The sequence below is a fragment of the Mchenga conophoros genome, linkage group LG6 (genome assembly GCF_057382185.1).
Source record: "Mchenga conophoros isolate Kocher_MC1m ecotype Shallow Benthic linkage group LG6, M_conophoros_male_GT1.1, whole genome shotgun sequence".
Lineage (NCBI taxonomy): Eukaryota > Metazoa > Chordata > Actinopteri > Cichliformes > Cichlidae > Mchenga > Mchenga conophoros.
In genome coordinates, this window is record NC_140531.1 from 25462334 (window position 1) to 25715088 (window position 252755).

General features: G+C 40.3%; 5 protein-coding genes across 16 annotated transcripts; 2 read left to right on the forward strand and 3 right to left on the reverse strand.

Annotated features, from left to right (window-relative positions):
• The first annotated feature begins 10657 nt into the window (after positions 1 to 10657).
• ptprdb (protein tyrosine phosphatase receptor type Db) lies at positions 10658 to 167888 on the forward strand. Of its 7 annotated transcripts, XM_085277014.1 has the most exons (46): positions 10694 to 10831; positions 10933 to 11045; positions 35314 to 35339; positions 61581 to 61656; positions 62802 to 62846; positions 100151 to 100297; positions 111524 to 111669; positions 114210 to 114351; positions 120492 to 120680; positions 121959 to 121967; positions 124518 to 124535; positions 126250 to 126360; positions 127349 to 127360; positions 127815 to 128084; positions 129969 to 130078; positions 130927 to 131124; positions 132894 to 133019; positions 133175 to 133322; positions 133405 to 133553; positions 134418 to 134562; positions 135376 to 135678; positions 136795 to 136988; positions 138816 to 138842; positions 139442 to 139559; positions 139839 to 140426; positions 140819 to 140913; positions 141540 to 141796; positions 143479 to 143572; positions 144295 to 144519; positions 144618 to 144778; positions 146772 to 146783; positions 147092 to 147204; positions 147293 to 147334; positions 147838 to 147935; positions 149919 to 150042; positions 152211 to 152386; positions 154105 to 154128; positions 155777 to 155896; positions 156328 to 156482; positions 158024 to 158309; positions 160655 to 160833; positions 160918 to 161044; positions 162756 to 162881; positions 162973 to 163127; positions 164241 to 164376; positions 164471 to 167888. In XM_085277014.1, exons 6-46 carry the CDS (start codon positions 100216 to 100218, stop codon positions 164537 to 164539), a joined length of 5859 nt encoding a protein of 1952 aa, XP_085133140.1. In that variant the 5' UTR covers positions 10694 to 10831; positions 10933 to 11045; positions 35314 to 35339; positions 61581 to 61656; positions 62802 to 62846; positions 100151 to 100215; the 3' UTR covers positions 164540 to 167888. The 7 variants fall into 7 exon arrangements, with proteins under 7 accessions (XP_085133141.1, XP_085133142.1, XP_085133146.1 ...); XM_085277015.1 differs by lacking the exons at positions 127349 to 127360; positions 147293 to 147334 and having other exon boundaries at positions 10658 to 10777; XM_085277016.1 differs by lacking the exons at positions 121959 to 121967; positions 127349 to 127360; positions 147293 to 147334 and having other exon boundaries at positions 10658 to 10777.
• A 9676-nt stretch (positions 167889 to 177564) lies between these two features.
• kdm4c (lysine (K)-specific demethylase 4C) lies at positions 177565 to 208332 on the reverse strand. 5 transcript variants are annotated; one of them, XM_085277027.1, is made up of 22 exons: positions 208109 to 208332; positions 206323 to 206489; positions 205903 to 206078; positions 205047 to 205161; positions 203141 to 203334; positions 200072 to 200121; positions 198306 to 198409; positions 197895 to 198032; positions 197449 to 197642; positions 196632 to 196855; positions 194428 to 196451; positions 194218 to 194329; positions 192904 to 193085; positions 192249 to 192492; positions 190782 to 190858; positions 190352 to 190407; positions 190121 to 190229; positions 184200 to 184394; positions 181599 to 181769; positions 180673 to 180792; positions 178840 to 178917; positions 177565 to 178679 (listed from the first exon to the last, which is right to left on the reverse strand). In XM_085277027.1, exons 2-22 carry the CDS (start codon positions 206464 to 206466, stop codon positions 178512 to 178514), a joined length of 4875 nt encoding a protein of 1624 aa, XP_085133153.1. In that variant the 5' UTR covers positions 206467 to 206489; positions 208109 to 208332; the 3' UTR covers positions 177565 to 178511. The 5 variants fall into 5 exon arrangements, with proteins under 5 accessions (XP_085133153.1, XP_085133152.1, XP_085133150.1 ...); XM_085277026.1 differs by having other exon boundaries at positions 178825 to 178917; positions 196632 to 196852; positions 208109 to 208329; XM_085277024.1 differs by having other exon boundaries at positions 178825 to 178917; positions 208109 to 208329.
• Positions 208333 to 209140: 808 nt separating this feature from the next.
• ecpas (Ecm29 proteasome adaptor and scaffold) lies at positions 209141 to 227570 on the forward strand. 2 transcript variants are annotated; one of them, XM_085277022.1, is made up of 50 exons: positions 209141 to 209182; positions 209604 to 209703; positions 210427 to 210557; positions 210815 to 210931; positions 211243 to 211361; positions 211484 to 211633; positions 211751 to 211928; positions 213778 to 213917; positions 214144 to 214222; positions 214335 to 214454; positions 214619 to 214704; positions 214801 to 214876; positions 214968 to 215017; positions 215117 to 215183; positions 215328 to 215450; positions 215566 to 215669; positions 215858 to 215981; positions 216075 to 216155; positions 216291 to 216507; positions 216786 to 216877; positions 217055 to 217189; positions 217292 to 217463; positions 217685 to 217857; positions 218034 to 218135; positions 218403 to 218541; positions 218848 to 218993; positions 219229 to 219283; positions 219387 to 219501; positions 221138 to 221206; positions 221372 to 221489; positions 221571 to 221738; positions 221879 to 221958; positions 222113 to 222218; positions 222349 to 222396; positions 222480 to 222598; positions 222830 to 222980; positions 223066 to 223131; positions 223244 to 223333; positions 223479 to 223545; positions 223637 to 223728; positions 223818 to 223884; positions 224007 to 224204; positions 224434 to 224645; positions 224724 to 224767; positions 224852 to 225044; positions 225151 to 225307; positions 225610 to 225715; positions 225803 to 225891; positions 225977 to 226048; positions 226723 to 227570. In XM_085277022.1, the coding sequence occupies exons 2-50, from the start codon at positions 209682 to 209684 to the stop codon at positions 226860 to 226862; spliced, it is 5565 nt and encodes a 1854-aa protein (XP_085133148.1). In that variant the 5' UTR covers positions 209141 to 209182; positions 209604 to 209681; the 3' UTR covers positions 226863 to 227570. The 2 variants fall into 2 exon arrangements, with proteins under 2 accessions (XP_085133148.1, XP_085133149.1); XM_085277023.1 differs by having other exon boundaries at positions 209142 to 209182; positions 218403 to 218526.
• Positions 227571 to 228122: 552 nt separating this feature from the next.
• On the reverse strand, positions 228123 to 237691 carry smc2 (structural maintenance of chromosomes 2). The gene is made up of 25 exons (XM_085277029.1): positions 237361 to 237691; positions 236641 to 236790; positions 236431 to 236553; positions 236301 to 236339; positions 236104 to 236214; positions 235966 to 236010; positions 235613 to 235846; positions 235276 to 235425; positions 234941 to 235174; positions 234629 to 234788; positions 234385 to 234502; positions 232966 to 233104; positions 232752 to 232871; positions 232404 to 232608; positions 232109 to 232244; positions 231755 to 231879; positions 231467 to 231660; positions 231171 to 231314; positions 230605 to 230679; positions 230281 to 230400; positions 229945 to 230145; positions 229743 to 229859; positions 228932 to 229092; positions 228699 to 228846; positions 228123 to 228557 (listed from the first exon to the last, which is right to left on the reverse strand). The coding sequence occupies exons 1-25, from the start codon at positions 237526 to 237528 to the stop codon at positions 228381 to 228383; spliced, it is 3594 nt and encodes a 1197-aa protein (XP_085133155.1). The 5' UTR covers positions 237529 to 237691; the 3' UTR covers positions 228123 to 228380.
• Positions 237692 to 239735: 2044 nt separating this feature from the next.
• On the reverse strand, positions 239736 to 242082 carry exoc1l (exocyst complex component 1 like). The gene is made up of 3 exons (XM_085278667.1): positions 241748 to 242082; positions 241376 to 241551; positions 239736 to 240281 (listed from the first exon to the last, which is right to left on the reverse strand). Exons 1-3 carry the CDS (start codon positions 241866 to 241868, stop codon positions 240012 to 240014), a joined length of 567 nt encoding a protein of 188 aa, XP_085134793.1. The 5' UTR covers positions 241869 to 242082; the 3' UTR covers positions 239736 to 240011.
• Positions 242083 to 252755: the final 10673 nt, after the last annotated feature.

The window sequence follows — 252755 nt, forward strand, 5'->3', positions numbered from 1 at the left end:
GGTTTACTGCCATGCCGTACTGCGATCCTTAATGGAACTGAGTCAGCAGTAGTGTTATTAATTCCACCCGCGCTTTTCCTGCTGTGACAAGTCAAAATGTCTGCTGTGATAAATTTCCATATGAGGGCCATGGAACTGAAGCAGCTGATGAAATGTATTATTTACTCCCGTGAATCTTGTCCTGTGACATGTCTGTCAGTTTGATTTGTGTTGTGACCTCAAGTTAAGACACAGAACAGGCAGTGGACAAATGCTTTAGCACTGAGGTGGACTACTTTCTGAGTAAGCACTTTGTCACGTTGTTTACATAAGCTAGCTACCAACTTATTTTGAAGCTAGATAGCTAAAACTCAGTATTACTGGCCTTTGTTTTGTCTTTGGGACCAAAAAAGATATTATCTATAACAGCCAAGCACAACATTAAAACCACCTGCCTAATACTGGGAAGTTCCCCAGTGTTCATTCAGGGGAAGAAGAGCTAGCTGCAGAAGATTGCAACTCTACAGGACAAGGCCTAGAATACCCCTGCATCTTGGAGTGACATTTTTGATTATCTTTTTACAAATTAAAAAACAAAAGAAACAAAAAATCTATGAAAAATTAGTCATAGTTTGTTTAGGCAATATAATTTTATCATTGCTAAAGATGCATCTTTTTGATCTAAGCTAACTGGCCATCTTCTCAATACATGAAATCTCTGGGTGTCTGTCCCTGTTCTTTTAATTCCCACTCTCCTGCTTTTTTCTCCCACTCTACCTGTCGCTCTCAGTTCTAGTTTCGGGATATTCCATCCTTGGGCAGGGCTCCCTTACGATCTGATCTAGTCTAAAGACGTGCTTCCCGTATACTCATCACTCCTCTGGATGAAAAGCCAGCTGAAACCTTCACTCTTTGCCACATCATTGTCACCATTGTCATGTTTTTCTCCAGTGTGTGGGCTTTGGCTGGATTCAAGTTTTTTGCAACTTGAAGAAATCCTTCAAAACCCTCTGCTTCAAGTTGGACTTACCTGCAGACCAAAACCTTGCAATCCCTCATCAATACTCACTTTGGAAAGCTCACCCGTACGACCATTCTCTGCCACTTCAGTCTTCCCGAACAGTCACCTGACTCCCCTATGAGCAATTCAATAAAAGGACTCGAGTAAGAACTCGAGCCAATTCCAAAATACACAATTCAATCCCCAGACTTACTGAAACATCACTAACCCGTGATCTCCTCTGTCACAGAGCTCTGCTGCTACGCTGCTCAGCCCCTTCCTGTGCTGCAAACGCTCACCTGCATTATACTCGCCTATATACAGACACTATTCCTTGCTTGTGTCGGTAGAAGAGTTAAACTTGTGTTGGTCTTCATGGTTTTACTATTGAGTTCAACCATTCTTGTGATTATGACACCAACTCCTACACAATCAGGAGTTGAGAAACCAAGTTTGGCACCCAGGTACATCTTAGGGCCCTGAAGCTTCTTACATATATGAGATATTATGACATTGTCAGGTTGAATAGCAGCCACTTAGCAACAAGTCAAAATTGCCCGTTTCTTAGCATTTATAGAGCTTTAGACCTTATAAAAGCACTCTTATCATTCTTTTAATTTCACAACAATAACACCTAATTTATATCCACAAAAGCTGAATTATATATGATATAATGTCATCATATTGTCTAGAAACCACTTAATGGGCTAAAATCTTATGCACCTACTTCACCTTATAAAAGCATAATATAATTTTAATTTCATGGCCACACTGCAAGAAATAGGCCAAATAATATGTAAACCTGTTTCCACCACAAAAAAAAAAAAGTATCCATAATTTGAAATTTCGAGTTATCTTTCTCTAAATTTTGAGTTAATAAGTCAAAATTTTGAGAAAAGCACCTTGAAATTTTGACTTTTTGTAGTAACTCAAAATTTCAAGTGCCAATGAATGACGTGAACGATGTCGTTTTCTTGTTACCCAGAAGGATATGGTGCAGAGGAATGCACATTGTAACGCCATGTGATTCAGCTTATAATACAAGGATTTCGTCATTTGTGAAGCCACCCTGAAAATACTCAGCAATTTGTGCATTCATGAGCGGCTGTAATACTGGTAGCTTAGCTGTAGCAGTTGTAGCTGAGGAAGGAAGGAAATGACGTCATTCATTACTGATTGGAAATTTTGAGTTGCTTTTCTCAAGATTTTGAGTTAATAAGTTGAAATTTTTTTTAGTGGCGGAAGCGGGCTTCCATAAAATAATACTGTAGCATGTGCATGGAGTTTTAGGACCATTAAAAGATATAGACTAAAGGCTTGTATTGCTTATGATAACAAGTACAGAAGACAAATTGCTGCCACTCTAAGCTACATATCACTTAAGAACATTTAAATAGCCTTTCTGACATGGATGAATACTATTGTTACCAGAAATCCTCAGAACTACATATACATTTATTACTCTTACATTAGTTTACACCTAAAATATAAAACATAAAATAAATATTTCTAACTAGTATGTGCAATGAAAGCTTTGTTAAGAAACCTTGCATGTGTGGAAATTAGACGTGTATCTGTATTTACCACACTCATTTAAATGGCAGCTCAGTTGCCTTTATACTCTTATAACCTTCCCCAAACCCTATTTTTTATTTCTGTTTGAATCTCAGTTAGTTTAAACTCAGTTAGCTTCTAATAAATTGTAATAATTTTAACTTGCTTATTGTTAGATTATTTAGTTATATTTCATGTGCTCCACACACACACACACAGTTGGTGAATCAAAATTAATTTTCAAATCAAATGCTAAAATTGGTCAGATTTGACCCGATAAGTATGTATGGTTGGAAATCAAGAAAGCAATCAGTATTTTTGGATTTATTAATCAAGTTCTTTGCAGTAAATTTCAGTACACAAGAAACAAAATACTTTAAATCTTAGTAATCTTTGGTTTAGTTGAAAAGAAAGTACAGTCTGCAATCTTCAGGATTACTTATGGTGTTAAGGTGCTCCCTCCTCTTCCTCAGCTGAAAGACGGTATTGTAAATATTTACTTTAATCTTCTATATCCAACAGATTGACTTGGCCTTACAGTTTAAGGTCACATTAGGCTTTTATTTTCCGCTGACTCAGTAACTAAGGTCTTAAGGTCAACAGTGAAATGACATAATCAATATCTAAATGGAGTAGCAGTTGGGAGGTGATGAACTGTAGTGGCAGCACAGGATACGGGCTCATATTAATGGCATTATCGATTTTCAGATTCATCTAGAGATGTTCTTAAAACTCACCCCCACTTCACCTTCTTACACATAAACAACCTCTGGCATTATAGGTTTGGACTAATTGTCTGAGAGATTAAATGTTTGCCAAAGCAAAATTTCCTCCCACCAAATATTTCAGAAGAAGAAAAATATGCCTGAATTTTATACCTATAAAACTTTTGCAAACACACAACGAAAACTTTTTACTTAACCCATCCAACCACAAAAGGCTTGGTCCCATTCATATCCCATACACTCTGAATTGGATCAATAGTGACAGGATCTGCTGCTTATTCCTCAAAGGCTGTCAACAGGAGAGACCCTAATCTATACAAAAAATGGCTGGCCACCAGTGTAAGCTGGAAGGGTAACGTATAAATATATATCTTATATATATATAGCTTATCTCGATATGTATGTGATAACATGCTTGATGTTACTGTGAATACAACATAAGCCAGAGGTCTATCAGATGGGAGGGGTGCCTGTTTCTTTGTGTGTGTGTGTGTGTGTGTGTGTGTGTGTGTGTGTGTGTGTGTGTGTGTGTGTGTGTGTGCGCATATTTGCTCGCGTGCGTGAGAATGTGCACATGCGTTGTCTCTTTTCCCCTTTTATGGCGTTTGAAACCTTTTTTTCTTACTTAAACCATGTTGCCTTGGTACCCCCTGAGCTTTCAAACCCCTGGGTGGTCGATATGGCCTAGTTTTTGAATTTCCTGCTGCACACGGAGAGGTACACAAACAACTGGCACACATACAATGCACCGTCAGCCCCACTCGCACAGCACAGATACACGCACACAGCAATACAGACGTTGTAAGTGAATCGACAGAACATGTATGACAGGGCTTTGTTCTTTCCTTTTTGGATTCCACGGAGGACAAGAAAAGCATCTGAAGAGGGAACGGGAAGATGGAGGAAGGGAGCAGGTGAATGTAGAGGAAGGGGAGGAGATGAGGAGGGAAGAAAAAGGAGAAGGAAGAAAAGGGGAATAAAGTATAATAATGTGTCACAGTATATGGAGCCGAGCCAAGACACACACTGTGAATAATCTGTGGTGGGTTTTTGCTGAGCCGGTTGTTGTAGCATTAAAAATATAATGCCAAATATGTCCCAGTGTCTGGCTTGCCTTAATGATGGAAGCCCAGGGGATGGATAATTAAGGCAGAGGGATGGGGAGTTTGTCTCTATACAGCTTTAATAGTCTTCCAATGAGTCCTATTCAAAGGTATTGTGGAGAAAATTGAAATTTTGACCCTATTTATGCTACTTTATAGAAAAAAAACAATCTATAACAGAATATTCTTCACTGAGCAGATTAAATTGTTTTAAGACTGTTTTGTATGTACAAAACGCACATACTGGTTTATGTAACCCAAAAGGTGAAATTGCTCTTGTCCTATTTTTATACAAAACATATAGCACACGCACACTCATTACATACTCAACTAAACCTGAAACATGGGCAACGAATTACCGCTTATTATTTGGGTATTTCATGAAAGAGAAAGAAGATGGACTGATGGATTGGAGTGCAACAGTAGGCGCATAACAATAAGATTCTTCACCTTGAAATACAGGTTTAGACCTAAATCTACTGAAGAGTTGAGTCCCAGAGTGTCTTAAATAAACCGCTCTGAAGCCAACACAGCTTTATCAAGGAAAAGAAGGAGTCTTAGACTCTAAATCCAAAAAGTAAAAGCTTTTAATGTGCACTTCTGCCCTTCTGTACGACTTCCATTGTGTGTCCTTTCAAGGAGAAATTAAGATGACTTCATTGATTAGCCAAGTATGTAATCAATCACTTGACTTCACTGTAAGTGAATATATCTTAACACTATTGTCTCTCTTGGTAAAGTTTAATTTAATTAAAAACAGAAAGCTGTACATATGCTGTGGAACCTACAGAGCTCTAATTACAGAATATAATCATTTTCACACTCCTGCTTATTGTACAATGCAAAAAACATGTTTAAAAAAGCAGAATAATGCAGTCATACACTGACAGTTTTCATTCAAAAGAGAGCACTCGGATGTTTTAATCACCTTATACACACACATCCCTTTCAAAACCCCTCCTAACCCAAGAGCTGAGCCCAGGAGAGTCCCTTATCTCAGCTACTTCTCCCCTTTGAATCATCTCACAATACTGCTTTTAAAAAAACACCTATCAGAATGAAACCAAATTACAGGGTAATGTAAAGAAATACTATAAGTAGAATAGTCGGAAGAAGAAACTAAGAGGCAAAGCAGATCACAATGTTATCTGCCCCAAAAAACATTATAAATTGGCAGAACATCTCTCCACTACCCGGGATGAAAAAAACGCAAACAACAGAGACAGCTCCTGAACAAGTGCCGGCTCAGTGAGCACAATTTGGCAATAGCAAAGCCAAAAACATCATGACAACCAATAGAAATATGTCACAGTCAGACAGGTAAAGTGGAGACACGGATACAATTTCTGCTCAAAGAACACTTTTATTAACAAGTTCAACTTTAGATTTCAAACAGCTGAAGTCTCAAAAGTTTAAATACTTCTAATGGAGCCTCATATCTTCTCGCACATATATATGTAGGTATGCATCCACACGCTAGACCCTCAGGGATGTTGAATGAACAGTAAAGTACGACTGAATTGAAATTACATGGATTGAGCTTGAATAAAAGGAACCAAATTGTTATTAATTGGATTTCATACTCTACTGTTGGTGTTGATGGATGGATGGATGGATGGATGGATGGATGGATGGATGGATGGATGGATGGATGGATGGATGGATGGATGGATGGATGGATGGATGGATGGATGGATGGGCCATACTGTTAAGGCAAAGATAAATAAAAACAACAGTACAATGTATCCACATACTGAACCTATACGTAAGAATACAGAGAGTTATACAAGTACAAAGCTGACTCGCACATACACAAACACATGTGCGCGCGCACACACAAACACGCACATTTCATCCCACATGCTCTGTAAATAGAGAACAGGATGTTGCAGACATTTGGGTGTATGAACAAACAAGTGATGCTCCTTGTAAGAGAGTAAGAACGCAAGGAAGGAAGGACAGATGAGAGCGAGTGGTAGAGAGGCACACAGAATCAAGACAGAGAGAGAAACAGGAAAAGCGAGCTGGGGTAGGTGGACAGATGAAGTGGTGAGTCAGGAATGAGATATGAAAAGAACAAGAATCAGCACTTGGAATAATTCCCCTCCTCCTCATTTCTCCTCTCCCATTCTTTCTTTAGACAGGAAAAGTAGGACGAGAGGGTCATGGATCTCATCCTGGACCCAACTCTTCCTCTTCCTCTTCTTCTTTCCATTTCCTCTCCATCCTCTCTCTCTCCTTTTTCTTTTTTTTATTCATTTCATCCTTATTTACATTGCCACTCTACTACTGTGACTAGCAGCTGTCACAGTGCATTCTTATAAAAAGAAACAGAAAAAAAAAGAATGTTCACGAGATATAGCAGGAGACAAATCATCTGCGGGCACAAATATATGAAATATATGAAAGTGTAATTCAAAAGTCAAATAAAAAAAATAGTGCTAGTACAATCAAATACATAACAGCAGTTGGTACTGTTGTCTCACACCAAAAAAGAATCTGTTTGAAAATGAAATAATACACCTACACATATTTTTGTAGCTTTTACATCCTGCTATCATTGTTATACCCCTGTAATAATTCTGCAGTTTTTGACCACAGTACAAAGATCTGTTTGTTCTCTGGGGATCTCGCCTTTGGCTGTGGAACAACAGTCAAGCCCAGAGGGAGATATAAAGTGTCACCTGTGGGGTGGGGATGACAGTCAGATAAATGAAACACATTTTTACATGGGGCATTTTTGGAAGTAATCACTTTAAGCTTGCATGAAGGTGTGAATAATGAGTGTGAATAATTTAAGCATATATAGCATTTGATATACATTGTGGCTGTGACACCATATGTTTGTTTTCTTGCATTTGTCATGTACACACGGGATTTCCTTCATGTAAAATGTGTAGTTGTGGCCCTCAAGCTGTCTTAAAATCATCTGGCCCTCAGCTGGTCTTAGAACTGGGTAAATACAACCTCTGATGAACATCAACACATGATATATTACACTGTGTTATTATTTATTTAGTGAAAATTAAGGCAAAATGGTGTTTAAAATGAAGAGCCCCTGTTATAGATTTTGGTGGATTTAAGAGGGTAAGCAGCAGTCAGATGCTGTACTGATCATCTGAACTGATCACCAGCAAAGTTTAAGTAGTTTGCTGGTCTGGAGCATTCGACTGTGTGTTAACACAATGCCAAGGATGAAAAACATCAGCAATGATCCAACAAATTGTTGCTGTCCATCGATCTGAGAAGGGTTATAAGGCCATTTCCAAACAATTTCAAGTCCATCATTCTACAGTGAGAGTGACTGTTCACAAAACATTCAGTATAGCTGACAATCTTCCCAGGAGTGGACATCCCAGCAAATTCACCCCAAGGTCTTACGCAGCAATGCTCAGAGAAATTGCAAAAATCCAAACGCTACATCTCAGACTCTACAGGTCTCAGTTAGCAAGTGAAATGTCAAAGTTCATGACAGTACAATTAGAAAGATTATGCACGTATGGTTTGTTTGGAGAGGCTGCCAGGAGAAAGACTCTTCTGTCTAAACAAAATGCAGCAGCATGGCTTACGTTTGCAAAGATGCATGTGAACAAACCACTAAACTTCTGGAACAATGTCCTTTGGATAGACGAGACCAAAGTGGAGATGCTTGGTAGGGCTGAACGATTATGGAAAATAATCTAATTGCGATTTTTTGCCCCAATATTGCGATTGCGATGCGATATGCGATTATTTTTTAAGGTATTTGTCTTCTGTATTATTAAACAAAGACAAGCAATACATCATATAGTATGGCCAATACTATATTACATTAATTTTAAACTGTTCTTTCCTGGAAGACAGACCTCTGTTATGATGACATGAGGTGATGCATGAATTGATGACTGACATTTTTATTTAACTTCTTCAATCACAACAGTATATTTGAACATACACAATAGTTTATTTTTAGCTTACAAACATCTGAGCATAAAGTGCTGACAAGGAACCCTGGTGTAAACATTAAAATGAAAGTCAGTACAATGTGCAGATTGCAGAAATATACATAAAAAAATCAGTGGCTTTACCACACTCAGTTTTTCGACATCTGTGAACTACTAGACAGTCATTCAATTAAAAAATAATATTAAATAAATAAAACTAATAAATAAAAAATACACACATCTTACTGATCTCTGCAGTCAGTAACATTACACATAAAGTGCAAACATAATAGCAATTGTATAAACACACACACAAACACGCCTTTAAAGTTTAAAGGCGTGAAATTGGACGGTCTAGTTCTGATTAGCGTCACCGCTGTCTCGGTGGAGTTTAATAAACTCGGCCGTCTGCTTCTTGCTATCTAAAATATAACCAGACACTGGTGTAAATTCTCGACTGTCTCATACTTCTGTTTAATAAGTTTTCTGTTTGACGTTTAGTCAGCTGTGTGAAAACCAAGGAGGAACCCACCCGGGGGATTAATAAAGTTTTATTTTATCTAATCTAATAACTTTAATCTCAGCCAAACCGATTTACTCACGAACAAACAAAACACTGAAAAAAGCCCAACAATAACATTTTTAGGTTGTCTAAGTGACTTATATATTACGTTTAACCCGAGCAGCAAAACTCCGCGGTGATCTGAAAATGATGTGCCGGGAGTTGTGCCGTTCTCGGCCGCATCAGTAACCCTCGAGCTCCCGGCTAGCTGTCGAGCTGGTGGGTAGCAGACGCCTCTGAAAACGTCGAAGCACTTTTGCAAATATGGGATATCTTGATAAACCGAGCAGATATTTGATGTTTACACAACTACTTTCTCGCCTGAAAATATGTTAAAAGTTTATTTTGTGACCCAGAAAGATTAGTATGAGTAATTTTAAAACTTAGTAGCGGCCGCCATTGCTGGAAACTGGAGTTTGGCTGGGCCGCGCTATGAATTCTGGGATATGGTAGTAATTTGGACAGCCTTCGGCGCGTCGCTGTGACGTAATCGGTCTACAAATGCGGCCTCGGGAGGATGCAGCCCATGAATTGTATAATATAATCGCAGTATAATCTCAGCCTTTGCGGTTAGAAAATTGCACTTGATCATGTCGCGATATTATCGCAAATGCGATATATCGTTCAGCCCTAATGCTTGGCCATAGTGCACAGCTCCACAGATGTGAGGCCATCTGCCTGACAGATAAAACTTGGCGGAAAGTGGGTCACAAAACAGGACAATGGTTCCAAGCACAGCAGCAAATCAGTGACAGCTGCAAAAGCATCAAGCTGTTTCAATGGCCCAGTCAAAGTCCAGAACTCGACCTCATTGACAAGCGGTGGCAGGGCCCTATGAGAGCTGTGCATAGATGAATGTCCACAAGCCTCAATAAACTCAAGCAATGTTGTCAAGACGTGTCGGCCAAAATTTCTCCACAGCAATGTGATAGATTGATAAAGTCATACAGAAACCCATTATTTCAAGTTATTGCTGCTAAAGGTGGTTCTACAAACCATAGCATGCACTCTGTTTCCCCCCACACTGCTTCTGAATTTTGGCTTAGTTTTTGTTGAATAAACGTAATGTGTGATAACCTGATAAGACTCAGATCATTTTTTCCCTTTTGTGTCCTGATAGATAAAGTCTTAGAACAGAAAGAGGGTGTACTGTCTGTTTCACATGATTACATAATGTATATGTAAATATTTGAAACAGTGCATTTGTGATTTGTGTTTTACTTTTTTAAAACTTTTTTTGACACCAGAACTTTCATCAACTGAGGTACAAAAGGTTTGCTGAAAGATCCCAGATTCCTCTAAAGAAACATTTGTACCTTGTAGAACATGAATTGTGTATAAAATATAGTTATTACTACTCTTTATCTCTCTCTGTCGTTCTCCCTTTTTGTGTTATCCAAGTCAGACTTTCTGTGTAAGGGAAATAACTGGCAAGCTGTATAATTATTGCTAATCTGTGTGTGTGTCTCTGTGTGTGTGTTTGGCAAGACCATCAGCCCCTTGTGGTTAGAGCGTGCATATTGACTATTACTATTATTATTATTATTACTATTATTATTCTTGTAGCATTTTTAGTGCAACCCTAAACATGCCCGAGTCGAATTGGAAATAATGTTTTAAGACCTCCCATCGGCTCCTGTGATATCATTTCTGGAGCAAAGATGTTCTGTGCTCATATTTCGACCTACTAGAGAAACTTTCAAGTGGTGAATTTTTATAATTCACTTCCGTGGGCTCGTCTCTCTCTCCCTCTCTCTCTCCCTCTCTCTCTCGTTCTCTCTCTCTCTCCCTCTCTCGCTCTCTCCCCTCCGGAGCTTATCTCTGTGCGCATCGTCAGCATCAGTTTGAAGTCAAATCTGACAGCCGCTGCCTTTCCCGGTCCTTTAACGGTCTCTTTTACTCTCTGGTGGTCATCCCGCCTCATTTAAGAGGTACAGCCCCGGATTACAAAGATATACGTGTGTAATTATTGATCTACTTTTCGGGTGGGTAGGTGGGGGGAGATTGACCTCGATTGCCGCCCGAGATGTGGGAATCTGGCTGACGTGCTTTTTTGTCAATGTGGTCTTACCTTTTCTCTTTGCAGTTCAGTCGGGACTGTGGGACCGCATCTGATCGCTGTCTTCAACTTGGGGCGAAGAAAGACACGGGAAACTCCTCGGGATTCTCCATACACCGTGCGCTGATCTGGATATTGTGGTGAGTACACTTTGACCGGAATTGTTGCTTGATGTTTTTTTCCTTCCTCGTTTTTTGCGGAAAACATCCCAAAGTGCCCCATTCTGGTTCGCTGTAATGGTCCATATCGGCAGTGTGTTGAAACACCGAGTACTTTTGTCTTTTTCTTTTTGGTTTATTCTTTTAATAATCACCATCAGACACTTCAAGAAGTGTTTTATGAATTGTCTTTTTGTGCCAAAAGCGGAAAACGAGCGTGTGCAGCGCAGCTCCTCCGCTGCTCCCTCTACATTTTAACTTCTCGCTTATTATGCATGGGACTTAAACGTGGCTATTTGTGACAATTAGAAGTGGTGTCAGTATTCCACTCACGGACGGCGGTGAGAGTAAAATACAGCCGGCCGGGTGAGGGAGTTGGGGGGTGGGGGGGGGGGGGGGGGGGCAGATTAGGTGAGATGAGTGAGGAGTGTGAGAAGAAAGGACGCAGGGATCCCTCAGGAAAAGCGCTGCTTCCCTCCTTTTTATGAGGGGGATTTTATTAGTCTTTTTATTCCCTACAATGATGACATTATCTGATAGTGTTCTAAAGCCTCTACTTAATATGCTTTTATTGTCAGTGCCATTACTACTCATTATATACATAGTGACATCCTACAGTACAACTGCCTGTGCTGTAGGCACAAATCTATGAGGCCATTTTCTGCTTTTATTGTCCTGTTTATCAATTAAGCTTGTCTATAATGGAAATATCACACTTCCTCCAACATAAAACATTACTCTCCCACACACCATCCGTTAGCATCTCACCTCCCACATAGCCACACTTGCTGTCCACAGCCGATTATCTGGTTATGTGCCACCATTTGCACTAATAGAGAGTCCCTACTTAATGTAATGACAACTCTATCTGTCAGGCCATGCACAACAGAGGGCTGCTTAAAGGCTCATAAGCGGTGTCATCAAGGCCAGATTGAGAGGCCATAAAGACACAGAAGACAAGACAAAGTGCCTTCAGAGGTTGTCTGAGTAGTTTTCTGATGTGGTTTATTGTCCGAGTACAGTATGGGGCTGTCATTGTGAAGCATGCGACCCAGAATGTGTGTGCCCTGATGTGTGTGCGTCTTAGTGGCTGTTTGTGTGAGCCGGATCTGCTCAGTCATGTGTGTGCAAGGAAAGAATAAGTGAGCATAAAGAAAAGAGGGACAGAGAGAAGGAGAGAGAGGGGGAGAGATTATGCTAACTCAAAGTATTGAAGGAAAAAGGAAAACCCATGTAAGCAGTTTTTCTTTTTAGCCTATATATTTATATATTTAGCTGTCAGGGTCTTCACTGAAACACACTTGGTTCTTTTGGCTTTGACATGCTTGTCACCAGCTTGAGGTGTATATGAAAGAAGGCCACTGCTTATTTTAGCTATACAACCTGCGAGCATAAACAAGAAGAGGCTAAGAGGACTGACCAAACAAGAGCATAGATTTAAACACATATGAAGGCAGCTTGTAACTTAGGTGACGTGAGTGGAAAGTGCCGGGGTTCACTTGCACTTACTGGCCGAAAAGCCGAGGTGAAAACGCACGAAGGCCACCGTCTTGCCGCCGGTCGGCGGGCTCAGGATATTCAATAATCAGAATTTATTTCGTGTTGTCTAGCTACATTTACCGTAACAGTAATAATGTATCAAAGAAAATTCATTTCAGTGGGAAACTGTCCTCTGTCGTACCTCCTCAATTTGCCTCCTGCACTCTGTTTAGATGAGTTTCAGTTCTGGGATTCACACAGATGTTTCAGTGGAGAATTTGAACCTCATTGTAGACGTGGACAGGCAATCATGCAACGAGCCAAACATTTAGCCTTTATAACCCCCATCAGTTTTTTTTTTCGTCAGGTGAAAATGAGATGTAGTCTCAGATGATGTGCTGATATGCTGCCGCTGATGGCAGTCAAGATGATGATGATGATGGCAGTCCTATTGTGGTTCTTCTTAATGATAGCTATAATGCTGACCAGTTGATTATCGCTCACGCTGAAGGAGGTAGGTATATTACATCATGGTTATGATGCTGTGATGGTAATGCACTACATCTTAAAACAGAAGAAGATTAAAAGCACTTCATTTCCCACAGTGCTTTTCATTTTGAGATATGTGCAAGTTCTAGTGTCTTTGAGCGGAGGCAAACACCAGGTTAAAGGAAGAAGTTAAGTATCTTGACAGCAGGACAAATGTCCCTGCTTGTATTTGGTGGCGTTATTAAGATGGTGGGCTGAGAGCATCACCACAGTTTTTTAGAACATGACAACCCATGCAAAATGGTAGAGGCATACGAAGCAAATCCTGATTTTTTCCATGTGACAGATTGGGTATGTTTTTCTTTTTTTCCTTTACTCCGGATGTTGTTTGTTCTCTCGGATGCACACTTACTAAATCACACATAACAGCGCACACACACATGTACTTTTGCGCATTATCTAATTTTCAGCGTGGACAAATATGACAATGAGGAATGAAGAATTTAACACCAAAAACTCATTGATGCAGGCCCACAGTCACATTTGGTTACATACTTAGGTAAAACCTCATTGTGTCTTTTGCTTATCCTCCACCCATTCTGTCAAACAGAACATGGCCTTGGGCTTAAAAATATCTGAGTACAAACACAGTCATACTCACACGGACACACACAGTTTTTGCAGGGACAGCCCTGGCGTGCTGGCACCAAACCAAAGAGGTGGTGATAACGAGGCTGAAGTTAGTTAGGATTTTAGCTGCGCCTGAACCTCCTAACACCCTTTCTAAATCTGATTCATCCCAAAATGAGATGTTTTTCCAAGAGAAGGAGATGAAAATACTCTCTCTTCCTCTGTTTTTCCTCTCCCTCTCTTCTTCCCTTGCCAGTTGAGCTCATCCACCCCCCACCCCCCAATCCACCCAGCCTTCTATTACTCTCATACTCTCACACACTATCTGTTTCGCACCCCGTTCCTCCCTCCCGTTCTCTCACATCTCTCTCCTCCCCTGGCACCTCGATGTGTTTCTCTTTAATTGAGATGCATTTCAATGTGGTGCAAATTAGCTTTCTACAGCTCCAGCCTAAACTTGCAACGTATGTAAGCGTGTGCCCGTGCATGTTTGCATGCATGTACATGTGCGCGTGCGTGTGTGTGAAAAAAATTCCCACGGTTAAAAGTGAAGGCGTTATACGTTCCTATTCATTTCTCCATTGTGTCTACTGATGCCTCATCTCTCCCACAAATTTACATTTTTAGTACAGCGCTAATAACGTTCGCTGGTTTGGAATGCTTTAGTTCGTCTCTTTTGGCTGGAAGAATTCACTTGGCCACCCTCTATGGATTTGAATTCTGATCTGTGCCTCTGAGAGATGACAGTGCATGGCAGCTCATTAGGGAGAGGGATGGAAGTCAGGAGGGTCAGGAAGGTTATAGAGACATGTTTCAGTTATCCACTGCTTGTCTTCCTCTTTCCTGATCTGATCGAGCGCTGTTTTGCTAAAGGGGAAAGCTGCTTGGTGATATTCTGTACACATTGCACCATGAGGGCAGTGGTACAGTGTGCCTCACTTAACACGGTAATGGACTGATAGACTGTTAAAAATGTTTTTGAGTAGAAAAAGAAGGCTATTTGTGCATTTTAAGGAAATTATAGAAAATTAGAGGAGTGTTTTGCAGCCTGGGGATTCACAATCCAAAAGGTCAGAAGATAAATATCAGGGGTAGGGGGGCTTAGTGTTAGGTAATTAACAAGATTACAAGATTAGTAACACACATTTTGATATTGCAAATTCAGCTGACCTTTTCTGACTTTTCAGAAATGTTCTAATCTAACCTGTTTCAAGTTCAAGTTCAAAATTTTATTCGCCACATGCGACCATATGAACTTTTCACATCTTTAAAACTCTTCAGACTCTCCTTTAACATATACTCACTGGGTGAAATGATTGCCCTGCCTGACACTATGCCCCAGGTACGTCTAGTATCAAAACATTAACTTTGTTTAAGTTAAATGATATTTTTAATCCCAAATGAAAGTAATGAAAGAAAAATAACATTTTCAAAATAAAAGCCTCATGTCGGACTTGCATGCTTAATACCCTTCCTTGCGATATTCAGCTCTGCTATACAACTCCTGCTACTATAACACTCTTTGTGTGTGCACATCTCTATTTATATGCACATGTGTAGGTGAGAGGTATATGACTGTGAACATGGTGGGGTGCACTTTGTGTGTGCCGATGTATGTGCACATGCATGTGTGTATGTGCTGGAGCAGGAGAAGTCATTAGGGAGAGTGATGCTGACAGTGGGGTGACCTTGGGGCTCCCAGTCTTCCTCCTGTCGATGAAGGGGATGACTTAGTGCCTCCCTCCCCACCCATGATGGCTCATTTATTATCATTAGGCACACAGTCAAAAGATGCTGCTCAGACCCTCAAGACAGAGAGTTACATCTGTGCATGTGTGTGTGCATGTGCTCGTCTGTGCGTGTATGTTTATGTCACTGAGAGTGAGAGACAACAGGATGGAGACAGAACAGGAAGCCTTATCTCTTATAACTGCTGCATGTCTGAGCATGTGTTTGTCAGCCTGTGCTTGTCACAGGTACGCTTGCCTTCGCGTTAGCTTGTGAACATGTGCTTATCCGTATCTTGACGGCAGACGCATTGCCTGTCAGTCCACATCTGGCCGTGTGCTTCACTTCTCTGCCTGCGCACCACGCAGTATAAATAAGGGTCTGTGCCATAACCCTAACCTTACGTCACCTTAGCCAGCCAGCGAGCAACATCAGTGGTATATGGCTACATCAGGGCGGCCTCGCTGCTATCGTTTCTCAGCGTGATGGATGGAGACTTCTGCAGGCCAGTCAATACCCAATCTGAGCCCCACTGTCCTGATTTAAGATACAGCAGCACCCAGGTGACACACTCAGAAGCATGCCACTTTAATCACTCTGAACATCAACTCTACACTGCCAAGATTGGTGTGTGGGTGGGTTAGTGTGCGTGCATAAGTGCGTGTGTGTGTGTGTTTTTGTATTAGTATCTCACTCTGTCCAGCAGTGCTGTAATCACACAACGATCGGCAAGTGCTTGCACTTCTGACAGAGTTAACATTTCTTTAGAATGTAAAGGGAGTGACATAAATAACGTATACGAGGTGGGATTTATGCTGTGTGTAGCTTGAAAGGTAGGATAAAACATATATTATATAACGGGGGGTAAAAATTGCACCAAGCCTTATATGAGGTGAACATCCCCAGCTGTAATCCCCATCACCCATAAAATATACTTCTAACAGCTTTGAAAATGACTAAATGTATCTGTTGTCTTTATTTGATTCACTGGAGTCATAACAACATTGGAGTGTGATGTCGTACTACTATATAAGAAAAAGTAGGCAGGGGGGAGATAACTAGACACAGAAAAGACCTGAGAGCACAGTCTGGGTTCATGGTTAACGTTGATTTTAATGTTGATTTCTCGAGAAATTCGACATTCAACCCAGAACTCGACTTCCCCCTGATCGAGTACCTTAACAAGCCTGTGAAAGCATTTTTTATTCTTCAGCTGCTTGGAGCGAAGGTGTTATACGACATGAAAAGGTGAACATCTAACTGATGTATTCATCTTTACGTATTCACTATGTGCTTACACACCACTCTGCGTTCAATCATTAGTTATTATTAATCTCTGGCTCTCTCCCTCAGAGTGTTTTTCATCATGTCTTCCTCCCATCACCCCCAACCGGTCGCGACAGATGGCCACCCCCTCCCTGAGCCTGGTTCTGTCAGAGGTTTCTTCCTGTTAAAAGGGAGTTTTTCCTTCCTACTGTTGCCAAGTGTTTGCTCAAATGAGGTCGCTTGATCGTTGGGTTTTCTATGTTTCTCTGTTTTATTGTACATTATTATCTTTACCTTACAATATGGCGCCATATAAATAAAACCAAACTGAATTGTCTCTGAACATTTTGCGCAGGCAGTGAGTTTCGTTTACATTTAATATGTCCTTGCTATTTTATTAACGAAACGTAATTCATGTAATTCAGTTAATTTGTTTTTTTTAGTCTTTTTCTAGTCTCACATTCATTCTGCTTTACGGTAAAACGTACTATTAGTGAAAAAGGTGGGCAACTTAAATTCAGCATCCTCGATGTGTAACAGTGTTTCAGTTTACGAGCGCATCGTGCAGGAGAAAAGGCTTCAGTGTGTTCAGTAATCAAGGGAAGATTGTGTTTGCATGAGTAAGCGGCTGGATATCACTGCTTTATCAGAGTAATCTGTTTGCACTGGTTCAAATTGTTCCCTCTTGACATGTCATCATTCACAAACTATACATGCACAAAGCATACTTAGTTGTGTATACAAAAACACGCTTGCACACACACACACACGCAAACACAGCCCCTCCCATTCAGCCCCTCCGATTTGGCTGTTAGTCTAATTTATGAGGTGCCGTTAATTTGGCCTAAACGCTCGTTGCGAGACCTCCCTCCACTCTCATCCCTTCATCTCTGTATCCCTCCTTCTCTTCCTCCCTCTCATCAGTCACCCGGCAGAGTAAATCAGAGGGGTGGTATTGCACAGCAGGCAATACATAGACTGGACACCTTGACTAATATACCGCTGTCCTTCTCCCTTCCTCTCTTCCCGAGTCTATCGAACTTCTCCATCCCTCCCTTTCTCCATGTCTCCTGGCCGCTGTCTAAATCAAATTTGGCTCTTCTCCTTTTCTCTTTTCCCCCCTCTGCTCTCCTTTTAGATTTGCTTCCCCCCTTATTTCTGTCTACACTTCTTTTACCTCCCCTGTGCACTTTCTCTTCGCTCGTGTCCTTTTCCCTCCCCCATACTTCTTTCGTCCACCACTCTTCCTCCACTCTCTTTCTTCGCTCTCTTACCTTGCTTCTCCTCTTCCCCCATTCTCCTGCTCGTGTTAGGTGTAAATTTAGAACAGAAGGCATGAGGGAATGCTATGTGTGTTTGTGTGTGCCTACGTGTGTATGTGTGTGAGCGTGAGAGAAACTACATGAAAGCTTTTCAGACTCGCCATAAAGCGTTCAGATGGGGCTGATTAAAATCCTAAAGCCTTGGTTTTCATCCACATTTAGGATTCACATGAAATCGAATATACACACTCACGTGCACTCACTTATACACACGTGCACATGCGATTGCACATTAACACGCGCAAAACGCATGCACACACAAGTTTCCCTTCTCATTATCTTCCTTTTATTACCCTCTCTTGCTGCCTACTTGTCTTTTTTTCTCCTCTCTCGCTCTGTCAAACACAAACACACTAGTGGAAGGTGTTCCCTTCCGATGCAGTGGAAGCGAACAGAAACAACATCAGGCATCCGAGTCTCCCTCATCACTTTACGTCACATTGTTCTTTCTAATTTCATACATTGCACACACTTGGGAGTAAACCTGCGCTTCAACCGCTCGGCACACCTATACATCACTGTCCATCTTCCCACCTTTCACCCCCTCCCTCCATCTCAATTGCTCTTGGTTTCGTGTCTATCTATTTTCCTTCTTTTCTCTTCTCATTTCTCACCTTCGCTCTCTCATGCACGCCTATCTATTAGCCCAATCTTTGTCCCTTCTCCTCTCTCTTCTTCAAAGTTCCGGAGCACAGAGGGTTTTTAGCTGTTTTTCAGTAAATGTAACAACATCTTGCCTTCTGTTCTGTTCAACACTCCCCCAACCCTCCACCCCCCTGCCCCCTTTTCACAATCTCTACCAGCCCCTCTCTCCTCTTTCTGTCACTTCTACCTCTCTCAGCAGTCTGCTAGTGCACACTTATAGTCGCAAGATAAAACATGCTACCTCTGCCTTATCCCTCTGTGTATTACATAAATCCACCATGGGTATCATTAAGCAAGGCCACCTCCAAACAGTACCTCATTCCATATAAAGCTCAGACTCTTTGGACTAAATTGACTTGAAGTGGCTTAATTAGAACAGAATAGAATAGAATAGAATTTTTTTTTTAAGAATAACACAAAAATATATATATATTTAGATCATGTTTACTTAACAAGTAGGAATAGGTTTATTGCAGTAGCAACAACTAACACTTAAGGTTCATGTATGACCGCTGGGATCCAGTGATGCTCCAGCTAATGCGCTAAAAATGTAAAAGAAACTAACAGCTGCAGGGAATTTCAACTTCTTGCCTTTATTTTAAGCAAAGTTAAAACAGACCGACCCTCACATCAGTACTCTGAAACTTAATTAAAATCATAGTTGGAATGTTCCAGGTACCTGTACAACCTTGCCAACATTTTGCTTTAGCAGTCATTAATACAGCTTAGGTTGGCTCGCTGCGATCCTGAGAATGTTTCAGTCTTTTTTTTTTTCTAACTAAAATTTAACTGCACTGAATTTAACATTCAGGCTGCTCTAAAGTGAAAGTGAACCAAACTCCCTGGTCCAAAATCTAACATAAGACTTAAAAGGAGAGTGGAGGCTCACATCGTTGAGTCAGTAATACAAGTTGCTACAGAAGAGCTTACTTAAGCAGTTGCTGGCACAAAAATTTGGCTGTTAATTAAAAATGATATACTGAATGTAGCGAGAGCAATTCTGAAAAGTAAAAAAAAAAATCTGTGAAAACAAAATATTAGGCGCGTTTAATAAGTTAGTTAAAAGTTAGTGTACATTTGCATGCATTTCCCATCTCCATCTTCAATAAAGCACTTATTTGCTGCTTTTATACATTAGAACTGTTTCAGTAAATGAGAGATTATTAGGTAAGATGATCATTCGACTAAACATTTATAACCATATATCTATGACAAGCAAGTATCATCTAGAATAGAATAGAGATGTTCTGCGTGTGCAGAAGAGGAAAGATAATCAAGTGTTTCTTTCATTTGCTTGTTTGAATTATATTGTGTGCTTGCCCATAGAACTCACTTGTGAAATTTTATTCACCAGTAAATATATTCAGATCTTATTCATACGATTCAGTGTCATAAATCAGGGGTTATCTGCTTCTGGTAGTGCTGCCTGCCTGCTAACACAGTCAGGTAAGAGCAGAATGATGAATTATTATTATTGTATAAAAATATTTTCTCTAACTTGACCCCAACTTGATTGTGAGAGATCACTGGAGCCACTCAAGTGTGAAGCATTAAAGAAAAGGTAGTTATTTTAATATTGTTAAGCGTGGATTTGCATGTGTGAAACACAAGCGTCGAACTCCCCAGTCACTATGGGTCAACACTTTCAACTTAAATAATTATCAAATTCATAGACAGACACAGAACCTGCAAATCAAGTATGAATCAGATGTGTTTTCTTGTGTGAATCCATTATGTGGCTGTAACTCTGCGAGATCTCTGGGAGGCAGGCCAAGTGTCTCTGGCTGAGTCGCCTCCATTCGCTGTATGTCTGTTCAGTCAGCCACACAGAAGACAGATAGAACTACCAGTCTGCTCACCCCTCCAGTCACACCAATGTAATCAGACCTCAACAGCCATAAACCACCGGCTATGGACACTCTGCCCAGCCCGCTGTCACACACACTCACACGCATAGAGACACAATCTCAAGTACACAGAAACGAATGCAAGTGTAGACTCATGCACAAGGACAGATCTGTGTGCGTAAACAGAAATGAAAGCACACAGACGAGAGATGCATGTACGCAAATCTGTACATGCTGACACATACATGCGCAGACTCGCAGCTTTAAGTGAATCATCGAGAGCTGAGTGGTGGGCCTCCATAAGTTTGAGCTTTTTGCCCAAGGAGCTTAGTCCAAGACATTCCTCTCTGCTTGGGCAGGAAGGATGTCTTCTGACCCAAAGGGAATTTTAATCATTTTGCTAAGTGCCACACTCTGTGTGTGTGTGTGTGTGTGTGTGTGTGTGTGTGTGTGTGTGTGTGTGTGTGTGTGTGTGTGTGTGTGTAAGGATGGACTACTGTCTGCTCTGTGTGAGTTACAGTAAGTGAAAGCTTGTGTCTTTATCTCCCTCCCGCACTGTCTCTTCCCTTCCATCATTCTTTTAGCACTTCCATCAGTGTCTGTTTCCCCCTCACCACCGCCTGCGTCTCAGGCCATTTTGTGTCTGTTTGTCTTTTTGTTATCTTGTATCTTTTGTTCTCCTTCTCAACAAACTACCGTTCAATGTCTCCCTCGCCCATCTCACTATCTTTCTTCACTCTCTCTCTACCTCTCCAGCTTTGTGGTGTGAACAATGGTGGATGACTGTGCTTTAGGAGATTTACTGCTGGATCCTCTCTCTGTCAGGTGTCGAGACGAAAGGAAAGCGATGACGAGGGGGGGGCTGAGGGGGCCGGGTGGGTTGGTGGGGGGGAGCAGATGGAAGATAGAGCAGTACACAGGGAGATGAAGAAGGCCGAGAAGGGAGGGAAATGGAATCAGAGGATGACGGCAAAGAAAAGGATGAGACAGAGAAGATTATGCAGGGGAGCATAGAATGAGATAGAATAAGAAAAATGTGAACAGAGTATAGAATAGAAGGAGAGGCTACACTATGTTTTTTAAAAGAGTCTCTGAATATAGTTTGACAGATCAGCCCTGTGCTCAGATGTAACTGAACGCAGTTTTCCCTTACTTTCCCTCCTTTTCTCACTTTCTCACATTAACACATCGCAGACACCGGAATTCATTCTGTCAGTTTCAGGTGAAACATGTATTTGCATGCTGACCAGAAACCAATTTGTGTTCTTTGATAAGCATAAAGATTTCCCCATGTCTCATTTTTATTTAAAACCAACTCTCTCAACAGTCAAGCCCCGAGGGCCTTGTGAGGGGCAAAAGTTGAGGCTAAATGGTCACTGTGAATGTTTTTCACCCACTAATAGACTAGTTACACACTATACTGACCCCAAAGAGGAAACACGGATACATCATTAAAGATCTGGCTGAGTGCCATAGTGAAAAACAGAACATATATTCACAGATACATTTTATTTTAAACATACAGTAATTATTTTTCAGATATATAAATATATTACAAGTGTGCCATGAAAAAAATTCTCATATAGTGCAACTTATCCTGCAAATCCAAAAATAACTACATCATAACAGCACAACGGGCTGCGAGGAATGGGCGAGCGGCTACAGGTACTAGTGAGAAAATGAGATGCAAACAAGGAAGTCACCACTGACGCCTGATTATACAACAAGGCAGGCAATTTATCCTGTTTTGAGGACAGATTTGACATCTCTGCAAAGGTAAAACATCAGAAGATATTTGCTCCTTCTGGATGTTTGTAGAGATAAGCAGTAGGATTATTATACAGCTATTAGCTCAGTGCAACAGATTTGCAGATCATACATCACTCTATAGAACTGAGTCTTCAGTACATTGGAAACACGTGATTATTTGTGCACCAGTGCTAATAGTTGTGTTTTCAGGTGACTTAATCTGCGATCACACCTGGACGCATTTATTGTAAAGTGTGTTCACTGACTTGGAGTGATGTTTGCACTATTTAGACCTGTTACACTCTGCTTACACTGAGAACTATTTTCCAAAGAGTAATAGTAGTAATTCACCTATTATGGAATTACTTGATTTACTAAAAAAAATGCATACCAAGTGTTCAGATCTCGTCTGTATATAAAGAACCAGACAGGATTGAGTTATACAATATTATATAATTATCCATATTTCTAGCTTGGATAATATAGTTATCTAATGGTCCTTGGAGCTCAAGGACTTTTTCTCTTCTGTGATGTCATCTCAAGACTGGAGCTGCATTAGCCCAGCACTGCTTTCTTAAAAGTGGTTGAAAGCACAATTCCTTAAGATTATGACCTGCTTGCTTTTTTATTCCTTTTCCAAAATAATAAAGTGTCCAGTGCTGTTTGCCTGCTTGTCAGCAGGATAAGAATAAACTACACAGCCAAATTTCAAAAATCTTGGTGAAAAGGTGGAACTCGGGCACTGAAGTACTCATTAACTTTTGGTACACCTCCAAATCCTTTATGTGAACATTAGGAAGCAGGACAGTGTCCTTGGATCACTCTCTGTGTGCTGTTGTTGTTACTTTAATTCCTGTGCAGAGGCACTGGTACGACTGATACCATTTGTCTGTTAGCAAGATGATTCAAAAACTATCACTCTGATGAAAATGGTTTAGAGACGTGGAGGATAGGCAAAAAAGGAAACCTGTTACATTTTCGCGTAGATCCAGATCACTTTCTTTAAAACTGTGGAATAATAGTTAGAGAGACACTTACTTTCTGCTTAGTTTCAATCACATATGTTATATTTGACTCCACTTATAAACACGTTACCTAAAAAAACTTCAACCCAAGCTTGGCATCCACATACGAGGAGGTTTAATCCAGCACCAATTTGAATAACTGAACAAATAGCATTACTTGTTAAGCAGTAATTTTAGGTTTCTTTTTAACATCTTAAAACTCATTTTAACATTTAAAACCATTAACAGCATGCACGTATTTCACAGTCAGAAGTCTAAAATACCTTTTTTTTGCATTTATTTCAGAGACAGCAAAACAATAACAGTCATGAAGCCACATTTAAACAGACAGATGTTTGACACACATTCATCACAAATGTGTGCATGCATGAATGACCACCATCGTGTGCTTTGAAGAAAACTAGAAAACCAAAGAAAGGACATGCACTGCGATAGAGAGAAAACAGAAACAGAAACAGAAATCCTCTGAGGCACCCATCTGTCATAGAAAAAGAGGAGAGGCAAGCTGAGAGACAGGCAGTGACTGCGAATGGTGGTGGTGGTAGGGCAGGAAGGGGGGTTCACAAACTGAAAAACAGCATGTGAGTGTACAGACGTGGACTGTGAGACAGACAAAAAAAGAGAGACAAGGAGAAATGAAGAGATGGAGAGGAGACAGAGACAGGAAGAGGGAGTGAAAGACAGTCAGCCTGAGAGAGTGACAGAGTGCAGTCCTGAGAGGGAGAGTGTGTGGGTGAATGTGAGAGCAGCGCTAGCTAACTCGTCTGTCAATCTAAATCTGTGATTGACACCTCGGGGTCCAACATTCCCCACGTAGCCTGCTGGCTCTTCCTGTCAGGATGTAGGGCATGGGGTCACGCGCACACATGCGACATATAAAGGAAGGATCACATACTTACTGTGAGCTTTGTGATTGGCACACACACAAACACACACACACACACATCCGTAACTGAAATGTGATGTAAATGTGCATATGTATGACTGTGACACGCATGCACTTCCAGCATACACACACACACACATACCCTTGCAGGCGGAGGGCTGGCAGAGGTGAGGTCTCCTGCGAGGTTCGGTCTCGCTGACTGGGTCTTAACTCTTGACACATGACCTCTGACCTTTACACCGTCAGCAACGCAGCTTTTCTCCAGATCTCTCTCTTTTCACCAGATTGTCTGTGTGCGTTTAGCCAGGCTCTATTTGTGTTTTTAGATTTAAGATCATTATACAGCCATTATGTTATTTATTATTCAGCTTCCTGCCCTTGTGTTTTCCTTCTGCCTTACTTTCTCTCACATTATCCTTCTCTCTCTCTCTTTCATGCCAGCAAACGACGAATCTATTAACATGCATGAAACTGTACTTTAACTACTTGCACCGTAGTACGAAGAAGATAACAAGGTGTCAAACTGGGTGAAATTGCTGTACATTTCTGTACATTTCTTTTTTGTCCTGTGTTTTTGTCCTTTCTTACAGCGTGAAAGTCAAATGGAAACTTTATTTTGTGCATGCATACAATTAATTGCATACATAAAAGATATTATCAAAACAAAAGACACATTTATGCATATTTAATGAGATGCACACGGCTATAGATTAAAAAAAACCCACAATCAAATTGAAAAAAGGTTCAAGGTCAAATTTGAATAAGAACTGAGAACTTAAAACCTAATGGTGGATAAGTTTTACCACGGACTCCGACCTTGCTGAAATTCAGTGACATAACTCTGCTGAAATGACATGACACGTTTTTAAAAAAAATCTGTCTGGCTGCATTGTCGATGGTGTGAAAACGACTGATTTCTCCAAGCGTCATTTGGTTCATGGGTAAAAATGAGACGAACCAAGTGTTATATGTTGAATTTTGTGTCTGTATAGCTTTTGTGTCCCTTTAGAAAATGTCACATGTAATTTACATGCACATACACACAAACAGTAATAAGAGGACGTGTCCATCTGGCAGTCTGTGTATGTGTGCGTTTAAGTTTGTGTGTATGAGTGTGCACCAGTAGGGGTTTGTGACTAATGGGGTCATTATTGATGCTGAGTCAAGATTACTGCTGATAGCAATGGTTGGATACCGACCTAACGAGTATATAAATACACACATAAATGCACACACACACACAGTTCCCTCCCTCTGCCTCTTGCTCACATACGAACACACACAAACTCACACCCACATTTTCATTTTTTCAGGTTCTCGGAGGTGCACTTATGCACATAAACCTTCCACCTCAGCTAATAAACTTACTCACCCAGACATCCCCCTCGCAACCTCTCGAGACCCCCTTTGTTCTTGAACACACATGCATACAAATATTCGCATGCTTACACATTTAGACATGCGCATCACGCTCTGCATAACCAGACAGGCAGCAAGTGTTTTGTGCTCTAATCAGTCACTTCATTATTTTTCCTAGTTTTCCAAGTGCAATATCCATACTCAGCCCCATTCTGTGCATACTCTAACATACAGTGTAGCCGAAAGAAAACTGTGTTTGTTACCAAACAGCTGCGTGTAATGTCCACTCTGTTAAGTGTGCCCAGGCAGATATGCTGTGACAGTTAACCGTGTGCAGGTAATGGGTGTAAGATTTGAGATGAAAAATTTAATCTCAGAGAATTGGAGCGGTGCAGGAAAAAAAACGAAAGAAAGAAAAAATCATTACTATGAAGAATGTGAACAAAATCAAATGAGAGCACTTGTTGTGTAGAGTTCAGCGGTGTGGTTAGAGGATATCTTTAAGTTTTATGGTTTGGTAACTGTTTGCAATATCATGCATGAAATATGAGATTGTGGATGCCCCCTTTGTATGTATATTCTTAAAGAAAAGGAAGTGAGATGTTGTGAAAAGACTCTGCTAAATGCTTGAGTATTGGTGTCAATCCAAGAGTGATAATCTTGACTCAAACCTCACCCTCAAATATACTGCTCAAAACATTAAGGGAACACTTACATCATACATTGGATTGTGAATGAAATATTCAACCTGAAAATCTTTACCGGCGTGCATTGTGTAACCTTTTGAGAACAAAATGATGTAAGAGTAGTCAGCGGAGTCGAGAGCAGAGTTCAAAATCCCACCAAAAATAAAGTTTCAATTGTACCCTTAATTTTTTTAGGAGCATATAAACATAAATGTTTGAGCACTTATAGGGTTCATTCACCTATTCCTCTATGCCTGAGCACGTTTAACCCAACTCACACTCCAGAAGAAACTAAGAAGTCAGTACTTGCCCAAGGATAATTCAATATGCAGACTAGAGGAGTCGGGGATTGAGCCACCGGCCTTCCAATTGGTAGACAACTCCCTCCATCTCCCAAGCCATGGCCACATGTGTGCCTCTCTCTGTGTGCTACGGCAATTTTCGTTGTTCCTGAAAGCCTCTGTTTCTAAATCAAGACTTTTATGAAGTTCTGCTGCCCTGAGCAGACCATTAACATTTCATATCACCCTGGCTCACTCCCTGTGTTTCTCCCATGGGCATGTGGCAGAAATTCCCTCTTTGTATAATCCCTACAGACTTTAAAAGCAGACCATGGTGACCACACTTTTATTATCGGACCTCAGCTGTGTTTTTTCCAGTTTTCAGTTTCCAGATGACAATCAGTGTTAAGCATTGACCCCAAGCACAATCTTTTTTACACCGACTGCACTCCAGTAAATGCTCATTTTGCCAAACTGATTTGCATAATGCCTATGGAAAAAGAGGTGTGTTTTTTTTTTAATCAGCGTAGAACCGTAGGAAGAATTTTTTTCTCTTAAGTTTCATCACTTTGCCAGACTTTATAGTCTTTTTTTCTCTCACTATGTCCTCACTTTCTTAACATTCACCACTCACTTGTCAGTTCTGAAGCACAGCTTGCCTTAAGTATCGGGGTTCAGCATGTAAGCTCATCTCATTATCCCCGTTTGTGTATGTGTGTATGTGTTTGTGTGTGTGTGCGCGTGCACTTCATGTATGAGTGTATAACTGACTGTGAGAGTGTGAGTGAGTGATGGGTGTGTAAGCCTCCCTCTCTTGCGCTCTGTTTGAAATAAAGCGACAGATAATCGCAGGGCTCTGGTGAAGCGAGCTCATCTGAGCGCCAATCGATACGGGTGCCATAGCTTCAAAGCAACCCTTCAAAGAGGAGAGAAATAGCCATATGCTCTTCGTGTTGCTGTGTGTGTGTGTGTGTGTGTGTGTGTGTGTGTGTGTGTGTGTGTGTGTGTGTGTGTGTGTGTGTGTGTCAGAGAGCCAGAGCAAATGTGTGGGGAGAGAGAGAGTGAGATCGGGAGTGAGAGAACAAAAGGAGGAGATGAAATCAGGGAGTCTCCGTGTGTGCAGATGAAGCTGTTTTCATTTGGTAGCAAACATTATCATATCACAGTTGACATGCAAAGTGGTTGTGATGCAACTGATGTCACTATTTAAATTGGACAAAATCATTGTTTCGTTAGCTGGTAATCTCCTGATATTATGGCTCTGTCATCTTTTATTCAGCAAACCGGCAGCAGCTGTGGCCTTTGTTGAGGAAATGGGCTAGGAGGAGAGAGACACACTCTCTGTCTCTGTCTCACACACACACACACACACACACCGAGGCGAAGTTTAAAGACTGGATGTGAAGAAGTGAATAGACTATACACTGTACCGAGAGACAGTGGGAACTGAACGCTTGCAGGAAGGAAGAGTGTGAGGACGAGAGAATGACAGTGAGAAAGGGAGACGGAGGTGTGCAGAGATGTGTTCGTAAGTGAGACTAAAAGAGGGAAAGGGGGGAGAGAGAGATCCCCGAACCACGCTGTGTTTAGCAGTGCCATCTCACCTTCCAGAAAGTGAAAATGAGAATGTATTTTTGACTCGTCGGTGGAAAAAAAAAGTCTAGAAGTTTGTGTTTGGGAGTGAGTGTTACAAAATATGTGTTTTCTGTGCACTCAGACATGTGTAATTCTATTAAGTGTGTGCGTTTGCGTGTGTGTGCAAGTTGAGAAAACAAGAGAATGTATGTGTATACAGCATGTGTGTGTGTCAGCATGTCTAATTAGCTGAGATATGCAGGTGTAAAACAGTAATTAATGGCACAACTGACTGACTTCATTATCTCCACATGAGCTTCTCATCCTGGCTCAACACACACACACATGCGCGCGCGTGCACGCACAAATACAGAAACATTACAACATGCTTCTGAATGTACAGTAGTGTGAGAGAATGTGTGTTTTACTACAAAATAGCAGCGCAGTGTTGACTAGATGAAGTGGACACAATCATTGCACACGTCGCCGTTCGGACACTCAGACACTCATTTAGTTTGCAAATGGACTCATTACTAATGAATCACAAGCAGCTTTAGAGCAGGCTGAGCACACAGTAATGGTTTGGCCATCCTCCAGAATTTAGACACTACAGCGCACACATACACTCAGACACACACAAACACACACGCACGCTTGCATTGACAGAGATTGAGAGTGAGTGTCCAAAAGCGCCAATTACCTTCACATCCAATGTAAGAGAACAAGCTGGAAAGCTAATTATAAGTCCCCCACATGTAGATGGAAACCGTTCAAGCTCTCTCTAACACACACACAGACACACACACTTAGGCCCGTGATATGTGACCAGCAATAGCATTTTCTTGTTTTCGTCTGTGGTTGTTAGCTTGTTATGGGAAATATGTTTGTGACATTGGATCATTAGCATAAGTCATGATACAACCTCTGAGCCCAACTAGCTTTATTGAATCATCAATAAGACTGTATAATTTAGTGATTCCAGTTTTAGTCAGATTGATTTACACTTCAGTACCCTGCCAGGCTTGAATGGGATCAAATGAAATTAGATGCCTCAAAATGCACCATGTTGTCACTCAGTAAGTGGAATAAATATGTTTTTTATTTATCATTCAAGTACTATCAATCTTTTCTCATGGTCGTCTGCCAAGACATAAATATTGCTGATGGTCTCTCTCTCTCTTTGTGTCTCTACCCTCTCTGGTGAGTGAGTGATATGGCAGTGATTGGACAGAGTAATTGGTCCTAATGAACATGTCAACAGACTGTTTCTTTCTCTTTCCATTAAACACAACTGGATTAGATTTACTGTGCTTACTCTAACAGCTTAAAGACTCCATCAGTAGGCCACTTTCTGCACGCACACACACACACACACACGCACACACACACACAGACACACAGACACACAGAATGGCTTAGCTCAGTAGATCAATGGCCCCTTGGTCAATGTCTCCTTAGGGAGGGTTATCTATCTGCTCCTCACTAATGAAACACTCTGATCGTGAGTGTGTATGTGTGGGTTTGAATGTCTGCATGCACTCATTGGTAAGATTGATTTTAAATTATATGGATATGGAGTCATGTAGCTTAGTCTTAGGTTAATTACAGAGTGCACCATCATGTATATGTGTGTATGTTGTCAATGTTCTTATGAATATTTAATTTAATTTAAGGAAAACAACATTAGTACGCGTACCAACGTAAAATTGCCTTTGATTTGCTAACTCTGTTTCACTGGTAAGCACTCAATATAAAACCGGGTTTTGAAAACTATAATATGCAAATATAAGAACTATTTCTTACGGTTTACATTCCAGCCACACTTCTTTTTTTGTTACTCTTCACTCAGTGGCCATGTTTTAAATATGTCATGCTGCTACCTGGTTAGACTCCCTTTTGCCTTCAGAACGTCCTTAATTCTCTGTGACAGAGATTCAGCAACGTGCTGGAAACAGTTGGTCCATGCTGACATGATAGCATCACACAGTTGCTGTTGATTTGTTGGCTGCACATCCATGATACAAGTCTCCTGCTGAATTGAGATCTGGTGTCTTTGGAGGCCATTTGAGTATGGTGAACTGTGTCCTATTCAAGAAGTGTACCCCGTTTTGATCGTTACTACCAGTAGAATAATGCACATAGTCATACATGGTCAGCAACAATGGCTGTTCATTTGGTACTAAAAGGCACAACGTGTGCAAAGAAAATATCCCTGACACGGTTACACCACTGCCATAACCCTGAATCTTTGGTACAGGGCTGGATGAATGCCTGCTTTCATGTTGTTGATGCCATTTTTTGACCCTAACATCTGAATTTTGCTACAGAAATCAGTCCAGGTAACATTTTTCCAGGTTTCTACTGCCCAATTTTGGTGAATTCATGTGAATTGTAGGCTCAACTTCTTACTCTTAGCTGACAGACCCCCAGTGTGGTCTTCTGATGCTTAGGTTATCTGCTTCAACGTTTGATGCAGAGATGATCTTCTGCATACTTTTGTTGTGGTTATTTGAATTAAGGTCTTCCTATGAGCTCAAAGCAGTCTGGCCATTCTCCTCTGACCTCTGGCATCTACAAGGCATTTTCACCCAAAGAACTCCTGCCCACTGGATATTTTCTGTTTTTCCTGCAAACCCCAGAGATGTTAGTGTGGGAAAATCCCAGTAGAAAAGCAGTTTCTGAAATATTCAGATCAGCTGGTCTCACAGCAACAGCCATGCCACGTTCAAAGCACCTACTGTAATAAAGTGACTGTATATATATATATATATATATATATATATATATATATATATATATATATATATATATATATTAGGGGTGCAACGATACACAAAATTCACGGTTCGGTTCGGTTCGATACTTTGGTGTCACAGTTCGATATTTTTTCGATACAAAAAATGTTCATGCCTTTTTTAATTCATTCATTAAAATTATAAATATATATTTTAACTCAAAAGTACAGTTTTTAAATTTAATGTTGCTGAAACAAAAGTAATTAAAAAAACAAATATATCTCAGGGCTCTCAAAATTTCAAAATCCCTGGTAGCCCTTCGGGCAGGGACTCTTCAGTTTTTGGTAGCCCAAAATAAATGTAAGTAGCCCGAATAAAAAAGAGAGCAATTTTTTAATTGATGTTTTGTTTCCTGTTTTGTTTCCTTTACAATATTATACATTAAAGTATAATATTGTAAAGGAAACAAAACATTAATCAAAAAATTGTTGAAAAACAAATTACAACATTGTATAAAAATTACAATCATCAACTCAAATACTTGGTTCTAATTGAACAGAAATTTCTATGAACTTGTAAGAACTGTGTAGGACATGAATCAGTCTGTGTCAGAGCCTGAATTTGAAATTTCCGCTGAAGTCACGGGTAAGAGGCAAGTGGAACCAAGATCTAGGCCATTTGCTTCTTGAAGTTTGCAAAGACTGCTAAATTTTGCCAGTGGTAGTTCACTCTTTGCAACATAGTACGCTGTTCTAAACAGATTTTTCAGGTTTATTTTTAGTACCGGTATGTTATTTGCAATTGGTGTTTGTTCTGGGAAAGATATTGCAGACTGAGCAATAATGCATTTCTTGCATTTCTCATGGGTTCTAATGGGGGCCTTTCTTAAAATGACTGGTCCCAGTAACAAAGGCGCTTGTCGACTCAGAAATCGAGAGAAAACCAACAACACACCCGGCAGAACATTATGTTATTTACACGGGTGCACATAAGTGGTCCGCATGTGCACATTCGCTGTCAAAATAAAAGACGCGCACCAGATAAGAAGTTGCAACGCGCGTTTGCGTCCATATAAAAAGCACTGTTTTTGTCCGCTAGAGTGGGCACATTCCGCACCACATCTCTGTGTGTTCATCATTTGTTTGAAGCCAGCTCACCTCCTGCAACCACTTTTCCGAGAATACGCGCTTCTTTTGTGGTTCGGACTCCTTCTGACATTTCTTTGGAGGTAGAGGAACACCAAAGTAATTGCTTAAAGAAGCTTCTTCGACATCTTTAAGAGTTTTAAACAAATGTCTGTCCTCCTCCAGAAAATCTTATGTATGCAAACACGCGTTGCAACTTCATATCTTGTGCGCGTTTTTTTTTTTTTGACAGCGAATGCGCACCTGCGGACCACTTATGTGCAGCCCTGGTTATATAGCTCGTCATATTGCAGCCACAGAAATTCTTTTGTCCATGAAACCATAAAGCTGCACTTTCTTTTTGCCTTATAGTCTGATTTGTCATAACTTTTCCGTTTTGTGGTAAGCTTTTCTTTGGCTGTCACTTCTTCACCCTGACCACTCTTATTTGGCTCAGCAGAACTAAAATATATATCCTACTGCTTTTACACACACACACATAAGCTCAGCGATTCTCTGCGCGATCAACCTCTCATATGTTTAAGCTGCGGGAGATTTCACTTGTCATGTTTGCATAGTAAGCTAAGATTGATAAGACGATGTCAGAGGAATTGGTGTGCAAATTATCATCACTCACCAATCAGTACTGTCGCTCTCTATACACAGTTCGCGCGATTGCAAAGTGAAAGCAAAAAACAAGCGCAAATTCAAACGCGATTTCAATATGTCACATATTGACAGTGGCTCACCGATGCCAATGACATAATTGCCCAGCTACATTTCCGAAAGAATGCAAAAGCATTGACATATATTTTTCCTTCCTACAATAGCCCGACGGGCAGGGCAGAGATAGATTTTGGTAGCCCGACTGGAAAAATCGCTAGCTCCGGGACGTCGGGCTAGCGATTTTGCGAGCCCTGTATCTGATTGAGGAATCACTCATCTTTGGAAAAGAGTTTATTACAGAGAAATGGCTCTTTCCAAAATAAAAGCTATACTATACGCTTCTTCTGGGCTATATTCTCAGTAGCATATTGTAGCGGGTCAGGGCTGTTCGGGGTTCTGTTTGTACAGCTATGTTTTGTTTATGTTGCCATAGTGACGGGTGACGCCCTCTCGCTGCGACGGTGTGTCCTTCCGGGGTCAGAGGGCGCCCTGTGTGTTGTTGTTGTTGTTGTTGCTGTGCGGTTGCCGCGCTGAGCAGTTAGCTAGCGGCAGTGTTCTTCTGCAGATGTCAATAAACGGCTGTGCTCCCTGGCTAGCTCACGGGAAGCAAGACCAAACGACACCTCCGTTTCCTCGTTGTCTGAGCTCGCCACATTGGTATCAGAAGTGGGATGATGGTGGCACCTCATGTTCTGACCCGAGTGACTTTTCCCCGCCGGTCGTGACCGGCCGGTGCGCCAAAAGAAGGCACCTGGACATTTGCAGGACTTTGTGTGGGGTAATGGGGTCGTCGGGGACGACTGACCCCTTAGGTGGGGGCTATGTAGCGGGTCAGGGCTGTTCGGGGTTCTGTTTGTACAGTTATGTTTTGTTTATGTTGCCATAGTGACGGGTGACACCTTCTCGCTGCGACGGTGTGTCCTTCCGGGGTCAGAGGGCGCTCTGTGTGTTGTTGTTACTGTGCGGTTGCCGTGCTGAGCAGTTAGCTAGCGGCAGTGTTCGTCTGCAGATGTCAATAAACGGGGGGGGGGGGGGGGGGCTAGACGGCCAACACGTTAACGAGCTAACTGCGCTAACACACTAGTTCCCACCCATGTAATTGAGCATTGCGTGGCACATCCAACATACTGTTTTACTTTAGTCCATGACGCGCTTACCTTCAGGGTCATACGTCACATGAAAACCAAAATAATTCCAAACGCCAGATCTGAATGAGGGTGGGGGAGGTTCAATTTGCCATGTTGCAAGGAGAGCTTAACTTCTGTCTCGCTAGCTTTCCCTGCGCTCTTCCTTCTGACAATATTGTCTGTGTTGAACGCTCAGTGGATCTGCGCTCAACAGTGCAGCCTAGGCGGAGTAGTCGAACGCAGATTCACTGAGCGCTCAACACAGACAGCATCGTCAATAGGAAAGTTGATAAAATAAATTACAAATTTTGTATTGTTCGATACATATGCGTACCGAACCGAAAGCACTGTATCGAACGGTTCAATATCGATACGAGTATCGTTGCACCCCTAATATATATATATATATATATATATATATATATATATACTCTTTTGTACAGTTGGGCTAACGATTCATTACACAACTTCTCTTCATATTAAGTGAGTAAAATGAAACCTGGGTTCTATTTTAGTAATCTATTTTAATGTTGCGAACTCAGCTAGAAGGCACAGACATGATTTTTAAAGTTTGGTCAACCTTTATAATGTCTATGTCAGCATTTCTTACTTTAGCATCTGCTTGTTACAGTTTTTTAATTAGGAAGCAGTTTTCTTGGTCAGTCTTTGTTTATTTTGTTTTTTTTTTCTTCTTTTTTTTTAGGCATGTCAGTGTGTTTTAGCAGTGTGAATGTGTGTGCTATCTCTCTCCAAAGCTTCATGAATTGCAGCCAGGAGAATGTGACAGTGTGAAGTAGAGAAAGTCAGTAGTTGGCAACGGATAAGAGAGAAGAACAATACCTAGCAAAGTAGTATTTTCTGCTTTAAACTCAGGTTTGAAGAATACATACTGTACAGAGATTTTTTTTTATTTATAATGCCTTACAATTTTTTTCTTTGTTTAAATTCTGTTTACATTTGAGCAGCCCCATCAAAACTAAACTTAAGAGCAGCTTCTTTTATTTTCTATTTTTTGAAGAAAACAACTGTCAAGTGACATTCGGAGCAGGAGAAATGGTTTCACTTTGTTTCCTCTTGTAAATCTTCTCCATATTCTTAGTCAAACCTGTCAAAGCACACCTGCTCGACATTTAAAACTTTAAATAAAATCACAGTCATTTTATCGTTTTTTTAATTTCATGTAATCTATCAGTGTAAAACACTGATTAAGTGATGTCATTAAAAATACTCAAAACTGAACTCAAGAGGTAATTGTGCTTTTGATAACTACGTCCAAATCAATTTTACTGGACTTCTTGAAAATTGTTGAAATGACTCTTTACATCCTCACAAAGAATTATTTTTCAAAATGCATGCAGGCCAGTCAACTATAAATGCTCAGTACTGTATGTGTTGCCGAAGGCAAGGGAATGAAATTGCAGAGAAATGCACAACAGCACTGCTTGTGAAATTAAATCACTCCTTCAAAAAATGTCTCTAGTTTTATCTCAGATATTTTCATGTAAAGTGGAAAGTTGTTGCACCCTATGGTAATCTAATTTCAGTCTCTCTTTTTTTCCCCCTCTCGTCTCCCCTCTTGTCCCTCCCTCTCTCCTTCTGCCTCTCCCCTGTTTTGCTCCTTTTCTTTGCAGTTTGAAGTGCTGAAGTGCTTCTTAAGGTAAGAGTGTCTCATTTCATGTTTTCCTTTTCTTGTTCAGTACTTTTCTTCGTCTGATTTTCTACCCATAAAACACAGCATGCCATCAGCACTTGGCACAGTGTGTGTTTCACGGAACAGTCTGCGTCCTCAAAATTTATTTGGCTCAGTATTCTGCTCACTGAAACACAATGAAATTGTGTTAAGATAACAAAGAGACACTCTGGGTAGCACTCCCACTGCACTCAGCTGGTATAGCCATGGTCTGAAATGTACAGAGCAGAATCAGCAGCCAGTATTACACTTTCCATTGGGATTTTATAGCACGTGTGATATATTTTCATCCTTGTATTAGGCAATAAATATTTTTAAATCAACATATAAGGAGAAGCTGTTTGGCAATTCCGTACACAAACTATAATAAAACACAGTAAGTCCTCTTCTGTGGCATCTTACGACTGAATCTGAACCCGTCTGCAAATCAACAAGAGCAAAAAAAATAAAAATACCTTACAGTTTTTAAAAAGCAATGCCAATATTGTTGTTTATTTGTAGACTACAGGTTTCAGCTTTAGTAAATCTCAAACGTATTACTTTCAGGCTGCAATGTTCTGTAATAATATCAGCAGACTCACAATACTTTCAAAAGAAAATTAAATGTGCTTCAATGCCATACAGCTGGGTTTGACCTTGTGTTTGGGCATAAAAGATGTCTCTGTAATATCTGCAATGTCACTGTTATGTGGAGTTCTGGTAAGAGGACACCAAGCACAGGCACTCAGGCAGCATGAATAGGAAAAGTAACTTTAATAAACTAACTAGCAAAAGCAACAAAAGCTGTAAAGTCCAGACAACGCTGATAAAAAAGGCAAATGGCAAAGTAATCAGAAGAGTAGAGATGCAACGCTCAACTGGGATGCAACTGGAATCAGACAGTTTCCAGTGTTCTTGGCCTGGAAGGTCACATTACATTACCTTTTCATGTATGCACAACACGGGAACAGCAGCGCCACAGCTACATGCTAACATGTTGTTAGAGTAGAAGCCCCTCACTTTGAGTGGAGACCAGTGTTGGTCAAGTTACTTGAAAAAAGTAATCAGTAACTAATTACTGATTACTTCCCCCCAAAAGTAATCCCGTTACTTTACTGATTACTTATTTTCAAAAGTAATTAATTACTTAGTTACTTAGTTACTTTTTAAAAACACGATTTACAACCTGAATAGGTGATAAAGCGATAGATCTTTCTACTTTTACTGCATAATCCATCATACAAAATGTAATCAAATGGAAAAGTCTCTTTTTTTAAACTTGTTTTATCAGTTTTAATCTTTTAACTTTATGCATCAAGCAAAAATTTAATTATATGCAACATTCTCTGACTTGAATAAATTAGTTTAACATTTAAAGCTATTTTCTGCACATTCCAGCACATAAAATAAAATATTTTTGTGTTTACACTCACTCTTTCAAATAGATGCAAGTAAAACACAGCTGAAAATAAATAAAGTCAAACACTCAGCGGTGCTGTTGCTCTATTTTCACCTGTAAAGCAGGACTGCGGTAGGCGGAGGTTTACCCTGGTGCAGGTGTGCCGCGGTCAGTTGAAGAATCCGCAACTTTCTCTGTGAGTTTCCCATTACGTCATGGCGCACTCGGTGCTTGCTTGGAAGTTTAGGGTTTTTTTTCGCTGTAAAAAGAAGTTTTCTTCCCACGCACAATGGACGCTAATGTTTTTGTCACTTTTTATGGAATCAAACTCAAAGTAAGGTCAGTACTTCCACGCTTTAAACGCTGCACGCTCATACTCTCTCCCACAATCGATATGTGATCCATTGTTGATCTGCAGACAGCTGTTGTCACTAACGGCGCACTCGCTTACGTCACTGTCGTGAGACATTCTCGCAAAAAATCACGGTTTTAGTAACGCAGTAACGCAGCGTTCCTACGGGAAAGTAACGGTAATCTAATTACCGTTTTTGCAATAGTAATCCCTTACTTTACTCGTTACTTGAAAAAAGTAATCAGATTACAGTAACGCGTTACTGCCCATCTCTGGTGGAGACAGTATGGAATGTTTGCCAAATAAACCATTGGGGGACTACCATGAAAATGTTTGTAATAACAAACTTAATAAGACACTGAAATGACTATCATCCAGCTGAATATGTATATTTTAAAGATGCTAACAAAGGCAAAGTTGCTAAAGCTAAAGCTACCCAGAGCTCAGCCAGCAGCCTCAGTCTGAACAGTGAAAGGATGAAAGCAGAGATGATGGAACAGGTGAAAAAGACAAAATGGTTAATATTCTGTTATCTTTTGAACCTATAAGATAAGGTAAGATAAGATAAGATAACCTTTATTAGTCCCACACGTGGGAAATTTGTTTTGTCACAGCAGGAAGTGGACAGTGCAAAAGTTATGAGGCAAAAATTAGAATACAATAAGAATAAATACAGTACACAACTGTACAGAATAGAATAAAATAAAATACTATATACAGTAGAATAAAATAAAAATAAATATACAATAAGATAAAAATAGAATACAAATACAAATACTATATACAACTGAGTAAAAATACAACGATGACAGAAAGGATTATTGCACTTATTATTGCACTATAACCATACTCATAACTCTAACTCATAACCATACCGAAAAATGATGCAAGTAAATGATGCTCCTGTTTGGTAGGATAAAATACAGGTAAAGATGATTGTACAACAACTCCAATATTTCTACCCCTGTTCTAAGAGCAGAAAACTTATTTTTCAGCTGTTTAAGTGAGAGAAGATCTAATGACTCACTAAAGTTCAGGGTAAAAGTTTAGTTATTTCTCCTTTTTTCACTCTGTTGAACAACATGGTAAAAATAGGTAATAATAGGTTAACTAAAATAAAGTCACGATGCATCAGTGCAGAGTTCTGTACAGAGTGCACATGTACATTCATATTCAGCTAAAGTAAGCAGCGTGTGTTGGGTAAACTACAGTTCACAGGTATTCTTTCTCTGTGATAAAGCAGAAATCATTTTTGGAAAGTTATTCATAGTTACAGAAAATGGACAAAGCAGCGTTTTACCAAAAAAAAAAACATTATTTGAAAGATGTTGAAAGAATTTTTAGATTTAACAGTGAAAGGAGCAAAAGGTTGTTAAAGGTTTAATCTTTGATTTTGAATGCTTAACACTGGAACGTGTCAGTAACAGTGGAATAAAATACTAATAATCATGGCAGGCTATGTCACATCTATACTTCAGAAGGACAAGCTGAGAGGGATGCCGGTCCAACAAAGAATTTAAGAAGGTTTTTTTACCAAAGGTGCAATGTTAACCTTTGGTACAAACCTCAATTATTTGTGTGTGTGTGTGTGTGTGTGTGTGTGTGTGTGTGTGTGTGTGTGTGTGTGTGTGTGTGTGTGTGTGTGTGCTTGCGTTTTATTGTTACCCGAGGTAGTGTGAAAAAGCATGTGTGTGTGTGTGTGCATGTGCGCTTGGGAGGGCATATGCCTACATCTTAGTCTCTGTGTCTTCCTTGTGTTTGTGTCTGGTTCAGTGTTTTGAGTGGGCTCTGCTGGGACTTTGTGTGGAGCCTCATTAGTGGCTAAGGTTTGGCTGGCGTGCTGCTACTGAAGATACTCGGGGCACAAAGTCATATGTTACTCTACTGCTGGCCCATCTGCCACATTGGCCCTCACTTGATACTCTTGAGGTTTGTTTAATTTTTTTGTGCACGTAAATCTTTGTAAGCAAAAATTCACCAGGCACTGTACTTAAGTACAGTTATGAGGTATTGGTGCTTTACATGTATTTAAAAAAAATACAGTCCAAAAGGAAAAAGTGCTCCTTACGCAATATTAAATGTAAAAAATGTAATAAAATATGATTATTATGGAACAAATGTTTTGAACATTTGATACTGGGTTTCCTAAAACAAAACTGGAACAACAATGTACCCCTCTGCTATGTCAGCCCTTCTAGTTTAAAAAGTAAGATAATAAAAATCTGTGTTAATAATTCATTGTCCTGCTAGGAAGCATATTATAACACTGCTGTATTTCTTAAATCAGTGTTTGTTTTCGGTATTTTCAGTAACCTAGCACCTTTAAAATTAAACTATTAACTATTATATGCCATACATGCACTGAAGTGTAAATAATTATGATAGGATTACTTTGATGATAGACTAATAGACATCATGCAAATGATTTTTTCTTTTAAGTGTAGACATAATTATATAGATATTTGTTTGCATTTTTCATAAAGGTGTTTTTTTTACAGTATTTCTATTTAACATTGCTTTTATGTTCAAAATCAACGGCTTTGGGTCAGCTGAATACCCTGTCCTCCCTAATCAATAGGAAAGGTATTGCACTATATTCATAAGGATGACCCACAGCAAAATCGGGCCATCAACCATTTACCAAGACAAGAGAAAAGGAGGAGCTTAGCTAGACCATCAACATCAAGCTAAAGGAGAGAGTAGACTAAAGTTAGTGACATTCAATAATGGCATGTTGAGTGAAAAGAGAAGTGCTCAGTGTATCATGGGAAGTCCCCCCCCCAGCCTGAGCCCACAGCAGCATAACTAAGGTTTATGCTAAGGTCATCTGATCCAAAAAGGAACATTTTTACCTATTCTTAAAAACAAAGGGTATTTGTGTCCTGAACCCAAAATGGGAGCTGGTTTCACAGGTGAGGAGCCTCTCATTCTACATGAGGAAACTCTAGGAACCATGAGTAAGCTTGCAGTTTGAAAATGACATGGTCTGCAGGGAACCTATGAAAATAAGTTAATATGAGTCAAATATAATCTCTCTTTCTGGATAGTACACTCGCTGCAGTATTTTGGATTAACTCAAGTTTTTTTCATCTTAGAAAAACCTCATAATAAGGAATTACAATAGTCCAGCCTAGAAGTAACAAATCCATGGAATAGTTTTCAGTATTATGCTGAAACAGGATTTTGACTTTTCTGTGAAATAGAGAAGGTTTGGTCTTTGGTCACTAGCAAATTACAGTAGTTACATAATTTGTGGAAGATGGTGACTTGTCTCCAAGCACTCACCAGCTAGAATCATTGTTAATGATGTAAATTGTGTTGTTTAAAATATATTTAAAGGGTTAAATGATCTGTAATACTAATGGAAAACCATTATTTAGTTTTTCTCAGTTGATCAGAACTGATACTGAATGGAAACAATTTGTCTATTGAGACAAAAGGTTACACTGCACGATAAGGGAAGTTGAATCATAATGAATTTATCCATGACTTCATGCATTAAAAAAATAATTAAAGGTGAAGTAGACAACATGTTTTGCCTCATTGGCTATAAAAAATATCTATGTTAACCTTTCAGTATATTAGAATTTAAGTGGTCCTCGAGAGAATGAGACTCCTGGCAGTTAATGAGGTTTTCATGAAATAATGAATGGATTTTCATACATTAAGGCATTTTTGAATTTGTGATCGTTCATGTACCTACACACAACACCTGTTAAATATTCTATTTACAGCTTTTGTTTTTTTTTAAGGAAAAAAAATCTCTGAGGGCTACAATCAATTTGATCCAAATGAGTCTTTGCCTTTGTGTTAAATGATACAACCAATAAAAAAATTAATTTACAGTGACGTTGGGTAGGCGATCCAGATACTGTATTTGAGCCAAATCAATGATTTTGGAAGGTCACAGTCCTGGGTCAAAACCAGTGCTTAGACCTTAACCTCTAAGTTTTATGTGTCATGCCTAACCAACGCTTTTGAAGTGTGTTTTTGTCTCTTTCCTCCTTCCTCATTTATTTTCTCCATATTTCTCGATTTGTATCTCTGCTGTCATATCAAGTTTTCGCCTGTTTTTTTTTTCTCTGTCATCAGTAATTCATCGCTTCATAATCTCATTTGTGTTTTTATTCTTCAGACAGAAACTTGTACCCAGCAATATTCAACTGTAAAATCATCATATTAATGTAGAATTTATGGAGGCATAATGTTTTTTCTAGCACACTGAAATCATTTACAATTAGCATTAAATATAAAATAGACTACATCTAAGAACCTGACAGTTATGCGTATATACAGTTCTGGGTATACTGGGCAATCCAGATGCATCTCTGGATTGCCCAGTATACCCAGAATCAATAAAATCTAACCATTAATTTCCACCTGCATTTAGTTGCATAGAGTTGTAGCTAAACATTGGCAGAGACAGTGTACAATCAATATTTTGTTTCAAAATTATCTGTCTTTCAGGAGCACAATCATGTTGGTATATTGATTAAATTAATTCACGCACAGGTTGTTAATATTATGCATGTGTTTGAGAACATACACAATATGGACAAATGTACAGCGCCACCTAAACATTACACCTGCAGGAGCTGTGCTGCCATGGAAACCCGTGCCATCAAGCTCCTGGTTCACAGTTTTATGAGTTTTATGCTGATGTTAATGCTAGAGGGGGTTAAAAATTCGGCAGAGCATTAGGAGCTCTGTAGAGCATTGGAGACTCTCCAGAGTCTCCACAATGTACTTTAATTCTGAAACTCTGCAACCTTACGTGGTTTGCCACTTTCCGACTTTGATTTGTGTCAGTTGTATGCATATTTATGTAGTTTTCTGAGCACCAATCTATAAAACCCATGTTATATTTCACTGTCACTTATACTGTGACTTAAAGCTCTGGAAGTTTAAGTCAGATTCAGGGAAGCAAAGAGATCCACTTCCCAGCTAGACTAGCAAACCAGAAATATCAGAGAGGGCAAAATGCAAGCTAGCATTTTAACTTAAACCCACTGCTGTCTGCTGCCATTAAATCTGCTAAGGGAGGAAGAGTAGTGACCCTGTTATTTCCAAAAATCCCTCGTATTTAGTTTTCTTGTGTTGTGACCAGGAGGACTGTTCAACTCCCCTAACAGAAGTCGAAGGAGCTTGGAAAGAAAGCAACTGGTTTCTTGAAGATGTTTGACCTCTCATCCGAGAGGTCTTCACGAAACTCAAAGACGTCTAGTCGCTTTCTTTCCAAGCTGCTTAGAATACCATGACCTGAATGACTGAGAACCTACACAGACATATTCCCCTAACTAAAGTTGTACGCATTGATAAAAATAATTATTTTCTACAGAAAAAAGTAATTTTGAAACTAATCAAAACATTTCTATATTAACTTTGACCACAGCAATTTAAATCTAAGCACATGATTGCGTTATGTTGTGAAACTGCTGCCAGTAAATCTAGTAGTTTTCATCCCTCCAAGCAGCAGGTAAAAGCCAAATCATAAATTTGGATGTCAACAGATAATACAGAAATTTGAATAATTCTATTTGATTTTAAAGTAAAAGGTTTCTCCAGTGGGTCTGGCCATGAATTTGAAGTGACAGGTAAGTAAGCGCACATAAAGATAAGCACAGATAGACATGAGCAGACAGAATGGCCTCTGCATGAACCAGTCCAATTTACAATTTCACTCTGAATGTACAACAGCTCTAAACAAGTGAAGTTGTGTAATATGTTGTTTTCGTGATAAGATTCATTTACAGCCCTAGCTTTAATAGCAGCGCTCAGCAGGAGAAAGGTTAATTATCACATCCTGCTACAGACAGGACACCTCCTCCTGTCAAGCACACACACATAACACTCTGAACCACACAAACAAGCGAGCCATCAAACAAAACTCTCTCTCAGTGTGTAACTGCCATATAAAGATGTAATCCAGCATCTGTTTGTCCTCATTTCCTTCATCATTTAGTCGAGGCCCTTTTTTTTTTTATTTTTCTTTATTTTTCATCCTTTCTTCTAATCCCACCACACGGACTCTATGCGTGGTGATATGCCTGGACTGATGGCACAAATTTCATTCATGTTGTTCATAAGGAAGAAACGGAGAAAAGTCCTCTTAGATCACGCTCCTTCGCTTTGATACAATGTGTGACTTGGGTAGGTTTCTCAGATCAAAAATGAAATTACAGATGGGTAGACAGAGGTGTTCAGTGGGTGTGAAGCAGTGAACCATAAAAAATGATTGCTGCTGTGTTGTCTGGAAGAAGCCAAACAATTTAGAATGAAAAGAAAAATCTGAAAGTGACAGCTGAAAAGAAACCACCGAGAAGTAGTAAATCTTTTTTCTTCTAAAAATGGACAACAATCAGTTCGGTTTAAATTTGCGAAACAATTTACAACATATCTGCATTCCTCATGACATCTACTCATTCTTCAAACCATTTTCTGTTTTTACTCAAACATTTTCGCCCCTTATATTCTCTCTCCATGCTTTTCCTGTCTTTTATCGTCCTATTTGTGCACACATGCACCACGTCCTCGCCCCTCTCTCCATCCTCATTTCATTCCTGGTCTAGACATCTTCAGCAGCAGGTGTTAGGGCTGGGAGGAAAAAAATGGGGTGAGAAAAGAGGGGGGCAGGGAAGAAAGGAGGCTAGGAGAAAGCAGGAGAGGAGTCAAGGGAATAGGGAAGAGTGATCGAGAGCAGAAAGGTAAGTAGATCAGCCACAGAGGTATATGATGGAAAGGAAAGGAATGGGTTAAGATAGGATTGGAGCAGGGAGGCAAGAGTGGAGGTGTAAAGGGAAAGAAGAGCTTTGACTAAATCAGGTAGGTGCCATGCTGAAGAAAGAGGTGCGGAAGAGGCTATTTTAATTCAGGGTAGAAATCAGGTGCTTGAGGTGGGATGCCAAAGAAAAGAGGTAGGAGGGGAGATGTGGAGCAAAAGAGTAAATGAGGTAAAGAGAAAATAAGAGCGGAGGAAGGGAGAATAGTAGAAAGAAAGCAGAATGTGAAGGCAAAAAAGTCCCAGGAAAACATTAGGGCAATGTTGAAAAGAGGAGGGAGCATGGATGGATGGATGGATGATGTGTAGGAGAGAGGATAGGAACACTGTTGTGCTTTTACGGGAGGACACCGGCTGCTAGGAAGTGAGGTGGGTAATAAGGCCATAGCTCATTCCTGTGGAGGTGTCTGAGAGTGTGAATGTCTCCAACAGTCTATGTGTGCTGAAGTTATGTGTCTGTGTGCTTATGTTGCGAAGAAGGAGCAGGCTCGATCCTATTAGTGACTACTTCTCACCAGATGACTTATATTCACCTCGTTTTTCACCAACTGGTTGACAGCAGATGCTTGAGAAGAGGGAAAAAAAACACATGTAAGCACATACACACAAGCAGAATTGTGCAGCTACAGGAGCAGTGACACGTGAAATCTGCTCCTCCTTGCTGATGCGAAGGCCATCAGTGCAGAGAAAAAACAGCTTATGCCGGTGGGCGGGGTGGGGGGATAAAAAGAATTATCTTAGATAACAGAAACAACTGCAATAACAATAATAATAATACATTTTATTTGTAGGCGTCTTTCAAGACCTGCAAGGTAACACTGCAAGCTAACAAATTTAGCCTGCACTACACTGGACTGCACTACCTAGTACTGCCGTAAAATAGACAATTTAAACAATACAACATGATTGACAGTTCTGTGCATGAAAATACCAGAGAACTCCAGGAACATGACATGATCAAATCCAATGTTTAATTTAAAAAGTTTAAAAAATGTCAATAAGGGAGACGCAAATGGCAATTAAGAAATATTTTATTATTTGTATTTATATAGTGCTTTTCTAGTCGATTTGATCCCTCAAAGTGATTTAGACTGTAAGTTGCATTTAATCATACATTCATACTGTGCTTCTCTGGAAGCCAGAGAAATCTAGGTGACCCATCTGGGCACGGGTCCACATAGAAACGTCCCAGCCACCCAGGAGATTCAAATCTGTAACCTTCTTCCTGTGAGGTGACAATACTAACTATTGCATAATCATTCCACTCAAGGGTGGGTGACGTTAGCAGGGTAAATGAACGTATGAGTGGAGAAGTGTTAAATGCAGTGTCGTGTAATGCAATAAATTGAAAACTGAAGCAGCAAATGCAGTCTAATTGGGTGCCTCATAAAGGAGAGGTGCACAGCAGCCGAGCTCCCAGGACTTTTTTAGAGCAGTGACACATTGGGCCCAGGTATTGCCAGTGTTGCTGTTTGGGAAAAAGCCACACCTCCTCTGCAGTGTCTACAACGCCAGCTGCCAGACATGTCACTTGCTGAGCAGTTCTTAAACTTGCGTTCTCTCGTGTCCTTTCTTTCTCTTATCTTGCTCCAAATCTGAGAGTGGAATTAACACACCTTAACATTGTTTTTCTTCCTGTAACATACAGTTTAAGCTACCAGACAGAATTACTATCAAGCTGCATAGAAACAGTTTGGTGCTACTTGGTGAGCTGTGTGAAAGGTTGCATTTGAAAAAAAAAACCTTCTACTTAAAAAATAAATACATTTTTTTTAAATGGTTTTGTTCTCACAATTGTTTAGGCTCACTTTAGTGGTAACTAGCTCCTAAAGCACAACTTTATTGACATGAACCATCATCATCCATCATTATAGTTACATCATGGACGAGTGACAGGGATGAGAAAGTTCGTTTTTTAAAAAAAAACAACAACAAAAAAAAAAAAAACAACAACTGTGCAGAGTGGCATTACTTATGATTATTTATGATTTGTAGATTTTGGATTACTCTGCCTAGTGTAATACAAAACTTAATTAGGTTGCTCATTGACTGAAGGGGTTTTGTATGATGTTCTGTGCTTTTTGTTTTGCTTTTTGAGTTCTTGTTTTTGTTTTTTGGGGTTTTTTTTTTTTTGTCCTAATTCTTTCTGTAATTACCAATGTTATTATGTTATTATTATTGTTATTTTCATTATGTTATTACTTTTTGTGTTTGGTTTTCGGATGTCTGAGGTTATCCTTGAATGGCATGGATACAACAGTGTGCACCTAGGAGTGCTCCTGTGGTCACAATGGCCTGCCATGTTGTGGTTAGTTGTAGATGTTTGTGAGCTTTTTGTTTGTTTCTTTTTTTTGTTTGTTTGTTTTTCAATTTAAAAATGAAAATAAATCTTATGAAGAAAAAAAACACTAACCATTTCAGAAACATGAAAATGATTTAGGTAGTTATCAGTAATTTGGTACTAAACCTTACTGTATGTATAACATGTTTCCGTGATGACTAAACCTCAGTCACTCCTACTTACAGCATTAATGCACTGTGCAATACACTGTGGGCTGTAATCGAAAGTGTGACAAAAATATAGTATGCTCCTGGATAAGACAAATGAGTACAAGTGCTGAAGAAGTTATCATAAGAAAATAGGTACTAGCAAACTGTGGCTTAATTATTGAATTTTAAAATACAGTACCTTCAGTACTCATAACTGAAAAAGTAGTCGTATTACTGAACTTCATTGCTAAAAATACTTATAGGAGAAAAGGTAAACTATGTGAATCGAGCTGTGTTTTCCCTTTGGTTTGTTTATGTTTTAAATATGTGATTTTCTTTCCCTGTTCATTTCCCCCTGTTTGTATGTGTATGTTTTTTTTAAAAAAAGGGGCAGTTTTAAAGTGTTTATGAATCATTTCTTAACTGAGAAGGTGGAGAAATTATAAAACTAGTTAAAAACACCGTCCTCTTCATGCTGTCCAAGCCCCTTGGTAGAGCACAGTCTAGCTCAAGCATGGAAATAGAGCATCTCTTATTGAACTAACAACCGTGTTCACTTACACTGGGTGTCTGAGTACTGTATAATCAGTTGCCCACGGGAATTTTGTAATTGCAAGATATTTAACAAAATCCCCATCTATCTTGCAATGGTTTGCAATTTGGACTAGTCCTCACACTTTTACTTCATAAACCCTCCAAAATCTGTTTCTTATTTCTAAAAGTTTTGCAGAAACCCATAAGGAAAAATCAATTCATTCATCCATACATAAAAAACACACATTTTCAATCCCATCTTGTCCTTTAAAGTGAAAGTTCATTTGTGTTATTGTAATTTACCATTTTCACTGTGACATTTTCTCCCAAGAAGGAGGACTGACCCCATCAGACTCCTCACCTGCCATAGTCCGAGCAAGCCCAAGAACTAATGGTTTAGAGGGAGGCTATACGAATCTCACCCAATAATTTTAATTAAATTTATGCATATTCTTCCCTCTGAAGAATTTGGGGCATCTGTATTAGTGAGAGAAGGAAGAAAAAGAGAGAGGAAGAGAAAATGGGTCATCTAAACAGAGGGACTGAGATGCTTCATTAGGATACCCGCTGCAGTCATTCTGTGGTCATTCTAATTCTGCCTCAGCATTCCCATTCAGCGCTCGTGGGAATCCAATATCTGCCTAACATTTGTGACCTCGTCAAAACAAAGAAATAACCAGGAGTCAGGTCACGCCGGTCTCACCCACCACCACAGTTGTGACATCCTGCCACCGCTTTCTATTTATTCTGCCTAAATTAGCACTTCATCTCGCTCGCCTTGGAAAGAAAAATGTCAGGTTGTTTCTAATCCAAAACTTTGCAGGTTCTCGGTGAAATGAAAAAAAATGCAGCCTTTGTCTTTGTCAGTGAAAGAATTAGGATGTTAGCGCTGAGACAATTTGATGTTAACTGTGCAGGGGAATTAGATGTACCATGTAATTTTGCCTTTCAAATATGATAGCTGAGCAGATGGAATAGGGCAAAGCTCTGTCAAAGTTTCTGCACTTCAGAAGTTCCTCCTCCCTCTCACATACCATTTGCACGTTCTCATTAGCTATAATTCTCCGTATCACCCTCTCTCTTCTTCACCCGATAGACGCTTGTAGACGCTTCCTTTCACTTGTTTCACTCCCTCAGTCAGCGCTCTCTTGGCCCCGAGCGCAGTAGACTCTAATATGTCTTTAAAAGTAGGACACCACTGAGTAATTTGTTGCACCTAGCAAATGATAATTCACAATTGTCACCATATATCCATGACTACAGGGCCACCCCAAGCACACAATAGCATCTGCTTCTCAGGAGAACAGCCATTGTGCTTTTTTTTTCCGTCATTGTATTACTGAATTGAATTTGAAAATATAGGATTATTTCACAAAGGCATGACACCATTTCACAGCAGGGATGTTTGTACCCTTTGTGTAAGCTGCGTCATTTCACTGACATTACATGGAATTTGCTGTGTTCTCGATTGCTTACAGCCACCTTCTGTTGTAGCTGCTCTTCCTGGCAGTAAGCGTGAAAATATATCTGCCTTAATTTTAAGCTTTTATGCTTAAAATGTTCAAGTATTGACACTTTTAATGAATGGATAGAAAAAACGTTTGCTTCGGTGAACCAAAAATTACTATTTATCTGTGGTGATTTTAACATTGATTTGCTAAATCCAACAAGGTTAAAAGCCATTGATGACTTTACTGACACAATGTACAGCTTATCACTATATCCAACAATAACAAAGCCAAGCAGAATAACTTCACATAGCGCCACTATTATTGACAACATTTTTACTAATGTCATGGATTTCCAAATTAATAGTGGTCTGCTTGTCTGTGATATAACTGACCACTTACCAGTTTTTACTTTGTGTGACTGTGATTTAAAAAAAATAGATACCAAGATCATGATAGCAAAGCGAACAATAAATGAAGAAGCAATTCATGCCTTCAATTTCGATTTAGCACAACAAGATTGGAGTTCGGTGTATGAAGAGTCAGATGTGGACAAGGCTTATGATAATTTTCTAGATATTTTTACTATGTGGTACAATAAACATTGTCCTGTAAACGAACACATGACAAAGAAAAAAAAGATAAAAAGTCCTTGGCTCACAAAAGGAATTATTAATGCTTGCAAAAAGAAAAACAATCTGTATAAACAGTTTATCAAAGTAAAAACAAAAGAAATGGAACAAAGATATAAAGCATATAGAAATAAATTGACTGATATTATAAGAACGAGCAAACAACTTTATTATAGAAGAAGATTATATGAAAATAAAAACAATATAAAAGGAACTTGGGATGTGTTAAACAACTTAATTAAACAAGGATCTTCTGGAACATCATATCCTGAATATTTTACTGATGCAAATGGTGAAAATCACAACATGAGTAATATTGTCGATGGGTTCAATAAATTCTTCATAAATGTTGGCCCTGAACTAGCAGCGGACATCCCGTGTCATAAAAATGAAAATATCAGTAATATAAAATCAAATCCCTTTTCACTGTTCCTCTCAGCTACAAATGAGCAAGAAGTAATAAATATCACATTAAAATGTAAAAGTAAGTCTTCAATGGATTATCATGACATAAATATGTCTGTAGTTAAACAGGTTATTCTGAATATTGCTAGTCCCTTAACATATATCTGTAATTTATCATTTCAGTCCGGTTGTTTTCCAAAAAAATGAAAATTGCGAAAGTAATACCACTATATAAAAGTAATGACAAACACAGTTTTACCAATTATAGGCCTATTTCTCTACTGCCTCAATTCTCAAAAATTCTAGAAAAACTTTTTAATTCAAGATTAGAAAAATTCCTTGAAAAACATCAAATAATAAATGTTGGTCAGTATGGTTTCAGAACGCAAAGAACCACTTCAATGGCGATAATTGAGGCAGTAGAAGAAATTACTGATACACTGGATAAAAATAAATATGCAGTTGGTATTTTTGTTGACCTCAAAAAGGCCTTCGACACAATCAATCACTCAATTTTACTGGATAAATTGGAAAGATATGGTATTCGAGGGAAAGCTGGTAACTGGTTAAAAAGTTACCTAACAGGTCGGGAACAATATGTTAGCATAGGGCATTACCATTCAGAGAAACTTGGTATTACATGTGGTGTTCCCCAAGGGTCAGTGTTGGGACCAAAACTTTTCAATGTATACATAAATGATATTTTTGATGTTTCTCAAGTACTTAAACTCATACTGTTCGCAGATGACACCAACATATTTTTCAGTAGCGATGATTATACTGATCTTGTAATGACTGTAAACAGGGAGCTAAAATTAATAAAAAAAATGGATGGACATAAATAAATTATCATTAAATATAAATAAAACTAAAGCAATGTTTTTTGGTAATTTAAAATATAATATAGAATTACCAATTATCATTGAAGGTGTACCAATTGATAATGTGAGTGAAAACAAATTTTTGGGAGTCGTAATTGATAATAAAATTTCATGGAAACCCCACGTCAGACACATAAAAAACCAAAATTTCCAGAAGCCTCGCAGTTTTGAACAAAGTGAAACAATTCCTTGATAAAGATGCACTTCGTACTCTGTACTGTACCCTGGTTCTTCCATATCTTACATATTGTGTGGAAGTGTGGGGAAATACATATAAAAATACAACTAATCCATTAGTCACAGTACAGAAACGAGCACTGCGTATAATTCACAAGGCTGGTTATCTAGATCATACTCACAAATTCTTTCTTCAGGCAAAGTTACTTAAATTCCAGGATCTGGTTAATTACAATACATCCATAATTTTGTATAAAGCTTTTACTAAACTTTTACCGGCAAATTTACAAACTAGATTTGAAATTCGAGAAAAGGTTTATAATGTGAGAGGCTTTGGAGAATTCAAATTACCCAGAACTCGAACAACCCGTAAAGGTTTTTGTGTGTCTGTATGTGGTGTGAAAATCTGGAACAGTCTGAGTTTACAATTGAAACAATGCAAAAATATTCATAGATTTAAATTTCTCTACAAACAGTTGGTCTGGTCACAGTATACTCAATGATGGGTTTTAGTGTGCTCTGTAATGTCTGTCCTCTTACCATTGCTGGTATGGATTCCAAAATAAAAAATAAAAAATAAAGTGTGCGTATGTATGTACATATATGTACTTGTGTGTGTAGATATATATGTATGTATATGTATGTGTGTCTGTTACTTGTAGTTATTACTGCCTGTTACCTGTGGTAATGCAATTTATAATTTATATATTCTGTATTCAGTTATGAAGGCTCTAATTGTTGGTTGCGAGCTGCCGCTTAGATGCTTGTATCTGCCCGGGGCTGTTGATGGGTCTGTATGCAATGATGGGCGTAGCTACGGGAAGTTTATTGTTTTTTTTGGTTGATGAGTGGGGTGGGATTTAATAAGTTTTCTTCGTCCCACTCCTTTTTCAGGCAAGTTTTGTTTTTTGTTTTGTGTATTTTATGTTCAATATAGGTATTTGTTGTGCCTGAAAATGAATAAATAAATGAATGAAATGAATGAATGAAATGTTGAAGGCTTAGTGAAAGCAGTTTCACAAGGTTTGGCCTCTCAAGAGACTGAATGCCAACATTAGTATTAGTATCAGCAATATGTAAGCAATAATGTTACTTATATTATTTAACTGTCAGTTTTATGGTTCCGGTGGTTCTTTGTTAGTGTACAGTTTAAAGGGGGTGAAAAAGACATTTACAAGTCAAATACAGATGCAGGTCAATAGCATTTGTGGTCGCCTTGACCCATAGTAGCAGTTGTAAAAGTAAAAGCTTTTCAGTCTGCCGTCTTAGTCTTATGGAAATCTATAAATGGAGTGTTCCTACTGTTACAGCTTCTGAAACACAGGATTGCACTTAAGCTCACATTCATACATTTAGATTTAAATACGTTTTTTCCAAGATGCAGCACAACAGGCTGTCAACATAAGGCTGGCATGTTCTCGCCCAACAAAAGTTGACACTGTCAATCCATTATTACCCAAAGAAAGCCATGTATTGCACATTTCCTACAGGTAATACAGTCTGTTATATAATATTTATTACTCCCCATATAAAGTATATATATATATATGGTACTATGCTACTCGTTACATTATTTCTGCTTATTCCGTCATATGACCCACATTAAACTCATGGACTGACCCACAACCACCTACACACACACAATGGACAACTGTACCCTCAAACACACAATAATAACATGGACTGAACCACCACTCACAACCACTTACACTTTATATAACCTCTGTAGAAACTATCCACATATCTCACTTATCTTGCACTACTGTATAGTTCTGTGTAAATAATCATTCTGTACATACAATAATTTTTAATCCAACAACTGTTTATAACCTGCATAGTTCACATTTCTGTATAACTGTATATCTCAGATTTCTGTATAGTTTTTTTTATTTCATATTCTGTATAGTTTTTCATATTTATATCCTGTACATAGCTTGTACTCACTACAGCCTGTGCATACTTATAGTTATAGAATATTCATAACATACTTCATACCGTGTACATTATAACATACCATAATAGACCCATTTCTGTAATATACTTACATATCTATATTATTGCTAATGTATATTGTAATATATCTATATCGTGGCTAAAGCACTTCTGGATGGATGCAAACTGCATTTCGTTGCCCTGTACCTGTGACATGTGCAATGACAAAAAAGTTGAATTCTAATTCTATTCTATTCTATATGAAATGAAATGCATTTACTGTAGTACAGTAACTGGAAAGTGTGTGATTATAGTAACACGCCATCACACCCAGCACTATTTATGATGTGCTTTGTTCCGTACCAGCTCTTTTCCCTAAATGGACATATCTTCATCTTTAATGGCTAAACACTCCACTGTGTTCAAGCTATTCTTGATCCCTTGTCTATACTGCTTTCTAGGAAGACCACATAATGTGGTGTGTTAAACAATCAAAGGCCTGTACTGTGAAGTAAGATTTTATCTCTTTGTGTGTGAGATAAAATTGTGTGTGATTGTGTGTACAGTGTCCATGTATGTCTATCCCTACGTTGGGTGAGTGCTGAGTATTTGTATATGTGTGCATGAGGGTGGGAATGCATGTTTGTGTCTGTGTCTATATGGTAAATAGCCTGCATTTGTATAGTGCTTTTCTAGTCCTTAAGGACCCCAAAGCGCTTTACACTACATTCAGACATTCACCCATTCACACACTGGCGATAGCAAGCTACATTGTAGCCACAGCTGCCCTGGGGCGCACTGACAGAGGCGAGGCTGCCGGACACTGGCGCCACCGGGCCCTCTGACCACCACCAGTAGGCAAACATGGGGTTAGTATCTTGCCCAAGGATATTTGGCATGCAGCCAGGAGGCAGCCTGGGATCGAACCACCGACCTTCAGATTAGTGACAGGTCGGGTCTTACACTCCACCTCTCTGGGAACTCCCAGGCCCTCCAAAGGCCTATCTCCCCTCACCACACTCCCTGCTGGTAACTGATGCCCTCAGGGGTCGGTGCGTTGGTGGTTCTTGGTGTCCAGTGCTGGGCGCTCAGGTATGTACCAGCTCACTCCCGGTGACTACTTGGCGGGGCCTGGTGCCTGGTGCCTGTTGCTCGGTTAGGCCTCTTCCGGGGCAAAGGGGGCCCTCGGGCCTCTGGCCTCTGGGCCTGTGGCTTAGTTCACTCTGGCACAGCTGGCTGCCGGCAGAGCCAGCGGGCACGCCACTGCAGCCCCCTCTGGCTTCTGCTCAGTGGCTACTGGGTGACCCCTCATCTGGGGCTCTCCTCAGCTCTTCCCAGAAGGGTGGCACGGATGCCCCTCCGGTGGTCCTCCTTGGGCTCTCGCACTCTGGGGCCTCTGGATGTCTGGAGCCTGGATCTCCTCCATGCCTGCTTCATGCCCTGGAGGACAGAGCCATGGCTCTCTACATCCTCTAGCAGACCATTACATGGGGAAACCTTTTGAATACAAGTGCGCTGATCCACACAGGTGTGCACACGGGTGTTCACTGTTCATAGACACAAACCTTTATTGGCTGCTATATCCAAGCACATTGTGCGCTGTCGGTCCTGCTTGCTACACAACAACATTCAATATTTAGTATTTACTGCTGTTTACACTTAGCTAGATTAACGTGATGGTGCTGTGTTTAGTATGTTGCTCTGTTTTTTTTTTTTTGGCTTGTTTTCTCTTCTTTTTCTCTCAACAGGTGATCCAGGAGATTTCTTTTTCTCTTCTTTCTCGTTTTAAGTGCCCTTTCTCACTGTCCCTCTTCCCTTCTGTTTTTATTTTCCTTCATCTTTCTTTCTCCCTTTCCTATCCCTGAGTCATGTCTGTCCCGTCTGTAACAACTGAAAATAAAATAAAATAAATAATAACAACAAATGTCGATCAAATGGACCAATACGCCAAGGCCGTGATGATCCATTTGGCAAAGTAAATCCATTGGGTATCCTTGCTGGTCTTTAGACAACAATTCTGACGTCTAAAGAACCACATGGGACAGGCAAAAAAAAAAAAAAAGATTTTATCTCTCTTTCGCGTCTTTTTTAAGATCACCAGGTTTCAACTTGCTTGCATCACCCTGGTTACTGCTCTGAAGCACATTAGAGATCAACATGTGTGAAATTAACACCTATTTGCCAGTCAGTTCAATCAAAATATGATCAAAATTCATGAAAGATTGAACTTTTGCTGGTGGATAGTAGGACTGTCTAAAGTTTTTGTGTTTCCATGATGAGCTTCAGTAATAAATACAGATTCGTAGACGCGGCTTTATTTTTTCCCTGGTGGCTGCAAACAATTACTTTTAAACTATTTTACTTTTTGTATGCATTAATAAATGATGTACTTTCTGACCTTACATCAAATTGGAGACAGTCTGTGCTTGAATTGAAAAAATAAAAACTAAAACTGTATTTTAAACATTAATTTACTGTCAGATTCTCTTGCGTCTTTCAGATAAAGTTGTTGTTTTTTACTTGCAGTACAAAGTTTGCACTTTTGCCAGACTTCTTTCGAGGTTTCAAATAGGCTACATTTTATTGATCTGAGGTCTTTTCCAGTCTCACTAATCAAAAACTTTTCAACCACACACACAACGCTTCAGTTTTTGTTTTTTTTTATCATACTGTTTAGTGTTTGTGCTCTCAGACTTTACAGACTTTGTCTGCAGCAGCAGTGCTACTTTCAGTCTGTATTATGTGTTTGACCTCTTACTAGTTTTCCATAGCGTAGGCTGCCAGTGCACTTATTCATATATGTGATTGGGCTGATGCTTCCAGCGTCACCTCTTTTGTGTGAATGCGCAAAGGAAACCCCGGGTTAATTTAGGGAACTGATAATCAGCTTCATGTGCCTGCTTCTTCTGATTGCCAGTGTTGGTGTAACTGAATTCAGATAAGGGAAAGGTACCCAGCATATGTTCAGTTCACTTCACAGTAGTACAGGCCCCAGGTCAGGTATGTTTTTTGTTTTGTTCTTTGTTTTTTTCAGTCTGTTCATACCCACGTTGTAATACAACTGGACCAAAATCTGTGCAGTATAATCTTCTTTATTAATTTCCTGTATTGATGTTTTTTGTTGTAGGAGGTGGAAGTAAGATTTAACTTTTTGTATATAACTTTTTGAAGCATATGAACTAATTATTTTAGTTTGTGTGGCAGACATCACACAGCTATTAATTACATTATTAATGAAAGCTACTGGTTTGAACCTAAAGCTTTTCGTTAAGTGGTCTTTGGGCATGTGAGTCTCTGGTTGGGTTCACGTAAGATCAGATCGCTTTTGAAGTTGTCTGGATGACAAACTTAGGCTTATGTGTGAAGGCTTGAACTGGACACTAATTTATACTAATCCTGATGATCTGAAAGAAGGTTGATGAACGTTGTGAGACGGAACCACAAACAAAGCCTAGTTTGTCTGCTTTTTTGTTGTTATTGGGTTTTTTTTTTTCAGTTGTCAGGTGCATTTGATTGAAAGATGTGCTCCTGTTTCAGTCAATAAAAGTGTCCACACAGGCTGTGCAGCCTGACACGTGAAATGTAGATTGAGCTCTTGCTGGTCTTTTGATGGAACGCTTTAGTCACAAAATTTTACACAGGCTGTTTATAAAAGTCCCATGATTAATCTAAAACTGAAAATCTAAAAAGCAGAAAAATATAATAAAATATGCTGTAGAACTGAGAAAGGTTGGTTGCTGCTTAAGTACACAGGCACTACCACTTCTGTTAATTAAAAATAAATATTAGCACAGAAAATCCAGTTAAAATGGACAAAAAAAACCTTTCACCATATAATGAAAAGCTTTATATGTGGAACCCCTTTACTGTGATCTAACATAAAGGCAGCTGTATATCATTTTTTTATTGTTTCTCTGTGTGCTTCACAATAACTTGTCATTTGTCTAAGGTTATTCTGCATCGTCTCTATTAAAGTGACAGTTTGAAATTGACCTCAAATTCCAAGCCATTTTTTGAGTGAAATACTAAACTACAATATCTGCATCCTGTTGAAGAAAATGAAGTAACAGAGCACTTTATAGAAGAAAAGGAAATCATTTGTATGCATTGAGCCGAGTGGAAAATTAAACAAGTATTGCGAAGGGGTGCTTATAACCCACAATGTAATGCTTGAACCAGATCATTTGCTGAAATAGAAATATACATATTTTACAGAAATGGGTCTGTTATAGGTATGAGGGTACAAAAATGGGTCTATTATGGGTATGTTACAATGTACATGGTATGAAGGTATGTTATGAATATGCTATAAGTATGTACAGGCTGTAGTGGGTATACAAGCCATGTACAGGCTATGAACAGGATATACATATGAAACTATACAGAAATATGAAATATAGCGCTATACAGAAATATGCAAGTTATAAACAGTTGTAGAATTATAATTATCTTATTGTGCAGAATGATTGTTTATACAGAATCATACAGTAGTGCAGTTAAGAGAAGAGAAATATGTGGCTACTTTCTACAGAGGCTATATAAAGTGCTAGTGGTTGTGGATGTCTGTATGTTCAGTCCATGAGTTTAACGTGGGTCAGATGTCAGGAGGCAGAGTTCAGGAGTCTGACAGCTGTGGGGAAGAAGCTGTTCCGGTACCTGGTGGTCTTAGTCCGGAGGCTCCTGTAGCGCCTCCCAGAAGGCAGGAGGGTGAAGAGTCCATGTGATGGGTGACTGGGGTCTTTGATGATTTTCCCAGCCCTTTTCAGACACTGCTTCCTGTAGATGTCATTTATGGCAGGAAGTGGTGCTCCGGCGATGCGCTGGGCAGTTTTCACGACCCTCTGCAACGCCTTCCGGTCCGAGGCAGAGCAGTTCTCGTACTAGACTGTTATACAGTTGGTCAGGATGCTCTCGATGGTGCAGCGATAGAAGTTCACCAGGATGTCTGAGGACAGGAGTCCTCAGGAAGAAGAGGTGCTGGTGAGCCTTCTTGACCAGCTTGGAGAAGTCGGTCGTCCAGATGAGATCCTTGGAGATGAGGACACCCAGGAACTTGAAGCTGCTCACAGCAGGTTGTTTCTGTCGCACCACTCAGCCAGACGATCCACCTCCTCCTTGTAGGCGGCCTCATCGTTGTCATGGATGAGGCCAATCACCGTGGTGTCATCTGCAAACTTAATGATGGTGTTGGAACCATCGGTAGGTCTGCAGTCGTGGGTGAAGAGGGAGTAGAGGAAAGGGCTCATCACACAGCCTTGTGGTACACCAGTGTTCATTGTGATTGTAGATGAGCAGTGGTTATCCAGCCGGACATGTTGGGGCCGGTTGGTCAGGAAGTCCAGTAACCATTTACACATGAGGGAACTGATGCCTAGGTCTGTCAATTTCCTGATGAGTTGTGAGGGGAGGATTGTATTGAACGCTGAACTGAAGTCTTTAAACAGCATTCTGGCATAGGTGTTGTTATTCGTTGGCAAAGTGCAAATTTTGGTGGCAAAGTGCAAATTTTGTTGGCAAAGTGCTGAAGAATCATGCTTTAACCAGGAAACACAGTAGAGGTTCTCTGCTGCTTTAGGACTGCATTGCTGCAAATGGAGCGAGGGGCTTGGTCAGAATTAGTGACCTTCTCATTAATAAGAAATATAGACAAAATCTCATTTGTCGTCCAATACCACCAAAGAGGCATCTGTTTGTCCCCAACCTTAAAAATGAGTCATAAAGAATTATTTTAGTGGCATGAAAAAGAGCCAAGTCGTGTAACAGATTGTTTGCCCAACACAGAACCCTTCAGTCAACATCAGTGAGTCAGTCTGGGGATTCACAAAGAGGAAGAAGTGACTTAGAGTCCCTAAACAGATGCAAAAACTGTAGCAGGTTCACAGGGATGCTAAAAAACTGTACCCTGATGGACCTGGGGAAAAATCATGTTTTTTTGTTTTTTTTTAAAAACCATGGTCACAAAAGAATTAATTGCAGTTGATAGAGATTATGTTTTTCCCTTTCTGCATTTTTATTGAATAATGATCAGCTCTTACTAAAAATATCCTCACTTTAAAGCAAATGCTTAAAGATTTTACTCATTGTTCTGGATGTACGGTGGGGATAAATGTCTGAGAATGCCAATAGAGGAATCAAATTTTAACTCACTGTTTTGAATCAAATCCCAAGAGACCCAGCTGCATTTGCTATAATAAACCGAGACGTGAAGGAACACCAGAGCTCTGTAATCCGATCAAACTTGAAACGCCAGACAGCTGTACTTACTTTTGATTTTTCAGAAGTGGTAATTTTATGTAGTTTAGGATTAAAGTGAGTGTGTGTCTGAACTGCCTACCTGTCAACTTGCTTCTTCTTATACAGCTTTTTCAATGGGTGGAGGAACAATTGGGTTTTGAATGTAGCTGTATTATTATACTGTATATCTTTTCAGCTTAAAAGGTTCAAGAGCAGCAGGTCAGTTTTGAAGTTTCATTTGAATTATGCAGGCATCTTGAATCCTCTCAAGATGTTTGATCATCCTTGTGGGGTCAGATTTAATCCTCACCCAGTTTATTCCCTTTGTGTAAACTCTTAAACGCTAGAGATGCACACACACACACACACACACACAAGTATGCAAGTTGTAAACAAGTTGGAGAAGCAAGACTGTGCCATTCCACTCTGAGAGTCCCTGTTGCCAGCTTGACCTGCAACAACCTCCTTAACGTTCTGGGCCAATTTTGATCAGTGCCGCACATACACTTCGAAAGAGTAAACATGTTTACAAACTGAAATATATTTCTCTAAAAGGGAATGACACTTCTGGTGAACATATGATCTTGAAACATTTCACACTTTACTGACACTGTAAAAAGATGGTGCAGCTTGAGGACGGTTGCGTCTGCAGATAAAGTTTGTAGGTAATCATGTCAGTGTTGTCCGTGGCTTAACTGTGACACTGCATTTAAAATAGGCTTAAGAGACATCTGATGCCCACTCTGCTGCCCCGCTTCCCCACTTGCCTTGATTTTGAGTCTGAGTGACAGAAGCCTATGAAGAGTGTTTCATACATGCTGAGTGAAGCCAAACCAAAGTAAGAGGAGTTCCACTGAGCTGCCCTGGTTAGGGTTAGACATCAAAAAATTATCTGGGCCATTGCTGTGCAGATCAGTGCAGAAATAGTTTGGTTCATGGTGTGAAAGGGCCATGTGAAAGCACTTCAGTGACCTAAATAATATGCTCCCATGCCCAGAACCATTTCCACCACCAGCAGAAACCTTTAAGGTGACGTCCAGACGTAGCACCTAGAGATGAATTCCCTTCAAATTACTATCAACATTTTCACTCTCTCTGAATAATCACTTTTAGCCATTAACATAAAAGGGCTTCAAAGGCTGCTCTGAAGGGTTCCCATGGGAGTCCTCTCAGAGTTTCAAAGCAGCAAAAAAGGTTTGCAGACAGGCTTTCACCAGTGGGTGCCACTTTATTGCATAAAAGTCACAGAAGAATCTAAAGTAACGCCAAGATCTGTAAACTGAATTGCTTGCACCAACACGAGCTTTCTCACTGATCTAGTTTCCAGACTCTCCCTTTCCTGCACAAAGCTGCTGAGGCTTTAATTACTTCTGCTGGGCCAGCACAGGTGAAGCACATTCTCACTAACAAGGTGGTTTCCAACCAGGGAGTACTGAAACCCAACAGGAAAACAACATGATTGAGGGGGAAACCAGTTCCCGCAATAGAGGGTAACCAATGCTTATAATAATCCTCTGCACAACTCATTTCACCAGCACTGTAAGATCATTACAGAGGAAACATGTTGCGAGTGGATGGGAATCGAGGGAGGAATGTGTCATCGACTGAAAATAAAATGTTAGCTTGCCTCCACACGTGATGCACGGTCATTTGCAATTGTGCGAACACAAGCCTGAACTCAGATCACACGCTTAGGTTGTCAAAGTCAGACAAAGAAACACATTCTTTGAATTTTGCATCATTGAAGATCTCACCTTTATAACCTAAAAACAACAGGTGATTACAGGCCAAGGAACGCACAGCATGACCTGGTTATGATTTGCAAACAAATCAATCTTGATATTTACATCACCAGATTCTGCAGTTAATGTATGCTGCCATCACCGTCTTTGCCCTTGTTTGGTAAGTCGGTCAGCAGCACAAACACAGGAGTGGTATAATAGCACAGACCAGTGGTGACTCTTTGTTATGGCATCTTTTGGCAGGGACTGATTTATTCTAATCATCTTGATATTATTAATAGGCTTTTCTATTACATTCTTTCAATTTGATTTTAATATATTTATTGCACATTATATTATTTATTTGGTGAATTTATAGGCTAGCCACCACAGTGCTTAGAGTGGCCATCCCATCAGATACACCAGAAGTAGTAGAAAATAATAAAAAGAAGAAGAAGAAGAAGAAGAAGAAGAAGAAGAATTATAGATTTAAGTTGAAAATGTTCAAAATGTTCTTTTTTTTAAGTGGCTGATTCACAGCATGTGTGTAGAGGACTTTTGGTCAAAATATATAACTTCAATAAAAGACAAATATCATCATCAACGCAAGCAGTTCTGGAAACAACCCTGTAATCCTTTCAGATCCACACTGATTTCCCTCCACCAGTGATTGCTTCTTTGCTACATCTTGATGTCACTGGAGTCACAAAACATAGAAGAGTGACATCTGTATATCTGTGTGCAGGTCTGTGTGTGCACATGCATGTATGGTCTGTTACATTAAACATGCCTCCTTGCTAGTATTCTCACATGAACCTTTGATCTGCGAGTGTGTACTTTTCATGCCGAGGTGCTGCATGCTTTTCCCACTTGGGCATTTCAGCCCCTGTTCCACTCACAAGCCTGTACATCTTGCTGGCATGGAAGCCTTAAAAGCCTTAAAAGCTCCCAGTGTAGAAGTTGAGCCGCGGCTGTCCATTTGACCCAGACTGCTTTTGGAACGACTGAGCTGCACTAGCTGAACTCGGGTTTCAGATTGGAAGCTTTGATCTGAATGCAATGATATAAACAAATGAGTGCAAGAAGAACATGGAGAACTTAGCTGAAAGTCAGAGTTGTCTTTAAGATCAGTGACTTCTATAAAGCTAAAGCTCTGCTCTTAATTCCTTTCCTTCTCCTTCTTTCTCTTCTCTTTCCTTCCCCAACCTCTTTGCTTTCTCACTGTATCCTCTCTTCTCTCTTGCAGGAGAATTCTGGGGAGATTTCTTACTCTTTCATTCCTCAAGGATGAAGCAGCGCAGTGTGTCTGTGCACTGAAACAGGTAGGCAATGATTACCACAGTGAACGTCAGACAGACACATGCACGCACATGAACATTTACCGTCAGAAGCCCCCTTTTCCCCAGGTGTTTTGTGTATGATCTATTTTGCTAAAAGGCTGCACCATGACCACTAAGGAAGAAACAGCAAGGGAGCACACAAAGATAAAGAAAGGAATGGAACCTTTCTTCTGAGAGAGTGAAGAAAACTCAGATGGAGATTCATCATAAGGCCCAGAGAAAAATCAAGTGAAGACGTTGATAGGATGAAAGTTTAACCAAACATCAGCTCCCCACAGGAGTAGCAAATCTGCTGCTGTCGCAGTGGACGGACCGGGAGAAAGACATGCAAAGAGACAGACTGACAGACAGGACAAGACAGAGCGGCGATCCCCAGCTGTTTTTAAAATCCTGCCTCTGATACATTATTGAATATGCGGCTCTCTAACGCATCGCTGAGCTTTCCTCTCATGTTAGTGCTCAAGTTTGTATAGCGTCACCATTCTAAATATAAAGCATTCGCTCACCCCCTTTTATTTTTTGCTAAAAGATGCAGAGGCTGCACGTAGGCTGTGTGTTGCTCTGAGAGCCACTTTCCTTTTCTGAGGCTATAGCTGGAGTTTGAGTTGAGTTTGTGTGTGACTCATTTTGGTACCAAGCCTCAGCAAACTTTACAAAAACCAAAATAGATATCATCAAACTGCTTGAAAGCTGGCTAGATGGTGCATAGAGTATGCTGAAGCACGATGAGTGCTTCACTGGGACTCGTATGTACTGTTTGCTGAAGGAAGGGGATTGATTTTGCTGCTTAACAGCAGGTGGAATACAGCAGATCTAAGACACCTCATTTTTCTTAGTTCCTTTTTTTCTAATTTTTAATATGGTGAATTTCCGTGGATGTTGCAAGGCCAGAGTCCTGAGACTTATATGTTTATATTGTGGAGTACCAGGTGTAATCTACAGGTGGCAGCAGAGCAGCATACCCAGCAGAAATGTTTCTGGAGCAGACTTTATTTGCTCATTTTAAGCGGCTAAGGCTTTTGTACAGTAGGGCCTTCATAAACCTCTGTGGCATCATTGCAAGTTTTCAAACAGATCATTCTTCCGGTCCTAGAAAACCAATATTCTTCAATAATCTTCTCTTGCAGCTCCCACTTTCAAACTTCATGTGACAGGATGAACCATGAGCAAAGGTAATAAAGTTTGCTTTCTTTAACTGTTTCTGTGCTTGTGTGCTTCATTAGTGTATGCAGTGGCATGCACATTTTAAGGGCGTGTGTCTCCGTTGTCTGACAGATGTTGCAATGGCATGATTAGTCCTCTGTGTGTGAGGTTGCTATAGTGACTGTGGGTTGAGTGTTGGGGAGGCCAGAGTGGAATAGAAGGGGTGCTGAGGATGAGAAGAGGGGGTGGAATAGGAAATGAAGTGCTTGTTGCCTCTGGCCTGCGTGTGTTTCTTTTTCTTGTTTTGTATGTGAGAGTGGGCGTGTTTGTGTGATGTTTATGTCTGTTTGTTTGTGTATCTGTATAAAGAGCACAGCATTGAAGAGACACTCGTCTGTGTAATTGGGAATTTGATCAAGATAACTCACTCGAATACACAGTCGATCATGTGCGCACACACATTTTCTTTCTGCGTAGGAGCGACAGAGACAGGGATCCTGTGATGGCTGGAGCGTGGGCTTGGGGTAACCTGTTCTGCCTCACAGACCAACACTATGAGTGGGTCATACTTATCACTTAAACTGCCACGTCAATGAAGCTGTTTAGCTAACTGGTACAAGCAAAAGAAATGCCCTCTGCTTCTGTGAGCACAGAGATTGTACAACACTAGTCTGAAGCACTTAAATGTAAGGCTCCAGAGTAGGACAGTATCAACAGTATTACCCTGAGGGTATCATCTTCCATGAGGCTTTGTCAGACCAAAGTGGGGATCCCTGAGATTGACTTTTAGATGTTTTGTAACCTTTTCGTTTCCTTTTGTGAAGTAAGAGACAGTTTGGGAGTTCTGAAACATATCTTGTTGGTTGAACTGCATAAAACTCAGACATGATTTACAGGTTTGTTTTAAGGGGAGCTCAAAAGTCACCTATAGACATAGAGATGATTGTGAACTCTTTCATTAATTTTGTGTTTCTATTGTTATCTGTAGGGATAACAATAGCGAGATCAACTTTTTATTACTTGATACACTTTCAAGTACTTGAGCTCTCGCTGTGTTTGATGTTGATTCTGAGTACTGACCCACAACCTGTGCATTCCTAACCCTTGTTTGAGGTTCACGGTTTTGTTGCGCTCCTGTTTACTGATCTGGTGGAGAAGCAATAATTTACAGAGTATATTTAAAGGTTGAGTAATGTTATCTTATCTTCAATTACAACATATGAAGAAAGAATTCATGATTAGTTTCTTCTTTTTTCTGCATTGGTAATTTTTCGTCTTATTTTGAAATTGCCATTTGTTAGGGAATTGTCATGGCTACTGAACGGACCCACGCGCAGACAGTTCTTTCAAGGAAACAAAAAGGGGATTTATTTACAATAGGGATCACCTTAGTGCAAAATATATGTACAGTGAGTTGGGAGGGGGTCCAGGGCTCCAGGGAGAGAAGGGGGGGGGGGGGGGGGATCCACACACACGCTTCCTCTTCCACTCAGTCACCGCCACCGCTCCTCCGCACACGCGCACTCCTCTTCAGCCGCACTCGCTCCAACACTCCACACACTGCCCCACTTGGACAGGTCCGGTGATTCGGTCCAGAATCTACAGACAGAAGGTCAAGGTTAGTTCCACAACATAAAACACGTGTAAGCGATTCTTCTTTGAATATGCCGCGAGCACGAACTCAGGTGGTTCGACGTTCCAGCGGTGAGCTGCTCTGTGCCACTGCCTTAAATAGCAGCTGGGGAAATCAGCCAGATCAGCCGCAGGTGGACACCATCCACAGGGGTGTGTGGGCCAAGAGTGAGAGCCCGTAATGAGCTCCACCCAGGCAGAGAGGAGGAGGAGAGACAAAAAACTAAAACTAACAACAACAAAACCTGTAGCCAGCGTGGGCCAACCAGAGAGACACGGGGACCGTGACAGGAATTCTTAGAAAAAGCTGTAGAAAGTCTATTCAGATCCTTATTATGCTAATTACATTTTTCCCAACCTATTACAGTCTAGCTTTCAAAAGCAGCATCACGCTGAGACTGCGCTTTTGAAATTCTATAACAGTCTTTTGATGGCTTCTAAGATAAGATAAGATAAGATAACCTTTATTAGTCCCACACGTGGGAAATTTGTTTTGTCACAGCAGGAAGTGGACAGTGCAAAAGTTATGACGCAAAAATGCAGGGATTTGTTCTGTACTCATTCTACTTGACCTCAGTTCAGCCTTTGATACTGTTGATCATAAAATTTTACTTAATAGGCTTAAGTTTCTGGCTGGTCTCTCTGGCTCTGTGTTACATTGGTTTTCTTCCTATTTATATATTCCTCTGACAAGACTTTCTCTGTTAGGGTGAACAAGTTCTTCTCTGATTATGCCTCCCTAACCTGTGGGGGTTCCACAAGGTTCAGTAATGGGTCCATTATTATTTTCTTTCTACATTCTTCTCCTAGCTGGCACCATTAAGTATTTTTCTGATGTTTCTTAACATTTCTATGCAGATGACGTTTAGCTGGATATGTCTTTAAAACCTCACCAGCTGAATTGTCTGTTCGCTCTAGTCTCCTCTTTAACCCCCATTAGTGTCTGGCTCTCAAGCTATTATTTTGTTCTAAACAGCGCAAGACTGAGGCTATGATTGTAGCTTCTCCTCTATTATATATGAAAATCAGTCAGGCTCATGCTTCTATTTGTTCATCTGCTAGGTCCGGCATTTGAAATATTGGCATAATATTTGATTCCTCTCTATTTATTGTTCCTGTTTCTTTCATATCAGGAACATTTTAAAATGTAACATATGGTCTCTTTGGCCAAACCACACATAATTGTTCATGCGTTTGTGTTATCATGCTTAGATTATTGTAATTCCCCGTTTACTGACTCAGATAAATTATGTTTTGGGGGCCTCAAACAGGCACAAAACGCTGCAGTCAGACTATTAATGTTTATAATATATATAATATAATATTTATTATTTATTTATTATTTTATTTTATTTCTTTACCAGTAGATTTTAAGATCTGTTTTAAAATTCTTGTACTTAGATACAGAGCACTAAATGGCCAGGATCCATAGTATTTATATAAACTTTTTACTAAACAAACCTGTCCTCGCAGTATTCGATCACAGGCTCAGAATTTGTTAGTTGTTTCTTGTATAAGATTAAAAACTAGGGCAATAGACAGCCTGTGGCACCAAGTCTCCCGTTTTGTATTGCTATTACAGCTCTTGATTTTCTTGTTTATTTTACTCTGTCTTGTTGTACAGCGCTTTGTGATTGCTTGTCTGTGAAAGCGCTTTATAAATAAACTGTTGTGGTGGTACATATGAAGGTTCCCCCGTTTGATTCCAGAAGGACACACAAACTCAGCCTCAGCTAGTGTCCTATTAGTGCCAGTCCCAAGACAGTTGAGAGGGTTGTGTTAGGAAGGGCATCTGGCATAAAATCTGTGCCAAATCAAACATGTGGATCCATCCGCTGTGGCGACCACTTGGGAAATAAGGGAGCAACCAAAAGAAATTAGTGGTATTTCTGTCAGCTACAGTGCACTTATCAATACAAATACAGTTCTGGTTTGGAATAAACCACTAAATCTTTGCCCTTTTTAAAATGCACTGTAGGTTTATGGGGTGCACAATCTCTGATCCCAGATTTCTTGATTTTGAAAATAAATAAAGAGTAAGTGAATAATTTAACATCTGATATTCAAAACCAAACATACTCCCATATAGGAGATTTGTCTAAAATATGAGTAGGGAAGCATGTTAAAATATCTTAAAATCTGTATTCCTGTATGTAAGGTGTCATGACATGAGGGATTTCTCTGGTAATAAAAACTGACTCAGCTGCTCACTACTCGAGCAGTAGATGAATACAAAATGTTTTTATCTGTACATCACTACTTCCATACTTTGTAGCATTCATCATGACTTTAATCAAAGGATGAACGGATTAGAAATTTGTAGTCAAAGATCAAGGTCACTATGACCTTACAGAGCTGAGTTTGGGGATAACTCAAGACAATTCCACACCATTGTCTAATATAATAAACTGCTGATGTTTATCTTCAAGGTCAAAGGTCATTGTCACATCATAAAGCATTTTCTCACCTGTACTCCAGTCTGACATTACCCAGGGGAATTCACATACCCTCCACTGTCAGAGCAGATTTTTGATGGTTACCACTGTCTCCTCACAGAAAGAAGGTTCTGTCTTGTTTCTTTTATGAGTTTGCACATTCTCCTCTTACCTCAATAGACTTCCTTTGGTTGGTGATAACCCCTTATGAAGGAAGGGTGATCATGTTGTTCCCCAACCCTCACCCTAGGACACCTGGGATAAGCTATCATTATATTTAACTACTTAATGCAATTTAATTCATATATAGATGGAATTTGGCTTACACATATTAGTTCCTTCTATAAATATCTGATTGTCTGTAAAGTTTGTCATTATTTCTGTTATTCAACTGTTTGTTTTTGATTTATAGGCACATTCGGTTTATTTGCCCTTATTACTTTATTTCTTTCTTGATTTTTTTTTCTCCCTGCACATTCAACAGAAAGGGAAATGGAAAAATGCAAATGTTAAATGTTCATGCAAATGTAGAAAATGGGAGACAGGATTACTAAAGAAATATGTGACAGAGTGTATTAAAATGTTAATATTTTAATCACCTAGGTGTGGAAAAACAACTTGCCAGAATTAGCTGATCTCTTCCCAGGAGGGCCCACCTTAAGTGAGCCAATCTCACTTCACATAACAAACCCTTAAGGTCCCTTGCCTATGCACAGCAAACCGCCCTTGTGCTTGTCTCCAGAATCTCCAGAGTGCACAGCCTGATGTGAATAATAGTCATTGTGAGAGATATAATGTGCTGTACCATACAGGGCTGGCTTCACACAGGGATTACACCTAGATGATTCTTCAATAGAGAATTTAGTCTCGGGCAGCCGAGCTTAATCCGCGGCTGTGGAAGCAGACCACAGTGCTGTGGAGCCATGGCCAGATATGACAAAGAACAGAGAGCAGCCAGATTAGTTCATACTAGGAAAAGGGCTGAGCTTGAAGCTGCCTGACAGAGCGTCTCTTGACAGCTCCTCCCAAATCTCTCTGCTCTCTCTAATGCAGGCTGAGGGAAACATTGTTCCCCTTTCTGTCTTTTGGCTTTCTCTCTTTCTTTTGCTCTGTCCTTGTGTCTCTATGTGAGGTAATACCAACACATAGAGAGAAACAGTGTGTGTGTGTGTGTGTGTGTGTGTGTGTGTGTGTGTGTGTGTGTGTGTGTGTGTGTGTGTGTGTGTGTCTTATCGCTTCATTAGCCTGTGGATTTCTGGGTCAGTCATAGCCTTGTTCCCACTGTCTCAGATGCGGTAATTACCCTCACGTGAGCCTCGTCTGATAATTAGGATGGTCCAAGCGGGACTCGGCCATACATGCGCATACACACCCTTCATGCTCATACGTGTGAGTTATTAGTGGAGAGCTTAACATGCAGTACAGTACTAATGGGATTATCATTGCTAAGGGTTCCACTCATCAAGCTCTCACTCCTCTCTCTACTCATCATCAAGCAGGATTCTCAAAAAATGAGAAGACTCAGTGCTTTCTATGCAATGTAATTCTTTCTCTTTTTCGTGTTTCTTTCTTCATTACCTTTAAGGACATTTTAATGAAAGTTCATTCAATGGATTCTATGGATGGATGGCAGCACAGGGGCCTTCACAGATGTGCACGCTACTCATGCCAAGAGCACTAATGCACATCCACAGCATCACAAATACTGGCTTTTCAATTGCGCACTGGAAAAAAATTTATGGTCCCTCTCCTCTTTAGCCTGAAGGACGCAGCCTTCATAATTTCCAAAAAGAATCTCAAGTCGTGATTTGTCAGGGAACAAAATCATTTTCTAATTCACTCTGGTCTCCATCTTAAATGAACTTGAGCCCAGACCATGCCCTTTTCATTTTTATGCATGGATTTTCTTTGAATAGCAGTTTTAACTTGTATTTGTTATTGCAGGGACAGTTTTTGTTCATAAGGATTTTCTAAAGCTATTGACCCCATTCTCTGATTTCCACAACAGAATTTCATCTGGTTTTAGTTGAAATATTAAAAATCACAGCCACCTAAATATTGTTTTTCAGCCGTGTCCAAGATTTATCCAGCTCATAATCATTCAATAATATTGTGACATCATTCCCAGTGTCTTTGGCAGCCTTGGCCTACTTTGAAGGGCAGCTGGCTGACATGAATCACAAACAGTGTGTGCATGTTCAAATTCCCTCTGGCTTCCATCCACCTAAATCTCACCTTTTTATTTTTTGTTTGTACCATCAACAGGTTCGCAGGAAGTATGACACACAATCGATGCTTGTATCACTGATGTTACTGACTTCTTCTGAGATTAATTCCTATTGACTTAACCAAATCTATTGCATTGACTTTCTACTAGGCACTTTATTACAGTCATTTTTTGCAAATGCCACGTGGCTCATTGGTAGTCACTATAAATCACTCATAACAGGAAGCTTTAACATAACCAGATAGGTTTGATTGTCCCGGACAAACCCCCATTTATCTAAAACTTGTACTAACAAACTGACAAGCAGGGAGTCCATGCAAGAGCTTTTCTTGGCCCACCAGAAGAGAGCGAGTGTTTGAGAGAGAAATAGAAGCGCTTTTACAGCCTGCATTAGCTGATTGTCTGTGTTACTGTTTTATGTACAGCATATACTGAAGTCTCCAAGTCGTAATAATTTTATTTTAAATTTTTGAACTGCTTTTCCATGCACCCATCTTTAATTCTTATTTTGAAAGGCTGAGCTTCTCTGAGATGATCTTTTAAGCTGATGCACCATTACTGAATTGTGATCAAGTAGGTTTTTTTGTTTATTTATTTTTTTATTGTTAGAGTTACACAACTTTTTCAGTCTTTTTTTTACCCCATCTCTGCTTTTTGAAAAGTGTTCCTGGGATCAGATTAAAATGACCTTACATTTTTTTAAGGAAATATGGTTCTCAATGATTGAATTCTGTTTTTTCCATTATTTTTCTCATTATTCCCTGTCTGTTTCTGCTGTTGGGTTTAAACAAAATATCTAAAACACCAAAATAAGATCTAAATTAGTTTCTATCTATGACTATATAGTAGTATTTTCCAAGCATTTTGGTCAGTGACTCCATGCAAACAAAGAGTCTTTTGTACAAACCCTTATCTCAGATTGCATATGCAGTTCTGACCACTTAAACCAGACTGTTTTGTTTGTTTTTTCTGTGTATCTGAATCTGTTTAGAGGCACTGAGAATTGAAACAATCCAGTATTTTACCAGAAAACATAGGAAGAGGAAAGTGTTTTGTGCAAGAAATAGTTTTATGCTTTATTGCCATAAACCCACCTGGACAGTCTGAACACCAGACTAGGAATTACTGGTTTATAGTCATGTGTGTCATAATGAAATTAATTAAACTTAGAGTAAGCTTGCATAATATAGTCTGTGCAAAAGTGTACAGGCACTTGAACAGGTTGTCCTACTCAAAGTGATGCATGAAAAAAATCCTTACATTTGAATAAGAATATGAAACCAAAACAGAAAAGATATGACTGTGAGGAAAAGTAATACTGATTTGTTGGTCTGTTCATGTATCTTTTAGTTAAAATGACATATTAACCTCTCCTCATCTGAGCCACTCTCGGCCCTCTCTCCCATCGCCACTGCACCCATTTCATCAGCTCATTTAAAAGTAATATAACCCATAACCATTCAATTTCCACTGTGTTTATTCTGTTGACAGAAATGGTAATGGAGATATTGACTGCAGAGCGATTGTGTCTAGGCCATTGTGCTGAGTGGTTCGATGGAGTGGAGTGGATGACTGGAGGGCTATCTATCTGTGATGTTACATATAGTGTTGAAGTCATGGGAAAGAGAGACCCTCTGAAAGCCACGAGCTTAAATACCATGCATAACACGCACAAACATAAAAGGACAGCACAGACACACACACACAGGCAGACACACAGGCAGTGGATTCGGATGGGGATTATCAAAGCATAGCTGTAAAACAGGCAGAGACAGATCAGTGTCATACTTCATAAGCACTCGCACACACACATTGAGTGTGTATTAAGAGTGTACAGTAAGATGGATTTATTTTGAGGTGGATGGTATGATGACTTTGGTTCACGCATCATGACTGAGCACCATTCAAGCTTAAATAGGAGGACAGTTCGGTTTAACAGTAGAGAAGCTTTAGCAATCAATTATGGAGCTATAGAGCTCGAATGGAAGGAACATAAAGCTGCAGATATTTCCTGTCTGGGTCTTGAAGCATTTTACAATGTGTTTTTACTTTCTACTAAATGACCAAAGTGAAAAATTACAGTGAAGCACACATTTGAGAGCTTTATATGTTTCTATTACATCCATAAAAAGAAAAAGATAAAACCTCAGATGATGAGCTGTGATGCAGCTAAAGTCTGACAAAAAGTCAATGAATGGCAAGCAGATAATATTTGACCCTCTGGGTAGAAAGGATCATGGTTACCTTTAAACTGGAATGTCAAAACGAGATATGTCTTCTTCAAGTCCCTAATCACTACCTTTATAGCTGTACAGGCTATTACGATTGTCATCTAATTAGTCACTTTGTTAATTCTTAGTAGAAAAAAATCTTTTCCCTATATCTAAAGACATAAATGCTTTCTGTGTCACTGTGGTCTGATTAACATCTATAACAGCTAGACATACAATCATTGTAATTTTCATGGTTGATTTTGATTTTTCTGAGAGCCTGACCTGCTTTTCTTCCAAAGAACTATAACTGCCATAATGTACAAACAAAAATGAAATTTTCTCCTCTTACTAAAATAACAGAAAGCAAAGTTCTCTGCTTCTCGAAAGAGGTACAGATAAAAGAGCTGCTGTACTTATCTGATGATTTCACCTTACTAAACAAAAGCGGGTGCAGCCGATTTATGCAACAAAACAAGCCTCAGTCACTTACATAATTTTAGAGTACGTTTTATACTTCACCAGATAACAGGACATCAACCTTTTTCTCTTGTCTCCATAATTTTGCTTATATCTGCTTTTGTCCTTTCACTGCTGATACCCAGGCTCATGATGAAGCTGTTGACTTTAGCTTTAGCGTCTTCAAACGAGGCATGTTGAGCTGGCTGATGGTGATGTTCACCTACAGTTTACTAAAGCTAAATGTGTGGCTTGCTCACTAACAGGGAAAACTTTGCTAATAGCCAATGGCTGCATTCAAACCACATGACAGCATATTGGGACTGTTTGCCTGCGCCACTGTGCGTGTATTGCATATGCATAAAACAGACTGGCGCATTATTGGATATAGGTGAGAGCGACCACGGTCTGAGCTTAGTTCACTGAAAATGTGTTCAATTCTGGTCTTCAGCAGGCTGATTGCTGCATCTTTAATGGTGGCTGGTGGACTTTGTAACCAATCTTGACCTAAGTTGTCATGCTGAGCGTGGAAGACACAAACTCACATTATCAGAAAATGAGAGCTCTCAACCACTCACCTTGTTAGTTTGTAACAGTCTCTGATTCTGTGCACTGCTGTGAATCAGAGTGCATATGAGCTTTATACTTTGTGCTGTTTCTGATGAATTTCAAAGTAAATGGTAAATGGGCTGCATTTATCTTTTCTAGTCTTATCGACTACTGAAAGTGCTTTTCACTTTAAGCCACATTCAACAAATACCACACACTTTCATACAGCGCTTTATTGAATACATACAAAGCTTTGTCACACACAGTGACATATCAAGGGCAGTTTTGGGGTTCAGGATCTTGCCCAAGGGCACTCTGATATGGTGATTGAAGCATAGAGCTTCCAGTTAGGCAGGTCTGTACTCATCCTAATATTGCGATGGTACCTTCTGTCCGCACTAGTCAGAGCTCAGTCACACACTTCATATATGATGAAGCACCAGTCATATGCTGACTGAGAGCCTCAATCTGCGGCCATCTAAACTTTAGCCCTGCCGCATCAGGCATGTCGGTCACCAGACATCTGTCATCAGCATGCAGCTCAGCGGAGGTCTGTGGCTCCTCCGTGATCCCATCTTCTCTACTACTGTCAAATATAATAATCAATCTCTTCTTTGCTTCCTTTTATATTCACTCTGCATATTTCTGCCTGGTCTACTCAAACTCTCCCCTCTTACCCTCCTCCTCTTTCTCCTCCTCCACATTTCTCCTCTCTTCTTTCAGCATGCTGAAATATATAACTAGCAATTTGCCAATCTCTCCCCCTATGACACACATGCACGCTCGCGCAGACGCTCATGCACACACAGACACATGCAGAGTTATCCAGACCGCAAGAGCTTCTGTGGTGTATAATGACAGATAATTGGCTATTGTGGGTTTGCCCTCGGCAGCAGGAACCAATCACAGTGACAGCCACTTCTCTGTGACCCGTGCATGCGCGAGTGAGCGTGTGCGTTCATGCAAGTGTGAGTCTCTGTGTGTGCGAAGTGCTGATAGTATTTTATTTTGCTGTCTGCTTTTGTTGCTCCGTGCATAGAAGTAATTGCTTGTCGAGTGTGTACAGCAAGTAACTGACAGCTCTCTTTATAGTTCACAGTAATGCATTTATGTAAACATAAATAAGCTGTTCGGCGGCAGCAGTTTGTGTGACAGTGTGAGTGTGTGTGTGCGGGAGCGCGATTGTGCGAGTGTGAATATGCAGGTACAGCCTCCTTATATAGCACAAATTTCTTTTGCTCCTCGTTTTACATTTTCAGGGTTTATACACCCAACTTGAGAATCTACAGCCTAACACAGTGCAGCCTTGCCAACAACCATCAGTACTGTGATCATTTGCCACTCATTTTGAGTCAGCATCCATGGGTAATGGTCTGTCTGCTTGACATTTGTATAGAACCTGTTGAATCCAGCTGTTCCTAACAGTAGAATAATGATTTTCTTTTTTCTTTTTCGTTTTTTTTTGGGGGGGGGGGGGGTGAAAAACAATTCTGATGTGTTGAATTGTCACCACATCAACAGCAACACTTTTAGCTCCTACAGTGGTGCTGATGAAGGATATCTTGCTCTTTTTTCGTGATTCGCTCATCTATTCCTCAAACCTGCTTTCTGTCTCTCTTTCTCTACCACTTCCTCTTCTCTTGCTGTCTCTTCACTCTTTTATCTCTCTCCCTGTTTGCACCGATTCTCATTTCCGCTCATTCAATAGTGGGAAGTGCTGATCCAACCCATGCACACAGACTAAATGAGATCCTGTGTGCGTGTGCGCGTGCAACGTGTGCATGTAGCTCTGTGAGCATGATTGTTTCTGTATTGCTAATACACTGTACCATAAAAATGTGAGCATTTGTGTGCGCGTGTGGGGGAGGAGTTGTGTACTTCATCACGCCAGCCAGTTCAATATTCCCAAATGCAATTTCCTCAATGTGAAAAGCTCAGGCTGGGTGTTCATCATTCTATACTCCCTTCTTAGTGTTCAATAAAAGCTTCTTTAGAACTGCCAGGCTGCTCGCTCTGTGGCTCTTCCTATTTTGTCACGCCTTCATTTTCAGTCTTTCTCACCATGCACAGTCAAGCACATGTGCACGCACGCACACTTTGAAGTGTCATACCTTTGTGGCCTTTGTTAAACAGATCTGTCTCAGGTGCACGGTTACAATGTGTATCATAGCATGTTGCCTGAATGCTTCTTTGTAATTCTGCTCAACATTCTGAGCCTGTAACATGTCATTGAGACCACCTAAGCTCATCTGCAATGTGTTTGCAAAAATCAATTCTAGTTATGGAGGTTTTAACATTTATATATAAATGAAAACACATTTCAGAAATTGATCAATTCCCGTTGCGAAAGCTCTGAAATGCCTTTTCCAGCAGCTATTTCAGAGGGGATTGACATCGTCAGAGCTAAATCAACATGTTTACAGTAGTGAAAAAGAAAAAATACTCAATCCCTTTAAGACTGATAACAAAGAATTCATAAAAGAAAATGGTAGGTGTAGAGTGAATTGGACAATACAAATGTGTTGTTATCCTTGTTTATCCTTTTAGCGTGATTCCGATATATGACTGCAGAAAAGAATACAGCTTTCATACACTACAATAAACAAGTCAACAGCTTTTCCCCTGACATCCCCCTGACTGTTTATGCCTGCCTTATTAGTTGCATTAGTGTCTCCCGCTATGAAATTATAGTCGTAATTGTCCAGGTGCAACTAGAGAAGGTGCCATCTCCAATACCAGCCAACGTCGCTAACGGTTAGCAACTGCAGCCTCTAATGTCTGTGCAGAAAACAAATGACGGGAGCACTAGCAAATGTCAAGTTGGTGCCTAAAGGAAGGAAGAGATAATGATGTGTTATGCAGTCATAGATGTGCAAATTATACAAAACAAATTTTTCACGTGCACTAAGAGAAAGATGCCCGTGCGTGTCACTGACTTGTCAGTGTTTAGCTTCTGATCCATCTGGCAATCCCACCGTACTAAAAACGACCTAAAACACGCAGCTGGAGTCATAAAAACACAATCTTAAGCTACAAGGACTGGGATTCCTGCAACAGATAATAAATATCCTGAGCACAGAGCTCTGATCTCAACATCACAGAGTGAATCTGGGAGTACAGAAAGAGACAGGAGCGACCAAGAATCCACTACACAAGTGGAAGGCTTTCCTTGAGCAAGTTCAAGCCTGAACCTTGTAACATTTTCCTGTGTTTAGTGAACCTCCATGAAATTAAAGAAATAATCAATTAAATATAAATTTGCATATATCATCAGGCATTTTCTTGCAGATCACTCCTTTAAAATGTATCAAGCAATTTTGAAAAATTGAAAAAAATCAACCTGATGATGTAAAAGTGTCAAAATCTCAATTTTTGAAAACTATTCTTCTCAGTATCTAGAGTCGTCCAGTTTGCATAGCATGTACACGCTGTGCAGCGTGTGTGTGTGTGTATGTGGGAGTCGAGTGTGTTGGGAGGGGGACATTAATCATTAAGATCATTAAGGTTAAAGAATGTGTGAGTGTGTGTCTGTGCGAGTAGTGCAAGTGGGTGGTACTGTGACTCTCTGTGATGCTGAGATTGGAGGCAATTATTCGAAATGTCATGGCTTTAATGGGCTTCTGCTCTGTTCCCCTCTCATAAGTCATGACTTGAACTCTCAAAGTGATGAAACAAGAGCCCGTATGCTGCGACGCTGTGTGTTTATTAAATGCTTTTTTGTTTAGCATACTCTATCGTTCCTTTGTAGCCTCCTTTTACCTTCATTTATGTGGTTTTCTTTCTCTCGCAGGCTGTGTTCTGGCAAAACTTTTCAACCCGTCAAGCGTGCGTGTCAGCAACAGAATTAATGATGACTGCTTTCTAAATATAATTAATGAAATAATCCCATTTATGTTATCTTTTAGAAGATGAAAGCACCACATGCCGCAGGTGGCGTGATGCAATCGGCTTCTTTAGATTGATACTTTTTCTCATTTTGCCTCTTTAGCTTGGACTTGAAACGAAGTAGTCAAGGAATTATTAAAGTGTGGACCACATTGTTGTTTTGACCAGTCCTAAAGCTCCTGTTATCTTTCTGATAGGTTTTTTTTGTTGTTGTTATTTTTACAGCCTAATTACGCCCACTTGCACTTGCTATTCTTTGTACAGCTTATTGAGATTTCTCATTAAGCTGCTACCAAATGCAAATTACACAATAATAATGAACTCGAGACCTTTATCGGCTTAATTTGTCATGAAGTAATGAGGCAGCAGGCCGCACCTGACCATGAGACTTTTTGTCAGTGAACTTATTATTAATAAGCTTGTGAAAATGGAGGGATGATGTTAAAAGGAAAACATGGCTTTAATTCTTGAATGGCAAAAGAAATATTTCTGTTAAACATCTTGAATTAAAGCTGAAAGTCTCACACTTCTTTTGAATTACTTTGTTTTAAATCCCATGGCGTCGCACAGAGTGAAATGTACAAAAATTGTGCTACCATCCCGATATTTATGGACCTCGCTACTATCTCTACACCACAGGAGTAAATCCATAAGTGAGCAGGACACTTTGTATTACAATCACTTATTTAAAAAAGAAAATTTGCCGCCCTTACAGCCTGGAGTACAACCAGCTTTCCCAGAACTGTCGGGACTTTTCGTAAAACATATTGGAACAATTTGCACATCATTTAAGCCCCATATTTATTTGGAAATGGTACAGAGACAAGATATGAAATGTCGGAAACTAAACTATTATTGTTCTTATCCTCACTTTGAATTTTGTTCTTATTTGCATTTCACAGTCCCCAATTTTTGGAAAATGGGATTTTAATTTGTTCTATCTGCTTGTTAACAGTTTCGCAGAGAATATTATTGTTCCAGCTTTTGCCACAGTGGAGCACTGATATGTTCATAGGGGTTAATAAGTGCATTTAAACAGTACTCAAGTTCATGCATGGCTTTAAAGCTGATAGATAAATTGGCTCAAAGTGTGCACAGTGCCTGCGGGGAGCATGTGAACCACAGTGCATGTGTGTGTGTGTGTGTACACAATCTTGTGTTTTCACATACAGAAAGCATCCATGCATAAACACACACTGAACGTTGAGCGCACAAATCCATACATATTTATTAGAGGATCAGCTGACTATTTTATCAAGAGCTGTTTGTACTGTGGACTTGATAGAGAGCGCGGGGTGAAATGAAGCAAAACAATAGCAACAATAGTTGCAAAGAATAGTATAGGAAACAAACTGACACATTAGCACATGTGTATTGTGCAAACGTGGTGCTGTGTCTTGAAGCTTATCAAAACAGAGCTCTGAATTCTATTTTAGCCAGTGACGCTATCTTGATGACAAACCCCTTATCTCCTATGTGCTGAGTGGTTATCTTTTGAGTGTCCTTGCATGTGCATGTGCATCATCATGCACGTATGGGCATTCACATCGTTCTCCCGTGTGCGTCTGCGAGAGAAACAGAGCTTTGCATCTGTGTGGGTGTGTGTCCGTGTATGTCCCAGCCCTGCCTGAGGTTGTGTTTTCTTTCACCCAGTGAGTGGAGGAGTTTCTGCAACAAAAGCACGTTTACAGCTCTCCATCTCATTTACATTGTGCTGATGGGAATCTGCTGAACGACTGATTGTGTTTGGTGTTCTAGGTCAGCACACACAGATAAGTCTGTGTGCATCTAAGTGTTTCCCTATGTGTGTGAGTGGCGCACGCGTGTCTTAAGGCCCGTCTCGCCGGCTGACTTTGCTGACTTTCTTAATCTTTGTCAGCCCTGACACTGTTAGCTTTTTACACGCCATCTATATTTATTTTCACACAAAACTTGCTCTGCAGCTCATCATAAAAATGAAATGTAGAAACACTGTAAGCCACACTGTGTTTAACCTCACACGCTGTTATAGGCCTATACGTAATTATTGATTTGATCTCCTTATTAGAGTGAATTGTTGAAGCTGCTCAGAACACGTTGTTGCCTGCGAGGATGACTTCTTTTATGACCATTCTGGCATATGAATAAACAGCAATGCATTAAATTAACACCAAACTAAATCACTAACATCCATACTGGCATAATCTTGTTAGAAGCATGTAATCGCTGTAAGCAGTTCCATCTGGTAAGATTTTGGATTTGATCTTGCACTCATCATACAGTTAACTAAGCTGTAGTCAGAGCAGTTCATCTGTTTGGCAAAATTAAGGTGAAAATGATTTTGTTTCTGCTATCACCCTGTTGGACTCCCTTTTCTGTGTCTGTATAATAGCACAATTTGACGACTGTTGGCCTAATACCATGAAATGTTCAGGCAATAGCCCGAGTTTATCTGGGAACTGCTCCTAGCTGCAGATAAGATCAACACCACTTGTCCACAGATAAATTGCTCCTGTGATTGCACCCCTCCCTCATTGCACCCCATTTTATCCCAGAGAGCCTTTTGACAAAAGAAGAAAAAAAAATTAAATCTAAACATGAAGTTTTAATTTTCCCAAAATAATTGAGAAGACTGACATTGTCAGTGTTTGACCCCCCCCCCCCCCCCCCCCCCCCCCAGGCAGAGGAGATGATGGATGCCATATCTCTTCATTCTGTTGTGATATAACACGTAACGCACAAACTGCATTAAAAGTCAGCTCACTACTTATTTCACTCCTGTCAATTTGATAAGACACCGAAACTGAATATGTGACTACTGCCGAGCTCCTTATCCACCAGCCCTTTCTCGCCACTCGTTTGCCTGGACGATCTCATCTCTTGCCGGGGGAGGGAGTGACGATAACGGGAGTTGAAGCCTTTTGGCGATTCCAAATCGCTGTATGGAACTATGCAACGGACTCCCCAGAAATAGCGTCGCAAACATTATGAGCGGCGCCTGCGGCTTTAAATATGCCCCAACTTCACTCCAGCCACCACACCGGGGGACTTAAGCAGCTACCTTACCGAGTCACACACACCGGGTAGGAAATTATTGGAGCGAGAGAGAGAGAGAGAGAGAGAGAGAGCAGACGCACGGCGCTGGATTATTTGGGCAAAGCGGCTGCAGCCACGGTGGATGTTACACAGGGAGACGAGTGACGGAGAGCTTCAATCTATTCAGACTGTGAGTTTTTCCCAACGACGGCGCCTGGCAGGACGCTGATATGGTGAGCGCGCCTCTCGTCATTTTGCCCGTAGTTGCTTTTTCTTGTTGTTCTTTTTGTTGTGCACAGCCGAGCCTTAACTTCTTGTCATTAAGCGTTCCCTTTGCAAAGCGTCCATTCGCATCTTTCCGCTCGTGGTGTGTGCGCGTGTGGGTGCATGCGTGCGCGTCGGTCCTCCGGCGTTAAACACGTATGACCGGCGATATAATCAGACTATTTTGGCGGATCCGTCCTGTCCAGCCTGAGCAGGTACTTGTTTTATGGGTGTTTCAGGTGCAAGCCCTGGCTTTGAATTCACACCATTTGGGAAATCATTGTGATATTTCTGTTATATTTAGGACTTGGAGCTTGTCGTGGAGAGTTAGTGCTCATCTTAATTTGTCCTGATCAATTTTATTAATTGTGATCGGTTTATTAGAGCCTGTCCTTTTCTGTGGGAGGCTATTCTCTCGTTGTGTTATTCCTACTGGGGCTTTACAGGACAAGATGACTGTTGCCCATTGATCTTTGTGCTCTTTATTTTATGTCACAGCCATATAAATATACACTTAATAGATTGTTAATCAGAATTGCATTTCTGTCTGTTTTGCTGCGAGATGACCACAGTTCTTTTCGCTTTAGAGCGGCCCATGAAATGAGGTTTTTAATGCTGATTAGAGATTAAGGAGGCTGTAAACCGCTTGGTTGATGCTGCCTGGGGTTTGGTGCTCCCCCTCTAAACATGCTCAGAGGTATTTTCCCATGACTGGACCGATGCCACCGGCACAGAGGAGACTGGATGGACTGCTAATGGTGTAGACTCAAAGCAACAGGACTTGTTAATGGCTGTCAGTCACCTCAACCTGTATTGAGTTGGCTCCTTGCGAATTTATGCAAAATTGCGTGAACATTTTAGACTCTAGCAGGCTACAGTGGATTATAGAGGGCGAATTTCTGCCTGTGGATTTCACTGCCAGCCTGCATCCAGTCCATTGGACACATATAAGAGGTAATTCGAAACACAGCTGATCTTCGTGAAGCATGTCCAGGTTATCAAGTCTGCAATATGCTCTCACCTGTGAGAGATGTAATGACCGCATACAGTTTTGCTGCTATATTCCTGTATTTATGCCATAACTCAAAGACTCTAATGTGCTGTAATGTGCTGATGGCTGTGTGTTTTTGTGTATGCGTGTTTGACAGCAGTCAGCAGTCTTGCTCAAACACTGTCTATGGCAGCATTACAGACCTCACTAGCTTACAAATCAATCATGCAAGTACTTTTACAGCAATTAGGTTTGAGGATGTGAGAGAGAGATGTACATAGAGAAGGTAAGTAGGAGAGGTGCCTGCATGTGCTTGACGGATATCACATATGCAGTTGTTTCTCTAACCCCACTATGCTTGAATCTACATTTAGCATGCTATGAAAAAAAAACTACACTTACTTTTTTTTAAACTATTCATCCAAGTTATATTTAATTTAATGACCAGGTGTTCATCGCATTAATATTCTATGCAAAGAACTTGTGAAAGGTTTTTTTAACACTAAGTGTGAGCACTTCCTAATGTGTATCTTAAAACTGAAAGCTGAAACCAAATAATTCCCTTCCCGAAACACTGATGAACACTGTGATGCCTATGATTAGCTGCCTGTTTGATTTGAACTGTTAAAAAGAAAAGGAATACACACATACATGCATCACAAGACCTGCTTTCGCTGCTCTCTGCAGATACTTTTCGGGCACATTAAGCAGTGACTGCTACCGCTTTTACGACCACAGGCTGCTACTGACGGGTCAGAGGTGCCCTGTGACATGCCAGTCTGCAGATGAACAAGTTTACTCCAGCTGATCTTCTGCTGTTTTCCTGAGCTGTGTGTGATTGTGCGCACATGTGGGCACGCGTGCACGTGTACATGCGTGGCTCTGCAGCTGTTCCACCTTGTGGAGAGATTAAGTTTCACAAGATGTGATGGATGCCAGTGTCTGCAGAGCCAGGTGTGTGTGTGCATGTGTTTGCGTGTGTATCTTGCATGCTTGTCAGCACTTTTCTGTGTACACATATGCACTAAGCTGTGACATGATTGCCTATACATGCAGTAAATGTTTGGCCAGATTGGGTGACGTTAAGGTCAGGGAACTCATGAGTTGGGCTGGTAATTATAGTGGCTGTGCTATTGGTCCCCACACCCCAGCCTACACAGTTTAAACCAGGAAAACATGAGCGGGTCAACAGTGCCAGATTGCTGCTCGAGTCAAGCTGTTCTGCTGATAACAAAAGACAGAGTCAAGAAAAAAAAAGTTATACAAAGGAAGAAGACGACAGGCTGGCCTTATTATAAGGAAAAAATGGTTCTTGTTAAAAATATCTGCCTAGATATTTCTTATATTTATTGCCTGGTGTGGTGGAAGAGTGAAAAAGTAAGCGTGCCTACAATTATATTCCCCTTCACTCATGATCTGTAAATGTTTTAGAAGAGGCTATTTTGAGAGACACGCTTGTGGTGAAAGGAAGCCGTAAGTCTAAAGGGATGGGCAGGAGGCACTCGCTTCAGCTACAGTTAGTCAGCATCCAGCTGTGCCGCTGCTTGCAACAGTGATAAGATGACGAGCCGAGAGGAGTGGAATAGGTGGACGAGCAGCTGAGACAAGTGGAAGAGGCATAGCGATGCTATTGATTTACTTTGCAGTTGGAGGGGACAGCTTCCAATCTATATCGGCTTTCCCTATCATCTGTCCATCGGTTCACCCCTCTGTCTCAGCCTTCCCTTCTTTTTCTATGTCTGATATCTAGATTGCCCCCTGCTTTCACTTTCCCACACTCCTCCCAGCATCTGAGGCTAATCGATACTCTACGTGTCATGTCTCTGTTTAATTGGTTTGTTCTCTGCTTGATCTGCTTGTTCATGTTACACCTAATTTTTGTCTTTTCATCGCCCCTTTTCTTTTCCATGCTCACTCATCCTTCACTTTGCCTCGTTATTTTTGTGTTTATCCGTCCATCACGCAATCACACCCACATACAGGCTGTGAATTGTTAATTAATAGCGAAGATGTCTTCACCTGTGGAGATGAGCATATGGCAAGGTATTAAAAATTTAACTTAAGACTTTCCTAGCTTCATCTGTTCTCCACTCAGGTGGGCGTGTTCTTCATGTCTCTTCTTTTCGTGCTTCTGTATTACTGAAAAACAAAACTGTTTGGTTGTATCCTGTTTTTACTTGGATTTTTTTTTTTAAATCAAAGCAAGCAAAGATTTTTTTTCTGCTCATGGACATTTTTAGCAGTGCTCTGCTTATTATTCCATAATAGAGAAGCACTGGCATCAGATTTCCATATTTATTACATGGATTGTGTATTCCCTATGTGTGTGTGTCTGTGAGCGAGAGAGAGAGGGAGGCTGAGTATCTGTGTTGGATTTTCCAGGAGGAAAGGGGTATGAGATATGGAGTGCATGGAATAAAGAAAAATAAAGGAGAGATTCAGAGTGTGTGACAGAGACCGAAAGAGATTGTGTTTGGGGTTGTCCCTTTACAGATCCCCTTCATGTACCAATCCCAGGGAGGCAGGGAGACACCCTGAAGGAGCCAGGCACAACCACAACAATTCTGTTTTCCAACCACACTTGCACACACAAAATCACATGAGCGCACAATCCGAGCCAAACGGCCACAGTCACGACTTATGTGTTTCTTACGCACTCTTTTCAGGTTCACATTTATTTTTTCTGTCTTCTTTTCCCTGCCCTCTACTTCACTTATTGTCTCCTCCGTGTGTGTGTGTATTGTGCTCTTTCTTCCTCATCTTCTATCCCTGTGGTGCGCATGATGGTTTAACATAGCAAACTGGTGCCAGACCACAAAGCTTTATTCTCTCTTTACAGTTCTTTCTCTTTTTTGGCTCTCTCTTTATCTGTCTCTCCCCTCCTTTCCTTCCCTCCCCTGCTTACTACTGTACAGTTTAATCTGCAGTGGGGGCTTAGTGGCACGGCTGCAGGACTTCCACATCACTTCGTTTTTTTGCTGCCAGAGAATCTACTTCTGTTTTTTCCCTATTGCCCTCTTTGCCTTAGGTCCTCTAAAGCTATGAATTTATTTAATCATTTATTCATTTTTAGATTTCCTCAGAAATTGTCTCCACAGCAGTGCTTGAGTGACACGCATTTGCATTAGAACATTATTCTATCTTTAGCCACTATTCAGTTGACACAGCGGTAAAACTCAGGTGATGTCTGTGAAATCACTGCTATGAGTTTTTGCACCACATATAGCTGCAAAGACAGGGCTTCCAACTACTGCTTGATCCACTTTTGAATATATAACTTTGACGACTGATTGTCATCTAAACATTTGTTCTTTCTTCCTTTATTTTTCTTTGGCAGTCATCCATTACCGCTGTGGTATTTTCCCAGAGATTACTTGTCAGTCAGACAGTGTTGGCACCTCTCTGTCTTGGAATTTATCCACTGATTGTAAATAAAAGATGGGCACGGCCCTGAGTCTGAAAAGTGAAGTCAGCGATGGATTGCCTTAAACATACATTCTTTCTAATGGCCAGCAGGAGGCGCCGCATCTGGCTGGAGCAAACTAAAAACGAAAGTAGGGTAAACTTGGGTGTGACTATCATTGGTACTGACATGTTACCAGCACATGAGGCTACAGTGTCATGTCATGTTTAAAAAAATGCTCAAGTCAAGATTTCAGGATGGCACAAACCAATTTGTGAGGTGACAGTGGCTATGTCTATTTTACATTTTCTGTAAGTTACACACTTTTTTCTCATTTTTTTCCCCTTGCAAGCAGATGTTTCCCATCATATGTTTTTAATGTCAACCCGATACACTTTACTGCTGTTTTATATAAATCAGAAATAGAGCTGCAAAGTCCACACTGGACACGAACGTCTCACAGATGACTATTCCATTCTACAGTGAGTAATTATCCAGGTCATTACAAATATGAAGGCGTAGTCTTTGCTCTGTCCTCTGGAGTCTGTTGTTCTAACCACAATGACAGGGTTTCAGTACTTTACCTACTTTCACAACCTCTCCATTCTCAAACAAAAGTCCAAACCGCAACTAGGAACCTAAAATTGGTTTCCACCAATCACCCACAGCTCATTAATTCTATTAGTCTCTCTTAGCTCCTAATTCTTCTGCCTGTCCAGGATTAGCCTTCATCGCTGCTTGTCTGTTGATTTATAATTAATAACTTTGATTGTCTTCGTTGTTTGTTTTTGCCAATTGAATCAGAAGAGGTCTTTTGAGTTGAACTTTTCCTTTTGTTCTCATGATCATTCTTCATCCTGTTGTCTTTCATTTTCTCTCGGCTTCTCTCTGGGGGGCTGAAAGTCCAACACAAATCCTATTTCTTGTTGTTCATGTTCAGGAATTACGTTCAGCCATGCTATTTCCCTCAGACTCCCTAAGGCACCTGGGATTAAATGATGCGTGATATGTGATGTGTGGGTTTTCTGTGTGTAACAGCCACAGTAAGACTCACCTTTGGTGCTCTAAAAGACTCGGGGTTTGTAGACTGTGGATTCGTTGAGTGTGTGGGAGCATGTGTAAGTCTGGGCGTGTGTGTGTGTGTGTGTGTGTGTGTGTGTGTGTGTGTGTGTGTGTGTGTGTGTGCATGGGGATGAATAATCTCTTTACATGCACCAAACATTTGAAATTACGTGGCATTTTTTGTCCTTAGAAGACCTTAGACACCAGGGAGCAAATGTTGCAGGCATGGCCTAAGATTTTGCCATATCAGATGGACTTAGTTCACAATAAGTGTTTCATTTATTTCAGAATGCATTTTTTATTATGCATATTATAGATAGTGACAATACCCATTTTTGATATTTGGATTAAAGAAACCAAGAAGCAGCCATATGTGTTTTCAATACGGGGCTCTATGCTGATCGACTCGCTTTATGAGCCTGCCTCTAGTGGAGACCTGAGGAACTGCAGTTTTTTGCACTTCCAAGTCAGTTCTCAGCCTCAGAGGTTACGGCTTGGATTATCTGAATGACACAGCATATGTACAAGTCTTCAAAATGTAGTGTCTATTGGATAACATAAAGTTAGCCGTGTGATACCTTAAATATATATAATAGCTATAACACTAATATCAATATCAACATTAGGAGATGCTATCTCTAAATATATTCTAGATCAGGGGTTCTTAACCCTGTTGGAGGTACCGAACCCCACCAGTTTCATATGTGGAGTCACTGAACCCCTCTTTAGTGAAAAATAAAATATGATTTTTTTTTCAAATTCAAGACATTCATATGTTTTTTTCTGGTGCACAAAATGAGCCGTGCATGTCACGGCGGAGGCTCTGCCGAACCCCTGAGACTGACTCACCGAACCCCTAGGGTTCGATCGAACCCAGGTCAAGAACCACTGTTCTAGCTCAACACTGAACCATCAGAAAAGGTTTGCATACTGTGCTCATCATTCTTCTTATAAACATGTGCTATGAAATCATTGCCTTTCCTCTCTAATGTATCCCAAACCACCTACTCAGCAATCCCCAACTACTCCATTCCTGGATGCCCTTTAGACACAGGAAGTGCCTTAGCAGGTTTCTCAATATCTCGATATTAAATTAGACTGGTCATTTAATACATCCCTTGGTGTACAGATTGGCATCATTTTCCCTGTGCATACTCTGAATCTCTCGGCCAAAGCAAAGAGACACCTAACCTACTGCGGCCTTTCATAAAAAGCTCCTGTAATAGGTTTATTGAAAATAACAAGGTTGTCTTCTAGAGTTACAGACGGGGCTCTGCCGCTGTCTCGGCTCGAACATCAATAAACTGTGGAGCGTTTTTTTTTTTCAATGGAGTGATTTTTTTTTTTTTTTTTTTAGGCGCGTTTCGACTGCTTACCAAGGTATCCAGCCTAATCCTGAGAAATGTGAGCGTCCTGAGATTGTTCATAAAAGGGCACGAAACAACCCATAGAACAAAGCACAAAGTTGAATGGGGAAGCAGTTTTATTCAGAGTTTTTCTTAATCGTTTGTGTATAAGAAGCTATGAAACATACCTCTCTATATGAATACCATCTATTTGTGTTGATACTCAAACTCTCAAAGCATTGGATAAGATAATTTATATATATCTACAAGCAGCTGCTGATCATCACATAGGTTAATTGCACAACTGGTCTTCAGTTGTTTCAGCAGTGTGGTTTTTTTAAAGCAACACAGGGACACTTCAGAAATCAGTCACGTCACAGATTGATCCCCTTCCTCCTGCACAGCTCTGTCACCGCCTGAGCCTGAGACTGTCTGTGCTCCCCAGCGGGTGTGTGCATGTCCAAGTGTGTGCGAGTCTCTGTGTCGGCATCTGTGTTGCCTCCCTTTTCACAGAAAGGCAGACATAATAGGCCAGTGTAAAAACTATGGCACAAACACACACGCAAATATATATGTGTATGGAGTTAAAGGCACTAAAACGCGGGATTATAATATAATCTGACATTTCTTGGCTGATATGCTGATTCACCGATTAGAAACCAGTCTGCCATGCCAGGGGTGAGTGTGTGTGTTTGTGTGTAAAAACAGAGACATAATAACAGATAAAGTGTGTGCATGGGTATGCGGTGTTTGTAGGCATGCTTTTTTGGCTAGATGATATGAAAGAGAGCGATCATCCAAAAGACAATTGTAAAACTACATCCCTCTTTGATTAGAACTAGAAACCTCTGTATTGTCATCAACTCACTCGGGCAAAACGCACTCTGTCATTCTCACACATGCTCACATACAAGCGAGCGAGTTATGATAAGCTTGCTTACCCCAAATGGGCTTCCCCGCCCATGCGCACACAACTCCATCTGCACAAGCAGCATACATTAAGCTTGCTCAAATTGGCTGCCTAGCACAGACACACACTGCATCACAGAGATATTTTCTTTTCTTTTTTGTTTTGTTTTCCTGTTGTGACGTGTGCTCATTTTAAGCAGCCTAGCTATGCCGTTCTACTCTCCTCACAGACAATTTAGCTGCCTCTCTGCTGCCCTGGGTGGCAGCCAGTAAAATGGTGGCGCTCATTGTGGAAGGCTGCTGGCTGCTATTGATTTGGCCCAGCAGGTCTCTGTGGATGCACACTGTTGCCCTGCCGGCTAGGCCCAGGGAAGGGAACTCTAGTGTTTGTACGTGTGTGTGTGTGTGTGTGTGTGTGTGTGTGTGTGTGTGTGTGTGTGTGTGTGTGTGTGTGTGTGTCAGATATAAAGGGAAAAGGGATTTTCAAGTGTACATTGGTGCAGTTTGTGACGACAACTCTCCTAAATCCCATTCTGCAGCAAGGCTGCAGTAACTATATGGTCTGAACTGTTTAAATCCCTTTGGAAAACTATAGGAAAGTCCAAAGTGATCAATTAGCAGGAATATTTTTGATGTGATTTCTTGTGTTTACTCAGAGAACAGATTTACCCGAAAAGTGCTGCTTTCTGCAATATTTCACTGTCATCTCACCTCCCTTTTCCTCACTTTCTTCCACCACTTCAGCTCCTTATACAAGCTTTGAAAAACAAACAAAGGGAAGCTGGCTTCAGACTATAAATAATGCAGAAACAGAGATTGGGGTCAAATGCTTTGGATTCCACAACACATATCGCTGAATGGATGCTTATGCACATACGTGCGCACATTTCGCAGATCACATAAAGCATTGTGTTTTTCTTTGTTAAGGGCAAAATTTATTCCCCGGTGATCAGTCAGTGTAGTAATTAAGTGCACTTGCACAGTGTCACATATGTAGCAGAGCACTAGATGACCCTCTCGCACACAGTTACTACTGTATAGGTGCAGAAGCTGTTGACTGCCGTGATGTCCCTCGATGGCAACGCGTGACAAATGAGTCTGTTCAGAACACATTTAGGTCTCGTTGCATCCTATCCCCCCTCCACCCGTACCTCTCCTTTTCATAACTTCGACAAGGGCAACTCAGCCATCCTCTCCATCCACAGCTCCTATCCATCAGCACACTGCCATAATCTGCTGCTGCCCCGTGATGAATTACTTTTCACGTGCTGATGTATGAGCCTATCAGCCTTTGAGGAAATGACAGATTAGATCATTATGCCTCTTTATGATTATATGAGCGTTGTTGTTATTGTTTTCTATACGTTGGTGTTTATCCAGTGCCAGTTTGCGTTGTGTTATATGAGATTCATTTTTTCACTGTAGACTTTTCAAGGAGGGTGAAAAGAAGGAGATGAGATGAGCTGGGTGTTTATGAAGGTGGACTGTAGTGGAAGAAGCCAGTGCACAAGAAACAGGATTTCTTCTAAAGAAAAGCCTTTCAAGGAAAACACCTTAAAGTCTTGCAGTCTATGCTCTGTGTGTGGACTCGAAATTTCACAACCAATCTAAGCAGTAGAGAAATTTGGTATCGGTGACTATTTCAAAGTGATTTCCCTCCAGCGCATTAGGCAGAAATCAGTGCAGAATGCTCGTTGTTCTAGAGGGAAGCTCTTCCTCTTTGAATCTTAAGGACAACATTGATTTTATATGGAAACAAAACATTCTGTAATAAACCTTGATTATGCTGTCGGTCCAATGCCAAGTAGTCTATATTTGGAAAACTTCTGTACCCTCAATTTGTGATTTGTAGTTCACATTTGAATAAGAAGAGTTAGTTGAGATTGAATGCATTGGATGTGTGTAGTTTATAACCACATTGTGAAAGGAGCAATATGTGCTCAAGTATGTACTTCTACCTGCTTTGTGCTCATATGGAACCAAAGTGTACAAAATCTTTTAATAAGCAGTGCTGAAGGTTCTACAACATCTTCTGACGACAACTTTATATAACCGTCACATCAGACAGCTTGCTTCCTTAACTTATGGTACAACATTCAGCAGCATAAAATATTATACATATATGGGGTTTTCTTTCAGCTCTAGCCCTGAAAAACTAGTGCTAGCAATAAAAAAAAGCACTCAGTGTCAGATTATTGTGCTCTCAGATTCAGCACTTGAACAGCATTCCCCATGAGCCCTGTTTTAGGTAAACCAACCCTGCAATTAATTCATCGAGTGATGCGTGTCTCCAGCAATCACAAGCAAAGGTTTTGTTTTACAGTTTATATAGTAGAGAGTATGTACTGTACATGTTTACTCTGTGAGTGTTCGTTTCATTCAGCCAAATGCTTTCTCCCTGACCCCTGACTTCTGAATCCTCTCCAGTTGTATGTCACTCTGAGCATCAATGGCTCATAGAAACTAGGACATGCCTTGACAGACAGCAGGCTTTTCACATTCATCTTTCCCTAGCATGTGGAGGTGTTAGGGTCCATTTAACAAGCCTGAAGCTGCAAGATTGCAACATGCAAGATTTTCCATTGCTGCCTTCATCGTTATCACCAAACAACCAAGAATATTGCTGTGTTAATGCCTGTGAGAAAGCACTGCAGGTCACATATCTGTGCACCTGCAGTATTCTCTTCATGGTGCCTAGTCTCCTCTGCTGTAAGACAACCTCTGCACTGCTGTCACTAGCCATTATAAAGTGTACACCACCTTACAGGTCTTTTCTCCTCACAGGCCAACACTCACACACACATAAACACACAGAAGGAAGCACATGCATATATTCTCCACATTTTATACGTGCACAGCATCACACGCATCATAGATTCTTGCTCTTGTTTGTGCTCACATCTTGCAGTTTTTATCCACTCTCACATACAAGCAGTAGTATCTTATTCTTTTTTCAGCTGCTCCATTTAGGGGTCACTACAGCAGCTCATCTTCCTCCCTGTATTCTTATCCCCAGCATCCTCCTCTGTCACACCAACCCTCTGCATGTCCTTTTCTAATTTTGCCTCCAAAACAATTGTTAAAAGTATCTAAGTACATTTTTTTCTAATGTTGTATAGATGTGTGCACAGTTTTGAGGACCTTTACTTGAGTATTTTTGCTTATGCTACATCATACAGATTTTTTTTTTAGTGATGCTGCTTGTTTTATGGGTGCATCATGGGTGCAGATTTCCTGCTTTGTGGAACAACACAGTCAGTCTGTATGTAAAAGGTGATGTTAATTAATACACTCAAGCACTTTATTACTGCTCACTATGACTCCCATGATAAGCTAGTTTATCGCTAAAGGTGAAAACAACAGTAAACAGTTCACCTGTCTCTGAAGAAAGATAACAAAATCGAGCTAACAGCACCCTTAAGGCCCCTCCTTCTTCTTCCCCTCCATCCAGTCGTATTGCTAAGCTAACTGGCCGCTGGGTGTTACTTCATATTTAATGGTCAGATATGAGGGCGGTTTCAATCTTCTCAAAATGTCCACCAGAAAGCCAATAAGCAAACCTCCTAGTTCTTTTAGGAAAGTCTCCGAGTTCCACCACTGCTCCCTCTCTCCTGTCGCTCTCTCTAAAACAAAATATTCTTTTCTTTCTCTGAAAAGTCTCAATGAGTTTGGATAAACATGCATCACTGATAGATCTGGGACGCAAGTCATATTTTGAAGTCATGGCGCAATAAGATCCTTATCTGTTTAACACTCCACTGTATTCATCTTACTCTAGGAACTCAAACAAGCAAGCCTGCTGTTATATAAAACCCTGGATCCAGTTGAGACAAATGGAGCACTGATACTAACAAGCAGAACTTTTTAAGGGCTGGTTGGGAAATCATGTTAATCTCTCTGCCTCTTGGATTTCTTGCTCTTCAAACCACACACACACATACACACTGCAGGTCCAAACTTCCTTCCTTGGTGACATCATTGTGTTGCGGTGCCCCCAGCGGCAGCAGCCCAACGAAGGGCGGAGGTGCTGTGATGTCTGATTTGATTCACCCTGACAACCAAGGACCATTTGGGAACCCTGTAACCACGGCAACTCTCATCACAACATTCAGGGTGGTTGGTCGACAGGGCCAGTCAGGGTTCCTTGCATCCATTTTTAATGGCCAATGTGCTTAGTTGCTCTTCCCAGGCTTGTCTCCCAGCGGTCCCATCTCCAAGAAGGAGAGGCAGCCGCACTTGGTGGAAAAAGTCCCCATTACATATTTATTGTCCCCACTCTTAATTATTGAGCCAAAGGATATATAGCCAGGCTCTCTCTCTCTCTCTGTCTCGCTCTCCTGTCTTTCTTTTTAACTCGTAGCGATCAGATCTTCTTTCTCCTGTCTTTTTTTGCTCTCCCATCTCTCCATTTGTCAGACCTCTGTCCTTTCAAACTATGTAACTTCATATCCATATAAAGTAACCACCAATGGAAAATATGAGGTTTTGTGTAAACTGTAGTCTCAGCAGCTTGTGTTTTGGAAAGTTACCCAGCATGTTTGAATTTTCCTGCAGAAAACCAATGGAACTGGCACATGTGACAAGTGTGTGATGTTGCATGTGTCACAGCTCGAAGCAAAGCTATTTCTTATTTCTCAGTTTATACATACACCTCATTAAGCAATTTTGCATGTGTACAACTTGGTCTTTCTGCTCTTCTTTACCTTCTTTAAATTGGCAGCAGCATATGCAAGACATAATCAAGATTCTGGCACGTTTCCTTCCTAATTATAATAGTTATGGTTGATTATATAGTTGGAAAGAATCCTTCAAGATGCTGCCACGTGCTAAAAAAACACATTTAAAAATCCACGCATGGTGTTCACATCGTTGCTTTTCCCTGCATGTTATTTTGAGTCGTACCCATGTACTCCCACTACTCTGCTAGCCAAAATCAATCTGAGGAAAAAAGCTTTGGTAACCCCATCCTTCTCGTTCAGACGTTGTAACATGACATTGGAGAAGATTGATCTAGAAATGTATTTTTGGACTCCCTTTAACCTTGAGGGTAGTTACTCTTTACGACTTTTTAAAATCCCCTTTGTCTCTGTTTCGTTGTTGCTAGGAATATTTGTGTGTCTGTGTTTTTCCAGTAATCAGTAGGTTTCAGCCTTCTTCAAAGTTTTCCCTGAGCTTGTACAGATGAATAGTTGAAAAGGAGAGATTAGATTGATTTAATTTGCCCACTTTGCATGAAATCAGCCGGAGGGAAGCGTGGAAAAAGCATGACTTTTTACTTTCAAATGGAGCTCGCTTTTATCTAGTCAGCAGTCACTCCTCTCATTGACGAAGAAAGTGGTTTTCTCTCACAATAGGAAGGCCATCTCTTGACTTGCACCGTGGAATTCAGTGAATGTGTGAAGTAGGGTTTATGAGCTGCTGCGTGGTTCCACTGCCGCCGCCTCGTCCTCCTCAGTGTCAAAAGAAAACAGGAGGTTCGCTCAGTTGTTGAGCACCACTGGACATGTGAGTGGCTGTTTCTGTGAATGGTTGCATGTTTTGAGACCACAGGTACTGTAAGTGCATTCAGTGGACTCTCAGGGAAAGTGAGCAGAATGCAAAGGACTGCGCTGAGTGAGCTCTCAGGTTGATGAACCTATTGAGCACCCAGGTTAGATAGTATATAAAAGAAGAGGATTTGGGAGATAGGTTATAGCTGTAGATAACAGGTCCAGTTACATAAGGGTTAGCCCGCTTCTGGAGGAAATCCATATTTTATTTGATGTGAGAGCCGTTCAAAGGGCTGTAAATTATTACTGCCATATTCCTGCTTTTAGAGGTCACCCTGGCAGCTAGATAGATATTTGTATGTGTGTTTGTGGATGTGTGCCTGTGTTAGCGCTCATGTTCCCCCTGATGTGTATCCAGTTCTGCTAGACATGTGTAGCATGTCACAGGGCTGCAGCAGCTGTCACACCATAACCATACTGCGGGCCCATCGATCCATAGATCTATCCTCTCTCCGTCCATCCATATACTAAAACACATTACAGAGATGACTGCCTCTGATGTGACACTTTACCTCCAGCGATAAAGGCTTTCCGCTGTACAGTGAATGCCGCCGGAGGAGGCACACTTGGAAGCACGAGAATACGAAAAATATGACATAACTAGATTTTGAAGTACTGTACACGAGTGCTGTTTCTACTGTTTCTGAGGCTCATTGCAGATTTATCACTGTCCAGTACACTGCGGCACAATTTTGTTGTTGTTTACCAGACTTGATTGAGAAAATGAGAAGTGGTGTAATTCAGAGATGGTGTGTGCAGTTTACACTATAACCGAGGTGACGGTGGTGCAGTGCCCTGGTAAGTTGCTACATTGCTGGGACGTTGCCAGTTCTTTCGGTTGATTAATGAGTTAATTGGCTTATAGTTTCTGCTCTAATGTGAATTTTAAATCACAAGATTTTTTCTTTTTTACAGCTCCTGCTGCGCTTTTTTAAAAAAAAAAGACATTTAATGAAAACAGGATACGTGTAAAACATGGCTGAAAATGTTTCCACTGTGTTGCCGCTACTTAAAATAAGGCATCTGAGCTCCAGTTACACGGGCACAGACATAAAATTACCACAGCGAAGTAACCGCATTGCTGTACTTTCTCTGTCTCTTTCCAGCTCTTGGTTTGTGTGCCACTGAAATCCCTCTCTTTAACCTTCATGGCCCTCAGCTGGTGCTCATCTCTCATCTTCTTCCCAGTTCCTCCCTCCATCCCTCCCTGCTGCTATCTTTACAGCCCTCTTACTAATGCACCGCTCAATTAGCCTTCGATGAGGCTTCCACTAAAGGCTGGATAAATAGGTAATTACATGTTGTCATCCCCCCACCTCTTGCTAATCCACTCAACTTCACTCCACTCCTCTCTGTCTACTTCTCTTTCCCTCTTGCTCTCTCGATATCATGGGTGGCTGCCAGAGATGGTCCAATAGAAACTCAAGAGTGGGTCTGTTAGTCACAGCTGGCTTAACCAGTGAACTGGCCATATTCAGCAGTCTGCTTAGTGCACAGTTTCCCACCCTTTTTTTCCTCCCTGTTATTTGGTGAAATGTATAATCATAATGGGAAAACTGGAACCACCCACTGGCTAAATGATGACACTATCTTGCCTGCTAATAGACTGTATGCAGTCCGGGGTATTTTGGTCTGTCAGAAAGAGGTGCCATAAATGGTCAGCGGTGGAGAGCAATAGTTGCAGTTTTTGTGAGACTGACAATCAGAAAAGCACTCGCTTTGGCTCAGCACTCTAACGGCTATTAAAGCAATCAAATCGCCTGCCTGAAGGCAACAGTCCACAGGCAGTCGGTGAAGCTAGTGGGATGTATTATTGTGCCGAGGCCCAAAAAAAAATAGAAACAAACTATTCATCAGCTTCAGAGCGACTGAAATAAATAATTGCAACCATGTTGTCTTTGAGTTGTCATCTGTTACATCAGTGATAACAGTGTTTACCATAATACATAAATGGCTATTAAACAGTATTGAGCCAGTCAGGCTTGTGAAGTTTGCCATTCTCGAGGTTTCCACATTATTCAGCAATGTCACAGCAGTATGGATTTTCATCTTTCAGGTGTTAAGAACAGACTGCTTTCACGCAAGGAGCTGCTGAAAAGGGAGAACCAACTCAAAAGCTTTTATTCTAACATCAAGGAAACAGAACTGAGGAGGAAGGAAAAATGGGTAATGTCTGCAAATTAAAATAAAAATGTGTTCTGAAATGAAATAGAAGCCCGTCTCGCAATCTGAAATAGGTACTCTTTGCCTCTTTGAGTATGAAATTTGCTCTTATTTTTATTCAAGAAAATCCAAAATCCCCTGTTATCACCTGATAAGACACTTGATTGACATTGCAGTGCTCCTTAAGAGAGGTAAGATGTTGGTGAAACCATCTTACAAAGGCAAAAAAGAAAATGATAGTTTGCTTGAGAGTTTGGGATTGGATGAAAGTTCGGGGTAGCGAAGGGAGAGAGAAAAAACGAAAAGGGGAGGCAGAGAGAGAAGCAGCCAGGCTGAAGAAAGATATAAAGGGAGGCAGAAAGAAAGGATAAGAGGCATGTCGTGAGGGGAGGAGGACAGAGTGTTTGGTGAACCGGGGGAAGTGATAAATTGAGTACAGCCAGATAGCCTAAATCCTCATCTCAATCAATCACATTTTCTCTTCCTCCCCTCTCAGTTTGTCTTATTGATTTCTTGTTGCTGCCAGTGTCCTGAAAGCCAGCTCAAATGACTTTTCAGAGTTTTGGGGGGCTCCATTTCCCAGTGAAAACTGGTATTTGGTCATTTGTTCTCATAGCTATATATAGCTATATGTGCAGCAGCTCACTGTTCCACATTGCACTCACATTAAAGTGCTTGACGTGTGTTATGGTGTGAACTGAGGAAATTGGGGCGTCTCTTTTTAACTTTAAGAGCAAGTAAATCATATGTCCTCTTAAACAAATGGAGATGTAAAGCTTGCTTATTTTGAAAATGTGGAGATTAATATCACAAATACATGTGATTTCAATTCATCATCTAAAATCTATTGCTCTTCACTTCTCCGTCATTGTACTCGGTGAGGTCAATAAGTCACGCAGCAGTCAAGTTTCAAGTGTATTGCTCCAATTTGGATTTACAGGTTTAAAATGTTGGTGCAAGAGGTGCAGCAAGTTCACAAATGTATGTGGTTTTTGATCTGTCATGCATGGCTAATGTGGAAAACATTGAAAAAAGTTGAGGCACAGATGGCCTTAATTTTTTGAAAATGTCATCAGTAATGAAAAACAATAATTGAATATAAGCATTTGAATCTTTGGGATATGCAGCTGATGTATACAGTTTACGTGCGTCTCAGCGCCCACACGATACCACCCTCTGAGTCACTTTTGAAAAGGCCAGCGAGGTGGCTTGGCAGAGCACTTTCTCTGTGTCTCTTGTCTTGTGTTTTTCTCACACTGACAAATAATAACACATGGGCATATGATGTATCTACCTGCATACAGCGGCTGCTCTTGAACGCTCAAAGGTGGGTGAGTTATCCTCTGCAGAGGCAATTAAAATGTGCCAGCGCAACGTTAAGTTTTGTGCCTTTAAAGATCATAATTTCTCTTAAATAAATGCTGAGGGCTTACTTCTGGAGTCTGTTTGAGTTTGTTTGTGTACACTTGGGAAGATGATGGATAACTGGTAATCAGCATGTGTATGAGTTTATGTGCACGCACATGCTCAGTAGTCATATACATCAAACAAACACTCTCCCTTCAAGCCATATCCAGCTGTGTTTTCTTTGTTGTGTTAGGAGACAGTTTGACAATTTGCTCCTTTTTCTTCTTTTTCTTATCGTATACTGCTTGTTATCTATCCGTTACGTCAGTGAGTGCTTTCAGATCGTGTGTTAGTGACAAGGCAGCATCTTCAACTTCGCCGTTAAGCCGTGGTATTAGTTTAAGGAGCTGTTAAATAATCAAACGACATGTTGCCGTCAAAACCACCTACACCGAGAAGGAGGAAAAGCTGAGAATTGAAGTCCTTTAGGAATTAAGTTAGTCATCTTGAGAAGAAGAAAAAAAGCCAGTTTTGCCACACGAGTGCTTTCAAGGAACCACCAGGTGTTACCGTGGTTACTAAATGATCTCATACAGGTCATTTGTAAGATGACTTTCTTCATAAAATAACGGCACCAGAGATGAGCTGACAGCTTTCACTCCAGAGTTCGTATGAGCTGATCCATAAAACTTGCTGCATGTGTGAAAGCGGCCCGAGATAATCAAAATATGGTCTTTGAGAAAACTTGAGCTCGCTGCTGAGGAGTGCAACAAAAACCTTGTTGTTGCCACTTAGCTTATCTTGTTTTTTCTCGTGCGGCGCTATGATGCAACAAACACAAATTGTCTCTTCATTGACATTTCTGTCAGTCTGCCACCATTTCAACAGGGCAAATAGAATAAGTTAATTAGTATGTCTAATTGCATTTGGTGGCTCAGCTTTTGGAATATCAAATCAAATTAGGATTCTCAGTGTTCTCTTCCATGGCACACGGTTTGCCTTAAGCTATGCTTTTTAGGATCTGTCTTTTGTCTTTGTCTCTATCTTTCTCAACATCCCTTCCAGCTGTACTAGGCTCTCGCTTTGTAGTCTCCCCTCCTCTCTCTCATCATCCGCCCACACTTTCTTTTCCTTTTCTTTCCGTTTTTGGATCAGATTTTCACTTTCTTTTAATTTTTTTTTTTTTTTTCCTTTTGACTTGTACTTCCTCAGCTCTCAACTTTTGATCTCTTAATGAATTGTTTCTGTTCTAAATTGACTGTAACAACTGGAAGAATGCAATAGATTAAAATAAATACTATAAATAGCACTTAAATGAATTTAACCTTGTTTTTTTCTATGTTTTCTTGATCATTATTATTATTATTATTATTATTATTATTATTATTATTATTATTACTGAAACAAGGCTCCGGACATATTTTCTAATCCTGTTCACTTTTCTACGTCCGTCTGTCTGTCCCGGACGTAGAAGCATAAGCTGGTCTCCCACTCTTCAGTTAGTCTTTGTTCTGTCAGAAGCTATTCCAGCGATAAGTGTAACAGATAGCTGCAGGCCCAGGCAGACAGACAGTGTATAATTGAGTGATAGGGACTAATGTAAGTGAATGGCTTAGGGCCGACTGTGATCTACAGCAGCAGCAGAAGCTCGGGCATAGAGGGAGGCTTTCTGTTAGGCCGTCAGTAATACTAGCAACAACAGCCAGCAGATGACAATCTGGTGACTACCTGGCTGTGTGTGTGTGATTGTCCGTTTGTGTGTGTAAGTTTGTATTTTGGGCTTCTTTTAGTCTTTTTTCCATTACACGTTATTATATTTCTCCTCTCTCCACACACCTTTTCTCATATCTTTTTATTTATCACTACCTCCATCACTGCCATCCCCTAAACCACCCTGAGTTAGCTCTTTAATTAACGTGACACGCTGTGAAGTGAGTTACTAAATAATGCAGGCTTTTCCAGTGACAGTGAATAAGCTGCAGTGATTAGTGGGCATACACAGCACACACACACACATAAAAAAAAAGATCCATTCTTACCAATATTGAATTATCTGCAAATTAGACTTAATTACACAAATGTGCATATGAATGCTCTGTGAATGAGTATGCATTTAGAATGACAATAGCAGTCACCCTGTAGTTAGTACAATAAGTAGAGTTTGTGTAATTGAGAGCAGTTTTTACAGCTAATAACAAAATAACTTGTGAATTAGTTAGTAAGAACACACACAAAAAAAACGTGTTTTTCTTTTGGGTAGATCCTCAAGAAACACAATAAGTATTGTGCCTGGCCATACTGTACTAGAGTAGTGTAAATCAGTGCAGGACTTAATTTGTGCACGGAGAGATCTAGGTTATCCCAAAGCAATTGTTCCAAACCTAACCAAGTGGAAAATCCAGCGAGGGTTTTAGTTGTTTGCTGCCTTAGCTGCAGGGATGCAAAGAGCTCTGGGTTCCAGTGTTCTTCCACCCCACCCCCCTTGTCTTTTTTTAATCAGATGGCTTGTTCACGAGTGGAGGGGATTAAGACTGCTGCCGTCGCTGATGAATCTGTCCAGTTTTGGAAGGCACACAAACACATGCACATACCCTCTCAGTGACACAGCTGCAGGCACGCACAGATGCATATGTAGATGCACACACAGAAACAGTTCAGTTACAGGTACTTGCAGTCAGAGTTAGCGAACACAGGAATTCACGTAAAGCAGCATGAGCATGAACCCGCGCATATGCTCGCATGTACGTTACAGCATAGGCCCAGACGCATCCCTCTCCTGCCTCTGCTCACTTTCAGTGTCTCTCATTCAACACTGTCAGCTTCTGGACAGCAGCAGTGATCTGCCATGTCTCATTGTGTCATGTGATTTGAGCTGTGAGATTTCTGACACACAGACTGACGCCTGTCTCTTCTAATGCCAAACACTCACACCAGGCACTGCAGATGGCACAAAGACAGACAGACAGACAGTTAGAGGGACAGAGAGTTAGGAATAATACAAAAAAAATTGACTGATGGAAAGGAGAAAGAATGATGCAATGGAGAGAGTAACAACAAATGACAGGAAAAGGGAAGGAACGTAAGTTAAAGAGAAAGGATATGAGGAAGTGACGAGGGAACGTTTTGGAGAGTAAAGACTTTAAAAGCAGGAAAGGACCTGACAGAGTGTAAGGAAGGAAGGAGGCTTAAGATGAAGGGATAGAGACATTGAGCTGTATGTTGATCCAACACTGTGCAACATAGCCAGCAGATAAAACTAGTCAGTCTCCTCCCACTTTAATCTGCCCATCATCCATCAATCCCTTGCTCTAGCCTTCCACCCCTCCATCTTAAAGCCAGTCATTCCTTTTTTATCAATTTGAAATCATGACGATATGACGCACATTTGGAAGAAATCCATTACTGAAGTACTTTGTAGTACTTAAAAGCTTTGTAGATTATAATTATGGGCAAAAAAATAAAGCAGAAAAACTCAGACCATTGCTTGCTTGGCAGATTGGAAAAAAAAGAAAGAAAGAAAAGCATAACTGAACTTCAGAAGTTGCTGATTTTTTTTAATGCCAAATGTTTGCCATAAGTTGAAATTCATCAGCTACTTAGTCAACTCTCTCTCTCTCAAACACACACACAAGTGCACACACATCAAAACACACCTCTGGCAATGAGTGTATGGTCTTAATGAAGCGAGAAGGGGAGAGGCAGCTGCATAACTGGAGTGTGAGGCCCAGAGGGAACTCACACACTTCAAGTCTGTGTGTGCCCGTGTGTGTGTGTGTGTGTGTGTGTGTGTAGCCACAGTTGATATAATGTCTGAAATTCTCTAAAAAGTGGACTAATAACTGTGTTTCCTTTTCTTTCTTTCTCTGACTCCCTGATTCCCTCCCTAGGTTGTGAGAGCCTGTTTCTATTGTCCTGTTGTACAGTGAGGCAGTGAGCTCACGGCTGATACAGCATGCATGTGTCGACATATCCCATGATGCACTCCTGTCCAGGCCTGCTCCTCCTCAGCTTCCTCTTCCTCGCTGATGCTGACAGTGAGTGCTTTCACACTCTGCACTAGTGCAGACACAGCCACACACACACACATGCACATATATAATATTGTGCAGAGGTTTGTGACCTTTATATGTTTGGATTTGTGTACATTGAGGAGTCTGAATTTAATTTGGTTTATTCTGATGAAATCAAACCAAACAAACAGCCAGAGTCATGAAAGCAGAACAAACAGATCTGCAGTAGATGCCATGGACTCAACAGAGCCCTGATCTCATTAACATTTAGCTACTCTGAGATTACATGAAGTTCTTCAAGATGCACATGACAACAAACCTCCAAAGTATGTAAAGTGTAAAAAATATAATAAAATGCTTTTTTATAAACTGTTGCTGTAATTTATTGTACATTGTGATTCATTGCTTCATTGCTAAAGCTAATTGTATATATTATATGTTATATATACAGTGGGGCAAAAAAGTATTTAGTCAGCCACCGATTGTTTACAAATTCTTTACAAATCCTACCATGTGAATTCATGGATTTTTTTTTCACATTCTGTCTCTCACAGTTGAAGTGTACCTCTGGTGCAAATTACTGACCTCTGTCATCATTTTAAGTGGGGGAACTTGCACAATTGGTGGCTGACTAAATACTTTTTTGCCCCACTGTAGCAGTTTGTGTTTCATAGACCACTATTCCAGATATCACATCCCTACTATATGTGTGTGTGTTTGTGTGATTTTATACATCTGTGCATGAGTGTATGTTTGGTAGCAGGTTTGATACAAGGCCAGATGTTTTTGTCCATCCCAGTATTACTTGGCATGGATAGACAGACCACATATGGCAAATCAGATAATTTCCCTACTGCTTGTGTAATTGTGATTATACCATGTGCATGTGTGTGTGTGTGTGTGTGTGTGTGTGTGTGTGTGTGTGTGTATCCATGTGTGATCCCTGTGGCTCATCACATCATCCAATCCTCATCCGATATATTTGTCAAGGAAATTTACATGCACATTAGCATACTGGGTATAGTCACATCCTGGACGAAACTATAGCTGCAATTACTGCAAATCGTTACTTTTAATGTTACTGAACAAAAAAAGAATTTATTCATTTATTTATGTATTTTTTGTTTGTTTGTTTATGAAAGGATGGATTTTCCCACAGCCTAAGTTGATGTCATCAAAATGCTTAATATGTGTAACCACTGGCTAAATTAAAACTGAAAGACAATTAGTTTATTAATAGTCCATTTTGGAATTTTAAAATTTTGATATTTTTTTTTTATTTGTGCTCTAATGATTACAAGATAGTTGGTGATTCGTTTTCTTAAGCATAAGCTAGTTTACCAATAGTTTAAGCTTAGCTTGTTTAACTGAATTAATTTACAAGATCAAATCTGTACAAAAATCTGTATTGAGACACATTTTTGATCTCATGAAGAACATGTGTCCTACGTGTCCTACCAACATTATTAATAAGTGTAAAGAATTAAAATCTTTACCAGGTGTTTCTTGTCTCCAGTAATTGTCCACAAAATTTTTGGTATTTTAAATTTGCATTTTCATCTGCATTTATGAAACTGTGGAAACAAAAAAGCTACATTTCAGTGTTGTGATTTTTTTCATTATCAACAAAACGGAATATTTGTGATATGGAGGAAGGTCAGTTCTATCTATTTGTGCCAATGAAAAAAAATTAAAGCAGCTTTCTCTGATAATAAATAGAACAGAATAGAATAGAACACTTTTTTAAATAACTGGAGACTGTATAGATTGACAGACCGCCGGGAGCTGCTGAGAGGGACAAACGTGGCTCTGGAGATTTTGGAAACCAAAAACGTCGTGTTGAGTTGATGTGCTTGGAAACATATCCAGACTTTTTGAGAGAGAGACATGGCCAGGTCTGACTATTCAGGTTGACAATTAGCAATGAGGATCTTATAGCAGAGATGATGAAATGTTCCGGTCTGAGTTGAGACTAAGCATAAAAGACATTAAGGCATAAGAGGAATGTGGGAGTACTAAAAGACTTGATACTCAGAAAGGGAGTAATGTAAGAGGAAAAGGCTGCTAGTCAAGCTTTATGAGTCTTTTAAACATCCAGGAGTTATACTTTTTCAGTCAAAATGGTATCTAGTGGAAATTTCATTCCGTGTATTTGTTTTGAAATGCTTGTTGCATAAGTATATAATACATGAAGCATGCGTAGCTGTTTGTGGTTATAGAATAGAGCACATTTTTCATCATCACCTTCTAAAGCAGGCATACATATGCACAAAGCTGCTGTAATGACACACAAGTGCAGGCTTCAGTCAGCCATTTCCATCCTGCAATGTTTTAAAAGTACACAGTCACCCAGAGCACAGTTATAGCACACACACGCACACATATTCGCAAACCACTCATGTTTTCCTTTCAGCCTCCTGCCCTCTTGTCCCACGTGTAAGTTCCAGGGTCGGCCAGTTAAGGCCCAGTCATCCATCAAAACAATGATGCTCCCACAGTTCCTCTATGAGAGTTCGGGGAGCAGCACAGATGCGACAAGGGGGGAAAGGATTCATACTTTGCCTTCTCTGTCTATGTTTTTCTTTTCTCCTGCCCTCATCTCATTCGTTGTGACTTTCTCCATTGCTCTTTTGGCGCTCGCTCTCTGCCTCCTCTCAGCACATCCATGTAATCTGGTGAGAAAGAAGGGACAGAGGGCTTGAAAGGGGGCGGTGGGATGTTTCTTCCCCTTTTTATCTCATTGTGTATGACATTCAGAGCTTCTTTTAATATCAACAGTAGGGACTCTGAGATTTGAATACTGAGGATTCAAACAGGGGTGCTGGGACACACTGGCATCTTTGGTCTTCAAAATGTGGCGACATGTTTTGAAATGTTAAATTCATTCTAAAAATTGCTTTCAGTTGTGCTTATCTCTCCTTAAACTTAATGCAGAAGGAATAAAACACATTTGAAGGATAATAGGGTTTTCTAGAAAAAGAGGCCACATTTGATTTTTTTATGTGTATGTGGCATAAAATGTTACTAAATTCTAGAAATCCCGACGACATCGACGCCCTTGCTCGACACCCAAGTTACTCGTATAGTTACACTAGAGTATTATGACGCAATCAAATGGAACAGTATCCCATGTGCATAGCTGGAAACCTTGCATGACTTCACCATATGTGCATTCTGCACACAAGCGCTGGTACGACTGTGCAAGCAGTGCACTGAGCTTGCATATGTGATTTCACGTTTTTATTTTTTTAATTCACCCTCTTTTACTCTCCACCTCTCCCCCCACACACTTTTCTTTCTCTGTGTTTCTGTGCGCGTGCATGTATATGACATCTATCTGGTGGATTAAGAGTAATGCCCTGATCCTGTCACAATCTAGGCCACTGCCACACGTACGCATCAAGATACGAGAAACTCCATCTCTCTGCGTATCATTCAGGGTGAGCGGGAACAAAACAACAACAGGGTTTCTTTCTGCTGGCCTGCATTTGCCCCCAAAAACCACTGGGTTGCCATGCTTCCCCATGTGGCTTGGATGTATCAGTGAAAACTCCAGCCCGCAGTATGTGAAACACAACACAAAGAAACAGCTCATGTTTCAGAGGCTTACAGTAGGGATGGCATTATCGAGTCGCAGCCATGTGCTTTCGTAAGGGGACTGTGCATTTTGAAACCAAGCAAGAGTTTTTTAACATTTTGCCTGAGGAAGATTTCAGTAATGTGAAACTTTCCCTCAGCTTCGTCACTTCATTAATGTGTTGTAAAAACTGGGCAGCTCCGATTTATCTATTTTGAAAGGTTTTTGTATAAAGGGAAAAAACACAGGAGATTCAATAAACTCCTTAGTCTTTTTGTTCTTGTTGTTTTTTACTAGAAAAAATAATCTTTTCATTCATATTAGACAAGCGCACAACACTAGAAACAAAGAACTTGCTCATGTGGTGACCGATTGACCTGTCACCCTCTGAACACATTGCCATTGCCAGTATTTACTTGGCCTTTTGGACGAGCTTAAAGTGAGAGATGGTTGGCTCAGAATGCTACAGTGACAGTGGAGCTAGCTTTTCTTACTTTCACACACACACACACACACATGCACACATAAAGAAAATAAGTAAATGTAGCTTTTCCTATTTGACATTTCATCCACATAAATTTTATTTTAGGTCACTTTGAAAGGAGATTTTGAAAAACCAGAGTGAAGATTTTGTTTTCCAACATCAAATGTTTGTGCCTTTCTCTCCTTTTTTATTGGCAGACTGCGTGTTCAGTATTTTTTCAGGCTCCCGAATCGCTGACATTTCGACACAGTTGAGGTTATTTTGCCACCTGTTGCTTTGGCATGCACTTGATGACAACTGACATCATTTTTTGCATTTTCATTTTCATGGAAATAGTCAGAGATATTTTAGAAAACTAACATGGAAAATTCCAATACGTGTGGATGCAGCCATAGTCAGGATTCATTGGATCAGGGTGAAGAAACAGGGTCACAGAGGTCAGGTTAGCCTAAAGGTCAGGGTCAGCGGGTTGAGCCCAAAGAATTTGTTAAGTGCGTGAAAGATATACAAGCAATTTACTTTAAGGGATTTTGTTTCTTTTGTGATTTGTATCACTTTGCTCACTGAAAGAGGAGAGTAAAGCCCCGAACCTGGTTGACATGACTGGTTATAACGTCAGCACCTGCCCAACGCAGTTTGGGCCATGATGCAGACAGTTGCTGAATTCCTCTGTAGGCTCAGATTTTCAAATGACTGGCGCACTAGTGATCAATAACAGTGTCCAACTGTTCAAAGTATAGCCCCAAACTTTATGTATGTATTTAAACTTTGTACCTATTTAGGTATGTAGCTGACATATGAATGAGTGATGTCATTCATTATTGGGTGAGGTCCAAGAAATTAAGTTGGTATGATCACACTTGTGAAACTCTCTGTAGTTTGTTATTAACATACAGTTTTTGTGTGAATTCATTGCCTTCAATGACACTTTTTTGTACTGTATACAAAGATTTTTGTAGAAATAAATATAACAGCTCCCTATTCAGTATTAAGCCAGATCCAGCAGTTGTTTTGTATAAACTGAACAGGCAGATCTAACACATTATATATCTTTTTAATTTTATCTTCGTTGTGAGTAACCCTTCTCTGTACAATCACAATGGTTTAGTTTTACATTTGAGCTTTTGTAAAAAATTTTAAAAAAGATCTTTCATTGCTTTTGAGTTGACACTGTTGGTCTCCACATGAAATCAAAAAAGTACATGCCCCTCCAGTCCTCCGCTCTACTTCAGAGCTATCAAAGGAAGCAAAGTGTAAAACAGGTTATTTAATGGATAAAGTCTTTGCTTTAGAACTGACTTCAATTCTTTACTAATACCTACATTTATATATAATACATTTTTTAAAAATGAAAATGAGTATAGACCAATAGGCGATCTGTTTACATTAGGTCCTCTGCTCCTGTATCTTAAAAATGAAAAAGGCAATATAAACATTTTTTTTTAGGCAAGTAAAGGATTTATGAATTTATGGACACATGGAGAGTAGAAGGGTTAACAGTTTTCAGAAATCTGCTCCGATAGTGGAGAAAAGGATTGGTTATAAGAAATGTGTGCAGCTCATTATTAAATGAAAATGCCATCCATCAACTTAAGTAATTTTAGTCATTATCCAAATAATTCATGGTATGTTTTCTGAAATAATTCATTATATTGTATTAAAATTCATTTTCAGTGATGATGTGTCACCTCATGCTCATCTGCTCATTTTAAATCTTTGATCTGTGCAGCAGAAGGTGACAGAAATGGGCCACATCACAAACAATTTCCAAAGTCATTAACACACGAAACTAAAATGGCAATCAAAGTTGTGTTACTTTATTTTAACTAGCTCACGCTAGGATTAAGGGCCTTACTATTAACTTTCTGGGAAATTAGCCTGTTAAATTATTGTTAAATTGACTATTTGTGATCCCTCAATTTGTTCTTTATTGTTATTAATGTCCAACCCTGAGTAAGGTGATAGGCTGAGAGCAGGACAGTGCATGTGAAACTGAAGAAATATGAAGCTTCTCAGTTTTGTGCTATCACAGGCACTGTAGCTATTAGCAGCTAGCATAGCTGTGCGCTCATCTGTGAGTAACAGAATCTGACTACCTTGTCTTAGCATTAGCTTAGCAGGTGCACTCATCTGTGTTGAGGCCTGGATAATGTTAGCTTTGCTGTAACGTAACTGACCAGTGGTCTGTAACTAATGCAGTGCGACCAGCACTGAAAACCCTCTGTTCCTCTTTATGGGAAGCCAGCTCTGACCCAGTAAAGTAGTATACCCAGTGGGAAGCCCATGTGCTTCTAATGACCTGTGTATAAAAAGAGATCCTGTTTGATTAATTCCTCCCCTTGTGTTTCTAACAAATTAACCCTGATTAACTCAGCACTAGCCAAAACCTGCGGCAGCTTGGGTGGCTAATTGGATGTGCGTTAACTATCAGCAATAAAAGTGCATTTTGTCTTTCCCTGCATTAGTGTAAAAATCACAATGTTTCGTTAATGCTTGTTAACATCAGCTGGCAGTTGCTCAGAAACTCCTAATCTATGTCAAATAAGTCAAATAATAAATTCACCCAAAAAACTGCAGGGCTTTGAGTTTAAAGAAGGATGTAATACTTTGCTTTGGCTTGGTTCAAATAGACACTTAAACTTTGTGCAACCTGAATAACATCATATTTTAATGTGAAATTGTTCCAAATGTTACGGCACTTTATTGTGTAAAATTTAATTTTGCTAAGTTGAAATTGCTCATTTTGCCAAATAATTTCCAATTAATGCTTCTGTGTTCTGCAGAAGGATGATAGCTCTGTGTTTCTGTGTTTATTGGCCCAAGCAATCCAATTTCATTACCAGGACGAAAGCGAGCAGCTGATAATTTGCTCTTAATGTGTCTGTTTGATGTTAATGTGTTTTAAGTTATGGTTCTGGCCAGCTGCCCACCCATTCTCGCCTGACTATCATGGCCCTGGCTCAGTCTTCTATATTGGCCTCGTTCCTCAACTTGTCTGACAAGCCTGATTCAGTGCTCTTTTGAGTACTGATCGGCCAGCCACATTTAGATCTTTTCTCTATCCCTAACATACTAATGAATCTCAGGTGCAGCACAGATGTTTGGTAAGATCTAATCAGCGTTTTTAGACATGATCAAAACTTCCAACACAAGTACTCACATAACCTGTTCATACGCATGATTACACGTCCACACCCAGGATTATCTATGAGTACGTAGATGAAGATGCCCCTGATTTTGATGTGATCATAAAGGTTAAAAACAATTTGATCCTCATTTCCAAACATTAGCCAGCACATAGGAAAAGCTGACCTCAGTATCTGCTCCTTTTAGCTGAAACCTTAGTCTTTCACTAATGAAAACTCAGCTTACTCCCGCTATATTTTTATATTGTTTATATTAGTTTTTCTTTTCCAATTGATATCTGCAGTATCAGGCAGAATAGTCCCATTTCGTGTTGCTCAATCCATTGCTTTTTGTTGATTTGATTTGTTCGGATCCGCCTGTCTGCTTTATGGCTTTTTCGTATTGGATCGGCTAAGTGATTGCGGGCACACAAGATGAGATATGAGGGCACATAATTTGCAGCATTTTAAAAGATGTGTAGGAATGAGTTCAGAGCCCTTAGCCTGTCCAAAATATATTGCTATTTAAGGGTTACTTTTAGTAGAAAATGTAATCAAATGAATGAAAAAGTCATCCTAGGTTTCTGTAATCAAATGCATGAGTCTTGAGAATAAAATATACATTTCAGTCGTTGTTCATTACTCGGCACATATTCATGAATTTCTCTGCGCATTAAAAGTAGACTTTTATTTATCAAACCTTTAAAGTTCCACTACTTTCCATCTGTTTTCCCTACCAAACATCAGCTCTCCATTCTTATATCTAATCACATTCCCAATCCTAGTACACTATATCCGTAAATCATGCTCCCTGAAGGTTTGTTCTAGCATCTGTTCTTACAAACCCGATCTCTCTCTCCCTCCCTCTAGGTTAAGACAGCATCTGCCAGCTATAATATGCCCCCATAGTCTCCTACACGGTGCCATTAGCTTCCTTTAGTCTGGCTATTTGTCTTTTCAAAGTGCTTCTTCACTGAGCCCCCATCACCCCATTGCGGTTAATTCCGAAATGGCATAATATTTGTCACCATTTACAAAATTAAAACTAAAAATTGGACGGAAAAGACAATGTCTAAATGTGAAAGCATGTGTGAAGAAGTCAAAATTATTCAGGTTATAGATCCTCAGTGCTACTTGGTGGTAACCAAATTCTTATGTTTCTTTTATTTTTAATTACAGGGAAGATCTGAATATTATCTTTTTGTTTACCGTAGATCTTTAGCCATGACTCAGAAGTGGTGCAGGGACAGGAGCTGACCGAATAATTTCTGCAATCTGTTGTGTAGATTAGGTCCCACTATATGGATTGCTATGTAGGCCACCCTTCTTCCACCCCCCCCCCCCCCCCCCCCCACACACACACACACACTCACACCAGAGTGGAAAGATTGGCACCGTCTAATTCCCTCTAAATCTCTCTCTGTGGACCACTTAGTAGTTTTCCTTCACTTCCATCTTGGATCACATTGAAGGATGGTGTGAGGAAATGTGGTAACATATGGTAACATTCATGAGCACCTTCTCACTGTAATTGTTCTTCATTTTTCCGAGTCCATCTACATCAGCAAAACAATGAACCTGTACATATTCCGTCCCTCCTGAAAACATGTACAAATATTTAAGTTTCCTTTTGAGTTTCAGCTTCTCTCCTTTGGCCCAGATGTCAATGCTTAATCCCACCAAGTGGCACAGTCACAAAAAAAACCCTGATGATCAAGGCAAAAGACAGACCAGTTAGGACACCCAGAGGGAGGAAACCAGAGGCGGAGAACAGTGAAGATGAATTCAGAGAAAATACAGTGAAGTAACTGAAAGGGAAATCAAAGAAAAGAGAATAAGGATGAGAGCCAATAAAGAGAGGGGAGGAGAGAAGAGATGGGGAATTGCGAGGAGAGAGTTGGGAGAAGTGTGGAGCATACGGTTGGAACCCCACCTCCCTTCATAAAGTCAGTCAATGTGACAGGAAGACTTATGTAACACCCCAGAGATGGAGGGAGGAGATGGGGAAAGAGTAACAAGGAGAGGATGAAAGATGGAGGAAGGAGAGCAGCTGTGAAGCGGGAGAAAGAAGGGATTCAGTGGTTAAAAAAACTGGGATGGGGTAGAGAGATAGAGAGGCAAAGCTTAACGTAAGACAATTAAACACGAGATATATGAAGAGAATGATCAGGGTTAGGGTGGGTAAAAAAGAAGAGGGGGATAGATAAAAAAAAAAGCAATTGGAAAGATCTACCGTTAGTATGGCCCTGCTGCCTTTACACTTTTCATTTGTTTTGTGGGGGAGAGATTAGCAAGAGGATTAAGAGAGAGATTCTCCTGCTCTTCATTCTTTCTCTTTCTCTCATGCTCTCTCTCCCTCTCTCTCTCTCTCTCTCTCTCTCTCTCTCAGAGGGACACACCCATCTACTCGCTCATGCATCACACACACACACATGCATTATAATGACACACGCAAAAAATGTTGCACATACTTTACATGTTATAGCTGCAGGCAGGTCATTATTTCTGTTCTCTGTTAATCTGCAGACTGCTTTTCTGCTTGACTGATTTGTTAACTAAGATACTAAGATACTTTTTTTGCTTATATTTTTGTTTTGTATACATGTTTACCAGGAGGATCTGCGAGTTTTCTTATTTTAAAAGCTTGGCCTGATGAAGGTATTTCTTGCCTCGCAGCTGACTGAAATAAATACACGACTAATAAGTTGTCAATTTTTTTTTGGCAGTCACCGCGAGCCTGTCGATAAGCATTTAGTAGCCTAGTCGTAACCCGAAACATGCGGTTTGCATGTAATGTGGCACGGAGGATGAAGAAGAACCCGGAAACATGCACACGTTACCTTTTTCTGGCTCTCTGACACAGACGCGCACACACACACACATTGTTTTAGTCAGTCATTGAGGTAGATTTGGCTGCGAGCCAGTGAGGTGTAGAGGTGATTGGGCAGCTTGGGGCTCTCCGGCTATGTTTGCCAGTACATCTGGCTCGCTCGCGCTCCGTCTCACCCCTCGGTGTCTTGCTCGCTCCCTCTACTGCTCTCCATCTGTCTCTCTCACTCGTTCCTTTTATCTCATTCACTCCTCTGTTCATTTCTTCCCACTCTTTCACACACACACTCACTCTCTCTCGCTCTCTGTTTCCTTCCCTTTTCTGAAGAGCTTAGCTTTTCTCCCTTACTCCCTCCCTCCTTTTAAACAGCAAAAAGCAATTTCTCTCCCTTTGTCAGGGCGGTTGGCGGTAAGCCCTTAAGTAGGGATTTTCTGGTTTGGCTGGAATGCCATTAGGCAAGCTGGTGGTGACGTGCCGTGACTGACGTGCCGAATCTATTTGATGTCATGATGTCACAATCCAGCGGAGGCTGCGGTTATGATATTGTTGGCGTCCTTGGAACGAGGGGCTTTAGTGGTCATGTCAGGAGTAAGTCTTCATAAATCCTTTATGACATATAAATATTAAGCTTCTTTGGTGGTACAGGGACAGAGGGAAAAACATGGCGGAACATACACAGACACATGTACAGAGAAAAAAGGACACACACAGACACACAGACAAAGCCAACCTCGTGAACATCCAACAGAAAGATGTGCTGAAGGTGTAGAGCTACTTCAAGAAGTAGCTGACATTATACCACACACACTCACACACTCACACACACACACATTTGGATTGTTGAAATCGTTTCCAGGCTGCATCATTGTCCTTAATTTTTCCTACTTAAACTGCATAACACATACACAGCTGGCGTCCCTCTTTCCCACTCCGTGTAAGTGCAGCACAGATCACAATCACACTTTAACTGTTACTGATGTGTAAGCAGAAGTTTGTGGTTTTATATGAAGTGATATTTGGGTGCGAAACAACAAAGCAGAGAACGGAAAAACATAATAATCTATTAGAGAATATTTGTAAGAGTGCCTGTAAATAGTAGTGGTGGAAATTCTATCAAGATTGTAACTGTATGTCACAACTTATCGTTTTGCTTTGCGGCATGTGGATGTGCATCCACACAGAGTAACACGCTCAGTGTGAACCTGATGTTTGATTTATGTTTTTTTTCATGCAGCACCCCCTAGATTCACACGAACCCCAGAGGACCAGACAGGAGTCCAGGGGGGAGTCGCGTCCTTTGTGTGCCAGGCCGCAGGAGATCCACAGCCCAAGATTGTCTGGAATAAGAAAGGCAAAAAAGTCAGCAATCAGCGATTTGAGGTAAAGAAGCTGAGATACTAATGGGATTTGAAACGTTGTGTCTCCTGTAACATTAACTAACTTTTTCCCGTGGTGAAGTGCTGTGAAAGAAAATAGATTAGTGTCCAACAACAGAGATTTATTGGCTACTTGGAAGCAGCGGTGTTTGCAGTGAGTGGCCACACAGAGCACTGAGGCAAGATGACTGCTGCTACTGTCAGTTCTTGTTAGCATTTTCCTGTCATGTTTTCTTTATAATTTTTCCCACAGCCCACGATTTATTTATTTATTTTTTAGTAAAAAGACTGCTTTGGGATGTTCACCATGGCAGACCATCTGCCTCCATCTCACCCCATCTCTAGCATCCTCCTTCACTACATCCATGAAGCTTCTCTGTGGTTTACCTCTTTTCCTCCTGCCTGAGAGCTCCATCTTCAACACCGTGTGTCTAATATTCACCAAAATCCTTCCTCTACATAACTGTCCCTCTGATATATTCATCATTTCTAACTTTGTCCATTCTAGTCACTCCCATCGAAAATCTTTGCATCTTCAACTCTGCCACCTCTGGCTCGACCTCCTGTCTTTTTGTCAAACATACATCACAGCAGGTCTCACCACCATCTTGTAATCCTTCCGATTCACTCATGCTGTTATCCCTCTGTCACAAATCATCCCCAAAACTCGTCTCCACCCACTCTTCCTGCACTCACCCCTTCACCTCTCTGACGCCAGGTATTTCAACTGATCTACCCTCGCTACTTCTGCTCCTTAAATATAGCTGTTAAAAGCACCGATATAATTGGCAATCAGCTGAAATCATTTTCAGCTGTTATTGTAATCACTTAATTGTTCAAAGTACTAATGAGAATTGTGGAAAACAAAAGAGGAAGCCGAAGATAATGTGTAATTTTTATAGTTTATTGTTCATACTGAGATGTCAAATATTAATAGGTTCAGTTTATAATCTTTGGATAATGCCAGGTTAACTGTTAATGCTGTCATACAACATAGCATGAAAGTGAAAAAGGATATTCCCAAAACTATTCGTCTAAAAAAAAATTTTTAAGAACAGATGCCGAACATTATAGTCCCAGCCGGCTGACAGCGAGGATGTTCTTTTTTTGTCTTATGAAACAAAACCCTTTGACGTTGAGAACAAAAAATAATAGCTGATGAAGTCAAACCGGCCTCCTGAAAACTGTCTAAACATTCTTTAAATTTCCTGACATTTTAACAGAGCAAACGATCAATTATTTAAGAAACGTATTCATGAAACGTATTCATGAACAAGGATTATTCCAGAGCGTCAGAGCTATTGTAAAAGCTACTGACTCAATCATTGTCTAAATATAACAGGACTAGTTCTTGACACATTAGATTCCCCACTGGGAGAAAGGTGTGCTGTTTGTACAAAAATTGACATGTAGCTGTATAATGAGTGCCCATCACTATTATTATGGGATCATCTGATTGGTGGGGTTTTCTCTCTAATAATGTAGGGTCTTGCAGCATAAAGTACCCTGAGGCAACTGTTGTTGTCGTCTGTCCCTATTAAGAATAAATAAATTGGAATTGTGTGTATATATGTATACATACATATGTAGGTATATATATATATATATATATATATATATATATATATATATATATATATATATATAATCCAATGCATCTGTTTGCATACAACAACAAAAACTGTCAATTTGAACAGTTTTTTATACTGCCATACAGATGTCTGGAATGCTTCAACTTTTTCATATGTCAGTTGATGCCTGGGGCTACACTATATGAGATTCTTATGTGATCAGCCTTATTGGTTTCCCGTAGGCTCTAACCTTTGCTTTATTTCCCCACCCCACAAGTCACTCTTAGATGGAGATGTTGAATCAGCCTTGGTCTTGCTCAGCCAGTGTCACCCTCAGCTTAGGGTGCTTTTCCACTTTAATAAGTGGAGTTTCCTTCCAGGTTCAAGTTCACCTCAGTATCTTCCTGTTCATGATTAAATCACTCGAGGAGATGTTTTATTTTTAATCCAGACTATATAACATTTGGGCTACCTGCTGTATATTTCCCATTGACGTCCTGTAGGTTAGGACTTGTTGTGGGATTTATTTTTATTGGATTTCAGTCAGTGGAAACATTCCCAGAATTCAGAATCCAGATAAATTACATGCATGTATTAGACTTATGCAACAGCAGTTATAATGTGCAGTCCAGCAGATCTGAAAAATCTGGTCATTACATGTGAAAAAGAACATGAGAGATATTCAAGTGTAAGGTCTTTGCTTTTCTCCAAACCTGAGATCTGTTTTAAGCTGTGTTTTCAACGATGTCATACTTTGGATTCAGCTTTCCATAGTAAAAAAAAAAATGGGGGGAAAGCCTTAAAAACCTTTTCCTTTGCAAATACAAATGATCCAAACAAATATGCTGCCACTGAATTTTGGGAACTGCACATTATGCACTCCTTCATCAAGGAAATCTTTGACCTTGCGCATTCTCCAATCTATAATAGAAATAGAAATTTTAGCTGCTTTAACATATTCCCCCACTAACAGGTTATAGAGTTTGATGATGGATCCGGCTCAGTCCTGAGGATCCAGCCGCTGAGGACCCCCAGAGACGAGGCAGTTTATGAATGTCACGCCTCCAGCTCTGCAGGAGAGATTACTGCCACTGCCAGACTCACTGTGTTACGAGGTCAGTGTGAACTCCCCCACACAGTTTTTCCATCCAGCTGTCTCACATCTTAGGTGGCGTTTATAATCTGTACATAAACAGCTAATAAATTGTTTATGACACACTTCATTTTATAACAAATGGGGTTTTCCTGGCTCAGAGTGAACCTTTGAGGGTTCACTCTGAGGGTAACATGAGAATTTTTATTGACGAAAAACAAAAGCATTTGTCTTTTCAGGAGTTTAGAAAGACCTCTAAAAACGAAGTAAAGTAGTCTAGTAAGCGTCTGCATCACACCTAGCTGTGCCATTTCATTTGATTGTGAATTGATCAGGCAGCAACACGCCATCCACTCTAGGTATGCAGACTAGTAGTTCATCCATCCATCCATCCATCCATTCTCTTCTGCTTATCCATTTCAGGGTTGCAGGAAGGGGAATGCTGAAGTATATTATGCAATTTACATACGTGTGTGTGTGTGTGTGTGTGTGTGTGTGTGTGTGTGTGTGTGTGTGTGTGTGTGTGTGTGTGTGTGTGTGTGTGTGTGTGTGTGTGAGAGAGAGAGAGAGAGAGAGAGAGAGAGAGAGCGAGACTTCAGTGGTTAAGAAGTTTGCCTCACAGTGAGAGGCGTGTGGGTCTGAATCTCCTGCTCCTCATCTTTCAAAAGATGAAAGGAAATGCTCTTTTCACTTTTCAACCAAAATTCTTCAATAACCCAAAGAAACAAGGGTTTCATTTTTTAACTAAATGTCAGTGTCATTTAGACTTCTGCAAAAGTCATCTTTTCAACAGCTTTTCAGTGGCTTTTTACTGGATGGATTGGCCCTGTTTAAAACCCCATCCTTTTGTTCCTAGTAATACTTCTATGCCAAAAAATTCTCCATCCATTCATCCAACCTGGTAGCTGGGAGAGGCTCCAGTCCCCCCAGCTGCCAGAGAGCGAGAGGCGGGGTACACACTGGACAGGTCGCCAGTCTGTTGCAATCTCTTTATAAAGGCAGGTTCCATGCCCATGTGCTTGATTTTGTACAACTGTGGCAATAAGGCTGACAATATGTACATGCAAAGATTAAGTAGTGCGCCTGTTTTGTCCATGTAGTATATTTGTATATACGTATACAGTATATACATCACCTCACCTTTAGACCTTAAAGGTGAGTTGCCTCAATGCACTTTATATTGTAAGGTAAAGACCCTCCAAGACCCTCCAATAGTACAGAAATATATATATATATATATATATATATATATATATATATATATATATATATATATATATATATATATATATATATATATATATATATATATATATATATATATGTATACACACATTAAACAATCATTGTTTTTGCAGGTTTTCTTAACTAACTAACTGAAGCAATATTTAAAAAGAAATAGTTGCAATGGTTAACTGCTCCTCTGATAATTTAGTGACAATGATTTGCAAATGACTATTCCTGTTTGTAACCCAGAATAACAGGATAAAGTGGGTGTAACTAATGGATGGCTGAGTGAATGGATGGAAATTGGAGGCTTGGGGGATTCTTCGCAAGCGGCTATATATTCAAGTGTGAGCCTGGATCCGCTGCAGTAGACGGTTTAGTGTTCGCAAGAGTCCATTAATGCAGATAGTGATGTTAGTGTTAGTGGAGTCCATTAGGAGAACATTATGTACCAGTTGTTTGAAGCTCAAGAGTGTCTTAGTGAGTGAAGTTGCTCAAGTGTGGATAATCACATTGCCTGCCTTTACAGTACATGCTTATGGGGAACGGACATGCAGCCTATTGTTCTGTCTTCTCATGCTTTCTCTCCCCTTCTGTCTTTCTCTTTCTCTCTGTGTCCCTCTTGTCTGTCTGATGGGTGATAGCATAGTTTTCAGTTCTTCCTGTTTCTCTTATACTTGTTTTTGTTTGTTTCCAAGTCCATCCCTCCTACTTTTACTCTTTCCCTTTCCTCTCTTTATCTTTTCAAACATTCCTCCTTTTCCCAAACTCTCGCTCATTCTGTCTCTCCTCATGCTCTTAGGTCTACTACACAGCAGCCTCTAAATTATTCACATCAGACCACTCTTTGCATCTTCTGTGCTGTTCCGCTCCATCCATCCAGAATTTTTCCTGTCTCACATGGTCGTCTTTGTGCGTGTTTGTGCACTTGTCCATCTGAGTGCAAGCAGGCATGCTTACTTTTGTGTGTGTCTGCGTCTATTTTTGATTTTTGTTTTACTCTTGATGGATGAATACACTCATTTCCAGGTTTTTTTTCCTTATCAAGACCATAACCACTCAAGCACACACACACTCACATAGAGACATACAAACGTATCCTCAATCTAAAACAGTCCGCCTTTATGTAGTGATTAGCCTCTTTCTGTTCCTCTGAGGACTCATTGTGTTGTGGATGAATAAAAGGCCACCTGGGAGCAGCTAATAGTCCCCGATAGACTGTCAGTCCAAATGTACCCACACAAATACACACACACGAACACACACACACATACACACTTAAACAAAAGCACTCAAACACACATGCAGTCTTGTCAGTCATGTCTCCATGCCTCCCCTCTGGCTCTCTAAAGACACAGCTCCGGTGACTGACTGACTGACTCACTCTCTGACAGGAGGGATCCGGTGTTAAGGTCAGCTGGCTTAATTACTGAGGATTAGAACCAGGCTAATTGAAATCTGGGCTTCCAGTAAATGGCTGTGATTGGCAGTGGTTGAAATAATAATGAAGCTGAGAGCAATTATGTGCTTTAGTATCCGTGGCACAATCAGGTATTGTATAACTAGTGGTTGAAGACAAAGCTTGTGCGTTATTTTAGGTACTTGAGCCCAAAAAAATAAAGTTAATGATGGAGTTTTGTAGTTCCAACTTATTTACTTTCTTCTGTTTGTGTTCAGTGACAACTTCTTGTTGTCATGTGGTGCTTTTTGCAACAATAAATGACTTGTAACAGTGCTAGAGTGTTGCAGGCACACCTGACAAACCCATCACAGACAGAAGGAAGAGGTTAACACGTCAGAAACACAACATTTTATTAGGAAATCTAAAGTCATCTGTTTTATAAGCATTCACTGTTTATACTGTGCAGCAGTTGTGAATGGCAGAAACAGGTTTGTTTGCAGGTGCACTCTGGGTTCTGATACAGCAGCCAGCTCATTCTTCCCATGATTATAAAACCAGGCTTGACTTCCAAATTTACAGATGACAAACCCAGAAAGCAATGCGTGCAGAATTCATTTTGGAGGTCTTATATAAAGGGGACAGTGTTCGCGCAGTGGTTCCCATGATTGCGAGAGCGGGGCTTTTTCTATGAGCTGTGAAATTATCTGGGTGGCTCTCAGTGGAAATGGTGAAGTAGGGAGCACATCCAAATGAAACAATGTGATGTGTGCAAGGCCACGCCAACAAGGGAGTGTAGGGTTACTAATCTACCCTGACCTCAGGGGGTTCTTAGCTGTTACCATTCAGCAGCCCAGTCTCAAATACACATGCTGCAGCGGCTTTGACCCAAACACACTGCGGTGTTGCTTACACCTGTCGCCATCATGGATGGCGGAATGCTGATTGTGTGCGCACGTTAACTTGTGTGTGTGCTTTAGCCAATTGAAACCTCCCTCAACCTTTCATTTACATCACTTTCCACCTTGTCAACTTTAAATTTGTGTGTATGTGTTTGTCTTTGTGGTGTTTCTTTGTACATATACCTCTATGTGTGTGCAAATATTTTCAGCTATTACATGAGCATACTTGTGTGTTTTGCAAGGCTTTAAACGCTTCAACCAGCAGTGGTACATTTCCAACTTTGTTTTCTTTGCGCACATGCTAAGTGGTTGTAGGAAAGGGGCAGAGAAAGATGCACGTTCTCAGGGAGTAGCATTCTGACTGTGCATCCTCAATGTTCAGTGCAGTGTCCCACCCCAGGTAGATGAAATAGAATGCATTATTCCTGCCTACAAGGGGCTGGCTTTGAAGTAAGCGTTTGCATAATGAAAGCAGAGAGAATCATGATTGTTATGCTGTATAGGTCCCTTGTGCTCTCTCTCCCTCTCTATTTCTCTCTCTTGTTCTCTCTCGCTGTGTTTTCCTTTCTGTCACTCTTTCTTTTTCCCAGTCTGTTTGAATCTATTCTGGTCTATTCTCCTTCTCTCTTTTTTCTTCTTCACACTTTCGCCCTCTTCGCCACCCGTGCTCGCTGGCACGCTCGTACACACAAACACCTTCTCATCTTGTTCTCTTGGTTTTTTATTATGTCCGTGTTTCCATTTGTCGGGCGTGGTGATTGATTGAAACCGGAGCTGTTAAAAGGCCACACACGCACTCATGAAACCGGCGTCTCACGACCTATCAGCCATGGTTCGATGGGCTGGTACCAGAATTAGCATCTCCTTGGCGAGGTTCAGCGCTAGGATTTCCCGTTAATGAGGTTCTGTTTGGCGTAGAGGGATAAAGTCACAAGGGATTCTGGGTAAAACAAAAAATATATGTATGCGAGTGTTTGTGTGTGTGGGATTGTGGAGGGTTGAGGGCTTAAAATAAACTTGTCTTCTATATAAATATTCCTTGTTCGTCTGACTTTATTTAACGATTTTATTCCCTGTATTATAGATGACTCACAAATGTGGCATTCATTGTGTAGCCTTGAACAAAGTTTTAAAAACCTGGTTTGCTCTGTAGCTTTTTGATTCAAAGGGGGGATACCGTATCATTTCAGTTTTTAGTGAGCTGGGTTCACTCGTCTTTGATCCCCTACTTCCTCGAAGCCATTGTCCCCCCCTTCTGTTAAATCTCCTACTTCAGTTGAATGAAGTTGGTTCGCTGCCTTTGATTTCCTCTCTCACAGTGAAATGACTCTCTATTTTTGATTTAATTGATTTAATGAAATTACATTTGATTTTCCATCCCAAAAGAGTGCAAGTCCCAGTAGATAAGTCTTTATAGGGCTCACACATTTGACTTTATGCAACCTGCTCATGCTGTAGAAAACGCGGCGCTACAGAAACTGTAGCTCACCTGATTCCTGTTCAAAAAGCTGTTGCCTAAAGCATTAGTGAATTTGTCAGGTAGGATGAAATGTTACTTATGCTATTTGACCTCACTATTGGATTCTTCAAAAGTCTTGCCTCTGGACTCAAGGCTGATGAAACATATTTTGACTTAAACTGAATCCAAATTAGTCTTTTACCATTTAGCTCGCAAGTTTTCCCCTGAAAGTTCCTCTGAGACTGGACTAGCATTTGAACCTCCCTGATGTCATTTCGGTGCTTAAGCTGTGTGTCTTCAGGCCTCAGGAATTTCTTACATTGAGCACAGACTGATCACTGTGTGAGAGCTTTCTTAATAGCCTAAATTGCACTGCTCGCAGACAGGCGGGACAATCTCAAGTATTAGTTTGACATTTGGGGAAACACAGTTATTTGTTTTCATGCTGAATTCTTGGTGAGATCTACTCCCAAAGATTTAAGTAAGGGGGGTGATTGGCTGCTTTTCACTTCACATCCTTGTACCTGACAATTTTAAGAGGATTGTTTGTTTGTTTGTCTGTTTCTTGAGCCACTTAACACTGATCTCATTTAAGCATAAAACGATGCCTAACTCAAGGGATGAAGTAGTGTTGTGTCTACACATAACAGACAACTTAGGAAAGAAACTGTTTTAAATTGAATCTTTAGGCTTTTTGCCTAACAGCCTGTAACAAAAACACATAATTTGTTCCAATTTCTTTAGCTGAATCCACAAAAAATGCCAAAGATAACACAATTTTACAGGCATAAACTTTTATTTTTGCGCCAACAAGGTCATTCCCAAAGAGTTATTAGTACAAACTAGGCATATCTCTGTGTGGTCTGCAGTGTGGGCTGGAAGAATTGAGCAAACTGGACAGCTGAGGACAAACAAAGTGGCTCTCAGTGGGAGGGTGTTTTTTAAGGAGTTGAGGAAACTGGGAGAAATAGTCAAGGTATTCCAAATTACAGAAGAACTGGACAAAAATCAGAGACAACCTGTCTCATGGAACGATGGACTCAAATCTATTCAGTACAATCAAAACATGACAAACGTGTAAGTGAGGGTGAAAAGACTGCAGGAAGATGTTAGAAGAAAACTGCTTCTCTGTCTTACTAGGTTAAATATTTTACTTGTGTACCTAATCCTTCCAGAGGATCAGCTGCCCTCAGGGTTTCCCACCATTGACATGGGCCCCCAGCTGAAAGTGGTGGAGCGTTCTCGGACTGCCACTATGTTATGCGCCGCTAGTGGCAACCCTGACCCAGAAATTACCTGGTTCAAGGATTTCCTCCCGGTCAACACGTCCAATAACAATGGAAGAATCAAGCAGCTCCGCTCAGGTAACCAGTGCTTTTATCCCTCCATTCTTTTGCCTTCTCTTCAATCCCAGATTTTATTTCCACCTTAAGGGTTTTTCCTCCACCATTTTGTTTTATGTCCCCTTCTTAATATCTGCCCCTTAAACCCATTATTTATTTCCCATTCCTACAAAGTTTCTGTTTTTCTTGCCCTTGTTAACCCTTTTTCTTACTCCACTCTCCTCCTGCTATGGATACTGGCTGTATTTCTCAGCTGCCTCTCTTTCTGCTGCTGCTGCTGTTGCTGCTGTTGTTATGAGTTGACTGTATACGGTTGCCAACCCTTCTAAACTCTTCTAAGCCTTTTTAAAAGTGGACTCCCGACTTTTCTCCTAATTCTGAGGTCTTCCTGTGCAAGTCACCATCACAGACAGTTAAAGTTTCTGTAAAAGAATACTAAAAATGTCCCTAAGAGACATCAGTGGGCTACATCTCTAGTAAAAACTGTATCTACAGACAAGATTTAGCAAAACCAAGTGGTGGTGGCATGTACTGACTGAATGGCCTCTCTAACATAGAGCTCACTGCTGTGACTTACTTGAATAACATTTTGTTTTTCCTGATTTGAGCGTCCTGGGTGGATGTGACACTGAGCCCAAGAACATGTATTCGTGTTATCTGAGAAAATCTGATAACAGAATTTCAAAAACCAAAATTGAATAATACGAGGACAGTTTATTCTGTTCCAGTCAAATCATTAATCCATTTCAATCGAGATTTTTTTTTATATTTTTGTTTTTTTCTTGAGCCACAGTAGTGTGTAAGTCTGCTCCCTCCTCAGTCCTCCTTCTGCTTTCAGGGACCGACTCTGGACCTAAAACCCCCTTTCTTGTGATTGGACACCCAAGTCTCTGGCTTCTGTGTGGATATACCAACCTATTTGTTTGTGTCCCTGCTTTTTTTATTATTATTATTATTATTATTATCTGGCTCAACCCCCAAGACCCTGCACTGGATTCTTTATTATCTTAATTTATAAAGAAATTAAAAAAAAACATTTAAAGGATGTAGAAAAATTGTTACAACTTAAATGTAAAATACTTGGTAGTTAGCCATGTTAGCTTTTTTAAGTGGTTATTATTATGATGAAAAATAGCGTGACTTGTATGATTCTTTAAAGTATAAATTTCCATGTCATTACTTTTTTTTGTGGAGTTTTCAAGGTGTTTCTACTAAGTCAACTCCTCTGTGTAACTAATGGTCCGATTGTAATGCAATGTCTATGCTGTTTCTTTTCTCTTTGTATCTTTTTAACCACAGAGTCCTTTGGTAAGTGCTTCTGTTCCAAGGCCCACACCCTCACTGTCCACTTTTCTATATACTGTTCACTAATGTTGCTACTGATTTTGCTGCTGCTCACTTTTACAACTATTGCAGTGTTATTAAAATGCATGGCATACTAACAGTTTTTACACAGCACAAAGCATAGATGTGAACACACCCACTGTAATACACGCACTTGTCTCTCAAAGCACCTGTACATTGTACTGGCTAAAGGTAGATGCCACAAAGAGGACGTACAAACACACACACACACAGACATGCACATAGAAAGACACACACACACTCTGTCAACCTAGATGTAGCTGACCTCACCCTCATCTGTGCACCTGCAGCCCTTCCACGCCCAGAGAATAATATTTTTTCTCCTCACACTCACCTATTTACTTTTCCACTCCTTTGCTAATTCAAATATTCTTTCCCTCACTCACTCACTCACCCTGCCTTTCACTCATCCACTTACTATCTCCAGTCTGCTGTATAAAGTTACCAGTCAATAGCTATGAGCTCTAGATGGCCACTGGTGGAGCCAGGATAAAGAAATCAATCGAGACCACGTTTCAGCCTTCTAGACATTAGCTGTGCATTGTGATAGGCATATATGAAAACATATAAGTCTAGCTGCTGTGGTGTAAAAGTAGTGGTCAGACGTTACACTGCATTAGTGTAAAAAAGAGCTTAGTAAGGATTAACTGTTTTAGAAAGAAGAAGAAACAATCTCGTCTGCTCAGTTTATGGATAGTTGAAAATTTAGTGATGCTGTAATTTCCACTAATTTTCCAACAATCACGTGAAATGTTTTAGACATTTGAATCATTTACTTGATTTAGAAAAACTTCTTTGGCATATAAATGCACAGTGGGCCAAATATGCGATTACTACAGCTTAAATTTTCCTGTAATGTGAGGACTCAGACCTTAGCTTTTCCTCATGTTACACCTTTAAAGGCAGAGTTGTATCTGTTAAATTGCAAATCTACTTTCTGATATATAGTTTAATCTGATTAAAACTGATGTTTTTTGTCATGTTAGTTTATAAATTTTAAAATTTCATTATAAGACTGAGGGGGGGGAAGTAGAGGCTGGCTTTAGCTTTCATTTCTCATAGGTAGTATTACCTTAAAAAACTTTGCTATACTTTTTTTAAAATACATTTTCAGTTTAGATACCTTAAGATGAGCCTAAGAGACATCAGCTCGACACATGCGTCTGATTTCAGTTGAGCATTTCTTGGCTGACAGTTGATGCCCTGCTGAAAGCGCTCTGATGTGATAAGCCCTATTTTAGTGGTGGCACAAAAGCTTGCGCTTTATCGGTTTGGTAATTTCCTGACCTTTAAATGACTTTACTTTGCGACCACACTGTGCGCACGTCACACAAACAGGTGTGAGTTCATTCCAATAAGTCAGCGCCGCGTGGGGTGTCTGCATTTTTGGTGGAAAATATGTATAGACGTGCTGGGAAAAGTTATCTGAGAACCACGCTGTTGTGATTTCATCAGCGAGAGCAAATGAAGTATGACAGAGTATGAAAATATGTATTTATGATTTATGCAAATACATCACCTTAATTAATCGCTCTCCAGACAGTTGAGTCTTTTAAATCACCATAAAAAATGTTTATTTTGTGCAAAGCTGCATGTCAGCATTTATCATTTAAGGTAGTTCTGAGAGATTAGGGCACATCAAAGGCTTCTGCCACGTTTTTATTGTTTGTTTCTGGTATTATTCCACAACTTGAATAAAAACCCACACCATCTGCCTTTGGCTGAAAATTTGATGTGTTGTGTGTTTAGGATGTGCCTTTCGGCACCACCCAGACAATAATAACATTTTTTAATCAGCCTCTTGCTGTTTTTGGAGCTGTTGTCATCATGCATCACTGTAATTGGCACAGCTGTTTCAGAGAATAGAGACCTGTGATGTGACTGGCTAAGAGTGAATTTACTAGGAAGTCACTGCTCAGATGAACTCAGAAGCCACGAACTAAAATAGCGGGTGCTTGCCTTGCATGGGGCAAATATCGCATTATCTAATAGAGGTTTTAACACACTTTGCAACTAGCAGGATTAAACCTGGTTTCGAGCCATTTAGAGGACAAGAGCAGTTAAAAGCTCATAGTAGTTAATGGACTTAGAGTTCGCCAGTACACTTTTTAGACACCCAGATGAGTGTAGTGCAGACACCCTTCTCCTATAGCCACATCCACCCCTGCTACAAGTCAATAAAGTCCAATCAATAACCCATCTCCTTATAGCTCTGTCACTGTCTATCGCTCTATCTCAGGTCAGTTTTTCCTCTTCTCAGGCTTATTCTGTCTTAGTTTATTCTATTTCCTTTATGCCTCTTCTTCCTCTCGCTCTGTAAGGATCTATATTTTGAGTCTTTCTCTCTAATTTGATTCTTCTCCTTGCCAAGTTACTCCCCACCCCCACCCCCTTCCCCCAGTCCCTCCCTCCCTTATCCCCTTCTCCTTCTGTGGTACTAACATTTTCTTCTTCTTCTCCTTCTCTAATCTCGTGCATTCATTGCCCACTCAGGTGGCACGCCCATACGAGGTAAGACTGCTGGGAGGACCAACATGACACAGTGGCCTGATTCCTTTTCAACCCCTGGTTCCTACTTGTCTCACAGATCTGAAAAGCAGCCCCGGGTGGGTTAATCAATATGGGGTTTAGTCCAAAAGACTCAAGACTCTGTGACATTGGTAAAACTCATCCAACTGCTTCAGATCTGCAGTAGGTGCAAGAGGAGGAATTGGAGTTGAGCAAGCAACTCATTATACTATGACTGTCACCTCCCCTCTTCTCATCCTTCATCCCCTCTTCACACTTTAATTTTTCCATCTCAGCCTCAGCGTTCACTCTGTAACAAAGAAGTCCATTGCTTCCTTCCTCGTCATGTTGTGATCTCTCTTTCGTACCCATCAGTTTAACCACCGTTCACATCGACCGTGTTTCCAATCAAACGCATGATATGTTTACAACTTGGTTTTCTTTCTTTGTTGCTTAGTTTGAGGTGAAAAAGCGTACTCACTTCTACCTCTGTTTGTTTGTTTGTTGCTTTTTAAATTTTTGTGACCTGAATTTCTTTTTTTTTTTTTTCTCTCTTTTTCTCAGAGGTCTTGACCTAAGCTTGGCCTGGCCTCTCCTTCTACCTTGTCTCTATTTGCCCAATCAAACGTCCCAGTTTTGTTTTTCCTCCCAGCTGTTATTCGCTCAGGCTGAAAAGTCCAGATGGCAAAGACTCAGACACACACTTGCAAACATGAGTGCGCTCACACGCACACATAAATTCTCAAATCTCCACACGCACACACACAGAAACACACATACTTTCATGGTTTTTACCATTACCTCTCTCTTTACCTCTCTCATTACCGATAAAAAGCCCCAAACAACCACTTTTTTGATAAAGTTTTTATGGGCGCTTTTTTGCCTTACCACACCATCTTTAAAGAACCTCTGGTTGACTCTTTTTTTGACAGTTTTTCTATTTTCAGGGAGCGAGAAAACATCGGTCCCTTCCCAAGGCTTTGCGTATGTCGTTCTTTTTTTTTTTCCCATCTGTTGGCCTTGACGGAGGTCGGTTGATGTCTTTACCTCCTTATTGGGTGTGTTTTAAATTGACATCACACTCCTGATCCCATTGGTGGATCCGAAAGGGTTGGGGAAATCTTATTGCCATGGCAATATCTTTTGTCAGACGTTATCCTTGGAAAATGAAACATGATTTGTTGCTTAATGTAACTGCATCTCAATTTTCAGCATTTTTTTTTCTTCTCAAAATACAGTGACGGATTTCTGCGCATTCTAGCTGTTTGTTTCATTTGCTTTGCATGAAGACCGCATTCTCCTTTTTTGTAGGTTTTGTTTTGGTCTTTTGGGTTGTTTTTCTCTTTTTTTCTTTTTTCTTTTTTTCATATTTTGAAATCAGGAAGCTGACCCTTGTTTTGGGCAGATTCTTGCTGAAAGTGGTAGAAACTTGTTAAAGTCGCTCTATAAATTTGGCTCTGTTTGTACCCCTACTTTCCTCAGAATGAGTTCAGCCTGTTTGTTTTCTGAAAATGCCCACAGACTCATTTATTCTTATTCTTTCTGCAGTTTTTTTTTTTTTTTACCATTTATATGTTAATGTATATACTTACTATATCAAAATTCCTAATGTCTTCCACTTCTGTGTGATTGCTCTTTCTTCTGTCTGTCTGTCTGTGTGACTCTCTGTCCTCTCTTTATCTTTTTGCTCTTCCTCTCCGTCCCTCCATGCATCCAGGTGCCCTCCAGATAGAGATGAGTGAGGAGTCAGACCAGGGGAAGTATGAGTGTGTTGCTACCAACAGGGATGGGACACGTTATTCCACCCCAGCTAACCTTTATGTAAGAGGTAAGAGTTTGAACACTTTTTTTATGATGATGCAACAATTCTAATGATTATGTGTGGATGAGATGAAATTTACACACACGTATCAGTAGATAGACCTATATTAGGAATATATCTAATTTATTAACATGATACAATGCTTTTAAGTAGACTATATTTTATAGTTTTTAGCTATCGAGCAATGAAACTGGATGGTTTAAGAATGAGCGCTCTTAAGGCTGGCCTAAATGTTTCACTCGAGTCACTTATCTCTTTGCCCTGCCCTCTTAGCCTTTAGACCTCAGAGAAAAACCAAATCATTGTCTGGTTAAAACTTGTATTTCTCTCCAAATCTGACAGGCATCTCACCTCCTCAGGCGCTGTCTTCCCCTCTGCTCCTTCAGCACACGCACGTTCACACGCATACCCACGAAATGTTTGAATCTCAGAGACATTTTTATTCCTGGGGCCTTTTGCTCTGTTGTCTGCCTTCAACCCACCCCTTAAAAAAGGTCTTAAACAGTGGAGCATCTTTTTTTTTCTTTTTTTCTGACTCCAACATGGCTCATGGGGATACATAGCAAACACTGAATTCACACACATTAGGATACACACCTATGTCATATATAAAATCCACATGCACGTACACATAAACACAAACAGCATACAGTCAGTGATGTGTGTCTAACAGTGCTTGCAGGGCCAGGGAAATCTTGCAGAGCTGCTCAGTGAGTGTTTGACAGGCAGTCTATGGAGACAGCTGGCAGAGGAGCCTGCCTTAAACAGGAACGCTTTCACCAACGTTGGCCATGTATGGCCTCCTTTTCTTTCCTGTCCTCCCCTCACACGTTCTTGCCCTTCCTTGCTCGTTCTCTTGTCCTTTCTGTATTTTGCCACCTTGCAAAGCTCTTTTTGTCTAACATATCTCTCTTTGTCTTGTATTCTCTTTCTGATATTTTGCATTTTCCTGTCTTTTCTTCCTCCTCCCGCCATGTCATATCTCCCACTGCAGAGCTGCGAGAAGGTTGGTACTGTAACGACCGAGTGGTTCTCTCGAGTCCTGAGTTGTTGTTTTTTGCCTTTTTTCTTCCATTAAACTGACACTTTCTGTTTGTGTGGCTCAGCTGTGGGCTGTGTGCAATACTGAAAGTCTAAACCCGCCTGTACATTTTACTCCAGAGTAATATACCATGTGCTGTTTTTCCATGTGAATGCATGTGTGTGTGTGTTGTGATTTTTGCTCTCCTTTTTTCTGTCTTTTATGTTCATAAAATTTTAAAATTCACATTAATAAAACATCTTGATATCACATGCACCCTAATGGTAGTGTACCAGACTGTTCAAATGCTTGTACTCTAACTTGAATGTCATAAAACTTTATCTCAGAGCTCAAACCTCCTGATTGTTCTCCGTCGCTCTGCACAATCATTAAATTGTAATTGTTTGTCTTCTCTTGCCTTCTTTGCCGTTTGGTCCAGTGCGCCGTGTCCCCCCTCGCTTTTCCATTCCTCCGGCGGATAGCGAAATCATGCCAGGAGGGAACGTCAACATCACCTGCGTGGCGGTAGGCTCACCCATGCCATATGTGAAATGGATGCTGGGGGCAGAAGACCTGACGCCAGAGGACGACATGCCCATTGGCCGCAATGTACTAGAACTGACTGACGTACGCCAGTCCAACAATTACACGTGCGTTGCCATGTCAACGCTAGGTGTGATTGAGGCAGTGGCACAGATTATAGTTAAAGGTGAGTAGTGGAAAGGATAGGAACAAAAGAGTTATACACCAACCTTAATCGAGGGCGATTTTGCTTATGACTTTGTAATAAGGCAGAACTGCAGTACTCTCTTTCTCTCTGTTTAACATGTATTTTTATTACAAAAGAATTAAAAAGTAAGACAGTAAAGAAACTTATTTGGATGAGAGCTCCTTTATATACAGATGTTAAAAATATGTATTGAAGAGGAAAGTAATGAGTGCATCTAATGAACACACTAAAGATGCAGTTCTGTACTATATGGACGCAGACAAATAGTCACTGAATACATTTGAAGCAGATACAAAGACAACTACATGTTTTACAGTTAATTAAAATTAAGAGGAAACTATTATAATGGAAGCCAGAAAAAAGGTTAGTAACCAAACACTCTCCACCAAGCAAACAATCACAAAAAAACAATGTCACTAGCTGCAACCTCCAAACACTCACACAGCTAACTTAGTGCAAACACACAGCTAACTAGCTGCAACCACTCACATGGCACTCTGGCGCCAGAGCTCACCTTTCTCTGCCCTTAAATACCTTTAATTGCTGACGTGAGTCAGCTGTACGATAGAAAAAGGTGGCACCTAAGGCAGGAGAGATGGTAGGACACGCCCACACAGGCAACTTCAGGAGGAGGCCCTGCTAGGGCCGTAACATGGACTTATGAGATTTAGTTAGATTTGTTTTGTTATGGTTTAGATTGGAAAAGGCTCTTTTTTATTGCTGTAACAGCTGTATCAGTTTGAATACTTAATTATTTCAAGAGGGTTAATTTGGTTTCAAATGCAACTCTATTCCTTGGGGAGCTGCTTTAAGCAAATGGAAATCAAAAGACAGTGTAGTGATGTGCAAATCTAAACTCAGTATTGTATGAAAAACGTGTTAAATACTGAAGCTGAGATTTTACTGTTGTAGTTACTTTGTGAAGAATGTGCTGATTTTGAATTGAGTTCCTGTAACTCTCAGAAAAGTTGGAACAGGGGTAAGAAAGAAAATTTGTGTTTTAAGAAAGTTCTTAGGAATAACGCCTGTTGGAGTATCTTTCAGCTATTTAGGCAAATGGGTAACAGGTAGCTAACGTAATGATATACTGTATGAAAGGAGCATCCATAGAGACTTTTAAAGTCTTTCAGAAGGAAAAATGGGGATTGTCATCACAAAAATTAAAAAGAAATGTTGAAATTTAAAGAGCTTGTGGTAAATCTATGTACTCAAAGGACAAGACCTAGAACAATATTGAATTACTATGATCTTCATGGCCTCAAGTGGCACTACATTAAAAACTGACCTAATGGGTTTGTGAAAATCTCTCTTTGAGCTCAATGAACAATGCTTGTCATGGTTTCTACTGTAAGACTTCACCATGCAATGAATAAATAAACATGAAAAGTGTAAGACAAAAATCCAGAAAGAGTTGCACGAGTTACACTGTATGAGTTCTGGGCCTGAACTCATGTAAGATTGTAAGACTCAGTCAAAAATATGAAATTCTTCTTTAAAAAAAATCAAGAACTGCATCCTGTGGGCTACCAGTAAACTAGTCTTACTTCTGTCAGCAAGACAATACCAAGCCATGTCTATACATTAAACTAGCACAGCTTTGCAGTAAAATGCTGTTAAGTGGTCTTAAATTCATTGCGTGTTTCTCTTCAAGACAAAATATTTAGAGAATTAATTAAAAAAAATATATATGACAAAGAAGGCCCTGATCTGCTGAGCAGCTTAAATCCTATCAAGAAACACTGAGAAAATGTTGCTTGGGGCGCTTAAAAAAGAGGTGATGCACTAGAGTGCTAAACGTGTCTCTGCCCAGCTGTCTATTACAATAAACAATAAAATATGTCTCGTCTTTTTTCCACACTTCAGCTTTGCCAAAGGCTCCTGGCATGCCTGTGGTGACAGAGAGAACTGCAACAAGCATCACTCTCACCTGGGATTCTGGAAACCCTGAACCCGTCTCCTACTATATCATACAGGTATAACAGACTTGTAAGCACGTAAACATTACCTACCTCACAGCACTATATGTACACAAATTGCTGAGACACACATTATACAACTCGAATTCCAAGAAACTTGGGATGTATAATGCTGTATACATAAAACACAATCCAGTGAATTCCAGATCTCATAAACCAATATTTTCAGAACAATGCACAGAAAGCTTGAATTGAGGCATTTTATCATTTTATTAAAAATACAAAACGTGGAACAATTTCGCAATAATGTTCCTCAATGTAAACGTGTAAAGACTCGTTATCTAGAATAAATAATATCGTTAAAGGATTTAGAAAATGTCATGTTTTCTATGTTCTGTTGTAAATAAAAAATGCTATTTATGAATTATTGCATTCTCTGCATACCCAGAGTCTTAGAGCACTAGGATTTATCAATATAAACTGTTATTATGTTGGCCTCAAGCCTACTTAGTATGGCTGCAAAGGCAGGAATCCCTGTTTCTCCCAATACTAATAACCTCCCTCGAAGTGTTCAAAGTAAATCTGGTGTCCTGTGAATACTCCCTACTGACAGTGGTAAATTCATAAAAGAGAATGAATTAATAGTACTATGGTTAACAGTAGTATTGAAATACTCACTTTCTAAATTGCAGGACTCCTGCATGAAACATGAATTGCCAAATTTCACTCTGTACATTTCAATGTAAATCTAGATGAGTAGATGCAGGTATGGTTTTACATAGTTTTGATGTATTTATGTATACAGACACAGCTGTAGCTGTTAACTCAATACAAAGTTGTTTATTGCAGCTTGAATTCAGTCTGTACTACTTCTTCTTCCCCTTTTCATCTCTTGTTTCATCTAGCATCGCGCCAAAGGCTCAGAGGACCCCTATAAAGAGATTGATGGCATTGCTACAACACGCTATAGTGTGGGCGGCCTGAGTCCTTACTCTCACTATGACTTTCGGGTGGCAGCTGTCAACACCATTGGTCAGGGCCCCTCCAGCGAGGTGGTGGAGGCTCGCACAGCTGAGCAGGCCCCCTCCTCGCCTCCTCGCCAGGTCAGGATGATGCCTTTATTTGACAAAGTGGAAAGCAGTTTTTACAGCGATAAAAATGTTCTTTCCAAATATGGATCGAGGCTATTTTTGACTCTGAGACAGCCGTTGCTGGAGCTGTCTGTCCATCCTGTTCTATTCTCATAAAAGCTTTGAGGGAATTTCAAATTTGGTACAAGCATACATACTGGAATGATTAGAATTTGTTCAAAGGGCCATATACCAGGATTTATTTCACTAATTATTGCAAACTATGGTATACAAAAATGTGGAATTGGATAAAATATCACAGTGATGGCATTTTAGCCAAAATAAATCATCATAATTTTCTATAAAATACATGTTTCTTATATTTATATAGGGTTTTAAATCATTTACATTTGGTCAGAGACCAAATTTTTCTAAGGCTTCACCTCACATATTATACATTTTACATATCATAACATTTCATATTACATGTAGAGAGATATGGATGTAATATGCAACTTGACTAGTTAGGCATATAAATACAAATTGGTATTTCTGGTTCAATATGAGGATGCATTTATGTAACCTCTATTTTAATGCATTTCAGTGTGTGCTGTTTTCCAGTGCTGTGACAAACTTTTTTCCCCCTTCTTGATTTCTTAGTTTTATTTTTGTTTTGTTTTTGCATATTTGTCATGTTTACATCTCTCCAATCATCAAACAACTTTTAATATTAGACAAAGATAAGTAAATACAAAATGCAGTTTTTACACAATGGTTTCATTTCTTTATGGAAAAAACATGCCAAACTTCCCAGGTTCTGCATCAAAAAAGTAATCAGTCCTCCTTTTTCAATTATTAATTAATTGTGATTAATCATGTTTTTGCAAAGAGTTCAGTTGAACTAGCCACATCCAGACCTGATTACTTCTAGGACTGCTGAATCAAGAAACCCCTTGCATATCTGACACCTGTCTGACAAAATGAAGTAGGCCAAAAGATCTTTTTTTAAAGTAACACATTGTGCCACAATCTACAAACAACTCAATAATAGCTGACAAACAAAGACACTGACATCTATCAGTCTGGAAGATGTTACAAAGCCATTTGTAAGGCTTTAGGATCCCATTGAACCCTGATGTAAACCATTATTTACAAATTGAGAAAACTTGGAACAGTGGTGAACCTTCCCAGGATTGGCCAGCCTACCGAAATTACTCCAAGAGTACATCGGTGACTTATCCAGGAGGGCGCAAAAGAACCCAGAATAACATCTAAAGAACTGCCAGCTCACTTGTCTCAGTTAAGGTCAGTCTTCAAGATTCAACATGGAAAGAGATTGGGGGGGGGAAGCATCCATGGAGGAGTTCCAAGGAAAAAACACTGCTGACCAAAAAGAACACAAACGTTTCCCAGTTGCCAAAAAGCATCTTATTGGTCTCCTAGACTTTTGGAAAAGTATTCTGTGGACTGATGAGACAAAAGTTGGATTTTTGAAGACCTGAATCTTCTTACAGCTGGTGTAAAACTAACACAGCATTTCAATACAAAGAACTTACCAATAGTCAAACATGGTGGTGGTAGTGCGATGGCACTTTCACACGCGCAATATTGACATGTCAACCAAAACGTACACCTTCTATAGATGAAGGGTCTTTTCCCCCTAGACTTAAATGCGATCATTGTCCGTTTGGCAACCACATAAACTGTCCCCTGTTGCCTATTAGCAGAATCCAGGTTTAAACTTTCTCCACATTTGTGTCACTTTTGCACTTGGTGTTTAATTTTACTCTTTTTATTTGTAGGTCATAGGTCGGATGCTGAGCGCCACAACAGCAATGATCCACTGGGATGAGCCTGAGGAACCTAATGGACAGGTGGTTGGTTACAGAGTGTACTACACCTCTGACAATTCGCTGCCAGTGAACCAGGTGTGTATTCCTGTGTGTGTGGTTTGGCTTATTGTTATTGTTACTATTTATGCATAACAGATGATAACTTGTGTTGCCAAGATGTATAAGGTATGAGAGTGTATCTGTGTGCCTGCTTGCATTCATGCATTGTGTTGTGCACCGGTGTTGTGCAGTGGGAGAAGCAGATGGTGCGTGGATCCAGCTTCATCACCATCCAGGATTTGACTCCTAACAAGACTTATTACATCCGAGTGCTGGCCTTTACCTCTGTAGGAGATGGCCCCTTGTCCCAGGACCTGCAGATTATAGCCAAGACTGGAGGTAAAATAAGAGAAGCAAATGGCATGTAATGGTTAAGATTATGTAGTCTTAGTGTTCTTTAAACAATCCTCTTCCCCTTTAGTTCCTTCTCAACCATTAGATTTTAAGGGTGAGGCAAAGTCTGAAACCAGTATCCTGTTGTCCTGGGTTGCTCCAACGACCCAGGGTGGCCCAGATAACCAGATTACAGGATATGAACTTGTTTACCGACGAGCTGACAACACAGAAGAGGTAAAGATGGGGAGATCAAAAAAATTGTCACTAAATGGGCTGTTTTCATAAATTTATAATTTTATAGGTAAAGTTGTGGTCAGAAGTTTACCTAAACCCATCATTGGTATGAATGTCATGATCATTTTGGACGTTGAATGTTTTCTTTGAACTGTTCAGTTTTCAGGGTGGTATGATTGTACAGAAAAGAAAACTTTAATGACTTTAAAAAACATGAATTGAGTGCACAAGTTTGAATTTAATGATTTATTTATTTCTCGAGTCCACACAGGCTCAACAGGGCACGCAAACAGGCTCAATTTGAATCTTGATTCTTTTAATCATTGGTGATCGTGACTGATTACAACTGGTAGTTTCTCTTTTCCCGCATAACATGGATTCGTTTCACAGCAGTTGTTGGATTGACCAGTTTTTTAAAACAATGGGAAAAACGAGTAAAGAAACAGAACAATGATCCCAAACACACATCAAAACCATTTTTGAAATGTTTGATGTTACGTTTTTGGAAGGGCTTCCCAAAGCCCCAACATCAACTCTATTGAAAATTTGTGGATCAGCCAGTTCTGTCTCAGGAAACCAACCATTTCAAACAAACTCTGCTAATTCTGCCAGTTCAGCAAACAGTCACTAAAGATGTATGCTGTAAAATCAGTCACCTGAAAAAATGAAAAGTTGAAAGAAATCATTAAAAGCTCCAAGATACCATGACATCCATGCCCTTAATGAGTGTCCCTAAAATTCTGATCACATTGGTAGGTGGATAGACAATAACAAATTCAAATACGATTGTGTAAAGTGATACTAATTTGATATCATTATTGATCTAGTTATAAAAAGTTAACTCTTGTCTTTTTGTCCCTTCAGAAAAAAGTGAGCTTTGAGCCCGCCACATCCTACCTGCTCAAGAACTTGAAGCCCTTTTCCACCTACACCTTCCAGCTAGCTGCCAAAAGCAAAAATGGAATTGGGGCATATACCAATGAAGTGTCCATTGACACACCACAGACACGTAGGTCTACCTGCACAGACTGCAGTGTGTGAAAGTGTGAAGGTGTTTGTGAGAGCGAAAGAGAAACAAGATCCAGTTTTGACAATGCAAAAGCAAATACATGTAATGCTAAATCACGTAGGTTTCTCTGCTGCAATTTTAATTAGACACATATGTGGCATTGTTGCATTGTCAAAAAGGGGCCATCATGAATCAAGACCATAGCTGGAGCTGACCTCAGAATTGATATTTCAACAAATATATAAAAGACCAATAATTATTTCAAGAACTTAGCTTTAGTTGATGTATTTTGCATACAGTACTAAGCAATTCTTTTAAGATTGCCAGAAAAACTTCATTTGTTGGCTACCAATCTGAGGTCCGTAAGAGACTCAGTAAAACAAGGTAAGACGAGGTTGGCAGATAGACATGAGAAGTCCAACATGGACCACAGAGGCTTGTAGGCTGTAAGGACAAATTATGGGAAGGTATGTGTGTTTCAAGCTCTAGTCAGTGTTTTTGTCATTCACTCGTTTTCATTAATCAAACATTGCTACCAAACAGAAGTTGACACCCATCATTTCAGTATCTCTGTTCAACCATCTTTTAATTTCTATGGTCATTTTTCAAAAGAGCTTCAGTTCTCCAGAGTTTCTTTTTCATTTTGTGTTTCTTTGTCTTTTGCTCTCTGTCTCTCATCTGCTCAATTTCACCCCCATGGCAAACCTCACTTCTCCACTCACCTCTCCACCCACCAATAACAACTTGTACACACAACCAAATAACATTTACCCAAACAACCCCTATTGTGCCTCCTCAAAACTGGCCAATCAGTTCCTTCAGCACCTCCCCAGGACATCAAATGCACCAGTCCCAGTTCTACCAGCGTCCTGGTAAGTTGGGCACCACCACCTGTGGAGTTTCAGAACGGCATCATTACAGGATACTCCATCCAGTATGCCACTACAGAGGGCAACAAAACATCAAAAAGAATTGATGGAATTTCTCCGGAAAGTTCTCCGTATCTCCTGGAAAACCTAGAGAAATGGACTGAGTACGGCATAACCGTGAGGGCACAGACGGAAGCTGGGGATGGACCAGAAAGTTTACAGCTTCTTATCCGCACTGAGGAAGATGGTATGTTCCCAACAAAAGATACAAATAAAAATAGGATGGTCCTCCCTACTAATAGTCGCTACCTCTAACTTACTAACCAAGCAGCACCCTAAACTAACAGCAAGCTTGTTCTACTGGCCAGTAAACTCATTTATTCTGTTCTTGAGCTGCAATTTAAACGGACAATGCATTTGTGAACCACTGTCAGACCCTCCAGTGAAAACCTCCTCTTTATTTTTCCTTTGTAACCACCAGAATCTGCCAACATACAGAATCTCCCTCACCACTGCTTTCTCTTGTCAGCAGCAGTCCCCTTTTTTCCTGCAGCAGCTGGCATTATCCGCTTTTATTTTTTTGAACCAGCATCTTTTTTCCTCACCTTTCCCTTTCTTCTAAAAGCCCCTCTTTTTACTAAAAGGATTGCTGAGATTTTCCTGTCGAAAGCTAGCAATAGTCCCCTCTAACAATAACAAGGCTGTCGGTGTACCTCAATCTTTCCTCACCTTGGCTTTTCTCACCAGTAATCTGTCCTACCAAATCATTTCCAGTACCTTTACAATTATTTTGATACATCTAATGTTAAACCAGTGCAGTGTCTTATTGTATCTAGAGTAATTTGTTATATTTTTGATTCCAGTACTCTTTGTGCTTGTGGGTGGGTCTGTCAAATAGATAAAGGTGGCTGGAGTTTTTTCCTTCTTTTTGTATATTTTTGCTTTTTGGGGAAAGAAGTGTAGTTCTTGGCAGTACGGGAGAGGTTTTTCTTGATAACAGTATTTTCTCTTTGACTGCCTGCCACTATTTATCTGCCCCTGGCAACAAATCCTTTTCTATCTGCCATTCTTATCTTTTCTACATTTGCTTCTTATCCTCCACTGCTTTTTTCCTCCATGTTTTTCCTCAAGCGCTCTCATTTTTTTTACTATTTTGACTTTTTTTCCCTGACATCAGAGCTGTTTTAGACTTTTTGTAGGGTTGTAGTTTTTCACCTTTTTTTAGCTTTTGGCTGTTTTTGCCCCTGAAAGCATTTTTTTTTTTTACTAGAAAGAAACTTCACTAAAGTGAAGGCCTTTAACTGAGAGGTTTAACTGCCCATCATCTGTGACCCTTGACTTCTATCCAAAAATGCATTTGTAGTTCCAAGTGGTCCTCCACGAGGGGTGGAGGCAGAAACTGTGAACGCCTCGGCTGTTAGGGTGAAATGGCGAGCCCCTGCACCTGAAAGACAGCACGGTCTGATCCGAGGCTACCAAGTCCATTATGTGAGGATGAACTACGGAGAACCTCAGGGTCAGCCATTCATCAAGGACATCCTCATAGATGACTCACAGGTAACCCGAGAATATTACCTTAATGGGTAATCTGTAAATAAGTAATCTATAAATGCAATATAAAACATTATGAGATAAATTATATTACATGGTAATGCTGATTATTAGCACAATCAGCTCAGTTCAGCAGCACGTGGGTTTACTTGGACATATTATACAGATGTCAAAAACCACGATGTGGCCATTAAGACAATAAAGTATCTTATTTCAATTGTGCAAACACCATCTGTCATAGAAGGTGTTGTGCTGGAATTAGGACCCAAATATAGGACAATATAGGCTTTTTATTTAAGTCCAAAATACATTAACACAAGTTCAGAAACACAAAGAGAACCATAAGAAACAGCAAAGAGCAAACAGAAGAAAGGTCAGTGAGGACTAACTAGGGATTAGACTCAGATGTGTATAATCAGCACAGGTGAGGACAATCAAGTAGGGAGGAAAAAGAACACATGAGAGGACCAACTTTTTAAAGTAAAACAGGAAATGTGTAACAACTGTTAGTTTAAAAAAAAAAAAAGAAGCGCAAAGAAGGACAACAAGACAGAGGCAAAGGAAGCAAAATTAACCCAACAAAGCAGGAAATGGCTAGAAGACAATTAAAACCTAAGAAGACATCAGACCAGGTAGCACTGGTGAGCCACGACATTACTATAGAACTGAAAACACTGAAGAAACTAAACATGTTAGAAAGAAAAAAATTACAAATTTTAACTCAAATTAAATATAAACCAAGCACACAAAAAACTAACACTAGAACAGCAACTTCACAGGTATTCAGAAAACTAAATGAGAGCTAGAACTTAAATAAAATAGTGAAACTAAAGGTGAGCTTTACTGGAACAATAAAAACAAAACAGGGATCCAATATTACTAAAATAGCAGGAAACAACACTATGACAACAGAATTAGTGACTACACATTTGCTAAATAAGAAGCTAACTCTCTTATTTGTCTGTATAATATCTCATACCTGCAACCAGTACGCTTAGTTTTGCATGAATACGGGAAACAAGCTGGTCCATCTTTGTGCAGGTCGGCGAATGTCAGACTTTTTCTACCCTTTAGAAATGAAAGAACCTTCAAACCCTCACCACAATTTTAAAGAATCAACAGTTATAGAGACATCAACTAAAAAGGATCCAAATTAAATTTTGCTTAAATGCACCCTCTCTGTTGTCTAAATCTCTTCACCCAGCTGTGGGCTTACTTGTATTTGAGAATCAGTGTTTTCTCCTGATTGTGCTAAGTCAACAGTCCGCAACCCGTAGCTAAACACTTAGCGAACAGACGTGAGAACAAAATCATTATTCTCATCACATGTTATGTAACTCCACTAATGTCCAAGTAGTAATAACAGCTAGTAACTCATGTTATGTGCCAGCAAAAGCAAGCAAATGTCATGTCAGCCAAAGTCCGTTGGTAAAGAAAATACCACAGTGTTAAGTATCGTACTTTACATCTTTAACATCTAAACTCAACATTAAAAATGCGCTTTTTTCAGTAAGGGTAAACTATTTTCTGACTCTTACTCTTTCGAGTAAGTGGAGCTAGCATTTGTTTCTTCTTGTTTTGTTTTCTGGTAAATGTGAGAATTTTTCCCATCGCAACTCTAAAAGTAATGTGAACACAGCCTGACTCACAGAATTCCTAAAATAAGATTTACAATCTAATAAGGTTAAACAGCCTTAATGTGTGTTATTACGTTTTATTTAAATTAAACTGGAGATTTTGTTAAATGCAGATAAAAAAAAAAAAGTCCTTTTGACTATTACTCATAATGTGTTTCTTTCTTCTTTTTTTTCCTCCTGCTGCTTCATCATTCAGTGGGAATACGATGACTCAACAGTATATGTGAGTAAACATTTATTTGTGCATATTATTTGATGTTAGAAAAAGAAAAAAAAGTAGATGAGTCATATTTATGAGACTGGAGCTTTAAAATTAAGTCTTTAAACGTCGTGCAAGAACACATTTCTATTTCTGTATTGCGTGTTCACCAGGAACATAGAAAAGAGAATATATTTAATAAAGGGACCTAAAAAAAACCCCACAGATGACTGATAATATGAGTCATTTTTTGTATCACCAAAATATTCTTGCTATATATACGATTTACACACATACTAAGAAATTAACAAAATATATGTGTTTATATGGAGACAAATCAGTTTTTAATTTCTTTGTAGGTAAACGATATTTTGAGTTTAAAAAATGATTTAAACAAGAGTATCCGTACATGTCTTGATATTGTTTGTGCAGAAGTGAGCTGAATAACTGCACAGTCACACTGTCAGGCACAAAGACTGTACGCTTTTGCTGTACCTCTTTGTGTTGCTTTAACCGCACCCTCCTTGAGTCTCTTTTTGTTGAGCAGTGACTGCTCATTATCCCGAGGACAAACAAAAATTAGTGGCCTTTTGTCGCTGACAATGCTTTTTGTTGTTCTGCAGGAAGTGGTGCTTGGGGACCTGAAGGCAGATACTGCCTACTCTGTATCAGTAGGGGCTTACACTGCCAAGGGCGATGGCGCTCGCAGCAAACCTGTTACTGTGTGCACCGCCCCGCCATGTAAGTGTGTCTGCACAGACCCAGCCATACACAAAGACACAGAGGTTGAAATAAACGACACACGTAGTTGATTGTCTTTGAGAGTTTGGCATCACTAATGATAATTATTGCCCATTGAAATGGTCTCACACCTTGCTGTGCCACAAGAAGCCACGGGTGCTGTATTAATCGTATTGTGCAGTTTTGCTCGAGGTAATGAATAATGTGCTTTGTAATTACCGTCTAATTTTCTTTTCATTATTCTCTCCCTCTCTCCTGTTTCTTTCCTTTCCCTCGTAGTGCCCGAGAAGCCCAAACTGCTAGTGAGTGCCACTGACTCGGGTACGGCCCTGCTTCAGTGGTACCCCCCTCCCAGTCCAGCCACCCCGCTCCTGGGGTACCGCCTCACCTTCGGCCGCGTTGACGTTCTCCCTTTTACAGTGGCTGAGTTTCTCCCCAAGGAAAACCGCTACACTGCCCAGGATATCCACAAGGGTGCTAACTATGTGTTCAGACTGTCAGCCCGCAACAAGATGGGCTATGGAGAAGAGGCTGTAAAAGAGGTGACTACTCCAGAAGACGTCCCGAGTGGATATCCAGAAAATATTATCTCAGAAGAGGCGTCTGCCACCTCGCTTCGGCTGGCGTGGAAAACAGTCCCGCTGATTGAGCAAAATGGGAAAATTTTGAAATACTCGGTGCTATACAAGGATATAAACAGTCGGGGAAACGCTACAGAGGTTGTGGTGCCCACTCAAAGGTCGAGTGTTTTGTTGGAGGGTCTGAGTGCCGATACTGTGTATGATGTCAGGGTGTGTGCGTTCACAGCTGTCGGTCCTGGGCCTTACAGCCCCAGTGTCCAATTTAGGACCCAACGGCTAGACCAAGGTAGGCTCACACTCACATTCTAACGACCCATCTTCACCAGGCTCAGGATGCTAGACACACTTCCAAACAGCACATTTGAGAGTAAATCAAGCAAAGTCCCACATGAACATGAGACATCTTGTGGCTGCATCCTAAGTGTCCTTTTTCGTTGTCTTGTCACTGTAGCCTTAGACCCAACATCCTTTTCCTAAAGCAAGGTAAGAGTTTTGGGTCTTGGGCAGGAATCACAGTCCTGTGTGTTAATAAGAGCAAATAACTAGCATGAGGCTGGTACTAGAGAATGATACGCAGGTAAGACCAGTAGGACTGGACAGTAGAGACCGTAACTGCGAATGCTGGGCCACATTAATACTCCTTTCTTTTTTTTCTTTTTTCTTTTTCCCGTCCCGTAGTTTTTGCCACCAACTTCAGAGTAAAAGCATCCATGAAGAACTCTGTCCTGCTGTCCTGGGAGATCCGTGATAAGAACCCTGTCCAGCCGTTCACTGTAAGGAGATGTATATTTGTTTGTTAGTAGGTATAAAAATTAGCCGTGCCTCATGCAGTTTAACGTTTATAAGCTGAAAAAGCAGGACCTTGATAAAAGCGTGAGATTAAATTCAGAATTGCATGTTTTGCAGTTGTATATGGCAGATTAATTATGAGGAATCATATTTCCAACCACTCATTATCTATGAAACTTCACTCTTCCTGTCAAGAAAAGATAATGAAGTCTGGCTCCTTAACAGACAAAGGAAGATACTGTTACTTTTATCTCACAATTGCCACAATTTATGTCAAAATCTTTTCACTCCATCTTGGAGTCATAACTTAGTTAAATGTAAATACACAGACATTTGATACATATTTACAGATTAAATATGAAGAGAAAATTCATAGAACATCAAAACCTCTCACGTCTGTGGTAAACAAATATTCATGAACTGGTATTTTTTATAACAAAATAGCATCACAACTTGATTTTCTTCATTGTCAGTGCAATCCATCCTTTGTGGTTTCTACTTCCATTGGAGGAACTGCACAATATAAGCATAATTTTATTCTAATCAGCTAAGTGTAAGGCAAAACTAGGCTTCCTATTTAGACCTCTATGTGCATTTGTGGTGTTTTCAGATCCTGTATGGGAAGGGCCAGTCTGTGGAAGTGGATGGCAAACAAACTCAGAAGCTGATCACTGGTTTGGAGCCAGACACTCAGTACTCTTTTCTGCTAACCAACCGAGCCAACAGCGCTGGGGGCCTGCAGCACCGTGTCACTACTACCACCGCTCCAGACATCCTGAAAACCAAACCTATTGTAGTGGGAAAGACTAATGCAGATGGCATGGTGACTGTGCAGCTACCGACTGTACAGACCACAGCTAAAGTCAGGTAGGAAAGACTTAAAGCATGTAGACAGAGTGGATTTGTTATCCTAAATACCAACTGTGAAAGCTTTAAATTATTACTTTGTATCAATTTATCTACGGACCCTGTGAGGTCATTTTACTATGTCTCGGAGCTTACAACAAGTCTGAGAACTCCCTCAACAGACCAAACGAATCCCCACTACTGAACATTTTATCTGCTTTTTGGCACCAATAATAAATATAGATACAAAGTCCAAATAGCCATACATGTTTAAATATGCATACTTCTTCTCACAGCTATTTTCCAGAAGTCTGTCTTTCTCTGTCACTTCAGTAGTGTTTTGGGGTGGGGGGGTTTTCCACTCTTTTATTGTTTACAAGATGGTCACTCAAAATGTCAAAATAATCCAAAAACACAAACTGGATTTAAATACGTATCGATTTGGATACTATTCCCTCTTTACAAATTCTTATTGTCAGATTCAACATGAGGCCGCATACTGTATTAGTAGTTCTCTCCCAGCAGATGCCACACACTTTCAACGTACTATACTGTTTCACAGCAGCTACAACTACAGCAACATACTAATGTATATTAGTATAATGTATATCATATTGATGGTCAGATACTGCATACTCTTTTTAAAGTAGAGATAACACCCAGAGTTAGATGAGAGGATCAATAGCACTTTTCTGTCACCAGCAGCCACTTAGCTTAGCTAAGCACTTGAAACAGCCTGAGTCTGTTTGTAATAGAAATTGCCAACCACTTTTTCTTATGCTCCGAAAGTAACTACAATTTTTTTTAACTTTTCATAAAATTAATTTTCAAAGAATTAAATGGATAAAAAATCTATGAAAAAATTTAAATGGCTACAATTTAGGTCCAGGTCATTTATTTAGCCCTGTTATGCAATTAAAGTTACGACTGCTCTTGTGAACAACACATTTGTACTTTTGAATTTGGCTGCATTCGTCTTCCCCACAGTTCTGTCCTCTCTCCTTTTTCCTTCTACAGAGAAGCAATGTCATAATGTTGCCTCCACTATGCTTTACTATAGAGATGAAATGAGTCAGTGCATTGTGTTTGCCAGATGCTTGGAGATCTGACTTCACAGTGCACCATTTGGCAAACTCCAAGTAGGCTCTGATATGCATTTTTCAGAAGTGACTTCTGTCTTGCTTCTCTACCATGAAGGCCAGTTTAATGGAGTTCTACTTCCAGGGAGTTTCCTTCATCTTTGAAGAGCACCTTTGAAGTTCCGTTTAATGATCTTGTGGTTTTAAGTCACTTTCCAGACCAAGACTATTCCTGCTCAGTTATTCCACTTGACCTGACAACCATCCTTATGATTATCCTTGTACATGGCCTTCGTGCCCGTGGTACCACTGATAGCGTTAGAAAGTTTTATGCCCCTATCCTTTTCTGTGCTTTAAAACAATATTATAATTGCTGGCTTTAGAGTTTCTTAACTTAATGGCTTGTTTTTGTGAATTATGGGTCTTTATATAGACAGGTGTGTCCATCATGTTCCATACACATCGAGAATAAATAAAGTGTAACATCAAATGCCTCCATACTTTTGTGTCTGAAATCCTTTTAAAGTATTCTGTTAAATGTCAGAACACTGACGGTTCTTAAGAAACTGTGCAGTTTGGAGTGTGCTTCCTCAGGCCTGATCCCAGTTGCATGTTGTGTTTCAGGGGTTATTTTGTGGTAGTGGTGCCGCTGAAGAAGCAGAGAGGGGGAAAATTCTTGAATCCTTGGGAGGACCCTGACCAAATGAACCTGGATGAGGTGAGACGTGCAGCAGGCAGGAAAAATAAAAAGCTAAATAATGGTCACACTTGTTATAAGGTAATACCGATGCTGGGGGGGAATGATTATGTTAATCAGGATGATGGGGGTAATAACTGTTAAATGCGATGCAGATTTTTTGTCTGTTGTATCAGACTTATCAGACTGTGCCTTGTTACGTGAAGGCAAACGGCCTAACCATCCATTCCTTGCTCACTCTAAACAATGCTTTCACATGCCATTTCCCATCTAATTCCACTCCCTGCCTTTTTCTAAAGACTTCACCACCTCATTATTCTGCTCTGAAAGCAATTGAGTCAATAGAGTTTTATGGCGCCTACTGTCTCAGTGGATAAATGTGGCAGCAATTCAGTTGATGAACAAATTTGGGCTAAGGTGATATTGCACTGTACAGTCCATTGTTTCTACAATAATGAGGGTTTTGTTTGGGGTAAAATTGTCAAAACTGACCTTTTTTTCTGAAGGTTTTTTTGTATGTGGGTTGGGATGGGAGGGGGGAGTTTGAAGCAGACTGATGATCTGGTCATGCCCTTTGTTTGAACTTGGTGCAACCAGCATTTGCAGATTGTTGTCCTATTTTTATGTCACGTATTTGTGTCAGACGTTTTTTTGTTTCTTTGTTTCCTTTCTGTCAATTTTCCCCATCTCCTCTAAACTCTGAACCTGCCTGCTCATTTTCTCTGTTTTGTTTTTCCTCATAGCTCCTCAGAGAGATCAACAGAACCAGCGTCAGCCGAGCCCTTCGCATCCGCAGACAGGCTAGCCAGTCAGATCCCAGGGCTTATGTCACCGCTCACTTCAAGACTCTGCCCATTGAATTCACATTAGGGGACGGCCGAAACTACGGCGACTTTCGCAACCGTCCACTGCAGAACGGACAAGACTATGTTTTCTTTGTGCTGGCGCTGCTCGACCTCTCCGAGAATGTGAGTGCAGATGCAAACACGCCCGAACAAATCTACCGTCTGGGTACACTGGTGTTTAATTTATACGTGTAACTGCTTAAACCCTTGGTCTCTTGCAGACTATGTATTCAACCAGCCCTTACTCTGATCCTGTGACATCATCATATGTGGATCCTCAACCAATTGTTGATGAGGAGGAGGGTCTTTTGTGGGTGGTGGGGCCTGTGCTGGCTGTGATCTTCATTGTCTGCATCGTCATTGCCATTCTCCTCTTCAAGAGGTAAGATCAGCACGATGGAGGAAAACAGAAATAAACGCTGTTCAGTAGTACATTTGAATGCTGACACAAAGAAAGCTGTAAACAAAAGAGATTTTGAGTTTTGCTGAATATGGAGAAAAGAATTTAAAGCTTCACATAAGTCTTTATAGTAGGGACAACAGTTATTCTGCAGGGGTTTATCCATTTCCATCACTTAATGTATCTTTTTTGTTCATTTCATGAATATTTCCTACAAGTTATCAAGCAGTGTGTGACAGAAAAAGATCCTAATCAGCAGACAGTGTCAGTTTTCTTTCAGAGATGTGCATACAGATTATTATCGTTTACATCAGTTGTCAGATCTATCATTTTGTGTGAACATCATTTATATTTCTAAATGAATAAAAAAATCAGCATTTCCTTGTTGCTTTAAAGGTTAAACCAGTGGGTTAAATGTATGGTGAAATATTTATAATTATTTATACTAATAATAGCTAAGCTTAAATTTGAGGTTTTCATAGATATGTATTTTTTTCTGTCATCATCAGTACTGTGCAAAAGTCATGAGCAATGCTTCTTCAGGCTTTCTGAAGGTCATTCACCTCTAAGGTGATTCCCAAAGAGCTATTAGCTGAACATTTTTCATATCTCATAATGGTGTACGAGCTGCCCTTAAAAAAACTGAGAAAACTGGACGAGTGCACAGGTTTAAAAACATCTGAAATGATGTCTTTAAGAAATAAGAACATTTCCAGGACCTCAGAGATGCATCTGGTCCTTCACGCGATCCATCTACTGTTTGCTGAAGCCTTATGAGAAATGGCTTCAGTTGAAGAGTGGCTGTCAAGAAGCCACTCGTAAGGAAGGAAAAGTGGAGAAAAGAACTGGACCTAAAATCAGTGGCAACGGGTCTTCTGGAGTGACAGGAATGACTGTTTTCAGCCATCTTTCGTTATAAACAGCCTCTGTCATGGTTCGGAGCTTCATTTCCGCTGGTGATGTCAAAATTGATGGAATCATGAAAACTACCATCAGCGTGACAGTGACGCCCAAACACACTGCCAGTGCAACAAAAACAAACCTGGAGAGAAAAACAGACAACAGAGCACTATGAGTCATGGATTGGCCTCCCCGGAGCCCGAACGTCATTATTGACAATATTGAAGCAGCGCGGGATCCTCTTGACAGAGAATGGAACAAAAATAAAGCCAACATCCAAACAAGAGACTTGAAAGCCCTTCAAGAAGCCTGGAGAACTATTCCTGACGACTACTTAATGAAACTACAAGAAAGCTGCCTAAGAGTGTGTTTTGAGGAAAAAAGATGGCAACACCAAATAATGACTTTCAAGCTCATTAGAAGCAAAGTCTGTTTTTGTCTTATATACTGAGTTTATATACTTCCAATAAATTGTTGCACCAATTTCCCATTTTTGAAGAAAACTGCAAATAAAAATAAATAAAGTATTTGCACAGTAACGCCCATTTAAAGCCAAATATAGGGAGCAGTGTTAGCTAGCATGAGAGAAAAGTGAAAGATAACATTATCACCCATTAGCACTATTCACGATAAGCTCGCCAGCCAATCTTCTAGCTAGAGGTTAGTTAATGCACATGAATAATTAGTGTGACTGATGCAGCTCAGCAAAATTATTAACCTTGATGGTCATAATACTCAGTACAGCCCTAGAGTGTAACTCCTGGTGATTTCTAGCTATTCATTTCACACTTGTTCTTAAGCTGTACCATTCCAGGGCAGAGTTGCTAGGTGTTGATATGTATGTAGTGTCCTTGTGTGAAAAAGCTTTTGTGTTTAGATTTACTGTTGATCTTTATAGCTACAGGAGGTGCTGTTTTGCATATTTAAGATCATATTATTATTCCTATCCATTTAAATGAGAGGAAGAGAATGATGAGTTCAGCAATGCTTTAGTCCCTGATGTTTGTTGATTGGACACTAATGTTATTCATCCTTGTCTCTGCTTTTATCTACACGTCTGCCTACGTGGATCCAGCAAACCTGACAGGTAAACAAACACTGCTTATTACCATTTCCTCTGTCCTACGGGGACAATTTCCTTGCAAAGAATCATTTAGAAAATTGAACCCAGAAGAGTCAGGATTATTGCCGTGTGCCTTTATTGACAATATATTAACTAAAAGTATACTGGCTGAATTGTACATTTGTAATCCCCCAAGCTCACTTTATTCAGTGTGTTGGATAAAGATATGTATGGGAAGAGTGACAGCTGCACTGCATCGGCTGGTTTATGTCCATCATTTTAAGTGCATTTTAAGTAGATCAGGTTGAGGTAAATTATGTTTGTTCTTCCAGGAAAAGAGCCGAGGCTGAAGGAAGAAAGGGCAGTTTTCCCTGCAGCAAAGCGATGTCCTCCCACCATCCCACTGATCCTGTGGAGCTACGCAGAATCAACTTCCAGACTCCAGGTAGATTGGGGAGAAATATCCACATGCAAAATATGCTATATGTGGCCAGTGTTGATGAGATTAACTGTGGTGTTGTTTCCCTTTTCAGCCTACCGTGTATCAGTGTACCGCGGTTATCGGCGTCTGTCAAGTTAGTTGGTCCTTGTCCCCCTCTTTCTTTCTTTCTCTTTCTTTTTCTGTCTTTCCATTTTTTCTACTCTTTTCCTTCTCCATATCCATGCTAACTAACCATCCATCCCGTATAGGATGAAGCTGCTTGACATTTCATCAAACGCCTCCGGAATACTTCTACTGAAAAAAAACAAAATTAAAATCATGCTAAATTTTTTATTGACTGTGTCATAGCCTTTTTTTAAATCTTCACCAGCAGTGTGCGTATCCTCTGAAGACATGTTATTGTGCCTCAGTAACTTTCTGAACATGCACATTGTTCCTTCTGTCTGCCTGGAGAGAAAACGGTCACTTAACCAAAAAAAAAAAAAGACAACACTTCCATTTGCTTCCTCCACTGTCCATGGACCGAGCACTAAACAACACCGCCTTTGAGAATCCTAACTCTTAACGTTTTCCTCCAAAGGAGTTCAATTGTGTGTGTATCAAAACCGCCTCTTTTTCTGTTTCTGTGCTCGGCAGGCATGGCAAGTCACCCGCCCGTCCCCATCTCTGAGCTGGCAGATCACATTGAGCGCCTCAAGGCAAATGACAATCTCAAGTTCTCTCAAGAGTACGAGGTACGAATGCTGATTATCTGATGCACATAAACACACGCACACACTCGCATATTTATCATTGACCTGCCGTTTCTTGCTCTTGCTCAGTTCCAGTTCTGATAGCGAGCGCGAGTAGATTTAAAGCCTCGCATTGACTATACAGTTAAGTTACGTTTGGATTTGTCTCCGTCGAACGATACAAAATCGAGCGCATCTCCCTCTCTCTGCTGTCTTGTTGTTATCTATACAAATATAAGAGGAAAATTGAAATTGCAAGCTCAAAGAGAGTTTGCTTACAGCCAGATGGTTATCAACCCCTCATTTCTACACTCTGGTGGAGAAAAGGGGAGCTAGAAATAAAGCGGCAGCCACAGAGAGCAGACTCGCCAAGAGATGCAAGAGGCAAATGTTCTCTGTAAAATAGACGCTTCTTGATTAGTTTCCTTCAACTTACAGAAGAGTTAATGTGGAACAACAACAGAAAAGCCATTTGCTTGGAGATAACAGTGTGGCTGAACTTGTCGTGCTGAACTGTGGCCCTCAAAAAAAAGACATTAGCAGAAATATTATGGCTGTGTCGCAAATAGCGCTACAATGAGCTCCACGGAGAGCTGTTAAAAGAGTAAAAATGTTTTCTTTTCCCTGCATAAAAAATGTGTTTAGGCCAAGGGCTTCTGGGTGGAGGAGACTGCATAAGGCCCTAATTGGTTGCCGCAAAAGAGAGACAAATTGTGTGTGACAGATATATAGTACGTATATAGAGAAAGACAAGGACACATTATGCAAAAAGTAGAAAAACAGAGCAAGAATGTTTTTTGGGGGGCGGAGAGTGTTGGGAGAGAGGATAAAGGAGGATGGAGGAGACATTGAGGGAGAAGCTGTATGCAATTGTGGTGTGAGCTGGAACCACTCTGTTGAGCCTCACATTCTCTCTGCATGACTGTGTGCTTTGTTCGGTACTGAAGCTTTAACGAAGGAACAAGAGAGATGGATGGAAGAGGGACTGAGAGTGAGAGAGAGGCCAGAAATGCTTGCGGTGTAATAATCAGGCACACATGATGTCGGCTGCTCATGGAAAGCAGTCTTAAACACACACACACACAGATACGTGCACGTATCCAGTACCGCTCCTGTCCACTTTTTCCTCAACCAAACCATAATTATGTGTCGTAAAATATTCAGAATTGCTAAATTGCTCTGGCTCTCTCCTCTTCGTCCCTCTCCATTGACAGCCCTATAATGACCTCATGTCTGCCTCTCCCAGCTAACAGCAATGGTTGCTATAATTACCCTCTAGGAACTTAATGTGTTGCTCTAACACAACCATCCCCTCTCTCCCAGGGTTATTGGTTGCGCTTTTATCGTCTTTCTCTTTTAGCTAGTTTTGAAAGTGGAAAGTCTTTCTTGAAAAGGGATATCATGGTTGCCCACGTTCCTATACAGTATCAATAATACCTTCTTAATTTTCAGTTTGTTGTTGGTTTTAACAGTGGGTTTTGCTGCAACGATCCTGCCCCGGTGCCTGTGAGCTCAGATTCTTGGAACTGTTAAAATCTTCCTGTTCTGGATGCCAATTTCTTGCACGTTGAGGTTCAGTTTAAGAGATAGCGATATCGATGCCAGCAGTAAATTTTAAGTGCTAATGCTTGGTGCTTATGTGTGATTTTAGAGAATCAGCCAATGCTGTGCACGCATAAGCAGCATATCGTACCTTACAATCATACGGGGATTAAAAGTGGTATGTAGCAAGATTGTTTTTTCCTCATTGCAAGTCCTGTGAATCATTCGTGCCACGGCCATTTATCTTAATCTAATGTTTTTGACAGACTGCATGCTAGTCTCACTGTCTGAAACCCACTTGCTTTAATAATGCCAAAATATTTCTGGTAACAAAAACATGATTGAGCACAGAACAACTGTGGTAAGCCACATGAAACGATATAACTGCAACAGCTTCTCGTTGATGTTTGTTCTTTGTTTGACCTTCGCTTGCGTGTCTTGCAGTCAGTCGATCCTGGTCAACAGTTCACGTGGGAGAACTCCAACTTGGAGGTCAACAAACCAAAGAACCGCTACGCGAACGTCATTGCCTACGATCACTCCAGAGTTATACTCTCCAGCATCGAGGGTAGGACACGCTTCCGCTGTGTTTGTGTGCGTGTGTGGGTGTGCATGACCTGTTACCTCCGTCTTTATATGGCTACGGTAATGGTTTCAGGAAATGAGGCCACTCTGGTCACTTTCTCAGGGCCATTTAAGGTTTACGATTTGGTTGCAGAGTTATGGTTTGGGCTAGGCTTTAAATTGGGCATGAAGTTGTGATTCTTGAGTTTGGGTGTGGAGGCAAAGTAGTGCGTTATGTCATACTGTGCATGTTTGTATATGACTGTGTGAACTTTTGCGTGAGAGCTTCTATCCGTGAAAGATGGGATGTTAATAGTTCGAAGCTGTTCTGCACTGGCTGTTCCCATGCATCACAAACCAAGTGCTGAGCCTACGTAAACACAATGAAAACAATCATTTTTTCCCATCTAACCAACTGCTGTGTCTTACCCCACTGTTTTACCACATCATATGACTGGTTTGGACCCGGCCTGACCAATTTAATATCTGAGGAGATAGCGTGTGATCGTGCTTTATTTAGACTGTTTACCGATTTATTCATGGTGTGCCCATTTTCCTGGATTTGGGCTTTCTGAATGGTTTAAAATGAGAAGAAACAAATAGTTCTGTACTCAGTGTGCATTTTGAAGCGCACTCACCCACCTCAGCTGGGAAAGACCCGAGGCAGAGAAACTGGCAGCTCCAATGTGGAGAGAGGGAGGCAGTGGGAGGCCAAGCCCAAACAGATGAGCCTTATCTGGGCAGAGCATGTGTGAGCAGCCCCTCCGCCCCCGCCTGTCCTGGAGCTGGAGCCCTGGCTGTCTGTCTTTCTTCCAGCTAAGAAAATGCAAATACTGTTGAGCATGTCCAAACACACACACACGAGCGCTTTCATGCACGCATAAACACACACAAAAAAACATATATGCCCAGATGTGGACGAGCACAAACATATACTCTCCTCGCAGCCGCTTCCATGCGTTGCTGAACGCAGACCTTCTGCCAAGCCAGCATTCCCACCAAGTGACTGGAAAGTGCGAGTGTGTGTTTTATCTGCAGATTGCTTCTGTTGTAGTCCATTGCAGTAAAGTTGTAGCGCAAAGAATTTAGGCAAGCTGTCTTTTAAAGACTGGGGTTGATAAACATATGTTAGAAGCTCTTCTTACCGTCTGTCCACATCCCATTTAAAGTAAGTTGTATAAGCATTCCTCTTGCTCCTCTGTCATTTGAGTGTGTGTGTCTGCTGTGTGTGTGTGTGTGTTTGCGATGTTGGCGTGGGATTTTACAACTGTATGGGACTGATTCGTGCTCGTAAAATAAGCTGCGGGAGGAGACTCGGCTGCAGGAGTTTCTTCCTGTCAGCATCCTGCTGTTTGTTCATTGATTTCAATCTGTTTAAACGTAAACTGCCATCTGAAGGCTCAAAAGGAGTTTTAGGTCCCATTTCGGCAGAATCGGGTCACAGCTGAACATACGCATGTGTGCCTGAGTGTATGTGTGTGTGTGTGTACTTTGGTGTTTTTGGCGTACATGTGCATGTTTGAGCTGTGACTCAGTGATTTTTGGGATTATGGTATTAGGCCCTAGATGAGCAGGCCTGATCCTAAATCAAACACACACAGACAGTCTTTCACATCTCTCTCACACACACACACACAATCCCTTCCAGGACAAGCAGTGTCAGCCGAGTCTTACACAGAGACGGCCTTACAGTCATATTGCCATTCAAAGCGACACATCCAGAGTATACTCAGATTAGGCCCGTGATCGTCTTAGCATGTATTATAAAACAAGACGGCTGAACAATCCAACACCAAAGGCCTCTGGGCCCTGTGAAAACATTAATCTCCCTGCCATGACCTCACATGATCCTCACCCTTTATTACTTGCACATAAACCTGCCTTTATAGTAGTAGACTTGGATTATTTCAACATGGAACAGAATAAAAATCAGGTTCATCTGCAGACAGTAATTTGATGCAATCGGTGCCATGCATCATTCCCATACTCTCAGCATACAGACTTAGAATTGAGTGTTTCATCACCGCCTGTATCTTTTGCTCCCATCTGTTTTTCTGTCTTTTCCCTTATTTGCTTTTTCCATCTAATCCATTCTCCAATTCAACTTGCACACATGTGTTTCTATTCTTTTCTCCACCTTAAATAACATCCACTTTTTCTCTTATTACTCAGGTGTCCTGGGCAGTGACTACATCAACGCTAACTATATTGATGGCTACCGCCGTCAGAATGCCTATATTGCCACTCAGGGCGCCCTTCCCGAGACCTTCGGGGACTTCTGGAGGATGGTCTGGGAGCAGCACACAGCCAACATCATCATGATGACCAAGCTGGAAGAGAAATCACGGGTAAGGAAATGGAATAAGGTGGGAGTGTGCACGACTGCAGAGCTGAATAGAGAGAGCATCACAGAGAATGAGTACAAATACAATATTACAGACGAAGCCAAAGACTAGAGCAGGACATGATAAAGCATAAGGCTAGATGAGAAAAATTGTGGTTTTATTATTGGATTAAATGTATCAAATGTAGTATAAGAACTGGGTAAGCTCTATTGTGAGGTCCACTGCATAAAATAGGAGAAAAGTTACACGTTTGGTTAAAATTAATGAGGTTATCTATTTGTCTTTGATTATGAAGCATCTACTTTTTCACAAGCTGAAAAGAATATGATATATAGAGTTCATCTGCAACAATAAATATATTATCGCAGCCTCCATTACAGCTCAGTAATGTTCTTATAGTAGGGTAATAGTTTCATAATAACAACATAATCAGATAATAATATAATAACCAAGATATTAAGCAAGTAATACAAAGGTATTAACAATTTGTAAACTTAATATTTACATTTATAAACCAAGGATGCCAGTGAGGTAGAACTATTTGGTAGCGTTGTGGTCGCCATGTGTTAAGGTGGTAACAAGAAAATGTTTTGGCTTAAAACTTCTACTATTATTACATTATTGTGGCAATAAGCTGATAATAATACGGTAATATTGGCTGGTGTTTTCATTGGATAGCTTCAAATGAAAATTGTGTCTAAATTGGTATCCACAAAATCACAATCATTGAAACTTAAATTAAACTTTTTGTTAGTGAGAATGTGTAGGCCAACAAAAGCTGCTGTTTTATACCATATGCAATGCTGTCCAGTCACTCCGAACTGGAAGCTAATGTTCTGTGGCTGAATTAACTTTTAAAGTTTGTGGGGAAAAGAGTCGTTTTGTTGGTAATTAGTACTGAAATATTGTTAGTGAGCTCCTAAATATTTTTCAGCATTAGCAGGCATGCTGACGGACAAACATTTTTCATCATCGGTATCGTCAGTATTTTTTCTTTACATTAGAAAGCAAGTTATGTGCAACGTGCGACTAATGCATAAGCTGTCATGATGGAGGCGTGTATATATAGCTGATGGTTAGAGTGACATAATGAGTGAGAAATGCAAAACAGCTAAATTACAGCTAAGGTGTTGTGGCATGTTGTGAGGAGATACAGAGAGACTAGAAAAAGACATGAGTTTTATTTTATTTCATTTTATTTTATTTGAATGCACGAGGACAATAGATTGTAGGTGGAGTGAACAGAATAGGCTAAAAGAGGACACGCGAGGAATCGCTGGAATACAACATTTAGTGCATGACGATCAAGCTAAATGTTCTTGGGAAGTCAGAATGGGCGTGTAGTGTATCAGAGTAGAAGGCAAAAAAAATAGCGTGGATTGATGAACCAGACCTGGAGGAATTACAAGTACAGCTAAATTGGGGTAAGTAATGAATTAGAAAATAATCTGGCTTCGAGGCATTTGCTATTGTTAACAGAATGTGCACTTGAGTAAAAATTCAGTGTAATGAGAATGTCATGTCAGAGTAAAATGAACATGAATGGCTTGAGGTATGAATCATGACTGAAGTGTTAACCAATTATGTCCAAAGACCTTTTCAGAAAATTATCCTTTCTTCCCATTTGTGCTTCTTTTCCTATTAACCTGTGCCTTGTGTTAAAACACTGTTTCCTTTTCAACTTTTTCCAACTGTCTCTGTTGTGTCTGTTTGACCCTCAGATGCCCTCTTATTTCTTCTCTAAGGCAAGATCTCTCTTTCTCTCCTTTGCTAAAATCCCTTTATAAGTACAAACTCACTTCTCATGGTTTTCTCCTTACCTTTATCCCCCGTTTTGTTATAGTTTTTCTGCTCCCTCCCCACCTCCTCTTTTTTTTCTCCAAGCAATAGCAAATAATGCATTGGATGATAATGCAAAAATTGTATTGTAAACTGACCACATAGTTAACTAGTTAAAAATGTTATTTTTTGCTTTTAATACAGTTCATAAAGAGTGCACATAAGTGTTTATGGTTTGCATGATCGCACCCACAATGGGCATTTTCCTCCACTTCCTGTCTTGTGACTGTGTAGTATATTAAGTAGTCCTTGTTTTCTGGCCACATTGTCATAAGGTTTATTTTTTGGTTGTTTTTCGGTTGGGTTTTTTGGGTTTTTTTTCCACTGCAGAGCAAGTTTGTGTTGAGCTTGTGAAGCTGTAAATTGTCAAAATTCAATAAACAGCGTTATGAAATGAAAACATTCAATTTGAAGATATTTAGCTGTTTATTATCAGCCCACTAGCTCTGCACGTACTGTTTGAGTGAGTAGTGGGCTGCTTGTTGGAGAAAATTATTTAATCTCATTTAACACCTCTCAACATTATACCATTATGTGTTTACGCATTAAGCGCACAGATGATCACAGATGGTCCCACTGTGGGAACGATGCCAGCATCCTTCCTTTTAGCACCAATCAAACCACGCTAGAACAGGGCACAGTTATGCTGCTAGCCTCATAAATCAATGGATAATATAGTCTTCACACCAGGGATTTTATTTTTTTTGCGATCCTGTTTATGCTCTGTCAGTGTGAGCCCCCCCTCCTCCTTACACAGGCAACCGTTCCTGTCCCCACAGTCTCTCAAGGTCTGGTGGGAAAACAACAGTTGAAAAGCTGTAATTACAGCCTGAACATCACGGGCCAAAACGCATAATCCCCAGTCTGGAGCAGTGGAATGCAGAGCAAGCTGAGCTGAGCTCCCTGCAGTCTTTGATGTGAGGACTGGAGGGATCAGCACATAACGTTTGGTTTGGCCTGATTCTGCCAAGCCCCCCCTCATCTCCTCTGGGATTTTTTTTTCCTCCCTCCTCTGTGGTCTCCGAAGCCGAATCGAAGAACTACAAATATGACTGCCGGGTGCAGGGGAAATCAAAGTGTTTTGCTTGATAGGGATGCTGGGATTTTGTGTGTGCTACGATTGGTTATGTAGGGATTTGTGGGGCTGCGATGTATTAGCAACGTACAGCATCGAATATGTGAAGGATGAGTTTTCGGTATCTCTTGGCTTTTCTGAGCACTGGTGTGGATCTTTGAGAGAGCCCACCAACCTATAGCAGTTAACTAGCATGATCAAACGCCCACCCCACCCGACACAGACACACACTTACTAAAACCCCTTTTCATGTGCTGGATTGTCTCTGTATGTACATTACTGTCTGATTCTCTCAAATTCTCTCACTGATCTGCTTTAGCACTCCTCTCCCCCTTCTTTTCTTTTTTTTTTGTTCCCTCTACACATGCACTCAAAGTCACGTCAGCTCTTTTCTTTCTCTTTTCTTTCACCAAAATCTTTGCAAAGAATTATTAAACCTGCTCTTCGTCTCTCACAGCTTCTCCCCTCTTCCATTTTAGGTGAAGTGCGATCAGTACTGGCCAACACGTGGCACAGAGACCTACGGCCTGATCCAGGTCACTCTGCTTGACACAGTGGAGCTGGCCACCTACTCTGTCAGGACCTTCGCTCTTTACAAGGTACTGAAACATGGCATGTATAATGGAGTGTGCGTAATTGATCTGTTCAAATATTTATACATACTTCGTTGCAGGTCTATAAACAAAATTTCATTCCCAGCATGGTTGGATAGCATATTTTTAGAGCTAGCTCTGAGAGCTCACACTATAAACCATCCTGCTGCTGTAATGAGTGATCAAACCACATCAGCGTATTAATCAGTGGCTGAAGAGAGTGCCAACGAATACACTTTCTTTATATTTGAGCAGTGTTTGCCAAAAACTATAGTGCCCTGCAGATTTCTTTTAAAATAAACTAGACTAAACCTGATAGCCTGGGCAGCTCATGACATGCTTGTTTACGTTTTTTTAATGGGATTTGTGGACATTTACAAAAATTACAGAATAACTAAGTCTTTATATTTAACCCCACGTCTAATCTGCTCAACCAGAGTGGCTCAAATGAGAAGCGTGAAGTCCGTCACTTCCAGTTTACAGCCTGGCCAGACCACGGGGTGCCTGAACATCCCACCCCCTTCCTGGCCTTCCTTCGCCGGGTCAAGGCCTGCAATCCTCCAGATGCGGGACCCATGGTTGTCCATTGCAGGTATGTGTCTGTGTATTTTCAGTTCGGCTCATCCATTCTTATTATTCACTGAACCAGAATTATTTATGACATCCATCCACAACCATAAAGGAAACAGGTCTGCTCCGTGACTGTGTGTTTGTGAGTCTGCATGAAACACTTATGCGTTATTTTGGCATTTATGAGTTAACAACATTTTCAAAAGCCTGGCAGTCGGCGAAAATCAACAAGAGTCCAAGGGTGCTTGTATAAAATAGTTCAGAGGCGCTGAAGTAAAATAAGATTGACCTGCAATTATGCAAACCCCAAACATCCTGGCTGGCTTAGACACCCACATTCCTCCCACAACAACCTCCTTCATCTCCATCATCAGCTACCATGCTGACCCTATTTTCCATAATTAGCTTTCACAGTTGACAATATACCATTTAGGCTGGGGGTACATCTGGGTTCACAAGTTTATATTCAAATGAGCTGCTGTCTGAGCAGCAGGAGGCCAATGTGTTGGATGGAGAAGAGACTCTGGGAGCTTGTCATTACGGGCTTGGCACAGCGTTTAGCTCCAGAGCTCGAATGAAGCTTCTGTTTGCTCTTACTGGCAATCGCAGAGAAAAGAAGATAGAGCAGGGCAGTGGGAATATGGAGCAGAAACTCTCGGGAGGAAGAATTAGTGAGGTATGGATGTGGAGGAGAATGAAGGAGGGTAAGGGGGTAAGGCTGAGACAATGATGGAGAGGGAAAGGTAGCGAGGGACTGGGAGTTAGAGGAGGAGATGTGTGCAGAGTGAGAAAAAAGAAGGTGAGGTCAAATCCAGGACACAGTGAATGAAAGTGATGAATTAAAGAAAAGGAAAGATGGAGAGAAAATGGTTTCCAAGAAGAAGAAAAGGACAAATGTGAGTGTGAAAAAGTGTCGGGGCTGGCGTGAGAGGGTACTTATCGGGGAGAAAAAGAGGCAGAGCGACGGGGGCGGGATGCAGCGGAGAAGGTTGGCAGGAGAGCAGCTCTTCCTAATCTTCCGTAGCAGTCAGATGGAGTATCTAACAGGATTATCAGTCAAATTTAATTATCCTGGCAAGACTCCATCATAATGTGCTTTTACATTTCAACCAACCTCTGTATCAAACAACGGACCAAATCTCACCTCGACAACGCTCCCGCGCATGCACACCGATATTCATTTAACCACATAAAGAATTTTCTATTCACTTGCACAAACTTGCTTGGTCAGGTTGTCTCACCGTTTACTAGCACAGCAAAAATGTGAAGTGTTTGGGTGGGCAGCTAACGGTATTATATTTCCGGATCGTGTGTCGATAGGGAGGATATCTTCTTAATGCCAGCGAGACAGTGTTGCTGACTCATCGCTGATGTCAATTTTTACCTGCTTTGACGGAAATATTGCTGGCTGGGATCTCGATGATAGTTAGCTGATTTAGGCAAAGCATGTTATGTTTGAGCTCTGCGGGGACAGATTTGCACCAGGTATTAGGACACAGCGCACACACTGCAGTTTATGTGAGAAAATAACCTCACTATCTGGTTCTCTTTTCCTATTTCCAGTGCTGGAGTGGGCCGCACTGGCTGTTTCATTGTGATTGATGCCATGACAGAGCGAATCAAGCATGAGAAGACCATCGACATCTACGGTCATGTCACGCTGATGCGCTCCGAGAGGAACTACATGGTGCAGACGGAAGACCAGTACATCTTCATTCACGATGCACTGCTGGAGGCGGTGACCTGCGGGAACACCGAAGTCCCTGCGAGGAACCTGTACTCCTACATCCAGAGGCTGACGCAGATTGAACCAGGAGAAAATGTCACCGGCATGGAGCTGGAGTTCAAGGTGAGGAGGATTCACTTTGTTCCTCCGAAGGCTATAAAATTAAGCCCTACAGATTTATGGTGGTTCATAAAACCGATTCATGATAATAATGTAACACTTCACTGGTTTCTGTAAGGCCGAGTTGTCTTTTTCTTGCCCTTCGCCACCTAAAAGGTTAACAGTAAGAGCCAGTGAAAGCATCTTTGAAGCACTGCAGATCTTCAGGGCCTGCTCAGAGATATCCAGCGGGATAAATCACTGTCTGAAGACTTTACCTACTGGCCATTCTGTCCATATAAAGAATAGAGCAAACGTTCATATTTCATATTTAATTCTTGACCTTGAAAGCCATAACTGACCAAAAAACAAAGTTGCACTTCAGGTCCCATGCTGAGGGTTTTCATAGGAAGATGGTTCTTACCACCAAAGCTTGGGAAGAACGTTGTCTAAAATGACATACAGAATGTTTAATTCAGGAAGCTTTGACTTTGATAGCCCCTGAGCATCTTTCCCAGGGCTGTTAGTGGTTCTTACAGTTTCAATCCCCCTCTGAGAGATTCATATAGATGGTTGGATTTGAAGGGGATTATGGGATTGCACCTTTTGAATCTAAGGTAAGAGAGTTAGCTTTTCTGAGGGTTTCTGAAAGCATCGCAGTTTGGGAAGTTTGATAGGCATGCACGTAAAGACCAAATAATGTAGGCCAGAAAGTTGAAGTTTGTAATAAAATCTTAGGGGGTTGGAAGTTATAACAGCTTTTTCAAAACTTTAGGGAGCTGATTAGAATATAAAGTGAGAACAGCAAATGTAGGCATCATAAACAATCGCAGTGAGAACATAAGGGATTCAAAGTCTTGCTGGGAAGTGTTATTTTCATTATATTCTAGTTGTTATTTTGTTTACTGTGTTGTTTACCTCATGCCAGATGAGTTCTCTGCAGACCTGACTGGCCTGGCTGGGTGAAAAAGAGAGAATCGGTTGTAGCTTTACAGGTATACGTTGAAAGCAGGTGGCTTAATTTTTCCCAGGAATGGCTTGTGTCTGCTCAGACAATCAGAGGGCAAGGTAAACACAAAGTGACTCTGAGCAATCTCCCTCATCCTATGCCCCAGCTGTCCTCCCTCCCTCTAATAGGAGCGCTCCCCTCAGAATGACAATGAACTGAGCGCTCGCTGTATTGTTTTCACAGCCTTAGATTGATGTGAAACACATGGCGGGGTTGTCCCACTCACCATATTTCATCTCACTTGAACTCGCGTAGTATATCACAGCCCACCGTCTGAAAGATTACTTTCCACCTCCGTCAACAAAACACCAAAAGGTTGGAACTTCTCGTGTAAGAGAGGCGTCATGTCCCTCAAATAAAATCACAAAGTTGAAGCAAGCGTGTGAGGAAAAGGGAGAGGTGAATGTTTTCTGGCTGCATTTTGCCGTGTTTTTGTTTCTTTTCACAGAGAGTTTATTGGTGGAGTTCTCGGAGCTTGCCAGGAGGGCATGATTTTCTCCTTGGTGAAAAATATTGGCATGTATCGAAGCGGTGAAAAGCTTTGTTTTTGCCAGGCTTTATTGATAAGACCGCGTCAAATTCAAACCAAATGACATGAAGAATTACTATTGTTGATGCTGGAAACTGGGTTCAGAGTACCCAGAATGAACTGGTGAACTTGTGATTAGTGGGGATTTTCCAGCTCAGTCTGTCTGTAAGAAAATAAGGTACTGCTGTTTCTCCCACAGCACTCCGGTAGCCGCTGATGGTAGACGTTGGGTTCATGAGACCCCATTGTTTCCCCCTGAGTCTGCGGTTTCCCTCTGCCTATTCTCTGTTTCTCTGTGTTTCTTTTTAAACCGTGTCATCCAGTGGTCGAGTGTGAGCGAGTGTACTGCATGTACTTACGGCTGCCTGTCTGCACATATCCACATATGAATGTGTGTGTTCCAGTTTTTCTTTTTCTTTTTTTTTTTGACTGGATCAACTGTGGTTCACATGTGTGTGTTGAGACAGTGTGGGGCCTTGTGGTTTCCTGCCCCCTGACTTTTGATTTTCTCCTTCCTCTCCCTGTTCCATTCCCTACCGCTGCCCTCGTCCCCTATATCGGCCCTGCTGTGTTGATTCAGTTGAAGATGTCTGACTAAATATCCTGAGGCCTGCAGATTAAAGATGGTTTTCTAATTCCACTTGTCCAATAAAAAACCAAACCTTGTGCTTTTTAAAAGAGTACTTTTTTTTTCTTTTACTTCCTTGCTTATCCGTCCTTTTTTATTTCGCCATCATTTCAGTGCTCTCATCAGTGCTGCTTGTAATTCTTTTTCTGTAATTTTCATCTGCACAATATTACAGCATATTTCCTTTATTTCTTATATTTCAGCGTCTGGCCAGTGCCAAGGCCCACACATCACGGTTTGTGAGTGCCAATCTGCCGTGCAACAAGTTCAAAAACCGGCTGGTGAATATCATGCCCTACGAGACCACGCGTGTGTGTCTGCAGCCAATCAGAGGAGTGGAAGGATCCGACTACATCAATGCCAGCTTCATTGATGGATACAGGTCAGTTTAACATCAGTCACTTTACAATGTTCTCACGCATGGGGAGAAATTTATTTTCATTTATACTTATCCATGTGTTTATAGGCAGCAGAAGGCCTATATAGCAACCCAGGGCCCACTGGCTGAGACCACAGAGGACTACTGGAGGATGCTGTGGGAACATAACTCCACCATTGTTGTCATGCTAACCAAACTGAGAGAAATGGGACGGGTACGGATAAATGCACTCAAACACACTCAAATGTGATACATGCATTGGTCCTGCAGGATAAAAACATATAGCTGCACTGGTTGAATGTCTTTTTAATTAGCGTATCACAGTACTGTGCAAAAGTCTTGAGCTACATGTTGGTTTTTTTCCTTTGGACATTGGCAGCTTTTCTACTCATTTTCAGTCCAGTGCTTGACCATTTCAGAGGAATGTTGAGCTACTTAACACTGACCTATGAACCGTTCAAGGATAAAAAGGAACTGAACTCAAGAGATGAACCAGTGTTGGGTCTACACAAAGCAGCTTAGCAAAGAAGCAATTTTAAATTGTAGCTTTAGGCACTTTGTTACTAACAACCCATCACAAAAACACAGTTTGTTCCAATTTCTTTAGTTGAAATTACAGAAAATGCCAAAAAATTACACAGCCCATTATCATAAAATAGCTTTTTTTTGCACTAACAAGGCAGCTTTCAAAGGGCTATTAACTGAAAACCTGTTAGCACCTGACAGTCATGTCCTGGAGAAATAGGAAAAAAATGCTGCAAAGACCTGACACAGGGCCTGAGAGACGCATCTGGCCCTACAGACGACCCACCCACTGTTACCTGAAGCTTCATCAGGATGGTCTCAGTGAAAGGGTTGCTGTCAAGAAGTTCCTCTTAAGGAAGGAAAAGAGAAAGAAAAGACTGTGATATGCCAAAGAGTCTCAGAGATCCATTCGTGAAGACTACTTAAAGTAGAAATAAAGAAATAACAACAAAGCTTGCCTAGTAGTCTGTGTTGAAGAATAAAGGTGGTAATTACAAATATTGATTTTCACACGCGATAGAATGGTTAAAGATAAAAACAACAACAACATATAGACTGATTTCCACTCCCATTGTTAGGCTCTATAAAGTCTTATATTTTAGACCAAAGGAACCTGAAGAGGTTACAAATAACTTCAGTTAACAACAAAAAAGCATGTCACTTCACAGAAGGAAAGCAGACCATCCTATTCGGCTATTCAGAGCCCAGAGAATTACCAGTATGGAGATGTGTGTAGCTGTACAAGCTCTTAACTAAAAACTAGACAAAGAATTTACAAATCCTTTGAAACTCACATTAATTAAATGTGTTTGGGCTAGCTGCAGCTTTTAAACAATAGACCCACATTTTTCCCTTGATTAAGTGCCTAAGCGTGTACTATAACATGTAACACAATATATTGTCATTTGAGCTAATTATTTTCAGTAAAAGAATATATTGAAGGGCTGACTGAATAGCAGCATAATGAGCAGCTCCATGTGTTGTTGTTGCAGAAGTTTACATCAGGAGAGGACGGAACTGTGAATAACAATGTCCTCTTAAAATGGGCAGCAGAATAGCTTTTGATGCCTGCAATAGGGGAAAAGCGAATGTTTCGTGATTAAGAATTTGCAATTTTGGGGGGGGTAAATCTATCAAAAATTTAATATAATGAATTAAATATAATAAATGTTTGGGCGTTTTGAAGCATTATGCATGGCACAGTGAGAGTGATATGACTTTCAGTATTAATTCAGTGAACATAATATCTCATCTGCATTGAGATGGTCTTGAAATTAATAATGAATATCACAAGTTATGGTGACATTTCCGTTATAAATTGCCTAGAAATGGTTCTCCTCACACACTGAGTACTTTAAATATGATGCAGCGCTCTGAAGAGAAGCCTTTGTACTCTACAGGAGAAGTGTCACCAGTACTGGCCTGCAGAGCGCTCAGCCAGGTACCAGTACTTTGTGGTGGATCCCATGGCTGAGTACAACATGCCCCAGTACATCTTGAGAGAGTTCAAAGTCACTGATGCCAGGGTGAGTCGTCAGCCTGTGAGCAAGACAGACTAATTTGTACTGGCTTCCAGAATTTTCTGAGTTTCAAATTACCATATTTTCTTTCACCCAGGATGGCCAGTCACGGACAGTTCGTCAGTTCCAGTTCACAGACTGGCCCGAGCAAGGAGTGCCAAAGTCAGGAGAAGGATTTATTGATTTTATTGGCCAAGTGCATAAAACTAAAGAACAGTTTGGCCAGGACGGGCCAATTACTGTGCACTGCAGGTAAGGTCTAGGCTGCCTACAAATATCTCAACATTTCACATATTGTTCATTAAGTTGTGCAGACTCGATAAAAAAGAATACCTACAAATTCACCAGATGACCTGTGAGAGATTCTTGGAACATTTTGTTTCTGCTTGAGTAAAGACTTGGGGAATCTTTTACGTTAAATTTATTCCACTTCTCTGTTAAATATATACAGTGCTTTAATATCAGACAAAGATAGATGAAAAATGCCGTTTTTAAATAATGATTTCATTTAATAAGGGAAAAAACAAACCTTCCTGCTTCTATGTGAAAAAGTAGTTAAATGATAGATTAACTGTGAAAAAATCCATTTTTTGGGAAGCTAAGTTGAGTTAAATTTCAATACCACACTCTGGCCTGATTACTCCCAAACCAGTTGAATCAAGAAATCACTTGAATAGAGCCTTTCGGACAAAGTGATGTTGCTAAAAGATCTCCCAAAAAAACCCCAAAAAAAAACAACAGATGATGCCACGATCTAAAGAAACAGCTGAGATATAAAGTCACTAACATCTATCAGTCTGAAAAGGATTACAAAGCCATTTCTAAGGCTTAGGGACTCCAGGGAACCACAGTGAAGGCCATAAATGGAGAAAACTCAGAGCAGTAGTGAACCATCCTAGGAATGACAGGGCTAACAGAATTACCATGCTGATTACCTAGAGGTCACAAAAGAACCCAGAAAAACATCTAAACAACTGTAAGCCTCACTTGCCTTAGTTAAGGTCAGAGTTCATGATTCAAAAATAAGAAAGAGACTGGGCAAAAACCTTTTTTTTAAAGTCCATTTTGTATTTACTTGGTTTTCTTTGTCTAATATTAAAACTTCTTTGATGGTTGAAACACCTAGCTGTGACCGATATTGGAAAAAATATGAAATCAGGAAGAGGGAAATAGTTTTTCACAGCACTGGACTTTTTTTCTTGCTGATACGCTAATAAAGCACCACCACCGCTTGCTGCACCACGTGTGAGCAAATATTCAGAATAACGGTTTGGCACGACTAGTAGCAAACTGAGCTAGTGCATGATGCATACATAAGGAGATGTATTTCCAGCTCTGAATACGTTTCCACCTGTGCTCCAACAGTGCTGGTGTAGGAAGGACCGGTGTGTTCATCACCCTCAGCATCGTGCTAGAGAGGATGAGGTACGAGGGAGTGGTGGATATTTTCCAGACTGTCAAGATGCTGCGCACCCAGAGACCAGCCACCGTTCAGACAGAGGTGAGCTTTCTAAACCACTTCACGTCTTCAAAGAACACTTGAATGTTCGTTTAGTCTTTCTTCTCTTCTTCACAATTCTTCTGCTTCCCTCTAGGACCAGTACCAGTTCTGCTACCGCGCCAGTCTGGAGTACCTGGGAAGCTTTGATCACTATGCAACATAAACCCAGTGGCTGTCGATCATGCGCACGTTCAACCGAGTGCATTTTTCTCATGTTATGCACAGCCAGAATAAATGCACTAGGTTGCGATGTGCAGGTATGAAGACTTTGCCACTGCATGCAGAGTGAAGGGGGACCATCGGCTTATCCGTACCTAGAAACAGCACCTCTAACTGAGCCATAGCAACCTGCTTGACAAGGGTGTTTTCCTGCCACCCTCAGCCCAAACACACCCATTGGTCAGTCTGAAGCAGCAACTTCAACCACTGTTCCAATCAGAATACTTGATCAAATATAGATTTTTTCTTTTTTTTATTTGTTTCAGTGCTTTTCCGAGCACCCAGATTGCGTTTTTTGTTGTTTGGGTGTGGAACTCCACCAGTGTAGCATCACCAACCTAAATACGGGACCCAGCTACAGCATTTTTTTCTGTCACAGGAAATTTCGATTTTTCTATCTCGAGGACAGTTCAGAAGGAAGCTACAAATCCATCTTATGGAAACCTCGTGGACAAGAAAGAACTGGGATATCAAGCACCAGAGAATTGCCAACAGGAGCCTGAAAACACAGAGCACAGAGTATTAAAAAGACCAAGAACACGCAACTTAAAAAAAAAAAAGACACAAGAAGTGTGGGTTGTTTTTTTCTGTCTTATTTTGGAAACAGACTCTTGTTTCCTGTGAATGAAAAAGAAGACATTTCTACCATACAGTAATAAACACCACCAGTTCAACCTTATGCTTCACGATTTAAGATAAGGGAAGGTTTACTGAGGTCTAAAAATGCATACTGCAAAGTAAAACATTAATTTAGTTTTCTAGAAAAAATATGTGACTATATTGTTTTTTAAAAACTGGATATTCCATATGGCACGTTCTGTTTTTCCATTCTTATAGGTTTATGATTTTGTCACCGTTGCCCATACATGGGCAAAGTTGCTTTTTTTTTTTCTGTGTAATCCAATGAGCTGTAGCCATTTTCTTTTTCTTTTGTTAAAGTGATACGGTACTGTTTTAAAGTGTACAATCAAATCTAGTGTGGAAAATGTTCACAGTTCTATGAAAAAAAATCGAGTGTCACTCTCCTGTATTCTCCACCCACACGTTTCGCATGCACACAGGACTCTCAGCCTCATTACTGTCTCACTTGCGACGTTTAAAGACACGAAGACGGTAATTTCTCAATTCCCGAGGGCCCGCCGGGGTACAGTATTAGCACTGCTGCTACCAGAAAGTCCCCAGAATAATCCCGCCACGTTGTTCTGCGCGTAGCCCGAAAGAAAGCTGGGCGGACCACGACTGAAGCTAGTAAGCGCAGAGAGCAGACAAAATATTAGGTGTCCAAATAAGCTTCATTAAGATTTCCTAAGCAGAAAGCGAGACGAGCGAGCAGGAAAGGGATGGGAAAAGGAGAACAATTTTCTTACTGGAATGCTCACCGTTGACTTTTCTCTGTGTCTGATTCAGTGTGCAATAAGTAGATGTATTATATATTTTTGTGTCAAGTCACTAACTGCAGTTATATGCCATGATGATGATGACGGTGATGATGACGACGATAATACTGATGATGGTGCATCATTTTCCAGACACAAGGATGTTACACTTGATGTTCCCTCCACCATATAAAAGTGTTAGAGAAATAACCTCTGACCTCTTAGGAAGTCGATTTTTTTTTTTAATCAAGTCACATGTCCAGTAGATGATGTCATCCTTCTTTGTGTCACGGCGAGCAACGAATGATCGAAGTCATATTACAAACTGCATCTAATAAGTATTTTAATTTTAGATTTCTAGTGCCTTATATTACACGCCTATTTTGATAAAGTTACTTTAAAGGGTTTTTGTGTATTTTATGTATGCTTGTGTGAACCGAATGTGTGTGTGTGTTTTTGTTATGTTACAGTATGTGAAAAAGTATTTTATGGGATTTTTTTTGTTTTGTTTTGTTCTTTTTTTTCTTTGTTCTTTGTTGTTGTTTTGTTGTTTTTGGCTGTGAAATTTTGAATGGAAGGGTTTGTGTAGGCTGGACAGTCGTACTCACATTTTAAACCCAGCAACTGCATCATCATATCTCTTTTCATTCAAAAGAAAATAAGCATATGTTACAAGAGACTCGACTGCAGAAAAAATGTGGTTTTAAAGTAGGTTATTAGCAAGACAGACTGATCGTTTTTTTAAGGTTCTACGTCAAGCTTTCCATCTTTTCCTTACACAGGCTTTGTGGATATACTGTCATTACGGACACTTTTCTTTTACCCGCCATGAAATTTTGGTGCAGACTTTGAGCTGGCTCGAACAAGTCATACTTGCTCGGCTGTATAGAAATCTGTAAAAGCTGAATGGCTCTTTGTCAGTCTGTTTGAAAGGAGGAGCATCAGCCCGTAAGAGGATGCTTAAGTATCCCAGCTGAAGCCATTTACCTAAAATCAGTCACAGTGGGTCATCTGTGTTCCTCATTCTGCTGTTCCGCATTTTTCCTTTTCTTTCAAAAACGAAGGCTGAGAGAAGTTCAGGTGCTACGTCTCCGCTGACACAGAACCTACAGTATATACTCATTTTTTTGTAAGCCCATTAACTCTCGGCCATATGAGGGATTGTTGACAGTTTTCCACCATCTTAAAGTAACCTTGTTGTTGTTTGTATGCATGGTACCACTTTCGAGATGCCCCTTTGGTCGCACCTGTTACGGGAAGACTTGCACTTTCTCTCTTTGTACTATGCACTAATATTTAGTATCCTGTTAACTCCGATAGCCCCGGCCTCCCCCCCTCAAAAAAAGGAGTCTTACTTGAACTCAGCAAAGATGGACCCTGCAATGCTCACACGGTTGTGTATATGTAAATAACACAAAACACAGAGAGTAATTGAAATGCATAAATAGATGACTACGTAAAAGTAAATGAATTAACTGATGATAACGGCAAAGAATGAATAGAGATTTATCAGATATACAGAGCGATATAATAAAAGGATGCACCACAAGTCACAGTTTTTATGGCACAGCAGTATGTGCAATACATCACATTGTGGATTTGTTGTACCACAAAAGAGAAGTTTCACAAAACGAAGTGTTCTATTTTACCCTGATGTATCATGTAGATGGATTAAACTGGAGTTTATAAATTGTATAAAAAAATGAAAATATGATGTGTTATTGGGATCAGTTACCTCCAATTGGTCTGTACATGTAAACCTTTTTGTTTCCGTTTTCTGCTCCGAGTCAACAAGTGCTTTTTATTTTCTTACATTGGTTCTCGGAGCGCGTGAAAACTGAAAAACAGGTCTGTATGGATTTCTGTTCTTTATCGACACAAGTTTCATTTGTTACAAATAAACTCAAGTGAAAATGACTGTTACCGCTGTCATTTTTAAATGTTGAGTCAACCTTTGAATTCAAAATTTGGGCTACAAATGAAGGTTATCTGTGATAAATCAGCAAAAACACCAAATCTGTTGGTGTCTATGTACATGGAAATTTTAATTAACCACTTACATACAGAATCTAGTCAGAACTGCCGAGACCTGAAACAGGGATTGATATTATCTATAGATTTACGTAGCTACTGCAGGATGGTGATTTTAGTGAAAAATGACACGAAGATCTCCAGCAGGCCACAAGTGGGAATGTGTTTGACCAAACAATCAGACGTCAAGTCAAGTGCTTTTATTGTCATTTCAATCAGTGGTACAGTGGTACCTCACACAGGGAAACAAGACAGTGTTCCTCCAAGACCATGGTGTTACATATAACAGACGATCAACACAGGACTACATAAAGTGCAAGTGTGCAAAAAAACAGCAGACTGAACAAAACAATACGAACACAACAGTGCAATAGGAAGTTCATGAGGGTGACCTAAGGATCGGATGTCCTCTAGTGAGGCCTGTGCCTGGCACCCTGAATGTTGTCCTGTGCTGTTTACAGCAAGTTCACCCTGAGCACATGTGACACATGACTGTGAATAATGTTCAGCATGATCGATTGATGGGATGGGGAGGCATATTCATCATGGGGCACACAGACCTCTATAGGCTAGGCATTAGGTATTGGGATGAAATCCTCAGACACATTAACAGACCCCATGGCGGTGCTGACAGTCAGTGCCTTGGTACCACTGACCAGCCCCCACTCTCGCCTGTCATAAATCCAATAGAAAACCTGTGGCTGTGGGATGTTATGTTTCGGTTCAACCACCAGCCAGGTTGGACCTCAGACTGCCCAGGAGCTCAGTCAGGTAGGAGATCCTCCATTTTCATTTCCATCTGACGATGTACCCAGCCCATATCAGTGTAGATATGGGCTGTGGGGTGATCGTGGCTCAAGAGTTGGGAGTTCGCCTTGTACACTCTAAAAAGTAATTCATCAGGCCTTTTACCACCACTTGATTAAATCCATGGCTGCAACATAAAAATTCTAATTTATTGATTAAGATAGACCTTCTAAGTTGCAAACTTTATTTTTTTGGGTTGTGTTGAAATAATAATGTTGGTAATTACATTAAATTAATTTTATATGTAATTTGAAATTAAATCCCAATGTTAGTGGGTTTAAAATAAAATTCAAGTTGTAATTACTTAAAGAAATTGAATAGATAACTTATTCTTTTTCCACTGTAACTTCTGATTTCAAATTCCCTCCCCTACCGACTTAACTAGCCCGGGCAAATTCACACATGTTGCGTTGCATGGTGCAAGCTTTTGTAAAAGACATTTCAAGGTAAGTAACATTTCATTTACAAATAACAGTTCTACCAAAGCAAAGCATTTGTGCTAGTCACCTGTAGTGGATTTGTGTATGATGTGATGCTCATACAGATAAGGAAATACTTTGCACTACCACATGTAGCTAATGCTAGCCATTCTAAACTTTAGCACAGCAGAGGATAAGACTTATAAAGTTTCATTTGACAAAAGTCTTCAGCTAGAGAGTGCAACTGTGGCTAGGAAAAGCGTGGTTAAAGTTTTGCTACACAGTGCAATCTAATTTCGATCTTAGGCTGATTTTGTTTTTCTTTTTACCAAAATTAGAAGCCTTTAAGCTGTGAATAGTTTTGTCAGAGGATGACCTAGAGGCTTCTTTTTCCCCCCTGGCTCACCTATTTTATGTCTTTATAAAATTTGCATGACCTATATGTAATATTACATTGTAAATGATTTTGGTTACTATTGTGATACAGCTTAAAGTAAGTATTGTTCTTGATCTTAAGAGCTGCAGTTATCTTTGTTTCTTTTTGAAAAATCAGGTTGTGTGAAATATTGTTAATGTCATTCCAATAGCATTATTCTGGCATAGGCTATGTGAATCTACTTAACATCAAGACTTTATGTAAGCAGTTAGTATAGTGTGATAATCTAGGATCATTAGTGCTTTGTTAAGTTGGGACACAAAAAAAATAAAATAAATAAAAAAAAAAAAATCGAATTTCCCAGAGGAACCCACCCGAGGGATTAATAAAGTTCTATCTAATCTAATCTAATCTAATCTAATCTAATTTTTTACAAAATGGGCTGGGAGTGAACAATGTGTAAATTCGAAACCTCTGCAGAAACAGGGTTGCTAAAACATTAGAGATTACACCACGGTTATGGTGGGGAAGTCTCCCTTGTCTTCACCACGATTGTTTTGGTTCCCTCAAAACTTGGGGTAGCCTTAGATCACATCTATCCTCTTTAAATAATGTAATACAGCATTCATTAATGCAGTATAGCTAATAGTCTGCAAGGTTTAATTCTTCTGTTTGTGTGGTCTACAGATAAAGGAGGAGTTCAAGAGAATAACCACTGTAAGCCTTGAATGGCTACACTTGACCATTGCACCCCAAAACTGATGGATGTCATTTTATCAAGGGGAGGAGCTAAAGGAGTGAGAATCAGGCAGATCAAGGACATGCTTCTTGAGGTAGGACAACTATTTAGACTTTGGGTAGCTTTGAAATGCACTTTGTTGGCAGTCACCCATGTATTTTATACTCATACTTTATTTTTTCTTAAATAGCACAATACAATTGAAACATGCAGAGAAGTAACCATCTGCTGCCTTATCACTTTCCTTGGAGAGAAGGACGAGGACCTTTTCATGGAGTTTGGTGCAAGTAATTCAACAGTGTGTGTGTGTGTGTGTGTGTGTGTGTGTGTGTGTGTGTGTGTTCCATTGATCATCTGAATTCATTAAGATTCAGTAAGTATAAAAGTCTAATCTATAATTCACTAACCTATTTTTTAAAATTTGCTTTACAAGGACACCGAAGAACTTAAGGCAGGTGATGAAAACTGCCATCATCAGTAACCGGTACACCCCTGGATCTAACCATAAGACTGCAACCATTGTGGTGGAGGAAACAAAAATCATGGAGGGCCAGAATTTCCCAAGGTGCTGTGTTTTGCTCATGGGCATAATATATGCTCTCAATCTAAGCTAATGCAAGGATCTGAAATATACTTTTGAAGTTGTTCAGAAGCTGTTCCTTGACCTTGATGGAACCATCATTATGTTAAAGATGTTAACTCTGTTTCAAAAATTGTTAACTGTTTTGAATCCTGTATGTGTAACATTGATCTTAAAGGTGTTTGCTGCATTGTGTAATAGAAAGATGCAAGATCTTGTAAAGTTTAGTAGGCATTGAAAGTTAACATTTACTGAACACTTGCATGGAAGTATTACTGCAACAAAATGTTTTCTAAGTAGATTTTTTACCAATTGAACACATTTGTTTCTGTGGTGTTAAATACATAAAGGCATATACTATAACTTGGCTGAGATGGTATAAATCTAAATTTCTGGTTTATTTTCACTTTTTAAATACAAAGTGTTGAAATGCCTACTGTTAAAAAATAAAAAAGTTATTTGATAAAAAAAATGTTGAATGAATTCCTTTCTTAAAAGCTATTACAATAAAAAAAATAAGAGAAAGCTAAAATGATGTTAATAATGATGAAAATCAGCAACTTAATATTTTAAATAATGAACTTTAAAAAATTGTTTTTGTAATTGCTGTAATTAATTACATAACACTTAAAAATCATTTCAAATAATGTGGAAAAAGTAATTGGAGGAACATAATTTTTATGAGTAAACAACTTAAAAATATGTTTTTAAGCTACCAAATATTACGTAAATGGTAATTAAAATCACCTTTGATTATGGAGGATAATTTAATTCCCGTAACTCAATATAGTTTGTTGGTTCAATCGAATTTCAACATAAGTTATCATAACTCAAAAAGAGTAATGGAAACTGTTGCGTTAATTTTTTTTGTTGAGCTTAAACAATAGTTTTTAGAGTGTAATCGGAAGGTTGCCGGTTCGAGCCCCGGCTTGGACAGTCTCGGTCTCGGCAAGACACTTCACCCATTGCCTACTGGTGGCGGTCAGAGGGCCCGGTGGCGCCAGTGTCCGGCAGCCTCGCCTCTGTCAGTGCGCCCAAGGGTGGCTGTGGCTACAATGTAGTTTGCCATCACCAGTGTGTGTGAATGGGTGGATGACTGGATATGTAAAGTGCTTTGGGGTCCTTAGGGACTAGTAAAGCGCTATATAAATACAGGCCATTTACCATAGATATCCAGCATGATTTTTTCCCCATTGAAGGCTGATGTGCTTTGAAAGTGTTCCTTTAATTATTTTGAGCAATGTGAATATGCAGCGTTAAGTCCCATTCTTTTCAGTAATTCATGCATAATGTGTAGATTTTATGAGATGTCTGTATAAAAAATTAATAATACACTGTAACTGTTGAGAACTGTTGTCAGTACTGTCTATGGGCTACAAGAAAATAAAATATTGCTTACAGGCTGTTATTCCAGGAGCAACAGAAAACCAAATTCAGACAAACTCCACCGACAAGACTTAGCAAGCTAAGTCATAAAAACTAAATTAACAAACAGTAAAACTATTATTATTTTTTATAAATGTGAGCACCTTCAAATGGGCTCCAGCAAAAGCAGGCAGGAAATAGATGCAGGTGAGTATTTTCTTGTACACATTTTCAGCAAAACAGCAACGCTAATAGCAACTCAATCTCCACAAAAGGGCAAACAAAGGTGCCTTTACAGCTCATAACAAACGTGATTTTCCACAGTTTTTCCCTTCAAAGCATCTTTACGCTGGCAGCAGTCAAAACAATAATATCATCGTACGTGGAGACAATTACATTTCATGTTAATACACCACTTTATTAGGTACACCTGCTCTACTGTTTGCCAACAAAAATCTACAATCAGCCAATCACATGGCAATACATCTGTTCATTTAGGCATGAAGACATGGTTTAGACCACCTGTTGAAGTTCAAACCATGCTTCAGAATGGGGAAGAAAGGTGATTTAAGCGGTGCCAGATGGCCTGGCCTGAGTATTACAGGAATTGCTGATCTACCCACCCACGATTTTCCTGGACAAGCATCTCTCTGGGGTTCATAAAGAAAAAAGCCGAAAAAGGCTAAATATCTGGCAAGCAGCAGTTCTCTGGGCCAAAATGCCTCGTCGATGCCAAAAGTGAGAGGAAGGCAGCAGTAACTGAAATAACCACTGGACAGCACCCCCTCACTCCAATATTCCACCTCTGGATTCAGACCCATTCCTGTGTCTGTGTGTGTGTGTGTGTGGGGGGGGGGGGATTTCCCTGTGAGTTATTCGACCTGTGACTGATGAAAAATACTGATCCAAGACGAAAACATGGGCGATTATCTCTTCTAGTGTTGTAATTTGCTCAGCTCTTGTAACGATTCTCTTTCTCTAAGTTTGATTTATTTGATTCCTTTTGAGATGTTATATTTTGCTAGGCCAACTGTGGTGTGGTAGTTACTGTGGTTGTTGTGAAAGCTTCATTTACTGCTGGTTAATTAACTGCTTCTTTGAAATGATTCCTTTCTTATTTCCTCTTTAAACTAATGTGTTTCTTATTATGTGAATGGCACGAAGGCCTTATCAGCCATAAGCCACTGTTGAGGCGTTTCTAAAACCAAGATAATAATAATATAGTAATTAAATCACAATATTTTACAGCAGCTTAACTTATTCTGACTGCAGAGCTGAGTCTGGTGTACTAATATGGTCATTGTACAGACAGACAGCCTTTCATGCCACCCTCTGGTCATACCAAAAACATTTTACTCCCCAGTTAATGGAAAAATGTTCAGAATAGCAACATTTTTTCTCCTTTTTTCTCTCTTTTTTCATCTCCGTGCTTTAGATCCAGCAGTTTATCAGCAATAATGTGTTTGGATGTGCAATGAGCACTGCAGCCTCACGGGACTTTGTGCTATTCTTTTAGTCTTGTTAAAGTCATATTAGAAAACAGATTCAGGCAATAAGTGGAAAGAGCTGAAGCTGATGCTTATTCATGTGTGGCTCGTACTTCAGTATAGGCACAGAAAATAAATGAGCCTTTTTTTTTCTGAGGGAACATTTGAGAGCTGTCTTTTGCTAAATCACCAATGTTTTAATGTTTGCCTGTGCTATGAACTATCATCTCACTTCCCCTTGTTTGGCCTTTTACATCATTACACTTATCCCCGTGCTCTCTGTTTTGCCTCTTTTGTACTGGGTTTTGCCTTCAGAACTGCCTTAATTTTTTCTGTGTTGTTTAAACATTGTTCAACTGATAGGCAAAAGAAAATATGCCCCATCCCATTACACCCCAACTACCAGCCTGAACTGGATGGATACAAGATACAAGAAAGGATCCATACTTTCACATTGTTTGTTGCACCGTGCAAATTCGGACCCCAGTATCTGAATTTCAAGACAGAAACTCTGTAGACCTGGGAATATTCTTTTTATCATCTATTGTCCAACTTTGATGAGCTGGTGTGAGTTGTAGGTCAGTTTCCCGTTTTTGGCTGACAGGAGTGGCACCACATGTGGTCTTTGCTGCTGTAACAAAAACATGTTGTGCATTTGCAGATGTGCTTCTGCCTACCTTGGGCATTTATTTTAAGTTATTGTTGCCTTCCTATGAGCTCAAAGGTCATTCTCCACTGGCCTCTAACACCAACAAGGCATTTTTCACCAAGAGAACGGCCATTTATTTTGTCTTTCATCTTCCTCTGACCATTCTCTCTAAACCCTGGAGACGGTTGTGTGGGAAAATCCCAGCAATTTATGAAATACTCAAACCAAGCAGTCTAGCTAAAATAAACTTCCATCTTTGTGAGAGGTTAAGCAAGTGCAAATAGAGGTCTGGCTTACCTAAATAACTCTGCCCATTATCCTGTCACACTTGATAGTGTGATAATAGAGGAAAAGTAATTCAGCACTTCCTGACTGACTGTGAAACGTATTGTAAAGAGAAAGCACTGAGTGCATAAATTTTATTAATGCATGTTACTGAAATTCCTAAATAAGTTATAGCCAGGGCTGGACTGGGACAAAAGATCGGCCCGGGTATTGACCAGTTGTGACAGTGATGTACACGGTCATGTTGATATATATGTATGATTTGTATACAGTGTATCATCTTCATGCTTCCCTCTCACCAGATATCCAAACCGATATCATGACCAGCAGCTTTTACAGCTGTGGCTCCAGCGAACATCAGCTGATATTAGAAAGTAATATTAAATAAATTCAAACAACAGCTGATCAGGATTAAACGTGCTGCTGTTGTTTAGCGCGACATCCGCTGGTTTCCTCTTTCTGGCGCAAAGTGGGCAATAAACAGACAAAAGAGACGATCAGCTGATCATTGATCAGTTTTCATGATTGAAGTAGCAACAGGAGAGGGAGGGGAGAGAATGAGAGAAGAAGAGGCAGCTGTGCAGCAAAGACACAGAATAACTCCAGCTTTGTGTCTTTTATTGTTGGCTAATCCACCACCTTTCATTGTTTATACGTTACAAAAACAAGCAAACAAAAATGAAAAATCACCATCGGCCCACCGGTATGCCCAATGGCCAGTCCAACTGTGGTTATAGCTTAAAGTTTGAGCTGACCTGTGAGTTCTGACAGATTAGTTAGAACAATAAATAATCGAGTCATTAAGTGTGACAGATTGACATATGATGCACTAATTTTTTTTTAAAGCTTTATAGTGACAACGACAACGATAACTGGCTTACAACTCAAACTATGCAAATAAGAAATGTATCTTCAATTAGATTTGAATTCTCTGTTCAAACCTTCAGTTTAACTTTTCCTCTTTATTCTCAAGAAGGATCCAAAAATTCTAATATAGCTGGCCAAAACATTAGACTCCTAACAAAGTCTACCCTGGTAAAAGGAGTAAACCTTTTCAATAGCACAGCACCCAGTGCATAACTTTGAATATTTACCAGCAGCTAAAAGGCCTGCTCGGATATGTTTTTGTCAAAGGTTTAGAAAAAAAGTCCTACAGGACTTGAAAGAACAGCAGGGGTAGCGTGATTGGGTATTATGGGCGCACAAAAGAACGGTGTTAAAAGGATGTTTAGCTCTCTTTTTTGGCATTTTTCATCAAAGCTGACTTGTCTTCTTGCTTTGGCTTCAGTATCACAAAGAGCCATCTGAAGCTGGCTGTGACGTGGTTTCCATGGGAGTACAAAGCTTTTTGAAGCCAGTTAAGATACCGCATGGATTTCACTTTCCGTTTGCTCTGCCAAGCTGCTGGGAACACTCTGCTCCTTATCGTTCAGTGTGAGGCGCCCTTATACAGTATGTACCTGCAAGGGCTGACCCCATAGTTCAGAGTATCCCAGATTAAACATATGTAACCGGTACTTCTGACTTGCACTTGAAGCTTTGGTTTCTAAAAGCATTTATGAAAACCTGAACACATCAGAAAAGTTTAATATTTAAACATAATTTACTGTTATATCTTTGAAAGCATAACAAATTTAAACCACTGTGCCAAGAGGTGAGAGCATGACAAAAATAATGGTTTGAAATAAATTCAGTGATATTACTGAAGACAATAATTGATCATGTGATGACTTCCTGACATCAGCCTCTTTTCATCTACTCTGCAGTTGTGTGAAATAGAAAGTTTCACATGGTTCTTTGCAGTCATGTGCTGGAATTAAAAGGGTAAGTAGCAGCACTTAATTGACTGTCAGCAAGTGTGAGCACCTCTGCAAAGCAGAAGTTTGCGGATCAATCTGGACAGGTTATAATGCCATTTCCGAACAATTTCAAGATGATCATTCTACTAGGAAAAAGATTATTTCCAAATGGAAAACATTCGAGGCACTCGCCAGTCTTCCTGGGAATAAATCCCAAGGTCAGACAGTGCATTGCTCAGAAAAATTGCAAAAAACACCAGAAGTACATCTCAGAGTGTACAGCCCTCAGTTAGCAGTATAAAAGATTAAAGAAGTATGGCTTGTTTGGAAGGGATGCCAGGACAAGGCTTCTTCTCTTTAAGAAGAACACGGCAGCACAGCTTATGTTTGCAAAGTTGCATCTGGCTTGTTTTGAGTCACACGACCTGGGCACCCTGCAGTCTCCAAATTAACCATAAACTCCTCTGTATACCAAAGTATTCTAGAATCAAATGTGAGGCCAGCTGTCTGATAGTCTGGCCAGAAGTGGGTCATGCAATAGGGGAGGATGCCAAGCACAGCGGCAAATGTACAACAGAGTTGAAAGAAAAGAATCAAGGTGTTGCAGTCCAGAGCTCAGCCCAACTGAAATGCTGTGGTGGAACCTTAACAGAGCTGTCATAGACAAATGCACACAAACCTCAATGAAGTGAAGCAACACTGTAAAGAAGAGTGGACCAGAATTCCTCAACAACAATGTGAGAGACTAACAAAGTGATACAGGAAACAACTGCTGCAGGTTATTGTTGCTAAAGGTGCTTCTACACACATATGAATCAAGAGGTGGGCTTTTTATTTTTCCCCAACTGTAGATGATTTAATGTCAGTACCTAGTGGCAATGCCCACAAACCCGTAATCTATCACTAGTTTTAAAACCTTACATTGTATACTCTAATGCATATACTATTAAACACCCAGGTATTGTTTCAGTATTTGTGTTCATAATAGCTTTGAAAAGCTTTTCAGTGGCTCCTAAACTATCATTTCTTTTGGAGTTAAAATAACTGAAAACTGAATAGAAAAACATATGTAATGTTTTATTGTTTTCCTTACAGCAGTTAGCAATAGCTTAACTATAGCAAGCCAAAAATAAATACAAATTTTAAATAATTTCAACAATGTGTTTCATTCAAGAGGGCAACAGTAGCATTTCACGTTAATTGGACGAAAAGTCCAACACAAAGCTATGGCTTCCTGTCTGTTTTTCCCCACAGGAAGTTATGAGCACGTGGTCATTTTTCTTAATGCTTTTAAACTTGAAATTACACAATTCACATATGTATTTATTTATTTTTTATCTGTAAGGGAATTTTTTTTAAAAAAAAATGGGCAGAGAGGAAGCCATTCTTGCGTAACTGGACTCGGCCCGGCAGAAGCAGTTAAGAGACGATGCTGAACATGCAGTAAGACATGAGGAAAATACTACAGGCAAAGAACGTAAACATTGAAAATCAAAACTTAAAAGATCACCCAAAAGGCTACCGTATGTGGGCTAATTAGAAAAATCGCTTTTTGAAGTTTTCATGTACAAAGCAAAAAATGTTATTCCAAAAAAGGGTGATGTGACCATTATAAGTCACAATTAATTTCCCTGACGGTTGTGAGAGCATTAGGCAACTGAGGCAACAATGCCCTCTGTTAACCCATTCTGTAAGAGTCCAATCAAAATTCCTCCCCTGCCTGTTACACCATCCAGTCACTGATGTAAAATGTAGAAGCACACGCAAGTCAACATCCACCTAATCCACATCACCTCATTCAACCCCCCTTTACATCATTTCCTCAGAACTTTTCACAGGAAACTTGTGTGGGCAAGAGTTAAGATGTAAATAGCAATCCCCAAATCCCCAAAACTTACAAGCACACACACACACACACACACACACACACACACAAACAAGCTCCCCTCTACATCCACTGTTAACTCAGTGCATTCATTTGTCATTGATGCTTCTCCATGACTTCATTTCCCTTTGTGGCTGCGTTGCTCCCATGTGCTTTTGGCAGTTGTACGGAGGCCTGGCAGGGCCACATAGTCTTTCTGGAAGCGTGAATTTGGCGTTCTCTGTCGTTTCCTCTCCCCCTGCGTGGTGAAGAAAGCATCCTGGAAACGCATGCTCGAGGCCGTTGACTAGAAAACAAGACATCAGAAAGCACCAATGAGTAATAGCAAAATGTTCCACATGGCATGAGAATATTCTGTTTGTTTATGCCAATGAAGTTTGAAACTTATGCTTTTAAAGTTTATGTGTAAATCTTGTAAATCTAATACTTACAAGTCTGCGCTTCACCTTTTTGGGGAGGTCTTCGTCTAAGGTGTAGACATCTTCTCTTTTGGCCAGCACCTGAGAGCCGTCTTCAAACTCCACCTGAGATAAGGTGAAACCAATCAGCAGCTATCCAAGAGGTTTTAAAGAAATGTGTTGCATTTATACAGTTTTCATGCACATGCACACTCAAAATCTTGCCACCAAATTTACTGAACATTTTTGCTTAAAAAAAAAGCCAAAAAAACCCCCTCCTATTTACATTTAACTGTCTTCTAAATATTTTTTACTTAATCATCTTTGATACTGCAGTTACATATGGTGGTATCTGTAGGTTTGTTGCATTAATAATGCAGAACAGTCTAAGGAGCTGGGAAAGAAGGCAACTGGACTTCTTAAAGTTTCTTGAAGAAATTAAACCTCTCATCCAAGAGGCTTCTTCAGATCTAAAACCCAATGCTGGAGTCTCCCCGGTATTTAAACCCTACTATTAATCATACGCCTTGTCACATGAGCCCAGGTGTCAAAATAGCATTTCCCTCATTGCCGAGCTTCAAAAATGGCGGTTTTGATTCTTGTGAAGGAGTCCGAGTTTGGATTCCAGCTCAGCTCAGCTGGAACTCTGGCCAAGCAGGTACTAAAAACACCTAATAGAAAATCCAAAAGAGAGCAGATGCTAGTGGCTTTTGGTTGCGGCAGATGGCCGCATCTCAGAGAGGCTGTTTCTGCTGGCATTTTCTTCCTGTTAAAAGGAGTTTTTCCTTCCCACTGTCAACAAAGCGCTAGCTCAAAGGGAGTCATATGATTTTTGAGATTTTCTCTTTTCTTTGTATTATTGTAGGTCTTTACCTTACAATAAAAAGCACCCTCAGGCAACTGGTGCTATATAAATGAAATTGAATTTAAAATTGAATGTGGTGTCATAAGCCACCCCCTCTGCTCAATGATGGTCATTCACAGTGGGAGTCCAGTTGCTTTCTATCCAAGCTCCTTAGAGTACCATGACCTGGATAGCTGAGAACCTACACAGGCATTTATATAACACAGGCTTTTTTCTGTGTGTTTTTCAGGCTACCATTATTACAGACTATAAGAGGCCACAAAGAATTTCTTTCCCCTCACTTTAACAACATTTTTGCCAGAATGCACAAGTGTGCCGTTCCACCCCTTAGCTCTAATAAAAAAAGATCAAATAAAGACCATCTTCATGTTACCTCTGCTCTTTAAACATTAACGCTGGAGTTCTTGGAAAAAAAGCAGGGGCTTCATCTCTAAAATACACCTTGACAATGGAAAGTTCTTGTCCAGCCATTTTTTCCCATCTTAATCTGACCTATATTAAACCGTCTTTGCGTCACAGGTGCATTTGTGCATAAGTAATGGTTAACGCCCAGCTCGCCTAAATAAAGCTTAAATGGAAGCTGCATGAGTCTTAGCTTAGTTAATATTTCAGTGAGTTTGAATAATGCAGATTGTCACCTCCTTCTCTTCTTCCGTCACTTTTCACTTGCTCACTCTCCATCTTTTTCCCCCTCTCCCCATTTTCTATCTCTATGTCCAAACAGCTTTTGCTTCCTACGTCTGTCTTTTACCCTCCCGTCATCTTTAATCTCCTCTTGATCATCGTGACTTCAGCGCTTCCCTCAATCCCCCTGTCTTTTCTGTCCACACGTAGACCAGGGGACATTGACAACGTCAGCGTTGAGGGAGTTCAACAAATTTACTGCTATGCCGCTTTGACCTGCAACTATGCCTGAAAGTCTATTCAGCACAACGTGGCCATTTGTTTTTCTCTCCCATGCTCACTCACTGCTGCCGTGACTGAGTAGTTTACAGATGGATCGCATGTTCAGGTACCTGGTACATGTAGGAGACGTTGGATCCCAGGTATTTGGCACTGTAGAACAGCCCATCAGGCCATTTTACTTGAACAGCTTCCCCCACTTCAGGAGCACCCAGGTTCACACAATCTCTGCTCTGAAATACAAGAGAGTAGTAGATGGTCTGTAAGTGTCTAAGTGTTTCAAAACAATTTCAAAAAGACAGAAGAAGTCATTCAAAGTGGGTGTCAGGATAACTGCTAAAGAGAGTAATTCCCTTTGATATATTTACCTGCTAAAAAAAACTCAAGTGGACTGACAACAGCTTTTGCTATAGTCGAGAATTTGACAGTCGAGTGCTGTTGAGATCTAAACTCAAAGCTGCATACAAAACTTCTCAGCCCAAAATGGTTGAGACACTATGGTAATGTAAAGAGCAAATGGTTTTGTTTCAGTGTTCAGACAGCAGGACCTCGTGAATGCTTTGTGCTACCGTGACACACTGAATATCCCCGAGAAACTTGTTTTCTTGTCTTCTATGTAAGGGGCTTCAACACTAGACAATCAACAAGCTTTAAGGTGTACATAGCTTTTTAACAAAACAAGCACAAGGCTTCAAAACATACACATTCAGTTATTTTGGTGTAATATACAATATCTTTGGTAGCTAGCTGAGGCTCAGGACTGAATGCTCTTAACTTTAATGTGCTCTTAAATATAGAAACACACGTTTAGCTGTCAGTTTCCATACTCCCATGGAAACCCCTGGTGTGCGATATTGTATTTTTCTCTGAAAGGCCCTTTCAGAAACCCGCTGAAAGATTTACAATGAGAAACACTAGAGCATATTTTCAAAGGAGAAAAAGAAGTTCCTCTTAACGAGGGGGATTTAAACAACTGGTTTGACCTCATACAACTACGCAGTGACCTCTTGAGTGTGCGTCTAATTAAACATATCCTCACCACTATGTCCTCGGGGTACGTGTCATTAGAGAAAGAGCCATCATCAAACATGACCTCGTAGAACGTCTGGGAGGTGATCTGCGTGACCTTGGAGCTGTAGTAGCGCAGGTTCTTGTGTTTGGAGATCACCGTCTGGCCAAGTGAGACAGAAGCTTGGTTTGCTTGCTGCTTCTAGTGTAGACAGAGAGTAGCAATTAGACTAATGTATGGCAATACAGAGTAAAGTCAAACTAAATTCCACTGGGGTACAGCAATGTTATATAATAAGTGACAACTGAAATGTTCTGTTAGATTTATTTGCATTATAAAAGGCTCTGATACCCAAATCTCTGCTTTTAATACAATCAGGTTTATAGATCTGTCTCTCAAGTCATCTTGACAGCTTCTTGTACCGAGGTACAACTTTTACTTTTAATTAAGCTCAGTACGAACAGAGTATGGTTGTTATCTTTGCATTTAGAAGGGAAGAAATTGCACCATGCAAGTTAGTTGCAGCATAGTGAAGAGAAACCTTAAATTAGTGTGAGTTTAAGTGTAAGTTGGGCATCAGCTCTAACAAGACCCCAAAGAAAACTTTTCTTCAGTACCAGCACAAAGAACTCATTTGTGAAAGTACATCCTTGACATTTTAGATACTGGCATTCACTCACACCACTGTGGCACAGTGCAAATGTATGCTGCGCTCACTTAAAGCGGGAACTTTCTAAAACAGCAATTAGTCTTCTAAACGAGCAGTTAATTCTGTACGGCTGTTCCAGTAGAATAACTGTTAAATAACTGAACTCAGTAATAATGATCTTTTGTGTCTTAAGCTGGTTTATCCATAAAAATAAAAAAAATGCCCAAAACTAAAACAAAAAACAAAAAACAAAACAAAAAACAAAAACCCAAAACAAAACAGACTTACTGCACACTTTTCTCCTCCTTTTCTAGCATAATGTTGCACTACTAACCGCACTGTCATGGACAATGTTTCAGTTTATACGTTTAATTCAGTTACCAGCATTATTATAGATGATGCAAGTGAACAAAGCAACGAGCTGAACTTGAACCTACAAGTGACTGCAGTAAATACTTAACGTCAAACTACATTAACTACCGCAATTCCCCCCAAAAACAAAAAATGCTGCTGGAACGCCGTTTAAAATGTGACTATAACCAGAATGATTTACCAAATGTCACGTGGCTCATGTTCACATACGGCTTCTTCTTGCATGATAGAGCTTTAGCGTGCATTTATAGATGGCCCAATGACTGTGTTCACAGACAATGATTTCTGACAGCAGTGTTTCCATGACAGAAACATTTCTGTTTTAAATGAAGTGCCATCTGAGGGACCAAACATCAGCGGCATCCAACATAATCTGATTTTTCAGCCCTGTCCATTGTCCACAGAGATTTCTCCAGATTCTTTAAATATTTTGTTATTATGAACTATAGAGGATTATTCTGTAATTGTTCCACAAATTATAAACATCGTTTTTAGCAATGCTCTTTTTATTCCCCATCATGCGGCTAACCAGCTGCCAATTGATGTAATTAGTTGCAAATTGTTCATCCAGCTACTTCTTTTCAGCACCTTTTACTTTTCCAACCTTTTGTTGCCCCTTGCCCCAGTTTTAAGAGATTGTTTAGAGTGCTGCTGCTCTCAAATTCAAAATGAGCTGCTATTTTTCATGAAATATTACCATGTCTTAAGTTTTAACATTTCATATGTTTTCTTTATTCTATTGTGAACGAAATATAAACTTTTGAGTTTTTTTTAATCACTTCATTCTGTTTTTATTTACATTTTACACAGCATCCCAATTTTGGGGGAATTCCACAAGTTCAATTTTATTTGGGGTCAAATGAGAATATGTTGTGCAGAGCAGCAGTTTGTAAAGTGGGGACATTAGTTTACTATCTTACGCTTTATTTGTTTTAACTGAAACAAAATATTGAATGATTTATTATGAGCTTGTTTGTATTAAAATACAGAACATGTACATTAGAGAAGGAGGAGATCCCACGCTAACACAGTATAAAGTGTAAGGATTTTCCTGGTGTTGCAGAGACATTCACATCAGAAATAAAAGTAATCCATTGGATCTTCATCTTCTTTTATGCCAAGAGTAAATGAACATGCTTATGTTCATTCTTGCAGCCAACAACAGAACATTTGGTGTGCTTCATTAATAGAATATAGAGTTAGAGTTGGCAGAAAAAGGCTCTAGCAGGGAAATAGTAGTTGTTCATTCTTTGTTTGAGTGCAAACAAGCCACTGTGCACGCATCACGCCGATGTGTTGTTACACAGTGCCCTGTATAAGTTATGGAAGAAAGACTCGACTACAAACAAGGTGATTCAGGCAGTTCAGCTGTAGTATTTGCAACAGGTAAAACAGAGACAAAGGCATAACATAAAGGGGCCCCTTTAACAAGCTGTTTTCAATTATCTGGCGAGTAGTCATTTGTGCCACTTCCTTAATTACATTAACACAAATTATTAAGTGCTTATAATTGAGTCAGTTATTTCAAGCGTGTCAAAAACAATAATATGTCTATTTATTCCGGGCACTGGTTCAGATCAGCTGTAGCAAACACCTGTCCTATAACTTACAGCTGACGAACTCCGCGACTGGTGTCTATGGCAGGTGATTGACACAACATACGGCCAATCATCGGGCTCCATGATAACACCGGCAGCATGGGCACAGGTCACATGAAAGGAGGTGGGACACCGGCCACATGAGCACTGGATACAAGCCCCTGAGTGCCGCTTTCCCGCACAGCGTTTACGACAATAGATGCACTTCTGTAAACACATAAGGACCAGACCAAACTGTCAATAGGCCTGAATTAACTTAGGTTGCACACGAAAAGCTGGGAAAATGTTATTACTGCAAAGGAATTATAAAAACAATTGAGAGACGCCAAGAACCAAAAAATGGCCAGTGGTCTAGAACGATCAGCAGCTGCTTTTAGACAAACCAAAGGTGTTTTTAGACTGTATCCAGCTTGTTTTGTTTCAATATAACTAGATTTAAAATGCTGTCAAAGTGTTCTTCAAAAAACATTTTTTAAACAATAAGCATGTTCTTTAAGTACGTCTTTACCAAAATGTTTTCAAGCCTTACTGGAAATTATCCAAAACAATATACACAACGAATAAATAAAATCTCTAGCCTTATCGTTACAACAGGAGCATTTGTCCTCTATATCGTTATGGCTTGCGTTCTAAAGACACATAAAAACAACAGCTGGGCCGCCACTCTTGGCTTTTAGAATATATGGTCTTTTTAAAAGCATGTTGCTAACAGTTTAATAACACTAAAGTATGAATAAGATGGCCAAGCTCATCGTGACCAAGAAAACTTGATGGTTGCAGTGATTGCATTGAATTTTTTTGCTGTTGGAAACTGATTGCAAGTACATGTTGTGAAAAACTTGTTGCCCAGAGGTCAAGGATGCAACACCCTCAACTTGTGGACAACACAAGATAATTGCACAGGTCGCATTGTGGGAGGCAACAATCCCAGTACAGCTCAGACTGACTGCAATCACTCTCAGACAGATTAGCAAAGGATTCCAAAAAACTACCATCTAATTTATAATTGCAGATGGGGACTCAACTCAACTGGTTGCCAGCTGATTTATTTTCTAGTTATATTCTTATATAAAAGCAATGTCACTGAGTATCTTTATATCATTTTGCAAATTAATGTCACTATTTGTGAAAGAATTACTGAAACAGTGTCAAAACTGATGTTCTAGCTGGACTCTGAATTTAAATAGTTCATTTCTGTATATGTAGACAGCGACAGATTTGCAACAGACAGCAATAGATTTGCGATTTTCACCAGTGTATCAGTAAAATGCTGTATTATCCATGACAGACTGGATGTAACAGCCATTCAGTCGCAGTCTGGCACCAGACTTACTCCATCTTCCTGTTGCTTTATCACCATCCTGACCAAAGTTACTTTGAAGAAATGAATGAAAAGACCAAAACAGCTCTGTGTTGCTTTATATTAACAAAGATTTCTTGATCAGTACCCAGGACAAGTAACATATCATCTATATAACAGTAGTTTCCAACAGCAGCTGCTGACTCATACTGGACCGTCATATCGGATATCTCCACGACACCACTTTTGGATCTTGGCACTGCTGACATCAGTTTGATGAACGATGAACAACGATCAAACTTTTTGGTTAATTAGTACATTTGTTGTTGTTGTTTTTATATAGAAAATCAAAAGACACTGATAGAAAACATGAAATACTGTGCTTCCAGAGATGAAAGGAGGAAGTTGTGATGGACAGCAACATCCTACACACACTTAGAGTGGCTGAAGATATTATTTACACAAAGGGAAAATCATTTTACCCCAAGGGTAATAAATAAATAAAAATTCACACTGTAAATGGAAGCCCTTCAGTCGGATGTTCTCCTTTTTAAATTTCAAATGCAAACTACTGCACAATACACCTACTCCCAGTGACTGCCTTTATTGCTGTGGAGGAAACCTGACCTTACTCACTAAAGCACCCATGTCTGGTGTAAAATAAAAAAAATAAAATAAAGTAATTTAACATTTGCATTTCCACTCCAGACTTTAAAGGTTGGCTAGGAAAAACAGCAAATTAGTGACAAGTGAATCACCGCTCAGCTGTGCCGTGAACCTCTAACATAATTTAAAGCCAATATGTGCTCCAAAAAAATTATCTCTGTGAAATCTGCTGTTATTGGATACGGTAGTGTAAACAAGTCATTGATAGCAGAAAATAAAATGAGAGACCCCAGTTTAATAGTCAACAGAAACATGTTATTGGACTGCTGCAATACAAAGAAACCCTCAACTTAAGCCAATCAGATGACATCATTTACGCTTTCCACAAATAAAAAGTGCTTCAATCTGTATGTTGTGGTATTTTCTTTCCTCGTTTAAGCTCTGTGAAGAGTACACAACTGCACACTGGCGAGCATAATACACATACACATCCTACACACAAACACTGCCATGCATCCATGCACAAACACACTTGAAGCGAAATTTTGTAAAAGACTATCTCTCGGGTTTCTGCACTAAACAGCCCATCAAGTCAGTTCCCTCTACTGTGGCATCTCTCTTGTCTGTCCTCTCCAACGAAAGGGAAAATATGACGACATGCCTTCCATTATAACCCCACTCGCTCCCTCTTCCTCTTTCACCCCCTTTGCATGCCTTCCATCTCACTCCATTTTCTCTAGTCTGCTCTTAATAAAACACCCATCTACGCTCTCTTCTTCGCTTCCCTGCCCTGGCTTCTGTCTTTGCAGCTTGGTTTCACATCTTACTGAAAGTAATTTATTCATTAATCTAATTCCCCGGAAATCCATGCTATAATATCGACATGTAATACGTCTATATGCAGACACGTTCCAGTGCCTCAGTGAGTTTAAGTGGGAATTAGCTGGTTTTTTAATATCTATTTCTATAAAAGGTTCCAAATTACCATATCATTGCTATATCTTGTGCATAATATTGTTGTTTACATATTGTTTAAACAGCACGTGTTGAAATATTAAGAAAATACAATATCAAAAGCACCTTATGACAGTTTAATTCCCCTGTGTATATTTCTATATAATAGGATGTGATGATGCCCAGAAACAAGAGAAGGCATCTGAGAGGTAAATAAGAAGGTGACGCTGCGCAAGTACGAACCTTTCTTAAAGTCTCTGTCCTTATCAGCTAAGCCACTGCCCTTTGTTCATTTATTTGAACAAATCAATAACTGATCTAATTAGTTGGCTCAGCGTTAATTAAATTTAACCTCTACAGCAGGGCTGGCTTCGTCTTTACAATTATCAGCTTAGCCCTCTTAATGCAGATATCAGTTGGGGATCAGTAGGTATTGTGTATAGTGAGAGACTACCCTCTTTTCCTCTTGTGAAGAAAACCAAAAGGCAATATAAATGCTGTTTTTAAAACGGGATGAAAATCCTAAGTTTATCCTCCCCCACCCCCCTAATAATGAAGTTTCTTGTCCTTTCTGTTCCTGAGCTGAGGGAGAAGCAGTCAGTGCTTTTCTCGGTGACTAACTTGGCCTACATTTCGTAAAGCCTTTTCCCATACCTCCTACATTATGGACAGCACTGCACAGATGAACTGGCCCGACTGTCTAGTCCACTTATTGAGGCCAGCATAACAAGATTCTAGCTGGCATGCACTGTGTGCAAAATCTGTGTTCGTATTTCTGCAAATGAGCACTTATGTACATATATTGGCAGGGGAGGGGACAAAATAAAATAATGCCAATTAGATCACAAAGTAATATAAACATGTAAGAATAATTGTATGTTTTAATGCGTGTGTGAACTTCGCCAATTTCTCCCCTGTGACTTCTGCAGTGTGTATTCGGGTGCCTGTGTTGAGCCATGCGTTAAGAACATTCCCACAGTAAATTATGAATGTGTATGTGTGCACATCGGTGTGCGTGTGTTGTATGATAGTAAATTATGAATGTACTGAGCTGCTGCAGGGGCAACGGGTCCAATGCGAACTTCAGAACACGTGGCTCGGGGATTGAATCTACAAATGACAACGCAGACAAAACAGAAAGGTAGTCTGTACGCCATCCTCGAAACTTTGAGAGAAAGTCTGCATCACAGGCGCACACTTTCTACTGGTGTACATGTGAAGGACATATTGGTTATTCATGCACACTGTGTGATAAAGCATTTAACATCTAAAGCAAGGAAGTGCCACTTCCTCTAAAAGGAATTTAGGTCCTTCATATACTTATATTTTGGCCATCACGTAGGTCATGTCAGAGGCTTTTATGAGCACCCTGCCTCTTCCCCGTCTGGACTATAATTTTCATTTTGTTCAGATTTCAGCCTGCGGATATGGAAACTGACTTTGTGGTTTGTGCTTTCATATCCAAATGAGCTTAATTTCAATGTGGTGTGAGAAGATATGAACCATATCCCTGTAAATACCCTATGGGTAATGTCACTGTGTCCACAGAGTTAGCATCCCATTCAGTGTCAGTGCAGCAATATTCCTTGAACTATTTTCGGGTCATGTATAAACCTAAATATGCTGGTTCCCTGTGGTGAAGTATGACATTTTAGTTATAACTGAAGTCTATTCACTCAGATGTCGTTTTCTGAGGGACTGATAACTAAACTCAAACTGGATATCATTGTGTTACGCTGAAAAGTCTTCTTACCATTTCTTTAATTTGGAAGTGGAGGTACTTCCAAATTTCCCCTGACTGCAACCTCCAGCAACCAGGTATAGAAAACACACCTTTCCCAAGTGACTGGTGGTTAGCAGGGGGTCACTGACGCGTTTCTAGGCTGGCATGGCCGAGGCTTTAGGAATCAATTTCAATGTAGCTGCCAGCAACCTCCAGCAACCATGTGCAATGTTATCAGGGAATACCTCTTTTTCCCTCATGACCAGAGGTTGCCAGATGGTTGCTGACAGGTCTCTAGGCCTTTGTATCCGAGGCCTATACTACCTTTTTCACAACCCTTCTTAGAAGCCCAGATCTGTCCAGTTCATCTGTGCATTTGCAGTTTGACTATGGACAAAAATGAACTTCATTTTATGTCGGGGGACAAATGAGATCTAGTTCTCTGGCTATGAGCTAGAAACCCCTGAGACCTGATTCATCTTCCTTTTTTTCTTCTAAATACCATTCATGGTGTTGTATATTCTTCCTTTTTTGTGACTGTGAAGGCATGGACTTTTACTGTAACATCCTCAGGCCATCGCAGCTGTGCTGTGCTGTAACGAAAGCTCAAAACAAGACTTCTAAAAACAGCAGCAGGGCTGGAAGTGGCGCATCACTGCATTCAAACACAACTTTGGAAGGGACAACGGCCAGTGTTAAATTGAGCATGGCTTTTAATTTTTGTTGGATAACTTTGTAATCTCAGCTCATATATATTAATGATGTATTCACATCATTGTTACTTTCAGCTCACGCAACCCATTTTGAACAATAAACTGATTTATTAATGTATCTTTTGTCATGAGCTGTTTTAAGGAGTCCTAAACTGTGATTTATTACATATGCTTCTAAGAAGAATTGAACTTATCCCATCTCTGTGATCCATCTTATGTGAGGATGTGCTTCTCCAACACTTTGCTTTCTGCTGACTTATCACAGTGCCTGCAGCAGAAAGCTAAGTATAGTGGCAACATGTCAGGTCTGCTGAGACGCACTGCAGCTCCCTCATTAAACAAACACATACACACTTAATAAATGCACAAGCACATGCACTCAGGGAGGCAGACATACACCTGCACACATATAGACAAACATCAGCACACAGAGTCTTACACACTTACACACACACACACACACACACACACACACAAACCCCCCCACTCCCACCCACCAGTGGTTAATTATCTAGCTTTGATTGCGGGCATGTTCGTCTCACATTGTTAATTAGAACTGTGAACACTTCATTAATTAGACCAGGACAGTCCTCAAGGAGTGTGTGTGGTGTGCGGGTGTGTGTCTGTGTGTTCTCACCAGTTTATATCGCTGCATGGGGATCCTGCTGGTGTCGATGGGACTCCTCTTGGATTCATTGCTGAACCTCGCCTCTGGCAATGCTACTGCACACATCACGTGAGCCCATCTATACACACAAACAAATTAATACATTGTGATGATTAAGATACCCAGACAATTCATTTGGCTGAGCTCTAGAGATGAGGGATAAGTGTGCAGAGCTAATCGCAGAACAAAAGCTCGTCTCACTTGTCGTTTTGGGTTTTCTTTAGAGCGCCACCTCTGAGGTTGCAGAGACAGCATTCCTGGGAAAAGAGAAAAATGAGTGAGAAAGACGAAATGCAGATATTTTTCTTCTAGTCACCAAAATCTATACACGTGCCACAGAGGAAGATATTTCTGCTTATTAAATAGTCAGAAAGAAGAAAAAATTAGTTGTCTTTATTGTATACAGTGATCACACTGCAGTGTGTCAACTACCACATATGAATATGGTCATCTATATTTTTAAGATATTACTGACTGTTCTGACTAGGGTCAGATCTTTGGGTGAGCCATCATCATCAGCTATAACGTATAATCATTTTAACACTAGTTCACATTAAAATTTTAGGATAGCACTGCTATTCTCCTTATACACCACAGTCATACTTGAATCAAAGGTATAAAATTGTCTTACTGCTGTAAAGTTTCCCTCGGTACAGCGATCACATGACCATTGTTCACTGATGTCGTCTGCAGAAACACCGTAACAACCTAAAGTAAGAAGGGATGGATCAAAAATCTGTAGCAAAAATACTCACTGACTCCTCAAATGCTATTAAACTGTTGTGTCAATGGGTTGGGAGAGAAACAGCAGACTTGACAGTAAATGGCAAGATAATTTTATGTTATTAAGGAAACAAAATGTCACAACAAAAGACAGAGTTGGTGTACAATTCATCGTTGTTTACGAAGGCGTCCGTCTGTGTGGGTTTATCTCATATTAACGTGTGTCATAGCACGCTGTCATTTTAGACACTTCACAGCAGCAACTTTGCTTTTTGGTCTGAGTCCTCGCGTCCAAATGTTTTTCCAAAATAAAAAATGGCCTTGAACAGAAAAACACTGGGATTTCATTTAGTAAAACAAACGTGATCTTATTCAAAGCTGGCAGCTGATTACAATCCATGAGCTAGAGGCTTTAGACACGTAGGTTGGGAATTTTTATTTGAAAAAACACACTTGAAGTCTGTATATGTGTGCATGTCACTATTCTTTTCCTGCATTATCCATCAGAAAACCAAAAACAAAATCTAAGCCCACCTCTGTTTCCTTTCCAGAGTTCAAATAACAGAACGGGCAGAAAGCTACATCAACATGTACTTATTGTTGGGGCTCGAAACCGAACTTGTGGCTTTTTCATCAGTGTCAAATGACATACACTTCATCTCTAACTCCCACCCCACCAGACTTACAGACACACACACAATAAATGCACAACATCCTAGACCAAGCAGACTAAAAATATGGCAAAGTGAACGTTAGTAAGAGTGACTCAAACTGACTGAAAGCTGGGCATACTGCTGTCTAAGTCTTTTAAAAGTAGCTGCGTTTGCGCGCGCGTCTGTGTACGCGCGTGCGTAAGGCCGGCTGGAGGCTTAAGATATCGAAATGTGCATGATTGGGACAGAGATCCGTGTGAATGAGGGATTACGACAATGCACAATGTGTCGTGTCTGAGTAGCCTGGAAAAGAAAAGCTCCAGGGATTTTTTCTTCCCTTTTTTAAGAAAATGTGTGAGAGCTTGTTACTGGCTTGGGGATTTTGAACAGGAACTGTGTGTGGCGGAAACAGAGGATTCACCCCCAGTCTGACGAGGGAAATAAAATACTCCAAACCACAAAGAAAGGGGGGAGAAAGGGAAACAGAGAGAGGGTGGAACATACAGAAGAAATGAGTCAGGATTTAAACCCACTGACCCTCTAATAATGACATCAGTAACACAAGCACAACATGTGAAAACGAAGAATGTCGCCTGGTGGTAAGTGGTAAACAGATGGCATGAAGTTTAAAAACTATACACATCAGTTTGTATCTTCTACCCCCCTCCTCTCACACAAAAAAACTCAAATATATGTGCTACTGTTGCCTTGTGCATACATACTTGCATGGACCTGCAAGCAACAGCTCTGGCAGTAGAGCAGAGGGGAGGTGCCGTCTTCCTGCAGCAGTGGGTTAGTGGGAGTAGGGGGGCAATTCTCCTCCCGAAAAGAAAAGCAGATCTCTGGGATCAGGGGCTTGCTTCTCCTAAACCCTCCACCATGAGGTGAGGGACCCTCCATTGGAGATGAAGATTGGAAGGTGTCTTTAGCTACCATAGGCTTATTATCCTCTGCTTTGTCTTCCGCCTAGGGGAGGAAGAGACTGTAATTTTCATGTATAAAAACCTCTGACAGACGAAAAACTCAAAATTGTCTCTCCAGACTGAACTTTAACTACATTTAGAGCTGGAAATGTGCTGAAAAGCTGCAATTATCAGTAAAGCGGTTGGATTTTAAAAAAAAAAGAAAAAGAAAAAAAAAAGACATATGAGCTCAACACAGGATAAGAACCACTGACCAGTGCAATACTGAAACAACCTCTAATTGGAGTAGCAAAAATGCTAGCCAAATGAGGCAAATGATGTAAACACAGAATGAAATGTGATCTTTCAACATTCTCAAGAGAAGAAAGTTGCAATGCGCACTCAATTTACACCAGTGGAACTGTGCATGTTTTAAAGACAATCATCTCCCAATTTGTGCTGACCTCCCCTTTACCTGATAGTAGGGCATGAAAAGTGTGCACACTGCACAGTACGGCTGCATGGTGGCTGCATGAGCATTGTACTCCCTCTCTGTTGAGAAGCAGCTCTTTTTGTTCTGCCACAGGTAGACAAGCGGCTTTGCCCACGCTTCCATTTCCTGCCCCTCTTCTTCTGCCAAGCTTGCTTCAGGTGGCTCTAAATGGAGACGAAATAAAGCCTTACTTACTCTGTAATCACTCATCTATTCAAACGGTGGTTTCTTTTACTGGGGCGCGGACAATGATTCATGCAATTCCAACCACGAATCTCTTGCCTGGTAGTTTGTTAATTAAGCCTTTTCTGAATGTGAAATAATCATCTGGCCAGAATATCAAAAAACGCAACACAAAGTGAATTCTGCAGCATTTTCTGCACAGAATCGCTGCAGAAGTCAGAGCTAATCCAGCCGCTGTGGTGACAATTTCCTCCAGTGACTTTAAAAACATTTTCACGGAATAGACGCCTGTCAGTTTCCAAATTTACTCAAAAATAATTAAGCACTCTCATGATCATAAAACAGGCTTCTCACAGCCATGGTCATTTCTTACTCGCAGATAAACAACTACAACGGCTGCTGAATTATTCATCCTTTCTCACAACTACAGAGATGATAAATGTGACTGTGTGTGTATATGCACATTAGTGGTTGTTAATGGAGGCCCCCCTCCCCCCACCCCATTAAAACCATGAAAACAAATAGAATATCTATCACTAGATCATTTTACTGTGGTAGGCCCGAGAATTAAATGTGTTTGGTTTATGTGTGCATTGACGTCAAAAGAATCATTTCGGAGGGACATAAAATTTGAAAAATGAGGAGGGGAAGTATGGACCACAGGGTGGAATGGCTCACTGTGGAAAAACACAAATTTTACCTGAGTGTACTTTATATTTGTCAAGACTGTTGTTCATGCTGCTAACAGAGTCAGTTCTATTACTTCTGAGTATATTGTGTTAGAAATACAAACTTTTACAAAGTATGCGTTATTGTTTTTGGACTACAAAACGGATTAACATCTAAATGTTGTGATGATTGCATTCTTGTTCGCTCCAGTGCAACCAAAAAGAAGTCTAACGATCATGGGTTCTGGCCCGGTGCCACCCACCATGCAGTACTAACCACAACAGGAAATGTCCCTGGGTTTTTTATTGAAATAAGCTTGACTCTTGGCTTATACTGTGTGCATGTGTCGCTGTCTAAATGTCTTTTTTAAGGCTCAACCATAGCAATACCTTTCATCGAACTGTGTTAACTGTATATATGCGTGTGTTTTTTCAGTGTGCCCACCGTCGTCACTGGCAACCTGTTGTTTGACAGCAGTTGGTACAGCCCTTGCGGTGGGTTTCCTGAGTGGGTGACGCCAGCTCTTAGTGGTCCTCTTCATTGACAGGGCAGGATACTGGCATGGACAGGGATTGATTGAAGGTGTTAAACATTATTTTTTAGTTTCTGTAATGTGTAAACTATTATAATTGACTATTTAAAAAAAACACTCACAGCACAAACCTCCCCAGGTTCCAGGCCTGATTCATTGCACTTATAATTATTTGTATCATTTATTTCTTCTTCTTCATCATCATCGTCGTCATCAGAGGAGTCACTACTGCTCTCTCTCTTGGCACTGTGCTGCTCTGCCTCATCGTCATCAGATCCTCCTTCTTCCATATCAGACACCCTATCCTGTTCTCCATCTCCCGTTCTGAGAGGTGAAACAGCAGTATCCGAATGGAGTCTCTCCTCAGCTTCCCTTTGTCTCCCCAGCTCCCTGCATAGGGACAGCGCGTCAGCCCCATCATCTCTTTGCAACTCGTACTCTCCACAAAGCCCCAAAGGCTCCATAGCACCAACTGAAACTAGAGAAGTGGGCTCGAGTTGAGCCCAGGTGAGAGGCCCACTTTCTCCTTCCTGGTTTTCAGACTCACGTAGTTCTTGCTCAGGGTTTTCCAGGTCAGTGACCTCTTTGCACTGAGGTTCAGTCCACATGGTGTAAGGTAGAGGGTCGTGGGTAAAGTCAGAAGGGAGCTCTGGGTGCAGACTTTGGATGAGGACTGCAGGATTTTGGGAATTAAAGTTTTTCCAGATACTACTGGAAAATGTTTTAGGCTCTGTGTATGTGTGCTGGGGTGTACAAAAGGAAGAGGAGTATGTAGTGTGATGCTGTAGTTGTAATGCTGAGTGGCTGTCACTTTGAGTGCATAATGGAGGGGCAGGGGCTGGGATGTTTTTGTTCGAGGTACTGAATCCGCCTTGTCTTTGAAATGGATCTTTGGAATTATCTTTATTTGCAAACTCTTGTAAGTTGGGTTTCTGTTCTCTTTGAGGTGCAGTGCTCTGAACAAGCTGCCCAAGGGAGGCATTGTTCGGTGCAGTAAGATTTTCCAGCTTTGCGTGATCCTTGTCAGCAGCAACTGCAGGCATTATCATCATTTCATGGACACCACCAGATGTTATTTTGTGCATACCACTGGCAGTTAAATGAGCCGTTTTTCCTTCTGAACCAGACACCGCTGCCCCTTCACAATTATATGGGGAATTTAAATGCCAGTTGTTGGCATGTTCTCCTGTATGAAGTTCTGCTGACATCACTAAATCAGCCTCTTTCTCTTCTTGTCTGGCTCCATGTGAGGATGAAGAGCCAGTTGGCATCTCCCTTTGAAGCACAGGTGCAATCTGGTGACTACACGATCGAGATTTTGAAAAATCAGTCAGGCCATCATCAGCAGGCGTAAGCGAGGGCATCTCTTGGGTCAGTTCAGGTGGCAAAGGGCAAATTCCAACCTTATCTGCAGGCTCCGGAGTGAGTTGTGGCATATCCACTGCATTCCTCTGCAGGAGAGGGGGGGGGAGATTTTCCTCAGTGTTACTTTTTAAAATGCGATTGTGTGTAGAAGGGGAGCTACATGATGTGCAGCTACCCCCCTCTACTGGCTCACTTTTTAGATCATAAAGTGCTTCTGTAGTGGAGTGTGGATTGATAGGCTTCAAATCAACAACTGCGTCCGTTCTCTCTGCTTTAAAGCTGTTGTTAGAGTAACTCTCTGTACCTGTGTCCATGCTGCAATCAGTGTTGAATATTTCACTTAAAGTGTCTTCTCTGCATACTGAAGCAGATGTGTGAGCTTTAGAAACAGGGGAACACAAGTTCACCACAGTCTCATTAGCAGTGCTTGTGTGGGAAGTTGAGTTGTGTTCACTGGCTTCCACAGGAGGCATCCTGATTGAGCAGTCTTTACGAGATGAGAGGTCTCTTTGTTCAGAAGTGGGACACCTTGGCTCGTTAATTCCTGGATCTGCCTGAGTAGCCTCGGGCCTTTGTCTGAGACTTTCAGCAGTTCTGCTTGTGAGACCTGGCCCTGAGAGGTATTGTGGGTCAATATGAGTGTCTGTTTCTGCCTTAAGGTCATCCTTCAAAGGTGAGGCAGGGGGACTATCGTGAGAGTCATGAGAGTGGTCTTTAGAAACCCCCAAACTTTTACTCTCTACACGATTTACCTTGACCACACACATCTGTCTGCAAGGACCTGTTGAGAATAAAAGAATGGCTGGCTAAAATATGAAAAAAAGTCACTGCCAAAAGTTTTTACAGACCTCACATGAAGGAGTTTACAAATATAAGAAACCAGGAACACAGACAGCTATGTACATAAAAAAAAATTAAGTAATATCTCAAATATCTTCTTTATCATCTGTCAGTTTCTTACCAGAGAGCTGAACAGAGTTTTGACTCTGGTTGTGCTTTGACTCAGCTTCCTTTTTCTTCTCTTTCTGCTCTTTTTTGCCGGTTGTCCCAGCCACAGACCTTCGTACCTTCGGGCTGGGAGGACCTGCCGAACTTTTCCTCTTGCTTTTCAGCGCTGAGGTGCCATCCAAGTCAACGGGCTCTTCTGTGGTCCTGAGGCGCTTGGAGCGCATACGAGAGTGGCTGCCGTCAGAAGGTGAAGAGATCAAAGAAGATTAAAACTCAAAACCCTGAACGAAACCGAAAAGCAATGAAAGCATTAAAAGCGAATGTAGAAAGATTTGCCTTTTGAGAGGGCAAATACTAGATCACCAATGACTGCACCAAAGCTACCAGTCGTTAAATTATCACAATCCAATGCATATATGCACTCTCTCTTTCCTACTCCAAATGAAGTGCCCACTACCACCATTAACCCTACTCGATGTAATAATGTGCCACAAGCTGTTTACGCATGAATTCAAGAGGACAATATTGGGTGAAGAATGTTGGGACATTGTCAGCCACATTATCACTACTGAAAATAGCCCATTTGGCTAAGACAAGCGTGTAGCATGGATAGTATTTGCAGCAGACAGGACACACGCCACCGACGCTGTGAATGCTATCTGACATATGTACAATAAGACATTACACGGATTTTCTACTACTGAGCTGGAACGTTAGAAACTCACGTGTACCTCCTGTTGTTAATATCTAGAAAAGTTCAGGTTTTCAGTGAAGGTGTGAAAATAACTAAAGAAAAGAGAATAAACATTGCATGAATATAAACAAAGTACCCTTTGTTTCCAGAATTGGTCTTGCGGCGCCTCTGCAACCAGCTCTGCAGCTCTGGTGTTGTACTGGGAGTGGCAAGTGTGTGGTCAATTGACGTTGAATCTTTACCCAGCATCCAATTAGCATATCTGTCAGGCTGAAAACGCTTCACAAAAGGCTCCATTGATATCTTTACCATGTCTTTGCTACACGTGCACTACAGGAGGAAAAAAAAAAAGAGATCTCTAGTTTAGATTTATATTAAAGAGATTTCTTTCAGCATAAGACTCCACAATAGACTCAAGGCTAAATAGCAAGATATTCGTTTTTTGTGATGATCTTTGGCCAAAACTTTACAACAACATTACCAAAAAACTTGGGATGCTATTCAAAATGTAAATAATTTAGATCTTAAATCCATATATTTGAGATCTAAATTATGATTATACTGAATTAAGTGCACTCTTACCTGTGTAGCAACCTTTCCATAGTCGATCCAACGTAAAGTGGCAAAGTTGGTTGACTCTGCACAGTTGAATCCATGATTGAACCCAGCATGGTAACCGTAAGGAAAGGTGATCATAAACTCTCCGGCTTCCTGAGTAATCTGGCAATTTGTCATATAAGAAGGAAAGAAAGAGGAGCAAAAGATTGGTTTATATGTGTGTATGTGAGTGATTGACCTTTAAATGTCCTCGTGGTTTAAAAAAAATAATAACACAGAAAAGAAATGAAAAGTTTAAAATAAACCACTGAGGATTTCTGCAACCAATAAAAATTAACACTGCCTATTTTAGAAGCAGCAAAAGCTGTTTTCAAACAGGTGGTAAATAAAGGAACTAAGACTGAGAGTAATTCTTCAAAGGGACAGAGAACCTACCTTATCAAAGGGAATACCATACTTCTTCAGTACAGAAGGGGAGATTAGAGTCATCTTATGACGAAGGAAAGCTTCACACCCCTTGATGCTACTGGGAAAAAAACCTGACAGAAACACACACATACACAAAAAAAACCATTAGAGAGACTTAATCTGTCAGAGAGAAAAAACAAAACAAAAACAGGTGAATGAAAAAGCCAAATCGAAAAGCTGTGTGAGAACTGGCTTATTATCGACTGCTACATTTTTAATATTTATCGAGTAGAGTGACATTTTTTTCCATAATGGAAACCAAAGATTATTTCAATTATTAGCTTATCTTAAACATAATTACTTTCCCTGATAAATGGTGAAAGAAATACAGCAGTATTCTGTTTAGAATGAATTCAACTACAGCCAGAAAAAACCCTAAAACATTGTACTTAAACTTAAACAACAGTCAGCAATTAATTTTGTATCTGTCAATTCACTGATGCATTGTGCAGTCACGTCAGTACCATCTATCCTAGAGAAAGAACTGCAATTATTTATGTTCTTTTTTTTTTTTTTACAATTTAGCATAGTGGACTGGACTCTCATATATAAGAAATTGGAAATGGCTGTCTGTAACAAAAAATTATTTTGGGTCATAAACCACTTTTGGATTTGCAGTTTCATGTGCAAACCATGGCTGTAATGTGCAAATACTAAATGACACAGTTTCTCTTAGAAAAGCTGTTCCAGCTGCAAAACAAACACATGCAATACATTCTACTAAAAGACAGTTTTTAGTTTTACTAACGTCCATGAAAATGCTGTATGGAGGTGTCTTGGGGATAGCAGGCTTTAACGGAACAATAAGACAAAAAGATCTCTGTCTCTGTTCATCTCTGTTCATCCACTCAAAAAAGAAGATCATTGCAACAACCAGTACTTTGTTTACAGTGGTCTATATAGTCTGACAAAGCAAGGATGGTAAACTAGACAATGACTTCAAGTTTAATTATTCAGACACCATTTCAGCAGAAAAAAAAAGACTAACAGATTAAAATTGAGCTCATCTGATTTGTAAGGGTGACCTTAATACATACAATACAATCCAGCATACAATCCAGCTTTATAAGTCGCTGAGACCCCAAGCAACATCAGTACTCTCAACGATTTATGAAATAGATAAAGTGAGATATGCAGACAAAGAAAAACATAACAAAAACCATCAGTAATAATTAATTGGAAACTAATATTAAGTCATTTAAATGCCATACTGAAACCGAAATGTATAGGCATGGACATACGGCTAAACCAAATATTGTGTGGTTTTTCATTAAAACTATCCAACATTGGTTGGATTGGTTCAGAGATTTGTTTGAATGTCTTGATGTGACACATGAATAAACACAAAAAAACAAATGTAGGACAGGAGTATCTATCAGCAGCTTTCATTTTGTAATACAGCTTTCAGTTTAAAGGAGGCTGGAGAACCCTGAATTATATGTATTTGTCTTTCTTCTCAAATTAGTTGTCTTTCAACTTACTGAGCGAGCCAATCGGCATTTCGACTGCATTTTACATCTATTTTACATGGGCTTATGTGTTTATGGATTTGTCAGGTTACATCTCTTTGCAGCCAGAGTTCATTAGCATGCTACATCTAGGTTGTTCTCTCGAGCGCACTCAGATTAATTATGAAGTGGATGTTGTTGTTTAATGCAGACCTGCCTCTGTATGCTGCGATCACGATTCAATATTTGTTAAATTACCCAACCCAACTCCTTTTAATCTTTTACCTGTAGCCAGGCGCTCCAGTCTCTTCCCATGCTCGGGGGGGATGGCATACCTGTTAAAGACAGAGATATGGAGCAGAGAGTTATTTTTGACTGTGTATGAACATGCTCTGTTAATTATGTCTACGGGGCACCATGTGTTGACAGTTGCAAACAAACTTTCAATGAGCATTTGCAGTTTCAAGACTGCCATCAAGTGGTGGACAAGTGAAAAACTTCAGAAAGGTGGATCAAGCTTTTAATACACTGCACTGTTATTTTATATGTAATCTTAACAACATACAGCATGATCCTATCATTAATCCCCCAGCTGTGCTCACACTCCTTTACAATTACCCATATTTTTCCAGCATATGTGACCATTTAAGGTTTGGTCTTCATATTATATTAAATCTTGGCCACTATAATATTTCAAAATTCAAGCCCAGTTATGTGTCCGATAAGGACACAGTAACCATCGGTGATTGCTGCTGAGTTATGAGTTTGCAGAATTTCAAGATGACCTTATTCTGTGTCTTCTCGTTCATGCTGCTGATGCAACCTGAATATATAATCTTCTCAAACTTCCCTGCAAGAAATCCATGAAGCGTGACAAGATTCCCTCTAGGTTTGACTAGGCATTCCATTTGACTAGTACCATCCACCCTCAGGTGTGTGGAATTTCTATCATCATACCACCTGTCAGTTTAACACGGCAATGAGAGACAGGGTGAGAAAAGGAAGCAAACCTCAGGTAGAGGTGACACGGGGAGTTTGGGAGAGGAGGGGGAGGGTATACAGGATTGAGAAGAGGTGAGAGAAGTGCATCTTTTAAGCTGCTCCCCTCCAGGGACAAGATGTCAACACATCAGTGAGATGAAAGAGTCTACGTCAGTGAGTGTGTGTGTATGAGAGAGTACTAGATGATAAGGGTATGCATGTGTGTGAATATTTGGTACACCAGGCTGCTCTTTCTGAGTGTGTATGACTGTTTCTGTGTGTCTGGCTGTGACACTGATCCCTGTGGGGTTGCAGGGCTCACTGCTCTAATGAGCAAAACTCCCTCCAGGGCAAGAGAGAGAAATGGAACAACCAAGCTGACAAAGAAATGAAAAGCAAACTTCATTCTGATCTACCTGCATTTCCACTTCTTCTTTACCTTTATTACTCTAGTCCTAACCTCCTAATGACTAAGCTCTGATAATTCCTTTCGCAAATACCAATCAGACCTGTGCAATAGGCACTCTGTGATGGATCATGATACCTTTCACTGCGGTCAATACAGTACGTCCTCTAAAATGAAGAAGATAGTTTGATGAATTGAAAAAAAGAAAAATCTGTTCATTAAGCTGGCTCAATGAAAGAGTAACAACAGAGAAAATTCCAGTAATTATATCCCCAGACCCCAATTAATCTGTAAGAAAAAAAATCAATGATGCTTGCTGGGATGCCACACTTTCAAAGTATAAGACAAAACCCTCCAACACGGACGATTTGGAGCTCTAATTGTCCGTACTAATGCAGTTCCGTTCAATTCAAAGACAATGAGAAATCTCAGGCTTAACAAACTACTACTACTAAGAGTTTATGGTTTTGATCTGTGTTAAGCGTTTGTGCTAACTGTGTACCGTATTGATTGACTTGCTAAAATGCCAAATTTCACCTTGGTCTGTTGTACATACAGGAAAGACAGCTTCCGAGAAGTCAATTTAAATGCTTGCACCCGTGGAGAATAGCACAGCTGCCACACATTCCCTGCCTGCACATGTAGCCTAATTGCTTCATCTGTTGTTCCTTTACAGCTCTCACCACTACTTAGAGACTCAACACTCATTTATTTCTTTGTGTGCCAAAAACAACCACAGGGAGAATCCTCTGGGGTCTCTATGCATTTGAATTGGCATGTAAATCAAATTAAACCTGTAACACTGTAAATACTTGCTATTTAAATCCATGATAAAAGCTATTTTCCAGCTCTGCTAGAAATGTAAAGGATATGCATCTCCTCTATACTTTCTCAGCCTTAAAATAGTCCCCACTATGCCCTGTATTTGTTTAAACATGTCACATAAAATTGTTTCTTTGACTATTCACAAATCCACAAAACTTGAGTTAACTCTTTACCTTGAAAAAAAAAAAAGTATAGACAATTATCTGCAAACCAGCCACTTTTCAGTGGAGGAAAACTTCCCTCTTTTTTTGTGAATAGTATTTATAATAGTGTCCTCTAACTTAAAGGAGAGACTTGTTAACAGAGTTGAAGTGTTCAATGTATTGTATTATTGCACAGCAGAATTCTCTATTCTTTTTGCATTTGGTTCCTCTACTGAAATCTAGAATTTGGCTTTCCAAACCATCTACCATCCACCTTCAACCACTTATCTGGGTTTGGGTTCATGGAGCAAGCAGTCTAAGCAGAGAAGCCAAGACCCCGCTCTATCTGGACAGCCTCCAGCTCATCCAGAGGGATGCTGAGATGCTTCCAAGACAGTTGAGAGATATCATCTCTCCAACCAGTCCTGGGTCTGCCCCAGGGCCTCCTCCAGGTAGGAAGTGCCTGAAACACCTCGCCTGTATCCTAATTAGATGCTTTCTCCTCAACTGGCTGCTTTTCAGTGTGGAAGAGTAAAGACTCCAAGTTCCTCCTGAATGACCAAGTGTCCTTACCCTGTCTCGAAAGTAACCCAGCCACCACTCAAAGGAAGCTCAGTGTAACCATGAGGTCATCCTTTTGTCTCACAAGACACAGCCCTTGGCCATAAGTGGAGGTAGGAACAAAGATCGACTGGAAAAAACCCCAATTTGACTATTCTTTAATGATCAACGCCTTCTGTGCTCTGAACCTTGATTGCATTTATTATTTAAGGACTTCGATATAATGCTTTTAAAGGGCTGTAATCACCTTTAGCTTCAAATTTCTCATTTTTGTCTAATTTGTCTGCCTGGTTAATAGAAAAGAGAAAAAGGACTGATACAATCTGTGAAACATTGTTAGATTAGACCTTCTTGCTGTAGGAGTCAGATTATAACTCAGTGACGAATAGAAAACACAAAAATGATTCCATCTCCTACTAATCACTGTTCCTTACTCACCAAGATTTGGGCTCTCCAAAGTGAAGGTAGTTGATGCTGTAAAGGTCCATATCTTCGGTGTGCCAGGAGAAGGTAGTCTTCCACATACCAAAGTATAGATATGGAGTGTTGACACCCTGAATGGAAACACCGCAGTCCTCCTCTATAACATCCAGGATAGAGTTCAGGTGGGCAATGTTCCACTCATCCACATCCTAGAAAATGAGAAACAGGCTTTAGACCTGGGTTACAGATTGGTACCGCAGTTGATGATGGCATTTTAAATCCAATCACTATCAGCTCAGCTACACAAAGAGACAAGTGCGCTGTGTCGCTAAAGTGCTGCTCGACATGTTTTGACCTTCAGTTGTTCAAGCCAGCAATGAAGAAATGCTACTCAGGCTTCCAATCACTCTATATTAATAGAAACCGCACTATTCACTGATTTTACTGGGGGTCAACAATGCAGTGCAAAACTGGAGGATTTGTAATGACTATTGAAGTCCCTGTGTAGAAGATCCTTCTGATTACTTTCATTATTCTGGTGTATTTGTGTGCATGTAGAAATGTCAAACAGTTCCAATATTGATATACGGTAAAGTGTGAGTTGTTGGACAGTGACACGTTTAAAATGTCAATTTTCCCTTTGTACTCCACCACAGTGGATTTTAAATCAAGCAATCGAGATATGATCAAAGTGCAGACTTTCAGCTTTTATTTAACAAAACTATTTGCATTACCAAACTAGGAATTGCAGCTATTTGTATACATACTCCCTCATTTTTAAAGGCTCAGAACTAATCGGTGAAAAAAAGCTAACCATTATTAAATATAAGGATTGGTTTTAACACTTGGCCAAAAATCCTTTGGAGTCAATCATTGCCCGAAATCTTGATCTGACAGACGTCACCAAATACTGCGCTTCCTCCACTGAGGTGCTCTGCTGAGCCTTTACTACCTGTTTCTGGGTATTTCCGCATTCAGTTGTGTATTTAATAAGTGAAAAGCTGCTCTATTGTGCTGGGGTTAATTGACTTTCTTGTGCATTGAATGATGTCCCATTTCTTTCCATTGCTTTTGCAGTATGCTTTGTCATTATCCACGTGGACCATAGGCGTCAGCCTAATTACATTTGGCCCGCGAAGCCATACCAAATTACTATTAGAGCTGGCCTACTGGTATTATACAGCTAATATATATATTGTTTAGTATTAAGCTTTGCTTGTTCCATATTCAGTTTTTCAGCAAAACGTGTTTGAGTCCATAAGAAAAGATTCATTCTTATATCTGGAGGAATAAATATATTTCAACAAATATTAACGTTAGCCCGCGACTTTGTTCCAGTTTTGAATTTTGTCCCACTGTGTATTTGAGTTTGACACCCCTGACGTGTACTGTGAAGTGCTGTCTAATCAGCTTTGCAGTATTTGCCTGAATCTGTTTCTTCCTTTCTCAATACTCTTCTCTATCCATCATTGTGGTAAAAGTGAATTTTCATTTCATGTGTCCAAATGATTTTTCCAGGACTGTTCTGGCTATTTTAGATGTTTTCTGTCAAAGTTTAATCCAGACTTCTTGTTTTTGAGTGTAACCAGTGATTTGCACCTTGTTGTAACTCTCTGTATTTCCATTCATGAAGGTAGACTTTGACACTTGTTTCACAAGTCACTAAATACATGTTCCACACTCATCAAGTTCAAATATTATCTGCTTCATTCGTCATGAAATAACAAAGGAACAGGCCATGAACCTGATCGTCAGTCAATTTAATTTTGTTATTATTTTGCTTATGATAAAACGAATTGTAAAAACTCAGCAGGGAATGTAATAAGAGAAAGCTAAACTAGAAAGGTTGGCTTTAGCATCAGCATGCATTTAAAAAAAAAAAAAGAAGAAGCAAAAACAGAGAGAAGAAAGATCCATCTACCTCATCGTAGAGGCTGCCACTGACATCAGCACCATATATGGGTGAAACAAAAGTGAGGTTCTTCCAATACTTCCTCTCAAGGTCTTCATAATTCAGGTAGCGAGGCGTACAGTACCTGTGAGGAAAAAGAAAGAAATTTCATTTGACATTAGACAGCGATCCTTGTACAAGTACTTTGCTGTGGTCTAAACCGGAGACGCAGAATCAGAGCTACTGACACCAACACCAAAGCAACTTATTTCTACTCTTAACTTTGTTTTAATAATATTTGCTATGCTTGTGTTTTTTCGCTAGATTTAGTATCCTATTTTTATTTTACTTTACTGATGTGAGCTTCTTTACATCATGCTTACTTCTCTATTCAGTTTTTACATAGTCTTTAATTTAAACATTTACCTTTTTTAAAAATTCACTTTTATTGTATTTTTGATTTTTATTTATGGCTTTTTGTATATTAAGCTTTTCACATTGCTTTCTATGGTATGTGCGTAATTTTTTACATATTGAGCTTCTTTGTTTGATTCGTGTTTATTTACTGCTCTTTCTGTTTACTTGACCTCCTTTTTATGTAATTTTAACCTTATTAAGCTTTCATTCATTTCATTTCATTCTCCTTTATTCTATTTTGTTAATGGTCATGTTTAATACTGTTTTGCCAGCTTGTGGTCAATTTCTCTTTATTAGTATAAGACAAAACCTTACAGGCCTTTTACAAAGGTTTGTAAATACTCAAACTCTGAAGAAATTGGGTTTTGGCTGTGACAACATCAAAATGAAACATTTGTGTGAAATTAAGAACTATTCCTCCTGATTATTAGAGTTAACGAAGCATGTAAACCAGTTAGTTAAAACTCACATGTCACTGTTGGCCAATCGTCTGAACTCCTGCACCGTCAGAGGTTTTTTCTGGATGTTGTATTGAATGAAGAGCCCTGATTGGCCAGCCACCATCTGCTGAATTGGAGCATCGATGACCAAATCATCTATGTCATCATAGGTGCGACGGGGCTTCCAGCCTTTAGGAGGAATTACCTGAAGGATAAACAGAGGAATCAAAAACAACGATGTAGGAAATTTATTCAAAAGAAAAAGTCAGTTCCTTGTGCATTTACATGTCACACTATACATCATTCTTCCTTTTCTTCTTTTGATTGACTAAATCCAACTTCGGTTCAAACTACGTATAAAATGTAAACCCACTCACTAAGATAAGGTAACAATATGATAAGTTTAAAAAAAAATAACTGTCCAAGGTCTGATTCAACTCACTACTTACCTTAGCCAGGCCTGCCCGATGTGCACCCTGAGACTCCATATAAACCAGATACTTGTTGAAGTCCTTGAACTCTTCCATAGTGGGCCTGAAGGTCATAATCTTGCAGGTGGGGTTTGCAGCGGTATGCACCTCTGCTCCCGCCATCCTGCCACCTTACCAGGTAAAACCTGAGGAGAAAGAAAAACAGAAGATATTGATGATGTTCCAACATTAATGTGAATTTTGTATGAATTTTAAAATTCACATAAAAAGTATCTGTCAAAATACTTTACCCCTATACTGTCTATGGTTAGTGAAAATGCAGGGTATTAGTTAGTTATTTAGAGTGAATTTCAAGAGTGGCGCAACAAGAGGACAGATGGTTTTGCACCCCCAGCACCAAGTCTTGTTACAAATGCAAAATACAATGCAAAATGCCATTTAACAATTGTTCACCTCCTATTTCACTTTTTCCACACTCATCACAATGATATATAATTTCAAACAGCTTCACTATAGTTATAATGTTAGAAATTCTTTAGTTTTTCTGACGATTGCAAAAAATACAAATCGCATTACTAGAAGATCTTGTGCTCATTAGCAGGGTAACTGACTTGCGTGTAACCGACAGGTTCGCCACTAGATGGAGATAGAGATTCGACAACTGTGGATGTGATCTAGTGATCCTTTTGCTCATGCCAACAACCCTTTTCAGATTTTTGTCCCTTCCACCCATCCCACTCCCAACTCTGAGGTTCCTGTGTATCCAGACAAAGGATCAACGGGTGAAGCTGTTGTGTTTGTTTGGCCTTATACTTCTTTATAAGGCTACTTCACTGCAATCTACATTATATGCGACCCAATTAGTGGTATGCAACCTAATTATGTAATAGGCAATCACAGGCTGGAGCAAGTTTTCTGGGAGGGGAGTTAAAAAATGCTTAAGCACAATGTTTACATCCTTACTCTTTGTCGGGGTGTTAAAACAATCGTTTTAAAACCCTGCATAACCTCTGTCTGGCATAAAATATATATATATATATATATATATATATATATATATATATATATATATATATATAGGGATAAATATCTCCATTAAATCACAGCAGAATTGTACTTACGTATTAATAACACTGCATGAACGCTTCTGGCTTTGCTGATCTTTGTTGTCTGCCAACAAGCTAACTAGCCAACTAGCCTACGTTTTGTTAGGATGCCAAATAATGGCTGAACAAACAGCGCAGCTTGCTAGCTCGGCTGACTAGCTCGCTTATATTTAAATGATACCCACCGGCTTTAATTTAATGTGTGCTCGTGGGGCATTGCGGCTCAACAGTATTTGGTGCTAACAGTTAGAGAGGGCAAAGCATTACAAAGTGTTAAGTTAAGCCACCTATCGCGTTAGCTAACTTCTTACTGCACGAGTCAATGAGATTTAAATGCCCCTCACAAGAAGGCTGCACACAGGCCTGTAGCTACCCCCTTCGCCACTTTATGTAGTGCAGAACATTTCATCTAGCACTTCTCTACTGTTATGTGTTATGCAAGTTTAGCAACAGACCAACAAACAAAGCCAAAACATACACCGCGAGAAGTCCAGTGGCATGAGAGCGTGCCAACTTGTGTTTGTGGCAGTGCTAACGCTTAGCTGTTGATAGCTCGGCTAATTCTGCACAGGAGTCACGAAATGCACCCTGCTTTCACACAAACTGGCGCAAAGCTAGCTTCCTCTGCACAATTTTCGCCGGTATTTCAAATCATGTCCGCATTAAAGTGTACAGGGTTTTGTTTTGTTTTGTTTTACCTTGATTTAGAAAGACTCGGGTCGTGTTGTTGTTTATCCCCTTCCTTGTTCGTACAGCTGATTCACATGACAGCTGCTGCTGATTCGTGCCGTGCAGAACGGCGGTGTCCCACACCGCCTCCACAGGCACGGCCGTGGTGCAGTAACCTATCCAGGCGCTGTGAGATCTGCGGATCGGGAGGCGAGCCCGTCAACTGGAACGCAGCCAGAGACGTAGGTAGTAAGTGCACCTGCATCCCCAGCGCTAAAAAGTCAAAAAGTGCTGGTCTAATATTTTGTCATTTCTATAGCTGCACCTTGAGGCCCAGAGGTGAAAGTTATTTTTGTTTTTAAAGCTATAAATAAATTTTAAAAAAATCTGGAGTTAATTGTGCAATTTGTAATATCAAGGGCTAAAACAATTAAGCTTAAGTTAAATCCCAAAGGATTTTTTAATAGTAGCTTAACTTAGCCGAGGCTCTTTTAGGCATCTGATGAAAATAAGTTTTGGGTTGCCTGGTTGTGAGAGGTTTGTTAGGTTGGGATTTAATGCTCCAGAATTAGTACGGAATTAGTCATTTATGAATAATTGTACAAAAAAAAGTTATTTCGTGTATCCCCTGGACTGAGGAGAGTAGACAATGAGATTTTGGTGGTGGAAGGAAAAGGTACAAGAACGCATTTGAAGGAAGAGGATGACAAAGAAAAAAGGGGCAGCAGTACTGGAACAAAAGCAAAGGACACAGCTTATAGTGAGTTGTATGCAAGGCTGGACACTAAAGAATAGAGAACTTGTACAGGTTGACTGGCAAAGAAGCTGGTTAGCGTGATTAAGGACAGAGCTGCTAATGAGTGTGCTAGGACGATGGAAGGAGGAGCTGATGGATGAAATGTGAGACATGCTATGATGTATGGTTTGGAGATGATGGTGCTGACAAAAAAAGAGATGGGTGGAGCTAAAGAGGTTAAGCATTTCAATGGAAGTGAGTAGATCAGAAGGACAACTCAAGTTGAGCAGTTTGGAGACAAAGTCAGAGAGGACATGTGCAGAGGAGCAATATATTTGACAAAGGATGCCGAATAACAAGGTGCCAGGTAGGAGGAAAAAAGGAAGACCACAGAGAAGATTCATGAATGTAATGAAGGGGACATGCAGACAGTTGGTGTGACAGAAAAGAATGCCAGTGATAGGGCGATACTGAGTCAAATGAGCAGCTGATGGGAGGAGCAGAAGAAGGGAAGAAGATTGAAGTACTACCTGTCCCCATATGAATCTAATCAATAAAATCTGGGAAATTAATACTAATAATATCTATCTATCTATCTATCTATCTATCTATCTATCTATCTATCTATCTATCTATCTATCTATCTATCTATCTATCTAGTTGTATTTGTCGTGAGAGCCTGTAGAATAAGAGCATGTAGGATCTGTGCTGCACAATTTAAATGTACAAAACTTCCTTGTGATTCCTTGTGTGTCATTTAATAATTTTTGGTGTCTGGGGTGATGAAGCAGTGGCTTAGGAGTGGCGTCGGTGGATGCAGTAACACTCTCTAAACTGTGGGGGTCGCTGATTGACTTTCTGCAAACATGGCTGCCCAGGATGAACTCAGTAAGTTTCTTTTTGGGTTATTGGCGATTCATATATTTTGTCAAATGTCGCACTCGTGGTTTCTAAAAACGTATCCAGGAAAATGCCTGATCCGCCCTGACAGTTGGGGTGTTTTTTGGTGTAACGCTAAAGCTTCTTGTAGTTAAAAACCAGGGGTAGGTGCGATAGCTAGCTACTAAGCTAACCAGAATGCTATCGTCAGGAGGCCGTTTGCCCAGTCATGGTCAAAAAGAAACTATCACGTAGGCTATTAATATATATCCATTTATGAAACTTTGAAAGTGCGCAGTAACTGCTAGGATATTCGGGGTATTGGGGATTTGACCTGCAGGATGTGACCTTAAGTGAAAAGCTAGTTGAATAATACAGAAACGATCAAATGCGTGAATAGTCTTGTCAGTTGTTGTAGCTAGCTGGGTGCTTGGTGAGCCATGCCAGGAGAAGGAAGGCAGGGCTGGGTGATGGTCGCACCAGCACAGCAGCTGACAGGACGAACTTATCAGCAGAACTGCAGCAACATGCCCGTGAGACCGTTTTAAGCATGCATGTTGCTCTATGTTAAACTGAAGGTCGTAGTCTTTGTGTTGCAGATACCTTACTACTGGGTGAGATACTTGAGTAGAAAGATATTGCGAAATTAGCCATGATGGGGCCAATAATTAGCGTGTGACAAATACCGCCTGGAAAATGAGTTAACAAGGGTGTTATATGTATTTTTGACAGATCAACTGGAACGTGTGTTCCTTCGCCTGGGCCATGCAGAGACAGATGAACAGCTGCAGGACATTATCTCCAAGTTCCTACCCCCTGTTCTCCTCAAGCTCTCCAGCGTTCAAGAGGGGGTGCGGAAGAAAGTAAGAAGGGTGTAGCCTGTCTCTGTTACTTAAGAGATTATAATGACTGCATTACAAGGGAGATGTGTTTATAAACTGCAGTATCATTACTTCAAAGTTCAGCCCAGAAAAAAATTATTTGAAGGTATAGCAGAGATATAGACTCAGTTCTCTAGATGCAAAGGTTCTTCAAGGAGCTTAGATCCCTTTTACTTTGTTTATGCATCTGTCTTATTTAACTACATAATAAAATGTGGAAACTGCGTATTCTCTGCTAGGTAATGGAGTTGTTGGTCCACCTGAATAAGAGGATAAAAAGCCGGCCTAAGATTCAACTTCCAGTAGAAACTTTGCTTGTGCAGTACCAAGACCCTGCAGCTGCCTCTTTCGTTACGGTAAGAATCTCATATTAGGATGTTTGCCATATAGTGGAGGATCTCGTGTTTGCCTTGTGGGCGTGATTGCCTTATGGGCCAATGAACATCGTTGGTAAGGTATCACACAGTTACCACATGGGATTTAATCAGATCAGTGTTTTTGTCCCTTTGTTTTGTTTTGTTTTAAAAACACAATTTAATACACATGATTGAATTGACGTTTATGTGGGGGTTTTTTAAAATCTAGTTAGTGATCCTAGATTGACTTGTGTTTTTAAAAATTGGCCTATTATTGAGAGCAGAGTTTTGATGGTCACATTTATACGCAGAATTTCACCATCATCTACATTAAAATGGGCTACCCTCGTCTGGAGGTGGTAAAACAGTGTGAGCTAGCCCCGACCCTCATCACTGCCATGGAAGGAAAACCACAGCCACAGCAGGACAGGTAAGGGGATGTATCCAAACACCCATTTTGGATATGGTTGTGTGACATGTGTGTTAAGCAATCTTGAGATATCAGCTTATTATTTTTAATTTAATTTGTCTATACTCTATGTTCTTTCTTAGTCTGATGCACCTGCTGATCCCTACTCTTTACCACATAAAGTATCCTACTGACACCTCCAAGAGTGCTTCTCTGTTTAACCTAACTGAGCGGCCAAAGACAATGCACCTGCTGTTGGAGTTCATGTTAGATGTTTTACTGATGCCTTATGGGTGAGTTGACGATTCATAAGCGAATAAGGGTTGCAGACCTACCTCTGGTGAAATTAATTCCTTGCGAGAAGTATTTTTACCACAAATTGTTGACCTGTAGTGTCCTTCTCCTCCTAGGTTTGTGCTGAATGAATCTCCAACTCGCCCCGCTCCCTCCTCCTCCCAGGGTACTTCTGGAGATGGGACAGTGGCTGCGAGTAGTCAGGGTCTCCCACAGCCTCCTCCAGGGATGAGTGTTTATGCTGCCAAGAGGGTGATTGGAGAAGCCCAGTGGAATGCTGAACAGCTGGAGCAGGTATACAAACTGAACTGGGAGGATGAGAACTGGCTTTATATGTTTATCTGTTTGGAAAGGTAATATGCTCAGTGTTTGGGCAGGCCGGCCAAGTATATTTATGCCCATCTGAGTATGTTTGGTGACTTGTTTTTTAGGGGTGCAACGATACTCGTATAGATATTGAACCGTTCGATACAGTGCTTTTGGTTCGGTACGCATATGTATCGAACAATACAACATTTTTTATTTATTTTATCAACTTTTCTTCAGTGGATCTGCGTTCGACTACTCTGCCTAGGCTGCACTGTTGAGTGCAGTTCCACTGAGCGCAACGCAAGCTAGCAAGACAGAAGCTAAGCTTGCAACATGGCAACTGCCTCAACGCTACCTGAAATTGAACCTCCCCCACCCTCATTCAGATCTGGCGTTTGGAACTATCTTGGTTTTCATGTGAAGCATGACCCTGATGGTAAGCTTCACATGAAAACAAAAGTAAAACAGTATGTCAGATGTGCCAAGCAATGCTCAATTTGTGGGAACTAGTGCGTTAGCGCAGTTAGCTCGTTAACGTGTTGACGCCGTCCAGCCCCACGCACGGGGGGCGATCCGCGGTAACTCGTTAACGGAGATTTGCCGCGTTATGGCGTTAATGTCATTTTAACGAGATTAACGCTGACAGCACTAGTGGGAACACAACAAATATGACTGCACATTTACGCCGACATCATCCTAGTGCAAAGACAAGTGGAAGCAGACAAAAACAACAAGCATGCATGCTACAAACTTTACCTGAGTCATTTAGACAGCCGTTAGCACATGATTCTCCTTATGGGGACCTGATATGTTTAATATGCTGCTGAGAATATAGCCCAGAAGAAGCGTATAGTATAGCTTTTATTTTGGAAAGAGCCATTTCTCTGTAATAAACTCTCTTTTCCAAAGATGAGTGATTTCTCCATCAGATAGATTTATTTTGTTGTTTCAGCAACATTAAGTTTAAAAACTGTACTTTTGAGTTAAAATATATATTTATAATTTTAATAAATGACAAATTAAAAAGGCATGAACATTTTTTTTGTATCGAAAAAATATTGAACCGTGACACCAAAGTATCGAACCGAACCGCGAATTTTGTGTATCTTGCACCTGTATTGTTTTTGTCTGTCTGTGTGGATAGCTCAATGTCCTGTTGATTTGGTAGATTTGGTCCCCCTTGCCAATGTTTTGAAAGTTCAGTTGTTTACCAACTAATCTAGGCCATCCCAGTCTTTTGCTAGTCAGGTGACTTTAATGACAATCCTGAATATCATTCACTGTCATTCATTGGAATAGTGCCCAACTATACCATTGTGCACTGCAGTTAACAAAGACAATCCCTGGGTTTCATTGTAACTGAGTTTCATGTTCATCAAAACATGCAGTAGGTGGATAACTATACTGAGATCACAGATGATGCAGAGAATGACAAAAACGACCAGCTGCAGTTCAGCACTGTGCATTTGAAGTCCATCTGCAGGCGTAAAGAGTAACTGGAGATGATTATTGCTGTACACATGCAGTGCTTGTGCCTCCGCTTGTGGATGCATACAGGTTATCGGCACAAAAATATTCAAATCTGCGGGAAACACTGATATGGAGGGGTTTTTTTTGTAAGGCAAATCTTTGAATAGCTTCTAAACATTCAGGTTAGAATCAGTTATGTCTATAAATTTTCCACCTTCACCCCTAATTTGACTGTTTGGTATAATTTCTTCAGAGCAATTTCTTCTGTAATGTATATTTTTTAATATAAATGTGGACGGTGAAGCACCATGTGGCATGTTTACTATGACTAAATAGTTCCTTGTTGTGTACTTGGTTCCAACAGTGTAAACTGGGAATAGTGAAGTTCATTGAGGCAAAGCAAGTCCCAGAAGTGGAGACGGTGGTCCACCTGGTGGTGGCGTCAAGTGACACCAGACACAGTGTGGCCACTGCAGCTGATCTGGAGCTGAAGAGCAAACAAAGGTAGGCCATGAAACTTGATTTATGTCTGTGTTTGTATTTGCATCACCAAGTCCTCCACTTTTAAGTGCTCCTTTTGTCCGGTAGTTTATACAACTTAACAGTTTCCTAGATTTTGTAAAAATTATTTTTAAAAAGTCAGACTTTTTCAAGTATTTCTGAGGAGCTGAATAAACTGTCAAACTGTCATTCCTATCATTAGTAATGCACTTGTTTTGTAATGTTTCAGCATCATCGACTGGAACAATCCTCTAATTATCAACAAGATGTTCAAAGTGTATCTGGGGGATGTCCCTCTTAAAACAAAGGTTTGTCAACTCAAACTCAACATTTAAACTCTCTTTTTTTTAACATAACCTGTGAACATAAGTATTTTCTTGACCCGTAGAAATGTAAAATCCCTTTATATGTATACTGTAGGGGGGCGGCATGAAGCAAGAGCTGAAACATGAGCCAGTAAGCACAAGAGTTAAGCTGAAGATCCTGCCGCATCTTCTACGCTCACGTCTGGCTGCAGAGTGCTTTCCAGCTAATATCCAGGTACGATCTGTGATGCTTCTGGCCATGTTTTCTTTTTTTATTCAGTGTGAAGTTTGTTTTAGTGTATCCAGATAACTCTGATATATGGGTATTTTTCAGGTACTGCCATGCAAAACAGTAAACTTTCCAGATTTTCTCACTAGTTTGCTTTCTGTCCTCTGTAGGTTGTTTATGACGGTCTGTTTGGGGCCAGCACAAACAACAAACTGCTGTCTCTCACCCTACAGTTTGTCCATCATATCTGCATGGTGTAAGTCTTTTCTTCGTCTTCCTACAGATACATCTGTCTTCATCAGTGTGTTTCAAGTAATTAAAAGCTGATTCTGTCTCTCTGATTTTTCATTAGATGCCCTGACACTAATAAGCCTTTAGGGCTAATGTTGCTTAATGGTCTTACCAAGCTCATCAATGAATACAAGGAGGTAAAATGCAAGACATAAATAATGTGAAGTTCATACAGGGTCGCGCACTTTAATTTGAAATATACTTACTGGGAAACACTTGTCTTTGCAGGATCCTAAGTTACTGTGTGTTGCTTACTCTGCTGTTGGAAAGCTGTCAAGGTATAAGGAAATAATGAACTATTTCTTTATTTAAACATTTCCAGTTTTGCATTGTATTTCAAATGATGTAATACAAAATATCTCGGTCCTCTGTTCTAGTCGTATGCCTCAGCTCTTCACAAAGGACATTGCACTTGTGCAGCAGTTCTTTGAGTCCATGTGTAAGGTAGGGGAAAGACGTTGCAGTGAAAACTGAGTACCAAGCAACTAATGCATTACAAGATATTGGCACTCACAGTCCATATAAAATTATTGCCTTAAACTCTATTCTTGTGCATCTGGTATTGAAATTTCTAAAATTCCTCTTCAGGAAGAAGCTGATGTCCGTCTAGCTATTCAGGAGGCTTTGTCTATGATGGTTGGAGCTTACGCTAACCTCCAAGGAGCACTGCTCAACCTAATGGAGGCCCTGGTGGCTGCATATATTGGAAAGGTGAGAGGCAGAACTGGTAGAATAAACTTTAATCTTGGTGGGTTTAATAAGTAGAAATGAGGCAAATCAAACACTCGTATAGTTCTTTGTTGTTTTTTGTTTTGTTTTGTAACAGCCGGAGGTGCAGGTTCGCCAGGTGGCCATGAAGTTTGCCAGCACGGTCTTTGCTCCTGATCATGTGCCATCAAGATACCTACTGCTGCTGGCTGCTGGAGACCCGTAAGTTTGAAAAACACAGTAATCTTTCGTGTGGTGGTAAATAAATGACAAGAACACACAGTAAACATTTTACTGGGTCATGAAATTATTGATAGTACAAAGAAGAAGCTTTGAGCTTAAACTAAAATGTGTCCTAGGTGTACTTACCTGCAGAAAAGCTTGAAGTGTCTTATTTTTCTGTGTTGTAGAAGAGAAGAGGTGTCTGGGGAGGCCCAGAGGGTGCTGAGGGCTTTCCATACCAAGAGCTCAGAGAAGGAGGGACCAAAACCTATGCCCTCCTTTCCTGATATGGTGGCTTATATCCAGGAGAAAGTGAGGCTCTGAGCATGTTCTCCAAGTTTCTCATGATGGTGTTTTTACTAAGACGTTTTAAATCTTAAATCTCTGCACTTTTGTCTTTATTAGGCCGCTCAGCGAATCAAGACTCCAGCTAAGTACATTGTGGGAACTTCCACAATTCCTTTCAACCCCTCTGCATTTGGCGAGGTAAATATGAATTTGTTATGACCTCACGGCATCTATTAATCGTGACACTGGCCCATCTTATAGTCTTATACCTCTTATACCTGTGCTAGATGCTTGTCTTCTAATCCGTCTCATTTCCGTTTCCTGTTGTCCCAGATCATGCTCTACCTGAGGATGTGTTTAGCCCACAGTGCCGGGGCCATGCCCATGTCCACACGCTTGTCAGACATGCAGGATGATGCCCCTGCCATTGGCCGCTATGTCCACACGCTGCTGTTTTCTGACTCTCAGCCCTCAGGGTCAAAGGGCTCTGAAGCAAATCCTGTACATGTCTACATGGATCTTCTGCAGCAGCTGCTCTCTGCTGTAGGAGGTGAGGAAGCACTTAGTTATTAAACAATCAAGCAGTTTTTGGAACTTTTTTTTTTTTGCTCTGAAAATGTGCAGTGAATATTTAAGTAACCAAAAAATCTCTTGACTCTTAAAAATTGCAAGTATCTTCTGTTCAAGAAGACTGTCTCTTTGATAAAAGACTGCAAAATTCAGTTTGTGCTTCATGTAAATAAGTTGTGTTCCTTTAAGAATCCATGTGCATTTCCAGGTATTTATGTTTGTCAGGAAATTGTACTTAATGTAATAATCTCTTAACAGGAATCCCTGTCATGTACTGTTTACTGGAGGTTGTGTCTGTGTGCCCGGAGAAACTGGCTCCCAGATTTGCTGATAAAATCGACTGGATTAAAGTGAGTATCATAAATATGTGGGATGTTAGTGCCAATATGGGTATTTACTATTTCACAAATGAGACAGATACCAGATAATCCAGCTGCTCAGCTGTGTTGTGATATTGTAAAACCATCAGCCTAGTGCACATTTTACAGATCTCATCGCTGTAATAGCAGATGTTTTTTCCCCCCCAGAGTCTGATGAACACAAACAAGGAGGACATGAGGGAGCTGGCAGCCCAGCTGTATGCTGTTGTGGTTTCGACTATGACTGGCAACGAGTTGCAGAAGGCCGTGCAGAACCTCGTCAAAATCACCAAAGACAACCACGTAATGCCACTTTGTTGCTACACAGCCGTTCGTAGCTTCATTTATTTTATAGCTGTGAAAATTTACCTTGCATTAATGTTTACTTGCTTTGTCAAATCACAGAGCCCTGAAACTCAGCATGGTGCCATCTTGGCTCTTGGCTATATGGTCGGAAGGAACATGAGCAGGAAAAAAGCTGCCACATCCATTGATTCGACAGAAAACATGGGGCAGCAAATGAACATCTCTTCCCAGGAAGATGATGAACTTGCTGCCATGGCAACAAAGACAATTGGTATGTAATTATTTCACATCAGCTTCATTCATTTACTGATTTGGTAACTGTTAGAGTACCAAAAACTGATGCTAAATTTTATTTTGCCTATACTGTAATGATTATACAGTATTTTTTTTTTAATTCCTTAGTTTTTAGTTGACAGTTTTAAAGTTTATATCATAAATAATGATTCGCTTCTTTGTATGCTGTTTGATCCATTTTTGTTCATGTTCGTCAAGGTTCCTTCCTGGACAACAGCAGTGCAATGCTGGCTATAGCAGCCTGTACAGCTCTGGGGGAAATTGGGCGTAATGGCCACCTGCTGATCCCTGCAGAGGGAGAGAGCTTGACTAAACTCTCTGTTGTAGAAAACCTGCTGGCCCGCATTCCCTCTGGCAAGGAGAGTACAAAGGTATTCTAGAAATCTAATCGAAAAAATGGCTACTGAGAGGCACTTTCCAGTGATCGTTACTGGCACACATTATATCAGTGGTTTATTTGCACTGTATAAATTAATGATATGTCGGGTCCTTAGATTTTCTTGCCTACTTTTTTATCTTGATCATCATGTTTGTGTCTTTGTTCCAGATGAAGGAACGAGCCATCATGACCTTGGGTTATCTGCCAGTGGGAGATGAAGATTTCCCTCATCAGAAGAAGCTGCTGCAGGGACTTATGGACTCTGTAGAGGTATGAAACATACTGATGGATAGTACATTTTTAAAAGACTAGGTTCAAATGAATAGGTGTAATTGGTAGCTTAAGGTTTGTTTGTTTTTTAACATTTTACTTTTTGAGGTCAGGGTAATGAATCGGGCTGTATTGAGGTGGTTATTTTTGCACAGATATGCTGGTATTGTCTCTAAACATTTCTACTTGAGCTGTCACTCGGCTTAACAACTCGTTGCTGGCAGCAGTACTCAAGTTGTTTTTTTTTACATTCTCAATCTTTCCAAGGCCAAGCAGGTGGAGCTACAATTCACAGTAGGAGAGGCCATAACAAGTGGTGCAGTAGGGACCAGTTCTGGAGCTGCCAGAGATCCATGGACCTGCACCGAGGACCATTACACTCCACCACAGAGTACATTTCTAAAATGTAGTCCCAGCTTGTATTGTGCTTTTAACATTTTTTTTTATCTGTTAATGAATTTTGCCATTTCTGAAGTTCACACTACTCTGATTTGGTTCTCCAGTATAGTGGCACGCTTACTGTCGACTCTGCATGACCATATTCAGCTTTATACCAGCAGTCGTCCTAATGAAATCCATGGTTATCTTTTCTGTCTGACATTATTTTGAATTTTCTGAGCATAAATTCACCTGCAGCAGTCCATTTTTATCTAAAAGCTGAATGTTTTATCCACAAAAGTTTTAATTTCCACTTTTTCCTTTCTGCTGACAGATGTAAAAAACAATGATGTGGTTCCCTGGGTCCTTAACGCCATCCTGACCAAGTATATAACCAGCCAGAACCCCCACGTCCGGCAGGCAGCCTGCATCTGGCTGCTTTCCCTTGTCAAGAAGCTCAGCCAGCACAAGGAGATTACGGTGTGTATTTTTAACCCCAAAATTGAGACTCGGGGTGAAATGTAAATTAAAAACAGAATGCAATGATTTGCAGATCTTGTGAGACCGTAGAAAACATATCAGATGTTTGAAATGTGAAATTGTACCTTTCTGGGAAAAATATTCATGTGCCAAAGTCTTTAGTGTGCAAATTTAATTTCTTTATGCACGTATGTCAAATACCCGTAATTTTGTTTCTCTTCTTTAACTCTTACAGTCACATTTGAAAGAGATTCAGGGGGCCTTTATCTCTGTTCTCTCAGACCCTGACGGTAAGATCAGAGTCAAGTCTAAGTGAACTGTTTGATCAGCTCATTACTTGCTAGCTTTGTGCCTGTGCACTTCCTCACGCTTCACTCTTCCTCTTTCATTCAGAGTTGAGTCAGGATGTGGCATCTAAAGGCCTTGGTCTGGTCTATGAGATGGGGGGAGAGGGTGACCAGCAGGAACTGGTGTCCACTCTTGTTGAAACGCTCATGACTGGTAAAAGGTGAGTGGATGGTTGGGTTGAGTACAGATTCAACAGCTTCAAGCTTGTGCATGAATGAGGGAAAAATCTAGAAACAGGTTTATTGTTTTGAAACAAACTGTTAGACCGTAGTGCATGTTGAATGAGGTCCTCCACATACCCAGCTGAAAGCTAAAATGGTCTAAAGATACAGTTAATTTTATTTTTTTTACTGCAAGTGTTGATAAGTTTGTGTACAGAATAAAAAATTAGAAGAAATGGGAATGGAATATTATGGACTCACAAAGATGCTGCTCAGTTTCCTGGGTTAACCCTTTAAAACCGATCGGAGCGGGCACGCTCCGTTTTGTGCAACTACTTTAAAATCCCGGTAGCTCTGCAACCATGTGAGCTAGCGCAATAATTTTTTTTGCATATGAAACTGGAGGAGTTGTACTTACATCTTATGCCATCAGCTTGTCCTCGGTCACAGTTTCCTTCCACATAAAGCTTTGCAAAAACTGCATACAAAGCGCTTGCAGCAACAAAAACATAATATTCCAGAAACACGCCTTGCCGATCCGATCAGCTGTTCATAACACTTCCTACGTTGGAATAGACGTCAGCGCGAACTATCGCATGTCCGCCATGACCTGCCCGAAACCGGAAGTGACGTAATTTTTGCGGAAATGTAGTTTTTATTACCGTCAGGGCCTCATGAGCCTATACTGGTGTTTTTAAAAGTTATGTTTGACTTTATGACTTTCTGTGTTGTTTCTGGGATGCTTAGGACTCATATTGCACTGCTGGAAATATTTTATTTTGATATATATGCTGTTTTTGCACTATAATATTTATTTTCGTTTTTTCTGCAGTGTATAAAAATTGGTGTTTTTCAAAAATAAAACTATGAAGACACTCAAAATAAATTTCCTGTGGTAGGAAACTATTTTGTGCAACTTTTCTGTATTTACAGTTTTGAGGGATAAGCCTCTTAAATTTCTCTAACTAGAAATATATGTTAAAAAAAACAAAACGATTTTCAATTTTTTTGTAGTTTATTGCACTTTTTTGCAATTTATGTAATTACTATGCACTTAATGCATACATATTATTAAAATTTAGGCTGTAATGGTTGTAATGATGTATAGCAACTTGAAATGCTCCCAAAAATGGCTCCACAGCATGTAAAAATATAATATAAGCTCTGGCGGGCTTTGTTCTATGGTAGGTCTTAAAGGGTTAAGACCTCTGAATGTATCTGTTTCACAGAGCTGACTGACTCGACTTGGATCATAAAGCAGTGGATTCACAAAATGTTTAAAAAAGAAGTCTAAAAATAAATAATTTAAATGGTCCATTAAGCACTGTGGGAGGACTAATGATTAGCTAATGTGCACCATGGGCAGGATGAACACATGCATCGAGCTTCTGTCAAATTTTGCGCTTTTAAAAATAGAACAAAAGCAATATATTGTTGTGGGTGTCCTTCAGTTTCCACCTAAAGTTGTGCTCGATCCAGGCAGGTTTGTTGGTCTCCAGTGGTTTGTCAGGGAAACTTGAAATTGTGATTGAAACCAGTGTTAAACTGAAGAAGGACAAAGATTGTAACAAGCTTACAATCGTGTCTTGCATTGGGCTAATTGTTAAATCATTATTTATTTTTTTTTGTAAACAGAGTGAAACATGCAGTCTCAGGGGATACAGAGGTGTTCCAAGGAGAAGGTTTGGGGAAAACACCTGATGGGTAAGGCATATCACCTCTACTGGCATTTTTAGCTCCTATTTCAGTGAAAGTGTAATAAATATATTCATGCTTTTTAAAATGTATTTAATCTTTGTGCTCAGTTTGCACACATTCACCCTTCTTGGCCTACTTCTGTACATAATCTGTATTCATGGTTTCTGGCAGTCACGGTTTGTCCACATACAAGGAGCTGTGTTCATTGGCCAGCGACCTGAACCAACCAGATCTTGTGTACAAATTTATGAACCTAGCCAATCATCATGCCATGTGGAACTCTCGCAAGGTATCATGTTTGTATTCACCAGTTTTTACATCCGTGACATCCATGCCCCTTCCAACCTGATCATGCCTATCCTCCTTTCAGGGAGCAGCTTTTGGTTTCCACATGATCGCAGCTAAAGCCGGGGAACAGCTGGCTCCATTCCTGCCTCAGATAATTCCTCGTCTGTACCGCTACCAGTTTGATCCCAACCTTAGCATTCGCCAGGCCATGACAAGCATCTGGGATGCTTTGGTCACTGATAAGACCCTGGTAAGAGCTGATTGTTGTACATTTGCATCCATTAAAAAAACAAACTACAAAACATTATTTGTCTTTAGAAAAAAAATGGTTGTAGACATAGTTGTTTAGTTACATGTGCCTGCTTGCTTGCTTGTTCTGATTTATTACAGGTGGATAAGTATCTCAAAGAGATCCTTCAGGATGTGATTTCTAATTTGACCAACAACGCCTGGCGAGTGCGAGAGTCCAGGTGCATGTACACTTATATTAAAAAAAAAAAAGATCATCAGCCTTGGCTTTTGACTTTGTTAACTTGCATTAGAATGGATGCTTTGTTAATAATGTTTGCAGTTTGTTTAGAATAAGATTTAAAGGCTAAACGTTTATGTGAATTTTTCTTTCAGCTGCCTGGCCTTAAATGACCTGATTCGAGGCCGTCAGGCTGATGACCTTATTGATCACCTGGCAGAAATATGGGAGACCCTGTTTAGAGTCCTTGATGACATCAAGGTAGGAAGGAAGTGAGCAGAGATCAGTGTTTCTTTCATTGATGTGGCACAAAGGTTTGAATTCGTTCACTGATGCATAACAAAAAAAATAAAATGTACATTATTACAAAGTAAAAAAATTTTCTGTTTAGGAGTCTGTGAGGAAGGCTGCAGACCTAACACTGAAAACACTCAGTAAGGTAAAGCTGTTTGCCACAACTTTGGCCTGTGTATGTGTTTGTGTGTACATGTGTGCTTGTCTGAGTACCTTTTCTCTCTCCAGGTGTGCACCCGTATGTGTGAGTCTACAGGCTCTGGAGCCCAGAGAACTGTGGCGGTGATTTTACCCACCCTACTGGAAAAAGGCATTGTTAGCAATGTCGCAGAGGTTCGCTCACTCAGGTAATATCTTGGTTTGGTTTTTCCTCTGTGGCAGTCTTTTAATGTAAACTTGTGCATTAATTCTAGTTTTAATTCTAGTAAAATGTTTTAGTAGTAGTACCTTTCCGCTTTTCCAACATGGCACGATGCTAACTTTAATTCATCATTCGGTCATCACGTTACCAGGTCGTAATTTTTTGCTGTATAATTGTGTGTTCTGTTCTCTCAACAATCTCTTTTTTTCCAAATCAGTATCCAGACCCTGGTGAAGATCAGTAAGACTGCCGGTGCCAGACTAAGGCCCCATGCTTCCCGGTTAATCCCAGCTCTGTTGGAGTCCCTCAGCACTCTGGAGCCTCAGGTCCTCAACTACCTGAGTCTCCGAGCCACAGAGCAGGAAAAGGTAACCTCAGCACTCGCCTCCATAAAAAATCGAAGCCTATAAGTTTATTAAAAGTTGTCATGAGTTATTATTACTCTACTTCTAGAGTGCCATGGATGCTGCCAGACTAAGTGCTGCCAAATCCTCTCCAATGATGGAGACTGTTAACATGGTAAAAAACAAAACAACCTTACTAATTAATTAAGTAGATGTGTCACAAAGAGGTGCCTTATTTAAAGTGTTACAAAAGCATGTGACATATATTTTGCTGTCTTTGTATTCAGTGTCTGCAGCACCTGGATGTTGCTGTTCTGGGAGAACTGGTTCCCAGACTCTGTGAGCTGCTTAAGAGTGGAGTAGGTTTGGGCACCAAGGTAAAAAACACAGTTATTTAGCTTTCTTTGCATCATCATACCGATCTTTCGTACATTTGCCTTTTTTCCACACAGTGGCTCTTTCCTTTCTTTTCTTTTTTTTCTACCAAGGTGTTTACCTGCTACTCTTTGTCTCTCCTCACAGGGTGGCTGTGCTAGTGTAATTGTTTCCCTCACAGTGCAGTGTCCACAGGATCTGACCCCACACTCAGGTACAGGACAAGTTTGAATCTGTTCATCTAGTTTGTGTATTGGATGATGGAAGTGTGGTGTTAACTGTGATAACTGTTTTTGTTTCCTCAGGTAAACTTATGAGCTCCCTGCTGAATGGCATCCATGACAGAAGCACTGTAGTACAGAAAGCTTATGCCTTTGCTTTGGGACACCTGGTCAGGGTGAGCAGCAATTGTGATAAGTAATCTTGTTGATGATTTAGAAATAATGATTTGTTAAAGTCATAAGGACATCTGTTTTCTCCCATCAGTCAGCAAAAGACAGCAGTGTAGAAAAACTACTGCTGAAACTCAACACCTGGTACTTGGAGAAAGAAGGTGGGAAAGTAAAATATGTCTATATTTCTCCCAGCTGCTCTATATTTGAAAACACAAGAAGTTGGTTTACTAAATTCAGTGCTAGCTTTCAGACTCTGCTCTTTGTGTTTTCTTGCTCCCAGAGAATGTGTACAAGTCATCCTGTGCACTGACAGTACATGCAATCAGCCACTACAGTCCAGATGTGCTGAAAGGGCATGCGGGAGTGGCCCTGCCACTGGCTTTCCTGGGCATGCATCAGGCACCGGGTCCTGATGAGGACAAAGGAGAGAGCCATGATGCCACGCTGTGGTCTGAGGTGTGGCAGGAGAACGTTCCAGGTGAGGAAAATCTAGACAGCATTAATGAAAATTATGCATTACTGATTAATCTGCTGCAATACACTGAACATATAAAGGAAACAAAGCAAATCTTCCTGTTTTACAAGGTTTCTGTTTTACCAACTAATCCTTTCAGCTTCAGATGTGCTGTATATTTGTGATGGTGTCTTTTTGTGATGACATAAAGATTTAATTCTGTTTCCACTTCTTTAAACTTTTTTCTAATCAGGAAGCTTTGGAGGCATCAGACTGTACATGACCGAGCTGATTGCCATCACACAGAAAGCGCTGCAGTCCCAGTCCTGGAAGATGAAGGCTCAGGGTGCAGCTGCCATGGCAACTGTTGCCAAGGAACAGACAGGCTCACTGGTGGCGCCACACCTCGGCTTGGTGCTGACAGCTTTAATGCAGGGTCTATCTGGGCGCACGTGGGCTGGCAAGGTAATGATATGTAATATACCTGAAGAAAATAAGAAAGTGTTCATTTTATTTTTCTATTTTAAACTATTTTTGTTCCAGGAGGAGCTTTTGAAAGCCATTGGATCTGTAGTGTCCAAATGCAGGTAAAAAGTCTCTCACAGCCTTTTCTTTGTATGTTTTCTTCCAAGTACATCACAACATTTCTTGTCACACTTCTTCCATTTCAGCACGGAGCTACAGAAGCCTTGCAGCGGCCAGCCCACCATCTCTGAGGTGTTGGAGGTTGTGCTGAAGGAATGTCGTAAGGAGAATCTCGTGTACAAAATTGCTTCTCTGCGCTGTGCTGGGGACGTGCTCCACAGCAGCCAGGAGGACCGTTTCGCCGACATGGCAGAGATCCTTTTCCCTCTAATCAAGAAGGTTGAAACCTCCCTACTGCCTCTTGAATATGAATATTAAAATATTGATGCCATATTTTGCAAAAGTCTTTTAATGAACTCAACCTGTCTTAATAATTTTACAACAGAGCAGTCCAGAGAGTGGTGTTGGATCCCCAAGATCACTGGAAGACGACGACGACGATGATGATAAAGATGTGAAGGAGAAAGAGCTGCAGACCGAAGCTATTATTTGTGCTTTTGAGACTCTTGGAAAAGGTTGGCCAAGAAAGCCCGAGACTCAGAGTAAGTTTATTCTCACAAGAGACAAAACTGAACCCCAAATTTGTTTTGACATATTGTATATGGCATTTAAAGAAATGGGAATGTAGGACCAGCTCAAAAATGTTGTCCCCTTAATTGACACCATTCTTTCCCTTTGTCTACTTTTTAGACGTATTATAAGCCACTACATGTATCTTGGATTTTTAAGTTATCTGGCAGAACTTCCACAAATTTCTTACCACAGAATGGGCAAGAAATGTGTTTGAGCTGATTGAAAGATCTGCAAGTAATGTTCTCAACTGTGTGTGTGTGTGTGTGTGTAGCACGTTTCCAGGCAGAGGTGTGCAATCTGATGTGCGAGAAGCTTAAGCTGAGCACCTGGAAAGTGCAGCTGGCTGTTCTTCAGTCTATGAAGGCATACTTCCAGGGGTAAGCAGCGAAACAAAGAGAAGGTGTTCGACTGGCTGTGAAGAAAAAAAAATGATTAAAAGGCATTGAGCTGTTTTTTCGTTGCAGGTTACTGCTGCTAGAAAAGGGTAATGACGACTTGAATTCATTGTCAGAGATTCTCACAGAGACCTGTGCTGCTCTCACATATCCTTTAGGTAAGCCCTTCACTACGTCCTGGTACTTTGTTTTATAGTTTATACGCATGCGTTTCATGCCCAACTGTGCTGCTTTTCTATCCAGAAAACAAGAGTTACTCCTCTGTGAGGACCGAGGCCCTGTCAGTCGTGGATGTGATCGTCAAGAGAACTGGAGGTAAATATCGATTCCTGCTTATATACAAGCATGTATTTTGTTTTTCAGTTTTATTCTTGGGCGATGTAGCGTTATTCTTTTTCTAGCATCTCCATTTGATCATAAGGTTTTACAGTAGTGAGGTTTGCTCTGAATTAAGGTTCAGACTTGTTCCACATATGCAGAAATGACATTTGTAAAGCCTCAAACACCCTGAAACTTGTATTATTTGCAGATGATATGAACGTGTTTTGTTCAGGTCAGAGTTTACAGCAGCTTTTAGAGGGAATCATAACAGAAAAGAATAAGTTCAAATGTTCTTTGATATGAACAAATAGTCACTAAATTTAAACAAAAGAAAGATTGTGTGGTGAGGGAAGAGCTAAGTGTAAAAAAAAAAAGTATAGACAGCAATGAGGAGCATGTGTAGTCTTAAAGCACTATATGGATCAAGCAGAGTATTAAAAATTGATGTGGTTGTATTATACATTAAAAATTGATAATTACATATTATAAAAAGGAACACTTTTGGATTGCTGTAGTTAAAGAATTGTAGATCGTGTGTACATATTCGTGTTTGAGTGATTTCATGTTTTGATTTTTTTAATGTGTGATTACATTTATTACTCATATGTTGAAATAAAGATTTGATCGATTGACTGATGATATTTCTGTGCTTTCTCTGATATGAACAGAGAGTGAACAGTGGGATTGTGTGTCTGTGAAGAGCCGGGAGCAGCTGCAGCGCTCCCTGTCGACGCTGCAGTCCGACAGCAGGCCTGATTTGCGGGATAAGGCCCAGGAGCTGCGCAGACACATCCAAAGCCAACCTTGAGCGCACAGCGGCAAGAACATACAGCATCGGTGTCTCTTTTTTTCCTTCTTCATCAGTGACCATACATTAGCACACTTCCCCGACCTCTTTGATGCTCTGAGATTCACAAATATCCCACTCTATAATAATAATAATTCCCATGAGCTGCGATGCTGGGTTGCCCAAGAGACTCCCACCTGTTTATGCAGACTGTTTCATGTTTATGGCTGGCAAAGCTTGAAGAGACTAACAAACCTTGCTCTACATCTGCACTCAGTGACATGTTGAAGGGTGAGGCTGTTATCGTAACTTGTTGAGATTTATTTGTTTAAATGGACAGTAAGCTGACGATATATAAACCAGTGTGTTAGGTTTGTGGACACTGTTTTCCTGTAGCCCCAATTTTGGGAGCTTTACTGCTGTCGTGGGTTTGCCTAACATTGGAAACTACAGAAGGTTGCGCACCTTAGTCGACAAGGATGGAGGGGGGGGGGGGCTTTTCAGGGGTTGTGAACACCATCACTGCTTAGTGGTGAAAGGACGGGGGCTACTGGAGAACTCTTGGGATCTTAAAAAAAATTAAGGTTTTTTGCCTGATGGATGAGCAAGATGTAAGGCTATTTTGTGAAGTCTTTTAAAAACAAAAACCTGCTGTCAACTTCAAAGAGATGCTATAGTTGTTTGAATTTGTCCCTGAATAAATAAAATCCCCTTAATAATTTGCACCAATTACTCTTCACTTAATTCCAAATAGGCTCTGTATTAAAACCACATGTTTAAGCGCTTTCAGCCTCAGTGGAAGGCACTAGGAACAAATGCACTCAATGAGTGTAACTCCTCGTAAGGCAAAACACCTTACGATTAGCTTTTTTTTTTTTATGCTGATATCAGCCTGCTATGGTGTCACTAATGTCTAGGGCAGGGGTGGGGGAACGCCAGGTCTCAAGGGCCGAGTGTCCTGCAGGTTGTAAATGTGACCTTGATCCAAAACAGTTTATTTAAATGGCTAAATTTGCCCCTTAACATGTCCTGGTAATGAACTAATCATTTGATTCAGTTATGTTGACCCAGGGTGATATCTAACACGTGCAGGTCACCTTGAGGCCTGGAGTTCCCGTCCCCTGTCGTAGGGTTTTGTATCGAAAAAGATTAAAGTGTGTCGTACAGTTTTCTCTGTGCCCTTTTATATCACATATTACTCGATATGTTTGAGTAACAAATTGAATTATGTACTCCCCCCCCCCCTTTCAATGGGAGAACTAACAAGACCAGACAAAAATGCATTTATTCCTTTATTTACTAAAATATAAACTGCACATAAATCAGATGACAGGAAGCAGGGGAACGTGAACCACAAAAGAGAGAGGATAAATAAGGACAGTTCAGACAAAATAAAGCTCGTTATTGTTTGAAATGCAAAGATGTAAACAAAGAAGAACACATGAGATAAAGAGAAAACTCTTATTAACCGATACCTCTTTAGGTTATGTTACAAGGTTTTTAGATGACATAATGTGCGATGAAATTTCAGTGCAATGATTAGCTGATGAGCTGTTTGCTCCTCTTCTCTTTCTGTGATGGCTTTTCTTGGATTTTCTTGGGGTCGCTCTGGCTGAGCGCGGTCCGCGTCACTGTGGACATGCCGTCGACAAACTTCGTCTTGAATAGGACGTTGGCGTTTGTGAACATGCCGTCCTTTAGTGACACGACCACAAACTGCAAAGACAATAAAAATTACAAGGTTTGGAAAAACTTTACCCATTAACTTGGTTTAAAAGAGGAATAATGGTTTACGGTATTTCACGACAGGAAGTGTATTCTGCGAAATAAAGTGAAAACCTTCATGCTTTAACTTACCTGAGAGTGTCTAAAATGCGTCCGCAGCATCTGCCCAATATTTTGTGTGTGAGACAGATCCAGAGCAGCGTCCACTTCATCTAAGATGTAGATGGGAGCGGGTTTGAACAGCAGCATGGCCAGGATGAGAGACAGGGCCACCAGTGATCTGAAAACAGACACAACTTATTTACAGTATTGTTTAGGTGCAATCGAAGTGACACTAAAAGGCCATACTGAATGAGGTTACTCACCTTTGCCCACCACTGAGCTCTGTGAGGTTCTCCTTCCAGGTGTTACCCAAGGCCACTTTGAACTCGAGGCCCTCCAGGACACCGCAGCCCTGCGGAGGAGCCAGCTTTGCTGTGGCTCCTGGCAACAGGGTGGAGAAGATGGAGCCAAAGTCCTTGTTTACCTACAGTGAGAGATAATGGGCAATAAATTAATTATTCTAAAGTTAAACAAAAAAGGAACAACCAAAAGCCAGTATCTGAAATGCCACAACTACAGGATACTAAGAAACAAACAAAGAAAACTACAACAAGACAGGAAGGAGGCAATGATATATGTGTCGTATGGAGGCAGAAAAAGAAACTATGTGACTCCTGTAAAACAGGCAGCCAACCTGCTTTCTTCTTAATGGCCACTAGGGGACAAAACCTACAGAAGCCTGATGTGATTCTTGGCTCAGTCACCCGTTTTGGATCAGACTGAATAAAATGTTAGGATGACTAAATATACAAAAATGACCTGGGTGTAAGAAAGGAGGATTAACATATGTACAGTTTCACTGTCTGACGTCATTTTAAAGATGGGGTGGTGACACTCTTCATACAGCCTATAATCCTAACACCTTTTTATATTCATAGTGACTGAAACCTGTTAGAGAAAGACGCAGAAGTGGCTGCTGCACAAAATAAGTCCTGTTCACTGACATTACTGATTTATAACATCCACAGATATTAGATTTATTGAAAATCCTGCAATGGTAAGTTTAAAACAAAGCAAGGTGACAATAAGTATAAGTAAAGGAGAAAGAATAAATAAAGGTGCTGAGAAGTATACCTTCTGCCACGCCACGTTAAGAGCCTCGTTTTTCTTTTGGTCCAGCTCCTCAATGGTCTGCAAAATCTTTGCCTTGTCGTTCTCCACAATCCTCTTCTTCTTCATCAGATCATTGTACTGCAGAAGGGAATGATGTTACATGGAGGAACAGACAGTAGCTGAGGCCTTTGAGTTACAAATATACTTTTTCGTCCCTCCTCACCCTTTCCTCTGCCTCGTTCAGCATATTCATAGCCCTCTTGTTAACGTTCCTCTCTAGCTTGCTGGTGGTCGCCTCCAGCTTCTTCAGCCGCTGGCCTGCTTCACGCGGGTTGTTGGTCTTGAAATCATAAGAAGTGTTCGGCTGACCGAAAAAGTGGCGCTCTGAATTGATCCAGTCGTGCTCCTCCAGCATCCGAGTCACCTGAGAGATGGAAACGTGTTTATGATGCTCAAGTCATACGAGAAAAGATGAAACTCACTCCAATCTTCTGGATCAAGACAACATTAAGTGTTACTGCAGTGGGAGGACTGTGGGCTAATGAGAGTTTGCGTGTACCTTGTCAGCAGCATCCTGGCTGTCTTTGCGGTGTTTGCTGATGTTATGTTCCAGCTCCTTGATCTTCAGCTGGACCTCATTGTTTTGTTCTCTGAGCTTATTGGCCTCAGTGGACTTTGTCTGGAGGGTTGAGATGGACAAACAATTCAGTTAATCAGTCATATCTGAAAGTTCTAACCAGTTGTGAAGCTCTCAGTGCTGAGGAGTGTGAAATGTTTTAAAATGTTTGAGTCAGAAACTGAAACTGTTGCAGTTACAACAACAATCCTCCTGTGGAAGGCTTGTAACATTATTTAATTAATAAATATATATAGATAGATATACCTTGAGCGCTTTGTCTTGTGACACAATCACTTCCTTCTGTTTGGCCAGCTCCTCCTGGGCTTTACGCACTGCCTCCTACATTACAACAGAAAAAATAAATTAGGAAAGCATTTGGATACTTAAATTTATAAACATCACATTTGATGGTGTTTTTTGTTTTGTTTTTTTTACATAGAAAGATGGCACATGCTCAGCCCAATAATCCACAAGAGAAAAACTATATAATTCATAATGAGGACCAAAACAACTACGTGGAAACCCTGTAACAGCCTAATTAAAGTTGTCAGACTTTTACTTAAAAGATCTGAGTTAATAATCGACTGGGATTCGTAAGAGCTTAACAAAAGAAGGAGAGTCCAGTCGCCCTCTTTTTCAAGCTCTTAAGACTGTCATGACCTGGATGACTGAGAACCCACACAGACAAATTGATTGTGATAAATCATAACACTTTTTAAGTTCACGTGAACGAGTTCCACCCCTGGAGTGGAGCAGTAATAAACTCATCTAAGTCTATTTGCCAAAAGACTTCTGGGAGCTACTTTGCATGTTCAAAATGGCCCAAATACCTTGTTTTGGGATACAGTGCAAGCCATGCTGTCAATCTGCTCCTGGATGGCCTTCATCGCCTCGTCTACAGCCTGAATCTGCTGCTCGTAGCCAGCCTGCTCCCTCTGCAGCTCCTCCAGCTCCAGGGCCACAGCATCAGCCTCCTGCAAACATGAGCAAAGAAAGAGTTAAATAAATAATAAATAAAACACAAAACAGACAGACACACACTGGCTGACTAAAATTCTGGCTAAAATTAAAAATATATTATTGTATATTGTAGCAATTATTCAAAGCAGTCAAAAGTTCATTTAACCTGCTGCTTCTGCTTCAGCTTCTTGTTGAAGGCATCGGCTTTGGCCTTGGCTGTATTGAGTTTCTGCTGGGCAGCTTTCAGCTCCTTCTCCCTCTCAGCTTCAGCATTCTTCATCTTGTTCTCCAGCACCTTGTATTTCTCTTCAGCCCGCTTTTGCACCTCCTTAGTAACACGCAACGTCTCCTCACTCTCCTCTGGATTAACAAACAGCACATTTGATCAAGTTAGAAAACACAAAGTGCAGACTGGATGGTTTTTTGTTGCCCCACGTATTTTGATTTCTCTGACCAATTGCTTTGCGCAGCCTCTCCAGCTCCTCTTGCTGCTGGTGGAAGGAGCTCTGCTGCACCTTGGCCTGCAGAATCTGTTCTTCCTCCACCTTCAGTTCATACTGCTGCTTCAGCTGACGATACCTGCAAGAGAGAGAGAGAAGTGTGGTGAAAAGAACAAGGAAATGTACCAGGGTAGGTGAGAAAACATGCTGGCAGCTACATCACAGTGTGTTTCTGTTGTGTTTTTTTCCCACTGCTTTTAAATACTAAACGGCGTTGTGGTGCATTAAGTCTTAAAAACAAGGTTTTTAAGAGTTTTGCTGTAAACAGTTAAAACATGGGCATATTTTGTGTGTTTGCATGTACATACTTCTCAGCGGTTCCCTTCAGGCTGGCCAGTTGCCGTTCAGTATCCTGAAGTTGGGCCTCCTTTTCATTCAGGTTGTCCTGAACCTCCTTCACCTCCTTCAGGCTGGACAGAACTGATGCAGACTGGGAGCGAGCACCTGAGAGGAGGAAAAAAAGCCAGTTTACTTTTTGAGTGCTTGAGTGAGTTCAAATAAAACCATCGCTGCAGGTAAAATGTTCAAAGTCATCATAAAACAGTGGCAACAAAATCCAATAAATAACACATGACAGAGCACACACGTCCTCCTTGCTCTCACCTCCACTCAGGGTTCCCTGTGGGTCAAAGATGTCTCCACCGAGTGTGACTGTCTTGGTCATCACCTGCTTATCGAAAGCCACTTTTTTGGCATTGTCCAGAGTGTCGCACACCAGTGTGGCGCCAAACACATACTCCATGGCTTTACGTAGGTCAGACTCATAACCGACTAAGGACAGAGCTGTGTGAACATTGTCCACTCCAACCTGGATGAAGATAAGACAGAAAGAATGCAATAAGAGTCAATGGTAAGTTTCAGTAAACGGGGGGGGAAAAAAAAAAAAATTAAGTGCACTTTTACAACTTCTCCAAACATTTTCAAACCCAAACACTCAGAAGATTCTCTCACCAGGTTCTTGGCAGCGTTGATCACTCTGTCATTAAGTGTCTTTGCAGAGATCTTGTTCAGGGGAATGATGGTGTACCTTCGCTGCAGCTCTCCCTTCTCTAGCAACTTTTTGCCTGTCACCTACAAAAAACAATAACTTCAGTTATGCCATCCCACTGATCTGTGAATGAAAATAAATAAATAAACAACACACAGACTGGTCACACACACCTACCTCTGTGTCAACAACAATGTTATAAAGCCGTCCTCCTGCCACGACCTCCAGCGCTGTTGAATAGGAGATGTCGCTGACTGTGATCAGGTTAGCTAGAAGCCCCTTCACTTTGCTGCGGTCCCACCCTCGCTCAGGGTCCCTAAAGAGGGACATTAAAAACAACATTAACCTCCTAGGACCTGGCGTCCACATATGTGGACATCACATTTTGGGTTGTCTAGAGCAAAATACTAAATTTTGCTCTAAAGGGCCTGATATCCACTTACAAGGACATTATACTGCCACAGTTCTATCAAAATTTAAAACGAATGTCCTCAGATGTGGCTCTCATTGTTCTTAGAAACAAAAATCAGGTAAAAAAATAAATAAAAAATCATCAGGTATTTCTTTGTTTTTACATTCATTGGGTCCCAATATGCCCAAATATCAATGAGAAATTAAAAATGCATGCCATGGAAGAGTTCAGGTCTTAGGAGGTTAGCACACCTGAGTTCATTAAGTAGTGTTCACTCCCTCTAAAAACACATAAACCCTGTTTTTCAAGGAATGATTTAATCTCTAATGATTTTTTTTAAATCCCGTTTTCGAGCATTGATTTTTTCATATTTTGTTTGGCCAAAGTCTTTAAGATAAGTATACTGAAGAAATTTGATGAAGTTATCAATTAACAGAGTTGGAATAATTGGAAATTATAATTATCGAAGATATTCTGAGGTAGCTAAGAGATTATTGAAATACATATTTCTTATGTTTTTTTATTTTTAAATTCTCCACACAGTGTCTCTTTCCTGCCTTTCAAAAGAGAGGATGTGATTCATTTGTTCGTTTATTCTTATAAATTAAATTTTGGGCTTTATTGGGGATTTATCCCAACATCATAACTGCAAACCGCTTTCAAACCCTACGACCCAGAAATGTAACTACATGTTGTGTTGACACACTCCAGAACTATTATCATTGGACTGTTCAGTACTGTGGGCACACACACGGGCACACACACGGGCACACACACGGGCACACACACACACACACCAACAACAACAACAACTGACCACAGAGAGTGGGGACCCAGGAGGGAAAAGAAATGTCCTAGCATTTTATTAGCTTGTGTCCTCTGGCACCACATAAAAACCCATATATATCTGCCATCATATCAATATATTAACAAATGGCTAAGACTCCCCTTCACAGGTACAATACAACAAAGCTAAAAGGTGAGGGAACTGTCAGCCAAGTGTGCAAAGGAATACAAGTTTATAAAAATAAATAAATAAATAAATTTACACACCTCTACATTTTTAACATGAAAGTTTCTCAGTGCTCCTTTTTAATTTTTTTTAATACTTCCCTAATTAGAAAATCATTAAATGTCTTTATAACATTAGATGTGGTATAATTTGATGAGATCTGAGTTCTTACTTGTAATCAAAGCGCAGGTTGGGGAAACGTGACATAAGACGCTCATGCGTCTCTTTAAGTTTAGTTATCTCTCTGGACAGCTGCCTTCTTTTTTCCAGCAGACTTTCTTCCTTCCCATCTGCAGAAGGACATAAAAAACCCTCCAGTTAGTACACAGGTTTATACAGAAAAGGCACCTCATACGTGAGTGCATGTGACTCCTGTTTAAACAAATACCGGTACATAAATAATCATGAATTAGTACCTTCGTAGTTGAGCTTGGCTAGCTCAGCCTCTAGTTTCTCCCTGCTGTTTTTGACAGCTTTCAGAGTGTCCTGGTCTTTTTTGTAGCCACTGTCCATCTTTTTCACCTCTGCTTGTTTGGTCTTCAGCTCAGCCTGGGCATGCTTAAGCGTCATTTGGGCCTGAGCATAAATAAGGAAGAAAAAAAATAGATGGTTGGAAATTCATGATAAAATAAGAACCCAGGGAATAAGGTCAGTGAAAAAAACGTTTTCCAGTCACAGAAGCATAATCAGCCTTCTGCAAAAATATTTATTCTAAAAGCAAGACTCACCTGCTTGGCCTCTGTATCTGCTTTGCTTATGTCATTCTTGCAGGCCATCATCTGGCCTGCGAGTGTGGCTTCCTCTCCATCCTCGTTGGTAGAAAGACCTGCAGACACAGCTTTGAAATGCTGCTCAGCTGCCTCGAGGGCAGCGCTGTCATTCTTTCCCTCCTCCTGCAGAGCCTGAAGCTGCTTGGTCAACACAGAAACCTCCTTTTCCTTCACCACAAGCATTTTCTTGTCCTGCAGATCAAGGAAAACAACAGTTTGAATAAATGATTCAGATGTACACATTGCCCTTGTTTGCAAGTCATAGAATAGCAAGATTTTTATTAATCCATTACCTCTTCCATGTTCTTTACAAGCTCCTTCCTCTTCTTGGTTTCATCTTTGAGATTTGATTTTTTTAAGTCAAGTGCACTCTGAGCTTTGGCGTCCACACGCTGAACATCAGCTAGAGCCTCCTCAAGAGACTTTAATACTCCATTTACTTCCTACAGACGAGCAGATTGATACGGATTACTTTGCTGCAGTTTGATTAAAACATACAGAGGATGGACCTATAGCATACAAATTATTTTAAAGACTTCAACAAAGGTACTGAAAAAATCTGCCCACTATTACAGAAAAAGAAAATCAAATTGTGAAAAATCGCTCCCTTTCTTCCCCAGTGTAAAGTACCTGGTCTTTTTTCTTTTGCAGCTCCTGAATCTGGGCTGTGAGCTCCTGGACTTTGCTCTCGTTCTCTGCCATGCTGGCTTGCATCTTGGCGATGTTGTCCTGCATCACTTTTAGATTCTCTGCTGACTTCAGCTTGGTCTCCTCTGCACACACAAACAGCCAGGCCACATACAGCCGCGACAAGTGCTGGATCTCACGCATCAGCTTCTGGTATTCCAGATATGATGATCGTTCCTGTGGACAGAGGAAGGTTCAGAAATGGATATTACAACAGTAAAAACAAAAAGAACACAGGCTTCACGGGTTGAACCTGTGGAGAGAGATAGTCGGTTCAAATCTTAATGCCAAACTACCTCCTGCAGTTTCTGCATGGTTGGAGTGATTTCCTCATCCAAAATCTGAAAGAGCAAACACAACAAATGGTTTGCTTCAGCAGCAGTTTGCTGACGAACAAGTATAGATAGTGATACAGTCAGAGTGAATTAACATACAGTCTGAATCTCCTTCAGCTTGGCCTCTTTCTTCTCAATGGTCTTCTGAGCACTAATCTTTTTACATTCATACATCCTGGTACCTGCTGCTTCCTCGATCATGGCAAGGATCTGAAAGAAGAGAAGTATTCAATATTATAAGTCCTAAGAAGGGAGGGAAATAAGTGTCCTCCTAATGGGCAAAGTGTTTGTCTTACCTCTGGTGGTTTCATATTCAGAACTTTGGTGATCCTCCCCTAATGTATTAAAACAAAAGGAAAATCTTTGAATGGGGTGACAGATCATATCCATTTACAACCACAACTACACCGCTGAAACAAGACTGACCTGCATGATGAGGAAATGTGGGTTGTTGACATTAAGACCAACAGAGCAGAATAAGTCCTGCACGCGAGTGTTGTTGGCATTGACTCCATTGATGAGATACTTGTTCCTGCCACCAATTACCACCTAAAAAAAAAAGTATATGCGTGTTAATACAAGGACTGCATAATAATCCTAAAGTCAGAGAGTTTCCTCCTTTATTTCTTTCCCCACCTGTCTCGTAACAGTGATCTCATCATGTGTTTCGAACCCCAGAGGACTCTGGCTTTTGTTGGAGTTGTCAAAGGTAATGGACACAGTGGCCTTTGTGATGCCACCCTGTCCGTTCTTGTACACCAAGTCCTGGAGGTTGGAGGCTCGCACCTGTCAGGTGAGATGAAACAAAAAAGGATGCAAATTTTGAATGAGAAACAACTACACATGCTTCTTACTTAGTTAACCTCAGTTCAGGGTCACTGCACTTTCGTATTATTCAACAGTTGTTCTTCATATTTTGTTTCTCACTTTTGTGGCAGTTCAGTTTGACCTGAGTCAGTTTTCAGAAAGGATATGTTTATTTTATTATTTTTTGTCACTTGCTATGAGAGAACAATATTGTTATAAACAAATCGTGACGGCTATTTACTTCCAGTCATGAAGCGACCGCAGTCTCAAAGTGTCGATGCCTTCTTATGCTTACTCTATTGACAGCTTCTACGAAACTACAACTAGATGTATTTCTTGTATTCATACTTCATTTTATTTTTAAATTTGTTTCGCAAAATACAGTAGTTTTCAGCACTATAACAATTTGTGACTTTCGCTTGTTACTGAGAGGAATACAACCACTGCCATTATCAAACTCAACAAAAACTCTTAAGTAATCAAATATAAACAACTGGAACACTGGATTTGATAGCTTTTAAGCTAGCTTACGGACAACAGCACACTTACATGGGTGAGATTTGAAATACCCAAAAGGAAACATATCGAGTCCAAAATATTGGACTTGCCGCTGCCGTTCAATCCTGTGATGGCGTTGAAGAGTGGGTCAAAGCCGTTGATCTCCGTCCTTTGCGCGTAGGACTTGAATCCTTCGATAATAATAGACTTGATGTACATCTTTCGGGTTTCCTCTCTCAGCTGATTCCGGAGGCAAGATTTGTTACAGCCAGGTGACAAACCACCACCTTAAACAGAAAGCACCAAATATTAGCCCCGTGTTTACAACCGACAACTGGGAAACAGCTTCTCTCTTCTAACTTGAATTTTGGCGGCAGGCGTGCAGACCCTGAGCCGCGAGTGCGTGCGTCCGTTGTGTGCCGGAAACAAAACAAAGAAACCTAACTACATTAAAAATATGCAGACACACAACAAGTATATTATAATGATCCAATTTTAAAATAAATAAACGTCAATGTAAAATCAAAGAAACAACGATTCTTAAACATTTATTGCGATATATATTTATTTTCGTCAGGCAACTTCCAAGGCAACTAAAACTCTTAGACGCACGCGCTCGCGCGCGCGTGTGTTTGTTGGCGCCACCTGTAGATATGAAGTACAAGTGCATTTAGTAAAATCGTCCCGAGTCAACCTGGCCGGTCGAGAAAATACTGCATTATACTAAAAATAGTTTTAATTAATAAAGATAATTTAATTATGCTAGATATTAAATGTTTCTTTATATAAAATCTGAAATATTAAATGAAATTGAAAAACCTGTCACTTAGAAGCGCTATGAGGTATGACTGTTAAATAACGAAAAGTAGCTCCTCTTGCTAAAAGCATTGACTAGAAGTTATAGCCTTGAATTCAAATACTAATTACACCCACGGTTATTTAACCTATGTAACCTATTGTGCAAAAGTCTTGACCCACCCCTAATTTCTTTATCTTTTGCTTCCAAGCTGCCGGAACTTCTTGTAATTGTAATAAAATGCCAAAGATAACACAGTTGAACAGGCATGAAGTAATATTTTCTGATTCACCTATTAACTGAAACCTTTGCAGGTCTTGGCGTGTGTGTGTGTGTGTGTGTGTGTGTGTGTGTGTGTGCCTGTGCCAGATATCTGGCTGAGCCCTCATCAGAAATGGTCTCAGTGGAGGGGTGAATTTCAAGAAGCAATTCTTAAGGAAGGAAAACGGAGAAAACGCTGAGGTATGCTAAATTACATAAGAACTGGACTGAAAATCAGTGGTAAGAGGTCTTATGAAGTGATGAAACCAATTTTTTTTAATAAATCATTGTTAATAGAGAAGAAGTCAGGAAAAAGGTGCAACAGCGTGTACAGCCATCTGTAAAACATTATAGAGACTCTGCCATGGTTTGGGACTACAATTCAGCCACTGGTGTTGTGATCATGTCAAAATTAATGGACTTATTAACACAGAAAAGTGCCATAAGAGTTTGATCCACCACGCAGGCATCTTGAAAACATCTGATTTGTAGGGGCTTCAGCATGACAGTCATTTCAAACACACTGCCAATGCACTAAAAGCATATCTGGATAGAAAAACATACAGTGGAACACTATCAGCTATGGCGCGACCTCCCTGGAGTCTGCCCCTTAACATTATTGAAGCAGTGTGGAATCATCTTGACAGAGAATGGAAGAAAAGGCCTTTTCTTCCATTTCCTTTTCTTCCGGCTGCCAACATACAAAGAAGAGTTTTGGATGTCCTTCAAGAAGCCCAGAGAGCTATTCCTAAAGACTACTTACAGGAATTACAAGTTTTCCAAAGATAATTCAGGCTATGTTAAAGAGAAAAGCTGGTCATACAGAATACTAACTTAGTATTTAGTATTAACTAACTTAACTCAGGCTTACTGGAATTGTACAAACTCGTTTTTTTTCGCTGTTTATTGTATTTCTGTGCGTGTTCGCAGATGTTTAAAAATTTGTTGCATCTATTTTCCCAGCAAAATGTAAAGAAATGAGAGGTGGCTCAAGAGTTTTGCACAGCAGTTCATGTACACCAATGTTGCTTGAAAGCCTCTCATCATTGGAGTAATACATCTATTGAGGAAATACCTAATCATTTATTTATCTAGAAATGGCATAGAGTATACTGGAATCAGAATCAGACACTGAAATATCCACCAAATACATTTTAAGGTTCATTAAACTAAATGAGATTTTTGCAGCGCAGCTCCCTGTGACATGTGCTGTTAACAGTACTGTGCACTGCATAAAGAGGACAGAATACATGATTCGTACCCTGTGTTTAAGAAGATAAAGGGAGAAAAAAGCGCAAGGAATTTGCAGTTGCTTTATTTCTTTTGTGCTACATTTATTTTGAAATTCAGCACATGGAATATAATATAATAACTTCCAGGGTTATATAATTAAAAGTTAACAAAATTAGATGATAAATATGGCACATAGCTAGCATTTGCCATGAAGATACATTTAGCAGAGCATTAATGCAAAACATATTTCATTGTAAATATGAGTTCTTCAAAGCCCAGCTAACTGAAGCTACGAGCCTACATTTGCTTCACACTAACTGATATAAGCAATATACACGTACAGTATTTGCTACAACTTCGTAATATAAACACCCACCTTAACTGGCACTCTCACAACAACTGCGTACTTTTATTATCCATCCAGAGGCACATGACACATGGAGAGACAAACCAAATTGATTGCATAGAAGCATATCTGTGACAGAACAGCGCAGTCCCCTTTGTTTGAGTAGAAGGAGGTGGGCTTGATGTAAGGCCAGTCAAAGTTCCTCAGGTTCAGTGACCTTTGACAGTACCGGTCACTGAGGGCAACCAGGGCACGCACCATAGCATATTTGGCTGAGCAGCTGACGGCCGTCACTGTACGCACCTCGTCGAAGTGCAGCAGGAAACAAGGGTCATCCTGAAACCAAAGAAAATTATATTTATGGAGCACCTTTAAGAATCACTGCATTTTTTTTATTGTGTTTGTTCTGTAGAAAGCTTACATTATTATAGGGCAACTAAAGCCAAATGACCATAGACCATTCATCTTTACCTTGTCCCTTGTTAGCCCACAAACATTATGTGTTTAAGCAACTGTAGAAATTTTCCAAACGATTAATTAAAATGTGAAAAATAGATAAATAACAATGTCAAATTTATTGCTGATGAGTCACGGGAGGGTGCCAGAGCAGGAGTAAAGATTTTAATAACATAACTCATCTAGAATTTAATAGCTAAGGAGCTTGGAATTATCTTAAATTCATTTATGATTTTATCTTAATGTATTTACACCCCTGTGTGTATATGGGATACATACAGTGCTTAACAAATTTATTAGACCACTTGTCATAAAAACAAGAAAGCACCAGTATTTTAGAAATCTGTCAAAAACGTGTTTAAAACTAAAAGTTATATTATTATTTATTAAGCAAACACAAAATTTGTTTTCACATTTTTATATTTGAAAAATGCCGGTACACTGGACTTCTGCATAACATTCAATCACTAAACCTTTTCTGTTTAGGAATGCAATCACTGTAATTTGCCATCTTAATAAAATAAAATAAAAAATTAGTGTGCTTTAATATAAATCACGGATGAAAATAATAATAACAACAGCAATTTTAGCATTAAAAATATCATTTTCATTAAGGAGCTTGGTACTTACTGGTAGATTAAACATTCCAGAAACATAAAAAATGACATGGATAATTACAAATATTGTTAATTTAGTGCAGCTGTGGCATAAACAGAACATTATGGTGGTGGTCAAAGTGCAGTGACTTGGTGCACCAGTTTGGTTGGTGAAAACTGTGTTTAAATGCACTTTATAAATACATTTTAATTACTTAGTTAATAGGTACTGATAAAGCAAAATGTCCACAGAATTATTATTATGCGGTCTATGTGGTCATCAAGAATGCCATCCACATACAGTTACCCAAAAGACAGTTTGTCTCTATTTTAGCCAGTTAAGAACAATGGAAGTTACAGAAGAATTTGGCTAATTACCACGTCAGGATTTCTTCCATCAATCAGGGTAAGGTCTTTCAGGGACCAGATCTCTGCCCTCCGGTAGCACTCTTGTATGCAGGAGCGTTTGGTGAAGGATCTCTTGGATGTAGACTTTAGGGGCACAGACATCTGACAGTGCACTATACATAGCTGGACTTCTTTGTTTTTTGCAACTGCGGAAAAATGGAAAAACATCACAAACAGGTGCACTGCAGCACCGGGCTTTTCATCAGCAAGCCAGCCTTATAGATTTAACACACCCTGTGTGGTGCAGGTATACACAGCTTTTAAGGAAGTAAGTTGAGGAAGATATTTACTCCTGTGTAAAAATCAAACGCACATTTCTGAGTCAACAATCAAGCTGTTTACCTGAGGCACAGAAAAAATGTCTTCCGTGCGATGGCTCTTCAATTTCAATGAACTCCACCAGTCTCTCTTTTGCAGGTCGAAACAAAACTCTCTGCATCTCCTCCCTCAGAAGAGACGACATCACTGGAGAGAGGGGGAGAAGAATCGGAGCGTCCCAAAAAACAGCAACGGCAAGAAGGGGGACCAAAGAGAGCGAGAGAAACTCAAAAGAAAGGAATGAGATATCCCCCCCAAAAATACTGTGACACTGGAGAACCCTGGAATCCAGCAGTGGCGGGAGGGGAGGGAAGTGGTGATGCTCCCCGTGCCCAGACCTTCTGAAAGCATGCAGGGTTTGTGGGTTGGTTCTGTGTGAAATAAGCTCTTACTCTACCCACAAATGCACGCACACACACACCGTCCACTCTGGATCGGCATGGTCTGATGATGTATGTTAATCTTTGATTGAAGTGCTGCATTCATACCAACTTGCCCAGGAGGGAGTGAGTAGAAAGGGGGCAATAAAAGGCCAAGCTCTTCATCATTTGCGTTTTTATTGCTTCAATTAAGATCCATTATGTTATGACGGTTTCCTGCAAATATGGATTTCACTCTTGCATTTGTAGCTGACAAAAATATCTTAGATACTGTTTGTATATCATGGTTGGATAAGCATTTGAAATGTATATTTAGCATTAATTATATATGATCATTAACTAGGGGGGTGTGTGTGTGGGGGGGGGGGGGGGGGGGGGGGCAGCTCTTCTCATATAAGATCAATGTTTTTTTGTGCATGTTCCCTGGCAGATGGAATATTAACTAACTGCGGTTCCATGTGGTTGCATGGCTCCATTGCAGCGCACATGTAACAGACGGTCTCACTTTTTTTTTTTGTGGTCTTTTGGCCTCTTCTCCACTCACTCACATATAGACACTGATACATATTGTGGCAAACAGCCCAGTGTTTGTCCGTGATTAAACGGTTGTTGTGTGGGAAACGGATGTCCCACAGCACTCTGCATGGTTTCCATTACCGTGTAGTAATTCAATCTCTGACAATATGTACAAGTACAGTGAAGCACTTAAATGGGGAGATGAGGGGTGGGGAGGTGGGGGTGATTTTTATAAGCATATAAAGGAAGCTGCTCTAGTGATCATGGCTCCACAAGGTAATTTACTAGACATGCCAGGCTGTGGAGGACATCATTTTGCACCTATGAACGAATCCCAGCTGTTGACAGATTTGTCAAAACGTTGTGGGAGGACTTCTCTACAGGCCAAAACCACCCCAGAATGAACCAGACCGGAGCTCTGATCCAATTTGTTAGCACTAAAAAGTGTGGCTCCATTGGATTTGTCACATTTATGAAAACAAAAATGGGTCGCTCCTCTGCTAAGTGCTTTATTGTTGTTGTTGTTGATGGTTTTTGTGGGTGTTCGCTTGAAAGGCTTTTTGCCTCTGAGATGGAAAAATGAGCGGAGAGGCAGGAAGTATAGGGAGGAAAGCAAATACATACAAGTGTTGAATCTTATGAATAACACATGAGGTTTTTTTGTACTTACTTATCATTGATTTATCCCAGTATATATGACACATACATTGAAAAGATTCATATTTGCACATTTGCTGGGGTAATCCAAGGTTTAGAGTTTTGTTTTGTTTTTTTTTGGGGGGGGGGGGGGGGGGGGGGGTGCAGCATGTGCTGGAATACACAAGTGCACGTAAGAAATGGAAATCATTGGGATAAAACAGCTATATTACTGTTAGAAGGTAACATGGGGGGAGTTTGGAAATGCAGGTATGCTTAATTGAACAAGACAAAGAGATAATGAATAGAATGGAACATATAGCAACAAGGATGAGGAAATCAACTATGTGATGCTGGAATCCTAAATAATGAAGGCTTGGGGGAAATGAAAAGAAGAAGGAATCAGCTGAAGACGCAAGGAATGAGATGCAATAAAGTTACTGAGGAACCCACAAGGTGATTGACACGAAGGGTGCAGAACAAGTGTTAAAGTGGAATGCTGGAGAAAGCAGGAAGCAAGAAGGAAGACAAAAGCAAGAAAGAAAGAAGGAACAGAACACGTTGAGTAAAGGAAACCCAGAATGTGAACGCGACAAGAAGAGATCAATTACAGAATGACTGAATCGTGCATAATATGCAGGGGTGCTGTGTGAGGGAAAAAGCAGAAAGGAGAGAAAATAATAGATAGGAAAATGTGGATAATCCTTTAAAAAGCAGATAAGGACTAATCTCAACGTACAGTGAGGAAAGTGAAAGTGATGACAGAGAGGAAAGTGGAGGAGAAGTTGGAGTTCAGAAGAAGGAGCTTGACAGCGGGAATAAGAAGCTGAGAGACTGAGAAAAATGAGCCCAGGCAGGAGGAATGAATTAATGAGATATAAGAGAGCTCAAGAAATAGTCCAATATACATACCACATTCTATGAATTATAATCATAATAACAACAAGAGCACTCAGAGAATGCAACACCCCCGGAATAGCAAGGGCTATACTAAAACTCTTTTATGATGTCTTTCGTTTTATGATGTTTTGATTACAGTACGATGACAACGGCTGATTATGGCTTCATTGTGACGCCCCAGGGCGTCGCATTGATCAAATAAAAAGTGTGTTGCACAGCTCTCCCCATGCCCTTTCATATGACACATTACTCAATATGGATTCTTCAAATTTGTTTTACAAGGTCAACTTTGACCTAAAATGCTAATGAAGGTCAACCCAAGTACTCATGTCTCCGAAAGGCTTCATATATTATTGTGAGGTTTGACCCATAAAAATGTTATTCCTTATTTCCTCCTTTGCTCTGATCTTTACAGAATTTTCAAAAAAATGATATCAGCTTGAGCTGTTACTGGTATCTACCACTACGCAAAATTTGAAAAAATGATATCTTGCAAACTGTGGATGCTACGCTGCAAACATACAATTACATACTCCCTGCCTTCGAGGGGAGAATAAGTATTATTATTTCAACAGTTGTAACATAAAAAATTCTTAAATTTGGGATTAATAAAGCATTTATTTTGCATAAATAGAAGGTAACTCAGTTTAGCTCATTATTTTTTGTCATTTGGCTTTTTCATCAGTTCGGTTTAACGTCACCATTGTCAAATATAAAATTCCATCCATCCATCATCATCATCTTTTGCTTATCCAAGTTGCGGGGGAGAGATATAATCTCTCCAGCGTGTCCTGGGTCTCCCCCGGGGCGTCCTCATGGTGGCACATGCCCGGAACACCTCACCAAGGAAGCGCCCAGGAAGCATCCTTATCAGATGCCCGAACTACGTCAACTGGCTCCTTTCAATGTGGAGGAGCAGCAGCTCTACTCTGAGCCCCTCCTGGATGGGCTGAATTGCTTGACCTATCTCTGAGAAAGAGGCCAACCACCCTTCGGAGGAAGCGCATTTCTGCCGCTTGTATCCGTGATCTCATTCTTTCAGTCAGTACCCACAGCTCGTGACCATGGGCGAAGGTAGGGACGTAGATCGACCGCTAAATTGAGAGCTTTGCTTTTACACTCAGCTCCCTCTTCACCACAACGGACTGGTACAGCCGCAGCATCAATCCGTCTGGCGATCTCCCACTCCCTTCTTCTTTCACTTGTGAACAAGATCCCGAGATACTTAAACTCCTCCACTTGGGGCAGGAGCTCATCCCTGACCTGGGGTGGGCACTCCAGCCTTTTCCAGCTCAGGACCATGGGCTCAGATTGATTGATTTTATGATTGTTTGCGCTGTGAAAACCATTAATGGATGATTGTTTTTATGTTATGTCTTATTATAGCATGTCGTTTTCACCCGGAGGCATTAGTGAGGAATGAGTAATGGACACAGTTACGCTGAATGAAGTCAGTGTGATTAAGAGACCATCAAACTGGTGCATTGCTCATATGGAAGAAAAGGGCAGGTGGACTAGCAGAGACTTGCAGGAAGGGAACATGATAATTGTTTAATTTAGAGGTACTTTTGGTTGTAAAATTATTAAAGTTATAAAAAAAATGTTCCTCTGTTTTTTTCATGTCTCACAATTGAAATCTTTACTCCTGTCATAGAGTTGCTCATAGAAAGGTTTTCACAGGTTTATTTCATAATTTCTTTTTGGTTTTCTTTTTTAGTTTAAAGAAAATATTGCATGTATGTAAATTATGGGTGACACAATGATGGAGTGGTTAGCACTGTCACCTCAGCCAGGTTGGAAACTCAAATAATGGCTTTCATGAAATTGTGTGCACTTTAATAGTTGTCACTAATTCTGAGATTTTAGGGGGCTGAATACAACACTGATCTCCTATTATCATAAAGGGGTAAGTGTCATTGACGTCACTAGATTTTGGTTCTGTTTGTTTACTACCGCGAGTGTTGGCGTGAGGACCTTTGTCATCCTGGCTTTGTTTTTCCTTTTTTCCTTTTAGATAAGTCTTTATTAAAGTTCGGGTAACAGGTATTTCTTTAGCTACCTCTAAACCTCTAGCTACGATATCGTGGCGTTTCATGTGGGTGTCTATCGTGGACACTGCCTGATGCAAAAGTTTTTCTTCATAGTCGTCTGAATTTTTTCTCATAAGTTCCTCACATTCTTCTTTCAAAAGTTTTTCTCTTTTTTTATGTTCTGCTAATTCTTCCTTGCGGCGTATATATTGTTTTTCCTGATCCTGTTTAATTAGGTGTCTAAGATCCGTTGCATGTGATTCATATTTTTCGTCGCTTTCTTTTGAGCTGGTTGGATCAGAATGCTGACATTGTTTGCGTGCAGCTGCTACAGCGACTATTAATTCGGTCTCATCGTAATGAGGTGGGGCTGTAGGCTGAACGGCTGAACATGCAAGACTAGCTTTTCCTGCGGTAGGTTTATGTTCTTTGCTAGAGCCTGCACTAGTTTTATTTGATGTTAAAGCATCTACACCTGGTTCCGGTCCCTTTTTCCATAGTGGTAACATTTGATGTATCACGTCGCGGCATTCTATCATGTATTTTCTACAGGACTTTTTAAGCAGACTACTTTTCTTATCACAAATGATATTCAACATTTCTACTGACCTGGTTTCTGGCGATAATCGTTCGGGATAGGGCTCCGGAAATAAATTATAAATACAGTGCATAAAGCGTTTTATGAATACTAGGATAGATTCATCAGGCTTCTGTTTACACATAGTTACTGCATTTAAGTCAATTTTGTCTCTGGACATTGTTAGCAGGAATTTCTTTAGATTCTTAAAGAAATCGGTGATTTTGTCATTATTTACCCACAAAAACTCTGCAGTTGTGGATGCTTTATCATGCTGACCTCCACCACTCAAAGGTGCTGCCTGAATTGTTCAGGGAATGCCGGCCTGCCTGAGGGCAGTAGCAGCTTGCTCTATCATGATAAGGGACTGCGAGAAGCTCACACTCTCACATGACACTATTCTACACACCAATCACCAGGTCACGACCATTCTAGCAAACATAACTACACAACATATGCAAATCTCACTATAAAAGCGAGCAGCACACCTGATTCGCCAGCACATTTACTGATCCTATGCTGTGTTGTTCTGACCGACAGGATGGCTCAGACAGGCTTGATGATCATGACTGCATGACACGTATACAGGAATCCACAGCACCACGTCCAGATTTAGAGCAAACACCTATCCCAGACTCAGCCACGGTTTATGTGGACGGGTCCTGTTCAAGGCCGAATGACAACTCATTTCTTTGTGGCTATTCAATGGTGACATTGCCTGACATCATACTAGAGGCTCACTCATTACCATTTCACTCAGCACAAAAAGCAGAGCTCATGGCTTTAATACGCGCCTGTGAGCTCCATTTGGATAAGCATGTGACAATTTACACAGACAGCCGCTATGCATTTGGCGTTGTGCATGACTTTGGCACATTGTGGAGACAGAGAGGATTTAGATCTGCTGATGGAAAATAAATTGCTAAATTCTGATTTTGTTCAAAGACTTTTTCAGGCTATACAGCTACCATCGGCCGTTGCAGTTGTAAAAACGAAAGGACACAGTACAGCTGACACAGACGAAGCAACAGGTAATGCCTTAGCAGACGTGACAGCCAAGGCTGCAGCTCCCACCTCCACAGGAAGTATTATCTGTGCCCCTACAGCTGCCACTTGTTACACTCCCAGACTATTTAGAAACAAATGTTGATTTAAAATTCATACAAGAGCAAGCCTCTGCATGTGATTACACCTATTGGGAGAATAATGACTGTACCTTAGATGACAGAGATGGCTTATACAAAATCTTAAGGGTTTGATTGCCCTCCCATATTCCCTGATGCCAGTCCTTGCCCGACATTTTCACTGTGTGAGTCATGTCGGACAAAGAGGGGTAATAGGGGCAATAAAATCAAGATTTGTAATTGAGAAAACATCACATGCAGTAAAAGCATATTAGCAACCTGTCTAACATGTGCACGAACTAATGTAGGAAAATCAAAAGCAAAACATCAGCATTTACCACAACCAGATTTTCCATTTCATACATTACAAATTGATTTTACACATATGCCAGCGCAAGGAAGCATCAAGTACTTACCGGTAATAGTGGATCAATTTAGTAAATGGGTAGAAGCTTATCCAACCTCAAAAGAAACTGCAGAAGTAGTCTGTCAAAAGTTGAGCAATGAAATAATACCCAGATTCGGAATACCTCACCAGATTAACAGTGATAGAGGATCTTCATTCACATTAGAAGTAATTCAAAAGTGTGCTAAAACTTTAATGACCTGGGTCAAATTACTTCCTCAAGTCCTCTGTGAGATTAGAATGACTCCATCTGCAGTAACCAAATTATCTCCATTTGAAATAAGATTATTTCCAACACCATGGTCAGCTTCCAGAGGGGCACCGCTAGTAGAAGGTGATGTATATTGCATTGTCCACTGATGTTCACAACCTGGTAGAAAAACTGAATAATAACTATCAGAAAGTTTGTCTCTCTCAGCCTTTCCCCTGCACAGTTCCACCAGTGGAGACAAGGAGATGCGTGTTGGAGAAGTCACTAAAACCAAGGACACTCTGGGAGGCCGCGCGTGTTCCAGCCCCAGACTGTACTGGCAGTGACGAAGAACCAGCATCCTCACAGACGGACAACCTCAGTGGATTCATGCCAGCAGGGTTAAGACCAGCCCAATCGGACCATCTCAGGCGTCGGATCAAGCAGATGACATCTCCGGCGGGCCAACGCCCGGAACCAGAGCAAATAAACACACGGGTAGACGACATCTCCGGCGAGCCAGCGCCAGGATCCAATGTACATACACACACACAATCACTGATTAACACACAACGCCTGAAAGAACAACAACAAGGTACTCAAACATCCAGCAGGAACAGAAAGCCAAAAGTACCACATGATGTCTAACCTGATAAAGCTAGACTCATTCCATCCTGATAATGGAGAAAATGAAATGCCCATTGTCATCATACGACGCTTATTCTATGTCTCTCGAACCTGGGACCAGGCCAGGAGACGACTGAAGAACTGTTTTTCTTATATATTTTCTTATATATTTAGGTTATTTATCATATCTATCGCATTAACTTTAGGATTTTTCTTTGCTATTTTGTATTGTAAACCGCAACCATGTTCACATTTCTGCAGGTCATATTTTGCTGACTATACCTCATGTTCTATTTTGCAAGACACCTACTTAATGCACTCTTCACGTTCCCTAAAATCAGTAAATGACAACATAGACGCCACTAATAAACCATTTTATGCACCCCATAGAGCAGGAGTCAACTCCTGGTATGAAAATGCCAGAACAGCCGCTCGTGATTTAGGAAACAGTAACTGTTATGTCTGTTCAAAGGCTAATCCAGAACAGGTAATAGTAGGATACCCCATATCCGGTTTCCCCCTCACTGAGGGACTAGAGAAAATCGGCGGAGATAATGCTCTCCTTAAAGACGCTTTACAGTTGACTCTGAGCCCTCTCGACTGCTTACTTAGACACACACACACACACCAACTAACCCTGAGACTCCATTAGGCGAATTATTGAAGTTATCTAATGACACCGCAGGGACCTGCGCCCCAATGAAACGCCCTAAGAATAGGTTAAAACCCTCACTGCCCTTAGGACAGATCCCTTTCCATTTTAATACTAGTATGATATGTCTGCGCAGACTAAAGTTAACTGGCCCAGACACACACATAGATTATACAAAGGATAACTACACATTCTTCTCTGACTCCCCAGGTGCACGCTGTAATGAGACATGGCTAGCTGTCTCTGTGGCTGAAGTTGTATCATATCTGGAGGAACACACACACAGTTCAAGTTCGAGCAGAGACTCGATCATTGTTCCCCCAGACGGTGTCTTAAATGATACTGACTGGGGGGAGTTAGTTAAATCACACATGGTCACGCGCCTAACTAGAGCAATCCCTAACGCTTATTGGTTGTGCAATAATACCCTTAGATTAGCTTTACCTGTTAATTGGACCGGTACCTGTGGTCTAGTGACCGTTGATGTATGCTGTACTTTCATTCCCAATAATACCGCTCCTAACGGTTCATTCACACAAGCTATGAATAGACTTGAAGCATTGAAGATAGAACTAATTGCCAATACAGGCCACGGTCAGTGGCTAGATAAGTGGCTACAGGACACGTTTGGAAAATGGAGGGAACTAATTGTAGCCTTTGTAACCGTTGCAGCATGTTTTTGATGATTGTCTGTTGTGTGATACCATGTATACGCTCTCGGAATTTTTGATATTAAGCTTGCTCGAAGGACCAGTTACAGTTATGATTTGTCTTTATATTATGTTATTACATTCTGTCTTTATACTATGTTATCATTTCATGATAAAAGGAGAGAACTGTTGTGATATTTTGATACCATGGTAGCATTTACAGGATATTGTTTTATTGTGATATTATACAGAAAAGAGTTACTCAATAAGGCCCATTTAATAGTTGTTTTTCTCTTTCTCTCTGACCCAAGAATTGATGTGTAAGACTCACAAGCTGGTACCCCAAGGTCGAAAATACCACAGAGACGAGACCACTTCCTTACTCCCATCCTCCCTTTTTCTTTATCTCTTAGAAAAAGGCTCGTTAAAGGCCAGGTGGTTTGTTTCAGAATTCACTAATGAAAGAACTCTGTATTCTATGTCTAGGAGTGTATTTTGCTGGGATGATCATAAATTGTAGCTGAACTGATAAACTACACACAGGATACTTCTTTGCTCACAAGGCAGGAAGACGTTTCCTTATTTGGTCTGTACCGGTTTGAACTGAGAACTTGCTGACACACGAACCTTTTTTTCCTCTATATAAGCTGTTATGTACTAAATAAACCTTTGAGTCGATTGGGAAGGCAACCTAAAGCAGTCTCTGTTTTCTTGTTCTCCCAAGCTGCTCCCGAGCTCGTACTAACACGCTGAATGGCATACCTGAGTGTTACTTTAAATAATTAGGAATCTTAGAAGGAAAGGACAGAACTCTGCTTATCGCTCGTGCCTTGGAGGGAAAACCGGGATGGACATTTTTTCCTTCAGATAGGGAGGCAGATGATCTGCTGTGGTGAACCCTAAAGGGAGCAGCTGAATAAGAAAGAAAGAAACAGCGAAATAAATGCACAGAACATAGCACTGTATGAAAGTTATATATGAGTGAATGACCTTATGGTACTGTTGGATTAAAAAAAATACTTTATTAAGTTTTAGCAAGTAACAAAGAGTCTGACACACATCCAAAAGAATGACCAGCCCACCCAACATCCCACTGCAGTCCTATTACATAGTTAACAAATTCACAAACATAAATAAATAAGTTAACTTGTCATCAACAGCCATCAAGCTAACAATCAGAGATTCTGGGATATTACCGAGTACTCCAGAAGCAAGTATTTAAAGCCAGAAGGTGGATAGTGTAGACAGAGTGACCAGACCCTCAAAAACAATTTGTCATGACTCTTTATAGTCGCTTGTAGTCTTTCATGTGGAAGAGCATTAAAGATTTCCCAGTTCCCAATGGTAACACTAGAACCTTTAATCCAGTTGAGTGAAATACACTTTCTGGCAATTACAGGGAGTGCAGAATTATTAGGCAAATGAGTATTTTGTCCACATCATCCTCTTCATGCATGTTGTCTTACTCCAAGCTGTATAGGCTCGAAAGCCTACTACCAATTAAGCATATTAGGTGATGTGCATCTCTGTAATGAGAAGGGGTGTGGTCTAATGACATCAACACCCTATATCAGGTGTGCATAATTATTAGGCAACATCCTTTCCTTTGGCAAAATGGGTCAAAAGAAGGACTTGACAGGCTCAGAAAAGCCAAAAATAGTGAGATATCTTGCAGAGGGATGCAGCAGTCTCAAAATTGCAAAGCTTCTGAAGCGTGATCATCGAACAATCAAGCATTTCATTCAAAATAGTCAACAGGGTCGCAAGAAGCGTGTGGAAAAACCAAGGCGCCAAATAACTGCCCATGAACTGAGAAAAGTCAAGCGTGCAGCTGCCAAGATGCCACTTGCCACCAGTTTGGCCATATTTCAGAGCTGCAACATCACTGGAGTGCCCAAAAGCACAAGGTGTGCAATACTCAGAGACATGGCCAAGGTAAGAAAGGCTGAAAGACGACCACCACTGAACAAGACACACAAGCTGAAACGTCAAGACTGGGCCAAGAAATATCTCAAGACTGGTTTTTCTAAGGTTTTATGGACTGATGAAATGAGAGTGAGTCTTGATGGGCCAGATGGATGGGCCCGTGGCTGGATTGGTAATGGGCAGAGAGCTCCAGTCTGACTCAGACGCCAGCAAGGTGGAGGTGGAGTACTGGTTTGGGCTGGTATCATCAAAGATGAGCTTGTGGGGCCTTTTTGGGTTGAGGATGGAGTCAAGCTCAACTCCCAGTCCTACTGCCAGTTTCTGGAAGACACCTTCTTCAAGCAGTGGTACAGGAAGAAGTCTGCATCCTTCAAGAAAAACATGATTTTCATGCAGGACAATGCTCCATCACACGCGT

Coding starts and splice junctions, on each gene's coding strand:
- ptprdb (XM_085277014.1), top strand. CDS start 100,216: ATGCATGTGTCGACATATCCCATGATGCACTCCTGTCCAGGCCTGCTC. Junction 133,323..133,404: donor GATTATAGCCAAGACTGGAG/GTAAAATAAGAG, acceptor CTTCCCCTTTAG/TTCCTTCTCAACCATTAGAT. Junction 162,882..162,972: donor TCAAAGTCACTGATGCCAGG/GTGAGTCGTCAG, acceptor TCTTTCACCCAG/GATGGCCAGTCACGGACAGT.
- kdm4c (XM_085277024.1), bottom strand. CDS start 206,466: ATGGCGGGAGCAGAGGTGCATACCGCTGCAAACCCCACCTGCAAGATT. Junction 190,859..192,248: donor TTGCTTGCAGGTCCATGCAA/GTATGTATGCAC, acceptor TTCTTACTTTAG/GTTGTTACGGTGTTTCTGCA. Junction 180,793..181,598: donor CGTACCCCGAGGACATAGTG/GTGAGGATATGT, acceptor CTTGTATTTCAG/AGCAGAGATTGTGTGAACCT.
- ecpas (XM_085277022.1), top strand. CDS start 209,682: ATGGCTGCCCAGGATGAACTCA. Junction 215,451..215,565: donor TGGCTGCATATATTGGAAAG/GTGAGAGGCAGA, acceptor GTTTTGTAACAG/CCGGAGGTGCAGGTTCGCCA. Junction 224,646..224,723: donor GGCGCACGTGGGCTGGCAAG/GTAATGATATGT, acceptor TTTTTGTTCCAG/GAGGAGCTTTTGAAAGCCAT.
- smc2 (XM_085277029.1), bottom strand. CDS start 237,528: ATGTACATCAAGTCTATTATTATCGAAGGATTCAAGTCCTACGCGCAA. Junction 233,105..234,384: donor AACCTGCGCTTTGATTACAA/GTAAGAACTCAG, acceptor GTCCCTCTTTAG/GGACCCTGAGCGAGGGTGGG. Junction 228,847..228,931: donor GAGCTCAGTGGTGGGCAAAG/GTGAGTAACCTC, acceptor GTCTGTTTTCAG/ATCACTGGTGGCCCTGTCTC.
- exoc1l (XM_085278667.1), bottom strand. CDS start 241,868: ATGTCGTCTCTTCTGAGGGAGGAGATGCAGAGAGTTTTGTTTCGACCT. Junction 241,552..241,747: donor ACATTTTTTCTGTGCCTCAG/GTAAACAGCTTG, acceptor ATTTTTCCGCAG/TTGCAAAAAACAAAGAAGTC. Junction 240,282..241,375: donor ATGGAAGAAATCCTGACGTG/GTAATTAGCCAA, acceptor CTTTGGTTTCAG/GATGACCCTTGTTTCCTGCT.